Source organism: Ruditapes philippinarum, unplaced genomic scaffold, assembly GCF_026571515.1.
Source record: "Ruditapes philippinarum isolate M1 unplaced genomic scaffold, ASM2657151v2 ctg40_1_1_1_1, whole genome shotgun sequence".
NCBI classification, from domain to species: Eukaryota; Metazoa; Mollusca; class Bivalvia; order Venerida; family Veneridae; genus Ruditapes; species Ruditapes philippinarum.
The window spans coordinates 339,623-627,980 of record NW_026863541.1 but is presented as its reverse complement, the minus strand read 5'-3'; the positions used below and the strand labels follow the sequence as shown (position 1 = coordinate 627,980).

General features: G+C 31.3%; 5 protein-coding genes across 7 annotated transcripts; 4 read left to right on the top strand and 1 right to left on the bottom strand.

Annotated features, from left to right (window-relative positions):
- Positions 1–87,202: 87,202 nt before the first annotated feature.
- LOC132722430 (uncharacterized) lies at positions 87,203–210,655 on the top strand. 3 transcript variants are annotated; one of them, XM_060706939.1, is made up of 11 exons: positions 87,203–87,773; positions 101,967–102,115; positions 195,112–195,238; positions 198,825–199,028; positions 199,503–199,703; positions 201,127–201,345; positions 201,889–202,284; positions 204,769–205,086; positions 205,858–206,172; positions 208,489–208,655; positions 210,527–210,655. In XM_060706939.1, the coding sequence occupies exons 1-11, from the start codon at positions 87,539–87,541 to the stop codon at positions 210,554–210,556; spliced, it is 2,361 nt and encodes a 786-aa protein (XP_060562922.1). In that variant the 5' UTR covers positions 87,203–87,538; the 3' UTR covers positions 210,557–210,655. The 3 variants fall into 3 exon arrangements, with proteins under 3 accessions (XP_060562922.1, XP_060562923.1, XP_060562924.1); XM_060706940.1 differs by having other exon boundaries at positions 87,204–87,773; positions 205,858–206,160; XM_060706941.1 differs by lacking the exon at positions 87,203–87,773 and adding an exon at positions 95,616–95,993.
- LOC132722429 (medium-chain acyl-CoA ligase ACSF2, mitochondrial-like) lies at positions 178,554–180,764 on the top strand. Its single transcript, XM_060706937.1, has 2 exons — positions 178,554–179,742; positions 180,020–180,764. Exons 1-2 carry the CDS (start codon positions 178,798–178,800, stop codon positions 180,746–180,748), a joined length of 1,674 nt encoding a protein of 557 aa, XP_060562920.1. The 5' UTR covers positions 178,554–178,797; the 3' UTR covers positions 180,749–180,764.
- Positions 210,656–212,782: 2,127 nt separating the features above from the next.
- LOC132722431 (dynein light chain Tctex-type protein 2B-like) lies at positions 212,783–214,298 on the top strand. The gene has a single exon (XM_060706942.1). The coding sequence runs from the start codon at positions 213,295–213,297 to the stop codon at positions 213,889–213,891; it is 597 nt and encodes a 198-aa protein (XP_060562925.1). The 5' UTR covers positions 212,783–213,294; the 3' UTR covers positions 213,892–214,298.
- Positions 214,299–219,854: 5,556 nt separating this feature from the next.
- LOC132722428 (ADP-ribosylation factor-like protein 2) lies at positions 219,855–230,552 on the bottom strand. Its single transcript, XM_060706936.1, has 5 exons — positions 230,397–230,552; positions 225,124–225,234; positions 224,257–224,419; positions 222,587–222,667; positions 219,855–221,738 (listed from the first exon to the last, which is right to left on the bottom strand). The coding sequence occupies exons 1-5, from the start codon at positions 230,459–230,461 to the stop codon at positions 221,604–221,606; spliced, it is 555 nt and encodes a 184-aa protein (XP_060562919.1). The 5' UTR covers positions 230,462–230,552; the 3' UTR covers positions 219,855–221,603.
- Positions 230,553–238,148: 7,596 nt separating this feature from the next.
- LOC132722427 (uncharacterized) lies at positions 238,149–267,358 on the top strand. Its single transcript, XM_060706935.1, has 16 exons — positions 238,149–238,259; positions 243,949–243,984; positions 245,228–245,345; positions 245,865–245,980; positions 246,712–246,908; positions 247,736–247,965; positions 249,071–249,144; positions 252,703–252,957; positions 253,706–253,919; positions 254,170–254,291; positions 254,794–254,949; positions 257,272–258,956; positions 259,612–259,739; positions 262,085–262,167; positions 263,065–263,160; positions 263,804–267,358. The coding sequence occupies exons 1-16, from the start codon at positions 238,158–238,160 to the stop codon at positions 263,912–263,914; spliced, it is 3,723 nt and encodes a 1,240-aa protein (XP_060562918.1). The 5' UTR covers positions 238,149–238,157; the 3' UTR covers positions 263,915–267,358.
- Positions 267,359–288,358: the final 21,000 nt, after the last annotated feature.

Genomic DNA, 288,358 nt, shown 5'->3' with positions numbered 1-288,358 from the left:
TGATGCAGAAAGTAGACACTAAACGTGTCACTAGAACACAAAGATGTGTATTATTTACATTTTCTAGCTGACGGATTCAGCGGAAATAAGTTCCATATCCGGCCAAATTCCGAGAAAGTACTGTAATGCAACGAAACTACCATAATCATATTTTGGAAAAAGAGTGACTATTATATAAAAATCTGCCGATATTTTATGTCTTTATTATTCTATAAGAGAATAATAACATTTTAGCGGATCCTTGGCGAATCTATTTTGTCTGACGGCGTATGAGCCATGAGTGTGCTACGTTTAGCGGAACGCTGTGATTGGTTAACTAATTCCGTTGTCGAATCTTATTGGATAAAAGTACTTTTGAATGTCTTAGCGGCGGGCAAATTTCATTTCGGAATTAACACGCCAAAGTCTATAAATACAGACGCTCAATTCAGTTGAGCAGCTTTTCCAACCGTGAAACACGGACTAACAAGGTTATTATTTGAACAGTAGCTCAACCCTAACTAAAAATCCGCCAAACAACGGAAATCCGTCAAAACTTGAACATTCTGCTAAATAAATATTCCGCTAGAAGACTTTAACTGTAATTTACGCGAAATACGTTCATATAACCCCTTCTTTTACAACTTTACATTGACGAACTCATTTAGATCTACAATAACTATACCAAGGGCAATAATTTACATGTTTTTACAGTATTTAATTATCCTGTTTTATGCATTTATTTAACAGAAGATCTTAATAAATAAGATTAACTGTACTTGAGCGTTTTGGTATTTTCAAGTGTTTATATTCTTTTTCATTTATTAAGTTTTATGGTAAATTACCGTACCATTTAACTTCAGTAGCCTTAAAAGTGATCCTGACAAAATCATTTCAACAGTGACAACGGTAACAGTATCATCAAATCTAACGTTACATGTTAAATACAAAGGAAATTATAAATAATAATTTCATGTATCATATATTAACTGTTTTAATGACACTTCATTTTGGTTATATTACTCGATAAGATAAAGGCATTGAAGCTATTGTTTATCAAGTGATCCAGAACTGAACAATATCAAATAAAGAATTTTATCTAACTTTGTTATTATTAATATTAAATATTCATGAACTTCCAAGTGATGTGATGTTTAATATTTCGTTAGTGATTTTAATTCATGCCATCTTTGTATATCGTGTATACAAGACATATAATGTGATGACATCAAAGAAAAATGTTTTCCTAAACAATGTGCATCCTTTAGAACCGCTACTTTCGTTGTATTTGGAAGAAAATAACAAATTCAAATTCGAGTATTCAATTCAGGAGATATATATATTGTGACATCTGAGGGTTCACGTTCCTGTGTAATACCCTTATTATACAATTTCTACAACAGTATAAACATCATTTACGGTTATACTTATTGAATTGTTTACGATCTATTTTTGTATACATGAAACGTCCAACATGGGAATTAGTATTACCTTTAGTAAGAATTTATTGGACCTTTTAAATAAACACCGCTGCTTATGACTGTCATCGCGTGGAATGTTTATATTTCGCTAATTTCATGTCTGTTTACAACATTCAACTTTCATCTTTGTATTGTTTGCGCATGCGTTTTTTATTATCGGTCATAGTTAAATTGTCGGATTGTATTACTATGCGGATCGTGATACCGGCTCTTTCATTTTCACTGCGCGTTGCATCGACTCTGTCCCGGCTCCCTAACATGTATTGTACATGTTTATCGGCTGCTTTACCTGGAATGCGCAAGAGCACCAGCTCCGACACGGTGACTGCACACTGTAAATGAAGAAACTTCAAAAAAAGTCCCAAGGCACAAGAGAAACATGCAGAGGCCACAATACAGGGGTATGAAGTCAAGATCTCCAACAAACAGTTCAAAATCTAATGAAAATAGAAATGATAAAATGAACAGATGATTTATCCGAGCAACGAACAGAAACAAATGGAAAAAAACAGAAAAGAAGGAAAAAACAAATTTCGAAAAGAAAAAAAAAGTCTTAAACTTGTTATCGAGAAAATTTACGGAAGTGATTATTTACTGATAAGTAAAGATTGATCATTTTGTCCAAAATTGTCATGACAAAATTAAGTAAGCTCAAAAATTCGTTCACATTTTCTAGACGCCTTAGACTTTTTTCGAAAGTGAAAATAATGAATCAACAGAAAATTAATATAAACAAGAACCTTTTTTCAATAAGAAACACTACTACTTTCATGCAACCTGCCGGGAGAGATACATATTTGGATACATTTTACGGCTAAACCAAAACGGCGAAAGTATACGAATATTTCAAAACATGAACTCGAATCATTGAAAAGTTTATCCAGCGATGAAAGCATAGTGATAAAGGGCTGATAAATAAAGTACTATAGTGATAATGAACAAAGAAGATTACATTGCAAAGGTGAATAGACAACTTAATAATTCCCAGTATTATACTAAACTCGATCATGACCCGTCTTCTTCAATTCTGAGCAATATCATAAAATGCATTAATTCAGAAATGTTAGCTGAAATATGTTAGATAAATTTGACATTTTCCCGGTAGATGTACATACTCCAGCCTTTTATATCCTTCCTAAAATTCATAAGCAGCATAGTGAACTATACCCTTTAGGTTATCCTGGATGTCCGATCGTTACCGGTTGTAAATCAAAAGAAAATATTTCTTAGTACCTAGATTCCATATAAAGCCATTCACACATAATCTACCTTTCTATATCAGGGATACTTCTGATTTTATTGCCAAACTAAAAACCACATCTCTTGGGTCGGGAGAACTTTAGGTGTTTATAATAAAGACGGAGTAGAATCTAGCAGACAGGTTTTAGAGAATAATCCCCCCAAAAAACTTTCATGTAATAAAATATGTAAACTTCTTTCCTACGTCCTAGCAAATGATAACTTTCATTTCAATGGTGATCATTTTAAACAAAAAAATGGGAACAGCAATGGGAAGTCCTATGGCACACTCTTACGCTTCGCTTTTTATGGGGAAATTTGAAAATGAGTTTTAAGCCAACGTTCTTTAAAACCCAGTTCATGGTTCCGTTTTCTTGACGATATATTTTGTATACGGAGTTAATCCCTTGATGATGTAAATGCTTTAATTGATAGTTTGAATAACTTTCATACATCTATAAAATTTACAGCAAACGTATCTAAATATTTTGAATCATTTCTAGATGTAAATGTTTCATTGGACGAAAACAATATTATACACACTGATAAACAAGTTAAAGAGACAGATAATCATCAGTACACATTTCAGCTCCATTATTGAAAGTAGCATATTTAATAGTACTAATATTCTTGGTAATAATTATCATGTAAAAATAATACTGCGTGTTCTACGAAAAATGTTTTATATCATGTCACATGTGATAAATAAAAAGAATAATATGTTGGTCAAACGAGTCAACGCATGAATAGCTAATATCAACAATTTTTCCGATCCGTAATTTTCTACCAATGTCGCTACACACTTTATTAAAAGCAATCATTGTGTTAAGGATTTTAAATTTATGCCTATAGAGATTGTTTCCGATGAAATATAACGCTTACTGCAAGAATCATATTTGATTCACAAGCTTAACATTTTATCTACTAATGGTATGAATGCAAAAGCTTTGTACAATGTATAATTTTGTCAGCTTTCAAGCATATTATTGGGGCGGTATACATATACATGTAGTATGTTGTTTTCTCATATCAAGGATTTTGAGTATTATTAATTACAGAATTTTTGTATCACATGTGCAGATCCATATTATATTTGTCATTAATTGTATATTGCTGTATTTATGTTCATGAAATAAACTGTAATTATTTGACAAAGTTTTTATTTCCGCGTTAACGTCACGTTCTGTTAAGCCTATGGCTAAACGGACTTTGCGTTATTTCTCATTTGTTATTTTATAAACGGCATTTTTTTCTGAAGAAGACTAAACGTCGAAAGCTAAAGAAAAGCGTTTGTTTTAATTGAACTAACGCTCCCTTCGCAGCTTACTGAATACACTCCCGTTACTTCAGACAGTGAGCGATAGTGGAACATTCGTCCGATGCGCAGGAGAGTAAATTGAACTGATTATATATTACTTACAATATGAAATCCTCCTAATCTACTTAGATGATTTAATAGTATATGCACAAACTATTAAAGACCACCTGTACAGGTTAGAAATGACACTTCAAAAACTTCAAGAAGCTAAATTGAAAGTAGCGCCAAACAAATGTTTCATATTTCAGATAAAAGTAAATTTATTAGGTCGCACTGTATCAGAAGGAGTTCAAACAGAACAAAGTAAGAGAGAAAAATAACAAAATGGCCAATACCGAAAAATGTGACAGCTGGATATTATCGTTCGTTTATCAAATCCTTTGCTCAAATTGCACGTCTATTACACAAATTGACTGACAAAGATGCTCTTTTCATTTGGATATATGAATGCATGCGAGCATTTAAAAAAATAACAGAGGTTCTAGGTTATACAAATACTAAAGAGGAGCACATTGTAGATTCCGAGGCGAGCTCAACGGCGATTGGAGCGGTATGCTCTCAAATACAAAATAATGTAGAGAAAGTGATAGGTTATTTCAGTAGGACAAGCTGTCAAATATTGTACAACTAGGAGAGAACTACTTGCAGTAGTAGAAGCAGTTAAACATTTTCATCACTATGTGTATGGTGTGTCTTTTAAGATAAAACAGACCATGTAGCAATAATCTGGCTTATGAATATGAAGTTATCAATCGGTCAATTAGCAAGATGGCTAGAAACATTAGGTTCATATGATTTCGAAATTTCTCATCGAAGTGGTGCGAAACATGGCATTTGTGATGGCCTATAAAAGAGACCTTGTAACGCCTGTAACCACTGTGAAAGATGTAAGTAATCACTGAAAGAAGAGACCAAGAAAGAGACTTGTACAAGTATAATACAAGTAATCCTAGAGAATAATGAACTATTAAACTTTATTTCAGTTTACTAACAGATAGCTAGATAAAACCAATATAGATAGAAGAGTTAGAACAAGACAAGAAATCAACAATGATCCAGAATTCAAACTTATACTACAGGGGAAAACAGAAAACAAAAGGCCTCCATGAACAGAAATTTAACATATCAATTCAGAAGTTAAGAGTTTCTGGTCACAATGGGACCGTATTGTACTACAAAAAGACTACTATACATAACATGGAGTAATAATGATGGAACACATTACTGGCAGTTTATACTACCTAAAACTGCAAAAATAATGTATTATATCTAATACATAACCACAAAACAGCAGGTCATCTCGGTACTACCAAGTCAAAAATGAACTTCAAAGAACTTTGTATTGGGTTAATTGCAGGAATTATGTAGAACTTTGCTGCAATTCATGCGAAACATGTCAGTTCCGAAAACCCCCACAATCGCGTCAAAAAGCAAGCAAGAAATAATATCAAGTAGGTTGCCCACTAGAAAGAGTCGGCTTTGATATTTTCTGTCAGATAATAATAACAGATTCATCCTTAGAGTCGTTGACTATTTTACAAAATGGGTATAATTGTATCCATTGCACTACTTGTATTCAGCATTTATTAGTCGTTTTGGTGTCCAAAGACAGACAGTAACAAATAAAGGAAGATAATTTGAATCTCATTTATTTTAGGAACAATGCAACAAATTAGGTATAGATAAGACACGCTGCTCACCATTTCATCCCCAGACCAATGGTTTGTGTGCAAGAGTTTTCAAAACATTAAATGATATGTAAGCAAAGATAGTAAAAACCAATCAACGTAATTTGAAAACTCGTATACCTTTTCTCCTTTTAACATATAGAAGTTATGTACAAGAATCAACAGGGTATTTATCTAGTCAAATGTTACTGTATCATGAACCACTATTACCTTCTGACCTAGTTTTTGGTGCATGTATACCAATAAAACATTATGAATCACCATTATGTTAAGCAAAACAATTTTGTATTATATACATAAAATTGCTCACCGCAATTTATCGCTCGCATCCGACAGACAAAAGAAATATTACGATCATCGCGTTCATATGAATACATACAACATAGGCGATAGTGTATGGTTGACCAATGAAACAAAAGTTAAAGGTAGAAGCCCGAAATGAGAAAATCGATGACAAGGTCAATATGTCGAAAAACTGTCAGACTTATTATAAAATTCAATTGAAAAATAAAACTCCGTCAGTTGTTTCCAAAATGTAATAGATTTTTTTTATATTTTTATTACAGAATGTAATCTTCAGCTCCTACACCTAATAGCAAGGCTCCATTTAAAATACCCGTTATGTGCCTACATATGTAGAGAATGTTGCATTGGATACGACAGAGAAAACAAATACAAAATGCATAGAGGACAGGCATGATACTATTGTGATGTGTAGATATGTGTGGTGTAACATTTTCTGCATGTAGACCAAGAAATTTAAAACGACATGATGAGACATGTAAAAGAGGCGAAAGAAAACAGAAAATTCAAAATAAAGAAAATAGGGGAAGAATTCTGAATAGATCGTCACCATACCATAGAGCATAACAACAACAAATTCAAAATAAAAATGTCACATCAGGACAAGAAAAGAATAAAGATAAACTAGAGCCACAACCTTTTTCATCACCTCACACCCAGCAAAACAAAATAAACAACATATTAGTAACATCTACAAGTCAGCAAACACAGAAATCTAATCAAGCCATGTTGCCGGCTCTTATTTTAACTGCGCATATGCATCGGCTCTGTCCAGGCTCTCTTACATGCATTGTACTTGTTTATCGGCTCAACTCCGTCTCCTTTACATGTACTGCGAATGTGCACCGGCTCCGACGCGGTCACTGCCGCATCATGCGCGCTATCAACTTGGAACATCCAAAAGACAGTACTGAGCAGTTGTCTTTTAGATATTCTAAAGCATTTTCTCATTTTTTTTTTAAATTATCTTTTAATAATTAAACTTCTCTTTGAGATAAAGTTTAACAATATATATCTCATTTAAACAGTTTAAATCTTTACCTAAATTTTTATGTTAATTTTTTTTTCTTTAATTCTTGGAATGGCCTTCAACCCAGAATACAATTTGAGTTAGAATATCCTACTGAAAAGCTTGAGTTACTTATGTAATGACGGAGATTCAGAATGAAGTGTTTTAGTACTGACCTTTTCATTTAACAAACAGATAACACTGAACTTGAACAAAGACTCTTCTCACCCGGAAACGATAAAAGGGCGTTTAATTCCGCCGCCGACGAGGGCTGAAATGAGCAATGCAAATGCCTTAGGTCGTTTAGTTCCCATTATCTTAAGATAGGTACACAGAACGTGAACCTTAAGGCTCTCTATTGTGATTGCATTGTGTCCGGTCTGCTATTCTTCAAAGATGAGTTTTTTAACTCCGCCTACGACGGTCCTCAGCCCGTGATAAAAGGAGGAATGTTGCAGCATGTGTTGTCTCACACATGCTTGCATAAAAACTCGAACCTTATGGTCTAGTACAAATGCCCAACATGACTTACTCTGTTAGCCCATCAGGTCAAGGAGCTGTTGCCGTAGAGTTTTCTTACTCTACGTGGTATATCGTCTTTGTAGATCTTCCAACGGTTCAGTCTTCAGTCAGATCTATATATTTATTTTTTGGTTAGTGATATTTAGCCCTCCGGTCGTTTTTTCGTTTCTTTACCATATCATGGTTCGGGTGAAATCCCGCCTCCTCACAATGGTGAGCAATTGGACTCGCAATACGTAAGTACTTGCGTTGGAACACTCTGATCGTCTTCAGTCAGATCTAAATAATTCTCTGGTCTTTTCTTTACCATATCATGGTTCGGGTAAAATCCCGCCTCCTCACAATGGTGAGCAACTTGACTTGCAATAAGGGTAGCCGCCATGCAAGATCTTAGCTGTATTGTGAGGGATGTTGCACTTATTCATTATCCCTCATGTACAGACTCAATCAAATCGAGTCTGCAATTCTTATGTTATTTTGTTGTGATTAATGCTTCCGAGGGATCACTTTGTTTCCAGAATTTTTTAGTCTCTTTCTTAAGCGTAGTTGTTGCGGGTGTTAACCGTCATGGTTGTTGTTTTTAATGCGTAGTTGTGATATGATATAGGTCATTTTTTCCTTTTTCTTGAATGATTATTACCTTCCGCCTAACAAGTGTTACATACGTTTTCATCCGCAATGGATTGCGTGGTTGATGATAGACCTATGGAAGAGAACATGGTCCCGGCGCAATTTGAGGTCAGACGACATCATTAGGATTAGTCGCCGATCTCGGTCCATCCTGCTTTACTATCCCCTTTCTGACTGTTTCTTTCTTGTCTATCTTTCTATATTTTAAAAGTATTGGTTGTTTTTACCCACGTAGGAGAGTGTGTTCATTTTCGTACTTAGATTTTTTTTTTACTTTTTGTAAGGTGATTAGAATGGCAAAGTATGGTGGCGGGACGGGCGGGCGATCGAAGCGCTAACATCCCGCCGTGTAGAATGGGGAATTCGCCAAGAGGTCTACGTCCCCTTCTTTTCACCGTGAAAATAACAGTAGGAGTCCGGTTGTTTGTACCCACGTAGGAGAGTGTCCATTTTCGTACTTTGTTTTTTGTTCTTCTCTTAATATAAGGTGATTATGCGGGTCAACCCTTGATAAGGCTCAATTCAGCTCTGCGCCGCCATCTTTTCGACTTGACTCGAATTATTTAAATTGTCAAATTTCCCTATTTACCTCTAAAATTTATACATGTATATTAACAGTTATTTTAACAATATTTGTCAATGTATTTTATTCTGGATTAAAACACGGTGTTATTTACATATTAAATACCGCTACCCGGTAATCACCTTATTAGCATATTATTAGATATACGTTACATTATAAAACCTCGTTATGATTCTCTACTTTACAACTGATATAATTATATTTTGAAAAATATTACAATAAAAACAAGAGCTGTCGGTAGGACAGCAACGCTCGACTATTTTTAGTGCTTGATAGTAAAAAAAATGCTTGATACAGTTACCTCCTCCTGTTTACAGGTTGATGTCATGATGGTGAACAAGTGTGCAAAGTTTCAAAGCCATATGTCAATGGACTTTGAAAATATTTGAACTATTACAAAAACTTTAACGTAAATTCTAAGTCGAAAAAGGGGCATAATTCTGTCAAAATGCTTAATAGAGTTACCTCCTCCTGTTAACAGGTTGGGGTCATGATGTTGAACAAGTCTGCAAAGTTTCAAAGCCATATGTCAATGGACTTTGAAAATATTTGAACTATTACAAAAACTTTAACGTAAATTCTAAGTCGAAAAAGGGGCATAATTCTGTCAAAATGCTTGATAGAGTTACCTCCTCTTGTCTACAGGTTGGGGTCATGTAATGAACAAGTGTGCAAAGTTTCAAAGCCATATGTCAATGGACTTTGAAAATATTTGAACTATTACAAAAACTTTAACGTAAATTCTAAGTCGAAAAGGGGCATAATTCTGTCAAAATGCTTGATAGAGTTACCTCCTGTCTACAGGTTGGGGTCATGATGGTGAACAAGTGTGCAAAGTTTCAAAGCCATATGTCAATGGACTTTGAAAATATTTGAACTATTACAAAAACTTTAACGTAAATTCTAAGTCGAAAAAGGGGCATAATTCTGTCAAAATGCTTGATAGAGTTACCTCCTCCTGTCTACAGGTTGGGGTCATGATGGTGAACAAGTGTGCAAAGTTTCAAAGCCATATGTCTATGGACTTTGAAAATATTTGAACTATTACAAAAACTTTAACATAAGTGGTTACGCCGACGCCGACGCCGACGCTCGGGTGACTGCAATAGCTCTACTTATTCTTATCGAATAGTCGAGCTAAAAATACAATTAAAACGTATGTAATGTCTTTTTCTTCACGGTACTTTATTTTTATTTGATTTTTCATACATGGCATTTTAGGGGGTCAACCACTGAGAACCAATCTAGGAACCACTAAGAGTCTCCTTGATACTGATGTTTTCCCGAGTGCTCCCGAAAATAGGACGAATAGTACGCAAACATAATTACATATCTCAGACAGAATGCAATAAATATTCCCTAATCCTCCAAAAACGGTATTAAGACAATAATCTACAGGACATTCTTGTTCATAAAAATTGCAACACACTATTCTTTCAACAGGCGAATTCCTGTGCTGCTCCTTGCAGATCTATAAAGTGAGCGATGTATTCATATGTCATTGAAGCAAACATGTTTATTAGTGTGAAAGGGGCCTCGTACAAGGTTCGCAATCAGATCACGCGTAATGTGGTATGTGCAGTTTGTAAAGGTTACTTTTATGTTGGTAAAACAAGAGACACATTATACCAAAGACATCTTTTCAACTTATACAGAATACGGACCAAGGCAACGATCAGGTAGCGGCGCATTTTTATAAAAACGGGCCATACACTCCGTCAATAATGGGGCTAGAAAAATTATCCGTGACTGATTAGCATGGCATAGTCGTTTCATAAATCGGTGATTTTGTTTTTGCTCTATATAAAATGTATGAATTTTCGTAAAAGCACCATTTTCTACTGCCTACCATACAAATATAATTAAATCTCATTCAGCTTCAAAAATACGCATGCATTAGTTTGGAGCTTTGTTTTCACAGCAATATAAGGCACACAACTCTAGTCCATGGCATGGTCTTTTTAGTTTTGAATAATATAGAACATATAATGTAGAACTATGTGTAGTTGTCATTTTAATCAACAACAAACAAGCCTGAAAATAGGAATATCCGCTGCTTATTTTTTCTAACAATGGGTGGCAACTCTGTTTATTATAGTCTATACTTTTACAGTATGTTGTTTCTCGTATACAAGGTTGTGACATTTGCCTTTGATCTCTTATTTTTTACTATGACGTTTTACACTATATGTTGTTGTTTATATTTGTTAAGAGGTTGAAAAAGAACAAAGAAGATCTAATGAAAGCCGTTTCGGCATTAAAAAAGTTGTCATTTTCTATGACAGAAAGGGAATATAATGTACCAAGGACAACAGTTAATGACCACACTGAAATTTCAGATATATGGACTAAAGTGGGTCCAGAGAAGCAACTCACTAAAATTGAGAAAGATGGATTAATAAATTTCGTTCTGTATATGGCTGGACATTTTCCTCTTACAAAAGGATTGTCAGATGCTATGTTTGGAAACCTTAAGGCATGTAATGTTAAAATATTAATATATTCCTAAATTCAGAAACAGCAATGCATGTTCCACTTAAAATTATCATAATAACTTTCAATTCTCATAACAATGGCTATTGCTAGTATCACGCGTATAATATATAAATATTTTTTCAAATATTTAGGACTAATGAAATCTTAAAATAAAATTTAAATAGTTTTTGTAATAAAAATAGTCGAGTAACGTTTTATTAACGTTAGATATGCATTTGTCCATACAGCAATGGGGAAAATTTTAGACTTGATTTTGTGTATTTTTTTGTTTTGTTTTTTTGTTTTAACAAAATCACTGTTTTCAAATTTTCTAATAAAAATAGCTTTAATTTCAGATGTACAACATGTCACAGAGCTTTAAAGGATTAGAATAAACGTTTAACTGAAGTGATAGTGACATGTTTGAATATCATATTATCTTTATCATTATCTAATTTTATGTATATTATAAATAACGTGTCAATGAGCCAGTCTATAGCCGATCGTTCTAAAACTTAACTGTTGAAAGAGGTTATGACTGAGGCAGTGCCACTTACTTCATTTGCTCCGCCTCTGTTGAAGTACGGCTCCGCCTTAAATTGTCGCCAAATTTAATATGATGCTCCGTATGCTAGCATTTAGTCTACGTTGACGAGGCGGAAGGGAACCAGGACAACTTTGATCAATATCACTTGTCGAATCATTAAATTACAAGTTGTCAGAGAGGCGGTTCTTCTTAACCGTTAAGAAAGTACGCCAAACTCTGCGCGGCCAGTAAGGAGAACAGTTCGTCCTCAAAATCATTCGAACATTATGCAATTCGTACCAATATTTAAATGGATATATTACAGATATAACGTCAAAAGACAAATTTAAAAAGCAGGTCTCGTTTCCTAAGGGTGATTCAACAGCATTCAAGTGAGGTATACTGGAACCACCCAAGTTGAAAATGGCCAAATAAAAGAACCACATAGCATGTTTACACAACAATAATGTCGTGATGAACGATCTTCAAGGATCGAAAATATAACATTGATTAAATATACGGGGAGACTTTTTACAGCCGCCACACGGCACAAATAACGAAGCCATAATAATATGAAATATGATAAACAAGATCAACAAGGAAAGGCGGCGTTCAATAAACGCAACCCCCATATGACCCAGCAACAAGAACCAGTGGCAAGGAGCCCAGGCGGACCCCAAAGCCTGCGTATCACAGATAAGACGTCAAAAGACGAAGTTAAAAAGTAGGCAACATATCCTAAGGGTGATTCAACATTATTCAAGAAGGAATATTGGAACCACCCAACTAGAAAATTCCGAAAAGTTAAAACTAAAAATACCACAATCACAACAATGATGTCGTGCTGAACGATCTATAAGGATCGGAATTATAACATCTCTGATTGAATGTACGGGGCGACTTGAATGTACGGGGCGACTTTTTAAAGACTCCACACGGCAAAATGGAAAACTTTGATTGAGCCTGTTCATGGACGGTAATCGCAAGTGCAAACTAGCGTCCGCGCCCTCTAGCACCGGCTTAAGCAGAATTTAACATGAACTGGTACAATTTTGAAACATCAGCAGATGTGTTCAAAAAGCGGTTATCATGGAAACAAATTTAAAAAGCAGACCACATATACTAAAGGTGACTCAAGCGTGAGGGATGTTGCACGTATTCATTATCCCTCATGTACAGACTAATCAAACCGAGTCTGCAATTCTCTTGTAATTTTGTTGTGATTAATGCTTCCGAGGGATCACTTTGTTTCCAGATTTTTAACCTTTTAAAAGAAATTCGATTTAACAGGTTTGGTAGCTGAAAGGAGGTGCCATTACAAAAACATTAAATTTTTATTTCTTTCAATATTACTTGTCGTGGTCGAAGTACAATCTAGTTAAAATAAGATAATAATCAAATATACACAAGCTGTAGGCCAGTAATAATGATCCTGTGATGAAACTGAGATAAATCAAAATAACGGCAACATAAAACAGAATCGCCCCATTTCCATTGATAACATTGTTATAGAATATACAATAAAATATTACACTAATTTGATACGCAAAATACTAAGTTGGTACACCAATGAAATAAGATTAATCAAGGTCTTGGCAGCTTTGCTACAAAATGCAATAAAAGTAACTCAAGTTAAACATCATTAGCAGACATTCTTAACCAGTTAACAATCTAAACCAAGAATTTAAATGCACAGGAAATATAATGGAAAGTCACGCATCTGCAATTAACTTCGTTCATCATGAGATCATCCATACATCACGTATGATCAGATGTGGAACTCGCCTGTTTTGTTGACAAAATTTACAATTGTAATGTTAGAACTGTCTATAAAATATGATAAACAATATCAACAAGGAAAGGCGGCGTTCAATGAACGCAACCCCCATACGACCAAGCAACAAGAACCAGTGGCAAGGAGCCCAGGCGGACCCCAAACAGTTCCTGCAAAGGGTAAGATTAAAGAAAACTTAAAAACTACAGACACATTTTTATGCTTTCATCAGAAACAACCTAATACATGAAAAAAAAATAATTTCGGCCATTTTCATTCAGACAAAACCAGTATCAGATTAGATGAAATTATGAAATATACACAATGATTCCAAAAAAAATTAAGTAATACATTTTAAAAAGATTTCGGTTAAAACATCCAATTCATGATTTTGTTCCCCTTGAAATTTGTTCCCGTCAGGACACTTTCCGTTTAATACAAATCCTGATTAGCTTATTCATAAAGATTGTTCTTTGACATGATCGCATTCATCGTTTAAATACATAAATTAAACTTTAATGTTGACATATTTTATAACATGTCTGATAATGCTTAAATTATTGCCTTTTCTTGTAATGAAGTGAAACATTTTAATCATTTACAAGAATATTATAACTTTCACCAGTACTTACTAATTAGTAATTGTTGCGTTACAAACATTATAGTGACATCCGTAAACAAGTGGTTAAAATAATGACTATCATTTTGGCCACAGTTGAAAACTACCGAGAAAAATTATGGAATGTTAATGTTCCTACACACATCCATTAAAAATCCAATGAGGATGAGAACAGAAGGTATACAACCATAAGATACCCCAAAGATACTTTATTTTGAAAGTGACTTAAAGTAGCATGCCTCCAGGAGTCAAGATTCATACTTTTTTCATGAAAAAGATTAAAATATGTTATAAAGTAAAATATTGCGAAATAAGAATCAAGAAAAATCTTCACAATGCGGCACTTCCTATCCAAAGAGGTCAAAATATGTAAAAATAGCTCTAAGGGCGTTCGTCAAAACAGACAAAAAAATGCAAACGGGTTTTTTCTCTTTCACACAGAATTTGTTTCTTTGTTTGTGAACGTTCATTTTGTAAAATAAAACTGTTCCAACGAGAAATTAAATCATTTTCAACCCTCCTTTCTTAAAAAACGGTAACAAATTTGATAAATCTAAAACAAATTTTAATCCAATATTTAAAAAAACAACTAAAAATCGAAACAGACATTCCGACAAAAGTCATTTAAGATCTATATATGAACAAGAACACACATTGGCAGAATTCATAAAATGAACATTTGGATTTCTTGTATATAAAAATAAACAAAATTATTAAAAAGCTAGTATTTTTAAGAAGAAAAAAAAAACTCGAAAATATCACATACTAGCAAGCAACTGTCATGCAAACCTGAAAAATAGCAGTTATGTAAATTTCTCTTGCAGGAAAGACCTGTATTTTGACAACGTACACATGAATATATACGTTGTCACTTTTTGTATTGTTTGTACAATATTTTTTGTCAAATTTTAAAGGTCCCAACTATTTAAACGCCCTAACATGTCTTCGCTTGTCAAAATAATAATTTCGATAATTCTTTGTCATATCTTTACACCTGTAAAATTCTACTTAATGCTGCTCAAGCAGTATAATATGATGAAGAATACTGTAAAATTGGTCATCATTTGTCCTTATTAAATTAATTAATTATATCTTCAATCTTTTTTATGTTATTTAAAATCGTAGTCCATTTTTGTGTCGCCTCTACGGAGTAGTGGCGACATATAGGGATCATTTCTCCGTGGTCTGTCTGTCCGTCTGTTCGTCACAAAACTTGTCCGGACTACTCCTCATAAACTACTATTGCAATTTCATCCAAACTCTACAGGAATGATCAGTACTAAGTCTAGTTGTGCATATTGTCAGCATTTTCCGGTTCAATGATTTTTGTCAGAGTTATGGCCCTTTAATAATTTTTAATTTTAAAGTTTGTCCGGACTACTTCTCTTATACCACTAATGCAATTTCAATGTAACTTTACAGGATTGATTTGTAGCTCAAGTCCTTGCGCATATTGCACGGGTTTTCCGGTTGAATGATTTTTGGCCGAGTTATGGCCCTTTGATAAAAAGGCGTTTTTTTCTGTGTGTTGCCAGATACACAAAAGCTTGTCCGGACTACTCCTCATAAACTACTGGTGCAATTTCATCCAAACTTTACAGGAATGATCAGTACAAAGTCTAGTTGTGCATATTATCAGCATTTTCCGGTTCAATGATTTTTGTCAGAGTTATGGCCCTTTAATAATTTTTATTTTTAAAGTTTGTCCGGACTACTTCTCTTATACCACTAATGCAATTTCAATGAAACTTTACAGGATTGATCTGTAGCTCTAGTCCTTGCGCATATTGCACGGGTTTTCCGGTTGAATGATTTTTAGCCGAGTTATGGCCCTTTGATAAAAAGGTGTTTTTTTCTGTGTTTTGACAGATACACAAAAGCTTGTCCGGACTACTCCTCATAAACTACTGGTGCAATTTTATCCAAACTTTACAGGAATGATCAGTAACAAGTCTAATTGTGCACTGTCCGTCTGTCTGTCCGTCTGTCACAAAATTTGTCCCAACATGAAATTGGCCATCATGAGGCGACACATGTGATTACTGATCGCTCTTGTTTCTTAAGTTGGATTCTCTTTAAGTATTTTGGCTCATCTTGAGGCATCCAGTTTTAATACAAATCATTAATGGCGTGAATATTTTTGCAAAACGTGCATAAACCATATGCTACTTAAACAAATTATCCGACAAGAACCTATTCAAACATATTTGAATTATTTCTTAATCATCATTCAGAAATAATATAACATGATGAAGGTACATAAATCAAAATAATTTTACAAATAAAGGTACACATAAATGTATGATCTGTTTGTTATCAGCTGACAAACATTAAATGGTTCAGCGGAAAATTACGTATGTACAATTACAATCAATTAATGTGAATGCCATTCATCTCTGTTCAATGCTTCATTCCAAGTTATCACGTCTAATAAGAATCAAATGAAAAACTAAATTAATTTAATCAGTGAAATGTTTTATGATTTAATCTGATGACATTTCGCCTAGTAAATATGTTTAATTTATATTTAACACTATGTTGTAGATAGATGCAAATACATTTTGATAATTAAAATTAATAAGTCTCAGACAGAATGCATGATATGTAACTAAACTTTAAAACAAGAAAACAAAACGTTTTCAAATAATTTCACCAAAATTTAGAAAAAACGAACAAAGAATGCCGTAGTTTGTGTGCGTTTCTTGTTTAAATTTTGGTAGATGTGCAGATAAAAATTTTTAAATTTTTAAACGTTTTAGCTAAAAAGGGAAAAGGGAAAATAACGAATTGCAATGTTTTGGTCAAAAAGAGCACATGGGATTAATTACAATCACTTAGGATTCAGCGGAGGTTGCAATTGTTATGAGCATCCCCTGAGCCGCAAGGAGTATTTTTCTTCTGTTATATCTCATGATAACGAAGCTAAAGTATCTCGGTGTCTGTCATCAATCTTATTAAGTACGAGTTTATATAAATGTTTTTATAATATCTATAGAATAGATTGTAGGAGATGTAGAGTATTTATCTTACTCCATCTTGAAATTTATTAATGAAAACATAAACTGTTTTGCTTCTCAAAACCTCTGAGTTTATAAGAACTTACTAAACGGACAGAAATACCTTTCCAAAAACGTGCTAACGAGTTTTTCAATTTCACACATTAGTTAGTTCTTTGTGCACGTTCATTTTGTAAAATAAAACAGTTCTAATGAAAAATTAAATCATTTTCTACTCTCCGTATCACACGATCGGTAATAAATCGTATAACAATTTTACCGCGTATTATCATAAGAAACTAAGAATCTAAGAATCCAAACAGACATTTCGACAAATGTTATTTGAGATCTAATTATGAACAAGTACAAAAAAGACAGTGTGCATAAAAATAAACATCTAAATTTCTTGTATATGTTAGTTAACAAAATTATTGCCAAGGTACCACTTCTGTTCTAAAAAGACATACTAGCTAGCAACTGTCAACACTTCGTAGACATGAAGATGTACATTATCACATTTTTGTATTTTTTGTACTTGATTATTTGTCAAATGTTCAAGGTCAAAATATTTACAAATGCATATACTTTTCCAAATTTTACTAACGGTGTAAAAACTGAATAATTTAAGTAAAATTTATTCTTTAAAATTCAACAAGAGGCAAATAAGAATTATATTCAAACTGAAGATTAATTCTACTCTGGTGTCTCTTTCTTCTGATATGATAAACGGTTACTAAATATGTATGCAAAGCAGTATATATATCTTAAGATGTGGGATAGCAATCCATTTTATCTAAACACTCTTAGAGACCGATATGCACCATACTTAAAAGCTAATTTAAAAGAAAAGGATAAGAATTCATAAAGATTCTGTTCTATAGCACTTACAGTTTTACAAGTAAAACATAAATGAAAATTGATAGATAAATAATATAATATAAACATCAAAAGTTTTCTCAGCTTCTTTTCATTGCATATCAATGCATGCAGCGAGGCAGACAACTTTAATGTAATATTGTTCAAGCATTAAATTGCTTGAGATACGAATTACGCCTGGAATAAGTAATCATTCGGTTATGAAATGATTGCACCAATCTCAAACGAGTCCTGTCAATCATATTCTTTATTTTTCTGAGAACGGATATTGACGTAAATGTGTCAGTAAAGGTGTATGACACAAAATATTAGAATTAATGCCTATTTATTTTTAAATAATAATTAGTGCCTCGTGCTAAGGAGTCTACTTTTTTATAATAATCAGTGCCTCATGTAAATGAGTCGGTATAGGGATATCACTCCAAATATTAAAATTTATGCCTATTTCTTTTTAAATAAAAATTAGTGCCTCGTGCAAAGAAGTCGGTATAGGAATGTCACTCAATATATTGAAATTTAAGCCTGATTTTTTTTTGTTTAAATGCCTCATGCATGAACATTCTACAAAGAATTTTGTTTTTATAATGGTTGCCTACCATATATTGCGTTTGATATATGAATATTTTAAGTGTTTTATGCTCAAACAAGACAACATGATTGAAATGGTGCGAGCAAATATCTTAATTATGTCTCCAATTTCTTATTTGTGTGACTATATAGGCTGATTTGTTTTGTTGTAAAACTTGCTTGCCTATAACCTTTTTAATATGATATTTCTCTTGTTGTGGCAGAATGGATTTGATAAATATTTGCTTGAACATTTTTAGCGTTTGATTCAAAGCATTTATTCAAATTTGCATGAAGGCAAATTATCGATGATGCATAGTATTTGCAAGGACAGTTCTAGATAATGATTGTATTAAAGAAACTCAAGTGAGGTCCAAACCATTTAAACATATTTTAGATCAGTAAGATATACAAATAATGATAATTTAAAATACTCAGAAATATATTGAAAATCGTACTTCAACGCTATTCTTAGACCGATTTGTGTGAAAAGCGTTGCGTTCGGTAATTTTCACATTTAGAATAATTATTCTGCAAAAAGCACCGAGCAAATGATCTGAAATTTTGAACACATTTGATTCGACTAGATCTACATAAAATGGAACAACGATCACAAAAAAAATTAATAGTCCCGACATGTGAAAAATCTCAGTGAAGTCCCTTCAATTGCATTAATTTTACAAAAAGCTTTACATTTAAAACTGATTTCTCTATTTATATATATATATATATATATATATATATATATATATATATATATATATATATACATAATATATATATATATATATATATATATATATATATATATATATATATATATATATATATATATATATATATATATCTGTTAAGTAACTGATTCATTTATGATAAGAAAAATTCATTAGTTAAAAAATATTCGATTTTTGACACAATTTTTAAGAAAAGCTGCCTGATTCTTGAAAATGTTTTTTTTTTACATTCATTTGAATTGCATAGTTTTGTCAATGAAACACAATGAGGAGTATGGAATCAGAATAGTTAAGTTCATTAGAAACTATCTCAGAAAATACATAGAGAAGTAAGTGTCGGTGATTAAGAAAATATCTTCCACGTTTTGTTAGTCATGCTTTGACAACATACGAAAGAATGCTTTTAACCAATTATGTAACGCTATTGCACTCATTAGTCAGGACAAACAACTCATTGCGATGCAATTTTAAATGTTGAAAGGTATTTACTAGACATTCACTGTCAGTTAAAATTATACTGTCAGTGAAAGACAAGGATACAATGAGTCACATTGTAGACCAAGCAGTACTCAGTCAATCTGTGTTATGAACTTAACACTTGATAAATTAAAAAAAAGAATTTGTTTTATGCAAACGCAATATGTTTTGAAGTCGCACTGTGAATATAGCGGTACTTAGTCACTGTTATTTTAATAAAATTCCAGACATATTTATTGTTTGAATGTGCTTCATTACAAAATCAAAATAATATAATTAAATAATACATTTAAAACTAAAGTTTGAAAATAATATTTTCACGAACATGTAGTAAGCGTTCTAAAGAATACCATATGTTTAGTCGAGTTCATAATAAGTTTATTTATGAAATAAACTGTTTCCAGCATTTATTCTTCACGCTTATCAAGTCCTGTGTGCTTTCATTTTGAGCAAATTTCGTTGCTTTTCTTCAGTTTATTTTGTTGATAAAATAATATGTTCTTTTTGTAAGAAAAATGAAATGTACATTAATATTTATTTTTTGTCGTTCAATTATTTACAAATGCACTGACAAGCCTGCCTCATAAATCAGCAAGTAACATATTAATCATGGAAAAAGAAAGACATAATCCACGTTAAAGAATATTTGATTTTAACGGGTTTGGAAGGGAGAATTATTGTTAACATTGTCCGAAGATTTAATGTATGTAACATCATTTCAAAGTGAAAAAAATGTTTTTATTTGTTTAATAGATTATATGTTTTCTAACTGATAACATTAAACAATATTGATTCTATAAGTGAACGAACTTATTTTTTATCATTTACTTATTTTAAACTCCCCTCCCCCTTCCCCATATCATCACCAGAAATAGAATGACAATTTACAAGACCCCTTCATTGACGAACTATTGATTTCCTTCAAGAAGTGACCTTGTCCATGTTCAAAATTGATTTTGTCTCGTCATCACCAGATTAGTCACTACTAGTGATCATATTACTGACCTGTCACTGACCCTTTACGCTATGTTATTCCGTGAGTCTCTGAATTTAGATAACATCATTATACTGGACAAAGTTCTCATTAATGTTTGCTAACGAAGTACGTTAGGAGATATAGAAAAAGTGGTCATGGAATCTACACAACTGTGTGAAGCACGATTTGATAGTAAAAATGGTTACTACTCATATCTAAGTATAAACAATAGCTAAAATAAGGTGTTGTCGGATTTCTTTAGAAACATCAAACATTAATTGTGTCCATTTGCGGCTCAATTTTTATGTACAAACAACCGATTATATATATGGCCATATAACCTGTCGAAAATCTTTATCAATAATGCTATAGCGTAGTTTTCATTCATTCAAAGATAAAATAATATATCAAAATATTTATTATATCATCATTTAGACAATACAAATTCAGGTTTGATTTCTTTTTGACGTCCCTCTAAAAGTACATTTCTTGAAATAGATCAAGATATTAAGAATTCGGAAAAGATATCTGTTATGATAAAAACTATTTCTATCCGCTAAAATACGGTTCAAAAATAGAAAGCCAGTTTAAAACAATTTCTCATACAGTTTTTCGTGTGGCTCCACAACATTTTATGTAGTACATAAACGATTTTATTGCAGACAAATAATGTTATAAGTAATACTGTATCCAAGATGAATCATTTACAATTATCTGAAGCATTAGTCTGTACAGACAACCCAGCATTTATTACAAAACCAGACATATCTGTAAAGTTGTACTACATAGATATATTTTTGCCGTCATTTTACTTCTTTGATAATATATTTTTTCGAAGTATAAAGCAATAAGTATTTCATCCAAAACATTTTTGAGTTTCATTCCATTGGACAAAGATATGCTTGCGCTTGAGAGTATTGCAAAAAGTGATGAATTTATGAAGGCGTTATAAAGACATTCTGCATCGACTGACAAACAAAAAAATTATTAAAGGGAGAGTATTCCTTAATTGTGTACAATAAAATTCCATTCATGCGAATGTCATTAATCTCCGGTATGTTAGAACTATTAACGTTTCTTTTCAAGTTTATTACCCATAATTCCCTTTAATATGAATCAAGTGAGAACATGCGTGAACTTAATCTTTAAATTGTTATACGATGTTATCTGGCAGCAAAGAACGTGTGGCATTTTATCAGAGAGAAGTACACGATGTTGTGGATAGCTGAAAAAAATAGTTGGATATGAACGTTTGAATGCATAATTTCATCTTATTCTAGAAAGGACTGAAAATGATATCAAGCAAACAAGCGATTGTTGTATTACTTTGTAAAAATATGTTCATATTTTATATCTAATTTTCATTATTATAATTCTCATAAAATATTAAAGTGACAAGTATTGTTATATCTAAATTTTAATTTTTACGCACCCTTTATATATCATTAGGTAAAGCTGCTTTTCCATTGCTTTAAATAAAATATAGATATTAACTAGAAATTAAGCTATCACGTTTTTGGGTATGTTACATATACAACTCTGACAACATTACAATCACTGTTGTTAGAATGGTGTTTATTGCAAATGCCAAAGGAACAACCAGATTGTTACTTTTTTGTCATTTTTAACTTGTGATAACTCACTACACGTAGCTCAGTGTCCGTCAGTTTACGATAATAACGCGAAGTTATAATGATATATTCTACTTTTGCTAATATTCTAGGAATGTCTGAGTAATCTATTCGTTCATTTATCTTTAAATAACATGCATTTTCAAAGATGAAATGATAAGGTATTTAACTACCTAAGACGTCTAAAAACGTTTTATCCATGCCATGAACATGCAAAAAAAAAGATATGTTCTGTAAAATTAACAAGAGACGGTTTGTTTTTACAAATAATTTTGAAGCAAAACTTACAAATGAACATTTTAATCATTTTCAAATTTGTCATAGTAATGTTTACAAACATTCGACACTTTTTTAAACAATATAATCTAGCATCACAATAGGAAAGATATGCAAAACATATAATTCTCGCAATATTCGTTTAATTTTGTTGTGATTAATCCTTCCGAGGGATCACTTTGTTTCCAGATTTTTATACTACTTCTCAACAGCAGGTGTCAAGTGCTGTGTGGCAGCTGTAAAATGTTGCCCCGTACTTCACTTCAGTGTTGTATATATTTTTCTGGTCCTTCGGAATCATTGATTTCAGCACTATAAAGTGTTGAGAATTGAGTTCCGCTCTGGTCGGTGCTAGGGGGCGTGAGGGATGTTGCACTTATTCATTATCCCACATGTATAGACTCAATCAACGCTTTTTATTACTTGGGGACCATACGCCGCTTTTCATGGAATGGCACGGAAGTGTCACATTGAAGGTTCCATGATAACCGCCGTATGAACACATCTGCGGATGTTTCTAATTCAAAATTTTACCATTTCATGTTTAAATGTTGAATTCTGCTTAAGCCGGTGCTAGGGGGCGTGGACGGTAATTTGCACTTTCCAGTACCGTCCATGAACAGGCTCAATCAAACCGAGCCTGCAACATTTTCAATTTTGCCGTGTTGGGCTTTCTTTAGGAATTCTGTTTTTATCTATTTCAATCAAACCAGGTCTGCAATTTTCATGTAATTATATTGTGATTAATGCTTCTGAGTGATCAGAATCCCTAAAGAACGCCAATTACGACAGAGTTTAAAATGTTGCAGGCTCGGTTTGATTGAGACTGTCCACGGACAGTATGAAGTAGAAAAAAACGGAATCCTTAATAGTGAAGAGGTTAAGAGACTTTCATAAGGCAAGCCATAATATTCGAGAGGGTAACTTCACAGTACGTATTCAAGTAGGAATACTGGAACCATCTATTAATCAACATATTTGAATAATTGTACGGGGCGATATTTTTCGGCCTCCATCAGGCACATTAACGCTGATTTAAACGTCTTCTTTAATCTTGATCTTTTATTACTTTGTAGGTTTTTATAATGTCTTGCCCGTGTGCCTGTTTGGTGTTTTACTGGGCTCTTTGCCGGTGGTCCTGTGTTTTTGGGGGATGCGTTCATTGAATTACGCCGGTCCTTGTTGTTTTTGTTTTTCATATTTCAATCTTAATTGAATAAAAAGTGTAGTAATGACATTCAATTTCTAAAATTTTTCAGGTAAGTCTGACATGGGTTTAACTTGACATACTCGATTCGTCCAGCATTTGGTTGTTTCATGTGAAGAAGCTATTCGGCTAGTTGCCGGAACGGTCTTGGTTCTGCATAGGTGCCGTGCCAAACATAATGTAAGAAAGGACACGTGAGATCATCCTCTCCCAGTCAATCGCTGGAAAGTCGTCTTATGATCATTACCCTTGTCATAACTTATTGATCACTCCCGCACTGTCAACAATATTAACATGTTAGGCCGTCGGCGTTTATGGTACCTGGATACTTGAAAGGAACCTGATACCTATCTTCTATTAATTATTAAAGCCCCTAAACGGATTTGTTTGTGTTTTTTATACTTTTTATATTGTCACATTAAATGCAAGATATCAAGTTCTTATCAACAACGGGTTTACTTATAAGCCCTTGTCATCGTCTTTATCTTTTTTTGTGTTTTTCGTAATTAGGTATGGAACCAAACATTTATGACGACACGTGACACGCTATATTAAACCGAAAATAAAACACATAGGTTTCCAAAAGCTAGTCAATTTCGCAGCTTTTTATTTTATGAGGCCATGTGCATGCAGGAAACTATCGTAAACTATACTTGAGGTTACACGCTGCCAAATGTTAGCTATCAGATTGCCCGTTCAGGCGGTCGCTTTACTTTTTGTTGGCCAGCTGACGTCGTGAATATTTTATTAGTTTAAGACCCACTGACACTCAAAAATTAGAATAAAAAACATTCATGTAAAAGATACCTTTTCAAAATAAATATTTGTTATACTACCTTATTTCATTATATTGCCTTAGATGACTGAATAGTAAGGTGAATGTTTTATCTTTTTTTATAAATAATAAAGGCGTCTGGTTTAATTCAGTTTTATTTGACTACTTTCTAAACATTTTGCTCTTAACAAACACTTGTAACTGCATCAAGTTCGGTGCATTTTGCTGTGTATATTTACACGTACGAGTACAACTTGTGAATTGTTTTACTGATTCAAAAACACAATTTCCACTTTCACTAACAAATATAAATATTTAGCTTACACGCCTCTTTATTCAAGTGATCAACAGTCAGTGTTAAGAATAAAAACTAATAATATGAATGGACGGGCTTTTGGCCAAAGTTTTAACTTTTTAATAAGAAAGACGCAGTTTCTTACATTTATCAAAATGTTCAGCTGAACGGTTTGTTGTGGTATGAGATTAAACATCTGTTTATAAAAATAGAAAAAACAGAATCCCTAAAGATAGCCCAACACGGCAAAAATAAGTGGCGTGCAGGGTTATCCTTGCCCGTGTTCGCTAAATGTGGTAAATAACTATTCTAAGGAGTAACAGCATTAAGCCATGACGTGACCACAATACATTTATAGTTAATATTTTCTAAATTATTTGAAATATGCAATTTTGTTTCAATATTCAGAAAAAAGTGACTCGAAAGCAAAAAAAACAACAAATATTTGAAAAAAGGGTAATCCCTCGGAAGCACTAATCACAATAAAATTACGTGAAAATTACAGCCTTGGTTTGAGTCTGTACATGAGGGATACTGAAAAAGTGCAACATCCCTCACGCCCCCTGGCACTCAATTTTCAACACTTAAAGATGACGGAATTAAATTAATATCCCGAAGGACCATTAAATATAATGAAGTACGCAAAACAAGTCGCAGACTTGTTTCTATTGAGCCGGTTTATGGGAAAAAAATGAAAGTGTAATATCGCTGGCGTACGCGAGCACTTAGCTTCTTCCCTCGTTTCTTTGCGGCGCACCAATGCAATATATGTCATTGCGCCGAAACAGGAACGATGATTTTGGCTAACAATGTTATTGGCTAACAAACTTAAAGCAACAACATATGTCAAAACCATATAGATTCATATACCCTTGTTATTGGAACCCATTTAGTTGCCTCTTGCGATCGCGTAGGGTTAAACGGTGTCTTATTACATCTCAACCTTTAAAGGCAACCCCTCAGCCACAAGGGGAAGCACCAGTTTAATGGTATAAGTCTGCTTCAAATATATACCTTTTATAAATGCATTGTTATGTGAGGGAGTATTGGAAATGCGACGTTGCCATCAATCAAACAATAAGTGAAATCAGATTGAATTACTTTGTCTTCCCTCTTTATTTCTAGGTTGTCTCGCGGGATTGCAATATACTTAAGGTGATGTTTAATGTTCTGTAACTAATTTCCGTTTGAGCCACTCCTACACAACTTGTCTTGATCGGAGACAAAAAGCAATCCACTTAACATAGAGTATTTCATTCAAAGACAATGAAGATATAGCCTTTGGGTGATCTTTTTGTTTTTCGAAATGGATAGTATGTATTTACGACAGTCAGACGATATTTTTTGCAAAATATGTCGATGCAAATTGTATTAGAAAAATAACTGGGCTTATGGACCGACAATAAAAACCAATTATTCTGAGAATTTGTCTGTTGGGGGGGGGGGTTCTGGGGGATTTTTGCCTTTTATGCGAAATCATAAGCATTAACAAGAATGGAAAGGAATGGTAATCTGCATGACTTTTCTTTTAATATTATAATCCTTTCGCCCCTTTTCCAGATTTTTATACTTCGCAACAGAAAGTGTCAAATGCTGTTTAATAGAAGAAAAAGTAGCCCTGTACTTTACTGAAGTGTTGTAATATTTTCTGGTCCTTTGGGGTCATTGGTTCCATCTCATTAACTGTTGAAGATTCGATTCCGCTTAAGTCGGTGCAAGGGGTCGTGAGGTATGTTACAATTTTCCATTATCTCTCGTGAACAGGCTCGATCAAACAAAGTCTGCAATTTTATGTATTCTCAGGAATCACCCATTTTTCAGATTTCTTTGTCTGTGATATGATTTTTGTAATGTTTTAAGAAAATTGTGGTCTATTTATTTGAAAAAAAACAAGAAGGGTTATAAACAAGTGAATCTGCAGAAAAATCTCTAATATGTCTCGAAAAGGAAGATTTACTAAATATAATAACATAACTTATTTTCATATCACATATATTTGGATATGTTAGGCTTAGAATGGATGTGTAGGTGACCGGCTTAATTAGAATTTTATGTAAGCGAAATGATGAAAATTTATTCATTTAAAGCGTGTGTAATATCGAAGGCAAGAAAAGAAAAGCAGTACATAAATATGAACAAATGAACTGGCAGTGAACATTTTCGTAAATGCTTGAATACTAAAGGAATCAAAAGAACCTATTGATTAACATTCATTTCTGGTCAGCTTTCTACATTTCGAGTCATCTGCCTTTGAAAATGTGTTTATAATTGAGTAAATAACTCAAAATCATGCAAACCGATACATTCTATTTCAAATTAGTTTTGTTACTTTATTTTCAGTCATTACGTTTAAAGTTTTAGAATAAGTCTATGAAAACATATTATATAATAATTTTATAAACTTGATGCATTATTCTTTAAAAAAGACATATCTATAGAATTGAATATGTTGCATATAATTTTAGCAAGTTTCGGAATATGGAATAAACAATCAAATAAAAATTATAAAATTCAGTGTGCTATCATTCTGTGGATGTTAAGAAATTGAAACATAATCTTAAGTTCTGCTTAAGCCGGTACTAGGGAACGTGGATGATAACTTGCACTTTCCTGAATCGTCTATAACAGACTCGATATAACCAAGCCTGCAAAATTTTCAATGTCGTTGTTTTGAGCCCTCTTAAGGGATTCCTGTTTTTATATCTATTCGTCCAAAATGGGTTCAGGCAAACGAATGATGCATTTGATTTGTTACATTAAATGACAAATGTTGTCTGCAAAATTTGTACGTCTCGAGTAAAGACGACAGAACTTGATGTTACTGTCCGATATACTGTTTATGATGTTTTATGCTTACTTTTTATACCGATCGCGCTATTGATATGCAGACGATGTTTGAAATTTCCAAACAAGAATAATATTTTCTATAACCAACTCTTAACTCATAGTGACAGTTTCGCCTCCAATAAAATGATTTAGCTCATTCTTCGTCTGGTCCGGAAACACAAAACAGATATACTCTGTAGCCTTTTATTTTTGGTGAATTTGTCGGTTATATATTTGAAATGTTTAACTTCTTTTCTAGCAACAATACAGTAAATATTCAATTTAAATCAGGAAAAGTCATTATAGAAAATCTCTTCATTTTTAAAAAAAAAAAATTTCCAACCAATACACCAATCACAATATTGGCTATTTATCGAAAATTATGGAACAATTCTTATTAGAAAATTGTCGGAAGATATGCTATGTAATGTGCAAAATATTTTGTAGATTAACATTGATATCATAGTTTTTATTTTTAAACTGTTGCGGGTTTCATTTCTTTCTAAGTTACGAACTTTCATTTAACGCGTGAATTAAAGAACATGACTAAATAAATTTAATGCAACGCGGGCGCAATTCTATAATAAAATTGCAAAAACCATCAAAGACACCCATTACTTTAAATTTGTTGGAAAACAAAAACCTGTAAGCTGTTACGATTTAGAAAATACTCATACATGTCAATGAAAATCTCAATTTGAAGACATAACATTTAGGTCCCAGAACATAGCAAATAATTATGTGCAATTACTATAAAAACAAGATACTATTACATGACATATCTATTATGTCTTAAACTGATACATTTATATCTATACATCAATGCATCTTAAAATGATAACTTTATTTTTCTGTGAAAGAAATGTGTTGATAAATACAAAAAAATATATTTATTTCAATCACTTTAGATTATATCAGCCTTATAATTTAAAAAAATACAAATTAGTAATTCAAATAATGCAAAAGTATAAGTATTAATAAATGCATTATAACTTTTAAAGCGAATTAGACATTAATATAAGGTCTAAAATACAATAAATAAGTGTGTGTGTTGATAGTTTTTAGTTTCAAACATGACAACAAACCACAAAGGAATTATATATGGATGTTGTTGTACATGCTCCGATTTACATATCTATGTATAGCAGATAATAAATTGTTCTATCATAAGATATTAGTTTTTACCAAATAAATATTTAAACTGAATCACTTAGATTGTTTTCAGGACTTTTTTTCAAGAACTATTATATATGAATATCCAAATACTTTTCTATTGTTTTATCGATATAAATATTTCAGAAACAATTGCCAAATGTAAGCCAATCAATTTTAAATTTCGCATCTAACGTATGTTCGTCACAATTATAAAATGTTAATTTGTTATTGTTTGTTTGTAAATGTCTTAGAAATACCTTGAGGATAATTGTGTAGCCTAAGATACAAAAAAAAATTTACTAAATGTTTTTGTATATCTATGAACGCAATTTTGATGTGTGTTTCTGTAAGATATAAATGCGCAAATGACTTCCAGCACGTATCTACTATGTTTTCATTATACAAAGATGTTTACATGGGATTGAGAGTGTTTAAACTTGCGTTTTATATCAATAAAAATTTCTAATTTAAGATTATGCTTATTGAATTAAAATGCCAATTTCAATTGCATTTGAAAAAAAAATAACAAGAAGAGGTATGTAAATATGCACTGGTTCAGGCGATTTTTGAAACTCGTGTAATGTTGCAGATAAATTGCAATATCGTTAAAATATTTTGATCAAGACAGCAAAAAAATGATACATATTTATTACGAACCAAGCATATAATATAAAATATATTTTTTCATTTTAGAATTAAATTGAAAATTAACCACATTTTCAAGGACATTAAATTATGTTATATAATACACTTTAAAATGTTTGTTTAATAATTATAAAACAAGCAAATCTCATAATCCATTGGAGGAGAGTTGTCATTAAAGCCAATTTAATTAAAATAACGAACAGCATTTAATATAACAAGCCTTCTCTTTTATCATCATGTGGCTTTTTCTTCTCCGTTTTTGCCACTATTTATGTTGATCTAATTAGCCAGGAGTTATATGTCTTAATTTCGTTCCTATGCTTGGAATGTACCCATCTAGAACTTGTCATGATTGATGGAGAATTTCTTGGATAAAACTAAAACGTATAATTTCTGATCAAAACGTCGTATAACACAAATATTTTATCATTATCAAACAGGTTCTTCCTGTAACAATCATTTTATTTATTGAGAACATGTAACACCAATGATTAAAACGAACGTTTTTGTTTTTTTTTTTGTTTTTTTTTCATTACCAGTTTTAACAAACTTTATTATATGATCTAAATATAGCTGCAATCTCATTGGTCCAAACAGTAGTCAACAGAACTTTTTATAAAATCATATTTACTGGGTGTAGTATCATATTCACTGGCTGAATTGGATTTTCCCAGTCTAAAAATAGATTGAGACTCATATTCAATGATCATACACCGTAGACTGTTAATTACGCGTGTTAATTAAAAAATAATTGTTGCTTTTTGTTCTTTATGGCATATTTCTCGATTAAAATATCAATACTTTACTATTATACTTAAAGGTTACACCGCAATGATGAGTATAAACTTGAATTATTTTTGTATGCGCAGCGTTCGCGTAGTCGTTGCACGCCTAACACGTGCGTCTTTTTTCCCGCGCTTCAACGAGGCAAAATTTGTACATGTATAATTATAAGGTTGTACTTTTGTGATTTTTTTTTAATTTCTTAGCCTATTCATATAATAAAACAATTATTGACTAGTGAACCATTGAATATGATGTGATATTCACCGGCAGAAAGTCATATTGACCTCGGCTATCGCCTCGGTCAATATGTCATCTGCCGGTGAATATCACATCATATTCAATGGCTCACTAGTCAATAATTGTATAATATCTAATTCTAATTGATGAATGAAGCATCAGTTATAGTTAAGGTCAACTATAACTTAGCCAATAGCACATTGCTGATAATGCGTACGGCAAAATAACTTATAATTCAAAGTAAGCCATCAACAACGTATTTTCTGTGAGTCAAGATGTGTTACTTTATATAATCATACACATTTATTCCACATTCATATTGTCTATTTATCAGATGATTTATCAGAACAATTTGCAGTAAAAATGTGTTATAGTATATATTGCCAGATATGTATGGACACGTTTTGATATCGTTTCAAAAGTTTACAACGCATTGTAGATAAATTCTTTGCAGTGACTCAATCAGGAGGACAGATGTTTTTCCACAATAAATGAATAAATAAAATAAATAATAAAAATAATAAAAATAAATAAATTTAAAAATGCCATATATCGGACATGTTTAATATGATACACATGTATATTAATTATCAATGTTTAAGCGCTTAATTATTCCAATAAGAAAGTGTGTTGTTGTTTTATACTTTTGAAACTATTACAAATATGTGAAGCATGTAACTGTAGTGATGGCTATCGGAAACGTCATTAAAAATCACTTTATTACTTAAAATGTTTTATATATTTCACCTAAATGAACTAATTCAGCTTTCTCATGCACTTACTCTGGAACATGTCTAAACATATTGTTTTTATCTTGGCATTACATTAGCACATTCAGTCAGGCTGTATAAATAACGGGGCGGTCAGTAGAGAAAAATTGAGTAGTGGTCTTTTAGGGTCGTGTTATCAGAATTGCAGCCACCGTTTATCCCTGCGTGATCGTAAAAGGTAACTAAATGGGTTCGTTTTAATGGAGTTTATGCATATCTGAGCTTCAGAAGGTGGGTTACTTTTGACACCTGATGTTGCTTTAGGTGTGTAGCCTCGAGGTTAGCCAAAAACATTTTTCCTGTTTCGGTACCATTTGACCTTAATTGTGTTGGTGTACCTAAAAACCAAACAAAACAAATACAAAGAATACGTTAAGTGCAAGATAATGAACTAACAGTGTTTTGTAGACAAGCTTTAATCAGAAAATATAAAGCATATTTGTAGGTTGTCCCTAAAATTATTTCATTCATGTTCTTATACATTTTTTGTATCAGTGTTTTATATTAGCCAGAATAATCAAGAATAATTAGGATGAAGTACTTAGAGAGCTCTGTTTTCTGTCAGGTGTTTTATTGAATGATTGATACGTGTATCTTTGAATATTCAAGTATGCAAAACAAACCTATTTTCAGATTATATTGGGTCTCCGTAACCCGAGTTGTAAATGCATTTGACTTCAAACCATTTCCCCACACCGCTGTTGATTTAGATTCCTCAAGGACTTTGGATTCTTTCATGTGAGAAAACTATTTTTATAGCCTTATTAGTTATTCTAAAGACACCATATGCTTCTACTTTTTCACAAATAATATCCAATATGTGGAATTTCAAAAAACAATCTGAAAGTTTGTCAAGAGTTTTTTTTTTAAATCTTAGATTGTCCACAAAGAATAAAATACGCACTTTCACTGCGATGTTTTCGCTGTTTAATTGTAACCAATTATTTCTGTGCGAGACAAAGCAATTTGCTGACCTAAGAACATTTTATTCTAAGACAACCTTATTTATCTGAAATAAAGTCCATGGACATCAAATAATTTCAATCCGTAATTATTACTGATACAATCTAAATTTTAGGAAATATATTAAGCTTATTTTTAACAATGTAAACAATGACATTCTAAGTTCCGATATTTATATAAGTTAAATTTACTTTTCCAATTTCAAGAATCCGAGGAAAAAATAACAGAGTAATTTTTAGCAAGTACTTAAGGGAATTCTTGTCACAATATCATATCGATTTTTAAGAGACTTAACATGAAATCTGTGAAACACTCGAATCATAGCTATATGGCAAAGTGTCGTTCGGTCATTAATAATTTCCATTAATATATACCAAACTTGTTACACAAGGCTGTGATTCTTAAAATATATATATATGCTTATCGTTCGGTAAATACTTCTATTGCGAAACTTGAGTGAGAGTATGCATAAGCCTGGCTTATGTGTTTTGGTATTTTCAATTCCTATTGCTAGTCAAGTTGATTTAGTTCTTTCTAAAAAAATAAAAAGAATTCAAACAAACAAAATAATGAACATAACTCTAAGTTTAATATAGTCCGATTATTTTGTCTATGATTTTCCTTTTTTGATTTCATATAATAGAATCATGAATTGAAAAATGTATCATCAAGTGTTGTTGAGGAAATTGTTTTTGATAAAGGATCGTACTACTCGTTATTATATTATGTGATGTTGTTATACGGGAGAGGATCAGTAATTACCCGCGAAATTAAGTCATGGGATTCACGAATAACATTATAAGCAAGTGTTCTGTATCCGGTCAAAGTTATCTATAAATTAATAAAGAATATTCACTGAAAAATAAAATTATTTATGCAGTTACATAAAATACATTTATTTATGTAAATGTAAAATGAGTTTATTGATATCCCATGCAAATAAGAATGAATAAAACTATCAATATTCCTTTAATTAATACTATTTATTCTGTTTTTGGCGTCTTTGTTATTGATTTATAGCAAGGGTAGATATATAAATAAATTACATCAAGACTCATCAAAGTTTGTGCCTAATAAATTGTACAACGTAGTGTTGTATGTCATAGGACTGTAAGGTTCAAAACATTTTTATTGCATTCTTTGTAACAAATTTTTACCCCAACATTACGTTTAAAATTTGTTTCGTGAAAAACCTTTTTACAAATCGTAAACGGAATCGATCATTAAAATAAGATACCTTGAAGCAGACAATTACAAGCTCAAGATAATAAAAAAATATCAAGTGCAACCAATAAAAATGATAAGAGTTTTGCACTTGCAGATGATATAACATGTGTAACTAAGTATATAGAATGCCTTGTTTGCAATGGTGCAAACTGAATTAAATAAATAAGGTGCACTCTTAACTAGTTAATAACCTTCATTTCTAGTACACAAACCTAAATTTTAGCCTTCCACTTGTTGATAATATTGGTGCAATTATTAAATTTCAGTTAGTTATATCATTGGTTACTATTCTGGACTTAAACATTAAAATTTTAAACAATACTGAAAATAAGTAAAAAGTAACTTCCCACTTTCGGCTTGCATATATATCATGTACTATTATTGCAGGATGCCATAAATATCCCAACTAATATTGCCTGTTATTCTGGAAACACTTTATTTTTTATTTTCGATGATAGAACTTGCACTTTCATTTCGTTTCAAGAATGTGTTATTTATTATTTTAAATACTGACATTACTGTACTTAACCAGTTTTATATTATTACACAATTACACATATGTTCTCATACCAAGTGAGCATTTTGTATTTTGTTAAGTTCTATTAAGAAAAAATTAGAATTAGATGTAATTGATAGACGCCAAAAGGTTGGTATAAGCAATTTGATATGCGATTAATTTACATATAGCATAACAGAATGCCAGTACTGCGTTGAGAGCCTTTATGTATTAAAAAACATTTGTTTTCAATATAGCCTGAAATTTTGTAAAACAGTTTAGTGTATATTTATTATAATAAGTTTCACTTCACAAGTTATCGTAAGTTGTTCTGGTATACTTGAATCATAGTTTGGAGACTTTACCATTGAAACGTGTCAGGGTTAAATCGTATACCAATACATGCACAGTGCGTTAACTGGAGTTCGGGTAATAGTTACCCGCACTCCAGAGCATGCCCATTGATTGGCTCATTTTTGCTGGGGTTAACTTAATGTGACGACAGAGAAAGGGATAACAATATAAACGTTACATTCAGATGCTCAATAACTGGTTACTTATTTCTTGGGTTTCATATTTTGACAACAGGGAACCTGTTTTTATTTTTGCCTATGATACAAAAGAAAAAGAACATCAAAACACTCGACAATCTGATTTATACTCGGGGGCTATGCCCCTTCCGCTTCGTACAAATCAGATAGCCTCGTGTTTCGATACTCTATTACTTCTAGCATTGGCTAGTAGGATTTTTGGTCGCTGATCTCTGCCATTTCGATTTTTTGTGGCTGATGGTGCGGAAGAGCAACAGAACGAGATTTTTTTGTCTCGTAATTTTTTTATTTTTTATTTTATTGTGTTTGTTCGCGTACAGTGACGACAATGCAAAATAATAGGGAAAAAAATGAGAGTGTGGATACATTTTTTTTCTTTCACGCTACAACGCAACCAACCAAAAAGAATTCCGTTTTTCACCTCAGAGTTGGCGTACTTGACAAAGAGCACTTACTTACTCTCAGACAATTTAAGCAAGATAATTTTCTCTGGAATAAATAGGATAAGTCACAAATAGCAGAAAAATACGATCTTTTCCCATCTGCGACATAAATAAAGAAGTATGCGTGATACTTAATGTCTGGTTTGTTTAAAATATTTGCATAGAATACTCATAATTAAGATAATTTTGGCCAGTACACTCTATCTAATAATTCTCTTTCTTCGTCCTCTTCTGTATTTTTCTAGCTATACAATATTCAAACAACAAAAATGTATAATTTATAAAATTCAAAATCAATAGCAACGTTTCTTACGTACATATGTACCCAAATCCAGTGAAATGAAGTTCTTTCATCTGTATAATTTCATGTGATAGAACTATGGATTTCTCCATACAATATTTCATCAGTTCATCATTCAAGAACGGTTTCTTAATACTGTCAATCACAATCTTATTTTGAGAAAATGTAATAAGTTCAGTTTACTGTATAGGAAAAACATGTGATCAGCATACAACAATAATATAACTTACAATTCTATTTGGTTCAAATCTCATATATTCATACGCATACACATCTTAGATATATCTTTGTACGTTTTGTTCAGGTCCTTTTTCTATAAACAAAGTAAAATGATTAATATAATTAATATCATGTTTCAATAATTTGGAATTCGTTTAAAACATTTTTGACAACTTCTGCTTTAAAATGATAATGTACACAATTGTTTATTCATCGAAATATATTCACTTAGTTCAAATCCTGTCAAATTATATGAAACAGTGGAAAAATCGACCTTAAATTAATATTTATTTACACCCTAAATTATTATAATTCTAATTGCTATAAGGTTTAGAATAAAAACAATACATATACTATAATTTTAAAGCATAAGATACAAGAATAAGTTAAACATTTCACTTTTTTCATGTAGGTTTGTGTAAGATAATTATGGGTAAAATTATTTTGTTTCATGTTTGCACGTATTTATAACGCTCATGGAATAAAAATGACACTTTTAAATTGTTAGGCTCAAATTCCAATCATTATGATTTTGATTTAATGTTTATTGAATCAAACTGACAGTTTTCATTTGCATTTATTATTTACGAAAAAACGTTTCAACCAGAGGAGATATGTAGCATGTATTGGTGCCAAAACGTTAATCAGGTAGGTATTTATATGCTTTTCGTGTTTTGTTGTTCATAAAAAGAGAAATGGGCTACCCCTGAACTTCCTAAAATCTCTTACAATACATAAACTGAACCTACGAAATATAGAAAGCCTAATAACAGGATCAACATTTGATTAAAAAATAAACAGTAAACTTGAGTTAAAGAACCTACCAAAATATATCGTTTCATTAAAGAAGACTATTTAACAAATTTGTAAATGAATCTATTAAAAAATATATATACTAAAAAGAATGTATTATATACAACAACTTGTCTAAACTAAAAGAATTACACGAAATGCACGGATAGATTTAGTAAAATAAATCATGCCTGATTGTGTTATTAAACAAAGCATAATGTTCTCATTGTTTGGCACTTTTATGTTAATCTAATAAGCGTGAAGTTATATATCCTTATTGTGTTCCTATGCACGGAATTTGCACATACAGACTTGTCAGGATTGAAGAGGAATTTCATTGATGAAATGAGAGCGTGTATGCTCAGAGCGGCAAAGGAATACAAATGTTTCATCTGTTAGTTTCTTCCTGTAACATCGAATAATATGAATCATATTTACTAACTATGATTCATTACAGTTCATTTTTACGATTAGTTAAAACAATATTTATTTGCAGAACTTTCAAACATAGATATACATTACAACCAGGAGACATTGTTTAACAAAAATCATAAATGACTGAGATATAGATTTAAAAGGTAAACAATGCTAATGACTTTATAACTTAATTAAATTCGGAAGAGGATTTGAAAACAAGTCCAAGACTTATATAAGTACATTTCCTAATTTTTACAATTGTTTTTATCATCAAATACATTGTTGCAAATTCAATCTAACCGACATCATCATCGAACCATCAAATGTAACTAAGGTCAAAGCATGAAGTAAATAAAAACTAGTTTTAAACTGATCATTTAAAGAGGAAGTAGTAGATTGCTAATTATAAACATGAAGTCATAAGACAAAGTGAAGTAAGTAATACCTTTAAAGGTTGAGACATCCGAATTGCAGCTACAATTTAACACTACGTAATCGTAAGAGGCGACTAGATTGCTTCGAATTACTGGGACCTGTGCGTCTATTATCTCTAGGAGAAGGGTTTGATCCCTGGTGTTGCTTTTCTTTTGTAACATCCGAGGTTAGCCAAAATCATCTTTTTTCGTTTTGGCGACCTGAATTTTGTTGGTGCACCGTAAGCCAAACATAACAAAGTAAGAAATGAAGTGGCATTATCTTATTAGCTTTTGTTGTTGTTGTAATTATTTATTGATTTTATTTTTTATTTTATTTTATTCTTTACTGTTTATTTTTTTATTAATTTGCTTTTTTGCGGGGGGTACGTTAAATGAATTTCCCTAAAGTCCCTTTAAATAGTGAATGAAATTCAAAACGCAATTAATGGTCTGAATCATCAAATGACTTATAACAGTAGTTTATAGCCAGAAAATTTTAATAAAAACATTGGAATAGTATGAAGATATAATCGAATGTTTATAATAATGTTTATTCTAAATTAAGACACTTTATGCTTATATCTTTTTTAAAAACATAATATGCAATGCGTTTCGAAAACAAAGCACCCAGTACTTTTTGTCATGAGTTTAAAACACTTTTTTTAATATCAAATTAAAAGCAAAATTGAATGAATTTTCTGTCTCTTTGTCTCCGGTTTATTCCCAGGTTGTGTTTTAAGAATAGAAAACTTAATTTAAATATTTTTTACTGCGTTTCTAACGCTGTTTAAAAAAACTCCCACACAATTTGTTCTGATACAAGACAAAATAAATTCGCTGAACTAAGAACTTTATAATTGCAAGTCAATATACTCAGTATTAGCTTTTTGACTGAATTAAAGGTGCTCTTTCAAAACAGAAATCAGACAATATTTTCAAGATACATTGATACAAATTTGAAAACTGTATTTTCATGTCCTTATTGTACAGTATGATATACTATTACTTTTGTTTTTCGATGCTTACATTTTTTAAGATCTCACTTTTTATACACAGACTTGTACCTGATTTTCCAGCAAAAAGAAACTTTCTTTTAACAGCACTCCTTGATTTGAATTTTTCGTTTTGATGCCAATAGAATAATTTCGTCTGCTTTAGAAGCACACATCAGACGACAAATAGGAAGACAATTTTGGTACTTTAAATCATTCATTCTATCCTTCTGGCGAAAATGGAAACATTTACGGCATGGCATGATAAACAACTGTGAACATGTACTACTTAGAAAATCAAGTTAATACATGATTGAAAATCTTAATTTCTTTTTATAACTTGCAGGAATTTTGATAAAGGTCAAAGAGGCAATTGATAAATCATGGCACGATCATTTGAAGCTTCATGAAACTCTTTGGACAAAATCATAAGTCACAAAGCGGCAGTAATTTTCCCTATGTTATGACTAGTCTGACCATCTATCAAAAACAATGTCCGTAATATATGGCTTCATCGACACTTTGATTCAACATTTTTTTCCAATTTATGATACTATAAAATGTGATTAAGCGGAAAAATATATTTCTCTCAAAATACAGATTAGAACGTCAAAATACAGATTAGAACGATTCTTCGCAGTTGCAAAATTGTTTGAGATACTTTTAAGGAACTTTTAAAAATGGGTAATGTATCCAAGATGTAGTTAGCGTCATTTTGCAGTTTTACATCATGTTTTCATGGAATACAATTTTAGACATCAAAGAAATAAAGTTATGTCAGACATTGTATAACCTTCTAGATATCGATACTTTTGCTGCTTTTATGTACTTATTCCAAGGTGTACGGTTTTATTTAAAAGAAAAAGTCTCCAATACTACATGTCTTTTTGATGTCCTTATCATTAATAAAAAAAGTAAGTAACCGTATGGTTTAAATGTCGAGAAATATTTTGAATAATTTATAAAACAGAAATCAAATTTCACAAAGCATGATGCATAATAATTACGAATCTAGCATTATAATTTATTGTAATTTAAAATAATTTCTAATTTATAATAAAACTGAAAATTAACCACATTTTTAATGACATTAAAATAGGTTATATAACACACTTTAAAATGATTTATTAATAATCATAAAACAAGCAAATCTCTTATCCTTGTAGGAGAGTTGTCATTAAAGCCAATTTAATTAAAATAACGAGCAACATTTAATGTAACAAGCCTTCTCTTTTATCATCGTGTGGCTTTTTCCTCTCTGTTTTTGCCACTGTTTATGTTGATCTAGTAAGCCTGGAGTAATATGTCTTAATTGTGTTCCTATGCTTGGAATGTGCACATCTAGAACGTGTCATGATTGACGGAGAACTTCATCGATGAAACTAAAACGTATGAACTTCTGATCAAAAAGTCGTATAACAAAAATATTTCATCAGACAGGTTCTTCCTGTGACAATCACTTTATAAATTGAGAACATGTAACACCAATGATTTAAACGAACATTTTTTTTTTCATCACCACTTTTAACAACCGATGTCTAATTCTAATTTATAAATGAAGCATCAGTTATAGTTAAGGTCAAATATGAAATAAATATAACATAGCCATAAAGGGGGCGTCCGTTGCCGAGTGGTTAAGGTCGTTGACTTCAAACCACTTGCCCCTCACCTCTGTGGGTTCGAATCCCGACAGGGGCTTTGGATTCTTTCATATGAGGAAGCTATCCAGCTAGCTTACGTTCGGAACGTCGGTGGTTTTACTCAGGTACCCGTTCGTGCCTGAAATATTTAATGCACGGAAGGGCACCTGAGGTCTTCCTCCACCAGTAAAGCTGGAACGTCGCGATATGACCTATACTGTGTCCATGTGACGTAAAACCCAAAAACAAACAAACAATAGCCATAAAATGATAAGAAAATAGCACATTGCTGATAATGCATAAGGTAATTGAACAAAGCAAAGTAAGAAATGGAATAGCGCCATCAACCATATCTGATTCTGACATCTAGAAAATCTATCAAAAAACAATTTCCTTTATACATGGCTTCATCGACATCCTGTTAAACTATTTTATACGATGTATTGTATTAAGTCTCTTGAAATAATGAATGGAAGTGACAATCGAGAAAGAAGGAGTGGTCCTTTTAATCATAATAATGAGTGTGTGTTTTCCCAGCTATTTATTTACACTTACCTTTTATCCGACTCTTGCATTTAAAGTTGTGGTACTTTATACCATCATATACATCTCTGCAATTTTAACGCTGGGCAAAATAACCTATAATCCAAAGTAAGCCGTCAACAACATAATCTAACGTTTTTTTTTATGTTGGAAACATAAATACATGTTTTTAGTAAACATAGTCAAGATGTGTTTCTTTATATAGCTATACACATTTATTCCACAGTCACATTTGTCAATATATTTATCAAATGATTTATCAACACAATTTGCTGTAAAAACATTGTAATAGTATACATTGCCAGATATGTATGGACACGTTTTGATAAGTTTTCAAGGTTTTCAAAAGTTTACAACTAGTATTAGTTCAGGCATTGTAGATAATTATTTTCTTTGCAGTGACTTAACCAGTAGGACATACGTTTTCCCCAATAATTTTTGAAATAAATTTAAAAATGCCATATATCTGACATTTTTAATATATTAATTATTCACGTTTTAGCGCTTTATTGTTACTATAAGAAAGTTTGTTGTTGTTGTTTTATACTTTTGAAACTATTAAGTATATGTGTGTTTAATACGTATGTTATTGTATGTTATGTTACCCGAGTTGTTAATGCATTTGACTTCAAACCACTTTCCCCACACCCCTGTTGTTTTAAATTCCTCAAGGACTTTAGATTCTTTTATGTGAGAAAGCTATTATTATAGCATTATTATTTATTGTGAAGACACCTTCTTCTTTGTCACAAATAATATTCAATATGTGGAATTTCAAAACAGCAATCTGAAATTTTGTCAAGAGCTTAAAAAACCTTCAATTCATATCCAATCAATAGGGAAATTTCATGATTTTTTTTCTTTTTGTCTTAGATTTTTATTTTCGGATTGCTTACTAAGAAGAGGAAACTTAATTTGAAAATTCGTTTACAGCAATGTTTCCGCTATATAAGTAATTCTTAGGCAATGTCTCCCGTGCGAGACAAAGTAATTTGCTGAACTAAGAACTGTTATTCTAAACCACCTTTTTTCTGAAATGAAAAGTATTTATCAGACATTTTTTTGCAAAAAAGCATTGAAACAAATATTAAAATTCTTAATACATGTCGATAAAAAAAGATAATTATATACTTTTAAATAAAATATTGAGATAAATATTGATGAAATAAAATGAGTATTTTGATTTTCAAAATCCGTGAAACATGTTTTCCGTATTTTCACTGGTGTTTTGCCGGACTACTTTCTTCTAAATTCAGCTTTGACACAAAACTTAAGGGGAAGTATTTTTAACATTATTTTACTATGTATCTCGAGTTGAAGAATATTATTAATATCTAAAAGCAATTACTTACTCAAGAAAGCTACGTCAGTTGCATATACATGACATACTTGTAACGGAATTGCATGTAGAATTCAGATACGATTATCGGTTGACATACTTTTTGGTTGGATTTTAAGTCATGAAGACACTGTAAATGTTATATGAAAAAATAAAAAATTACTGACGAAATTCGAATTCACAGCGGTGAGGAAAAGTTATTTGTAGTCAATGACTTAAACCACTCTTCCACCTGCGCCCCTCATAAAACACTAAACTTACTTTTCTTTGAAGATATGAATTGCTCTATGAGCTTATTACTTTTGAAAATGATGTTCAAAAAATCAGTTTGAATGTTACTTATATTATAAACTCCTTTTACTTTGACTGTGTTGTATATCCAATATGAATTTATTATTCGATAAGAAGTGTTAAATTATAAAATTGAAAGCAGCACATCAGCACAAACAACTCTTGTAATATGAATCTGCCATAACATTTAAAAGCTACAAATACCACAAAGTTTGCTTTAATTTTATGGACATCAAATACTTTCATTCACATAATTATCACTGATACAGTCTAAATTTTAGGCATTATATTACGCTTATTTTTTGCATTATAGGCAATGACATTCTAAGTTCCGACATTTATCTAGGTTAAATTTACTACTCAAATTCAAAGAATCCGAGGAAAAATAACCTAGAGTTATTATAAGCATGTTCTTTAATGAATTCTTGCGATTTTTCTACACAATATCATATTGATTTTTAAGAGACTTAACACTCGAATCATAGATAGATGAGGCGTTTATTACCATTTATATCAACTTAACTTGTTTAACAAGGCTGTGATTCTTAAAAGATATACTATGGTCATCGTTTGGTAAAATACTTCTATTGCAAAACTTTATTAAATTATTAAAATCTAGGAAAATTTTAACTGAATATGTCCAACATGAGTAAGTGTATGCACAAGCCATGTTTTGGTATTTGCAATTCCTATCGCTAGTCAAGTTGATTTAGTCCTTTTTTAAACAAATAAAGAAATAAAAAGAAAAAAATAATCAAACAATCAAACAAAAATAATGAACATAACTAAAGTTTAATAGTCTGATTATTTTGTCTATGATTTTCCTTTTTTGATTTCATATACTGATATGATAGATTGGGACAATGTATCAGCAACCGTTGTTGAAGCCAAATATTACTGAAATTGTTTTTGATAGAGAATCGATCTAATCGTTATTAATATCTTGTGGTGTTATACGTGAGATCATCTAGAATAACCTGGAATTAAGCCATGAACATCACGAATATCGTTAAAAGCAAGTTTTCTGTATACGGTCAAGAATGTCTCTAAATTGATAAAGTATATTCACTGAAAAACAAATTATTTATGCAGTTACATAAAAAACATTTATTTATCTAAATGTGAAATAAGTTTATTGATATCCCATGCAAATAAAAATGAACAAAACTATTAATATTCCTTTCATTAATACATAATGGTTTTTGATGTCTTTGTTATTGATTTAAGGTAATAGAAGAAATATGAAGCAATTTACATCAAGACTCCTCAAAAAGTGTGCCTAATAAGTTGTACAACGCTGTTTTGTATATGATAGAACTAGTCTTTTTAATTTGTAAGGTTCATAACATTTTTATTGCATTCTTTGTAACAGATGTTTACCCCAACAATACCTTTAAAATTTGTTTTGCGAAAGACCTTTTTAAACGGAAATTATCATCGAAATAAGATACCTTAAAGCAGACAATTACAAGCTTGAGATGATAAAAACTTAAGTGCAATCAATAAAAATGATTAGAGTTTTGCACTTGAAGATGATGCAACATGTGTAACTAAGTATTTACGTATGTAGATTGCCTTGTTTGCAATGGTACAAACTGCTTGTTATAAGGAATGAATTATAAAAAGAACAGGTGCACGGTTAACTAGTTCACGATGGATTCTTTATTTAATAACCTTCATTTTTGGTACACAAACATACAGTTTAGCCCTCCAGTTGTTGATAATTTGGAAATTCGAATAATGAAAGGCGTTAGAAATTCCATATTTATAACAACATTTGTTTATAATTGAAGGTTATTAAAATAATTAAGGTGTATATTTATGAATATCCTAATTTATATTATATTTCATCTTTTTACTAGTTTTCATCGTAGTCTAGTTTTTAAAAATCCACTTCCTTTAAAAGAACCTTTTGTTTTAAGATGAAATTCAACATTGTCATCACAAAAGATACACCTTAATGTCAAGTAACATCTTTCATTATTTAGTATGCATTCTTTTTTTAGTTAGTTATATCATAGGTTACTAATCTGTATCAAAATTCAATTCTTAAACATTAAAGTTGAAAACAATACTGAAAATGAGTAACAAGTAACTGTCCACCTTTATTTTAATCAAAGCATCGGCTTATTGCAGGATGCCATAAATATCCTAACTAATATTGGCGGTTTTTCTGGAAACACGTTATTTTTATTTTCAATGATAGAACTTGTACTTTCATTCTGTTTCAAGAATATGTTATTCATTAGTTTAAATACAGACATTACTGTACTTAACTATTTTTATATTACACAATTACACATAATTATGTTTTCATACCAAGCATTTTGTATTTTGTTAAGTTCTATAAAGAGAAATTTAGAAAAGATGTCATTGATAAACGCCAAATGTTATTTACAATTTCATATTTGATTGTTTATATGGCATAACAGAATAACAGTAATGACTTTGAGGGCCTTTATGTATTTCTTTTTAAAGAAAACACTATTAGTTAGATATTCTATATCCAGAAAGTTTTTTTTCAGTTGTCCTGATATACTTTGCTTTCGTCAGTCGCAGAGTCGCAGAATTATTCTAGCATGTGCTAGTATGATAGTAAGATATTTTGTTTAACTCGTTATTTCGATTTGTCGTGGTAGAACGGGCCACAGCGCGAAAATTCGACAGAACAAGAAATATATAGATAGATAGATAGATAGATAGATAGATAGATAGATAGATAGATAGATAGATAGATAGATAGATAGATAGATAGATAGATAGATAGATAGATAGATAGATAGATAGATAGATAATTTATTGACGTATACATTCAGTACATAGTCATATTACACACATTTATATAGTACAATCAAACACAATATCATGGTACATGAACAAAGTTGTAGCACAAATTTTCAATTTACATATTTTTGGAGAATGAACGTTAACACCATTTAGTGCTAAAGTGAGCTTATCTATTATAAAGCGTTTACATTCTTAAAGATATAAAAAAAAAAAAAAAAAAAAAAATGGATTTTAAACTTAATCAAATGCTGTGATAAGATTCCATTTAACAATGTTTCATACTAGACACATTATCACTTTTAAATACAACGAGACAAATTTATACATTGATTTACAGAGCATTTAGTAGTTCAATTCGATGTTTTGTAGCATAATACAAATATTTACCTAAACCTATTAATTCAGACTTCTTTTCAGTACTTAATAATTCAATCAATTTGAACATACTTGGTCTTCTGTAGTAGTATTGCTTAATGTAAAGAGAACGTATATTAGAGTAACTATTACAAACACATATAAAATGGAATTCATCTTCTATTTCATTACTACCGCAAAGCTGACATATGCGTTCCTCTCGGGGTAATCTATTAGCACCATATCTACCTGTTTCAATCCGAAGTTTATGTGACGATAATCTTAATCTTGCTATGCAATTTCTATAAGTTCTGTTATGGAGAATTTTCAGGTAGTTTGCCATTTCAAATGAGTTATGCAAATGTACATATATATTACTTAACAATGGACTGTTTGAAATATCGCTAGAAAGTTTTTGCAAAAAGCAGTCAATCACCCTTTGTTTAAAAAGTTTAACAAAATATTTGGCTTCGTATTGAAATGGGTTGTTCCAAACATCAGAAAACCCGTACTCATTTAATATTCCATGTACTTTAGAAGCCCAACATTGATTGTTGTTTTCATGTAATTCAAACGAAGCGTACATAGCAGTTTTCAAAATGATATTATCGCTATTAATTATCTTAAGCCAGTATGAAATAATTTGCACATATGGTTTAATAAATAATGGATAACGACCTAATTCGCTATAGATTGATGCAGTACAAGTACTTTGTTTCACTCCTAATATAGATTTACAGAATTTAAGATGTAATCGCTCTATATCCTTTGATTTAGAAAATCCCCAAACAGCACTAGAATAGCTGAGCACTGAACCGACAAAAGAGTCAAAAAGTTGCAACGCAATGCTAGGGGTTAACTCATATTTATTGATGTTCTTTAATAAAACAGACATTGCCTTTAAACATTTACCAATTACGTATTGATTATTAAGTGTAAAAGACCCATTGTAATTAAGAACTACGCCTAGATAGTTGAAATTGTCAGCAATTTCTAATAGAATATCATTATAATACCAATTTTCATTATCTTTTAAAGGCCCTCTTTTCCTAAAAACCATTATTTTGGTTTTATTTGTATTCACCTCTAATCCCCATTTCATACAATATTCATATAATTTATTTAAACTGTTTTGTAAATCCATAGGAGTTTTAGCAAGAATAGCCATATCGTCTGCAAAAAGCAAAATAATTAAACACAAATCGAATAATGAAATACCACTATCAATATTTTCTTGTAGAAAAAGTTCAATATCCTCTAAAAACAGAGAAAATAAAATTGGCGAATTATTTAGGCCCTGTTTCAAACCCAGCGAAATATCGAAAAATTCTGTAAAAGTGTTACAATGTTTTATACATGACTTCACAGTAGCGTACATTGCTTTGAATATTCTAAGTATTTTTCCATCCAAACCAACCTTACAGAGCTTAAACCATAAAGCATTCCTGTATACAGAATCAAAGGCCTTCTTTAGGTCTATAAAAGCGCAATAAAGGCGTAACTTTTGTGATAAAAAATATTCAATTAACGAATTAAAAACGAAAATAGCGTCGACTGTACTTGCACCGTGACGAAAACCGAACTGAGCATCCGAAGATATGTTAAATTGACTTGACCAATTTTCAACCAATTTTCAACACGCTTTGTTAAAACACTAGTAAACAATTTTCCGATATATACTTTTAGGTTCGTCGCGGTTATTTTTCTTCTAACCGTGACTTTTCAAAATAATGACAAAATGCGAGTATGGATACAATGTCTTTTCATGCTACAACGCAACGATAATAATTTCGATTTTTCGCCTCATATTTGTCGTACTTACTTAACAAAGAACACTTACTTACTTTTAGACAATTATAGCCTTGGTTTTAATCTAGATAATTTTCTCTGAAATAAATAGGATAAGTCACAAATAGCAGAAAAAATATACGATCTTTTCCCATATACGACACAAATAAAGAAATATGCCTGATACTGAATGTCTGGTTTTGTTTAAAATATTTGCATAGAATACTCATAATTAAGATAAGTTTGGCTAATACTCTCTATCTAGCTTATCCCATTTTTTCGTCTTCTTTTGTATTTTCCTAGCTATACAATTTGAAACTGATAAGACATAAATAAAGCATAAGAATTTCCATGTTCTTCTGAAATGTAGAGGGAAAAATAATGTATAATTTATAAATTTCAAAATAAATAACAACGTTACTTCCCTACATACGTACCATAATCCAATGAAATGAAGTTTTTTCACCAGTATTATTTCATGTTAATTCGTTTTAATGACAGAACTTCGGATTTCTCCAGACAATACTTTTTATCACTTCATCATTCAAAAACGGTTTCGATAAAAATTCGATAAAAACACAGTTTTCTTAATACAATTGTCAATCACAATCTTTTCCTTTTCTATAAACAAAGTAAAATGCTACATATAGTAATATTTAAATATTTTGGAATTTGTTTCAAATATTTTGGACAACATCTGCTTTAAATTAAAAATTAATGATAATGTACACAGTTTTTTATTTATCAAAATATATGTCATAAAGTTCAAATCCTGACAAATTATATATAATACATATTCTCATTTACATCCTCAAGTATTATAATTCTAATTGCTAAAAGGTTTATAATAAAAACATTACATATACTATAATTTTAAAGCACAAGATAACAATTATAGTGGACTACTTAGAAAATTGGTATATCCCAAAAACAATTGAAACTTTTCATGTGTGTTTGTGCGAGATATAGATGCCTAAAAATATTTCATGTATTTTAAACGGTCATGGAACAGAAAACCCTTTAAATTGTTGAGAAAGATTTTTTTCGCTCAAATTCTAATCATTATGAATTTAATTTAATGTTTATTGAAATAAATTCACAGTTTTCATTTGCATTTATCATTAAGTAAAACAATCGTTTCAACAAAATTACCAGAGAAGATACGTAGCATGAATTGGTGCCAAAACGTTAAATAGGTAGATATATACATGTACATGTATATATACTAGTATGCTTTTCGTGTTATTTCGTTCAAAAATGAAATAAATTGGCTTTCCCGTGATCTTGCTAAAATCTGTCTTACAATAACTAAACTGAACCGATGAAACATAAAGCAAACTTAATTACAGGCTTAAAATTTGATGTTTTAACATCATTAAATTTAAGTTAAAGAACCCAAAAAAAGTATATACTTTTCATTCAACAAATTAATATTTGATGTTTTAACATAAAATAAATTTAAGAAAAAAATATATATACTTTTCATTTAGCAAACCTAAAAATGAATCTGTTTAAAAATATATATTAAAAAGAATTTATCATATTAAACAACTTGGGGTCTAAACTAAAATAATTCCTGGAAATGCACAGATAGATTTAGTAAAATAAATCATGCCCCATTGTGTTATATAACCAAGCATTATGTTCTCATTGTTTGCCACCTTTTTACTAATCTAATAAGCGCGAAGTAATATATATTCTAATTGTGTTTCTATGCTTGGAATTTGCACATACAGACTTGTCATGATTGAAGGGGAATTTCATTGATGAAATGAGAGCTAAAACAAATATTTCATATGCTTATTTCTTCCTGGAGCATGGTATAATTAAAATCATTTTTACTTGAGTTTTAACATTTTAACGATTGTCTATAACTAAAGTTACGAATCAGAAAAAAAAAATGTTACGAGAAACAATTTCAAGAATTAGTTCTGCTTATGTCTTCTAATCAACAAGTATTCTTAGAGGCAAGCGATTTGAAGTAGAATAATGACCAATATACAAATTTGAAGATATGGGTTATTATATAGCTTTATTATTTATTCTAAAGACACCGTGTGCTTATACCTTTTTTATGATCATCAACAATGGTATTTAAAAATACACAAAGCACGCTGTAGAATTTGTTTGAAACACTTCTATTAATATCCAGTTAAAAGTAAAATTGAATGAATTTTCTGTCTCTTTGTCTCCCAATTTGTCTCTTGAGAATAGAAAACTTAATTATTTTTTTACTGCGATGTTAACGCTGTTTAAAAACCTCCAGCACAAGTCGTTCTTATACAAGACAAAAAGATTCGCTGAACTTAGAACTTAAAAATTGCAAATCAATTAAGCTTTTTATCTGAAATGAAAAATGTTCTTTCGTAAAACAAATCGGGCAGGATTTGAAAAAATATAGATACCTTTTTATGTTGTTCGATACTCACTTTTTTAGATCTCGACGTTGTTCCTGATTTTAAATTAAAATTAAAACTTTCTTTTATCATCACTCCTTTATTCAAGTTTCTGGTTTTGCTGCCAAATAATAATCTTGTCACAACAAATGAGATGTCAAATAGCAAGTTAAAACATAATGTTTGTTGAAATGTGCCTCCATTTCTCAAATATTTCATCATCAATAAAAATAGGCAAATAGTGTATAATACCATTGTCATTTGACATATTGAAATTATCGACTTTGTCTCTATGTATACAAAAATACAAATGGCACTTAGAAATACAAATGTAAATAATTTTATTCGAAACTTAATAAATATATTTCTCAGAAAGAAAGCTTTAAAAGAAATATGGTCTCATAAAACATAGCATTAATACATTGATATCTTAATGCTTGTACTTTATTGGCTACAGTTTAGTATGTTTTCATCATGTCTCAGAAGTCCCCAATTCTTGTTCAGTAATCATATTTGTGCTGTATAATAAAAGAAAACAATGTCCTCATGCTAAAACGTTCTAATAAATATGTTACATCCAATATAACAGTACGTTTCTGAGTGGAATCATCTTCCTCACATGGTGAATCCAATAACCATGACAGTGGTAAGGCGCACCTGAGAAGTACCATCGACCTTCCGTATCCTAGCCTGGTAAAAGCCAAAGTCCATGATGGGATTTGAACACTCTGCGATATAGGGAAAGTGACTAAAGTTAGATATCTTAAACAAGAGGTCCCGGAGGCTCCTTTTTTATGGAAAAATAGCTATTGATATTTTTTTTGTTTAAAATTAGTAATTGTATTAAAATACATACAGTTACAAAATAAAGAATTCTAAATTATGCAAAAGTATTTTTATAAAACAGTATATTATCATCTTAGATTCAAGATCTCATAAACATCCTAATTATTCTTAGTTTAATTTGGTATTTTAGTTTTTAGTTGTTTCAGAGATGAGGGAAAACAATCAAATATCTGAACTATGACGTTAACCGCAAGTGCAAAAGGTGCAAGTAACAATTAGCATTTAATGTATTATGTCTTAATTTTTTAATGAGAGGCATAATGTTCTCGGGTTTTGCCAATTTATGTTTATCTAATTACGATTGGGTAGTACATCCTAACTGTGTGCCTAAACTTAGAATAGAAATAATGCACATCCAGAACTTCTAATAAATGGAAAATTTTATTAATGAAAATGAGAGCGCATGTGTAGTTGAAGTGGTACGATGTTTACATACATAAAAACTGTAACATGAGATGTTCAGTAGAACAAAACAAAAATAAAAACAAATCAACTAAATTTGTTGTTTCAATTTTTATAAGATCAAAGAGGGGTTTGGTAGATCTTAGTATAAACACTTAAAGCTTTAGCAGTTAGTTAAATTCTTTGGGGGAAAATAGTAAATATTCACTAGATTTTCTCTTATCTTACAGCTAATCGGACCATATAAAGAAACAATTTCCGTAACATATGGCTTCACTGGCGCCTTGTTAAAACATTTTCCAATATAATATATGATTGAACGTATATTATGATATTAACTATAAATTGGAAAATGTTTATTTTTTATTTTGGATTTTCTTCTTCTTCTTCTTCTTCTTCATCTTCTTCATCTTCTTCTTCTTCTTATTATTATTATTATTATTATTATTATTATTATTATTATTATTATTAAATAATGTTTGTGTTACTTAAGAAAACATACGTTTTTCACAAGTTTTGTGTACTTTAAGAAAATGAAAAATATGTCAAAGATATAGTTAGCTTCTACATGCATTTTTAAATCAAGTTTTATTTTAGAATAATTATACTTTTCGGCATCAAAATAAAATAGTCATGTCATAAGACATTATATAAGTTAATGTTGCAATTATAGATATTTTTTGAAATAATGATTGTTATTATTACAGGTATATTGCAATAGATATTTATGTTAATTATCAGAGGGGTTATTTATTACTCTAAATGATCTCAAGAAGTTGATGTAATTTCAAACATAACCTTGTCTCATTTATATTTATAAAAAGTAATTCATATTTACTAAAGTAAGTCTGCAGTTGTGAGCCAAAAAGCTTTCCTGGCGAAATAAAAAAAGGGCATTGTATTAATATTATAATGTTTACTATAACGTATATAACCGTAAATATCTTTGGTAAATTTATTTAAAGTCACTTCTTTACAAACGGCTGTCACTCAAATCGCCTATTTCCATAAATCAACGACCAAAATTGTAAATCTGTTTAAGTCTAGAACAAAAAGTAAAGTAGGCTTGCTTTGATGATAATCCCCATTGTGTATTTTTTCACTTAACGGTTTCACAATTGACAAACTTATTACAATTTTGTCACTCAGTGTTATTATCGGTTCCACAGATATTTACAAAAAAGTCTTTGAAAGTAAAATTCTGTAATTCTTAAAAACGATTTATAATACTCTTTCTAATTTTATTTTCCATTCTGTATTGTTGTATGCAATTAAAAAAATCATTTATGAGATAGATCTTATTTATTGCGGATACTTAGGTAAAAAAAAACACGTTGCGGCTATAAATTTAAGAAATTTTAAAACCAATAAGTACCGTATCAAATATAAGTTTAACGCAAAAAGAAATATTATAGTGTGATTGTAAGACACGTTGGATATCCCTAATTCTGAACCAAAATACATTATGTCTTTTTTCTTGAACTCGCACTCTTATTAAACAATCAAACGGTTGAAACATAGAAAAGTTACAACATTCCCAAAATAAACGTTAATTATTAATCCCGTACATACCTAAGACTTCATTACTTTTTGAAATTATTTTGTTCCGGAAATGAATGATAGTATAAGCCAATAACTAACATTACTTTTAGCTTTATTTTTAGAATACTCTTTGCGTTTGTTAACCGTAAAATCATCAAGCAATTTGCTGTACATCGTATCCAGAAATTATTGTTATCACTTTTTCTTTGAAAATTAAAAACTGTTACTAAAAGATCACAAGCAAAGCACTGTTTTTTATGTTTGTTATTGCAAATATCTGTAGCCATTGAACTATTTTTAATGACGTTAAGTTTTATGGAACTGCTTGATTATAACAATAACTTTAGCCAATTAAGGTTGATGCTGTAATGATTACTCAGTATATTTTGAATTCAGGGATAAAACTGGTATGACATCAAATATATTATTACCTGACTTTTGATTTCCCTGTGTTACTAGTGACTGTCAAAAGAAAGGGCTATGCACCTGGTTATTTTGTTCAAAACAAACTATGTCATAACATTCACTTTAAACCACTTGCCCCTCACCGCTGTGGGTTCGTATCCCAATAGGGACTTTTGATTCTTCATGTGAGGAAGCTATCTAGCTAGCTTACGGAACGTCGGTAGTTCTACTCAGATGCCCGTTTGTTCCTGAAATTTCACAGAAGGGCAACTGAGGTCTTCATCCACCAATTAAGCTGGAACGTCGACTATGACATATACTGTGTCTGTGTGACGTAAAACCCAATCAAATAAACAAACAAATGTAATAACGTCATAGAGAGTGGAACGCTAAATGTACCTTTTTTATTAGAAACCAATCGTTAATGGTTTATTTGGAGTTAAATCCGACAAATTAAAAAACAACGTTACATAAAATATACATTATTTGTTAATTACAGATTTGGAGAGCGATTTTTTTCAAAAATACAAAGATAAACAAAAAAGACGTTTTGTTGCGATTTGTTTTGAACATATACCCACTTTAGAATGAAACCAAATGCCCGTAAAAGGTAAACAACTTTTGTGCTCTTTGGGGCTTGGTAGTAAGTTATCAGTCAGGCAAATTTGAAAAATTAACAAAAGAATAATTATAATTTGGTCACATTTTTCATATCAGTTATTGTTTGACAATTTCTATAAATGTTCAAGTCTATGGATATTCACCTCATTATAGGACAATAATTGTACTGTATATTATTTCATCATTCAATTTTATACACGTTTAATTTGTATTACAATGTTTTTAAAGTATTTAAATACATTCGACAACATGAGCAATGTAGAGGGTTGATATAATATATTCAAGTTGCTGTTTGTTTTGTTTGTTTGTTTGTTTCATTTTACGCATTTTCCAAACAGTAAAGGTTGTTTCCTAACCATCGTTCCTGGAGAGTTGCACTAGTACTAGACTACCTTCCTCCGCGCTAAACTACTCAAGCATCTCCCGGGGATCGAACCCACGCCAGAGAGGTAACTGGATTAGAAGTCATCGACTCTAACCCCTCGACCACGGAGGCGGTATTCAAGCTGCTAATAACATTATCTAGCATTACCATTTCTCGGATCAGTAAATTTTGGGATAAATTGTAAGCTATCAAATCTTCTGTAAATAGATTGTTTGTTCATAGCAACGCAGTAAAACGAAATAAAATATGTAATTCCTCATTGGCCATTGTAAGTTTACTCTGTGAAAATAGCATATAATTGATGTTCTATGAATGTTCAATTCATTTTTGACGAGGATGTCAATAATTTAAGTCAAATGATAAACGAATTTCCTGGGTATGAGAATCAATAAACCTGGAAATCTGATAAAATATAAAATATTAACTTTCATGTCAAAGGAACAGATTTTTTAGCGTACAATAACCTTTAAGAATGTGATCCTGGAAAACCTTTTGCAACTTTATTATACACACTGAAAACGGAAATGATCTAAATATAGAGTAAACAGTTTAAGACAATTAAATACTCGAAAACGAATTTCAAGTGCATTTAAAATAAATGATAAGAGCTTTGCACTTGCAGATGGTAAAACATGTGCACTCCATTATTTGCGTATGTAGAATACAAAGTTTTAAATGATACAAACCTCTCACAAGCGATGAATTATATGATACAAACAGGTATATGTTTACATATTAAAATTATTTACCTTCTGTTGTACGTACACAAAGCTAGATTCCAATTGTGTTTCAAAACTATAGCAATATAATTTGCATTGTAAGGAATTGGATCAGTCAAGAATATAGCAAAAGGTACTATATTCTCCTGCGATTTATATCAAGAAAAATGCGTAGAGTACCAATAATGTTTGGTTTATATACTAAATCTGCATAGTCATAAACTATTTGTCACAAATACTATCAAATTTGAAACTGAAAAATGTTTAAGAACTTCTATGGTCTTTATAGATTTAGAACTTCATGACTTAATAGTTTATAAGATTTAAAACAAATACCAATGCAAGATGATACGTATTTTTTACTTAAGTCCAAGGAAATGAAGTTCTTTTGCGTATGCTTTTGTATTTGTTTTTATCAAAAGACATACCTTGGATTTCTCTGCAAAATCTACAGGTATATCAGTAGTTACAAAGAATTATCCATGCAAGAATGTTCTGAAAACACTTTTCTGGATACGATTAGCAATCACAAAATTTTTATAATGAAACATTTTAGGAAGTAGAAAATATGATACACATAACAACATTGCAACTGACATTTCTATTAATAACGTTCATGGGTAATAAAATCAATTCTTTAAACTGTTGAGAAAATTCCAATCATTACGAATTTACTTTAATGTTTATTGAACCAAATTGAGTTTTCGTTTGCATTTATCATTTAGGAAAAACAATGTTTCAACAGAAGATACGTAGCATGAATTGATGCCAAAACGTTAAATAGGTAGGTGTGTATATATACTAGTATGCTTTTCGTGTTATATTGTTCATAAATAAGAGAAATGGGCTTCCCACGAACTTGCTAAAATTGCTCTTACAATACATAAAATGAACCTACGGAATATTGAAAACCTAATTACAGGTTCAACATTTGATATTTATAAAAAAACATTAAACTTTAGTTAAAGAACCCAAAGAAATATATACTTTTCATTAAAGAAGACTATTTAAAAAATCTGTGAATGAATTTATTTAGAAATATATATTAAAAAGAACTTAATACTATATTATTAAACAACTTGGGGTCTAAACTAAAAGAATTACACGAAATGCACAGATAGATTTAGTAAAATAAATTATGCCTCTTTGTGTTATAAAACAAAGCATAATGTTCTCATTGTTTGCCATTTTTATGTTAATCTAATAAGCGTGAAGTAATATATCCTTATTGTGTTCCTATGCTTGGAATTTGCACATACAGACTTGTCAGGATTGAAGAGGAATTTCATTGATGAAATGAGAGCGTGTATGTGCCTTCTCAAAACGGCGAATCTAAAACAAGTATTTCATCTGTTAGTTTCTTCCTGTCGAATAATTTTAATCATTTTTACTAAGATTCATTACAGTCCATTTTTACGATAGTGTTTTATCGTCACGTACATTGTTGTAACAAATTCAATCTAATCGAACTGAATTATGAGCAATCAAACTCAAGTAAGAACAAATAGTGTAGTATATAAAACCTTGTTTTAAACTGATATTTTAAAGAGAGAAAAGAAAATTGCTGATTATACACATGAAGTCGTAGAACAAAGTAAAGTAAGCAATCCTTTTGAGGGAGTATCTTCAACGGTTGAGGCATCAGAATTCCAGCTACCGTTTAACCCTGTGTGGATCGTTAGAGGCGACTTAAATGCGGTCTCTGCATTTCTAAGCTCCGTCAGGTGGTTTTGAACCCTGGTGTTGCTTTGAATTTGTAATATCAGAGGTTAGCCAAAATCATATTTCTTGTTTCGGCGACCTAAATTGTGTAAGTTCGCTGTAAAACAAAATGTTAGTATTAAATGGCATAATCTTATTAGCTTAAAGCACAATATACAACGACTTTTCAAAAACGAAGCACCCAGCAGTTTTTGTCACGAGTTTGAAACACTTCTGTTAATTCCAATCAAAAGGTAAATTGAATGAATTTGAATGAATTTTCTGTCTCTTTGTCTTTGTCGGTTTTTATTCCCCGTTTGTCTCTTGGGAATAGAAAATTAATTTAAAAAAATCTTTTACTGTGATTCTTACGCTGTTTCAAAATCCCACACAATTTGTTTTAATACAAGACAAAGCAATTCGCTGAACTAAGAACTTAATAATTGCAAGCCAATGGAATTTTTATCTGAAATAGAATGTTCTTTCAAAAAAGAAATCAGGCAATATTTGCAAAATAATTGGATACAAATTTAAAAACCTCTACATTCATGCCATTCTTGTGATATCCTTTTGCTTTTTTGTTGTTTAATACTTACTTTTTTAAGATCTCATTTTTATACACAGACGTGTACATGATTTTCCAGCAAAAATAAAACTTTCTATTAACAGCGTTCCTTGATTTGAATTTTTGGTTTTGATGCCAATAGAATAATCTCGTCTGCTGTAGAAGCACACATCATACGACAAAAAGGAAGGCAAACATTTGGTACTTAAAACCATTTATTCTATTCTTCGGGCGAAAATGGAAACATTTACGGCATGATAAAAAACTGTGAACATGTACGACTAAGGAATTCAAGTTAATACATGAAAGGAAATCTTTTAAGAAATTTATAACTTGCAGAAATTTTAATAAAGGTCAAAGAGGTAATAGATAAATACTGGCACTATCATTTGAAGCTTCGGACACACTTAATAGTCAAAAAGCACAAGTTTTTCTCTATCTTATGGCTAGTCGGACAATTTATCAAAAACAATTTCCGTTATATATTGCTTCATCGACGCTTTCAGGAAACATTTTCCAGTTTATGATACTATAAATGTGATTAATCGGAAAAAGATATAAATCTCAGAATACAGATAAGAACGATTCTTTGCAGATGCAAACTTATGTTTGAGTTACTTTTGAAAAACAAGTCAATTATGAACTTTTAAGAAATGGGTAATATATCAAAGATGAAGTAAGCGTCTATATGCAGTTTTACATCACGTTTTCATAGAAAACAATATAAGACATCAAAGAAGTAAAGTTAAGTCATCAGCCATTATATATAAATCAATGTTGCAATGCATACTTTTGCATTGTTAGGGCTATTTTTACAGATGTATGGAAATAGATGGGTGTTGCAGTGACTTCCCTTCAGTGAATGATTATCGGAAGGTAACTTATAAGTAAATATATTTAACTAATTGATCACAGGGTAATGTATTTTAGGACATAATGGTTTTACAATTTGTTTTCATTAAAATTAAAAAATACAATTTCAAATTTACTTACTAGATAATTTTGTAGCTTTGATAAAAATGGCTTTTCTGAGGAAATCGTTTACAATTATCACAAAAAAAATCAAAATGTTAATTAACAAAACCATATCTTTGGAATATCTGATTTTGATTATTTTCCCTGTAAAATAATTTTGAACCGAAACGGAACTCATTTTGTTTCGTTTCCAAAAACAGAAACAATTCAATGTTAAAACGTCTGTTTTCACTTGCAGACAACCAGTTTGACGTAAATATCTTTGATAAATTAACTTAAAGTCACTCCTTCACAAATGACAAAATTTTCACCATTTTGTCACTCAGTTCCACGGATATTAAGAAAGTGTAACTGAAAACAAAATGCTGTTGTTTTTTGTTTGTTTTTGTTTGTTTGTTTTTTTTTGTTTTTTCTAAAAAAAATATATAACACATTTTTCTGACTTTTTTCCATTTTTTTATTGTTGTATGAAATGAAAAAAGCATTTCATTTCTATTATAGATTTATTATTTATTGCGGACACTTGAATTAAAACACGTTGTGATTTATAATTGAAACAACTTTAAAGCAAATCAATTAGTATCGTATCAAATATAATTTTTGTGCTTTAACAATATAAAAAAGAAATAGTGTTCATATAAAACACACCGGATATCTCTAATTCTGAACCATAACACATTTAGTCTTTTCTTGAACTCGCAATCTTATTAAACAATAGATCAAACGGTTGAAATATAGAAACATTCCGACATTCCCGAAATAAACATGAATTATTTTTCTCTACATATCTAAGACTTCATTGCCTTTTGTAATTATTTTGTTACGGAAATGAATGGCAGTCTAAGTCAATACCGAAAATGATTTCGGCTTTATTTTAGGAATACGCTTTGTCTTTGTTAACTGTAATATCATCAAACAATTAACGTTACATCGTATCCAGAAATTATTGTCATTACTTTTTCATTGAAAATTATGACATTATACACACTGAAAACGGAAATGACCAAAATATAGAGTAAACAGTTCAAGACAATTACATGCTCAAAATTATAAAGAATTTCAAGTGCATTTAAAATAAATGATAAGAGCTTTGCACTTGCAGATGGTAAAGCATGTGCCTCCATTAATTGCGTATGTAGAAAACAATGTTTTAAATGAACAAACGTCTCACAAGCGATAAATTATATAAAACAAACAGGTATAAGTTTACATAGTTCATGATGGAATTTTAAATTATTTATCTTCACTTGCTGGTACACAAACCTAGGATCCAATTGATTCAAAATTAGAACAATATTATTTGTATTGATGCAAGATGTTAGAAAAACCGACAAGACAATTACCTTGTTTTGATCGACATCTGTAGTTATAAAGGTCTATTAGGTTCAGAAACGTTAACTTGTTTGATTTGTTCAAGGACGGTACTGGTTAATGTAAGGTATAAGCCACGCTCCCTAGCGCCGGTGTAAGCACATTAATTATGGGTCGTCCAGTTACATATGTGTCTAGTGAGTGGTTGTTGATTATGATATATTTACTGCTATATTTACAAACTTTGTACTGACTCCTGAAACTTTAGGATTGAAATGTTTAACTTTGATTTTTCTAGCATAATATGTATTTTTTTTTAAATCTTTTAATCTTTCCTTATTTTAGTATGTAAATTTACATGTGATTATCAAAAGTTCATAATTGTCAAGAATGTCTAATTAGTTCCAAAATGTATGCTGTCAATTATCTGCAGGATATTAATGTAATGATGATTCCCGATGGATTTGTGATTCAGATAAGGGATTTAGCTGTTTGCTGGGAGCATTTGCTAAACTTGGCATATTTAATCAATTGTAATGAACATAAGTATTTTAACCATATTTTCCTAGGAATGTATAAAGTAATTCCATCACTAGACGTCATTTCTAAATTTATATTCATATGTAAAGAACTTGTGTATAACTATGTTTTAGCATACAAATCCTACGAAAATATAATATGTTCATTTATATAGCTTTTATTTATAGCTTAATATATTATTATTATTATTATTATTACTATTATTATTATTATTATTATTATTTTCCCTATTATATCGCCACATCAGCGTTGTTTGTGGAGGCTGTAAAAAGTCGCCCCGTACATTCAATCAGAGATGTTATATTTCCGATCCTTAAAGATCGTTCAGCATGACATTATTGTTGTGCTTGTGGTAATTTATTTCTTACTTTTCGGCTATTTTCTTGTTGGGTTGTTCCAGTATACTCTCCTTGAATACTGTTGAATCACCCTTAGGATATGTGGCCTGCTTTTTAAAGTTGTCTTTTGACGTCTTTTCTTTAAAATGCAGGCTTCATAACCTCTGATCCCCTTTCAAAATTCCATTTTTGTTTAGTTTCGCACATTGTTTTCTCGTTTAAGGCACACACTTTCTTTTACTTGAGGACCATACGCCGCTTTTCATGGAATGGCACTACTGTGTCACATTGAATCCATGATAACCCCGTATGAAAACATCTGCGGATGTTTCTAAATTCAAAATTTTACCATTTTCGTGTTTAAATGTTCTGAATTCTGCTTAAAGGGAAAGACAAGGTTAGAATAAAAACTTGATTTCAGAAAAAGAATACTATAAATAATAAGTCTGCAAATTTTCTGCCGCCAAATAATAATATTAAACAAATGATAACAAAATTTAAATCGCTAAATCACCGATTTCTACAAATCGGTAAGCGCGGCCATGTTTGTGTATTGGCCGTATAAAAACAGGTGCGCGTGATGTCATTTCCCCACATCTTTAGATTCATGATAAATCTAGTTGAATCGTAAGGAAATACTAATATAATGAAGTATTGATCAGACAATTTAATTTTCACAGGAGTTGTAGAGGAGATTTTTTATGGTTCAAAATACGTAACAATATCAAAAAAAAAAATAATTATAAAAAATAAAGAAACGTACGGCTAGCCAAAAGTTCTAGCCGTACGTGAGTCACGAACGACTAGCCAGGAGGCACTGTATTGTCTAGCCGTACGGCAATTTTCAAAATTATATGGAAGTCGAACGTTATAAAATTGTATGAATTATTAAATCATTTTTGTTAATTTTAAGCACATGGATCGAATAAAAAATGATCGGAGTGGAATAAATAAATAAAAAGATCATTGAATGAAAAAAAACTGAAAAAAAAAAAAAACGGTGAAATGCAAAAATAATTATATAATTTTCAAAACAGTAGATAAATATCGAACATAAAAGCGCAGTCAATCAATTAATTAGCCTTAATTAAAACCTATCCAGGGACTGACAATAGAATTTTAGAATGCCTTGCACGGAACATGCAAACTTTCCTTGATGGGCAAACTTCTATACAGTACCGTCGGTAATTGTCGCAATTATCAAGAGCCTAACAACAATAATTTTCAGTGTTTGTTTTTTTTTTCATATAAAAGGTGTCGAAAATTAAACTTAATGTAACAAAAAAGATTATTATCAAAAATTTGTAAACTATTTCAATTGGTGTAAATGCAAGCAAAGGCTATTTTTTCTCGACATCTTGCGATGACAAATATCGATATATATAGCGATCAAGGCGATTAATCTCTAAAAAGTTAACATCCAAAGACAATTAATGCTGTTTCTTGGTTAAAATCCTCGCTTAAAGTCATAAAATAACATATGCATTTTCGACTTCCGTAAAATTTTGAAAAGTACCGTACGGCTAGCCAATACAGCGTGTCCTTGCTAGTCGTACGTGACTCACGTACGGCTAAAACTTTTTGCTAGCCGTACGGGCCCGTACGCTAGCCACTTCCATTATAAAAACCCTACTACATTGTACTAAAACGTGTTCTTAATAGTACATATAATTAATTTTTTGCAGTTTGATTCTGACTTTCAAATTTAAAGGTGTGAACATATGTTATAATTGATGTACACATTTCGAAAATATAAGCAACTCTTTTGAAAAGTAAATTGTTAACATGTCTGTCAACGTATGATGCTGCGCATCGTAATCGTAGCCTAATATTAACTGCAGGCAAATCATTTTTATTGGCTGCTCAAAAATCTAATTTGCATAATTTATTCACACAATTGCTGGTTCTTAATACTTATGTCTAATACTGCGCATTGTCCATTTTAATTGTTCCTAATTTGCACCAAATGCTCCTGTCACACTGTGTACTGACGATTTTTTATTGCTCCTTGTATGCTTCTGTGCCGACAGACCTTTTGATCATGCACAATGTTGCCCTGATTGGTTAATCACCCTTGTCAAATATTCTAATGACGAAATAGACATCTATTTTTTTACGCTTCATCAGTGAACTGAATGACCTTAGGGGGAATTCGGTTCCACACCTGTCAAATTATACTGTAGTAAATTACAGCATGTCATAAAATAGCAACACTTTTTCAGTTACCAATAATCATTTTAAATATTAAGAAGATTTATGATTTTTTTGTTTTATTGGATTAAATTTACGGTAGTAGAAATACGTATCTGTCGATGAAAGGAATTTGGTAAGTAGATAACGTGGAAAAAAGCTTTAGGGAACTGGATAAACCCGAGAATATGCGTAATTATAGGGGAATGGGCAACCTTAGTAGCTGTTGGTATCAGTTTTGACTGGGTGCCTAAATAACTTACGGACAGTTTTGTTTTCATACGATAGACCCGATTTTCCTGCGCCTTTCTCATTTTTAGCGTCAATGGCGGAAAATCGCGTCCTCAGCATATTGGATTTAGTTGATATTTTACCCGAAAAAAAGATACATGACCGGCGATGTACCCTATTTGGACAGCTTATCTAGCGAAAATTAAGTATAAAATAAAAGGATATATCGTCAATTTGAAGAAGTTTCTCATAGTACCCAAAGTAAATTTATGGTTTATCTTTGAAAATTAAGCAGTCATTGCTTAAATCATGTGGTGGGATCATCAGCAAGCTTGAATATCGGACAAATGATAATTAATGTCGCAGCGTCTTCAATTAAATAAAGCAATTCAGTTCCATATGTTTTCATTAATAATATATAATGTACGCAATAAAATTAATAAGTTCTTCATCAAGATATGTTTCAGTTGTACCAGCGTGTACACCTATACCGGAAGTGGGTATAACACGTCACAATCTCGGTCTCGTCTGTCTCGCGAGAATGACAGAACGCCAAAATGGCGGCGCCCATGAACTTATTTCTCAAGTAAAAAATAGTGTCTTTAAACACGAATTTCTCTCTTATAGGGTTGATGTCAATAGGAAAACTGTCATGGTTCCTCTTTTTAAATGATGAATATTTATATTAGACAGACATCAATCCATCCATTCTTATTCCTTTAAGCTGATGCTTGGGGGCGTGGACGGTAGTTTGCACTTGACAGTACCGTCCATGAACAGACTCAATCAAACCGAGCTTGCAACATTTTCAATTTTGCTGTGTTGGGCCTTCTTTAGGGATTCTTATTTTCTCTATTAAAACACTTAGAGATTTTTTTTTGTAGGGGGATATTAAAAATATAAATATATTATATATAATGGTATCTTGTTAAATTGTAACATTAACATTTGTGTATGTTTTGTGTAGACCTAATAAGTAGAGTTGTATTGTTTTGGAAACATTACCACGTAACACGTTACACATTAATTTAAACAAAATATGAATAAGCACAAGCTGATTTTTATAAACTGGAATTGATTGCATGTGATAATACTATCTAATGTGAAATTATCATCCTTTCCAGAGTTTGAAGTGAACAAAAAAATCATATTCGTCTGCAAAAAAATGAATAACAAAAATAAAGTTTTTTCTTGGCGGTAAAATGCTTCTTTATTAATAACCCTTTCGACAACGATTACCATGCTGAGAAACACATTTTATTTTCGTAACAAAGAGCAATTAATTACTATCGGACAATTATAGCCTTAGGTTTCAGCAAGACAATTTTCTCTGAAATAAATGTGAATCTGCTACGAATGGCAGAAAAAGGGGTTATTTTCCTATATGCCAAATATCTAAAGAAATATGCCTCATACTAAATATGATGTCTGGTTTTGCTTGAAATATTAGCAAAGAAAATTCAGAGAAGCTTGGTTTATACAATTAATCCGAAAGTTCTCTTCATTTTCCCTTTTTTTCTAAAAGTTTTTTATCAATTTCATTGCATATGCTGATATTGTGTAAAAAATATTATAAGCAATGAACCGAGTCTACAATGATGGATGTTTATAAAGTTGTCCTTAAATGCATTGTAGGGTAATTGAACACTTTGTTTACATTAAAACTATTAAAATGAGGATAAACAGAACTAGAAAGGAAAACTCTTACTAAAATATCCATATTTACTCCTACAAAAAGCAAAACTATTTCCTTTTAAGTGATTGAAGCTGAGCAATAAAAAAAGTGACTAAGTTGCATTTCTACCATAATTGCCATGCTTCTAGACAAAACCAATTTCCTAAACAAAGAAAATTAATTATTTTAAGAGAAGATAGCCTTAGGTTGCTTTAAATGAATTTCCTTCAAGTGTTCACAATTGAGACTATATTCCATTATTCAGGCCTTATATAAGACAGAAGATTTGTCTTTTTTTTTATTTCTTAAGATGTCGATGCTTTTGTTGCTTTATCTGTTAATATGGCTTTATTTGCAGAAATGGGTCTAAAAATACAAAATATACTTTGCTGTCCTTATTTCTTTTTATCAAATAAATAATAATATAATATAATTAAAATGTTTCAAACATCTTAACTGCGTTTAATAATATTTAAATTGTTAAAGCTGACATAAAAATTTGTAGATAACAGCATAAATGGGGTTTTTCATAACCTGAGGGTCGTTTCTTAAAATATTTGTAGCATAGAATGTCTAAGTTGTTTTGATTAACATATATCTTATGTAAAAAAAATATTCATGAACAAAATAAATCAGTGATACATGTAGTTTTGGTATGTTTGGCTATGATTTTATGCAGTTTTATATATTGTCAAATTTCTTTCATTTTCTGCATTCTGTAATCTTTTGATTGGTTTAGTTTTCTATTTTTACGCCAGATTCAACACAGTCTATGAGATTAACCCATTTAACCGGCTTTCCTGGATTAATAACTAGTAATAACCAATTTTTCCACACGAGACTGACTTAAGTCTTATGTCAGCGGTGATGGTCAAATAGTCATTGCATTTAAATGTCCTTAATCATTATATTGTCACGGAGAAATTACACCTCGTTCGAGGATTTAACCTGCATCCCTGCTTTACAAATCCGATGCTGTCCCTGGTAAGACATTCCTTGCGGTGAGGGGCAAGTGATATTAGGCATGCGAACCAACACATCTGCAGATGTTAAAAACTTCAAAATTTTAGCAGTGAATGTTAAATGTTGAATTCTGCTTCAGCCGGTGCTAAGGGGCTTGAAAGGTAGCTTATAGTTACCGTCTATGTACAGGCTCAGTCAAAGCGAGCCTGCAACGTTTTAAATTTTGCCGTGTAGGGCTTTAGTAATTCTGTTTTCTCCAATTTCTCCTAAATCATTCAAAGAAGGCCCCTTTAAGTTGCAAGGAACAACCTTATAAATGATATATTGTTATGTTTCATGATTTTTTGTATTGCACAGCTTTTGCCACTTTTATACTTATTCTTCTGGCATGAGGTAATAACTCCCAATTTAGGTCATATGCATGGAATGTGCACATTCGTTACCTGAACTTTCATTCAATAGCTCTTGTTGAAGAAATATTTCTTGAAACTGATATCTTTTTTGATGAGGCTTTTTATGATACAACCTTCCATGATAGTGCAGAAAATATTCTACAAATATTCATTTAAGTTGTGTTAGGTATATTCATAATGTATTGTTTATTATTATTTTAAACGTAATTAAAAAAAAATTAACCGAAGAATCTTCCTTTTTTCCGGTATTTATTTCGTATATTTTCAAATTTGACTTAAGTCTGTACCAAGTAAAATTAATTGCATCTTGAATCACTTCATTTCTTTTATCAATGTCGAACTTTGAAAAAGCTATTAGGATGATAAATGATTTATGACTTTTTGCAACTTTTATTGTTATTTTACAAGGTTGTCAATAGCATCTGTATTGTATACCTGTTTAACGTGTTTATTTATTTCAATTGATGTACTTTCAAAATTTATTGTAAAATTTATTCAGAGTTTTCTGACAGCTTAAAATATGTTCGTAAATAAAATTGTAAAATAAGACATTGCAATAAGAATACGAGAGTGGTATTAAATATGATGGTATTATTATCCCAACATTATAATTATTATCCATAAATCTCTAAAAAAAATCATGAAAGTAACTTTATGTGTATTCTATTGTCGTTTTTATGCTCTTTTCAAATGCAGTAATACATTGTACATTTTTACAAGCATTGTTGACATACAATATTAATGCCTCTTTGCAATTGAATATTCAAAAGGCAATGTCAACTTCAACTATATTAACAATGTTTATGACATACCCGTGCCGTTTTTACGGCTCCGTAAATATGGTATTGCAGGGCCGTGCATATATTTGCGCTTTATAAACATAGCGTTAGCGCAAAATGTTAGCATTACACTATAGGCGCATTAATGATAAATGGTACTATTTCAATTCAAACGGTCTTTATGGTAAATGATAAAAATGATTAAACTTACATTCATTTAATATCCTCTATATATAGTTACATAATGGCTCAGATTATACTTACAAATAGCCGTTTATATAGAGCCATATAACCTGTCAACGATCTTTATAACTAATAATATAACGTTTATTAATTAAACCAAATCTTTGCAGCATTTGATTTAAAATTAGCTTGCCTATAAAAGAAACTTAGAAAGAAACAATTACCCGTTAAAACGTCTGTTATCACTTGCAGACAACGTAAATATTTTTGATAAATTAACTTAAGTCACTCCTTTACAAACGGCTGTCACTCTATTCGCCTATTTTCATAAATCAACGACAAAAATTGTAAATCTGTTTAAGTCTATAACAAAAAGTAAAGTAGGCTTTTTTGATGATTATACCAATGACGTATTCTTTCAATGAACATTTTCACAATTATTACAATTTTGTCACTCAGTTTTATTTTCGGTTCCACAGATATTAACAAATGTAAAAAATGTAACTGAAAACAAAATGCTGTATTTCGACAGACTTTTCTTTTCTGTATAATTATATGAAAAGAAAAACCATTTCATTTCTTTAATATATTTTGTTATTACCCCTCACTTTTTTCGTAATGTTAATTTCCCATAGGCCTCTGGGAGTTATTCTTACTGTTAATGCAAGTGTACCACGTGACTAAGAATTTTGTACTGTTACATAGGTAACAGTATTTTTAACAGTATAAAATCTGGTCACGTGGTCTATTTTCTACATAAAATGAAATAAAACGGCCGCCATTTGTTTCTCGATTCATTCTTATTTTCGACGATAGGGCATCGCCGAAGTAACTATAACTCTCAAACAATTTAGTTCTTTGCACCCTAGAGTTCTTTTCGCGTATAAAATATCTTTTTGTTGAATAGTCAAACGTTTTTTCAACGGTAGTAATTGTAATATGAATAATTTTGTGTCAAACTGGAACATGCATGCAACAAAGGATTATTTAACAATTTTAACCAGTGAAACGTTACAGATAGAGTTGGTGGACAGACATCTGTAGGATATCATCGTTATTTTCTAAATGCACTTTGTCAAAAACCATGCGAAGAATATTCTGGCTGCAGAAGGATTAGATTTCACAGATCATAACCTTATAAATGGGTTAGTGTTTTGTTTTCTAAATAAAACACAGCTTATTTTATGTTTATGACTGGTAGATATCATCACTTGCCTAAAGAATAAAAGAAAAACAGTTTCTCAAGTAGGCCTACAGTACACTTAAAACTTGCAAGTTAAGGACAGTTTAGTTATTGCTAGTTTAGTTATATCAGCCCTCGTAAAAATACTGTTACCCTCGGCTACGCCTCGGGTAACAGTATTTTCCTCGGGATGATATTTTTACTGTTACCCACAAACCCATGTGTTATTTATATAATATTTATTGCGGACACTTAAGTTAAAATCAAGTTGCGCCTATCAATTTAAGCAACTTAAAAGAAAATCAAATATAGGTTTTGCTCTTTATCGAATGTAAAAAAAAAAATATTATAGTGTTAATGTAAGACACATCGGATATCCCTAATTAAGAACCAACATACATTATGTCTTTTCTTGAACTTGCAATCTTATTAAACAATAGATCAAACGGTTGAAATATAAAAAAGTTACGACATTCCCAAAATAAACATGACTTATTTTTCCGTACTTATCTTAGACTTCATTGCCTTTTGTAATTATTTTGGTACGGAAATGAATGTCAGCCTAAGTCAATGACGAAAACGACTTCGGCTTTGCTTTTGGAATACTCTTTGTCTTTGTTATCTGTTAAATCAGCAAGCAATTTGCGGTACATCGTATTCAGAAATTAGTGTCAATACATTTTCGTTGAAAATTACTTTATTATACACACTGAAAAAGGAAATGATCAAAATGTAGAGTAAACAATTAAAGACAATTACATGCTCTAAATGATAACGAATTTCAAGTGCATTTAAAATAAACGATAAGAGCTTTGCACTTGCAGTTGGTAAAACATGTGCACACCATTACCTGCGTATGTAGAAAACAATGTTTTAAATGATACAAACTTCTCACAAGCGATAAATCAAATAAGACAAACAGGTATACGTGTATATATTTCAATTATTTACCTTTACTTTCAGGTACACAAAGCTATATTCCAATTGTGTTTCAAAATTAAACAATATAATTTGTATTAATGCAAGATGTAAGAAAATCCGGCAAGACATTAACCTTGTTTTGACCGACATTTGTAGTTATAAAAGTCTGTTAGGTTCAGAAACGTTAACAAGTTAACGTTTACAAGTATAAGCACAAACATTGAATAAAAAGAATTAAAACTTAATGTGTATTTCAATCAGCTGTATTTTTCTCTAAAGATTTATATTCCACATTTTTACGTTTTGAAAATATGCTTGCATGTACTAATTATAGACATATACGAGGGTTGACCCAAAAGTCCGTGACAAATTTTATAGACGATTCATTTTTAACGCCAATAGAAAATAATTCACACATATAACCGTTAAGTTTATTATTTAACATTACAACAAATCATTTACAAACAATTTACTCTAGTTACTTAGAAATTTTCAGTATTAACAAAATTGGTTTGAGTTACCGGCGCACGTCAAATAATTTGCATTTTGTTATGAATAGGCTAAAATTAATTTTGTATATTTCAATTAGTTGATGATGTGTCTGCACAATGTCACGTTGACTTCCTCTGCTAATATGTTTACATCATCTCAGAAAATTTTATTTAAATAACTTAAGAAACGAAAAAGATACGAATAAATGAAAATATCTCATGTTAAATAGGAAAGTTAAAATGGCGACGTTCGAAGAATTTGCGGCGCAGTGAACAGGTCACTCATGTTTTATGACTATTTCGAGATGACACATGTTACGATTTTCAACAAATATACCAAATAGAACAGTTTAGCAGCATATCCTGAGCATTTGTGTACAAAAGGCATGAACGGAACCAGAGTTTCGCGTTACAAAAAGCGAAAATAAGGAAAACACGGATAGGAAGACCGATCTTCGTCGCCTATTTCCTACAGCAAAAAACAGGTGTAACGAGACCGGAAGTTTGCGTATAGGAAAAATTAATGTATGCCATCCAAATATTCAACAGACATTAACAGCATCATGATTTGGGTTTGTAATTGACGATTTATGGGTGAAGCTGCACCATTATTGCGTTTAAAGCCATTGAGAGTATTTGAGAAAGGTGCCTTATGTAGATTAAACGCCGTCTTTGACGTTTGACGTGCGCCGCGATTCAGTTAGTTGCCATGGTGTTTATGACATATTTTTGTTGTTTGTTGATATTTTTCTATGTAAATTTAGGAAAATGTTTTAATTATATGGGTTTATAACATATTAAAATATCAAATTCGTAACTGTTTTATTTAGCTTTTAAACAATATTGTCACAGAATATTGGGACAACCCACGTATAAAACAATGTTAAAGCCAATATCCATGATTGAATGGTATACAGGTATTAACTTTTCAAAAACATTGTATTAATATATCATGTACTGTCATTACAAAGTTCTTATAAGAAATACCAATAGTATATCATAACAAACCTTTTTATTTTTGTAAATTAAAGTTCAGATTGATTTATTTTTTACTTTATTCAGATGTTGTTTCACATTTTTTGTACAGTTATAAGGATACACCTGTTATATATTCCACAATTTTCAATCGTTCTCGTATATTTTTCGTTACACTTTACAATTTATGCACTGACAAACTATATTTATAGATTCATATCATTTTAAAAAGATGTTTTTCTCAATACATTGTAAAATATTAAGTCTGCCCGTAAATAATTTCCCTCACCTTTATGTGGATGTGGTCAAGTCGAAACCAACTAGAATGTTATCGCTACAATTTGTACCGAAATGAACTATTTATTAATATTCAAGCTTTTGATATCAATCTCGATATTCTTCTCTTCGGAAACCCGGGCCTATCAGATGATGATGATTCAACAATATTCTCTAACTGTAATTGAATTCCTACTTTTTTCATACTCCATATATATTTGTTTCTATTATACATCACCAGTTCGACACCGAAATATTTAACAACTGAAAGGAGAAGAATTCTATAAGACCAAGTCTTTCGTTCTAATCCTCTTCTTTGAATATTGTCCAATTTTGTATGTGTATATATTTCAAGTGTTATTCTGTAAATATTCTGAGAATATATATGTTTAAACTAAACTAAATAATTTCATGTTCTGGTTTATGATATGTATTAAAAATAAAAACTATGTAAAATACTGGAAAGTGTATAAAGCTTTCCATATAACGAAAGCAGATTGTTTTAAGAATAATCCGGTAATTTGTCAGAATTAATTCCTTTATACTTCTGAAACGATGAGCATTCAAACATTCAATTTCACAAGTGTTCAGTTTAGTGCTTAATATTTTTGTCATCACTTTTTTTTTTAATTTTAAATGATGAAAATCACCCCTATAACTAAACTGAAGTCCTTTCCTGAAGTGTTTAAGCCGGTGCTAGAAAGTGCATGAGAAATGTTGCAATGTTCATTATCTCTCATTAGCACCTCAGTCAAACCGAATCTGCAATTTTCGCTTTCATTGCTATCGAGAGATCTGTCCATTTTTAGGGATTTATTTCTAATCCTTTCTACAACAATCATTATGCTGCGACACACATCTTATTTTCTTAACAAAGAGCAATTAATTAAGCTCAGACAATTATAGCCTAAGGTGTCAGCAAGACAATTTTCTCTGAAATGAATTGGATCAGTGACGAATATGGCAAAAGGTACTATCTTCATCTGCAATAAAGATCAAGAAAACTGAGTAGAATAGAATATTCGTTATGGTTTTTTTTATATACTAGTACTATATCAGTTTTTCCTTTGTTATTTATCAACTGATGAAGCTTATTAAAGCGAAACATGTTTTGATAAATTATGTTGTTTTTCTATCTATTTATCCTATATACTTGTACTCTATCTGCAAAGTTTTCTTTTACAAAAGCTATCAAATTTGAAACTGAACAGATTTAGAATTACATGTACTTCACAGATTTAAAATTTAATTTATATGTATAGTTTACAAGATTGAAAACAAATACCAATACTAGCTGATTCATACGTACTTTTTTCTTAAGTGCAATGAAATGCAGTTTTTGCGGTGTTTATTTACATCCAAATGTTTTGTGGGTTTTTTTTTTCAGATTTACAGAGATGTCATTGTATACAATATGGTACTTCCCTGAGATGTCTCTGTATACAATATAGTACTCCCCCTGTTATACGAATGAAAAGGGTTTTCATTAATGTAACACATTCATTTGATAAATCTCATTAAGCATCAGCCGATTTTTTATAAACAACTAATTTGCATGTGATATTATCATGAAATGTGAAATGATCTACCCATCAGAGTTCGAAGTAAACTAAAAAAGACTTCATATTCCTTCTGCCAATAAGAATATATTAAGTTTTTTCGTGGCGATAAAATGCTACTTTATTTACAACCCTTTCTACAACGATTACCATGCTGCGAAACACATTTTATTTTCTTAACAAAGAGTAATTTATTACTATCGGACAATTATAGCCTTTGGTTTCAGGCTTTCAGCAAGACAATTCTCTCTGAAATAAATGGGAATCTGCTATGAATGGCAGCAAAAGGGGGATAATTTCCCAGATGATATATAGCTTAAGAAATATGCCTCATACTAAATATGATGTCTGGTTTTTCATGAAATATTAGCATAGACAATATTAGGGGAGCTTGATTTTATGCAATAAATCTAGAAGTCCTCTTCATTTTGCCTTCGGTCCAAAAGTTTTAAAACTATTCCATTGCAAATGCTGAAAAGTAGAAAAATCAATGAACCAAGCCTTCAATGGATATTTATAAAGTTGTTATTCAATACATTGTATGAAAATTTAACACTTTGTTTACACAAACATTAAACTTGCAACTATTAGGATGAGTACGAGTATACATGTATGCAGAACTAGAAATGAAACTCCTACTTTATCCATATTTACTCGTAAAAAAAGCAAGACTATTTCCATTTAAGTTATTGAAGCTGGGCAATAAGAAAACTGACTAAGTTGCATTTTCAACCATAATTGGCATGCTTCTAGACAAACCAATTTCCTAAACAGAGAAAATTTATTATTAAAAGAGAAGATAGTCTAAGGTTGTGAGAAATGAATTTTCTTGAAGTGTTCACAATTGAGACTACATTCCAATATCCAGGCCATATATAAGACCAAAGATTTGTTTTTTGTTTGTTTGTTTTTTTGTTTTTTTTTTAATTTCTTCAGATATCGATGCTTTGTTCTTTATCTGTTTATATGGCTTTATTTACAAAAATGAGTCCCAAAATACGAAATGTCTTTAGCTGTCATTATTTTTAATAAACAAATATAAATCTTATGATAAAAAATGTTCAAAACATCTTTACTGCGTTAAATAATATTTAGATTGTATAAATTTTAAGAAAGTATTGTAATTTATAAACTGCATAACTGGGTGTTTTCGTAACCTTAGGGTCGTTTCTTAAAATATTTGTAACAAAAAATGTCTAAGTAGTTTGATTAACATCTATTTTGTGGAAAAGAAAAGAAAAATTCATGAATAAAATTAGTCACTGCTTTGTTGGTATGTTTGGCGATGATTTAGCAGTTTAAATTATTTGTCCAAATTTTTTTAATTTCTTTAATGGCTTAAGTTTTCCTGGTTTTGCACCAGTTTTAACACAGCCCTTTGTCATATCAAAGGAGAATTAATCCACTAACCGGATTTCCTGCGATTTACTAACTAGTAATAAACTAATTCTCCCACGTTCTAGCTACTATTCTCGTATGGAATTTAAGTCAGCTTGATGTCGAACAGCCATTACACCAATGTCCTAATCATTTATTTGTCACGAAAGAAATACGCCTCGCCGAGGATTGAACCAGCACCCCTGCGATTAAAATAGATTATTGTCCTGGTTTACCGACAAAACTCTAACGTGTAGTGGTCAAGTTTCTAAGCGAAGCGAAAAAACACACTAGCGGAATGTTTTAAATTCCAAACTTAAACAGGCCCTATGTTTAAAATGTAAAAAAAAAAAAAAAAAAAAAAAAGGTTTCTGCTTAACCGGGCTGGGGGGGGGGGCGTGGAGGTAGCTTTAAATTTATTACCCACTAACCGTCTATGAACAGGCCCTCATTTAAAACCAGCCCTGTATATTTTCAATTTTGCCATGTTGGGCTTTCTTTAAGGATTCTTTTTTTCTCTCTCTCTCTCGTTTTTCCTAAATCTTTCAAAGAAGATCCAGCAAAGTAGCAAGAAAAAACGTAATAAATAATATATTGTAATGTTTCATGATTTTTGTTTTGCACAGCTTTTGCCACTTTTATACTTATTCGACTTGCATGAGGTAATGAATCCCAATTTAGTTCATATGCATGGAATGTGCACATTCGTAACCAGAATTTTCAGTTATTAAATGTTGTTTAAGAAATACTTCTTGAAACTGATATCTTTTTTGGATAAGACGTTTAAAGATAGAACCCTTCATGATAGTACAGAAAATACTTTTTCAAATATTTATTTCTGTTTGTTTGTTTTTTTTGTTGTTTTTTTTTGTACAATCTTTTTTAGGTTTTTAATCTTTTTAATTGTTTTTTATGTTTAATCGTATGTTTCAGTATTATTTTAAACTGAACAAAATAATACTATCCGATAATTTATAAGTTTTTGAACCAAAGAATCTTCCTTTTCCTCGGTGTTTATTACGCATATTTTTAAACTTTACTTAAATGAGAAACAGTCTGTACTATGTAAAATTAATTGCATCTGGAATCACTTCCTTTCTTTTATCAATGTTGAGCTTTGAAATAGTTTCGCTAACAGAATGATAAATTATTTATGACGTTTTGCGACCTTTTTTACAAGGTTGTCAGTAGCACCTGTCTGGTTTACCTGGTTAACATGTTTATTTATTTCAACTGTTGTACTTAACAAAATTTAATGTAAAATTTATTCAGTTTTCTGACAGCTTAAAATATGTTCGTTAATAGAGTAATGAAATATGACGTTGCAATAAGAATAAGTGAATGGCATAAGGTACGGTGGTATTATTATCCCAATATTGTTTATAGTATTCATAAAACTCTTAAAAGGTCATGTAACTTTATGCGCATATAATTGTCGGTTTTACGCTGTTTTTAAATGCAGTAATACATTATTACAAGCATTATTTATATACAATGTCTCTTTGTTATGGAATATTCAAAAGGCATTGTCATCTTTTACTATGCTGTAAATATACATGTTATACTATATAGTTAAAATACAGAAATATAATAATCTTGTGAATAAAACATTATCAGTGTCTGCAATTATAATACTCAAAAGACACACCACAGTTAACTTGAATTATAAGCACACAAATATTTGAGGATTGTTTTTAATCAACTTTGTTCATGATGGATTTATGTTAGACGCATGAATTCATAATAACATTGCTGTCCATCAAACGTTTCAAGAAAATGCAATCGATCTTTTCTATAAAAATTCTAGTTCCAGATTTTAGTTTAGCTCTTATCTTTATATCTGATATAATATAAATTTTTCATGCAAACAATGCATCAGTTGTATCTTTGACGGCTAACACAATTTTAACTGATATATATTTGATCAAAATGTCCTAAAGGAAAAGTGTTTACTGAAATTGCTCCTTTTTGTAAATAACTGAAATTATAATTATATTTTGATTTCCTTTAAGGATTGTTGTTTCTTTACATCTAATTTCTATTGTATAAAAACGACAAAACCAAGACATCATTGTGTACACATTTAGGATTTTTTATTGATTTGTTTGATTTTATCTGTAGGAATACGTATTCTATAGAATGAAATATATTCTAGTAAAGCAGAGATGTTCAATTTACAATTTTGGTTGATTACACCATAAATAATTCAGTTGCGGTTAAGAATCAGAAGATATCTTCTCATTTGTTTACTAACTCTATTGTTCCATTTAAAGAAGATAAACATGGATCGCGATAGTCTGTGCTTTTGAAATAGAGGCGTGTTTTGAATACCCTGCACTCCATCCCCCACAAAAAAATAAATACCCTTTTCTGTTTGTGTGTAAAAATATTGCTTTTAGAAATAACGACAAAATTCACTGTTTGAAACATAAAAAGTCCCATGCATGCAATCTCTTTCATCACACTTCGTTTGTGTTCCTTCTATGACAACTTTAGTGAAGTTAATGGAAAAAAGGACATCTTTGCATCTTTAACAAATTGAATATCATACGAGACTTGTTATCAAAGTTGTTTAGTTTTCGGGACAGATGAAGTATTAAATTGCGGGTCTTGAAGAGTTGTTATAGCTATCACAGTGACATGTTGTTTTAATCAAAATTAAATGTTTTATTTTCAAGAATGAGCATTGCTTCAACGGAAATTAGGATTCGTGGAAAATTAACGCGCCAGTATTTGTCTTTTATGTGAAGAACAAACCAAAGCTGCAATTTTTCATGTTTTCTGTTAACTATAAAATTATTCCTTGAATAATAAGCCATTCTTTAGAAATAGTAATAGTAATAATTTAAGTCATATGTAATGAAACGCTTGTGTTTACTTAGACACATCAAGATCAAATAAATATTACTCACAAACATTACAGCAAATTTGTCAATAAGTGATTTAATCTCTGTGAACTGCATGCCGTAATATTGGAAAAAAGAACCTGACTGTTAGGAACGTCTCGCTTGTAAGAAGTTCAATATCGTCCAGTATTTCTTACCATTGCTACTGATGGCAGGATATCTTAAGTAAATCTCATATACAGTGAGGAGTATTGGAGTACTAAGACCATATTTTGTTTCCGTAAATAACCTTTATAGCACTCGTGAATATTGAGATATTTATAAATGTGTATGATTAGATGGTTATTTAATTTGTTTATTTATTGATGAAATTCATACGCATAATTCCATTGTGTATCATGTTACGTTTGACTTGATACTGTAACATATCTATTTCCAATAGAAATGTTATACCAATTGTCATTAATACTTATTATATATTAAATAACCAAACACAATAACGTACTTTGTAATATATCTTCAGTTTTGAAAAATGGAAAAGGTTTACAGTGATATTTCTTACAAAATTCGTTCTTTTGTTCTTTGGATACTTTCTGACTTTATCATGTCAATTAGAGTGTGATCGTCGGATTTATTGTCATGATTGGCAGATTGATTCTCAGGAGACATGCTGTTATTTATCTGCCGGAGACAATTGTAATAATGATTCCCGACGTCTTTGTGATTTTGAAATGGGATATAATTGTGATTTTGGAAAATGTACTGGTAAGATTAACATTAAACATTTATTGTGTAAATTATGTAAACACGATGAAGATGAAACAGATTATCATTATTTTCTTTGTTGTTGTACATATAAAATACTTTAGACAAAATATTTTTGAAACAGTTACATCATGCCATTTATTGCTCATTACCTATGTATAGAATTTAACTATTTCTTTTTTTCCTAAATGATACGCTCGTATCTATATTAAACATTTTATCTAAAATTGAAAAAAGCTATTCACATTTCATATAATGCTTTAATAGTCGTTGACTAAGCCACAAGCAATTGTTGTGTTGTGAGGCAAACGCCATCTGTTAAATTATTCTCAGACCACATAGCCGTAGGAAACCACAATTTAATTGCAGATAAAATAAATGGAAATCATCTACAGTCAGAAAATGAGATGCAAAACAAAACAAAATTTTGTCCACATTATCATAAAGATCAAACATTTAATATAAGAATGTGGATTTGTTTACCACTTTCAGAGAAATTGAGTCGTTTAATTACCCTAAATTACTTTTGAAAAATCTTCTCTTTTCCGTTACATTTCAGAACAGATTTTAATTTAATTTACAAATGATTTAAATGCTTCTGTTTTGCAATGTTAGAACCAGTTTATACGTACTAAAAGTAAGCTCTTTGTATCAGTATTATGTTGCTTAAATACATACTGAATATATTATATTTAATTGAATCTGCTTAATACTTTTGTTTTCATTCCACTCATATTTGTTCGTAAACAATTTGATAACATTTTCTGAGTCTGATAGATATGATTATTTTAAATCATAAATGAAAGAATAATATAACATATTTCAATGCAGTTTTAAATAAAACGAAGTAAGAAAAAAATGCATTTTTCACTCAGTATAAATAATAGATCGGTAAGGTTCTTTTCTCAGTTAAAGAATGTACTATTTATTAATTTCTTTTTTCAGTTTTACCATTGTACATATATGCCATATTATATCACCAGCATGAGTATGTCGTCGTTAAAACACAATGTGTCAAGCTTTTCAAAATTTCATATCAAGTTAATTTCAAAAATGAAACAGGCGTGAAATTACTACTGGAATCAAAGTATCTGTCGAGTAAAATCTTGCATTCCTGGCATTTTACAGATTTAAAACTTCTTTACATTTCATACAATTTAAACGAATTAAATAGTCTTAAAATGAAAATAAACAGAAACAATAATGTTTTTGTTTTATACAACAAATTGAAATTTTGATGAAATAAACGTGGATTAATGATACATGAAGCAAATTAATTAAAAACATTTAACTCAATAAACAGAAAACGATAAGTTTGAGTCAATCTTTAAAATCAACATTTCGTAACCAGTTATGATAGTTAACTACGGCTGACATCTTTTCTGATTGAATCCACACAAAGATAAAGAAAACATTATATTATCAATTAATGATATACCATAATCAAGCCTTATAAGCGTTAAAAATTTTTGAAGGGAAACGATCGTTAAAAAATCATTCAAACGAGTTTGAATTTTATTATATACATTTTAGCTAATTCGTTTTTGGTAATTGTACAAAAACATGCATTTGTTGTAGAATTGCATATTAAACCTAGAGGAATAAAAAGGGAACGTGAATTTTCTCGAAGAAATGACATATAACATATAAGAGGAATAATTAAAGTCGTACTCAAATCGAATGGAAATAAAGGAATCTGGTCAGAATTTGCAAGTGCAATAAACGAGTTGTCCTCATAATTATATCGTGTTAATTTTTATGATAATTCAGTTTTACTTTCGTAGTTTTTGTCTGTTTTACACTAATTTAATTAGCATAATGTAATATATTCCAATTTGTTTCTATGCAAGGAATGTGTTTATTTGTCGGACGGATCTGCATTTGTTTATCGTGATTAAGAAGAATGTCTTTGATAAATGTATGATTCGTTCTTTTGCTATTTGTTGAAATATTATAAAGTACAGTTTCTTTATAAGTTTCAGTTATTAATCTATAAAGTTTTAATACAATACAACGAGTACCTCAGATGATGAAAATCATGATTCAACGTGATTGTGTTTAATTGTAACTAAGGGTTTTTGAAATTCAGTTACAAAAAAAATGAAAAGTCTAAACATTTGCCATTCCAGTTTACAGTGTAAACGATATAATCAAAAACAGTATCAAAGTTTGCAAATCTGTTCAATATCAAATCTAGCTGGATTTAGATCCTTTTCGAATTATTTTGCAAATGTTTTATTTTGTAAAACATGTTATAAAACAATGATGAGCAATTTGAACAGCATTAACTAACATCAAAAATTCATTCCGCTTTTCTAGAAGTTTTATATTTTATGTTTGATAGTTTTTACTAGAAGTTTGTATGTTTGATAGTGGGGAGATATCGTAGCGAATTAAGAACAGAAGCTCGGTTGCATAATACAATGTATATAGATAGAACAAATTATTTTCAAACAATTTCTTATAGGGCGCGTTATATAAACCAAATCCATTAAATGATTCACACTACAAACAAATTCTACAGTACCATAGAAAAAAGTATAACTCTAACCAAACCACAATCATGAATATCATCGAAGAACATTTGATACTACATAAAAGGCTATGATATAGCTATGTCTTTCAATAAGCAAAGGTTATTGTGATATAGCAGTACGGTGTGTAACAAAAACATAACTTCTAAACCCTTCTGACTGAAGGAAAACATAAAATATCAATCACAGCGGAAATCAGGTTGAAAAATAATGCATTAATATGTTTGTTAAAGGTCCCAGCAAATGCAAGGAATTAGAAGTGTTATTTGATGTAAACACCATGATTGTTTGAAAATATGACTATATGCATTTTGTCTTACCAGTATAGTGGAAACTGATTTGAGTGCTACTAATATTATATAGCTGCATTCCACTGCTTTGACGATTTATTTTTGTTCATTTCAAACAACGGCTTCTACTAGGAATTTCTTTAAAAAGAATCAGAATCGATTTGGCCAGAATGTATCTGTTTAAAGAAAGGACTTCCATTGTTTATATTATTCACGTTTTGTTGAAAAATTAGAGTTCGAAAGAACGGGTGTACTTTTACATTTCAACTTTCGTTTTATAAATGCAATTATTGTCGGATGAATAACCAATAATAACTGAGCAATGAGTTTAAGCGAAATCAAGAACAGAAAGTATCAATAATGTTTGTTTGTTTTGGGGTTTTACGTCACATCGACACAGTATAGGTCATATCGCGACGTTCCAGCTTTTACTGGTGGAGGAAGACCTCAGGTGTCCTTCCGTGAATTATTTCAGGCACGGACGGGCACCAGAGTAGAACCACCGACGTTCCGTAAGCTAGCTGGATAGCTTCCTCACATGAAAGAATCCAAAGTCCCTGTCAGGATTCGAACCCACAGCGGTGAGGGGCAATAAATAATGTTGAAACAATGCCATGTCATCACATTGAAATGTGTTTAAATATGTTAAGTTGTGACACTACATTCATGTCCAAAATGTTTCATGTTTTTTTTCTTCCATTTCTTTTACAAACAAGTCAATGATTTCTGCTCTCAGAGAATATGAATCTCAAATCCAACTCAAATGCATTATAAAAGTATTATAACAAACGAAAAACAGAAATATGCAAGTTCAATGTATACAGCATTTCCAAAGTTTTACACATGTCGTCATCTTAGTACAATAACGGGTTTGCTGTTTATGTAATTGAATAGGTTTACCCATTACTGCAATTAGGTAGGGATGTGTATTTTGATCAGGAAATCATATCAATCGTGTTCAGAACGAAACCTATGAAGTGGTGAATAAAGTATAAAATGTATAAAAGTCTAGAAACAAAGTGATCCCTCGGAAGCATTAATCACAGCAATATTACATGGAAATTGCAGACTCGGTTTGTGGTTTTGTACATGAGAGATAATGAATAAGTGCAACATCCCTCATGCCCCCTAGCACCGGCTTGAGCGTACTCAATTCTACATTTAATAATGGCATAGACATTTCACACTAAATGTTCTGTGATAACCGAAGCCCGAATATATCTGCTTATGTTTCTAAATTCACAATCGTTATGTTTAAATGTTGCATTCTGCTTGAGCCGGTGGTACCTTGCATAATCCAGTACCGTCCATGAACAGATCAAATCAAAGTGAGCCTGCAACAATTTTAATATTGCCGTTTTGTTCATTCTTTTAGGATTCAATTTTTCTCTATTTTGTTATTTTTGTTATTTTGTTTATTTGTGAGAAATTAAATATGTTACCCGCAATATTGTACTTCAGATTTATAACAAGATTCAGATAAATGCACTTTATTGTTAATGTAAAGTATTTGTTTGATAAATGCACAATCATTCCGCAAGTGAACCACATTTTTACAACATTATTCATAGATCGTCCAGATGTATACGTGTCTAGTGAGTGTTATATTTACTGTTATATTTACAAACTTTGTACTGACTATTGAATCTTTGGGATTGAAATATTTAACTTTTTACATGCTGAGTGTTATTTAAATTTTGTAATCTTATCTTATTTTATCATGTCAATTCAAATGCGAGTCAAAAACGTCATAATTGTTATGAGTGGCGGATAACTTCCAAAATGTATGCTGTTGTCCACCTGCCGGACATACATGTTATTATGGTTCCCGGCGGTTTTGTGATTCATATAAGTGATAGATATAATTGTATTCTGGGAACATTCGTTGGTACAATTAGCATATTCAATCAATTGTAATTAATATCAGTCTGTTTCTTTTCCTAACAATAATTATCTCAAGAAATTGTGCATAACTATGCTTTAGCATATAAATCATGCCTAAATGTAATATTTTTAGTAAATTGCTTTTAGAGACTTTCACCAATAGCTTCAAAAACCTATGTTTTTGTGTTTTAGGGGGGTATAAGAAATATAAACATATTATATATAATGGTATAGTGTTTTGTAACATTAACATTTCTGTATATTTTTGGGTTGACCTATTTATGAGAGGGTTTTTATTGTTTTGGAAACATTAACAAGTAACACATTCATTTGATAAATCTAAATAAGCACAAGCCGATTTTTTTCTAAACTACAATTGCATGTAATATTATCATGAAATGTGAAATGATCATCCTCACCAGAGTTCGATGTGAACTAAAAAATACTTTATATTCCTTCTACAAAGAAAAGATCTACAAACAAAATTTTTTTGGCGATACAATGCTACTTTATTTACAACCCTTTCTACAACGATAACCATGCTGCGGAACACATTTTATTTTCTTAACAAAGAGCAATTAATTACTATCGGACAATAATAATAGCCTTAGGTTTCAGCAAGACAATTTTCTCTGAAATAAATGGGAGTCAGCTACGAATGACAGAAAAAGATATCCTAAATGATATATAACTAAAGAAGAAATATGCATCATACTAAATAAAATGTCTGTTTTTTCTTGACATATTAGCATAGAAAAATTCAGAGAAGCTTGGTTTATACAATAAATCCAGAAATCCTCTTCATTTTGCATTTGGTCCAATAGTTTTAAAACTATGCTGAAAAATAGAAAAATCAATGAACCGAGCCTTCAAAGAATATTTATAAAGTTGTTATTTAATACATTGTGGGAAAATTTAACAGTTTGTTTACATTAACATTAAATTTGCAACTTTAAGATTGAGGATATACAGAACTAGAAATGAAAAACTCAGACTGAAATATCTATATTTACTTGTACAAACAGCAAGACTATTTCGTTTTAAGTTATTGAAGATGAGCAATAAGAAAACTGACTTAGTTGCTTTTCTACCATAATTGGCATGCTTCTAGACAAAACCAATTTCCTAAACAAAGAAAATTTATTATTAAAAGAGAAGATAGCCTTAGGCTGCTAAAAATGTATTTCCTTCAAATGTTCACAATTGAGACTATATTCCAATATATAAGATCAAAGATTTGTCTTTTTTATTTCTTAAAATGTCAATGCTTTTGTTGCTTTATCTGTTTATATTGCTTTATTTACAAAAATGAGTCTCAAAATACGAAATTGTATTGTTGTCTTTATTTTTATTAAAAAAATAAACAATATTATGATAAAAATGTTTAAAACATATTTACTGCGCTGAACAATATATAAATTGTAAAAACTATATCTAATTGAAAGAAGTATAGTAATTTGTAAACAGCCTAAATGGGTGTTTTCATAACCTTAGGGTCGTTTCTTAAAATATTTGTAACAAAGAATGTCTAAGTAGTTTGATTAACATCTATTTTGTGAAAAGAAAAGAAAATATTCATGAATAAAATTAATCACTGCTTTTGTTGGTATGTTTGGCGATGATTTTACGCAGTTTAATATATTGTCAAATTTCTTTCATTCTCTGTATTCTGTAATCATTTTAATGGTGAAGTACTCTGTTTCTTTACACTAGTTTAACAAGTCATATCTAGGAGATTTATCCATCTAACCGGCTTTCCTGGATTACTAACCAGTAATAACCTTTTTCTCCGCACGAGACTGACTTAAGTCTTAAGTCAGCGGTGATGGTCAAATAGCCATATCATTCGATGTCCTAGATCCTGCGTTACAAATCCGATGCTGACCCTGGTAAGCAGCAAGACTTTCCTTGCAATGAGAGGCAAGTGATTTTAGGCAAGCGAACCAACACATCTGCAGATGTTACAAAGTTCAAAATTTTAGCAGTGAATGTTAAATGTTGAATTCTGCTTCAGCCGGTGTTAGGGAGCTTGGACGGTAGCTTATAGTTACCGTCTATGAACAGACTCAGTCAAAGCGAGCCTGCAACATTTTGGGATTTAGCAGTTTTTTTTTCTTTTTTGCTCCAAAATCATTCAATGAAGACCCAGCAAAGTTGCAAGAAACAACCTTATAAATAATTTATTGTTATGTTTCGTGATTTTTTGTTTTGCACAGCTTTTGCCACTTTTATACTTATTCTTCTGGCATGAGGTAATAAATCCCAATTTAGCTCATATGCATGGAATGTGCACATTCGTTACCTGAACTTTCATTCATTATTTCTTGTTGAAGAAATATTTCTTGAAACTGATATCTTTTTGGATAAGACATTTTAAGATACAACCTTCCATAATAGTACAGAAAATATTTAAAATATTTTTTCAAATACTAATTTCTTTTTTTTTCTTTTTTTAAGGTTTAATCGTTATGAACGTCTTATTTTTTAAAAATTAATTAACTAAATATTACCAACCAATAAATCGAAAAGTTTTGAACCGAAAAATCTTTCTTTTGTCTCGATGTATACTCGTATAAAGCATATTTGCAAATTTGACGTAAATGAGAATCCAGTTTGTAAGACTGAACTTAAACCATTTGCATATTTCGATTCTGGAATCACTTCATTTAGAACTTTGAAATTGTTTCGCCATTTGAACGATAAATGATTTATGACTTTTTGCAACTTGGAAATTAACAAGGTTGTCAGTAGCACCTGTCTTGTTAACCTGGTTAATATGTTTATTTATTTTAATTGTTGTACTTTCAAAATTTAATGTAAAATTTATTTATTTTTCTGACAGCTTAAAATATGTTCGTTGATAGGGTGATAAAATAAGACTTTGCAATTAGAATAATGGGAGTGGTATTAGATATGGTGGTTTTATTATCCCATCATTGTTTTTTATCCATAACTCTCTAAAAGGTCATGAAACAAAGTTATGTTATGTGCATATTATTGTCGTTTTTTATGCTGTTTTGAAATGCAGAAATACAGTATTTACATACAATGTCTCTTTGTAATAGAATATTTAAAAGGCAATGTCATCTTTTACTATGCTTGAATATCCATATATATTTGGTTAGAATAAAGAAATATAATAATCTTGTATTTGAAACATTATCGGCCTCTGCAATTATGATATTCAAAAGACACACCACAGTTAACTTGAATTATAATTACACGAATATTTGAGGATTGTTAAATCAACTTTGTTCATGATAGAATTATCTCAGACGCATGAATTCATAATAACATTGCTGTCCATCAAACGTTAAGTGGTATTTTCTTTTCAAGCAAATGCAATCGATCTTTTCTACAAAAAAAATAGTTACAGATTTGGGATTAGCTCTTATCTTTAAATCTGAAATAAAAGTAATTTTTCATGCAAGAAATGCATTAATCATATCTTAGCCGGCTATCTCAATTTTAACTGATATTTATTTGATCAAAATGTCCTAAATAGTGTTTACTGAAATTGATACTTTTTACCTTTTAAGATTGTTGTTTCTTCACATTTAATTTCTATTGTATAGAAACGATGGAACCAAGACATCATTGTGTACACATATATCATTTTTGATTGATTTGTTTGATTTTATCTGCAGGAATACGTATGATATAGAATGAAAAATATTCAAATAATGCAGAGATGTTACATTTACAATTTGGTTAACAACACTATAAATAATTCACTTGCGGTTAAGAATAGGAACATATCTTCTTGTTTGTTTACTTTTTCTAATGTTTCATTTCAAGAAGATAAACATGGATCATGATGAACTGTGCTTTTGAAATATAGACGTTGTGTTGAATACCCTCCCCTCCCACATCCAATCCTCAACCAAAAAATAAATAAATTTCTGTTTCTGTGTAAAATTATTGCTTTTAGAAATAACAACAAAATTCACTATTTGAAACAAAGTCTCAAGTATGCAATAAGGGTATTCATTACACGTCGTCAGTGTTCCTTCTCCAGTTAATGGGAAAATGACATCTTGGCATCTTAAACAAATTAAATATCATACAAAGCTTGTTATCAAAGTTGTTTAGTTCTCAAGACAGATACAGTATTAGGAAAGCGCATAGTCGTATGTTATAGCTATCAAGTGACATGTTGTTTTAATCCAAATGGGATGCTTTGGTCATTCGTATCACCTTATTTAATCCTTTTATATATATCAAGATTGAGTATTTATCCAAAGTTTTCAGACAGCTTAAAATAAATAAGACGTTGCAATAAGAATAAGAGAGTGGTATTAGATATGGTGGTATCATTAGCCCAACATTGTTTTTAGTATCCATAAATCTCTAAAAGGTCATTTATGTGCATATTATAGTCGTTTTAATGCTGTTTTGAAATGCAGAAATACATTGTTACAAGCATTATTTACATACAATGTCTCTTTGTAATCGAATAGTTAAAAGGCAATGCCATCTTTTACTATGCTGTAAATATCCATATATGTAGTTAGAATAAAGAAATATAATAATCTTGTGTATGAAACATTATCGGCCTCTGTAATTACGATATTCAAAAGACACACCACAGTTAACTTGACTTATAATACCACGAATATTTGAGGATTGTTTTAATCAACTTTGTTCATGATGGATTTATCTCAGACGCATGAATTCATAATAACATTGCTGTCCATCAAACGTTAAGTGGTTTTTTTTTCAAGCAAATACAATCGATCTTTCCTACAAAAAAACTAGTTACAGATTTGGGATTAGCTCTTATCTTTAAATCTGAAATAAAAATAATTGTTCATGCAAGAAATGCATTAATCATATCTTAGCCGGCTATCTCAATTTTAACTGATATTTATTTTATCAAAATGCCCTAAAAGAATCGTGTTTACTGAAATTGCTACTTTTTTGTGACACAATTTGCTCAATATTGAAATATATTTATATTTTATTTCCTTTGTTGTTTCTGCACATTTTATTTCTATTGTATAGAAACGATGAAACCAAGACATCATATATCATTTTTGGTTGATTTATTTGATTTTATCTGCAGGAATACGTATGTTATAGAATGAAAAATATTCAAATAATGCAGAGATGTTACATTTACAATTTGGTTAATAACACTATAAATAATTCACTTGCAGTTAAGAATCAGAAAATACGTATCTTTCTGTTTGTTAACTATTTCTAATTTTTCATTTAAAGAAGATAAACATGGGTCATGATAAACTGTGCTTTTGAAATAATTATAGGCGTTGTTTTGAATACCCTCCAACCCCATACGCCATCCCCCTAAAAAATACGCTTTTCTGTTTCGGTAAAAATATTGATTTTAGAAATAACAAGAAAAATCAAATCACTTTTTGAAAGAACAATGTCCCGTGTATGCATTAAGGTCTTTCATTACACATCGTCAGTGTCCCTTCCATAAAACTTTCAGTGAAGTTAATTGGAAAAATGACATCTTCACATATTTAACAAATTGAATATCATACGAGGCTTGTAATCAAAGTTGGTAAGTCCTCGGGAAAGATGAAGTATTAAGAAAGCGCTTAGTTGCCTGTCTAAAAGAACTGTTATAGCTATTAATGTGACATGTCGTTTTGATCAAAATTAAATGTTTTGGTCGGTCGTAATCTTTTCTTTATTTCAAGACTGAGTATTGCTTCGTATCGGAAGTTTGGATGCGTGAAAAGTTAACGCGCCAGTATTTGTCTTTTATGGGCAGACCAAACCAAAGCTGCAATTTTTCTTTACTTGTTTTCGATGTGTCGTGTATTGAAACTCTTATGTATATTTAGACACATCCAGATCAAATAAATATTACTCACAAACATTACAGCAAATTTGCCAATAAGTGATTTAATCTCTGTGAATTGCATGTCGTACTATTGGAAAAAAATAACCCGACTGTTAGGAACGGCTCGCTTGTAAGAAGTTCAATATCGTCCAGTATTCTTACCATTGCTACTCATTGCCAGAAAAGGATGGCAAGATAAAAGTAAATCTCATATATAGTGAGGAGTATTGGAATACTAAGACCATATTTTGTTTCCGTAAATAACGTTCATAGCACTCGTGAATATTGAGATATTTATAAATGTGTATGATAAAGTGGTTATTTAATTTGTTTATTTATTGATGAAATTCATACGCATAATTCCATTGTGTATAATGTTACGTTTGACTAGATACTGTAACATATCTATTTCTAATAGAAATGTTATACCAATTGTCATTAATACTTATTATATATTAAATAACCAAACACAATAACGTACTTTGTAATATATCTTCAGTTTTGAAAAATGGAAAAGGTTTACAGTGATATTTCTTACAAAATAAGCGTTCTTTTGTTCTTTGGATACTTTCTGACTTTATCATGTCAATTAGAGTGTGATCGTCGGATTTATTGTCATGATTGGCAGATTGATTCTCAGGAGACATGCTGTTATTTATCTGCCGGAGACAATTGTAATAATGATTCCCGACGTCTTTGTGATTTTGAAATGGGATATAATTGTGATTTTGGAAAATGTACTGGTAAGATTAACATTAAACATTTATTGTGTAAATTATGTAAACACGATGAAGATGAAACAGATTATCATTATTTTCTTTGTTGTTGTACATATAAAAGACTTTAGACAAAATATTTTTGAAACAGTTACATCATGCCATTTATTGCTCATTACCTATGTATAGAATTTAACTATTTCTTTTTTTCCTAAATGATACGCTCGTATCTATATTAAACATTTTATCTAAAATTGAAAAAAGCTATTCACATTTCTTATAATGCTTTAATAGTCGTTGACTAAGCCACAAGCAATTGTTGTGTTGTGAGGCAAACGCCATCTGTTAAAATGTTCTCGGACACTATAGCCGTAAGAAACCACAAATTAATTGCAGTTAAAATAAATGGAACTAATCTACAGTCAGAAAATGAGATGCAAAACAACGATTTGTCCACATTTTAATAAAGATCAAACATTTAAGATAACAATGTGGATTTGTTTAATACTTTCTGAGAAAATGAGTCGTTTAATTAACCCTGAATTACTTTTGAAAAATCTTCTCTTTCTTCGTTACAATTCAAAACAGATTTTAACTTAATTTAAATGCTTCTGTTTTGCAATGTTAGAACCAGTTTATACGTACTAAAAGTAAGCTTTTTGTATCAGTATTATGTTGCTTAAATACATACTGAATATATTTATATTTAATTGAATCTGCTTAATACTTTTGTTTTCATTCCACTCATATTTGTTCGTAAACAATTTGATAAACATTTTCTAAGTCTGATGAATATGATTATTTTAAATCATAAATGAAAGAATAATATAACATATTTCAATGCAGTTTTAAATAAAACGAAATAAGAAAGAAATGCATTTTTCACTCAGTATAAATAATAGATCGGTAAGGTTCTTTTCTCAGTTAAAGAATGAACTATTTATTAATTTCTTTTTTCAGTTTTACAATTGTACATATATGCCATATTATATCACCAGCATGAGTATGCCGTCGATTTGACTTCAGTTTAAAACATAATGTGTTAAGCTTTTCAAAATTTCATATCAAGTTAATTTCAAAAATGAAACAAGCGTGAAATTACTCCTGGAATCAAAGTATCTGTCGAGTAAAATCATGCATTCCTGGCATTTTACAGATTTAAAACTTCTTTACATTTCATACAATTTATACGAATTAAATAGTCTTAAAATGAAAATAAACAGAAACAATAATGTTTTTGTTTTATACAACAAATTGAAATTTTGATGAAATAAACGTGGATTAATGATACATGAAGCAAATTAATTAAAAACATTTAACTCAATAAACAGAAAACGATAAGTTTGAGTAAATTTTTAAAATCAACATTTCGTAACCAGTTATGATAGTTAACTGCGGCTGACATCTTTTCTGATTGAATCCACACACAGATAAAGAAAACATTATATTATCAATTAATGATATACCATAATCAAGCCTTATAAGCGTTAAAAATTTTTGAAGGGAAACGATCGTTAAAAAATCATTCAAACGAGTTTGAATTGTATTATATACATTTTAGCTAATTCGTTTCTGGTAATTGTACAAAAACATGCATTTGTTGTAGAATTGCTAGAATTAAACCTAGAGGAATAAAAAGGAAACGTGAATTTTCTCGAAGAAATGACATATAACATATAAGAGGAATAATTAAAGTCGTACTCAAATCGAATGAAAATAAAGGAATCTGGTCAAACTTTGCAAGTGCAATAAACGAGTTGTCCTCATAATTATATCGTGTTAATTTTTATGATGATTCAGTTTTACTTTCGTAGTTTTTGTCTGTTTTACACTTATTTAATTAGCATAATGTAATATATTCCAATTTGTTTCTATGCAAGGAATGTGTTTATTTGTCGGACGGATCTGCATTTGTTTATCGTGATTAAGAAGAATGTCTTTGATAAATGTATGATTCGTTCTTTTGCTATTTGTTGAAACATTATAAAGTACAGTTTCTTTATAAGTTTCAGTTATTAATCTATAAAGTTTTTATACAATACAACGAGTACCTCAGATGATGAAAATCATGATTCAACGTGATTGTGTTTAATTGTAACTAAGGGTTTTTGAAATTCAGTTACAAAAAAAATGAAAAGTCTAAACATTTGCCATTCCAGTTTACAGTGTAAACGATATAATCAAAAACAGTATCAAAGTTTGCAAATCTGTTTCAATATCAATCTAGCTGGATTTAGATCCTTTTCGAATTATTTTGCAAATGTTTTATTTTGTAAAACATGTTATAAAACAATGATGAGCAATTTGAACAGCATTAACTAACATCAAAAATTCATTCCGCTTTTCTAGAAGTTTTATATTTTATGTTTTGATAGTTTTTACTAGAATTTTGTATGTTTGATGTGGGGGATATCTTTGGGGGAATTTAAAATAAAGCTGGGGGTTGCATAATCCCCAATGTTATAAAATAGAACAAAATTTTTTTCAAAAATTTTAAAAAATAGGGCGCTTATTTTAAACCAAATACTTTCAAAAATGATTCAAAAAAATTTTACAAACCAAAAAATTCCTTTCTTAAACAGGGGGGGGCCAAAAAGGGGGGGAAGAAAAAAAAGATAAAAAAACCCCTTTAACCAAAAACCACAAATCAATTCCCATATAAATCGAAGAACATTTGTACCAATAAAAGGGGTATATATACCCTTGTCTTTAAATTTTAACCCAAAGGTTATTGTGATATAGGCTTTAACGGGGTTGTGTAAAAAAAAACAAAAATTTTCCAAAACCCTTTCTGACTAAAAGGAAAAAACAAAAAATTTAATCAATCAAAAGCGGAAATTCAGGTTGAAAAATAATGCTTTAAAATAAATAGGGTTTTTTAAAAGGGGCCCCAAAGAAAAATGAAAAGGAATTAGAAGTGTTTTTTTGATGAAAAACCCCATGTTTGGGTTTGAAAAAAATGATAATATTCCCTTTTTGTCTTCCCAAAGGTATAGTGGAAACGGGGAATTTTTGAGTGCTACAAATATTAATATGGGGCGGGCCCCTTCCCAAACTGCTTTAAAACGATTTTTTTTTTTTGTTTTTTCAAAAAAAGGGGGCTTCTACTAGGAATTACTTTAAAAAAAAATCAAAAATCGTTTGGGGGCCAGAAGGGTATCTTTTTAAAAAGAAAGGACTTTCCTTTTGTTTATATTTTTCCACGTTTTTGTTGAATAAATTAGAGTTTCAAAAGAAGGGGTTTAATACTTTTTCCCTTTTTAAAATTTTCCCTTTTTAAAATAAATTTGGTTTATTTTTGGGGATGAAAAACCCCAATAATAACTGAGTAATGAGTTTAAGCGAAATTAAGAACAGAAAGAATAAATAATGTTGAAACTTAAGACAATTTCATGTCATCACATTGAAATGTGCTTTAATATGTTTAGGTGTGACACTATATTCATGTCCAAAAATGTTTCATGTTGTTTTTTTCCTTTCATTTCTTTTACAAACAAGTCAATGATTTCTGCTCTCAGAGAATATGAATCTCAAATCCAACTCAAATGCATTATAAAAGTATTATAACAAACGAAAAACAGAAATATGCAAGTTCAATGTATACAGCATTTCCAAAGTTTTACACATGTCGTCATCTTTAGTTACAAATAACGGGTTTGCTTGTTTAATGTAATTGAATAGGTTTACCCCCATTACTGCAATTAGCGTAGGGATTTGTATTTTGATCAAGGAAATCATATCAATCGTGTTCAAGAACGAAACCTATGAAGTGGTGAATAAAGTATAAAATGTAAAAAAAGGGTCGAAACAAAGGACCCCTAAAAAAAGAAAATTTTTTTTCCAAAAAAAAGAAAATATTACAGGGAAATTGCGACGGGGGTTTTGGGGTTTTTTGAAAAGAAAAGATAATGAATAAGTGAAAAACACCCCTCATCCCCCCTTAAGCACCGGGGCTTGAGCGTAAAAAATTCCAAATTTAATAATGGAAAATAGAAATTTCAAAATTTAAAATTTTCTGTGCTTTTTCCCCATAATTGGCATCCCCTTATGGGAAAAACCCAATTTTTTTCCCTAAAAAAAGGGCCAAATTAGTTTTACTTAACAGAAGATCCCTTTAAAGGTTGTTTAAAAATAAATTTTTCCCTTTAAGTTTTTAAAAATTTGAAAACTATTTTCCAATATATAAGATCAAAGATTGCCCTTTTTTATTTTTTAAAAATGCCCAATTTTTTTTGGGTTGCTTTTGCTGTTTTTTTGCTTTATTTACAAAAAATGAGTCTCAAAATACGAAATGTCTTTTGTTGTTCTTATTTTTTGATAAACAAATAAATAATTTTATGATTAAAATGTTTAAAACATCTTCTTTTTAATAATATACAATTGTATAAAACTATATCTGATAGAAAGAAGTATAGTAAATGTGTAAACATCGTAAATAGGTGTTTTCATAACCTTAGGCCGTTTCTTAAAGTATTTGTAATGTCTAAATAGTTTGATAAACATCCCATTTTTTATATAAACAAAAAAAAATTTTCCCTTTAAACAAAAAAAATTTCACTGAAAATTTTTGATATTTTGACGATGTTTTAAAAACGCGGGTTTTAAAATTTATTGTCAAAACTTTCATTCTCGGGTTTTCTTAATCTTTAAAATTGTTTTTTTTCCCTGTTTTTTTAGGGCCAGCTTTATTACAGGCTTTCTAATATCTGGGCCCGTTATTCCATTTTCCCTGTTTTTTTGGGGAAAATAGTAAAATAATAAAAATTTCCCCGGGCACGTGATGACTACTAACCCAAAAATAGGTATCTGAATAGATAAAAAAAAACCCCCTTTTTAAAAGAAAGCCCAAACGGCAAAAAATTGAAAATTTTGGCCGGCCCCCCTGGGTTTTGGGATTGACCTGTTCATAAAGGGGTTCACGGAAAAAAAAAGGGGCCCCGCCCGAGGTTTGGACCAGCTTTTCCCCCAGCTTTAAAAATTCCTTTCCCTGGGAAAGCGGGTAAAACTTTTCCTTGGGGTTTAAGGGGCAAGATTCTAAGTGGGAAAACCCAAAATACCCCTTAGGGGAGTGGTCAAAATTTTACCAGTTTTTGTTTTTTGAATGTTGAATTACTATTTGCCCCAGAAACAGTTTTAAATAAAACCAGGGCCTGGCAACATTTTTAAATTTTCCCCGTTTTTTCTTTAGGGATTCTGTTTCCCCTCTTTTGTTTTTTTAAATCTTTCCCAATGAAGGCCAAGAAAAATTGCAAGAAAAACCTTTAAAAAAATAATTTTATTGCAAAGGGTTTTAAAATGTTTTTTAATGTTTTGCACGCCTTTTCCCCACTTGTATCCTTTTTCCCTTCAAAGCGATGAATAAAAACCCCAATTAGCTTCTTTAAAAGGAAAATGTGCAAAAAATTCGTTCCCTTTTGAATTTTCATTCATTTTTTTCTTGTTTGAAAATATTTCTTGAAACGGGAATATCTTTTAAGACATTTTAAGAAAAATTTATTTAGTACAAAAATTTTTTTTTCCAAAAATACCCCTTTTTTTCCCGGGATGTAAAACTCGTATAAAGGTTTTTTTTCCCAAATTTAAACGTTTTTTTTTTGTTTGTTTTTTTTTAACGCCTTTTTTTAAACAGTTTTTTCAGTAAAAGGGGGGTGTTTCCCAAACCTTATCGTTCCGGAGAGTTAAACCATTTACTAGACTCCCTTCCTCCGCGCTAAAAAAACCAAAAGCATCCCCGGGGGGATCGAACCCCCCACCAGAGAGGTAACTAAAATTAAAGGAAGTCATCAAAATTTTTCAGACAGGTTAAAATTTTCGTAAATAGGGGCGGTAAAAAAAGACGTTGAAATAAGAATAAGAGAGGGGGAAATTAGATATGGTGGTATCTTTGGGGGCCCAAACTTTTGTTTTTAGAAATTCCATAAATTTTCAAAAGGACATAAACAAAGTTATTTAAATGTCCCATATTATTGCTTTTTTTATGCTGTTTGAAAATGCGAAATACATTGTTACAACCAAAATTTTGATAAAAATGTATCTGTGTAATCGAACTAGTTAAAAACCCGAATGTCATTTTTTTACTATGCTGTAAATTTATCCAAATATATTTGGTTAGAATAAAAGAATTATAATAATCCTTGTATTTGAAACATTAATCGGCCTCTGCAATTATGATAATTTCAAAAGACAACACCACAGTTAACTTGAAATTATAATTACACGAATAATTTGAGGATTGTTTAAAATCAACTTTGTTCAATGATAGAAATTATCTCAGATGCATGAATTCAATAATAACATTGCTGTCCATCAAAACGTTTTAGTGGTATTTTTTCTTTTCAAGCAAATGCAATCGATCTTTTCTACAAAAAATAGTTACAGATTTGGGATTAGGCTCTTATCTTTAAAATCTGAAATAAAAGTAATTTTTTCCCAATGCAAGAAATGCATTAATCATATCTTAGCCGGCTATCTCAATTTTAACTGATATTTATTTGATCAAAAATGTCCTAAATAGTGTTACTTGAAATTGATACTTTTTTTACCTTTTAAGATTGTTGTTTCTTCACACATTTAATTTCTATTGGTATAGAAACGATGGAACCAAGAACATCATTGTGTACACTATATCATTTTTGATTTGATTTGTTTGATTTTCTTGCAAGGAAAATACGTATGATATAGAATAAAAATATTCAAAAATAATGCCAGAGATGTTACATTTACAATTTGGTTAACAACACTACTAAAATAATTCACTTGCGGTTAAGAATAGGAACATATCTTCTTGTTTGTTTACTTTTTCTAATGTTTCATTTCCAAGAAAGATAAACATGGATCATGAAATGAATGTGCCTTTTGAGAATATAGACGTTGTTGTTGAATACCCTCCCCTCCCCACATCCAATCCCAAAAACCCAAAAAAATAAATACATTCTCTGTTTTCTGTGTAAAAATTATTGCTTTTAGAAAATAAACAACAAAATTCACTCACTATTTAAAACAAAGTTAAAGTATGAAATAAAGGGTTTCTTACACGTCGTCAGTTTTTCCTTCTCCATTTAAACGGGGAAAAATGACATTTTTGGGGATCTTAAAACAAATTAAATATAAATACAAAGCTTGTTATAAAAAGTTGTTTGGGTTCTCAAAAAGGAGATCCTTTTTAGGAAAGCGAAATAGTGGGAAATTTTAAAGGGCTTAAGTACATGTTTTTTAATCCAAAGGGGGATCCCTTTTGGTCCATTTTTAAATCATTCGTATAGATTTTTGGGGATGGGGGTGAAAAGTGCCAATTTTTTTCTTTGCTCTTTTTTGATGCTTCGATGAAACGTAAATCCTATATGTGGCCTAGAAAAATAAGTCATTCGTTTTTAAATTATTTAATAATAATCGAAATTTAATTTTTGGGTCATAATGTAATAAGAGCTTTTTGAAATCCCTTTGACAATTCAGATAAAAAAAATTTAAAATTTCCCCAAACCCTTTAAAGAAAATTTTTCCCAAATAAGTGTTTTTAAATCTTTTGTGAATTGCATACCGTACAAATTGGAAAAAAATTTAACCCCGGGGTTTGTGGGAAACCATTTTCGTTTGGGTAAGAATTTCAAAAATCGTCCAGTATTTTTACCTTTGCTAACCTTTGCCAGAAAAAAATGGCAAGAAAAAAGAAAAATCTCATATATATTTTGAGGAGAAATTGGTACAAAAGACCATATTTTTTTTCCCGGGTAAATAACGTTAAAATTAGCCTTGGGAAAATATTGAGATTTTTATAAATGTGAAATGATAAATTTGGTTTAAATTTAAATTTTGTTTATTTTTTTGGTGAAATTCATATGCCTTAAAATTCCTTGTAACTTTGCAAATTGGTGTATAATGTTACGATTGACTAGACAATGTAACATATTTATTTTTAATACAAATTCAATACGAATTGTCATTAATACAAATTATATACTAAATAACCAAAACGAATAACGTACTTTGTAATATATCTTCAGTTTTGCAAATGGAAAAGGTTTACAGTGATATTTCTTACAAAATAAGGCGTTCTTTTTGTTCTTTGGATACTTTCTGACTTTATCATGTCAATTAGAGTGTGATCGTCGGATTTATTGTCATGATTGGCAGATTGATTCTCAGGAGACATGCTGTTATTTTATCTGCCGGAGAACAATTGTAATAATGATTCTCGACGTCTTTGTGATTCTGAAATGGGATATAGTTGTGATTTTGGAAAATGTACTGGTAAGATTAACATCAAACATTTACGAGTATTGTGTAAATCATGTAAACACAATGAAGTTGAAACCGAATATCATTATTTTATTTGTTGAAGTAAATGTTACAGACATTTGAAAAACAAAAACTTTCTGTCAGCCTGTAATTAATTGTACATAACACATGTTTAGAATTTTACTATTTCTTTTCTTCTAAATAATATCTATAAAAACATATTTTCAGAAATTTGAATCCAAGTCACATTTCTTGTAATGCTTAAAAAGTCGTTGACTTTATTTGTATGTCAAGTCATGCAGTAATTGTTGTGCTGTGAGACAACGCCATCTGCTTAATGTTTTTTCGGATAATAAAGGCGCAGAAAACACAAAAATTAATTGCAAAATGAAATAAATGGAAAAATCATCTACAGTCAAAAAAGGATGCAAAAACAACGATTTGTCCACATTAAATAATAAAGATCAAAGATTTGATATAAAAATGTGGATTTGTTTAATACTTTCTGAGAAATTGAGTAGTTTAATTAACCCTTAATTACTTTTGAAAAAAAAACCTCTTTTTTCGTTACATTTCAAAACAGATTTTAATTTAATTTAATTGCTTATAAATCGATAACAATTATGTTTTGAAATGTTAAAACCAGTTTATAGGTATTAAAAGTAAACTCTTTGTATTATGTTGCTTAAATACATCCTGAATATATTTATATGTAATTTGAATTTCCTTGATACTTTTGTTTTCAATTCCACTCATATTTGTTCGCTAAACAATTTTGATCAATACTTTCTAAGTCTGGCATTGGATAATGATTATTTTTAAATCATAAAATGAAATGAAATAATACAACATTATTTCAAAGAAGTTTAAAACAAAACGATATAAGAATGAAATTCATTTTTTTCACTCAGTATAAATAATAGATCGGTAAAGTTCTTTTCTCAGTTAGATAGAAAAATCACTTACAGAATTTTTTCTATTTAATTTTTTTTTTTTATTTTCAGTTTAACAATTGTACATAATTGTCATGATATATCACCAGCATGAGTATGATACTCGATTTGACTTCAGTTTGAAACATAATGTGTTAAGCTTTTCAAAATTTGATATCAAGTAAATTTCAAAAATGAAACAAGCTTGAAATTACTCATGGAATCAAAATATCTATCAAGTGAAATTATGCATTTCTCACATTTTTATATATTCAAAACTTCTTTACATTTTATACAATTAATACGAATTAAATAGTCTTAAAATGAAAATAAACAGAAACAATAATGTTTTTGTTTTTATACAACTAAATGAAATTTTGATGAAATAAACGTGGATAAATGATACATTAAGCATAAAAATTAACAAATTAATCAAAATCATTAAACTTAATAAACAGAAAACAATATTTAGGTAAATCATTTAAATCAGCATTTTTTAATCAGTTATGATAGTTAACTGATGCAGACATCTCCCATAATTTTTTACCTGACCAATTTAATTCACACATTATAAATAAAGAAAACGTTAAAATTATTAATTAATGATACACCATAATCAAGCCTGATAAGCGTTCGAAATGTTTAAAGGGAAACGATCTCAAAAAAATTAAAAAAGACATTCAAACGATTTTTATTTTATTATTTTCATTTTAACTTATTCATTTCTGGTATTTTTGCGCAAGCATTCATTTTCTTATACATTGCCTATTCAAAAACTAAAATTAAATGAATAAAACAGAAACATGATTTTTTTTCTACGAGGAATGACATATCACCCGAAAGAGCAATGATTCAAGTCGGGCCCAAATCGAATGAGAAATGGAATATGGTCATATCTTACAATTGCAATAGACAAGTTGTTCTAATATACCGTGTTAATTTTTATGATGATTCAGTCCTACTTTCATTGTTTTTTGCCACTTTTACACTTATTTAATTAGCATGATGTAATATATTTCAATTTGTTTCTATGCTAGGAATGTGTTTATTTTTCGTTCGGATCTGCATTTGTTTATCGTGATTAAGAAGAATGTCTTTGATAAATGTATGATTCGTTCTTTCGCTATTTGTTGAATCATTATAAAGTACAGTTTCTTTATAAGTTTTCGGTGTTAATTTATAAGATTTTTAAAGTTTTTGTACAATGTTAACAGTACATGAGATGATAAAAATCATGATTTAACGGTACTGTGTTTCATTGTAACTAAGTGTTTTTATAATTCAGTGACAAAAAAGTGAAAGAACTAAACATTTGCCATTCAAATTTGTGTAAGCGGTATAATCAAAAACAATATCACAGTTTGCAAACCTCTTCAATATTAAGAAATGTTCAAAAAAATGTAATATCTAAATATTTGTCATTCCAATTTTTGTAAACGATATGATCAAAAATAGTATCATAGTTTGCAGACCTTTTCCATATCAGATCCAGCAGGATTTAGACCATTTACAAATTATTTGCAAATATATATGTTTTATTTTGTAAATCATGTTAATGAAACAACGGTCAGCAATTTGAACCACATCAAGTAAAATATTAGAAATATCGGAATATCGTTGCGAATTAACATCAAAAGCACGTTTGATAGATATAGTGTATAAAGTATTTAACAAATTATTATCAAACAATTTGTTTCAGGTAAAAAAATCGCAATAATATGAATTTCAGGTCTAATACAGTGTACTGTACCATAATAAAAATGTATTAACCTTAACCAAACCACAACCATGAACTATCTCTTATGCTACATAAACAGCTTTGTCTTTCAATAAGCAAAGATTCCTCTTTAATGTGATATAGAAGTTACTAGCATTATGTCATTACACATCTTGCACGTCCAATTTCTGTACGTTCTTTTAAATTTCTTATTTTAGATAAATTCTTAAGTAAATAAACAAAATTGTGTATGTATGAACTGTGTCATTTAGTACAATAAATTTCTAGGAAATATCCATTTTAAGTGAAAAATTTAAAATGGGTTTATTAAAGTTATTTTCGGCTCAGTAATCAACAAAAAAATAAATTATATAGCCATTTGAACTTTTTTAGAAGTGTAAAAATTGTCCCCTAAATTTTTTATATATTAATCGAAATGCGAATTTGAAAGAATATTAAACAGAAGTTGAAACGTTTTAAATTTTTTATTTTCTTGGGGAAAAAAAGATAGAAATTCTATAACTGACAGTTTCTTTACGAGTCGTCATTTTATGGTTTAAAACCAATATATCTTTGCCAAGGGTCCTTGCGATTCAGTCATTACTTTGAAATGTCAAACCTCATTTACTGATTGAAAACAAGATCATGATAATGTTTATTTTTTCTTACTTAAATTAAAAGAGACTTCTGAAAATACAGTAATCCTTTTTCATCAAAACACGCTTATAAAGTAAATTAATCATTAATGAATTTGAATAATGGACCGTTAGAATAGTTCTCTGAAACAGGTCTCATGAAGAAGACAAAAAAATTTATAAACACTTAATTAAAGAATTTTTTTTTCAAATAGGAACAATAGACTATGCAGTTTGATCTATTTATCTGCCGAGGAAGTACTATTATTTTCATGATAGGGTCGACTTTAATAATAATGTTTACAGAGGTACGAAAGTAAAGTTGCTGTTAAATGATTTTACCAATCTTATTAAAAGAAAGGATACATTATTTTCCAATCGATTTTAAAGCAAAATCTGACTAAATATTTACTGTACATGATTTTGGCCCTGCGCAGATTTTACAATGAAACTGAAATTGGATATACTTCTGGAAACACTTCATTATTATTAGCAAGGTTAAACATTAAACGATTAATTTCGTTTGAAGAATATATTATTAATGATATTCTAGCCGACTTTATTGTACTTTAACTGAACTGTTATGAACACCTGGTTGTATAAACTAGTTCCTTCGCTTTCTATCTTTAACAATACAGACGTTATAGTTGGACGTTATTCAAATGATCCTGCCAATTTATGCATTAGCATTAATTACATAATAAAATAAAAATCTAGCGGTAGAGAGTATAACATTGTTATATACGTTAGTTTCCTTTCAATAAGCTTTACTCCAAATATTCTTTCTACTTTAAAAGCCGATTTTATACTTTAGAAATACACGTGAATGTCTGTTTGTTTTTAAAATGTTTACTTCAAATTATAATTTAAATCAAAATATTATAAAAAGGATTTCAAAAATGGCAAATGTTCAAATCTTTTAATCCCATGATTCTAACTTCGAGCTCATATGGCGCAAAGATAATATGTCATTCAATGTTTAGTCAATTTACAGAATGTTTTTCTTGTTGTTGAATGACTTTTTTAAATAAAACTGCTTTGTAACTCTTTATTGATTTACATTCTTGATGGGTTGACTAGTATTGAGCATTGTTGATGATAATTGTTAAAATAATGTGGCTGGAGTAAAACGCTTGTTCAGTGTACAAAAAATAAATTGTAAGAGGATATATTATACGCCATATTTTTCGTGTAGTGAATATGATAGAATCGCTATGACCGAATTTATAACTTATCCCAAAGTTAACCTTCATTAAAAAATCAGTTTAGCAGGGTTTTGTTGACAAACAAAATGAATCATTGAAATTTCTCTTCATGTTTATTCCATACCTTTACATGTGAGTGTTTCGATGTAGTTTTAGATTCTAACTAGGCCTTATTTTTGTTATTTCTAAGACACGATATAACCAAATTGAAGTAGTTCTCTGAAATAGTTTGCGCGGGTTTTACAAAAAAGAATGGTATGTATCTAACCGAGACAAATAGTGGTATTTCCTGGGGCCGGCAAGACTCATTAACGGCTTCAGATATATGTTTTTCTAAAGTTTACTTGTGTGTAGTAAGTTCAAAGGTGACCTTTGAAATCTGGGAATAGTCATCTCTGAAATGCTTTTAAATACGAGGGCTGTCGAAAACTGCCGTAGAAAAAGCTTCTAACTCTATCATTTTAACATAACATATTAAGCCAATTAAAGAATAGTAAAGGAAACAAATCTGTGTGTATATATTATGCGAAATGTAATTGAAAAACCTCAATTATATTCCAAGATATTTTCCACATTTTTGGACATTTTCAAACTATCACTACAGTTACGATTTATCGCATGGAATATTTCAAAGTAAAGTTGCATGAACGTTTTTTTTTTATTTTTGGTATAATGAAATGGTTGAATAATTATGATACTTTTGCAGAAGAAAATTGGAATCATCTTTGTTTAATGGACATTTATTGCGCCGCAAGTAAACATTTGTTATATAATGATAATCTCACTGCATTCAAATCTGAGCTTGCGGATTAGTTAGCAATTGTGAGATAAGGTTTCATTTCATTCGAAAAGTTGTAAAACTGTCAGGAATTATCAGAATTGCTCAAGCAAGCCTGCTGTTTAACCAAAATGGCACGTAATTATTTTACCTGGTAAACAAATTGTTTATATTCTACGTAATCCATTATACAAAAATCGGAACAAAATCTTAAGATAAATTTCAGATTTTTACAGATTAAAAAAATTTCCTCCAAAAACATTTTATGATTTAGATTTATCAACAATATTCATATAAAGAAAATAAAATCTATGATGGCTATTCCATTATCAAACCGTTGCTATGGAATTCGAAGTAAACACATTCCTTTAGACATGCAGAACTTAATAGCAATTACAAATAAAACATTTCATTTTAAGCTGACTTTGATTTAAGTAAAGGATCAATGCAATAAGAATAGTAAAGCAAAATACGTAATTGTGTATGAAACATAAATTAAACAGATATAGAATGTTCTTAAACACATATTCTACAAGTAATTGTAGATACTATTTTTATATATTTCATGTAAAACCGCAACATATTGTAGATATTATTCTTACATATTTCATGTAAAACAAGTTATAGTAGATATTATTCTTACATATTTCATGTAAAACAAGTTATAGTAGATATTATTCTAACAACTTATTGTAGATATTGTTCTTATATTTTTCAGGTAAATACAACTTATCAGTTACATTTGTCGATGACACGAGTATAAATCTAACATGGTCGCCATTCTTGCCTAGTGGTAGCAGATATAATTATACAGTATTATATTCTACAGAGTTTCAGACAGATCCTCTAATGTATAGCTCTCATTTGGTAAGTAAAATATGCTCTCCTTTTTTAACACTGTAAGTTACTTAATTTATAAAATGTTTTTACCCAGCTTGTGATTTAGAAAAAACTATTCAAAATGTAATGTATTGTAATATCTAAATACAAAATTTGAGCTGCCAACAGTATTTTAGGGCCTGTTCAGAATACACAGGTGTGCCGGCTAGCTCCTGTTTGGTATCCCGCTGGGCTCCTGGCGGTGGTCATGTGTTGTTGGGTTGTGTTGGGCATTGAATGCCGCCCTTAATTGCTGGTCATGTTTTTCAAATTTCATATTCTATTCATGGCAAAGGAAAGTCACTTTGGGTTCTATCAGGAAGAGTTATAAACCATAATGCTGTATACCTCCTTTGCTTTTATAGAATAAAGCTCTTAGAAAGTGTGAATTTTTATAAGGACACGTTATATGCACTTGTCTTAAAATTAAATCTATGTGTTATGTTTATAACAATAATGTTTTATATGTATATGTATAAATTATTCAAAGACATTTGAATATAATTATGGTATATAATCCACGTTAAAGACTAAGGTAAGGTATATAATGCTCCAATTCGATATTTAAAAAAGGGTATTTATAATTGTTATACATGTTGTCTTTAAATGTAACAGATTTCATTTTGGTACACATAAAAAGAACTGTTACGTTATAGATAAACACAATGAAAATACAGAGTGTCTTTAAAAAAACCGGTATTTTTAAGAAAGGACCACTTTAACTTGACCACTTATAAGGAATGCAGCATTCCGAAGCATAGTATGAGCATAATTTTCTATGTTAGATATATCTCGTAATAAATTCCAAGAATTCAATAAATTTCTGCAATAAAGGTATATTTTCCTAAGATGAGTATAGTATATTTGTAAATTGTAACATTTTCTTCACAAAAGTCCGGTTACATACACATATCCGTTCTTACATTATGCTTGATTAAATGCAAACCATCGGCAGTCTGAACTACTTTCCTTCCGTTGAAATGGAAAAGGGACTTGGCCTTTGGTAATAAAATCTTCACGTAATATCGCACTATCAAAATGTTGCATGTGGTATTTAAAGATATTGATATTTGGAGAGAGCAGTCTGATGTTTATGCAACGGTAAGATTTAATGAATAAATTCCATGCTTTATCAGGTTTACTGGACTATAAATATTCAAAGTACAACAATCTATTTCTCTCTGGGACAATATTTAAATGGTTGCTAGCATTTATCAGACGAATTGAAGTTTCAAATCGTTTAGCTTGATGTCTGATTTTTATGAGAACAGGTTTTTACATGTTGGATGTCTTAGACAATCGTAGCCATACATTTTACGTCTAAAATTTTAATGCAATAAAAAATCTAAAACGTCAGTAGCATTGATTTCAGCTTTAAGCTATTGTATGTATTAAACACTTTGAGCATCAGTAATTTTAGTGCTGATAAAAACATTTTAAGGTTACTGGCTCGAGCGTAGCGCTTTTGAACGATATATTTCTTAAGCAATTTCAAACGATCAGATGTTAAACACCTACATGAGGTTTACGCGGATATGAATTATTTGTTCTTATTTTTGTGTGTGTTTTGATGTTTTACAGCTTGTGTTTTGTCAGAATTTATTACAATTAGCAAACGCTAGAAAGACGCAAAATTGATTTCGTTTTCATATTGACAATTGCCGTCATATTTTTTTCTACTGTAGAAAGTTTTTAGTTTCAAAACTTGACTTTGTACCATTCGCCCTTTTTTCTGAAAAGGCATGGAAGTGTTGGATTATTTGTACTTGATTGAATTTAATTATTTTACACCTACAAACACCACACGCTATTATTTTCCATTGAATAACTAGTAAAAGTGTTACTTGATGACACAATAAGAGACACCAAGACGAATGTATTACATTGAATATTTCATCATCATTAAGATCGTATCGAATATTTACTTATGGTTAAAAAGATTGGTGTATGTATCATTTAATGCTTTTGTGTTATTCTGACAATTTTTTAGCTGCCACTGATTGATTGACATAATCAATTAGATATGACATGAAACAAGGGCTTAAAAAGTTATTATTGACGTTAACCTACTTTTACTTGAACATTTCGTTTGTTATTAAATATTATTTTCCGCCGACTTGTTGATTTCACTTAAAAGTATAATTAAATCAGCGACTTGATTTCTTTATTGTGTCTATATTTTTCACGATTTTTTCCGTATGTGTAATGTACGTATGTGTGTATTTAGTAATGTGTCATGAACTTATATTAAGAAGTATTATAAACATGCAGTTCAATGTTGTATTGTGTAGACTATCCCACAATATGTAATAACTTTTGTTTAATTGTTGTTGACAATATGGCAGCAAGCCATAAGTATTTCTTATCACTAAATGTTGTAACTCAATTACTTTGGAGCGCAATGCATTGTTATTGTGGCGCAAAACGTGTTTTCAAAATGGATGATGAGTGAAATGTCTGTATGAGCATAGATGCTTATGTTTACAGCTTTGAGCAGATGCCTTTGTAAATTAAATTTGATTTTTTTTTATATTTTTATTGATTAATTTTAGTTCATTATGTAACGACAAATTTATAAGTTTTCACCAATTCTTAAAGAAAAGTAACCACATCTCAGTGCTGCAAATGGTAATTATTTGTATACGTACATAAAAAATAACAGAATTTGAGTCAAATTTTAAAATGAAATTAACTTTTACCTTAACCTGTTTAAGATGTTTTAGATGAAATATGATTTTACTTTAATTTCTAGTTGAATACTATAATATTTCTTTTTTAAAATAATTATGCTAATTTTTCATAATAAAAAGTTGTGATAATGGTTATTCTAATTTAGTATGTATCAGCGTTATTTTACAATAATTTTTTTATTGTTTAACCAAACATTTCACTTCAATATTCTCATTAGAAGATATTTCCGATGAAATTGCAAAAAGCGACTTGTTAAAACAAAAATGATCGGTCGAAACTTGAGAGAATTAAAAGCTTTTTGCCGATGCATTATTCACTTAAGATATTTAATTCTAGTGGGATTAATTGTCTTGGTTGTAACTTATTTTTATCGTTCAATTTAATGTCACGGAAGCAGCTCAGCTGGTACAAAAGAAAGCTGAGCAAGCATTGTACTGTCTTAATGTCTCAGTAGACGTTATATGTCCTTAACAAAGGTCAAATTACTTATAAGATGAAAACGTAAGTGGCTATATTGGGTGTATTATGAATTTGATATTGACATTGGATCCAATAATTATTTCTATTTCAACATCTCGTAGTGAAAACGCTGAAAGTTCATTTCGGTGTGAAATAAGTCTCCCCAGTTAACTAAAAACTAGCGCTTTGTCTGTCTAAGATGCAAAATTACGTAAAATTTAACTTTACATAAAATGTGTTTATATGAACCGATTTAGTAGGAAATTTAAACGATACTTTTAGGTTATAATTAACTCATCTTAAGTTTGTATCATTGTATGATTATTAATTTCTTTGTGTTTCTATGCAAGTATTTTGTATCTATTGGCAATTGTTTCGAGTTCATACATGTGATAAATGCTCATTTCTGGAACAAGAATATTGTTTAAAGATAAAGTTGTATTTTGGACATTAAAACAAAACGAGAATAACATAGCACTTTATTTTCTAAATTATAAATGGCCACATCCAGTGTCCTTTTCTTGAACTTTCGTTTATTAATGTTTTGTGATTTCAAGATGACAATAGATAATTTATTTAGCCAACACTGTAGTCTTTTTCTTCTTTTATTATTGTTTTGTGATATCATGATGCGAATTATTAATAACCGGCTCTATACTTGAAGCAATGGTACAACATGGACATTTCCATTTCCTTCAGTTTAAAATTACAATGTTAAATAGTAATATTTGAAAACATAAAAGAGCGGATACAGCTGTTATGCAAGTTACTACTTTAAAATTGAAATACCAACGATGATAACTGATGTGCTGAATTTCACATAAAAAGCGTTTTATATTGATTTACTCTTCCCGTATAACATTCTTTTTCATGTCTGTGGTAGAAAAAACTAATTATTTAAAAAAATCTCCTGGAATTGTATTTCAGGATCATTTGTATTTGACTAATAACTTTTTTACACGACCTTAACCTTTATTTTCCGAAATTGTTCTAATATGTGTGGCACTTATATAACGTTATTAGTTTTAAGCATTTACGAATCAATGCAACAGTAGGACAAAAAAGTAAGGCCGACGTCTTTTAAAATATGATGCTTAATTATCAGTTAAAACATTTGCTTTCTCAAAGTATAATCTATCGCTGGGAAGGAAAACATTAAATTATTTCCTGGAGCAGTAAAAAAAACTATTCTTGCATTACACGTCAAAATGTTCAAACACGAAAAATAAATGAAAAAACAGGGCAAACATATTAGTCATGTTTGGATTTCCTACAGCGTTTAAAAGTTCTAACATTTAGAAATTTCTTAAATACATGTTTTCACGTAATAGTAATGCGGTTAAATGTATGTGTATTTATTTCTTTTTAAGAGAGCATTCTAGCTATCAAATGGCAATTAAAGTCAACTCAATTATTCTTTTATCCATATACTTCTATTATACTTATCATATGTTATCACAACTATCACTTTTGCTAAAATATTTAATCTGTGCTCTAGTCATTGGAAGAGTTAAAAATCTGTTAAATCTGCTGCAGGCAGGTCTCTAATGTCATCACTATAACTGTTGTCAATATAATTATTTATAAGAGATATGTTGCTGGTAAAATTGTGCGAACGAAATTATTCTTATAGGTATTAAATAAAATATATTTTCAGTGATAAGAACTTCAGATTTTTTGACAGTACTGAAACACATTTTTGTTAAGAATTATAGTCAACTGTACCTTTATTGAAGCATTAAATGTTTAAATGTGCCTGAATGAACTTTGAAACCAGATATTGTTTCAAAAGTTTGTGAACTTCTTCATTGTAAACAAATTTACTCTTTGAAAATGAAAATGAATTCAACCAATTTGGGAGAAAGCAAAGGAGTGTATTTTTTATACATATTTTAATGTTATCAACGCTGTGATGCCAGACGAACTATTGAGCGTTACACAACAACAATTATAAATATGGAAGAGAGTTATTTTTAAATAATGCTCAAAATGATTTTATCATATCTTGAAGTGTTAAAATATTGTCAATGTTTTCTTTTCAAATGACTTAAATGGTACTAAACTATAAATCAATTGATACATGAATATTGTTGTTCTTTCGATTTATGAATATTGCTGTTCTTGGGTCCATGCAGACGATTAAAGCAGTGACATCAGAAGGCAAGAATCACATATCAGCACCTGCAAGACACTTTGTTATGTTATACCGACAGTTGGGTAGTATAAACTGGCATTGAATAATGTGTATATTTTCATTAGTGTGTCTGCTTTCAGGTCTGACGATTGCCTTTTTTCATGGCAAAAAGAGATAACGTCAATGGATTGACAGATCCTGTTACACGAAGAGTGTTAGGATATATATTACCTAAACCTAATTTAAGACTGGGTTCTGAAAACTACTGATTCGTAGGCTTTCTTCCACAATCTGTTATCTTGACTTGTTTTTCAAGATTGTTGATGTTAGTATTGTTATTATTCTTACGCATGTAGTATTATTGTTTAATTGTTTATTCAACACAACATTTTAATGCTAGTTATCGTGTAAACTCCATTTCAATTGTCGAATGGTTGCCAAAAATTTTCTTCATCTGCTATTGAACAGGTAGATAATTTTCAAAAAGACTAAATCCGGAAGCAAGTTGTTCTCCGATTTTTGTTAAGATATAAGTATTTCTGTAAACTTTATATTCCTCTTAACTTCCTCAAACCTTACCGGATAACTATCTTAGATTCTAGGAATACCTGTCGGTCCCTATTTTTCAAAGAAATTACCTGACTATATCAATATTGTGTGAAATATAAATTTGAGTAAATTGACTTCCATTTCAAGCCAAAACAATTGGTCTACGCGATTCAATTTTATCAGACAATTATTTCACTAATCAATTATGTATTTGAAAACAAAATAGCACAAAACCACATTTGTGTGTAAAAGAGATTGTTCTATATTTTTGCGCAGAAATCGTTAAATTCATATTTCATTCATTCAAGTAAACCGATTTCGCATAAATGAAATTGTATCTCTTAACTAAAATTCAGGAAACATATTTAGTATTTCTTAACTAAAATTCAGGAAACATATTTACAACTATCCCTTCATTGCTCTTGTCTAAAAGAACCTTTTTTAGAAATGTTTATGTAGGCCAATGTGCTGATTAATAAAGATTAATAAAAGTACATAAAAGGAAACCTTATTTTTTATATATATATGTGACGAGATTCATGACAAGAAGGCCTTTAATCATCGGCTGTCAACATCTTACTTGCCATTTCTTGTTATTAAGATATACAATTTCATCATACGTATTTGCTATTTGATACGGATTGCTGAATAACTACAAAACCGTGAAAGACTGTTGCTTCTAATAATGATATGGTCAATTTTTCTGATTAAAAGAGAGGAATATAAAGAACTAGCAAGTTATTAACCTTAAGAATGAAACGTTTATTTGAAGGCCCATTATGCGTAAGAAATCCTTATATTTCTATTTCTCAAAAGCTTTTTATTTTTGGTTGAAGTTTCCTAAAATGTACTCATTGGCCAATTATTAAACCATCTATTGCTACGTTGTATTTTGACAATAAGTACTATTTTATGATTAAGTATTTTGTATGGAAGTCAAAATACAACTTTGTATACATTTTGCTATGTTTATGACATATAATTACACTTTCACTTTCTGTGCTACTTTCTACAGGTGAAATACATCTAAAAAATTCTGAAACCGTTGTTTACACATAATTAATCTCACGTTTATCCTTTTATTTCTAAAGAATGAAAATGTATTCCTTTCTGAGGCATAGTGTGCCTCTGAGTACTTAGATTTTTGTTTCTCATGCTACATTTCTCTTTGATACTGTTTTCATATATATACTTAAAACGTAAACATTATGCATTAGGTAGGTATCGAAAAGACCATTATTGTATGGATTTAATGTCCATGGGCCCGTCTTATCAACGATCGTACGATTTTTGGAAATCTTATCGTACGATTTTGATCTACGATTGTCGTACGCTCGTAAGACTGTCTTATCAACGCGGTCGTACGTTCAACCTAAAATCTTACGATTTTCATAGACGCACGGTTCTTACGCCTGCGCAGTATCACGGGTCGGTCTAAAACGCAGACGCTTATATGCAGACAATATAGGATATATAATAAAAAAAATAGAATGATATAGAGTGTTTTCACACAACACAGGCAATATAGAATAAGAAGGTGTAAATAGGATACTTAAAAGCTGTTTAGATTTGAATGTTTAAGATCAAAAGTTTAAGATATTAGAGATTTGTAGGTATGAATATTTGATAATAGATTAGAATTTTTAAGAATAGAAATAGTTTTTATGATTTTTTATTAAGATGATATGAATTAAGAAATAATAATAATATTAAAAATATTTTTTGACACACTATGCTTGATTTGTATTAACTTTTATGAATTTAAGATAAAATGCCTAATATAAGTTTTGTTAACTTTAATAAGCAGAACTTTAATGAGGACAATAAAGTAAATTTCAAAACAAATTTAAAAAACAGAACATATGTTTATTTGATTTTTATACATAGTCCATCTACAAAGTAATCATTAAATAGTTAATAAAACAATGATACAAAGCATTTATAATTATTAAAAAAACAACAACAATGTGATGTAAAAATATAAATATAATTATCATTAAAAAATATATATGTACAATATCAAATCACTTTATATATCTATATTGTCTTCGTTTCTTGCAATTACTATAAACTCTATATTGTCTGCATTTTACTATATGTTCTATACTGCTAAGAAACCTAGAGTAAAAAGCACACGATATAGCGTAACTATATAGTACCTGTGAGAAACGCAGACAATAAAGATATATAGTGAAAATAAATTTTGCAGACATGTTTAGCTTTTACTAAGGGTATAATTATAGTAAAATGCAGACAATATAGAGTATATAGAACTTGCGAGAAACGCAGACAATATAGGTAAATAGTGAAAATGAATTTTGCAGACATGTATTACAAGCCAACTTGTACATGTACATGTAGTTATGTTTGATTTTTTACATTATTTGTTGTTTAGTACTAAACCAAATTAATAACAGGCTTACATTATATCTAAATGTGTTTATTGGGGCTAGATTAAAGCAATATAAAGATAAATCATCATCTACCACTTTCTAATTTTCATTTTTACATGAATTTACTGTTTCACATTTCAGAAAAAAACTTCTTATCTTTCAGAAAGAAAAAGAAACACACATGTCTTGGATAAATGACAGACTATTCTCACCCTAACCAGTTCCTCCGTCTGACAGTTCTCAATCGAACCGTTTCCATCATTTTCCTCCCCTGACAGCCCCCAACCCCCCTCAAAAAATATCATATATTTATTTTCATTTTTTTTCTACACAGGAATTTTAGTTTTATTTATATTATTTTCTCTCATGGTGAGAATTATTGTAAGCAACATTTTTATTTTATAAATAATATTATTAAGGAAGCAGTTTTAAAATTTGTTTATTAAAGTATTATATGCAATTAAGTTGTTGAAACTTAATCAAGATCATAGGTTTTTTTAATGAAAATTAACCAAGCTGATAGTCGGCCACAACTAAATGACCACTCGGGCAATCCAATAGTTGCACTTGATGCCTGAAAGGCCTACTTTTTCTACGGCCTTGTAGCATTTACAGGAAGCACGGCAGCCATTTATTTGATCTACGACTGCTTCTCAGCGATCGTAGAAAAAATGCATGATCTTACGATAATCGTACGATTATGAAAATCTGCGACGTTTGATAAGACACCGACAAAATCGTACGATAAAAACGGTCGTACGACAGTTGATAAGTCGGGCCCCAGGTCCGTTTCGTTTCGTTTTGTGTTTGTTTTTTTTTAAATGTAGCAATACCGCATTATCACTTCCATGAGGAAGCCAGTCCAAGAAGAATGGAGAGAGTCATCCAGTTGTACATAATCAATTCCAATTGTCTTGCGCATTTATCTCAATCAACATGTCTGATTATTTAATTTGGGATACTTTTGTTTTCTATAGTTATAAACATCAGACTACCAATAAACAGCTAGATTTGGTGTCTGAAGGAAATATTCAAGTCTGACTGTATGATTTACGAGTTTCAGTTGAGCTATTAAAACTTTCAGAAGACATGCAATATTTCAATCAGGACTGTATAATTATCAATGAAATTCACTTAGAAGCAGTGAAACGTTTGCTCAGTTGAGCTGTTAACAATTTCAGAGTACATGCAATATTTCAACCGGGGTTGTTTAATTAAAACTGAAATTCACTAAGAAGCAGTGAAACATAAGCACCAACGAAACAAAACTGATTTCAATTTGTACACATTTTGTTATATGATGTTTGCTTAATTTATAGAGGAACAATGAAAATGGCCATTTAAACTTATTTTGAATACTTCGACTGTGCTACATATATGTGATTCATTATTTGGCACTGACACATTGATTCATGTGTGAAAACAATTCAAAGATGAAATAATTTTAAAAGGATATGATGATAAAATATCGATGGATTAGGAAATATTATTGACAGTAATCTTAGAATGTAAATGGATTACGTAATACTATTGAAAGTAATCTAAATATGTAAATGTATTAAGAAATATTATTGAAAGTAATCTAAAAATGTAAATAGATTAGGAAATATCATTGAAAGTAATCTAAAAATATAAAAGGATTAATAAATATTATTAAAAGTAATCTAAAAATGTAAATGGATTAACAAATATTATTGAATGTAGTCTAAAAATGTAAATGGATTAACAAATATTGTTGACAGTAATCTAAAAATTTAAATGGATTAGGAAATATTATTGAAAGTAATCTAAAAATGTAAATGGAATAAGAAATATTATTGAAAGTAATCTAAAAAAAGAAATATTATTGAAAGTTATCTAAAAATGTAAATGGATTAAGAAATATTATTGAAAGCACAATTATGGTGTTAAGTGATTCAAGTTATCAGAATTGGAATGATACATTAATGTAAAGAGTAAAAGAAATAACTTGACGACAAATGATGTTACTAGTATTTCAGAAGCTGTTTTTGATGATGAAAAAATGTTATTAACAACTTTGTCAAGAGAGAAAATAAGGGGTACTTGCATAGAATAGTGAAGCGGCGTATATCATTTGACACATTGTTTGTGGCCTGCTGTGAGCAACATATAATTTATAATAAAAGAGGAAAGTGTGGGTGATAAACAGTCTTGTCTGACTTGTAATGCTTTCTCAGGAAGCTCGAGTTGCGTGTTATCATGAAATGTAAGAATTAATAATAATTTGTCTCTGACAAATGACAATGATTTCTTTCTTTCTGTTCAACTCGTCTCGGTTAAGTATCATTTAAATGGCTTTCATGGACAAATGAATCGTATGTAGACTAAAACATCTTGAAAGTGTTGTTATATTTTGTACCTTATCTATCATAAATATACGCAATCAAACTGAGTCTTTTTAAGTTTGTTTCCATTACTATCTCAAGGGATCTTTTCCAGGTTTTAAGACTTTGCAAGTTCAAATCATACAATTACTTGACTATGAATGGCCGTGAAAAAGAATGACTACGTTATTACAAACATTATGCCATGTGTGGGTTAATATAGTTATAAATATAATATTTAACAAGATATTAGTATTATTTTCGAGCCAATTACTGTAAAAGCCGTTTTTTTTAAATATCTATCATGTACATAGTTAGTTTCTACATTTCAGTAATCCCATTTGTATAAATATCAATTATGGACATAGTGTTAAAAGTTCAGTAAACCGACTTGTCTGATAAAGGACAAATCGTTACAAATTAACGGATAAGTTTTAACATGGTCTACGTGTCACATTTAAATGCGACACTAATGGTACAAATGTATTTTGATATTTGACACCTTAATGGATAATTCTCACGAACAGAAACAAGAAGCACATCTAACAGCGACGTATTTTCCTTTAAGCGACGAAAATTCTTAATCAACGGTTAAATAACTTATGGCGTAGAAGACGTGGTAATCAAGTGGTTTTGATGCGATTTTTTGTAGAACTATTTTGCGTTTGTATCAATAATGGGAAAACTAATATGGATGCTTAGCTAGTGCGTACAACACTGAACAAACGCTGATTTAATTAAGGTCAAATGTACTAATTGAGAGGATGTTGAAGAATTAATTTAAGAAAGAAAATAATAACTGTCTAACCATCTTTTGTCAGAGCAAATACAAAAGCGAATTTAAGGTTTAACTTGTTTTATGAGAATGCTATGATGTGAAATATGAAAACAGAATCAATACATGTGTATACAATACATTATAATTCAATAATATGGTTTCTATGATACCAGCAAGACAAGGGGTGGTAAATCCGTCCAAACAATTATTATAGATATTTAAAAATGCTTCCTATTGAGATAAAAATATCTCTTTCCAGAATTTATTTCTTACAAAAACTTTCGTTTATTAATGTTTTGTGATTTCAAGATGACAATAGATAATTTATTTAGCCAACATTGTAGTCTTTTTTTTCTTTTATTATTGTTTTATGATATCATGATTAGAATTATAAATAACCGGCTCAATACTAGAAGAAATGGTACAACATGGACATTTACATTTCCTTCAGTTTAAAATTACAATGTTATATAGTATCCGTCATATTCATAAAACAGCAAATACAGCTGTTATGCACGAAGGCGATGTTAAACTGGTGTGCTGAATTTCACATATAAACCGTTTTAAGTTGATTTACTGTTCCCGTATGACATTCTTTCCTCATTTTTATGGTAGAAAAAGCTAATTATTTAAAAAAAACTCCTGGAATTGTATTTCAGTATCATTTTTACTTGACTAATAACTTTTTTTACGCGACCTTCCGAGATTGTTCTTAATATGTGTGGCACTTATATAACGTTATTAGTTTTTTAAGCATTTACGAATCAATGCAACTGTAGGACGAAAAGTAAGGCCGACGTCTTTTGAAATCTGAAGTTTAATCATCAATAAAAACATTTGCTTCTTCAACGTATAAGTTATCGCTGGGAAGGAAAATCATTTAATTATTTCCTGGAGCAGTTAAAAAAACTATTCTCGCATTACACGTCAAAATGTTCAAACACGAAAAATAAATGAAAGAACAGGGCAAACACATTAATCATGTCTGGATTTCCTACAACATTTAAAAGTTCTAACATTTAGAAATTTCTAAAATACATGTTTTCAAGTACTAGTAATGCGGTTAAATGTATGTGTAATTATTTCTTTTAAAGAGAGCATTTTAGCTTTAAAGTCAACTCAATTATTATGTTATCCGTATACTTCTATTATACTTATCATATGTTATCACCTTTGCTAAAATATTTAAATTGTGCTCTAGTCATTGGAAGAGTTTAAACGCTGTTAAATCTGCTGCAGACAGGTCTCTAATGTCATCACTATAACTGTTGTCAATATAATTATTTAATAGAGATATATTACTGGTAAAATTGTGGTATTAAGATAAAATATTAGTTCAGTGATAAGAACTTCAGATATTTATGACAGTACTGAAACACATTTGTTTTAAGAATTATAGTTAACTGTACCTTTATTGAAGCATAATATGTAAAAATGTGCCTGAATGAACTTTGAAACTTGATATTGTTTCTAAAGTTTGTGAACTTCTTCCTTCTAAACAAATTTACTCTTTGAAAATGAAAATGAAATCGATCAATTTGGAAGAAAGTAAATGAGTTTAATTTCTTTTATACATATTTTAATGTTATCAACGCTGTGATGCCAGACGAAATATTGAGCACAATACACAACAACCATTTTGAATATGGAAGAGAGTTATTTTTAAAAAATGCTCAAAATGATTGTATCATATCTTTGAAGTGTTACTTCAATATAAAATATTTTCAATGTTTTCTTTTCGATTGACTTAAATGGTACTAAACTATAAATCAATTGATGCGTGAATATTGTTGTTCTTGCGATTTATGAATATTGCTGTTCTTGGGTCCATGCAGACGATTAAAGCAGTGCAAGAATCACATATGCAAGACGCTTTGTTATTTTATACCGACAGTTGGGTAGTATAAACTGGCATTGAATAATGCGTATATTTTCATTAGTGTGTCTGCTTTCAGGTCTGACGATTGCCTTTTTTTATGGCAAAAAGAGATAACGTCAATGGATTGACAGATCCTGTTACACGAAGAGTGTTAGGATATATATTACTTAAACCTAATTTAAGATTAGGTTCTGAAAACTACTGATTCGTAGACTTCTTTCCACAATCTGTAACTTGACTTGTTTTTCAAGATTGTTGATGTTAGTATTGTTATTATTCTTACGCATGTAGTATTATTGTTTAATTGTTTATTCAACACAACATTTGAATGCTAGTTATCATGTAAACTCCATTTCAAATGTCGAATGGTTGCCAAAAATTTTCTTCATCTGCTATTGAACAGGTAGATAATTTTCCAAAAGACTAAATCCGGAAGCAAGCTGTTCTCCGATTTTGTAAAGATATAAATATTTCTGTAAACTTTATATTCCTCTTAACTTCCTTCAACCTTACCGGATAACTATCTGAGATTCTAGGAAAATCTGTCGATCCCTATTTTTCAAAACATTTACCTGATTATATCAATATTGTGTGAAATATAAATTTGGGTAAATTGACTTGCATTTTAAGCCAAAACAATTGGTCTACGCGATTCAATTTTATCAGAAAATTATTTCACTAATCAATTATGTATTTGAAAACAAAATAGCACAAAACCACATTTGTGTGTAAAAGAGATTGTTTCTATATTTTTGCGCAGAAATCGTAAAATTCATACTTCATTCATTCAAGTAAACCGATTTCGTATAAATGAAATTGTATTTCTTCACTAAAATTCAGGAAACATATTTAGTATTTCTTAAATAAACTTCAGGAAACATATTTACAACTATCCCTTCATTACTCTTGGCTGAAATATCCACCCTCTTTTATGAATGTTTATGTAGGCCAATGTGCTGATTAATAAAGGTACATAAAAAGAAACCATATTTATATATATGATGAGATTTATGACAAGAAGACCTTTAATCATCGGCTGTCAACATCTTACTTGCCATTTCTTATTATTTAGATATACAATTTCATCATACATATTTTCTATTTAATACGGATTGCTGAATTACTACAAAACCGTTAAAGACTGTTGCTTCTAATAATGATATGGTCATTTTTTCTGATTAAAAAAGAGGAATATCAAGTACTGGCACGTCCGACTAATGTACGTATTCGGTATTAATAAATAAATTCCCGAGTATTGCTGACAATAACTTAAATGTTAAGGTTCAATTTTCCATTTTACATATGTATTATAAAATTAATGGGCGGCCTGATTTTCTTTTTCATAGAATCAGAAATAATGACTAGAGTAATTAATGGCTACATGAACTTTTGAAAATGTGATTTTACAAGTAGCCTGTCTAGCTAAAAGTTAAAAACCTTAAAAATGAAATGTTTTTTGAAGGCCCATTATGCCTAAGAAATGCTTATATTTCTATTTCTCAAAAGCTTTCTATTTGTGGTTGAAGTTTCCTAAAATGTACTCATTGCCCAATTATTATACCATCTATTGCTACGTTGTATTTTGACAATAAGTACTATTTAATGATTTAGTATTTTGTATGGAAGTCAAAATACTACTTTGTTTACATTTTGCTATTTTTACGACATTTTTTCTCTTTCACTTTCTGTGTTACATTCTACAGGTGAAATACATCTAAAAAGCTCTGAAACCGTTGTTTAAACATAATTAATCTCATGTTTATCATTTCTAAAGAATGAAAAATGTATTCCTTTCTGTTTTCATATATATACTTTAAACGTAAAATTATGCATTAGGTAGGTATTGAAAAGACCATTATTGTATGGATTTAAGTTCCAGGTCCGTTTCGTTTTGTGTTTTGTTTTGTTTTGGTTTTTTCGTGTAGCAATACCGCATTATCACTTCCATGAGCAAGCCAGTCCAAGAAGAACGAAGAGAGTCAACCAGCTGTTCAAAGTGAAAAAAAATCGTTCTGCTCGCAAATGTCGATATATCTGCAGTATGTATTTGTAGCCATTTGAACTTATTATGCAATGTCGTTACATAATCAATTCCAATTGTCTTGCGCATTTATCTCAATCAACATGTCTGATTATTTAATTTGGGATACTTTTGTTTCTATAGTTATAAACATCAGACTACCAATAAACAGCTAGATTTTGTGTCTGAAGGAAAAATTCAAGTCTGACTATATGATTTACGAGTTTCAGTGGAGCTATTAACACTTTCAGAACACATGCAATATTTCACTCAGTATTATATAACTTTCGATGAAATTCACTAAGAAGCACTGAAACATTTGTTCAGTTGAGCTTTTAACATTTTTAGAATACATGCGATATTTCAACCAGTTTTATATAATTATGAATGAATTTCACTAAGAAGCACTGAAACATTTGCTCAGTTGAGCTATTAACACATTCAGTGTACATGCAATATTTCAACCAGGATTATATAATTATGAATGAATTTCTCTAAGAAGCAGTGAAACATAAGCACCATTGAAACAAAACTGATTTCAATTTGTACACATTTTGATAATATATAATGTTTGCTTAATTTATAGAGACCAATGAAAATGGCCATTTAAACTTGAATACTTCAACTGTGCTACATATATGTGATTCATTATTTGGCACTGATACATTGATCCATGCGTGAAAACAATTCCCAGATGAGATACTTTTAAAAGGATATAATGATGGTATAATCTAAAAATGAAAATGTAAATGGATAAAGAAATAACATTGAAAGTAATTTAAGAATGAAAATGGATTAAGAAATATTATTGAAAGTAATCTAAAACTGTAAATGGAATTAGAAATATTATTGAATGTAATCTAAAGATGTAAATGGATTAAAAAATGTTGTCGAAAGTAATCTAAAAATGTATATGAATTAAGAAATATTATTGAAAGTAATTTAAAAATATAAATGGATAAAGAAATATTATTAAAAGTAATCTAAAAATGTAAATGGATTAACAAATATTGTTGACAGTAATCTAATCATGTAAATGGATCAGGAAATATTATTGAAAGTAATCTAAAAATGTAAATGGATTAAGAAATATTATTGAAAGTAATCTAAAAATGTAAATGGATTAAGAAACATTATTGAAAGCACATGATTCAAGTTATCAGAATTAGAATGATAGTAAAAGAAATATCTTTACGATAAATGACCTTACTAGTATTTCAGTTATTATATTCATACATAATTATGCTTAGCAATACTCAAAAGCTGTTTTGATGATGATAACAACTTTGTCAAGAAAGAAAATGAGGGGTACTTGTATAGAATAGTGAAACGGCGTATTTCATTTGACACATTGTTTATGGCCTGCTGTGTGCAACACATATAAAAGAGAATAGTGTGAATGATAAACAGTATTGTCAGACTTGTAATGCTTTCACAGGAAGCTCGAGTTGCGTGTGATCATGAAATGTAAGAATTAATAACAATTTGTCTCTGACAATAGACAATGATTTCTTTCTTTCTGTTCAACTCGTCTTGGTTAAGTATCATTTGTATGGCTATCGTATGTAGACTAATGCATCTTGAAAGTGTTGTTATATTTTGTCTGGTTCTTCAGGGTCACGGATTTCAATGACTATTGTGTTCAAGACTAAATCCTACTTTGCTTTAACCGGGCGTTCTATGGGGAAGTGAGATATGTTGCACCTTACCTTATCTATCATGAATATACGCAATCAAACTGAGTCTACATATTCTCCTTTTTAAGTTTGTTTCCATCGCTATCTCAAGGGATCTTTTCCAGGTTTTAGGTCTTTGCAAGTACAAATCATACAATTACTTGAATATGCATGGCCGTTAAAGAATGACTACGTTATTACAAACATTCTGCCATGTGTGGAGTAATATAATGTAATGATTAACAAGGTATTAGTATTTTTTCGAGCCAATTACTATAAACGCCGTTAAAAATATCTACTTTGTACATTTTAGTTTTTACCGTTCAATAATTATCTATTATGTACATAGTTAGTTTCTACATTTCAGTAATCCAATTTGTATATAGAGGATATTTGTTTAGTTCAGTGTAAGATCGGAATATATTCCACCGAGTGAGCACTAAAAGGTATATTTCACGAGTGGCGCAGCCACGAGTGAAATATGAACTTTTGGTGTTCACAAGGTGAAATATATTTCGATCTTACACTAAACTAAACAAATTTTCTTTTTATTATATGCAAAGAAACGTTTTAAAGAGACATTAAACCTATTACTAAATGAAAAGCGCGCCAAATGATAATACAACGTGACGTCATTTACGACGTCACGTCATTAAGTTGGTTCCCAGTACTGTGCACGCTGGTATTTCACTGAAACAACGTAAGGGGCTTAAATTCAAAACAGTGAAATTATCAAAGTGGTTACAGATCGTTCAGGGTAATCCTTAAATTTTTTCAGTTTCATATCAGAAAGTTCACGAGTGATTGATAGTAGCCACCAACATATTCAATGGTGTATAAATAGTATTAACAATAAAAATAAAGAATTCGCTTTTTGAACTGATATAAGTTCAATAAGGCTGTCAAATGGGAAAACCCTTATTGTCATTGGAAAGATATTTGAACATACTGTGACAGATACTTTCTTTCATCTGAACTTATGAAATATCAAGTTTGTGCATTTCTTCACAGCTGTAATAAAATAAATCCTAGACTAGTCCTTGATAAATACTTCTTTTCTAAAATAAATACTTGTCAATGCTGTCAATGGAAATTACTTATTTTTCTTATTTCTACACCAGCAAACTATAGCAAACGTCAGTCATCGTTACCTATATCGTCAATGTTTCTGTAAATTTGCCACATGTGTTCACGACAAAATGTCTTAAAAATACTGACATTTTGTGATTAAGTGGTGCATTTCACATCGTTTTAGACATGGTACGTAATAAATTCGGTACATTTTATTCCAAAGTCGTCTGGGAATAGCTGGCATTTATACCCTTTAATCAGGAACGATTTGCCTATTTTTTAATTACCTAAAAGTACTTTCATTCTTTTAAAAGTATTATTAAGAGAATCAGAAAGTTCATTTGTATCCTTAGTTTAAGCTTACATTGACTTGACGATATGACAACAACAAATCATCAACTGAACATTTTTCAAGAAAGGTTGCAAGACAATAATTTAGAAACTGATAGAAGACACTTAATTCAGATGCAGAATTTAATCTTGAACACCTATATACAGAACAAAGCATTTTTTTTATATAATATAAGTATCAAACTAATTTTTACGAAAGCCTTATACTATCAATTGAAAAAACATAAAGTATTAGAAAGGCGTTATCACGCGATTCAAAAGGCATAATTAAGCACAAAATGCGTAATATCGCACAAACAAATGCGTAGTAACGCGTATAACGCCGGTATAACACGAATAAAAGCGTTATAACGCGAAAAAAGGGCGTAATTATGGGAAACAAAAGGTGTTATAACACGTAACAAAATGCATTTACTCGTAACGCGAATAAAAACTATGTATCGTAAATCTAAAGGCGTAATTGCGCAAAACAGTTTATCATTTAAGATACCAATTTTTCCAATTTCAAATTTTATTGCCTGAAACATTATACAATGTTTATAGCAGGTAAACAATATAAACATATATACCTGTTCAATGGATAAGACATAAGGTAGACAATTAACAAGAGCTAAACAAACAGACAAAGAGAAGAATTTCAATACAATATTATCAAAATATGATGCCTTAAACAATGCGAATTTTATTTGCAGAAAAAATGAGTTATATAAAGTATTTTTTGATGATGAACACATGATATTTTCAAATTTGTTTAAAGAAGGCCAGTGACAATAATAATTTAAAAAAAAATAACTTCTTATGGTTCTATATTTCGGACAAACTAGTAAAAAGTTGTATTCTGTTTCAATAGACTGCATGTTACAAGACTTACAAAGACGCTCATTTAGGTGAGTGTTAGTGTATCTTCCCGTTTCTATGGCTAATTGGTGTGCTGAGACTCTGAATTTAGCTAAAGCTGTTTTTAAGTAATTTTCTTTAATAGTGTCTAAATATTTTTCTCTTTTGGATTCATGTTTAAAAATTGCATATGTTTTTAATTTGCTCGAGTTGTTTATTTCAGAATACCACATTTTTGGTAATAGTTATCAAATATTCTTTGTTTTATCAATTGGAGTGTTGTATTATCAAGTTTTTGTGAAAGCCAAACGTATCCAAAACCATGTTCGTTTAAAATTTGTTTCATTTGAGATACCCAATTTTTGTTTTTATATGTTAAATTATTTTGAGCATCTAGTTTCAAATTATTATATACTTTCTTTACGATACTATCATTGTCTAGAGTTATTTGCTTATTCCAATACTTAATCATATTATATTTTCGCATAACAAACATTGGAACTCGACCGAGTTCTCCATAGAGGGCTGCTAAATTTGTCGACTTCTTTACTCCTAATATATTCCTTAAAAATCCGGTGTGTACAAGTTCAATGTCTGATGCTGGATGCAACCCCAAACCTCAGAGCAGTAATTTAAGATAGATCCCACTAATATATCGAAAAGTTAAATTTTTTGCGATGTTGGTAATACTGTTCTGTCAAATATTTGGAAAAGCTTATGTAATGAAAACGAGGCATGTTGCGCTATAAGTTTTTTGTGACCTTTGAAAACTACCATTACTGAATAAATGTACGCCTAGATATTTAAAAGATTTAACAAGTTCGATTGTAGTATTATAAATTTTAATGTCCATATGAGTTGATCTGCCATTTTCAAATATCATAGCTTTTGTTTTTTCAACATTAATCTCGAGACCCCATATATTGCAAAATGTTTCGACGTCATTGACCATAAGTTGAAGGTTTTCTTTAGATTTACTAAAAAGAACCATATCGTCTGCATACATTAATAGAAAGAGATTCATATGATCAAGGGATATAGTTCCCGACATATCACTATTTATATTGTTTATCAAATCGTTTACAAAAAACATGGCCAACAAAGGTGAACTGGGGTCTCCCTGCTTTACTCCAGACGTATAATCAAAGAAGGGGGACAATTCCGAGTTAAACCGAACGCAAGACTTAACAGAGTTGTACATGGCACGCAGTGCTAAGACAAACTTGGCACTCACATTTTCATTTAACAGTTTATGCCAGAGGTATCTGTGTTCAATTCTATCAAAAAATTGCTTGACATTTAAGATACCATTTGATTAGACAACAACTTTGATGGCTTTGGGCCATTCAATGCCTATATGAATCGCGATTGCAATTGTATCACGTCCTTTTCCTCCAAAGTCAACAAGTTTAAGTCTACACTTTTGCTGTAATGAAGTCCAAAAATTCCTTAGTCAGTCATGCTTTAACAAAATTCTGAATTAAGATGCTCTAGAAAATCGAAAAATAAATTAATTGCAACACAATCAGTTCAAAGTCAAACATACAAATGTAACATTTTGTAAAGTAAACAAAAAAAACAAATACATTGTCTTTGAATGATTCAAGCCATACAATGTTTATGCTACTCCCGAATTCATACGCCTCTATATTTACCAAGATGTGGGATCATGTAAGAATTATTGTATTTTGTGTTAAAAAACCGGTTAGTTTTTTGCCCATGAGATCAATCATATAAATCATACATTTCTAAAATATATATTTTATTTGCTGAAGTTTTCCTTGTATTTACGACCACTTCATATATTTCTAAACATTTTAATATAACAAAGGTGAACTTTCTAATGGGTATTATCTATCCTGTAGTACAAAAATGTCATTTGGTGAAATAAAGTCTGGAATAATACAGGAATAGAAATGATTTACACGTTGTGCAATTGAAGACATCATAAAAACAGTTTTTGATTCATGTATTTCACTATCTTGATTAATCAAGATATTCCCGAGCGTCGTATATTTCTATTTTTCTACGTTGTGAGGTTATGGCTAAATGCAAAATAAATTAAACCATTGTATTATTTTATGGATATATCTAAATACATTAATCATGACAATATTTCAGTATCAAAACATAGCATTCATCTAATGGGCGACTTAAAGTTATATTTAATAAATTTCATAAAAACATAAATAGCGATATTTCATTAATAAATTGAGTTTCATATCGACTCCAGATATTTTTTAGGTGTACAGAAAACCAAAATAACTTATAAGCATAAAAAATTGACAACCTCATTGTGGCGATATCGGAAGTACGATATCTGTTTGCATGAGAAACTCCGCCTTCTGACCATCCGTACATCAATACTAAATCAACAAACATGACTATAAGTAGCAGTCCTAATTTAACGGTATATTCCCGCATTGTAACGGATGTTTTCATACAAATTTAATCTTTTTTTATGAGATGATTACTTTTTACTGAACCCCAGGCCTAGTGCACCGTGAAGTTAAACGGTTAAAATGTGTTTGCACAAGAACATCTCATATTTGTTGTGTTCCGGATAGCAGCTATAATACTGTTACGTAGCGCATACACAAGCTGATTATAATCTTCATTTGCATGTTAAAATTCGTATACGAACTTTAGTGTTACCGTGGGGTTTTCCGTTTAAAAACCTTATTTATGAACATTATTTGATGAGATTTACAACAATACTGTTAAAAAGGTTAATAAATCTGCAGAATGATTGATTTTTAGGCTGACGGCAAAATATCTTTACTTATATATTTAATGTAGCTTTAAATTCGTGGCAGAACAAAGCTCAAGACAAAAACACTGCAATTATTTTTCTTCTTAATCAGGAAATAAGTGAATAACTATTTTTTTTATTTTATTTCGCCTTCAAATGTGTTGTTCGCATGATATAATACAATTGTATGCTATTGAATAAAAAACAACAATTTTATAGCTGCAGAATATAATTTTTATGACATTGCTAGATATTTCTCTCGAAACAGCAAAATTTCCCATATAAAAAGTGTTACATACCATTAATAACATAAACCCAATTTTCCTTCATTTGTATCTGGAAATATATAAAATTATCTATTAAATTTTAATTTTTGATGTTATACATGTAGCAAAAATTCAAAACGTGTAAAACAAGACATACAATAACCAATATGATATCTTCTGTATACAGTCGAAACACAGGAATATATGTGTCAAAAATGCATAGATCTCCATAAATGACATAAACAATGAGATGACTTACCGGTGGATTTGTTTTCCTAGGAATGTGGTTAATTCGTTTTCGAGTTGTAAATATTTTAATGAAAATACTGGTGTAGTAAAAAGCTTTATGTAGAGGTAACGCACAATAGCTCAATAGTTTGTAATGGTAATGGTACTACTTACATCAAAGGATTGTAAGAGGCGAGCCGTTGTTTCCTTGAGCAAGAACATTACACTCATTGCTTAGTACTGGTTGGTTCCAGGGATTGATTTGAGGGTGTGTAACACCGCACTTTGGGGTCAAACGCACTTTGGGATTGGACCCCAAAGTGCGTTACGTACTTTGGGGTCCGACCCCATAGTGCGTTACGCACTTTGGGGTCCAATTTCGACCCCAAAGTGCGTTAAACAGGTACATATACATTTTTTAACATCAGGCAAATGACCGCACTTTGGGGTCATAGAGAATGAATGTTCATTATGTTTTAAATAATATATTTTAGTCAAAGCCAATGGTAAACAAAAAATCAGGGTATTAAATAGACGCAAAACATGTGCCCTAAATTATAGTAGAATCAATAGGGATTTAAATAGTCTTGATTAGTAAGTGAAGAACTTTCATCAACTAAATCACCAAATTGAAGAATTTGTATCAATTATTAAGCTTAAAATATTTTTTCTCAAATTTTCCATTTATTTTAAAAGAATGTACACATTTTATTAAATCCATTGTTTTTAGCTAAATGCATTATTTTCCCGTTTTTTATTTACATATTTTATAGAAATGTGATAGTTAAGATTTGCGTAGACAAAGGTATAAATTCTGTGTAATCTTAGTAAGACATTTCAGTAACAAATATGTGTCTGATAATATGTTGAAAGAGCCATTTATTTAGCTAAATTTGACATATAAGAAACTTGACTAGGTGTAGATGCGGCTTTAAGTAGTAGTCTGCACAGGCAGTACTAAAAATATCAACTATTTAAGTAGTCGCACATTAATCAGTGGGGTATAGAGGGGATTGTGGGGTATCGATCCCCCCGAGGGTTAAAAATAACATTTTAAAGGTCCATTATGCTTTTTTTGTTTTTCTTAAAAGCTTTTTTATTTTGATGTTCTTCTATATTTTCCAAAAAATACACATTGGCCAATTACCTAAACCATCTTTTTCATCTGTTGCTTTTTGGCAATGATGAGTACAGTTATAGTGAATTAGTATTTTATATGGAAGTCAAATACTACATTGTTTTGACTACTTTTATGACAAATAATTTCTCATTTATCGCTACTTTATTCAGGTAACAAGCATTTTACATTTCTCTGATACCATTATTTTAACATTATAAAATTCATGTTTGCTCTTTCTAAAGAAGTATGTAAGATTTCCCATAAAAAAGCCTCTGGCGAACGGTTGTTGCGGAGCTTACAAAAACCCTTAAATTTGTTGATAAGCTTAATAATGTATTTGTAAAAATCACTATTTATAGTCCGATTGAAAAACTTGATGTTTCAACAGGACATTGCAATAGAGTATACTTATAGTTCTTTGGAAAAAAATATTAACTGCATTTTATTTCATTCCCAACATATTTAAAATGGGGCTCAATATGGCACCAAAAGTTATCAAATAAATGACTGACAGAACGGGATATTTTTCGCAGCATCTTTTAATTTTAGGGATACACAATTTCTGTACTTGATTTTTTGAACGGTGGCATAAAAGTGACATTTGCATTTTTTGGATACTTTTTTTTTCGTACATATTTTTTTTTGTATGTCGTACATATTTTTTTTAGTTTTGAATACATACTTTTTTAGTTTTGCATACGTATTCTTTTTTAGTTTGCATACATATGCTATTTTAGGTTTTTGTACATATTCTATTTTAGTTTTTTGTACATATTTTATTTTGTTTTTTCGTACATATTTGTACATGACGCCATTTGTAAAGTAGAGGTTTGGATAATTACGCCATTTGTGAAACACCATGTTCAAACACTTCGCCATCTGGTAATTACAGTTACGGTGTAACACCGCACTTTGGGGTCAAACGCACTTTGGGGTCAAACGCACTTTGGGGTCCGACCCCAAAGTGCGTTAAACTTCGCACCGCACTTTGGGGTCCAACGCACTTTGGGGTTAAAATCGAGAAATTGACCCCAAAGTGCGTTAATATGCTACATATCAACGCACTTTGGGTTCAAGAGGTCTAAATGTGTCATCTGAGATCTGCTTAAATACGGAGTACTGACTTATTTTCTATCTGCGACATTGGAATATTTGAGGTGGAGTTCAAGATGGCGGTCAATACTTTATGATGCTTAAGTGATAAAAGTTTCATTGATTTATCTCTTGAAATATCTAATGTGTTCATATAAGAAAATTACGGTGGCATAAAAGTGACATTTGCATTTTTTTTTATTTTAGTTTTGTATACATATTTTATTTTAGTTTTGCATACATATTTTTTTCAGTTTTGCATACATATTTTTTTTAGTTTGGCATTCATATTTTATTTTTGTTTTTCGTACATATCTTATTTTTGTTTTTCATAGATATTTTAGCCAATAAAAACAGCCTTCAAATTTGATAACAGCCCATAGGTGAGTATAAAACTAGCACAGTGGTTTGGTCACATTTCGGCCCATTTTTTTAAATCGGCCCAGTCGTTTTCGGCCGGACAAGTTTGGTTTCGGCCGACCCTTTTCGGCCCATTTTTTATATTATATGCATTTTATATAATTATTGTTTTTTATAAATATATACTTTTATGTAAGTGTCTATTTGGAAAGGGCCGTTGATTGGTGATCAGTTATTATTCCATGAATATGCACCACTCAACCCCACCCCCTGAGAATTGAGAATTATGGAATCTTAAGCACATCCAGATAATGTGCAGAACTTATATGCCAGGTGTGCCTGCTCAAGGTCGGGTCACACCTTCAGGTCAAAGGATAAAGACTTGGGTTTCATGTCCGCTCCTTATCTCCGAAACCCCATGAAGGATTTTAAGGCACCTTGTGACAAATGTTAACCACATCGAGACCATATGCAGAACCTTTATTTGGGTTACCGCGGACTATATATTTATATATATACTAAAAAGTGTTGTTATTGTTTGATACCTCCAAAAATGAAAATATTGGTATGTGCAAATGGCATTTGCAAATGAGGTTCTGTAATTTACAGATGGCGAAGTGTTTGAAAATGGTGTTTTACAAATGGTGTAATTATCCAAACCTCTACTTTGCAAATGGCGTCATGTAAAAATATGTACGAAAAAAAAAATGTACAAAAAAAACTAAAATAAAATATGTATGCAAACTAAAAAAGAATATGTATGCAAAACTAAAAAATGTTTGTATTCAAAACTAAAAAAAATATGTACGACAAACAAACAAAAAATATGTACGAAAAACAAAAAAAAGTATAAAAAAGAAAAAAATACAAATGTCACTTTTATGCCACAGTTCAAAATACTCTAGTACAGAAATTGTGTATTCCTAGAATTAAAAGATGCTGCGAAAAATACCCCGTTCTGTCGGTCATTTACTTGATAACTTTTGGTGCCATATGGAGCCCCATTTTAAATATGTTGGGAATGAAATAAAATGCAGTTAATATTTTTTTTCCCAAAGAACTATAAATATACTCTATTGCAATGTTCTGGTGAAACATCAAGTTTTTCGATCGGACTATAAATAGTGATTTTTACAAAAGCATTATTAAGCTTATCAACAAACTTAAGAGTTTTTGTAAGCTCCGTAACAACCGTTCGCCAGAGGCTTTTTTATGGTAAATCTTACATACTTACTTAGAAAGAGCAAACATGAATCTTATGATGTTAAAATAATGGTATCTGATAAATGTAAAATGCTTATTACATGAATAAAGTAGCGATAAATGTGAAATTATTTGTCATAAAAGAAGTCAAAACACTGTAGTATTTAACTTCCCTATAAAAAACTAATTCACTATAACTGTACTCATCATTGCCAAAAAGCAAGAAATGAAAAAGATGGTTCAGGTAATTGGCCAATGTGTATTTTTTGGATAATATAGAAGAACATCAAAATGAAAAAGCTTTTAAGAAAAAAAAAACATAATTGGCCTTTAAAACGTTATTTTTAACCCTCGGGGGGATCGATACCCCACAATCCCCTCTATACCCCCAGTGAGAATTTTACATTGTTCTGAAGCTCCGCTCTTAATGTGCGACTACTTAAATAGTTGATATCTTTAGTACTGCCTGTACTGACTACTACTTAAAGCCGCATCTACACCTAGTCAATTTTCTAATATGTCACATTTAGCTAAATAAATGGCATTTTCAACATATTATCAGGTACATTTTTTACTGAAATGTCTTACTAAGATTTCCCAGAATTTATACCTTTGTCTATGCTAAGACAATCATATTTCTATAAAATGTGTAAATAAAAAACGGGAAAATAATGCATTTAGCTAAAACAATGGAGTTAATGAAAGGTGTACATTCTTTTAAAATGAATGGAAAATTTAAGAAAAAATATTCTAAGCTTAATAATTGATACAAATTCTTTATTTGGTGATTTATTTGGTAGAAGTTCTTCACTTACTAATCAAGATCATTTAAATCCCTATTGATTCTAATATAATTCAGGGCACATGTTTGTGTCTATTTAAAACCTTACTTTTTTGTTTACCATTGTCTTTGACTACAATATAGTATTTAAAACATAATGTACATAAATTTTCTATGACCCCAAAGTGCGGTCGTTTGCCTGATGTTAAAAAATGCATATGTACGTGTTTAACGCACATTGGGGTTAAAATTGGACCCCAAAGTGCGTAACGCACTCTGGGGTCGGACCCCAAAGTACGTAACGCACTTTGGGGTCGGACCCCAAAGTGCGTTTGACCCCAAAGTGCGGTGTTACAGTGCGGTGTTACAAGGGTGTGTCTATAAGCTCATAGCTTTCTACACAAACTAAAATAAATTTTGTACTAACCAAAGTATTTAAAAGTTCCATGATAAAAAAGAGAACAAATTTGAGTTAAACAGAATAAATCGTTACGTCACCATCCCTTCCTGTCAGATTCAAGACAAAATTCTGTTTTAAATTGAACACTAATTCCCATGAGGATTATAGATGACAAATATATATCTAGAGAAAAATACATTAATTTTCATTAAAGTGATTTTCGTGATAATAAGAGAGGCTTTGTCAGTATTGAAAAGTTCCGCATTCATGTTTAAAAAACTATTTGATGATAAATCATGAGTAATTTATTTCACGAAAATGAACAACTTGATTTTAAAAGAAACACATTTATAAATCCCATAATACCTTACACTGTTACCAGAAGATTTTTTTCTTGGATGCATAGTCCGAACACAATGGGATAAAAGTTCACAAATGTCGGAATTTTGCTTCGAATATATTTGATTGAAAACATTAAAATCCTTTCTTATTGTCAGCTATATTTAGTACACAACAATTGGCCTATTTAAACATGGACAGTTTGTTTGTTTGTTTGCTTGTTTGTTTGTTTGTTTGTTTGTTTGTTATCAGTGCCTTGCAAAAGGGAAGGCAAATATTGCTGGTAAACTGCTTGACAGCCTACCTAGAAATTCACTGTGGCTCACTGCCGTGATTCGGAGTAAAAACTACGAACAGCACCACATGCTGCGAAAATGCTCTCAATATGGCTAAAAGTTTTATTGTTAGAAAGATACTGTACATGATGAACGGACTGGCTATTGAAAATTGGATTTAATAGTAGGTTATCTTTCTTTCTGTCTTTCCTTTTTGTTATATATTTTATAACCATTTTGTTTGCCAATAAACGTTTCACAAAAGCCCGTACATGCATTTATACCATTAATCACGAATAAATTGGTAGAAAGTGCGAGACACCGTGCAATATATAACGCATTATTATAGTTCTCTGGTCGTTAGAATTGTCGTAAAAAATAGCAATTTCGTAAGACAATCTATCAACCTTTGGCGGTCTCTTAATGCTTTGTTAAAGTTGCTGTCTGCGTGGGTCATTTTGAGAGGATATAATAGTAAAATTACATAGTGAATAACACCATGTTTGACTGATGTGACTCGCGGTTTTTTTTTTATTAAAGAGTGATGTGTCTGATACTTTCAGTTTATAGAAGTTATCACTTACCTTGAGTGTCTTTCACTAACCTTCTTTTCCTGAAGTAATATAAATAAAATGAGCCGCGTCATGACAAAACCAACATTATGGGTTTACGACCAGCATGGATCCAGACCAGCCTGCGCATCCAGATCAGCAGTCTGGTCAGGATTCATGCTGTTCGCTTACAAACCCTTTAACAAGTAGAGAAACTGATAGCGAACAGCATGGATCCTGATCAGACTGCGCGGATGCGCAGGCTGGCTGGTCTGGATCCATGCTGGTCGCAAACCCATTATGTTGGTTTTGTCGTGGCGCGGCTCAAATAGAAATTGAACTCTGAGAATAAGACAGATTCTTCAATGCAAAAAGTTCGTTTTAGTCGTGTTATCAAAATGAATATTGGCCTACTATTAGGTAGATATCAATATCTTAGTATGAATATTGCAAAAATCAATTAATAATTCATAAATCATAAAGATCTTGCATAAGAGTTTCTTTAAATTGGCGAGACTTCTTTCGGCAGTCAATTAGAATTTATTCTTTTAATTTTTAATATCATTATTATAATTTTTAAAAATATTATTTCTGCTACTTATAGGTGTTCATAAGTGTCATAAAGATCATTTTCAAAGTTTTATTTAAAAACTTGGTATCAAATTGTATGAGCAAATCGTTATTTTCGTTCAAGCGTGAAAACGGTGAAACACTAATTTTAATTATATTTGAATACGTCAAGTCGTTCCAACGCGTTATTTTAAGTTATAAGTTATAAGATTAAATACAATACAATATAAATTGTTGATCCATTGTATTAAATATCTAAATAAATTAATATTTTTCAAAACATTTCAGGATGAAAACATTCGACAGGTCAAGATAATTGCGTCGTTATTTTAAATGTTCTCTAAATTATAGGCTGCTTTGATTGTTATTTTCTTTCAATGTTTTTCGCTCTTTGATGCTTTATGAACCAAGATCGTTTTTTTTATTAAACACAATATCTCGTGTTTTTAGAAATAACTTTAGGTGCTGATACATTTACGATTTGTACGATATGCATAAAGTATTAGGCCTCGAAAGGTGGCCTTTAGCAATTAAATTCAGCTTATTACATTCGTTCATGTTTTTTTCCTAGCGACCTAATAAGGAAGTTGGTAAATTACTCTTAAATTTTACGCAACCGACACACTCAAATCAAAAGCCTTTATTTATCATAATGAAATTTGATTAATGTCAGTTTATCTCATACTTATTTGATATATTTATTAAATCAGATAAACTGTGTTAAAACATGTCAAAATCAGCGTTTGTTCAAATTGAGGCAATGGCATTTGTCTTATTAATTGTCATTCTTGTCATTGCTCACAAATTCTGAATATCATTTAAGGAAACATTTTCGGTCAGCGGTAGAACCATGTAAACGTATTTATCTTCAATGTTTATGTAAATTGGTACATATTCACGACAACATGTCTCTAAAACGCAGACATTTTGAGATAAAGTGATGCATTTAATTCTGTTTAAGACATGGCAAGTAATAAATCTGATAAAGTCGATCCTAGCATCGTCTGGAAAGATATGTCATATATCCAGTTTTGTGAGCAAAGGGATGGCTTACTTTCTCAAGTTATAGTTCAAAGTTCATTTCATTCTTATACACATATATTATTAGGAGGTGAAGAAGGCACACTAGGAAATTGATAGTATATAGAGGTACCTGGTCTAGTACATCGGAGGCGTGTAAACCATTGACTTGAAAACACCTTAAAACACTCAAATTAATGCATGAAAAGAAACAATACATGTACAGTCATGTAGTATAAACATGGTGATAAATGCTGCTAAGTCAGTATTAAATCGCAAATAAGATGTAAATAATTAAATGTTGAATCTGTTTCGTTTTCTTAAAATATGAGTTCATTTTTCTTGAAATATTTTGGCTCATCTTGAGGCATGCAGCTTTAAACATAAAACCTCTCTGACACAGCATAAATCTGTGTCTCGCAAAGAGTGTTGCTTTGCATAAGTTTGACTTTATTTTAATACTTAAAAAAAAAACATTGGAAACTAAACACACACTAGAAATAACAATTGAAGAAATAACCATTGATAGTCAAAGATAGTTTTGCACACTGTATAGTTGAATCAAGTGAATTCAAACTTTCTTGCTTTTAATAATACTGACCAAACGTCTAGGTGTTTATGAAGCCGTCTGTTCTTGACAGACTAATTGAGATTAACCTATAACATAATCATACACTTCATAAACGATGACAATTTATTCAATGTTTCTTTGTATTAATGATGGTTATATACTTAACAAACAGTTTAGAATAACATATTTCAACATTATTTTCTATTGTTTACATTTTGTTCCGTGAAATAATTTCCGTGAAATAATAGTCTTGCCAAACATAGAAAAAGAATAACTGTATGTTTTTGTTGTTTTTTTTTTATGAAAATGATAATTTGATAAAATATCTAAATCATAATGGCATTATCATTGAATTGTTAATGTACCACTGTGTTGATTGTTGTTTGATTGTTGCTGTTTGCAGTATTTTTGCTCACAATATTTTACTTTTAATTATATTTGAGATTCAATTGCTGGGTTTTTTTGTGTGTTTATTTTTGTTTTTTTCCTAACAATATTTAAATAAATAAATCGTCGTAATATATATATCGATATCTAAATGTACGCCGATAACATTTTGCATTTATAAGGTTTTTTTCAATATCCTCATTACTAAAAAAAAAATAAGACTCGCCTTTCTCAAAAAATATAAACACTTAAACATTATTGAAATACTTAGTTTGATTGTACGCAAATAAGCCATTCTATCCACAATGCAATACATGTAAAATAAGCTATATTTTATATAACCTGATATCAATCGTAGACGACCATAACGATAAGAATATAAATAAAATTTATCTGTATTGAAAATTAATACATCTCCTTTTACAGTTAATGCCTTACGATGTGATATAGTGAATTTGTATATCTAAAACGGTGATTTTGTTTCATATGAATGTAATGAATGTGTTTTATATGAATAAATCATTACTATATTTCGATATTTAAATGCTTGTCCGTATTAAAAATTCTTATAAAATATAAGAACAAATATGGACAAAGGATAATAAAAAGACGTAATAAAAACTAATTAACTTTTTTGTTTTATTGAAACACGTATTATTTAAACATTTATTTTGATGGTATGCAAATAAGCCAATCTTTCAATAATGTAACACGTAAACAGAAACCATCTTGGAAACAACGTGATATCTACATGTATTGCATACGATTATATATGATTATAGATATATATTAATATATTTTAATATAGCTTTATCTATATCGAAAATGCATACATCTTCATTAATGTCAAATAATTTTCAGATGTGGTAATTAAATTTGTATAATGATACTGTTGGATTGGTTTTCAAAGGAATGTGTTTAATCTGTTTTTCAGTCATTAATAATCCTAAAGAAAACACAATTGTAGCAAATTTCTATATATAGAGGTATCTCAAGATAAAATATAGCTTCTGTAGGTCAAACTTACTGATCAGAAGTTATCGAAACGTTCTTGGTTCTTGGAGAAATATATCAAGCGGAAATAAATTAAACAGAATAATTTGATTCTCTATCAGATTCTTAACAAAATAGTGTTTTATAAGGCAGTTATTCCCACAAGAATAATAGATGTAATATTGATATCTAGACAAAATAACATTAATTTTCATTAAAGTGATTTTCTTGAAATTTAGACAGAAAATGATGATAAAACGTGAATTATTCATCTATGAAAATGGTAACTTTGATTAAAAGCAAAAAACACATTTTAATCTCTTGATACCTGTATCCGTTAAATAAGATTTTTTTCTCAGATACAATACTGAAATAAAAATATATAGCATTTGTCGGACCTTTGGTCTGACTTTGTTTTAAAAAATACATCGATAATCAAATGCCTTTATATATCACAACAGCAGGTGTCAAGTGCTGTGTGGCAGCCGTAAAACGTTGCCCCGTACTTCACTTCAGTGTTGTTAAATTTGTCGGGTCCTTCGGGATCATTGAGTCCAGCACTTTTAAGTGTTGAGAATTGAGTACCGATTAAGCCTAGGGGGTGCTAGGGGGTGTGAGGGATATTGCACTTTTTTCATTATCCCTCATGTCAGACTCAATCAAACTAAGTCACCGATGTTCATGTAATTTTTTCTGTTTTTAATGCTTCCGAGGGACTTTTCTCCAAATATTTCCATTACATGTATATTTTTTTTCTGTTGTGAAAACAGAACACACGAAAGCAAATGGTCTAGCATCAGTTTTTATATTTAGATATATTTAATAAGTTTTATGACCTGAATGAATACAGCTGAAAATGTGTTATAAGTTTTTAAAACACCTGATCGTTTTTTTCAAAATGAGATTAAAACTTACCATTCCGAAATAAAAAGAAAAACCGTTTTTGAATGATTTATGACTGTTCAATTATTCAAGGTTTGCAATTCAGATGTCTTCGTTACGTTGCAAGGAACAAAAAAAGCTATAGCCTGCATGCAATATTTAGCGTTATATAATAATTGCACTCTGTTAGTTAGCAATGACGTAAAATAAGCGACTTTGAAAGTCAATCTCTCAACCAAGGACAGTCTGAATTTATTTCTTAAAATTGATCATTTTCAGAGCTTATAAAAGTTAAATTACAATAGGAATGTGACCAAGTTGGATGAATATCATTGTGTTTATTGGTTGTGCCTTAAATCTTAAATTTAATAACTTGTATAAATTCATCTAACAGCCTTTAATCAGTTTTAACAACACCTGAGCACTTTTTCAACGTGAGATTATACACGTGTCCCCCAGAAAAATGTAATGACAATTTTGAATGATTTATGAGTTCGTTATGTTTTTAGGCATTCTAACTGTAAAATCATTTTTATTTATTCTCAAGTATGATTTAGTGGTTAGCCTGCCCATGCTCTACCTTGTGCCCTGTCCTGTTTTTGTTTGGGGTCCTCCTGGGCTCCTTGCCACTAGCTCTTGTTACTGGGTCGGGCGGGGGTTGCGTTCATTGAACGCCGCCTTTCCTTTTTGATCTTGTTTATCATATTTCATATATTTTAAAAGTCTGCTAGAGTAGCACGCTGTGGTAAGGATTGGTTAAAATATGCACAAATTAAATAATCAATTCACTAAAAAATGAAGATTTTATTCGAATTAAAGAGACGCAAAAGAACTCATATTCATTTGTTATTTTGGGTACTATCTATATAATATTTTTGTATGTAGATCTATAATTGATCAATTCGACAACAAGCACAGGCTGTCAATGTTGTTTTGTATATTTTCTGATGGTTCAAATCTTATAGTATTTTAAAAGGCATTGTTCATGTAAAGCAGAATGGTTCTTGAAAACTTTAGATTTGATGTTCTATGTAAGCGAATCAGCATGTTTGTTTCAATTCCAAGACAGGAAGTAGATTTTTTTGCAACTTTTAATGTAAGGGTTGATTTTAAATGGAATGTTAAATGTCCCTTTTCATTTTTATCATTTCTCTTTTCCTTTTCCTGTGATAGAAATTTTTATTTTTTATGCAGATAACGAACGTCATTTGCATCAGTCCATACTTATTATTGTGCTCTGGTCGCAAGAACTGGTGTGAAAATAGCAATCTATCAATTTCTTAATGTCTTTGTTAAAGTTACTGTCAGTTTGTATCAGTTTCAAAGGTTATAACAGGAACATCACATAGAGCATAATATCACGTTTCAGAGATATCATTGTGTTTAAAAATTGAGTTTGGTATTTTCAGTTTTATGACGGTTATCATTTCGTTTGGACTTTACTTAATGTTCAATATATTATGATCCTAGATAAAGATTCCTTTTCCTCTAGTAGAATAGGAAAATATGGAGAGGAGTGTATGTAGAATCTGAGTTAAAAAAAATAGCAAAAGAAATAACAGACTCAATTATCATTGTTATTGTTATTATTATTATATTTATTATTATTAACATATTATTATTGTTAAAATATCATTTCTACTTCTGCATATAGTTGTAATAAAGACTCATTTTGTAAGCTCTATTAAAAACCTTATCAAATGGTATAAGCAATCATTATTTTCATTCAAACGTGAACGCACCTTTTTTGATTATATCTGAATCCGTCAAGACGTTCTTAATGTATCGTATTCTACGTTGAAAGATTAAGTAAACTGTTGTACTATCTTGTCAATAGCTTAATAAATTAATATTTAAAAAAAACAAGATCAAAACATACGACAGGTATGAAATTTTAAATGTTCTTTTAATTGTAAGTTGCTTTGATTGTTATTTTCTTTCACTGTACGTTGCTCTTTGAAGCTTTATGAATAAAGATCGTTATTTTTATTACAACACAGAAACTTTTCAATTTAAATAAATACCTTTAAGTGATTATACTTTTACTATAAAATTTTGTGCGATATACATGAAGTATCACGGACCTCAAAAAGGTAGCCTGGCGATTCAGTTCGGCTTCATACGTTCCTACATGTCTGAAGTAAATTAAATTATATCAAGCATTCAGCTCGTGTTGTGTTAATATTTAGCTTAAGACAAGAGTGCAAAAGTTATTTTTCTACCAACATAATCAGGGAGTTAGTGAATAACTCTAAAATTGTATTTTTATGTACACACTTGACATATACGAAGCTGAAACCATTACTTGGCATAATACAATTTGAGTTTTAGTCAGTATATCTCCTAATCATCTTAAAGATAGATAAGCGGTATTAAAAACGTACCAAAATCATCGTTATAAGATGGTTCAAATTGATGCAATGTAAGTAATTATGCTTCTTGCCTTTGTTCATAAGGGGTCTCACAGGCTCTGAATGTCATTTACGGAAAATTATACTATCGGTCAGCGTTAGAAACATGTAAACGTATTTATCTTCAATGTTTATGTAAATTGGTACATATTCACGACAACATGTCTGTAAAACTCAGACATTTTGAGATAAAGTGATGCATTTAATTCTGTTTAAGACATGGCAAGTAATAAATCTGATAATGTCGATCCTAGCTCCGTCTGGAAAGATATGTCATATATCCAGTTTTGTGAGCAAAGGAATGGCTGTCTTTCTCAAGTTATAGTTCAAAGTTCATTCCTTTCTTATACTTGTTTTATAAGTAGATTGAGATGGCACACCATGTATTTGAAAACAAATAGCACATATTTGTGTAAAAGAGTTTGTTTCTTTAATTTTTCTCAGAAATCGTACAAAAACATGCTTCATCCATTCAAGTAAACCATTTTCGTATTAATAAAATTGTATTTCTTATCTTGGGAAAAACTTTACAACCAATCCTTCATTGCTCTTGGCTGAAATATCTAACCATTGATAGGCAATATTTTGCTATGTTGCATTTTTACAATAAGTACTATTATGGAATGTATGAAAGTCAAAATACTACTTAGTTTACATGTTGCTACTTTTATGACATATAATGTCACTTTCAATTTTGTGCTACTTTCTATAAGTGAAATACCTCTAAATCACTCTGAAACCGTTGTTTAAACATATTAATTAATCTCTTGTATATCCTTTATAAAGAAAGAAAAATGTATTCCTTTTTTAGGCATAATGTGCCACTAAGTACTTTTTTTTGTTTCTCATGCTGCATTTCTCTTTGATACTGTTTTCATATAATATTTACAAAGTAAAAATTATGCATTAGGTAGGCATCGAAAAGACCATTATTGTATGGAATTAATGTCCAGGTCCGTTTCGTTTTGTGTTTTGTTTTATTTTGCTTTATCATGTAGCAATACCGCAATATCACTCCCATGAGCAAGCCAATCCAAGAAGAATGAAGAGAGTCATCCAGTTGTTCAAAGTAAAAACAAAACGTTCTGCTCGCAAATATATCTGCTGTATGTATTTGTAGCCATTTGAACTTATTATGCAATGTCGCTACATAATCAATTCCAATTGTCTTGCGCATTTATCTCAATCAACATGTCTGATTATTTAGTTGTGGATACTTTTGTTTCTATAGTTGTAAACATCAGACTACCAATAAACAGCTAGATTTGGTGTCTGAAGGAAATTTTCAAGTCTGAATGTATGATTTACGAGTTTCAGTAGAGCTATTAACACTTTCAGAAGACATGCAATATTTCAACCAGGACTATATAATTATCAATGAAATTCACTTAAAAGCAGTGAAACGTTTGCTCAGTTGAGCTATTAACACTTTCAGTGTACATGCAATGTTTAAACCAGGGTTGTTTAATTAAAACTGAAATTCACTAAGAAGCAGTGAAACATAAGCACCAACGAAACAAAACTGATTTCAATTTGTACACATTTTGATATATAATGTTTGCTTAATTTATAAAGGAACAATGAAAATGTCCATTTAAACTTATTTTGAATACTTCGACTGTGCTACATATATGTGATTCATTATTTAGCACTGACACATTGATCCATGTGTGAAAACAATTCCCAGATGAGATAATTTTAAAAGGATATGATGATGATGTAATCTAAACATGTAAATGGATTAGGAAATATTATTGACAGTAATCTTAGAATGTAAATGGATTACGTAATACTATTGAAAGTAATCTAAATATGTAAATGGATTAAGAAATATTATTGAAAGTAATCTAAAAATGTAAATAGATTAGGAAATATTATTGAAAGCAATCCAAAAATGTAAATGGATTAAGTAATATTATTGAAAGTAATCTTAGAATGTAAATGGATAAAGAAAAAAATATTGAAAGTAATCCAAAAATGTAAATGGATTAAGAAACATTATTGAAAGTAATCTAAAAATGTAAATCGATTAACAAATATTGTTGACAGTAATCTAAACATGTAAATGAATTAGGAAATATTATTGAAAGTAATCTTTGAATGTAAATGGATTAAGAAATATTATTGAAAGTAATCCAAAAATGTAAATGAATTAGGAAATATTATTGAATGTAAATGGATTAAGAAATATTATTGAAAGCACAATTATGGTGTTAAGTGATTCAAGTAATCAGAATTAGAAAGATCCATTAATGTAAAGAATAAAAGAAATATCTTTACGAGAAATGATGATACTAGTATTTCAGTTATTATTTTCATACATAATTATGCTTAGAAATACACAAAAGCTGTTTTTGATGATGAAAAAAAATATTATTAACAACTTTGTCAAGACAGAAAATGAGGGGTACTTGCATAGAATAGTGAAGCGGCATATATATAATTTGACACATTGTTTGTGGTCTGCTGTGAGCAACATATAATTCATTATAAAAGAGGATAGTGTGGGTGATAAAAATTCTTGTCTGACTTGTAATGCTTTCATAGGAAGCTCGAGTTGCGTGTTATCATGAAATGTAAGAAATAATAATAATTTGTCCCTGACAATAGACAATGATTTCGTTCTTTCTGTTCAACTCGTCTCGGCTAAGTATCATTTTGTATGGCTTTCGTGGACAAATTAATCGCATGTAAACTAAAACATCTTGAAAGAGTTACTATATTTTGTACCTTATCTATCATGAATATACGCAATCAAACTGAGTATTTATTAGTTTGTTTCCATCACTATCTCAAGGGATCTTTTCCAGGTTTAAGGACTTTGCAAGTACAAATCATTAAATTACTTGATTATGCATGGCCGTGAAAAAGAATGACTACCTTATTACAAGCATTATGCCATGTGTGGGTTAAAATAGTTAGAAATATAATGATTAGCAAGATATAATTACTATAAAAGCCGTTGAAAATATCTACTATGTACATTTTAGTTTTTACCGTTCAGTAAACTTGTTTTTTAAAAATATCTATTATGTACATAGTTAGTTTCTAATTTTCAGTAATCCCATTTGTATAAATATGTATTATGGACATAGTGTTAAAAGTTCAGTAAACCGACTTGTCTGATAAAGGACAAATCGTTACAAATTAACGGATAAATTTTAACTTAGTCTACGTGTCACATTTAAATGCGACACTAATGGTACAAATGTATTTTGATATTTGACACCTTAATGGATAATTCTCACGAACAGAAACAAGAAGCACATCTAACAGCAACGTATTTTTCGTTTAGCGAATAAAATTCTGAATCAACGGTTAAATAACTTATGGCGTAAAAGACGTGGTAATCAAGTGGTTTTGATGCGATTTTTTGTAGAACTATTTTGCGTTTGTATCAATAATGGGAAAATTGATATGGATGCTTAGCTAGTGCGTACAACACTGAACAAACGCTGAATTACAAAGGTCAAATGTACTAATTGTTAGGATGTTGAAGAATTAATTTAACAAAGAAAATAATAAATGTGTAACCATCTTTTGTCAGAGACAATACAAAAGATAATTTAAGGTTTAACTTGTTTTATAAGAATGCTATGATGTGAAAATATGAAAACAGAATCAATACATGTGTATACAATACATTATAATTCAATAATGTGGTTTCTATGATACCAGCAAGACAAGGGGTGGTAAATCGCTCCAAACAATTATTGTACATATTTAAAAATGCTTCATATTGAGATAAATATATCTCTTTCCAGAATTTATATCTTACAAAATAGTCTAGGAATCAAAATTGTGTTTTAAATTCCTTTCATCAAAAATAATAATAAGCTTAGTATGAAAATAACTAGTTGGTACGATATTCAAATTTAAAGATGTCTGTATTCAAAAACGAAAGCGGCTTTTCAAAATGCATCATTTATTTTTGCGACGAAGTGCATATGTTTTACACAAATTAAATACAATTACTCTTTTTTATATTACAAGTTAAATCATGATGGCCGATCTGTAATAGTTTCAAGGTTACCTTGATTCATATTACCGTGAAAAAGAGTTATTTCAAAAAAAAGTTTTAAAAAAAAAAGACAAAATCATTAACACATGTAATATAGTATTATTTAGTCTGCCTCCAAAGTCTGAATAGTTCCATTTATCTTAGTAAAAGAAGAACTTTTAGACATATCTATTTTAAGAAGTGCTTAGTCAGATATCAAACAAAATCGTTTTCCTTTTTTGGAAATGTTTTAAAAATAAATAAATAACGGATTTTAATATTGATTCTAAAACAGATATTTGTCAAAGCTGTCAATGAAAATCACTTATTTGTCGTAATTCTACACCAGCAAAAACTATAGCAAACGTCAGTCAGCGTTATCTATTTTATCGTCAATGTTTCTGTAAATTTTCCACATGTGTTCACGACAAAATGTCTTAACAATTCCGACATTTTGTGATTAAGTGGTGCATTTCACATCGTTTTAGACATGGCAAGTGATAAATTCGGTACATTTTATTACAAAGTCGTCTGGGAAACGCTGGCATTTATCCCCTTGAAAAGATTTGCCTATCTTATATTACTTTATGGTTCTTATAAAAGTATTATTACGAGAATCAGAAAAGTCATTGGTATATAAAGTAATGCCCATTAACTTAGTTGAGTTATAGCTTACTATCCATTCACTTGACGATATGACAACAACAAATCATGAATTGAACATGTTTCAAAAGAGCTTGCAAGACAAAAAATTGGAACTGAAAGAAGTACCTTAACGGAATTCAGATGCGGAATTAAATTTCTAAACACCTATGTACAAAACAAAGCATGTCCTATTTTATGTTTAAAACAATGTCTCTAACTAATCTTTACGAAAGCCTAATAGTATCAAATGAAATAAAATAAATGATTGAAAAGGCGTTATAACGCGAATCAAAAGGCGTAGTTAAGCAAAATAAAAGGCGTAATAATGTTAAAAATAATGCTTTAAAGCCGGTAAGATACGAATTTATTCGTTATAACGCGAAAAACAGTGCGTAATAATGCGAAACAAAATGTGTTATAACGCGAAACAAAATGCATTATAAATTCTTCGATACAAAACTTTTATAAAGAATAAAAACTTTATCACGCTAATAAAAAGGCGTTATTGCGCAAAACAATTTATTATTTTATACAACAACTTTGATGGTTTTGGGTCAATCAATGTCTATATGACTCGCGATTGCAATTGTATCACGTCCTTTTCCTCTAAAGTCAACAATTTTAAGTCAAATGTTTGCTGTTCTGAAATCCAAATTCCTTATTCAGTAATGCTATATCAAAATTTTGAATAAAACTGCTCTAGAAATCGAAAAATAAATTGAAATAAATTAATTAATAGCAACAATTAATTCAATGACAAAATTGACTTTTTGTAAAGTAAAAATTGCAAAAATATATTGTCTTTGAATGATTCCAGCCCTTCAATGTTTATTTTACTCCCGAATTCATACGCCTCTATGTTTATCAAAATGTCTGATATTGTAAGAATTATTGTATTTTGTGTTAACAAAATCTGTATTTTTTTGCCAATGAGATCAATCATATAAATCATACACTTCTAAAATAGATATTTTATTTGCTGATGTTTTCCTTTTATTTACGACCACTTTATATATTTCTAAATATTTTAATATAATAAAAAGGTGAACTTTCTAATGGTTATTGTCTATCCTGTAGTACAAAAATGTCATTTGGTGAAATAAATTCTGGAATTAGACAGGAATAAGACAGGAAATGATTTGCACGTTGTGAAAATGAAGACATCATAAAAACATTTTTTGATTCATGTTTTATCGCTATCTTGATTAATCAAGATATTCCCAAGTGTCGTATACTTCTGTTTTTCTACGTTGTGAGTATGGTTAAATGCAAAATAAATTAAACTGTTGTACCCTTTTATGGATATATCTAAATACATTAATCCTGGCAATGTTTCAATATTAAAGCATAGCATTCAGCTGATGAGCGACTTAAATTCGTGGTAGAACAAATTATTTTTCTTCTTAATCAGGAAAAATGTGAATAACTCAAAAAAATTATTTTTAGATACACTCTATTATTGCTCACTAACACGTCCTAAGCTGATGCAATGATTTGACATAATATAATTTTATTTATAGTCAAAATATCTCCTAGTTTTTTTTAAACAGTTTGATTAAAGACATATTTTACCTTCAAATGTGTTGTTCGCACGACATAATAAAATTGTGTTGAATAAAAAAACATAATTTTGTAGCTCCAGAATAACATTGTTATGATTATAAATTTGCGTTATTTCTAGATATTTCTCTGGAAACAGCAAAACTTTCCATATTAAAAGTGTTACATACCCATTAATAGCATAAACACAATTTCCCTTTATTTGAATTCGGAAATATGTTAAATAAACTATTGGATTTTAATTTTTGATGTTATACATGTAACAAAAATTCAAAACGTGTATAACAAGACATACATTAACCAATGTGATAGCCTCTGTATAAGTCAAAACACAAAAACACAGGAATATATGTGTCAAAAATGCTTACATCTCCATAAATGACATAAACAATGAGGTGACTTACCGGTGGATTTGTTTTCCTAGGAATGTGGTTAATTCGTTTTCGAGTTGTAAATATTTTAATGAAAATATGAAAATATGTAGAGGTAACGCACAATAGTTCAATAGTTGGTAATCGTACTACTAACATCAAAGGATTGTACGAGGCGAGCCGTTGTTTCCTTGAGCAAGAACATTACACTCATTGCTCAGTACTGGTTGATTCCAGGAACGGGTTCTAGAATGTTTCTATAAGCTCATAGCTTTCTACACAATCAAACTAAAATAAATTTTGTACTAACCAAAGTATTTAAAAGTTCCAGTATAAAAAGAGAACAATTTTAAGTTAAACAGAATAAATCGTTTCGTCACCATCCTTTCCTGTCAGATTGAATACAAAATTCTGTTTTAAATTCAACACTTATTCCCAAAAGGATTAAAGATGACAAATAAATATCTAGAGAAAAATACATTAATTTTCATTATAGTAATTTTCGTGATAATAAGAGAGGCTTTGTCATTTTTGAAAAGTTCCGCATTCATTTTTAGAAAACTATTTGATGATAAATCATGAATAATTTATTTCACGAAAATGATCAACTTGATTTTAAAGGAAACATACATGTATTTATAAATCCCATAATACCTTACACTGTTAACAGAAGATTTTTTTCTGGGATGCATAGTCCGAATACAATGGGATAAAAGTTCACAATTGTCGGAATTTTGCTTCGAATATATTTGATTGAAAACATTAAAATCCTTTCTTATTGTCGGCTATATTTAGCACACAACAATTGACCTATTTATACATGTACATGTACAGTTTGTTTGTTTGTTTATTTGTTTGTTTGTTTGTTTGTTTGTTATCAGTGCCTTGCAAAAGGGAAGGTAAATATTGCTGGTAAACTGCTTGACAGCCTACCCAGAACGATGTGGTGGCTGAACTGTGCTCTAGTAAATTCAATGTGGCTTACTGCCGTGATCCGGAGTAAAAACTACTACTGGCTAAAAGTTTTATTTTTAGAAAGATACTGTACATGATGAACGGACTGACTATTGAACATTTGATTAACAAGAAGGTTATCTTTCTGTCTTTCCTTTTTGTTATATATTTTATAACCATGTTGTCTGCCAATTAACGTTTCACAAAAGCCCGCTCATGCATTTATACCATTAATCACGAATAAATTGGTAGAAAGTGAGAGAAACCGTGCAATATATAACGCATTATTATAGTTCTCTGGTCGTTAGAATTGTCGTGAAAATAGCAATTTCGTAAGTCAATCTATCAACCTTTGGAAGTCTCTTAATGTCTTTGCTGTCTGCATGGGTCATTTTGAGAGGATATAATAGTAAAATTACATAGTTAATGTGACTGAAAGTTTGATTGATGTGACTGGGTTTTTTTATTAAAGAGTTTCTCTGATACTTTCAGTTTTTTTTAAAGTCATTTAGTTTGGGTCTCTTTCATTAGCTTTCTTTTCCTGTAGTAAAATAGAAAAAGAAAAAAGTAATTGAACTATGAGTTGTACGGCTCGGCAGAGAAAGACAGTAATGCAGAGTCAGTTTAATGAAACAATGATCATTTACAGTAGTGTAATCAAAACCGATCTTCGCCATTATTCCCGACTACCGACAATCAATGTTTGCCATATCCCCTACTATCGACTTAATTAAGTACATATCATAATCTCAGTATGAATAATACAATTGTCAATTAAGATTGAACTATTTAGAATCAATCATAAAGATCTTACATAAGAGTTTCTTTATATTGCTGTGACTTGTTTAAGCAGCCAAATTTGAAAACTTTTTTTTATTTGGAATGAATACAAATTTATTATTATTATTATTATTATCATGATTATTATTATTATTATTATTATTATTATTATTATTAAAAATATTATTTCTGCTACTGCATATAGTTGTCATAAAGACTGATTATTTTGTAAGCTCTATTAAAAAAACGTTCAGCGTCATAAGGCCATGCATGTCTGAAGTAAATTATATAAAAGTAATTAGCTCTTGGACAACGTAAATTTGTGGTAATTTTAAGCTAAAAACAAAAACCACAGCAGTTATTTTAGTAGCGTTCTTATCAGAAAATTAGTGAATACGAGTTATTCTAAAATTGTATTCTTAGGTACGCACTAGACATATTCAAATCTGAAGCCTTTATCTAACATAATGAAATTTGATTTATAGTCAAAAGCATCTCTTAGTTATTTGATAGGCTTTGACTGAAGGTTCAAAATTGATCGAAATCATCGTTAAGTTCGTTCAAATTGGTGCCATGGCGTTTATATAAAAAATAATGTTGTTCCTTTTCATTGCTCACAAGGGGTCTCACTGGTTCTGAATATTTTTACTGAAAATTATTCTTTCGGTCAGCGTTAGATACATGTAAACGTATTTATCTTCAATGTTTATGTAAATTTGTACATATTCACGACAACATGTCTGTTAAACTCAGACATTTTGAAATAAAGTGATGCATTTAATTCTGTTTTAGACATGACAAGTAATAAATCTGATAAAGTCGATCCTAGCTTCGTCTGGAAAGATATGTCATTTATCCAGTTTTGTGAGCAAAGGAATGGCTGACTTTTTCAAGTTATAGTTCAAAGTTCACTCCTTTCTTATACTTGTTTTACATGGGGATGGAGATGGCTCAGCAGTAGATTGAAAGATAAATAGTTGACTGGTTAATTCTATTACAGGTCTATAAACCATTGATTTGGAAATACATTACAAAAACAATCAATCATTTGAGCCGCGTCATGACAAAACCAACATAATGGGTTTGCGACCAGCATGGATCCGCGCAGTCTGATCAGGATCCATGCTGTTCGCTTACAAACCCTTTAACAAATTGGTTTTGTCATGACGCGGCTCATTTATCTTTATCGAAAATTAATGCATCTTCTTTACAGCTAACCTCTTATGATGTGATATATTGAATTTGTATATCTAAAACGGTGATTTTGTTTCATATGAATGTAATGAATGTGTTTTATATGAATAAATCATTACTATATTTCGATATTTAAATGCTCGTTCGTATTACAAATTCTTATAAAATATAAGAACAAATATGGACAAAGGATAATAAAAAGACGTATTGCACAAAAAACAAATAAGAAGTCATTAACACTTCTGTATTATTGAAAGAAGTATTATTTTAAACATTTATTTTGATGGTATGCAAATAAGCCAATCTTTCAATAATGTATACACGTAAACCAAACCATCTTGGAAACAACGTGATATCTATTGTATACGATTATATATGATTATAGATATATATTAATATATTTTAATATAGCTTTATCTATATCGAAAATGCATACATCTTCATTAATGTCAAATAATTTTCAGATGTGGTAATTAAATTTGTATAATGATACTGATGTATTGGTTTTCAAAGGAATGTGTTTAATCTGTTTTTCAGTCATTAATAATCCTAAAGAAAACACAATTGTAGCAAATTTCTATATATAGAGGTATCTCAAGATAAACTATAGCTTCTGAAGGTCATACTTATCAGAACGTTCTTGGGGAAATATATCAAACATAAAGAAGAATGAGAATAATTTGCTTCTCTATCAGATTCTAAACAAATTTTATAAGGCAATTATTCCCACAAGAATTACAGATGTAATATTTATATCTGGAGAAAATTACATAAATTTTAATTAAAGTTATATTCTTGAAATTTAGACAGAAAATGATGATAAAACGTGAATTATTCATCTATGAAAATGGTAACTTTGATTAAAAACAAAAAACGTGTTTTAATCTCGTTAAATAAGATTTTTTTCTCAGATACAATAATGAAATAAATAAATATAGTATTTGTCGGACATTTGCTCTGATTTTGTTTTAAAAAATACACCGATAATCAGAAGCCTTTATATATCACAACAGCAGTTGTCAAGTGCTGTGTGGCAGCCCGTTCTTCACTTCAGCGTTGTTACATTTTTCTGGTCATTCGTAACCATTGAGTTCAGCACTTTTAAGTGTTGAGAATTGAGTACCGCTTAAGCCGGTGCTAGGGGGGCGTGAGGGATGTTGCACTTTTTTCATTTTCCCTCATGTACAGACTCAATCAAATTAAGTCTGCAATGTTTATGTAATTTTGCTCTTTTAATGCTTCCGAGGGATTTTTTCCAGATATTTCCATTACATGTATATTTTTTTCTGTTGTGAGTACAGAGCACACTAAAGCAAATGGTCTTGCATAATTTTTTTTATTTAGATATATTCAATAAGTTTGTATGACCTGACTGAATTCAGCTGAAAATATGTTATAAATTTTTAAAACACCTGATCGCTTTTACGAAATGAGAGTAAAACTTACTCTTCCGAAAAAAAATATATTATTATTATTAAAAAAAACACTATTAAGTGTTGAGAATTGAGTACCGCTCAAGCCGGTGCTAGGGGGCATGAGGGATGTTGTACTTGTACATTATCCCTCATGTACAGACTCAATCAAACCGAGTCTGCAATTCTTATGTAATTTTGTTGTGATTAATGCTTCCGAGGGATCACTTTGTTTCCTGATTTTGATCTATAATTAATCAATTAGACAACAGGCAATGTTGCTTTGTATATCGTCTGATGGTTCAAATTTAAAAGTATTTAAAAAGCCATGATTGTTCATGTAAAGCAGAATGGTTCTTGCAAACTTTAGATTTGATTTTCTATGTAAGCGAATCAGCATGTTTGTTTCATTTCCAAGACTGAAAGTAATTTTTTTTGTTTGCAACTTTTTATATAAGGGTTGATTTTAAATGGAATGTTAAATCACGTTTTTCATTTATATCATTTTTCTTTCCTTTTCTTGTGATAGAACTTGTTATTTTTATGCAGTTAACGAACGTCATTTGCATCAGTCCATACTTGTATTTATTTCGTTTATACCTAAACAAAATCGGTAAAGGATATGACTCTATGAAACCTATTGCTCATTATTGTGCTCTGGTCGTAAGAACTGTCTTGAAAATAGCAATTCCGTATGCCAATCTATCAACTTCTTAATGCGTTTGCTAAAGTTGCTGTCAGTTCGGATCATTTTTAGAGATTATTGTTTGTTTGTTTGTTTAATTGGGTTTTACGTCACACCGACACAGTATAGGTCATATGGCGACGTTCCAGCTTTACTGGTGCAGGAAGACCTCAGATGCCCTTGTTTGAAACATGTAATCGTATTTATCTTCAATATTTATGTAAATTGGTTTACATTTTTACGACATAATGTCGATAAACAGAGACATTTTACAATAAACCGATGCATTTAACACATTTTCAGACATGATGAAAAATAAATCTGATAAAGTCGATCCTAAGATCGTCTAGAAAAAGCTATGCTTAAGAAACGTCTAGTCTGAAGCTGTTACATTGTTATACAATAATATACATTAATGGTAGTATAATCTTTACAAAAAAATAAGCCTAGGCAAGTTAGATTTTGACTTTAAAACCCTTAATTTGAAAATACTTTACGTACAAAATATGATTTTATAGGAAGAAAATAGAAGACAAAACTGATTTTAAGTCAGCGTTTAATTTTTAAAGAAATCACCTTTGTAACCAACGCCTATATGAATAAAACTTGCGAAATTATGAAGTCATTCATTTCTAGTGATTGGTCGTTTGGATACATACCTTTAAAATCATACAAAGGACATTTTCTTTAGTAACTATCATTCAGTTTGTCTTTCCGGTAAAAGTATGATGGCGTATTTAGTAAAATTTTCAGTAAAATTCATTGCTGGGTATAAACAGTATAATAGAATGGTATATTTTATACAGATATTTCCTAGTTAGTTTTCTTATAATACCCAATCCCTAAACCAAATATTTCCATTTAAATCTATGTCTACGAATTTTCATTTTAAAAGATTCAGGAAAATATACACAAACATAATTATAATAAAAATATAAATGGAATAACTGATAAACGGCTTAGTATATACATTATTGTAAATGAAACAATTTACTTTAAATACAGTGCTTTTCTTGATATTGACTTAACCTAAGCAGACCTTTTCTCTCTTTTTTTTTGTATTAACAAATATCTAAATGTGTTCCTCCCTAAGTGATAAATAAATTACTTTAATACACTCCAGAAAGACATTTATTAATATAACGTTGTATTATATTTATGGCTGTTGTAAATTTAAAACATTTAAAAATGTCTGAATAACAGAAAAGAAAATAATTCTAAAAGTTATTGTCTGCTGAATAATATAGAAAATATTGTTTGGTGAAAAAATAGTTTTTGGCTTGATATGATTGAAACTTAGAGATCGTTCAGCACGACATTATTGTTGTGTTTGTGGTATTTTTATTTTTAACTTTTTGGCATTTTCTAGTTGGGGGGTTCCAATATTCCTACTTGAATAATGTTGAATCACCCTTAGGATATGTTGCCTGCTTTTTAACTTTGTCTTTTGACGTCTATCTGTGATATGCAGGCTTCATAACCTCTGATCCCCTTTTAAAATTCCATTTTGTTTAGTTCCGCCCATTGTTTTCTCGTTTAAGGCAAAAGCTTTTTATTACTTGGGGACTGTACGACGCTTTTCATGGAATGGCACTACTGTGTCACATTGAAGGTTCCATGATAACCGCCGTATGAACATATCTGCGGATGTTTCTAAATTCAATTTTTTACCATTTCATGTTTAAATGTTGAATTCTGCTTAAGCCGTGTGCTAGGGGGCGTGGACGGTAGTTTGTACTTTACAGTACCGTCCATGAACGGGCTCAATCAAACCGAGCTTGCAACATTTTCAATTTTGACGTGTTGGGCTTTCTTTAGGGATTCTTATTTTCTCTATTTTTAAGCTTTTATGAAAACAATGGGAAAAAATCTGGAAACAAAGTGATCCCTCGGAAGCATTAATCACAACAAAATCACAAGAGAAGTGCAGACTCGGTTTGATTGTGTCTGTACATGAGGGATACTGAATAAGTGCAACATCCCTCACGCCCCCTAGCACCGGCTTGAGCGGTACTCAATTCTCAACACTTAATAGTGCTGGCATCAATGATCTCGAAGGACCAGAAAAATATAACAACACTGAAGTGAAGTACGGGGCAACTTTTTACAGCTGCCACACAGCACTTGACAGCTGCTGTTGTGAAGTATAAAAATCTGGAAATAAAGTCATCCCTCGGAAGCATTAATCACAACAAAATCACAAGAGAATTACAGACTCGGTTAAGACACTTTATTTGATAATGTCATAACCTTTGGATCAACAAGACACCTCTGAGTATTTTAAATGAAAGAAAACAATACGTTCTCGGGTTCATTGTATGTCAGATAGATCTTAAGTGTATTATTATTCTGCTCTTGTAACAATATAATATAAACAAATAAATAAATATATCATCATATAATACTTTAATATTGAGATATTTGTCCGTTAACATAAGATGTATTTTTCATAAAGACTCATTACTCACAAACAACTTTAAAACTCATAGACAGTTGATCATTATTGAAATTGAAATTAACGGATACTTTACTTTCACGGGGGAGGAAGTGTTACACGAAGGGTGGAGTTCTTATGATAACTTGTCAAGGAGTTCAAGTGATTTAGCACAAGAAACACATTGGCAGTAACAAAAGTTATCATAAGAACTCCAGGGTCATACTTTGAGTTATCACAAGAACTCCGGGACATTTGAAAACTCGGGTATAAATTTGTTAGTCGGGGCTTTATGTTTGCAGTTTTGCATTATAATTATGTAATAATGTATGGCAAGGATGGAGACTTGAAATAAGTAAGTCAATACTTGCGAATTGGCAAATAATTTGAAAATTTTACTCAAAACTAACAGATTTTAAGCAAGTGGCGATGAAAAAATGGACTATGAATTAGTTTTTGACACAAAATGCAATATGTAAGGCAAGCTTAATCATTAAAGTTTAATTTAGCACCTAAAACTCACTTTATAACGATGGAAATTACCATTTTTGACGAGTGTTTTTGCAGTATATACAATAGTTTTCCAACGAACTCCGTAACGGTTATCACAAGAAACCCTTGACAAGTTATCATAAGAACTCCATCCCTCGTGTAACACTTTCTCCCCCGTGACTTTTATGTTGTTATATTTTTCTGTCCCTCTCATCATTGATTGTAACACATTGGTTTCGGAGATTGTATACCGCTACTTAAGCCGGTGCTAGGGTGTGTGTGAAATGTTGCAGCTTACATAATCTCTCATGAAGATACTCGATCAAACTGAGACTGCAATTTTCATATTAAATTGCTGTTTTCATTGCTTTCCGGGGCATCATCATTTTTTTAGAATTTTATAATTCACAACTGCATGTGTTGAGTACCGTGTGGCAGTCCAGAACATCACCTCAGTGTTGTATATTTTTTTCTGGTCTTTCGGGATCTTGGATGCCAGCACGTTGGTTTTGCAAATTGAATTCTGCCTAAGCCGGTGCTTGGGGGCGTGAGAGATGCACTTTTACATAAACTATCATGAACGGATCCGAGCCTGCAATTTTTATATGTAATTGTTCTTTTACATACTTTCCGAGGAATCATCCCATTTTCAGATTTTTTCATAAACGTCCATATTGTAAGAAGATTAAATGTTATCAATACCATAGATGAATAAAATCTCCATTATTGTCCAAATGTTGTATTGTAAAATAGTCAACTTGTGTAATAGAATAAGTACACGTGTTTTCTTTAGGATGTGATAAACTTTTTCGAGTCATAAATATTCTTTATGATGATACTAGTAAAATAGATAGATAAACGCTTAGATAAACGCTTTATATAGAAGCAACATTGGTTTATTGGTTTTATTAGTTAGTAAAGGTCAAAATTACTGACATGACGTTATTTGAAATGTCCCTTGAGGACAAGCAAGTTTATTTTCCTTTCTATAGAAGTTTCAATCCAAAAAATTGTTTTATATGAGACATTTATTTTAACAAGGGGGTTTAAGAGGCCAAATATATATCCAGAGCAAAGACATTAATTTTCATTACTTGGTATGTGTTTTCTTAATATGTGTAAGTGCTATGTATATAAATTCCAATTATCTTTAAAAGGTAAGTAATAAATGTAAGCAAATATAGCTCACGACCTTTTTTAATAAATAGATAACTTCAATACGTTTTAGGACCGTGTGATTTAACTGTTCAATATCTAAATACAATGTATGATTAATAAGGATTTTGAGGACGAAAACCCTGTATACAATTAAATGCGACACATTTGTTAAAATTTGTGATTTGTCGATTTTATCAAGCTATGACAATACTGTAAAATTCTTGTCTATATATTTCAATCTGCCTCCGACGGTCCTAAATTATAAAAAGAAAGTTATCATTAGATTGGTGACAGAAATCAGCAGGAAAAATTATTGTTAATATCCAGCGGAAAAACATCGCAAAAGAAAATATGTAATGAAAATGAGAACAAAGATCAAAAAGGCAAGGCGACGTTCACAGAATGCGGCCCCCGACACAAATTTTGTTAAAGCCAAAAATGCTTCTGGATTTCAAACAGTTCATAAGAGTATGTTGCCCATGGAAGGAATTACAAGGCATACAATTTGTATTTAAGTTCAGAGACGTATTTCAGGGAAATTATAAAACGTCTGCGGAAGAAGCAGTTAAACATAAGATTAAATTGTTTTATTGAACTGTTGGAGAGTTTGTAAGACATTATAAAGGACACATTTGTTACATACACATGTGAGTCTGGCAACAGCGTTTCTCTATTATTGCAACGGAGGCAAAATTAAGATTGTGCATAGACTGTTCTTTCTGGCTAGAAATTAAAAATAACAACATTGATCATTTATTTGCCAAGAGACAATATGCTTTTATTCTTGATTGATTTTTGCGACGGACGCGCCCTCAGGCGCGTTCAGAGCTATGTCATCTACACATGGGATTTCGTCGGCTACAATCGCGCAAGTGTCCTCAATCAAATAACAGCCCAAGAAATAGTACATGAATTTGATCCTATGAAACTCCCATACTTTGTCGGGATATCTTACAAACTTCCATATTTAGCCTTTTCAATTTCAAATAAAGTTATCCAAGTAAAAAATATGAACATATTTGATTGATAAAAACGCTGTAGCCCCGTAGTATTATTGCGCAATATGCAAATAACTGCTGAAACGATTTACCGCTGTCGAAAAGTAGGACAGCAAATTATGCTATAATTAAGGAGTAAGCTCAATAATTCATAGAAATTATAAGTAGGAAATAAATATTTCTCCATTAAACAAAATATTTTTATTAACAGATCAAAAGTTTTTCGTTACTCTAGAATAACTCGCGCATTAATAAAAGAAGAACTCTTTTCGTAACTCATACCGCGGGTTTAGCTGAATATCCAGCAGTTAGACTACAGTAGAATGGTTAGTATTATAAATATCTATTTTTGAAAATGCATGATTGTAACAAGAGAATTTTTCAACACTTTACCACCAGTAATCTTTAATAAAATTATTGAAGGAATTAATAATATCAGTTCTACTTCCTATTCTTGTGTTTTGTTTACATAATTTTCTAGGTCACTATATGACATGTATGAGTTAACCTGCTATGAGATTATAATAGTCTTCGACCTGAAGATAACACTATTCTGCTGACTTTCGGACAAGCGATTAGGGAGTACACATTATACATGTAATAAACCAGCGGTTACATGCAATACTTAAAGAAATTAGCAAACAAGTTGAAAATGGAATTTAGTGTGAAATTGAAAGGGACAACTATACACTGTAGTGCTTAAGTGACATTTAAATTAAAATACAAACGATGTGCTCTGGCCTCTACATCGATCTTTACCTTGTAAATGAAAAAATAAATCTAAAAAAATACATCATTAATGAAGTTTTTAACCAAAAATAGTTTTAATGAGACATATCCAAGAGAAATAAAAGTAAAAATACAAATGACTTATATTTTATTGTCTATATGCCCACTATGATATAACACGAAGCAATTCTAATTAAAATTGTCACATGTATTATGTATTATGCTTGAAGTTTATTTGCATGGTTTTATTTTAGAAATATTTCGTTGTCAGTTTTTTTTTCTATTTACATATCTTTTCTTGGAATAAAATGATAAGGACACTGACTTACAAGTTTGACCAGAGTTTTTAGGCTGTATTTAAAAATTTGGACTTGTTCTGCTTGAAAGTAGAAAATCTGAATTATATCAGATTGGGACACATAAAATATATTGCTCTACAAATCTCAAACTTGTATGGAACAAATTTTCTCTGTTATATCTTTTTTTTTCTAATCAAAAGCCTTAATGTCTCTCTGGTTGCATGTCCGTCGCATTCAGTGCTGCAGCACTTTGATTTATCACTGCAATACGTATACATTTGTAAACATGAGTTGTTCTTTTTCAAAACTCTTAAAAGAGACTGAAAAAATATTTTTTTCGGGTGCAAATCATATACAATATTTGACCTCCTTGCTCTTCCTTTTGACCTCCCCTGATTGTCTTCATTGCTTTTATAGAGTATTGCAAGGGGGTTGCGTTGAGTTAATGTCGATTTCCCTTGTTGGTCTTTCTTTTCATATTTAAACTTTAAGGACATTTTTTTACTTTCTTTAAAAGACTATAATACAATCTCGCATGAAATTATTGGAATGCAAAACTGAATGCATTGCAAGATTTGCCTGACTACTAATGAGTTCTTGTCATGCAATAAAACATGCAATTGTGTATGACAATTTAACAACCTTCGACAGAACATTAATGCATTTGTTATTGCAACTGTCAGTAAACTCTTAAGATATAATAGTAGAATTAGCCCAGCAAAATAGAAGTAAGATAGATAAAAATGTTATATAAATACGCTGAGCTGTCTATCAAAATGGACACGTCTCGTATAGTTTTCGAGTTAAAAGGTTTGTGCATGAATAATTATTGTAACATCTTAAGATGGTTATGTAGCGTGTATCGAGCTGTTGATTAATTATTCAAGTGCTACAAAATAAAATGATTTTAAACCACAAGATTCTCAAATGCAAATATATAATTTTTCTTGGGATACTTATCCGAAATGATTTGAAATATTTTATATAAATTTTCCTTCTGGTTTCTTAACCTTTTGATTATATATTAACTTAATAAAAACTCTAGAAATTATAAAATGCAAAAATAACAATCTTCAACTAATACTTAAATCATTCAAAATATATATTTCAAGAAACAATAAAACTCTATTTACTCTTACTTTCAAACAAACTAAAATTTACATTCCTAAACCTATCTCCTATTTCTAACTTTTATATTTCAAATCAACAAACTCTTATCATAAAACGTTCAAAAACCGATTCTTCAAATAATGTCTTCAAATAAACTCTTCTCTATCAAACACTTGTCCAAGAGGTTTTACTTAGGCAATAAGGTATTTTTAGCACCAGTATCTAAGATGCCTGGCTACTAGTAAATACAATATTACCTATATCCAACTCTTGCAAGGACAACAGGCAGACTAACTATTTAAATCATAAAATATTTTCTAAAGAAGTAAAGATATTTTTAGCACCAGTATCTAAGATGCCTGGCTACTAGTAAATATAATTACAACTTAACGGTCCGGAGCCAAAACCAAATCTAAATTCTCAACATTGCGCAAGCTCTTATATATGCCTCTGATGCGTCATCTCCGCGGTGAATAAAACAATGATTTTGATTGGCTAAAATAATAAAACGCTTCTTGATACTGATTTTAATTGAAACTTATAAGCGTCTGTTACTTGGATTAAATTTCCTCTTACAAACCATAAAACAAACAGATAAACAATACAAATTATAAACACACCTGACAATTCTTCAAATATATATCGTTACAAAAGTATAATTACTAAATTACCTTAATTACCTATTGTTTATCCTGTTATCTTCACATAAAAATAAATTGTTTTACTGTACAAATGGCGAAATCATACTAAGGGGAGGTATTCAAATGAAGTATAGGAAGCATTTTCGTCACAGTTACATTTAGGCCTAACTTTATATATGATATAAGAATGTTCTATAAAGTTATTTTAGTCTTTGATTTGGTCAAATCAGCGCTGCACATTTGTATAAATAACAATTCTTTATATTAATATTATTTTACATTGTTTATATAATACAGGGTATAAAGGGTTTGTGGAAAACTGGTTTGATTTGTTTTCATTGCCCACTCCATAAAGCAAGAGGATTTCCCCATTTCCGAATAGCCAGTTTTACAAGCAGTCTGAGCTGAGCTAGTTATGTCTAACTTCAACATTAATATGTAGATTTGAACGCATATTCTGGACAAAATGTCTGTAAAACCCAGGCACTTCGATATCATGTGATGCATTTAACACTCTTCTAGACACAAAAGTGAAATAATCTGGTATAATCAAGTCTTAAAGTTATTGCCAGCAAGCGGCGTTACGTATTTCTTTCCTTCGATTACATTACTGGATATATGGATGGAATGTCAGAGGAGTCACCTGAGTTACATGTGGGATTTGTTGCCATGTATTTGATGTCTTGTAGAAAAGACTTGTCTGGCCAAATATGTTCTCTCAAGAAAGTGTATATGCAATACACTTCGATACTACAAATAGCCAATGCATGGTCGACATTAACAGGGTTGATATTACATTTTTATCTTAGATATTGGCCTAAAGAAGAGCGTCTATGCCTCCCAACAAAGGGGTCTTTGGTTCGAATCCTACTTGGTTCCAATCACATACACAGTGATCTCCCCTTATCAGTACAGAGATCTCTGCCACCACACAGTTCTTAACAATATTTTGTTAAAAAACATGTTTGAGCTTTTGAATTCATCATTTATAATTTTGTATATTGTTGATATTTTTTGATAAACTATGACAAACTTAGGTATGAAAAGTTATAAATCAGTCAATAATATAAAATGACGTTAGATTTTCTAAGTAACGGTAAATATTTACATTTTGAAGTTCGATGTTTCGCCATTTGACTTTTATCATCATTTGACGTCCGTGAAAGCAATGATTACAATCTGATAAGGGAGGTAATCTTTTTTAGGAGTTTGACTTGATTCACGACCATGTACGACATAATTATGACATCGGTACTGTTTTGTTCCGGTATGAAGTATTAGCAGAAATGAGTAAAAGTTGAAAGAGCAAGTGTTGTTATAGCTTTTTATAAATATGATAAAACCTAAGAAATTTTTGACAATGGTTTTTGTTTAAATATTTTAATTTTCAAATTGGGTTAATATAAATGATTTCGCCAAAGGAAAGCCTTTCCGCTACTCCTTATTATAGATCATTCGCTGCGTTGTAAAATGGTGTATATAAAACTACACAGAGATTTCATTTAATTATATAGACAGTTGGCAATATCCAGAATATATCAAGACATCTAAACAAGACGTACATTAAAGAGAACTAAAGGTTTGTCAGGCTTAGAAATATACAAAGCTCAACCGTAGATGGTACAAATCATTGTAATGTCAAGTTTATATGCCAAAGTTCGCCCCTTAATTTCAACGAAATGTCATGGATGCTCAGCTGGTTTATTCAACACTGTTCAAACATCTTTAAAACTGTATGTTGACGTTTGAAGAGATCGTAAAGGCCACTTTACAGACAAAATATTACTGGGGAAAAGATATGAAAATGACAAATGATTGAAATAGTGGATAATTCGTCTAGATGTATATAACATGCACATCTGGCTAAAAGTGCATGTATATGTCGTTAGGATGTAATTTTCAATAGTGTGTTATATTTGATGGTAGCAAAGTATCTATTTGTTGAAGAATGATGCATCTCTATATTAATCAATGATCGAAATAAAACAAATGATTTTTTAAGAAACATCTTCTTAATAAATTTCTTTGAATTTGTTTAATAAAATGATTTGCGAAACCTTTCTTTATCTTTTAGGAATATAACTACATTTATAGCACGTGACACATGATTGAAAATAGAACTCGTAAAATATAAGACACAAAGTTTCGAACACACATTCTAAGAAAGTTGAATGTATTTCGGAAAAAAACTAATATGTCATATTTAATGACAATGGTTCAAACCTTTTCAGCTTATTCAAAGTTATTAAATTATGTTAATGATTACACACAAACGTTAGGTTAACTGTTCGACAGTAACTTATGGCATTTGTAATAATTGAACACATTGACCTAGCGGTAAGATCACGCCCAAACATTTCCCTATACGCGGTATACGCTAAGCAAATCATTCTGCAGAAAGTCAAGGAAATTCAAGAATAATTGATAGAACGTAAGAAAAACTTGCTACCTGCTCTTGAGTTGTGAAATACTAAAATCAGACAAAAGAATGAAAACGCAATTGTGCTCTGCTTGGAAACTATTTTCTGTTTTAATTTTACAATGAAATCCATTGAGTCAAGATAACAACTACAACCAATGTATGACTTGGAGCTCATTGATTTAAATATTGTGTTTATAACCTTTATTGTTCTATTTAATACTTGTTAAACGGTACGCACAAGATTGAAAACTATTGCCTGTTTTGATCTGTTTAATTTTCGTATAGTCGTGAAAATAACAATTCCGTATATCAATGCATCAATTCCTGACAATGCTGTAATGTCTTTGCTTAAACTGTTGTCAGAATTGCTTACTTTAAAGAGACATATTTATGATTTTAATGGAGCGAATGAATATTGATGGTTATGGAGTATTGCAATTGTCTGTCAAAATTGAAAACGTTTGAAAAATAGAATAAGGAAGATTACTAGACTTAAAAAGGAAATGTGCTTTTTGAAAATGTTGATATGTGTGTCATCATTTAGAGATGTTTTCTGACATTAGCAAGTTGAATATCTTCTAAAGCCACTGTTTGTAACAGTTGCAAATGCAAATAATTGCAACTGACTGGTTTGGTGATACTTATATTTTGCATATTATTTTGATATGTTATTAATTGCATTATAAGTCTGAAAGAATTATTATTTACTTATATTTGACTTAGTTTGTAAACCGTTATATTTCAAACATTCGCAAATCCAGTTCAATTTGAAAAAAAAGCTTTATAAAAAAAAACTTTATGAGCTTAAACTTTTAGACAGGTATAATCTAACTTATAATACTGCGTCAATTGATATAATTTCTGAATAAGTTAGCAACAGAAAAGTGGCCATAGTCGAACACGGTGATGGGCGATTCTGTTGCGTCTTGCAACGTTGACCATTCGACGCCTGGTACCAAGATTTTATAGAGTAACACCTGTTAAGGTATTATTGAAAACATAGAGACCTGTTATCTCTCTCAAATGAATTTGACTGCATTGTTTTTCATTTGCCTACGTATTTCTTTTAAATATGGAAACTAAGTATTTGTTATTTTTATATCATAACATTTTTAAACGTTTTCTTTCGAAATAACACTTTCCCTACCATTTTTTTCTTCTGAGAACTTCTTTCGAAGTTTTATTACTACCATTATTTCGAATCATGCGATTTTGTTTCAGATTGTTTTCAAAAGCATGTATTTATTTACATCTTTTTTCACTTTTCATGCGGAATTAATCAACCTAATGGGATACTCTATATGAATTTCGCCTTGCTTCCACAGAGGTCTGGTCATTACTATAGTGAAAATAGCCATTACATTTATCAACATTTGACGTTCCTCTAATGTCTTTGTTACAGTAACTGTCAGGTCAGATTATTCTAATGAGGAATAAACAGTAGAATTAGCCGGAGAATTAGAAGAAGTTTTATAGATATTATTGTATTTAACTGTCTATCAAAATAAATTCACCTTATATTTATTTAGATTTAGCCGACTGCAGATAAATATTTTGAACTGTAACTCAATTATATAGCAATGTAGGTCTTTTTTACATCATTTGTGTACAAGACATGTGTGAAGGGATATAATATTACTACTTTCTGAATTTTGTTTATAATGTTGCTTTAACTTCTGGGGTAAAAGTCATATACATTTGTATTTACATCCAGCTGTAGACAATTCATTGCAAGTTGAACCTTCAACTAATAACAACGCTATTGGGAAAAGTAAAACGATGTAGACAATCCTTATAAATATTTAAAAATCATTATGTGAAAAGGAGTTACTACAGATGTTAAATTCGTTTTAGAAATTACTGCACTATGACTTGAAGTGCAATAGCTGATATTGCAATTTTATAAAGCAAGAGATGATCTTCTCTCGGGTCTCCTATGATGTTAGAAAAATTGCTTTGTTTTTCAAATTATTGACATATCCTTAATCCTGCGGAGTTATATCACAATCTTGTTTCGTATCAATATTCAGATTACTTTTATAGACGATGTCATAAATCGGTTCAACCACAACGATAATTGAGTCTAAAACATAGTTAAGCGCACAATCTGATGATCACATAATTTACTTTGTTTACAGACAGACATGTTATCAGGATACGCATACTGCAATACATAATTATAAAAGGTTATCATACAAATAATACTGAAGCAATAGAATTAAATACCAAATCATTTTTTTTTCTTGAATACAAAATTTTATCTTATGATTCTGTCGATTCCTAACAAAACTAAATATATTTTAACTCATAGAAACAAATATCCCCCTACGGACCGAAAGTACGACAAAGTGGTCACTTTGCCGTATGTTCATGTTTTTATTTGGCACCCTGAAGAGTAGAAAAACGACATGGCACAAAACAGCCACCATAGAAATGAGTTTTCAATACAATTCATTAAAAGTTATAAACAGTATAATACAATGGTATATTTTTAAACCGATGTTTCCTAGTAAGGCCTCTTATGATACCAAATCCCTAAACCAAATATTGTTTTCATTTAAATTTCCTAGATATGTACAAAATATAGTTTTAAAAGATATAGGAAAATATACACAAACATAATAACAAACAAATAAATGTAACATCTGAGTATATACACTATTATAAATGAACCAATTTACTTCAAATATAGTGCTTCTCGTGATATTGACTTAACCAAACTATTAGGTCTAAGCAGACATTTTCTTTTATTGTATTAACAAAAATCTAAATGTGTTTCTGCCCAGGAGATCAACAAATAACACCCCTACACTTCAGAAAGATATTTATTCACATAACATTGCATTCTATTTTTGACTGCTGTACGAGTATACATTTCAAACATTTAGAAATATCAGAATAACAAAAAAGAAAATTGTTTTAAAGGTTACATTGTCTTGTTTACATTATACGAAATGTTATTTGGTGAAATAATAGTTTTTGACTTGATATGACTGAAACATAGTTTTTATGAAAACAATGGAAACACTTTATTTGATAATGTCATAACCTTTTGATAAATAAGTATCTTGAATATGTATTGCAATTGAAAAACACCAATAAGTTGTCAGTTTCAGATAGTATTTCAGTCAGATCTTAAGTGAATTGTTGTTCTACTTTTATGATAATTTAATATGAATAAATATATCATAAAATACTTCAATATTAAGGTATTTGTCCGTTTACATAATATATATTTTCATAAAGACTCATTTCGCACAAACAAATCAGAAAATCAGATAATACTATTTCAAAACTCATAAATACTTCAACATTATTGAAATAAGTTGTCCCATACTTAACTTCAATGTTGTAATATTTTTCTGGTCCATCTCGATCATTGATTGCAGCACATTGGTTTCGGAGATTGTATACCGCTTCTTTAGCCGGTGTTATGGGGCGTGAGGGATGTTATGCTTTTATATTGTTTCTCATGAACAGATTTTATCAAACACAGTCTGCAATTTTCATATTAATCGGTTGTTTTCATTTCCTTCTAGGCATTACCCCTTTTTAGATTTGTAAACTTCACAACGGCATGTGTTGATGAGTACCATGTGGCAGCTGTAAAACGTTGTCCCGAACTTCATCGAACATAATCTATCATGAACAGATCCGAGTGTGCAATTTTTAATATTAAATGGTTGTTTTACATTCCTTCCTTCCTTTTCCAGACTTTTCATAAACAACCATATCGAACTAGATAGTGAAAATCTCTATCAATACCATAGATGAATAAAAACCCCATTATTGTCCAATTGTTTTATGGTAAATCGTTATTTTGTGTAATAGAATCAGTGCATGTGTTTTCTTTAGAATGTAATTAACTTATTTTCGAGTCAAAAATATTCTTTATGCGGATACTAGTAAAATAAAAAGAAGCGGTTTATAGAAGCAATATTGGTTCTTTCATTAGTAAGTACAGGTCAAAATTACTGACGTGACGTTATTTGAAATGTCCTTTTAGCGAAAAAGTGAGACGGTATCGCACACTTTATTGTCCTTCTCTAGAAGATTTAAGACAAAAAAGTTGCTGATATGAGACATTTATTTCCACAGGGGGTTAAAGATGTTAAATAAATATCCATAGCAAAGACATTAATTTTTATAAGTATGTTTTTCTTGATATGTTTAAGTGCTTAGTATATAAATGTTCAATTATCTTTAAATGGTTAGTAATAAATGTAAGCAAAATATACCTCACGACCTTTTTTAATAAATAGATAATTTTGATACGTTTTAGGACCATGTGATTCAACTGTTCAATATCTGAATAATCATGATAATGAATACCCTATTCACAATAAATAAGAAACATTTGTTAAAATTTGTGATCTTTCGATTTTATCAAGCAATGACAATGCTGTAAAGTTTTTCTATTAACAGCAGGTAAACGAAATTGCATTTATTCTCGTCTATATAATTCAACCTGCCTCAATCCTTAATTATCAAAATAAAGTGATCATTTCATTTTTAATAGAAATCAGCAGACAAAATTACTGTTAATATACAGGGAAAAAACAAAAACCAAAACGAATATATATAAAGAAAATGAGAACAAAGATCAACAAGGCAAGTTCAGTGTTTTGTTTGCCCCATTAAAGCCAAAAATGCTTCTTGATTTGAAACAGTTCATTAGAGTATAGAGTATGTCCATGGAAGGCATTACAAGGCACACAGTTTGTATCTAAATTCAGAGAAGTATTTCAGGGAAATTATCAAATGTCTGCGAATGCAGCAGTTAAACATAAGATTAAATTGTTTTATTGAACTATAGGAGAGTTTGTAAGACATTATCAAAGACACATTTGTTACATACACATGTGAGTCTGGCAACAGCGTTTCTCTATTATTGCAACGGAGGCAAAATTAAGCTTGTGCGTAGACTGTTGTTTCTGGCTAAAAAATAGATCTAACAACATTGATCATTTATTTGCCAAGATACAACATGCTTCGATTTAAGATTGAATTCATTAATCACTGCAATACGTATAAACGTGTGCTTTTTTAAACACTTAAGAGTGACTGACATCCTTGCTCTTTAATGTTCCTGTCTAACTGGGTATTTAAGGGAAGCGACATTTATTCAACGCAATCCATTAAATACCAAGTTACACAGGAACCCCAAATGAAAATTCTGGAAAATGGGTGATCCCTCGGAAGAAAAGAAGTGATTTCGTTGTGTTAATGTCGCTCTCCTTATTTATACTTCAAAGACATGTTTACTTTCTTTGAAAGACTATTATGCTTTCTCGCATGAAATTATTGGAATGCCAAAATGAATGCATTGCAAGATTTGACTGACTGCTAATGAGTTCTTGACATGCAATACAACAGGCAATTTGTATGGCAATTAAACAACCTTCGGCAGAACATAAATGCGTTTGTTATTGCAACTGTCAATATATTAAACTCTTAAGTCATAATATTAGTAGAATTAGCCCAGTAAAATAGAAGTTTAATAGGTAAAATTGATGGATAAATTTTGCTAAGATGTCTATCAAAATGGACCCGTCTCGTAAAGTTTTCGAGTTAAAAGGTATGTACATGAATGATTATTGTAACATCTTAAAGATGATTAAATTTAGGCCTGGATTTTACATGATATAAGAATGTTCTATAACGGTGATTCGAATCTTTGCATTGGTCGGATCAGCGGTGCACATTTGTAAAAATCTGTATAAATATTATTTAATATTGTTTATATCATACAATGTATAAAGGGTTTGTAGAAAACTGTTCTAAAACTGTTATCCGGGTGTGCTTTGTTTTCATTGCCCAGTGCATATAACAGGAGGATTTCCCCATTTCCGAATTACCAGTTTTACAAGCAGTCTGAGTTGGATATGTTTAACTTCTACATCAATATCTTGATTTGAAAAATGGACAAAATGTCTGTAAACCCCAGGCATATTGAGATCAGATGATGCATTTAACATTCTTCTAGACAATCTGGTATAATCAAGTCTTAAAAATTATGGCCAACAAGTGGCGTTACATATTCAATTCCTTCCATTACATTATTGGATATATAAACGGAATGTCTTAGGAGTAACCTGAGTAACGTGTTGGATTTGTTGCCATATAACCGATGATTTTGTAGAAAAGACTTGACTTGTCACATATGTTCTCTCAAGAAAGTGTAGATGCAATTGCAATTCTGTACTTCAAAACGCAAATGCCTGCTCGATATCTAAAGGGTGATGATTACATTTATAATTGGGAAATCTGCCAAAAGAATAGGATTTCTTCCTCCTAACATAGAGGCCGTTGGTTCGAATTCTACTTAGTTCACGGTCATGTAATGTCATATGAAGTCAGTACTGCTTTGTTCCGGTGTGTAGTATTAGCATTGATTAGTATAAATTAAAGGAAGTAGTGTCGTAATCATTATCAATAAATATAGTAAAAGAAATATTTGACAATGTTTTGTGTTGAAACAGTTTTATTTTGGATAAAAACAAATGATTTCATCAAAGGAAAGCCTTTGCCGCTACTCCTTAAAATAGATACCGGTAGTTCGTTGCGTCGTGAAATGTGTATATAGAAACGAAAACTACACAGACATTTAATTAAATTATACAGACAATTTGCACTATCCAGAATATATCGAGACATCTAAACAAGATATATATTAAAGAAAACAAAATGTTTGCGAGTCTGAGAAAATATACAAAGCTCATCCATAGATGACACAATGTCAATGCAACGTCAAGTTAACATGCCAACGTTCACCCCTTAATTTCAACGAGACATCTAAACAAGATATATATTAAAGAAAACAAAAGGTTTGCGAGTCTGAGAAAATATACAAAGCTCAACAATAGATGATACAATGTCAATGCAACGTCGAGTTAACATGCTAACGTTCACCAATTAATTGCAACGAAATGTCATGGATGCCCAGCTGGTTTATACCAACACTGTACGAACATCTTTAATACTGGCTGTTGACGTTTGAAGAGATTCACAGACAAAATATCACTGTGGAAAAGATATGAAATCGACAGATGATTGAAATAATTTATATTTCTTCAAGTCTAAGACATATATAACATATACAACTGGCTAAAAGTGTGTGTGTATTATTCATGGAGTAACCAACCTTACACGTTTAGATAAAATGAACATTTATTATTATTCAATAGTGTGTTATACTTGATTGATATTTGATGGTAGCAATGCATTTATTGTCAGTACATTGATTCTCAAATACATTCACTACAATTGTCGGAATGTTAAATCTATATATATCAATCATTGATCGAAATTTAAAACAATTTTCTTAAAGAAATACTTGGTGTCTTGATGATAAATTGCTTTGAATTTGTAATAATATGATTTGCGGAACCGTTCTTTATCTGTGAGAGAAATATAATTGCATTTATAGCATGTGGTTCATGATTGAGAAGAACACGTAAAATATTTTACGCAATGTTTCCAACAAACATTCTAAGAAAGTTGAATTTATTTCGGAAAAAAACTAATATGTCACATTTAATGACAATGGTTCAAACCTTTTCAGCTGATTCAAAGTTATTAAATTATATTAATGATTACACACAACAAAACTTAGGTTAACTGTTCGACAGTAACTTATAGCATTTGTAACAATTGACCACATTGACCTAGCCAAACATTTCCCTATACACGGTATACGCTAAGCAAATAATTCTGTAGAAAATCAAGGAAATTCAAGAATAATTGATAGAACGTTACAAAACTTGCACCATGCTCTTGAGTTGTAAAATACTGAAAACAGACAAAAAGAATGAACAGGCAATTGTATTCTGCTTGGAAACTATTTTCTGTTTTATTTTACAATGAAATCCAGTGAGTCAAAATAACGACTTCAACCAATGCATGACATGGAAATCATCGATTTATATAGCGTGTTAATTACTTTTATTATTTTATTTTAATACTTGTTAAAAGGTATGCACAAGATTGAAAACTAGTGCCTGTTGTGCTCTATTTGTTCGTATAATCGTGAAAATAACAATTTCATATATCAATTTATCAATTCCTGACAATGCTGTAATGTATTTGCTTAGGCTGCTGTCAGAATTGCTTTCTTTAAAAAGACATATTAATGGTTTTAATAGAGGGAATGAAAATTGATTGTTATGGAGTATTGCAATTGTCTGTCAAAAGTGAATACGTTTGAAGAATAGAATAATGAAGATTCTTAGACTTAAAAGGAAATGCGCTTTTGAAAATGTTGATATGTGTATCATCATTTAGAGATGTTTTCCGACATGAGCAAGTTGAATTTTTCTAAAACCACTGTTTTTAACAGTTGCAACTGACTGGTTTGTTGTTGTTGTAAAACGTTTTATTTCAAGTGTTTGTGAATTCATTTAAAATTGAAAATGTCTTTATAAAACAACTTTATAAGACTAAAACTTTGTAACTGACAATTCTGCGTCAACTGATGTAATTGCTGAATAAGTTAGAAACAGAAAAGTTGTCAAAGTCGAAATAACACAGTGACTGGCGATTCTGTTGGGTCTTGCAACATTAACCATCCGACGCCCGGTACAAAGATTTTATAAAGAAACACCCGTTAAGCTATTTTTGAAAATATTAGAGACCAGTTAAATTTTGCTGCATTTTTTTATTTGCCTACGTATTTCATTTAAATATAGTTACTAAATATTTGGTTTTTATTTGTTTGGGTCGTCAGACCAAACAAATAATGGTAGCGAAATTTCAGACTCTAATGCTGTTAATTGCAAATGCCGAAAGTAGTCCGCTTTTTTGAAGCGGTTACTTCCCTTTATATGTACACTAACGCCGAAAAATTCAGGGGAGATCACTGCGTAAAGATGGTCAAATGACAGGCGCATTAATTTTCAAGCAAAATAATTCCCGAATGGCCGAAGATTTCTAATATTGTTTTATTCTTTATAGATATACATGCTTATAGTATTTAGCTCCATGATTATTTACATCTGTATTAAACAACAGTTATCGTCGTTAGAAACCCTAATTTAGAATAATATGGTTTTATTCAGGCCATTAACCTACAAATTCACCGTGGCCGAAGGGTTTGAGCGCTCGCTTCAGAAGCGAGCGCTCTAGAGTTCAAATCCCAGTTAAGGCAACTCATTTTTTTTAATTGTTTAATTCAAATAAACATTGGATTGAATATCAGTGTTGCAATTAGTTTTATTACCAATCTACTACAATTCAAACGCTGGAAAGCATTGGTGGCACTATACAAAAACAAATTGGTTTATAATCTAACAACCTTCACCCCTCTGACATTCTGAGACCCAAACAAATTCAGCGCCTTCTGTGTTTTGATTTATATCATATCATTTTTAAACGTATTCTTTCGAAATAACACTTTCCCTACCATTTTCTTCTGAGAACTTCTCCCGAAGTTTTATTACGAATCATGCGATTTTTTTTTTCAAATTGTTTGCAAAAACATGTATTTGTTTACATCATTTTTCACACGGAATTAAAAAGAATTAATCAACCTGATGAGATACTCAATGTGAATTTTGTCTTGCGTCCACAGAGGTCTGGTCATTACTATAGTGAAAATAGCCATTACATTTGTCAATTTATCAACATTTGACGGTGCTCTAATGTCTTTGTTACAGTTACTGTCAGGTCAGATTATTCTCATGAGGAATTAGCAGTAGAATTAGCCGGAGAAATAGGGGAAGTTTTATAGATATGATTGTATTTAACTGTCTATCAAAATGAATTCGCCTTATATCAATTTAGATTTAGCCGACTGCAGATGAATATTCCGAACAGTAACTCAATTATATACCAATGGATGTCTTTTTTTATATCAAATGTGTATAAAATATGTGTGAAGGGATATAGTAACTACTACTTCTTGAATTTTGTCTGTACTTTTGGTTCAACTTCTGGGGTAAAGGTCATATCATTGCAAGTTGAACTTTCAGCTAATAAAAGCGCTGTTGGAAATGTAAAACGCTGTAGATAATCCTTTAAAGTAAAGTACTGAAATATCATTTATAATATCCGTTACATTATTAAGTTTTCAAGTTAACTAGATTTTCTACAACTGAAACCATTATAGATATTTAAAGGCATTATATGAAAAGGAATTACTAAAGATGTTATATTCGTTTCAGAATTTACTGCACTATAACGTGAAGTGCAAAAGTTGTTATTACAATTTTATACAGCAAGAGATGGTCTTTTCTCGAGCATATTTACAAATAGACTGCCTCCTATGATGTAAGAAAAAATTGCTTTCTTATCATCCTCAGATTATTGACATTGATCTTTAATCCTGCGGAGTAATATGGTAATCTTGTTCTTAGGGATATTCGGATAACTTTTATAGACGATGTTATAATCGGTCCAACCACAATGATAATTGAGTCTGAAACATAGTTAAGTGCATCAACTTATGATCACAAAATTTACTTTGTTTACAGACAGACATGTTGTTGAGGATATGCATACGGCAATAGGTTATCATACAATAAATACTAAAGTAATAGAATAAAATAGGAAATGTAAAATTACGAAATAGATTAAAACTTAAAGTGACATTATGCAAATGTTTTGTGGTCAAGTTGAGCTGAATATGTTTTATATTTCAAAAGAAAAACTTTGATAATGATGATTAACCAATATTTCATAACGATTAAATATAGCAGAACTGCCTAAAATATATAACGACTGTCCCTCAGGATTTATCAAGAAGCGTAACTGATACATTTCAAAGGGTATTTATAGAAATTTATTTTGTTTAATGTGAATTTGAATTACCGTATCGTTATTTCGGAGCAGTTCAGAAGAAAGGATTTTAAAATCAGTACGAAGTTGGCTAATATTTCAATTTTTTGTAAAAAGAAAGGTTTTTATATTTTACTTTTCAGAATTTTAATAACTGTGTCTTCAAATGATTTCTTTCAGATTTGTTGAATCACTTGGACATATAATACATGTAGATATTTTCATGAGATCATTTCAACAATTATTGATGAATATATATGGGTCGCGTCATTTACTTATATACTCTTTATTTCCACTTTTCAGTGATTATAACATATATTACAAATTTATACATATACAAAATATAACAATATTATTATTCAATTACATGACAAGATGTATGTTTTACATAAGTACAAAATGCATTATATACAAAATTTTATGAGATTTTACATGTAATATAATAACGTCAGATGTGAATTTAATACACTTTAATCTAAATATTGAAATTTAGAAAAGATCCTAAGAATGATAATGCAAAACAGACTGACATAGCATATTGTATTCAGTATTTGTACATATACTAGAGTGACATTAAACACTTATCAATTGTTCTATTTCCTTTATAAGATGTCTTGACGAAACGAAATAAAAGATATCTATAAGGAAGACAGAAAAAATAAATTTCTCCCGGCAGTAGTAGTAGCAGTAGAAGAAGCCGCCGTCGTTTTTTTTTTTTTTTTTTTTTTTTGGGGGGGGGGGTCTGGTACGTATAAACAAGATATGTAAAAATTGCATATCAACAAGTCTAAGTAAAACTATATCATAAAAACATAAAAAAAGCTTTTTTTTCATTACGGAGAATTCATTTTCTTTTATTTAACCTATTCGACTGAATTCCATCAGCAGTTTTTTGCTTCAAAGGTATTGCTAATAATAAAGGCATAAAATTATTAATTGTTTCACGTATTTTCTGAGAGCAACGTGCTAACAGAGAGATTCTGAATCAAATTCACCCAAGTAATATACTTAAGTTTGTTGAAAAGGCTATGACATCTATAAATTAGGAGAACGTGATTTGAATAATCAATGTATTTAGCCTTATTTTCGAATAATTCAATCAAATTTACGAGTTTGGTTTCTTTGACAATTTCTGAAATGATACTGCTCCCGAAACTGTCATAATAGTGCGCGATATGTTTTTTTCTGGGTTTTTTTATTAACAGGTTTTGTGCGCATTTGAACTTTACTAGGTATGAAAACGGGAGGAAGCGAATTTGTCGAGTAAATTCAGAAAAATACCATTACTTTGATTCGACTCCTGATGTCTCCCAAGATAGCGAGATTAAAATAAGAAAATTTATTCATCAGAGTTATCTGTTCCACTTTTTCCACACTGATTCTTGGGATATTTTGATCACATATAACAATATTAAAAGTCGGGTACATTATATTGATATATGCACGGACTATAAAGGACATACACGTCATATGACGTCAGGCCCGGTGAACCAACGTCATACAAATTACTTCTCCGCTCAATGTTATCAATTCTCTTTTAATTAGCATGTTAGAATATAAATATATAGACTTAATTGTATAGTACAATATTACATGATTTATCGTTCAAATACTTTAATTAAAATTAATCATTCAGTCCCACCGGCCTTCGTGATGGTATGACTACGCATTTGAACTAGAATCGTGCATTTTTGTACGACAATGCACTTTTAAATTGATATCTATTTCTTAATTAAACATTAAGGGAAAAGTCGCCTGTCAATATGTACTATATTTGGGTAGCTTTGAGCGGAATAATTCCGGTAAGTATCTGTCTAACCGGCTTAATACCGTCTGACAGATAATGTTAATTTGTATGTATTGTTTCGTAAATAAAACAGTCTGTAGAATAAGAATTTGATGATTAGACAGAAATCCGTGACAGGTTTCGCAATATCCAAGTCTGAACGACGGAGCGTAATCTATAAGGCGTTATGAAGCCAAAATGTCTTGCTTCTTCCCTGAGACGTAGAAGTATGGTAGCATTTTAGAATTTGGTACACAAAATAATATAATTTATAACATTAGATACCATTAAATAAACAGTACCGTTTTTTGGATTCTTATAATTTATAAGACTTTATAATTATTCTGAATGTTTTAAGAAATAATTTTTATCCTATACATGTAAATATTCTGTGAAGTTTGAATTCCCGTCATAGGATAAATAACGTTATTTTTCGTTGTCATTCTTTTATTTGAGATTCATACATCACAATATAATACATTTGTACCATGTTTGAACATCGTGTGTTTAACTTATAATTACGATAAACATATTTTTCAAGTTTATGGTTATGTGTTTATACGTTCTATTTTCAAGGGAAATGATACGAACCTATTTCATGTAATAGTTGATGTCTTTTGAAAATCTCGTGACCTTTCTCATAAGCGGACAGTTGTTTTGTAAAATTCGATCTCTGCGAGAAAGTATTTCGGGGATTTCAAACAAAAGGCTCATTTACGGATCACGCGATGCATTTTGTTTCCTATCACGCGTAATCTAGTCTGGAATTTTTTGTAATTACAAAGTAGCCTGCCAAAGTCCAAATCAAATTAGACAGGGAATAAATTGTCCAATTAATACCGAAACAACCTGATATTGTGTTTGGAACAAAGGAGGTTTCATTATTCCTCTGGATTCATTTTTCGCTCTAGCTAGCTGCCTGTTTAATAAGTGAAACTTTTGTGCGCATGTCTTTTATCCCTTGCATTCTGGGAAAAATTGTCGTCTGCTAAAATGTCGTCTGCTTGTTTCTTTGATTTTATTCAATTTTCTTGAAATCGAAATAAGAAATAATATCGAACTAAGCGGTGTTCATTGGCTATTTCACATCAGTATTGAGTTTTAAAGCGTAGGTTTTGACCACGAAGGCCATAGATTTTTCTTATATAAAGGCACATTTGCCTGTGATATAAATAAGATGAAATGTTTAGCGTTAGAGTATTTTAGCATCACATGACAAGAAAGTGTAATAAGAACGAAAAATATCGTTTAAACTGCTTTATTATTGTTGCCTTTATAAGACTTTGTTTATCTATCTTATCGGAGGGCGAACATGTGTAAAAAAAGAACAGCCACATATACATATGCGTAGTCCGTTGGGCAGTTAAACACTGGTTACTTTCTTCTTTGTTTAAGGTGACAAAATTACGAGCCACTTTAGAATAAACAATTAACGTTGGCTGCTTAACAGCCTAGTATCTGACAAGTCGCTGAAGTCCGTACTGGAGACTGTCTTGGTACAAAGTTGTACCAAGCTGTACCAAGCTGTAAGTGAATCGTAGCTTTCAGCATTCGGTATAAATTATGGAGACATATCAACTATAAGTGCATGTATTAAAAGTGCCAGGAATACCCTTAGACGAAATAATTTTGCATAAAAGATTAGCAGTTCCTAAATAAAGATTACATTTTTTTGGTTAAGATTTTGTTTTCCTTTCTAATGAATTGGAAACAATTTCCCTAAGAAAGGAACTTTTATTTCCACAAGTTGTGTTTGAGCGTATGAGCGAAATAATTCCGTTAAGTGAATGTCTGCCCTAACTTGATTATGTTTGTCAAGAGGTGCAACCTTTCCTGCATTGAATAATATAATATAGCAGTCTGCAAAATAAGACTGATGATTGGACTCCGTGACAAACTTGATAAATAAGTGATGAATTCGTCTTTTCTTGCATTTTTACTACTTTTTGTTGAATAGCATTTCGTTGGGTTCATTTATTGAGTTGGAAAAATGCCAAAGATATCCAAATCGCAAGTTTGTAAATATGGCGCAGGTCTTAGGGACATGTCACCAAATGACTTCCGAGGCGTGCTTATTGCACACTTAAGTCAATTTCAAATAATCTTATTAAATCATAAGAACCAGGGGCGATTTGGTTATTAACCTTCCGGGGTTTTTTTGTTTGAAACACGAATACTTTAAGGAATTGCCGTTCAACTTAATGAGCAGTCAAGACTCAATTTTTACCCTTTATCTGTATATTTAGTGGTTCTTGATGATTGCATTGTTTCTAAAATTTACTTTAAGCCATTTGAAATAATCGTCTTTCAAAAAATATATAATCACATATATCATTCAAAAAATTTTAAAAAAAAGTATTAAAATACTTAAATGTTTTATTGTTATATGAATCCGACTTATAGGTAAAATTGACTTGACTTGACTTGTTTATGAACAGAATAAAGGAGAGAGAAAAGAGAATTTGAGAGAAACGGTACAGTTTATCTTCGGTTACCACTACATATGAAAGTAAAATATGAATTATTGGCGTCCGCGCCGAAGCGCGGCGCCCTTATGGAATGAAATCAGATTTTGTGAAAGGGTGACAGCAACTTCTCGAGCCTTACTGTCGGTCATAATAAAAGCCGATCATTCCGATCGGTATGAGGTTGCTTGATTAAAAAAAATGTCTCGATATGTACAATGAAAAGCGAACTGGAGAATTTCGCAATGCATGAAATAACCTTTTCCGTCTCTTCATTTTTTTTATTTATCATTTTGCAGTACACAGTATAAATCTATTTATAGAGGGATGTACTGCTATCGGTAATTCCCGGTCCCTCCCGGTCTATTTTGACCGGGATTTACTAGTGACCGGCGAATAGTATATTAATATACTCGTTAATAATAGTAACTATTATTATTCATAATAGTATGAATGTTTGTCACTTAGTTTTGTTACAATAATTAATAAACATAGATCAACTCTCAAATTTATTGATTATTATTATACATAAACATACAATTCGAAAAAACGCTAACAAGAACAACAATATAGCATGTTTCATTTTATCTATATGAGATAAAAACAATAAATATGTACAATAATTGAGAAAAAGGTACATTTTTATGGTATTAATATGACACTATCAACTTTGAAACATTTTTTTTTAATTTGTTATTCGTGTTTAGTAAAGATGCCGAGGAATTATTCAAAGTTACAAATTAGATTTTATGAATTATTCAATTGATTGATAATTTAAAAAATGATAAAGAAAAATACAAATGTACATGGTTTAAGAATAAACAATATTATATATTGAAAGATTAAGCATAATTTACTGACTTTTTCCAGTTAAGTTTTGACTTATAATCGTCGGTCAATATGACAATTGAATTCTTAAAATTTGTTTTACAATTTTAATGAAAAAAGAGAGTAGTAAACCTTAAAACTCAGTATTAGAATAGCACATAAAACACAAAAAGAGAGGAAAACAATATTCATAAAATCTGTATTTTTTATATTAAAATAGATATTACAATTATTGTATAATAAACAATTATGCTCAACGTGATCAACATGGTAATATAACCAGTGTCATATTTTTACTAAGTGTGAACAGATACCTTAAGAGATCGAGGGTCTTCGCTAATAGCGATAACATAATAAGAGACAATTCCACAAGTGTGGTGTTGATCATGCGTTACACATATGGATTATAAATGATTGTATACATGTATATCCGTTGCTATTAATAATCACGATCATAAAGAAATTACAAGTAATATTCTAATCTCTAGCATGCCAATCAAAGTTCACAATGAACAATGTCTTTCGTCCATTCATTGTGGTAAAAACAAACTAACCATTGAAAAGTTTATAAGAATATCTTGTCATCATATGTCTACTAGTTCATCTTCACTTTCTGCATTTCTTGCTTGGACGCCCTTTGATGCTTTGCATCAATGCTTTTCTTGTAAGTAGCTTGTAATGTAACAAAATACAAGTCTTATTCAATCTATGTTATACATGTAGGTAAGTATTAGTTATTCACTATACAATGATATTTTAGATGGAATAATTGAATAAAAATCTATGAATAACAACAAAAAAATCAATGTTAAACAGGCTTAACACACTTGAACGCGTAAGTTAATTAGGGCGTTTTATCCTTTGTGCAAAGGCTCATTTCTTAAGGTTCTATATGTGTGAAATGGTATTCATCTCCTACATCATTCAATGAGCTTATTTTACATTTCTTTTCCAGAATGTTCCGGCAGTGTTGTTGCTATTTTTATCAAGATTTACATCGTACGTATACGGTATTTTAATGTTCGTCGTATATCAGCTGAGTGGTCATTTGGAAAACAAACGAGGTTTATGCACATGGTTGTTGTAGAATGACCACATCCGTTGTCTGGTAGAAATATCGATTACGATTAGGAAACATTTGAGGGAAAGAAAAACTGAGAATGAAATATATATAACTCATTTACAGAATATATTATTCTTACAGTTGTTATCACGTGTAATTTTGTCTGGCACGCGATCAGAATGATAATGAATAATAAAGAAACCTGCCAAATGCAAGCCAGTTAGACAGGGAATGAATTGGTCAATTAATTCCTAACAATCTGATATGTTTGGTACAAAGATCATTTCATTGTTCTTAAGAATTAATCTTTCGTGCAGAGTTGTATCAATGAAAGACCCGATGTTGTCACTATGGAGCGCTTTGTCTGGCAATTACAGCATTTTAATTGAATTATTGAATTAAAATTGGAACTATCCTTTTTTCTGATAGCGAGATTGATAATAAATAGATTAAATGATATCTAAACTATGAAAAATACTACAACAGCTTTTTTTCGGTCACTGATGTAACAACCGATGGAACCTTTTAGGATTAGTTCTTGTCAAACGTCTTACGTGTACGGTATAATGTTAACACTAATGATAACAGGCGTAGCCGGTGTAACGAAGTAAATTGACGCCTATTCCCGCCACCCCATAGAATTATGATCCTTGGTCAATATATTCAAAAGAATATTGACTCCTAGGTCTTAATGTTAAGACCCCCAAGCCACGGTATTTTGACACGCGCGAAGAACTGTATCCCACTTAAAATAACGACTCCTGTCATTTTTGTCGCCATTTTTTAAAGACAGAGGACCCCTTTCGTAATATACGACAAAGAGAATGTACCACTAACGTTAGTGTTGCGGCAACAACAGTAAATCCCAGAATTTAATAAACTTTTTAGATCGATTAGATTGGGGTCCATATACTACAGGTCAGTATCATATAGAAAAGGGGTCAAATTGTCTATAGAATACGGATCAGGGGGTCGTAATTCTATGGGAGTTACTTTCCTTCGTTACATCGGCCTTTATCTGCAATTTTTAATTACTTAAATATTTCTTAATGCTTATTGTTGGATTAAAGATGACCCTCTATCAAAAATAATGGCCCCTATAATGACTAACAATGCAGATTGTGCTGTTCGGATAATGCGTTGTCATCTTCGCATACAAGCACATGTATCAACTTCATTATATTCGTCACTTCATCACTTTGATCGCAAGCGGTGATAAACGAAAGCCTGTAAGTGTACAGATAAAGCTTTGTCGTCTGTATTTTCGCGCTCAATTTTACCCTTAACTTATTGAAACTCTTCAAATATTGATTTAGAATACAATATTATCAGGTTACATTGTAACTAGTGGGAGTGAGCACGTGTTTATAAATAAATATGCATCTACTTAGCTGATATCATGACCACACATTCAATGGTTTATAGGTCAAATGCTCAAAGTAAACAAAGGCTGATACTGATATGATAATGATAGGTCTGGGATGATAATCTGACCTTTATATTTACAAACTATAAACTATTGAATGTTGTTATGCTGGCTTTTTTTTATCTAATCCTCCCCAGCCCCACCCGATGACCCACGCACCACAATATACTGTCACTTCCGTGGGTTTGATACAAGGGCAATCTCTCGCTAATCTGCTGTTCTCATAATGATACAAATGTTCGTATTGTTTTAAATGAAAACACTGACAAAATATAAAGCCAAATATACTAAACGCTGAATATAAACATATGAGATCAAACAAAAAGTGAATATTTTAAACTTTAATTGTAAACATTTTAATTCAATTAACTGACTTTGTAAAATTTACTTAATTGATCATATAAAAAAATGATGTGTCTATAATCAAGTATAAACATTCTTAATTGAAAATATTCTGAAAGTTGTAATTTTATAAAGACATTAATCATTAAAGTCGTGTGTTGTTGGTGTAAATAAGGACGATATTAAACAATAAACAAGTATACATGTTTATTGACAGACCTATCAAATCAATTATTAACGTATAAAATAGGCAAGTATAATTAACTTTTTATGTACAAAAGGCGGAAGTTTATTTTTTCATCCATAGATTGAGATCCATATCACTTTTAACCAATATTAACTGTAACAAGTATAAAATTTGGATTTCGCCAGTGTATCATACATGATCTATACTATAACGTCTCTTCAGTCCAAACTACCTGACACTATAGCAATGTATAATACTCGACTTTGGTCAGTTTATTATAAACACGGGGTAAATATACTGTTGTTTATTACTTCTTTAGTCAATCCTTAAAGTCATATGAAACTGACTTTACAAAACACGTGACATACAACTATTCTATTGTTGACACAATGATAATATTAAAAGATTTAAAATAGAAGTTACAACGATACTAAGTGGATTTACAAAATAAAACGTCAAAAAGTGCGTCTATCGAATCTAATAAGTCGAACTTTCGTTGTTTGCAAAAGTCTAAGTGCACAACTTACCAAAAATGAATGTCGTTGAAGTACAACTTACAGAAAGCTACATAAAGACGGAGAGAAACCTGACAGCGAAAGAGCTGAAGACAATACTGGACTGTTTGAAATGCTATGCATCTAACATACCGGATAGAGAAGCTATTGTTTTTGTATCTTCCGACTTTTCTCGTGAATCAGTCACGTGGACAAGACTATACAAAAAAGCGCGAGAAACAGCCACAGCCTTGATCACTCTTGGAGTAAAGAAAGATGAAGTTATAGCAATAAATGTAAGAAACTGTGTTGAATGGCTCTATATGGTTATTGGTGCTATGATGGCCGGGGCTATACCTGTAAGTATCTCATTCACTTATACAGATGGAAGCGATCTGGTTGCAATGATGGAAAAACTTCAGACGTGCAGTCTTTTGGTAATGGACCCTGGTGAAGATGGCGCTAATTGGAATATAGTTAAGAAATTAGTAAATCTGCAAACGGAGAAGGGGCATGTTACAAGTGAACAAATGCCATATTTACGATATTTAATAACACATAAGGATGAGGATTTCACTGACATGAAAGATAATTTACATCTAAATGACTTTATTGAAAATGTCCAGGAAGTTATAGAGCTTCCTACAATCATGGAGGACAATATAGCGTTTTTGTTTCAAACTTCCGGCAGCACAGGTGTGCCGAAACTAGTTGCGCATACCCATAAAGCAATTCGTATCTGTCAACAAGTGGCAATGGAAACGTTGGTTGCTGGTGAATCAGCTACCTTTAACGACAGACCATTTGCATGGATTGGTGGCTTTCCATTGACGCTGATTTCCGGAACAAAGCGCGTCACCATGTCAGGATTTAGTCCCCCACCAACTGACCGAGCAGCTTTTGTTATTGAAATAGCAAAAAGGGAGAATTGCAGTTCAGTCTCTGTTCTTCCCCAAATGATACATGAATTCATACGACGCCAAGTAAGCATTTGTGATTCTTTTATCACTTTCATCGATCTTACCTTACTCAATAAAATTATATTCGCCGGCCAGTTTGTATTTACATCATGTTGTTAAAAACTGTTTTTATTTTAAAGATTAATGTATTTAAGTATTCACATGATATTTATAAGTTGTAAAAATTAAACTAAAACATTAACTGTTTACAATTTCTTAAATTTTCAATTCAGAAATACTTTTTACCAAAAAAAAAAACGGATTAAATCAATATTGTAATTCCATGCTGTATACTTTTAAGGACGAGCTTGTTTTTGATTGGCCAATCTATGCTGTTGCTTCTGGTGGACAGCCACTCAGCAAAAGTGTTGCAAAATGCATCGGCAAAATAAGTCCAATGTTTGTCGTTGCTTATGGTTCAACTGAAACTCAAATTACTTCAGTAGGCGTGTTTATGACAGATGAACAATTCGAAGAGAACTGTTGTGGGAAAATATTTCAAGGTCCCGAAATCGAACTCAAAGTGGTAGATGACGATGGTAAAATTCTTCCGACCAATACCTATGGAGAAGTTTATATACGCGGAGATCCCGTATTTAAAGAATACTTCCACGATGAAGAAAAAACTGCAGAAGTTAAAACAGCAGACGGATGGTACATTACAAATGACCTTGGCAAGCTCACCGAGAAAGGGGTCCTCTATATACAAGGTAGAAAGTCTAGTACAATCATATCAGGCGGGATGAATGTTATTCCGGACATTCTAGAAAGAGTTATCGAATTGCACGCTGATGTAGAAGCAGCAGTTGTTGTTCCGGTTCCCGATGACGTATATCATCAAGTGCTCTGCGCATGCGTACGTTTGAAACCCGGAAGTGATGTCACTGAGCAGCAACTACGCGCTTTCCTTGAGGCTTATCATAATGATAAGTCAGGCGTTTTTACCGTTTTGCCAACATATTATTTGTTTCTTGATGAGCTTCCGGGTGTTTTTACTGGCAAGATTTGTAGGGCAAAGTTAAGAGACTAGTTTGTTAAGCCCTTTGGAAAAAAAGGTCTGATAAAAATTAGATACTTTAGCAATTCAATGACGTTTTTCGTCTGTAAAATTTAAAACCATTAAATTTTTATTTTTTTAATTAAATTTTAACCCCTGTTTTTTGGATTCCCCTTTTGTAACGTGTGAAAAAGGGGGAAACAATGCTCCCGACGTAAAAAAAACATGTTGAAAAAAAAACCCATATAATAGGGGAAATTTTAAATAATAAAATTTTTAAAGGGTATCACTTGGGTTTAAAATAAACATACTTTTTTTCCCTACAGAAGGAAAGCTTGATGGGGTTTAAATTCTCCCATTTTTCAAAGGTTTTTCAAAAAATATTGCCATATACATTTATACAGATAGATTTAGCAACACATAACGGAAATAGATAAATCAATGTAAGAATTTAATGACGTCATGCATAAAAGGGGTTCGATCCTCAGAAAAAAAATGTTTAATCTTATATCGAAATCATCTTGTTTTTTTTGTTTGGTTGTTTTTGTTATAAACTTTTAAAAAAACCATTTTGTTTTAATGACACAAAAATCTTTTATTGAGATTACTTTTTCGCACGTTTCAAAAATAATCATAGCGTCCCCGTTGATTTAATATGTTTCCATACATGTTTCTCTTTTCTCCCAACCCATTACTCAGTTAAGTTAATATAGAATTTTGTTCCCGTTTTATTTCAGTAATTCCGTTTGTAGCATATAAATTATCTGAACTGTGTCATTTCTAGATGGATGCGATTTTGCAAAAATAATTTAATATATATTTTCATCTTAGTTTCCTGGGGATTTCTCTCGTTTTGAGAAAAGCATAGAAAATGTCGAAAACGTAATTTGCGTGTGTATTTTAAGCATGAGAGCGAGATAAGATAGATGTAAAGAAGTTTAAAGTTTCTGTACTATGCAAGATTCGTCGTTATGCTTTTTGGATTCTGGAATAATTATTTATTTTGCGGTCCGATATAAATTATTTAGCTACTAGTATATATTTCGCAGAATTGCAGTACTATAAATCTGTATATACTAAGGTTAATGAAATAATATATTTTAAGATAAAGTTTAGAATAAGCTGTATAACAACAGCATGTAATGATAAAATGATATTCATCTTCTCAATCACTTACTGAACAGCATTGACATTATCGTTTATATTCTATTTCCAACATATCTGCCAGTTTTTGTGCAGTAAGATCTAAATACATTGATGAATCTTCAAAAATAATCATAAATTTGAATGATTATCTTTAAGCAAGATAATCTTTGTATCAATATGACTTTGGTTTATATCTATCGCTTATAGAAAAAAATACATGCAACTTAAATATTTTTAATCTAATACATGTATTACCAGCAATTTTCACACTACCATTCTAGCTTATTTCTCTAATTTCAATTGAGTACCTTAGAAAGAATTGAAAAAAATAAGCGAGTATAGAAGAGGGACATATTAAATCAACTTGTGTTAAAGCAAATCTGTCATTTCAACTCAATTTAGTCTCGTGATATTTACGTTCCAAAATAGTTACGTCAATCTGCGTTAGAATTGGTCAAATTAAAACAATTGCAAATTCCTTTATATTATTGTCGAGAGAACAATTAAAAGAATAAATGTATCAGAAGCAATTTCAACAATTCAAGTTATAAATAGAAACGACTTTAATTAAATCTAAAACCAGTTTAATATTCCAATTTCATTTTCCAATTTGATTAAGGAAGGAAAATTGTGAAAGCTTTCGAATAATAACATTTAAACAGTAATTTTCGAAAATTTATAGCTCACAACAGTTTCATATAATCCTAGGTTTAATGGTCGTGCTCTTAAATCGTTTTATACGGTAATCGCGGAAAACAAAATAAAGTATGATTTTCTTTCTTTGACATTTAGGCAGTACATCCATTTAAAAAAAACTCAGACAGACTCATTCTGTATCTAAGATAAACGTTGAGATAATATTTAAATGCCTTTATCATTGAATGATTTAGGCATTACGTTCAACCTTTTCTCCCTTTTAAACAAATGAGCCTTTGTTTGACAAGATCTTACTGTTGATCTTTGCTGCGCAGACGCTTGTTTGTTTTTATGCCGCCACAGAGTGGGAGCATATAGCGTTGCACTTGTCCGTCCGTCCGTCAGTCCATACGTCCGGCCGTCCGTCCGTACGTCCCGAAATCTTGTGAACGCAACTCCTCTTAAACCGGATGGCAGATTTTGCTTAAACTTACAGGGATGAACAACCTGAATGTGTAGATGGTATTTAAGGAAGGAATTTTTGCTGCGACAAAATTTAACAGAATTATGGCCCTTTGTTGATTTTTTCACTGTATACTTTGTAGAAATTTTGTGAACGCAACTCCTCTTAAACCGGATGGCAGATTTTCCTTAAACTTCCAGGGATGAACAACCTTAATGTGTAGATGGTAGTAAAGGAACGAATTTGCGCTGCGACCAAATTTAACAGAATTATGGCCCTTTGTTGATTTTTTCACTATATACTATGTAGAAATTTTGTGAACGCAACTCCTCTTAAACCGGATGGCAGATTTTGCTTAAACGTACAGGGATGAACAACCTTAATGTGTAGATGGTAGTAAAGGAAGGAATTTGCGCTGCGACAAAATTTAACAGAATTATGGCCCTTTGTTGATTTTTTCACTATATACTATGTAGAAATTTTGTGAACGCAACTCCTCTTATACCGGATGGCAGATTTTGCTTAATTTTCCAGGGATGAACAACCTTAATGTGTAGATGGTAGTAAAGGAAGGAATCTTTGCTGCGACCAAATTTAACAGAATTATGGCCCTTTGTTGATTTTTTCACTATATACTATGTGGAAATTTTGTGAACGCAACTCCTCTTAAACCGGATGGCAGATTTTGCTTAAACTTCCAGGGATGAACAACCTTAATGTGTAGATGGTAGTAAAGGAAGGAATCTTTGATGCGACCAAATTTAACAGAATTATGGCCCTTTGTTGATTTTTTCACTATATACTATGTAGAAATTTTGTGAACGCAACTCCTCTTAAACCGGATGGCAGATTTTGCTTAAACTTCCAGGGATGAACAACCTTAATGTGTAGATGGTAGTAAAGGAACGAATTTGCGCTGCGACCAAATTTAACAGAATTATGGCCCTTTGTTGATTTTTTCACTATATACTATGTGGAAATTTTGTGAACGCAACTCCTCTTAAACCGGATGGCAGATTTTGCTTAAACTTCCAGGGATGAATAACCTTAATGTGTAGATGGTAGTAAAGGAAGGAATCTTTGCTGCGACCAAATTTAACAGAATTATGGCCTTTGTTGATTTTTTCACTATATACCATGTATATGTTGTCAGTGGGGGCATCCGTGTCCTTTGGACACAGTTCTAGTTCTTATTATAATGCATTGAAATGAATGAAATTTGTTGAAATTGTGTTCTTTTGTGAATTACCTCAAAGTGTGGTAAAAATGGATTTTTTGTCTACTTTTTTGTAGTTTCATAACACAGGCATGTATTGAACAATCACAAATAGTTACAACCAAGGTTGAAATTTTGTTATCTAACTGTCAGAACCTTTCAAAGTTGTTTTACAGATAGTATAAGTAAGTAAAGACCTTTGTTTAAAGACCACTTCTGCAAAAAAATAATAATACCTGTTTAAGAGACCACTTTTTAAAAATAACCAATTTCACTTTTTAAACAAACTGGTTTATGCATTTATGGACAAGGTGGACTTGTGTACAGAAGGTCAATTTTACTCATAGCACAGTCAAATCTGTATCAAAGTTTGTCTGTGAATAGAGATAACCCTTTAAATAAAGGTCACTTTTTGGTAACCCTTTTCTGATAAAATAGAATAAAGTAACCACCAGATAAATACCACCTATATATAAAGACAGTATTTTGTCTCTCTCGCTTGTATGGCCTTCGTTCACAAGTTTGACTGTACATGTACACCGTAGGGAACGTGTTACAGTATCGCGTTTTTCGGTTACAGTATAGAATTTTCAAGATGGAGGATTATTTATGGGAAGAGAGGTAGGTGATTTTTATTCAGGTCCATACTACTAGTAGTTTAGTTTCTAAAAGATGTGTTTGTGCTTTGCTTGTAAGGAACAGAATCCGGTATCTAGTCATATATTTCTTCAGACCCTGCACCGCAGATTTATCTCTATATTGTCTCATAAATAGGCAGATTTGACGGTCAAAAAATTTGAATCGAGAGACCATCGCATTTTTCTCCCATTCCGACATTATTTAAGCATGCCTAGATAAAGTAAATCTACAAAACGTTAGTCCTTTATGTTTAGAAACGTTTTTAAAAGAAAATAACCAGTTGAACCTATTTTCCTGTTGGTAAAATGCTTTGAAAAAATAAACAATGTTACAGTATAGAGCGAGGTTAATTTTGAAAGGTTACAACATAGACCTAGCGACTTTGATCCAATTATGTTACAGTTTATACCAAGATTTCGGTTACAGTTTAGATGCTTGCCAAATTTCAAACAAAGTTCGTGTATCCATTATTTTTATGAAATAACTCGTACCTTTCTATTTAATACATTCTTGAAAGGTTGTTTTACTTTTATTCTTCAGCAGAAAAGTTATAGTTTCCTATTTTTCTTACTTTAAGTTTCAGATTGAGACTTTTTGCAGAATAAGTAATGTCCTAAGTAAGGACTGTTTTCACGACAACAACAGTAACTTTTATCGAATTGTATTGAGAGAAGAAAGATTATTGCTTGATTTCATTACACATTATAAGAATGCCTATTAGTAATAAAATAGAGAAAAAAGAATCCTTAACAGAAGTCCAACACGGAAAACATGAAAATGTTGCAGGCTCAGTTTGATTAAACCTGTTCATGGACGGTAGTGGTAACTGCAAGCTACCGTCCACGCCTCCTAGCACCGGTTTCAGCAGAATTCACATTAAACATGAACTGGTACACTTCAGATTTTTTAATATCTGTGGATGTGTTCATATGGCGGTTATCATGGAACCTTCAATGTGACACGTTATTGCCATTCTATGAAAAGCGGCATATTACCCCCAGGTAAAAAATTGCGTGTGCCCTAAGCGAGAATACAATGAGTGAAACTAAACAAAATGAAATTTTGAGAGGGGATCGGAGGTTATGAAGCCTGCATACCATAGATAAGCTGTCAAAAGACACAATTGACAAGCAGGCAATACCCTAAGAATGATTAAACAGTATTTAAGTGCGCTATACTGCAACCTTAAATTTTTTATGTTGGAATTTCCATGTACAATAATGTATTTTGTAAGTATTTAAAAGGGTTTGTGAACATTTTCAATTTTGTTGTGTTGAAATTTCTTTAGGGATTCTGTTTAACTCTATTTTGTTACGTTTGGCTTTCTTTAAAATTCAACGACACTAAGGTCATGTGAAAACATTCCTGCTTTAGTGTTAAGAAAGACCCCAGATACCCTCTGTGAAACATTTCAGACACGAGCGGGCACCTGACTAGAACCACTGACTTTCCGTCAATTAGCTTGATAGATTTCTCACATACAAAGAATCCAAAGTCATGATTGGATTTCAACTACAGTAAATGAAAGATGATTTGAAGTCGGCGGCCTTATCCCGACTCTGCCACTATTATGTACCTCCATCAGGCTCACTAGAGAAGATATTGTAATTGTCTGACCTTAATGTATACTCTATAACTTTCAATATTATTTTCTTTTTCAGAAACATGAAAACTGCTATACAGGATGTCTGAAATAAAAAAAAAACGACTTTTAATTTAATAATGACAAAATAATCGTAACTTCAACAAAGAAGCATTCGAAATGACGCCATGATCATGATTTGATTTGAATGCTTTTGGTTCGAGATGAGAAGGGTCTTTAAACATTGCCTTTTTTCAAAATATATGTTTTGGGTTTTCGTATCCCCGATTGCAACCAAAACCATTTGAACAACTTAATTGGTAGAAAGTCATGTAAATTTCATCACATTTAAATTTAGTCAAGTAGTTACTGAGCGGATGGGATTGCACACACTTGTGTACGTCAGAAGGACGAATAGCCATCGGGCCAATAAACTCACAGAGATTTAAAAGTCTATGTAACATTCATACATTTTACCTAGTATATATAGAAAATATCGAAGTCTAAACTGTAACCGAAATCTGGGTATAAACTGTAACAAAATCGGATACAAATCGCTAGGTCTATGCTGTAACCCTGCACAAATTACCTCGCTCTATACTGTAACATTGTTTATTTTTTCAAACGCATTTAACGAACAGGAAAATAGGTTCAACTGGTCATTTACTTTTATAAACGTTTCCTAACATAAAGGACTAACGTTTTGCAGATTTACTTTTTCTAGGCATGCATAAATAATGTCGAAATTGCAGGAAAATGCGTTGGTCTCTCGATTCAAATTTTCAAACTGTCAAATCTGCCTATTTATGAGACAATATAGCGATAAATCTGCGGTGCAGGGTCTGAAGAAATATATGACTAGATACCGGATTCTGTTCCTTACAAGCAAAGCACAAAAACATCTTTTAGAAACTAAACTACTAGTAGTATGGACCTGAATAAAAATCACCTACCTCTCTTCCCATAAATAATCATCCATCTTGAAAATTCTATACTGTAACCGAAAAACGCGATACTGTAACACGTTCCCTACGGTGATGTATATAGACCTAAGAATGCGTATTAATCAGAAATATTGTCTCAAAGCATAGAAACCAATTGGTTTGTTTATTATTTATAGAAAATTGCCAGGCAATATTTTTAAGGAGCAAATGCCACAAACGTGGTTTGTTTGAGAAAAGATGTGACATGAAATGTCATAAAAAGTGAAAGATAAACACGATGATCGTGCTTTTATCTTCAAGTAAACAGCGTTTTGCGCGATGTTCTTTTTTATTTATCTATTTTCTTGCACGATGAAATAGAATCATTGAGATTATTCTAAGTAGTGTTAAATATTTATGCATCCACATGACTAATTAAAATGAAACATCGCTGCAAAATAAAAAGAAAAGTCATCCACTATCTTTGTGTTAAGATTCTTTGTTTAAATCCGTGTCTTTCACATGTTCAGAATTGATCTATATATACCCAATTTATCCGAACAAAACATTTTTCATAGTACAATAAACAAAGAGAAATGATGAACTGACCAGAAGTTGCTCAAATCTAGTTCTTTAATTCCAAGACATCTCTATAATTGACAGTTCCATTTTCAGAGCAGACTTTCCTTAAATCAATCATAAATTAAGCTTTAATTAAGCATCTATTAAGCATTAATCAAGCTTTAATTTAGCATAAACTATGCATAAACTAAACATACGGATTGAATTATTTCGTATAATTTCATCTATATATTTTTACAATACATATTTAATCGACGAGTTCATTTATCGTAAAATTGCATCTAAATTTAGGATAAAGAAAAAACGGTTAACAAACGGGTAAGTCTATATTATTACTTGAAACTAGGCATTACAGCCTTGTTTGACCTTTTATAATACATCTATTTCTCTTTTAGTCTATTCTGTTCAAACCCATTATTCTTGGAGATCTAAATTACTACAATGGCTGTGTATTAACCAATTATACTTGCCAGCGTGAAATTAGTGAATTAATTGTGTTGGCAAGGATGAGGGCAATTTAACTTAATGAAACTACTGGATAAATTGAAGGAATCCGCGGGGAAAACTCCCATTATTCCAAGACCAAAATAAAAAATAATTGCTATTGTCTTTGACAACGCGTCCTTTTTCCATGGAAACAATTTTTTTGCTTACGAAAAAAGCGGAAATTAATTTATTAACCGGATCACACGTGATTTTAGACCAGCAAAAAGTAATTTTAGTTCTGTTCATTTGAGGTGTTTGTGGCCTGTTTAATTTTTCGTCCTGTTTGACACTGTTAATTCTGTCGTCTGGAACCTGATGACACGTGCTCATTTGCACGCATGTATGTTCAAAATGTATCCATAAAATTGATAAAAGAGTTATCATAATTTAAATAAAAGTTTATTTATGCTTGGAGACGTATTTGAAGTGTGTAAATTATGTGAGTTTCAAAAAATAATTTGTCTTTCTTTTTTTAATGTTAAGTTATTAAAATGCAGAGGCAAAAAAGTGAACTAATGTGAGTCATCAAATTATCATTCCCATTCCAAAGTTGGCTTCAAAGATTTAATTAATATCGTGCATAAAAACTAGGCAGCTAGCAAATAAATTCAGATGTGTTTTGTCTCGAATATTTGTTGTTGTTTTTTGCTCTGACTTTCAAGAGATTGAGCATCTCCAGACACGTTGTATCCGGTTGTAATGATTACAAATGTGCAAAACTTTCTTCAAGAAGCAAAAAAAATTAAAATGATCTCTCAAAATATTTGAAGAGATACAATTTTTTTAAGGACATTTGTATTCATGATATTGTCTGTTCACCACTTTTTCGAAGAAACAATACATAAAGCTATTGAATCAACTATGTGTCACGGTTCAGAAATGTTCACTTTTTGGGGAGAGTGTGTGTTAGCGCGCGACCGAATAGCTCAGTCGGTAGATCCGCGGTTCGATATTCCGAGGGTCCCAAGTGCGAGTTTCGGTCAGGCTGCACATTTTTCTCACCCTGTGACATATGGGCATTAAAATAAGCGAAATTCACGTCAGTCATCAGGTATAAAAAGATCATATATTTACCAAATAAACTTTGTCTTATTAAAAAAGGCCTTGCAAACAAAAGTTCTACATAATCCTTAAAATCTTAGTTCAGATTTGCGCGTTTAGTTATTTCTGATCGTTAAATTTTCCATAAAAACATTTTTGCATAATAACTGCATGCAGGTAAACTTTAACGGAGGAAAAAACATGCACTGACGATAGATTCTCGTGACCATGCGCCGTTCTTGAGCGTTACGGACTTGGGCTTTAGATACGTCCCGGAGTTTCTACAGATGTTAATGCGCACGAAAAAGGTGCATTAACCCTCTATTGTCAAGGCTTACATAATTGTTTATTCTCTCAGTCGTTTACACAAACTATTTGGTGTATTTTGCACTATTTACACTCTTACCATACTAGAAAAGCATACGAATTCATTGCAATCAACGTCGAAAACAAGAAACAAATAAAAATTTATTGAAACTCTACAGCTATTGTATGAAATCGATTCAACCAATATATGACATTAAAATTAAGCGCGACAATTGTATTGTTTATGTATTATAGAATATAATTTTGTATGCCACCTTTTAAATTATTATCAGCTACAGTGTCTATTTTAAATACTTATGAAAAAAGACCCTACCCCTTTTAATTATCAACATAAATAATGATGCTGTTATAAAATGCGCGAAAACTTGGATATCAGACAATGTGGATTGACAATTATTTAAGACTTACTTCTATGAACTGAAGTATAAACAAGGACAATCGTGTTTGTTGAATTTTGTCGTATGCTGAGTTCGGTCGTTTGTTATGTCGCCTGTTGACTTTGTCGTCTGTCAATTTGGTTTTCTGTTAATTTTGTTGTCTGTAAATTTTGTCGTCAGATACTTGAAGGAACTATTTTTGAATGAAATGTGATTTTTGCCGTATGTCGAGTTTTGTCGAATGTTTACTTTGTCGTCCGTTGAGTTAATTTTTGTCGCCTGTTAAGTGTTGTCGTCTGCAAATTGTCCGTTACGCAGAATCCTGTAATGAAACATTTCCATATAATAGTTAAGATCATTTCAAAATAAAGCTGCTTTTACAGTCTTTCCTGTTACAAATTTTGATACGATAAAAGCTTAAATGTATCCAGAAATATGTCTGAAAATGTGGAGTGCTTTACATCCGGTCGTAAGTGCTTGTGAAATAAAAGAGCCCATTCACACATTATAATCGTTCATCATTGACATAAAAGTAAAAATTATAAAATTTCAGTTATACATTTAGTATTAGTAATAGCAAAGATTTTATTAGCCTCGAATTCAGGCGTTGATATTTTTTGCTTATTCATAATATACGCGCTATTTCATACTCGTTCGTTTTTTGATGATGTCGATTTGCGGAACAGAAGCACATAAAACATGGACAAACTGGAACCCAGGCTAAGATTTTATAATCCACTCAATCAAGTCATAGATATTTTAAGTAGCTGTCAATGTTTAGTTTATAATATGAAACAGAATATAATATGAAACAGAAACATTTTCAAAGGATTAAAGATAAACCCGAAGCCTAAGTTATATGAATAGTATAAAAACATGCCAATAATAAACAGACAAAAGTAATGTTTTAAATTGAAAATAATGCCCATCAAAGCAACCAAGACTACATGTTTCGTTTGAAATATGTTACTTTTATATGATCGTGTGTGTTGACCTTAAAGCTACATGCATCCAGATGAGTCAAAATATTTCAATGAAATAAAACTTGAGAAAAATCTACCAAGATGTTAGGAAAAGTAAAAAGTTTCAAGATTCAATATTTTACATATTATGTGCGATTAATAACTGATTTTTCAGTATTTAAAATTATATTTCTACTGCATTACTAACGCAGTAATGACTATAGTTACTGTATGCATATTTTGACCACTTTTTGGTAATTTACGTGGTTTGTAAGTGCCATTGATAATGTGTACATTGTATTTGTTTCCTTTTGTTTCCTTCACAATATTACACATTCAAATACATTTTCAAAATTTACATGAAAATTAGCATGAATCTTGAGGCGTGCTGTAAAGCAGCTGGTAATAGTTTTGATTTGCACAATAAGTTGAATTATCACAGCTTTGTGTTTGTTTGTGTGTTTGTTTGTTATTTTAGGACTTTTTGGGACAGTTTTTTCTTCTTCTCTATTCTTTTTGTTGTTGTTATTGTTGTTGTTGTTGTTGTTGTTGTTGCTGCTGCTGCTGCTGCTGCAGCTGTGGTTGTTGTTGTTGTTGTTGTTATTGTTTTCCGGTTTACTCCGATTTTAACATCGAAAATGTAATATTTACATGACTTATGTTTGTAATTTTGATATAGATTCATCATAATAATGCAAAACATGACACTCGATGAGCCAAAATATTTCAAGAAAATAAACTTTGAGAAAAATGAACTCAGATTTGATAAAAGTATAAATATTAATTATTAAAGATGTATGCAATTAACAACTGATTGTGCAGTATTAATCACCATATTTCTACTTCGTGGCTTGGCTTTGATTTTTGATAATTTTCGTAGATTTTGGGCGCCGTTTGGCATGTGTAAATTACGTTATTTGTAATATTTTACTTTTAAAAAAAAATCATGAAAATAAGCATGAATCCGGAGGCATGCTGCTCTGAATGGAATAATGGGACAATGCTCTACAGAACAAAATGTTGACAAGCGTTTTAAACACTTTTTTGTTATTTATAACTTCTATTCTTGTATCGGCATTAAAGATTTGACAGCACGATAACGTTTTTTTTTAACTCGTATTTGTTTAAATCAAGATCTGAGGCTGTCTTTTCGTAGAAGACCGTCATGATAAATTTTCACTTTTTTACATGTTTTCTTGTTAAACATGCGCGGCAAACTATTTGCAGAAATGGTTTTCTGAATAATTCCTCGCTAGAATTGATCCCAAGGCTTTCATTTCATGCATCAAAAAATAACAAGGCAATGGGCAAATAAATTAGAATTTGTTAAATCGTAAATCTTTTTTTCAGCGGGTAATTCCCATGAGCCTCGTGAAATGACGTAATTTCCTGTTCTAACGCCTTTGAATAATTTTCATTACGTGCAAAATTAATTACACAGGTTCTGTGGCCGATGAAAAAGAATGGAATAGAAAATCTGAAGTTTACTTTGCAAGTTGAATTGCGTAATACTTGTTCAAGTATTTGTGTGTTTGTTTGTTCAAACAATTACAAAATGTAGTTCTTTATTGTCGTTTTTTTCCCAAACATTTGAGTTCGTTCGTTCGTTCGTTCGTTTGTTTGTTTGTTTGTTCAAATATTTGTGTTTGTTCAAAGACCCGGAGAAAGGGTAATCCTTCGGGAGCATTTATCACAACAAAATTACATGAAATTTGCAGACTCGGTTTGATTTTGTCTGTACATTAGAAATAATGACAAAATGCAACATCCCTCAAGCCCCGTAGCGCCGGCTTGAGCGGCACTCAATTTTCTACAATTTGAAGTGCTAGAATGGACCAGAAAAATAAAACAACCGTGATGTGTGTAATTGTTCAAATGTTTCAGATTTCACGTGTATTTTTATTTGTACGTATAAATGGTTGTTATTTCAAATATACAAATGTCTGTTTGTTGTATTTGTTCTTTAATAAGTGGTAGTTCAAAACAAAGTTCAAACATCAAATAATGTAATTTTCAAATCTAAGAAATATCTCATCAATTTGACAATCTACTTCAGTTTATTTTTACAGTTTTAGTAACTAAACGAAATTACACAGTTTGTAGATAAGAAAAAATGGATATTATACAGGAATCTCACTTGGTGTAGATGATAAACTATTTAACAATCTTAGAAATAATACCATGGAATAGCTTGTTTAATTAATTCTGTCGTCTGTAAAAGTTTTCGTCTGACATTTTGATGCCACTTTATGTCGAGTGTCCATTAGAGGATAATGGTGCCCGTTTCCAGAGAATAATTATCGCACCTTAGTGCAGTAAAGGAATAAGTTCTTTCAAATTTAATAGGAGTTAATCAGTTATTGCACTAAAGTAACGTTATGTTCACAGATTATGTTCACAGATTATGTTCACAGAAGACAGTACCGGAGTTAGCATCTTTATGTCCTTTCAATGTGTATGGATTCAAGGTTGGTAGTGGTAATGGGGTGTTGGTAGTTTACCCTCCGGATAACGGTAGTAAGCCTCTTTGAATTCACCAGAGCACAGTTCAGCCACCGCATCGTTACGTCGCCATTTTATTTTCAAGAAAAACAAAAATCAAACAATTTTACAATTTGTTTTCATACATGAACTTAAGCACTTTGAGTAATTTCCTTTTGTAACAAATTTGCGTATTCAAAAAGAGGCTAATCAGCTAAGAATATTTATTTCCTATTCTGTCGTTTCTGTATTTCGTTCGTTCGTCCGTTCGTTTTGTTGTTTGACGCGAATTTTACTACACTCTTTTGGTATATCTCTGCGATCAATCCACGTAAAAACATAGCTAATCATCGAAGAATATTTATTTTCTAATCTGTCGCTTCTAATATATATCTGAGCCTTGAACCTTTTACAAAAGGACAATAAGACAAAGCCAAGAAAACAACTTAGATGGCTGCATAAGATGACTGATGACAGCTTAATAAATCTTTACAATTTATAAACATTAACTCCGCATCTTCAGCACGGACTTTTTTCCTATCACATATTTTTAAAAAAAACAGGGGGGGAAATTTTGGCTCCTATAATTCGTCTGTTGAAAACTGCGGGCAATTCTTTTAATATTTTAAATTTCAAGGTAGCCAAAAATCCTATTAAAATGTCTTATAAAATTTTAGTAAAATCAAAGGGGTTTATTTAAAGCCGGGGAATAAACCCCCAAAATTTTTGCAAATTTTCGGGTTTTAATAGTTTTTTTATGCCTTTTGACTAAAATAGTTCTTTATAATATTTTAATGGTTAAACCCGGTTTTGATTTAACTTTATTTTGGGAAGGGGGAACCTAGCATTTTATGCTTTTATGGCCTTATCGTAAAAAAGTTGAAACACGTTTAGGTCGCATTTCGTTGCATGCGGAGATACATTGAAGGATAAAATTCTTATTTATAATTTTGATTCAGTTTAAATAATAATAACTAAATAGTTATGTAAGCTGTTAAGAAAAGCCATGTGTCCTTTCCATTCTTTGCATGCTTCTTATATTTGATGTTTCAAAGATTTCCGTGGTCGAGGGGTTAGAGTCGATGACTTCTAATCCATTTACCTCTCTGGCGTTGGTTCGATCCCCGGGAGATGCTTTGGTAGTTTAACGCGGAGGAAGGTAGTCTAGTACTGGTGTAACTCTCCAGGAACGATGGTTAGGAAACTACCCGCCTATATGACTGAAATACTGTTGGGAAAAGGCGTAAAATGAAACAAACAAACAAACAAACAAAAACAAAATCAGAAGTTTTCCTAGTAACGAAGATGATGTGCACGCATCTTGATCTAGAGGGCCTGATTTCGAGATTTATTAATGACACTGCTAATTGTTTTTTAGTGTTCTTAGCAAGAAATGTAAAGTACATTGATTGACTTCATGCAGATGTATGAGTTTGAAGCTGTAGAAGTTAACAAGTATGTGCATGAAAATTTGACAATAACATGCATACTTTTAACAATATCATACTTTACATAAATATTCTCTTTATTTCCAGGTAGGAACTAAAAGCGGTTACTCATTACAGTGGTTGACCCCAGGAATATGGTACTTTATTAGGGTAGGGGTATGGGCGGGGCAAGCGTACAAAAACCTCACTGAGGTTGTGATGACCAAAACTAAAGGTAAGCCTAATAAAGTCCAAGCCATGTTACTCGTCCTCGTTCGTGTTCTGCAACCCAAATTATTTATCAAACTTAATATATTTAAATTTTTAAAGTGAATTGGTCTTTAATCGAAAGACTTTAATATTACAAATAAGTAGGTTTATAGTTTTTAGAATCAGAGATAACAACAAATCACGAAATAATTATATATAGATGCTATTTTCAAGTGTGAGATACACGATCCAATAAGACATATGTTTATATAGGAGATAATAAAGTGTTGGAGGACAAAATTTTATTTTTCACTACGTAAATGTAAAAAATAAATCACTAAGAGTTTTTTTACATTTTTTTCAATAAAAGTTTGTAAGAATATATGCAATTGATACATTTTTATTGTTTATATCAATATTTGAAATACTTTTGGAAAACGTGACCATTGTAGACCAATCCACTTTAAATAGTTAAAATGAGACCTTTTTTTTATATATATTTTATTATCCCCCAAAATTGGAGAGCGTAACATATTTACAAAGTATATATATGTACATACAACAGAAGAGAATTATATACAAATGCATAACATTGTAATATAAAAGATACAATAACATGAAGTTCTTTTACAATTGTAAACGTATGACTTATGGGTGTTAATTGTTGTCTTAAACGAAAGCGAAAGTTAAGACTATGATTTATATCATTCGTTTTAAAAATGAACATTGCTATATTCATCCTCAGTGACAAAAATAAACAAAGTTACTAAGTTCCGTACCAATAACTGAATCTTAATCGAAAAACGAAAATTTAAGAGAAAGTGAAGGTACCGTCTTTGTGTACATGCTTTCTAAATGACTATCAATAGACGGATGTCATAAGCATTATTCCTCAACTAATCAATGATCTTAATTATTGAAACAAGTAAAAACATAGAAAAAAACGATGCAGGTAATTAAAAAATAACTATACAGTTTATGTCTGAGCAAAATACTACATATACTATAAAGCGATTAAATTGCCTGCTTCTTCTTTTTTTTTAACGTGAAGATAAAAGTTTTGCAAGCGCGATAGCAATATGAAAGTTGACAAGTACATTATCAATAATTTTACATGCGATATGTAAAAACATTTCACATTGATATCTGTAGTTATGGCAAATAAATGTGCTGTATTGGTCAAAACCTAAATTTGATATAATAGCGTTCCAGAAGGCACGTCTTTCAGTCTCTTTCCTGTGACAAAAACACATAAGGTGTTCTGTAATGTCATTTGTAAGCAGATTGCAAATGCTACAACGACGCACATATGAAAAACACATCACGTGTCCAACTGCCTTGGCAAGTATTTCAGCAACCCATTTTAGACCCGGATTTTGTCGAATAATAACCCACAGAGGGGAAATCTTGTAAGGGTGAAGTAGACATGTTAATGCTGGCACTTGTGGCGTTAACGTTTCTAAGAATAACTCTTTTGTTGATTCGTTGATTACCTTCATCTGTAAAATCTTCTTCCATTTTAATTCAGATAGAAACACACCGGTATCAATAAAAGTATAAATGACGTACAGCAGATCATACTTCTGCAGTAATCTATATATGTCTGGAATAAATCCATGTTTCTGTCTATCCACACTCACATATCTAATCAATCTATTAACAAATATCTGTTTAGCAAGATATTTAGATGGTAATCGGCATAATTGACCAAATAACTGTAATTTCCTGTAATTTATCATAGTAAGTATGTTTGGTATATTCAACATACATAATGCAAACTTTGTGGAAATAGATTTATGAAAATTTTGTATAAATTTAACACAGAAGTTGTGTGCTAATTCTAAATTGGATATGTCTTTATTTGAGTAACAGGTCCAGTTTTCACAACCATATAGCGCTTTAGGTACAACAACTGTCATGTATATTTTTCGGAGTGTAGCAGGACTTAGAAACTGGATGCAATCCACTGTTACAAATGCTTAGTAACGTACCACGTAACTTAACGCATGCGTCTTTCATTGACTTCATCGTTGACAAATGCTGATCACATTCAACACCTAAATGCTTATATGTGAAGTTAATAGGTATGACGTCATTTCCAAGAGAAAACATCACCGAGTCATGCACTAGAATAGCTGGGTTAAACGTTATAATAGCGCTTTTTGAAGGGTTGTATAGGAAGCGCCATTTTCTTGAGTAAATGTTACAAATCTTCAGCATGTTATCTAGACCAGCGCTCGAGAATGATACCAGTACCATGTCATCGGCAACGGTGGGGCACGACATATTTAAATTGTAAATGCAAACGCCATTCGCGCTGTCTTCCAACTCGCGTATCAATCCATTTATGAAGACAAGATACATTGAAGGTGAACTGATTCCTCCCTGTCGAGTACCTTGCAGTATTGGGAAATAGTTAGAAGCTGTGCCTTTGTACTGTACATAACTATATACATTTTTATACATATCATAAAACGATTTTAAAATGTTGGTATTAATATGTTCCCCGTTGTCAGAAATAGTATGTAGTAATTTATAAAATAAACCATTTGTCCAGACGCGGTCGAAAGCCTGTCTGCAGTCTAGAAAACACATGTACACCGATGAAGAGTTTTCACGTGCAAAATGTAAGCACTCCCTTAATGAAAAAGATGTCATTAAACAGCCGAGGTGCTCCTGAAACCCACCTTGTTGAGAACTAATGGAGGATAATATGTGTGAGAGATAAGAGAAACAACGTGTTTGATTTTTTTTATCAGTTTTCATACTCTTTCCGTTTCTGTTATTTTCATCATACTTATCTTTCCATTGACAACCCTTTTTTATTACTATATAAATATATTTTGTTTTACTTTATCGTAATAAATTTATAATGAAATATACTGACTCCGTATAAATATTGCACCTCAATTTAACAAATAATAGTTTTATTTGATTTGTCATTCGATTAATTTGCCCCTGACCACTTTGGGTTCGAATTTCGATTGAGGTTCATTTATAAGACGAAGCTATCCAGCGAGCCAACATACAGTCGGTTGTTCTATTTATGTTACCGCAGTGCCTGAAATAATTTCACGGATGGACATCAGTAAAGCTGTAAAGTAGTCTCATGACATTTGATAAAAATTTTGTCAGTGTATCTTAAAACCCCACTAAAAATATAATCAGTCAATATCCTAAGATACAAAACAGCCATGTAGTACGCTGTCATAATGCGGGACAACTCTTGTAACATTAAGGTCGATAAATTGCATTTGCCGCCCTTCTGTTGGGAATGCTGACCTCAAAATTCATGTCATAAACAATGTTAAATTTTAAAACCCACATTATCATCCATGTTTTTTCTTTCGACATCTTTTTGGGGGTTTTTCCCTTAATTTGTTGACAGTGTTTGTGCAGAAATTACGATAATTTCATTAAACATTGGTTTTAAAAGTCTTTTAACGGGTCTTATATTACTGGCTTCAAACCAAAGAGAGTTTTTAATTTCTATTTCTTCATTAATTATTCTAATGTTTTGCTGATATTTTATAATAATTCCTTTGACTAGACTCCGCGGAAATCGTTCTCTTTGCCAAGAAATACAAGAACTAATATGCCATTATTTTTAGCCACAGATCACTGTTTGTATAATGGGCGGCGTGTGCCAGTAGGGGAACAACTCATTGTGGACTGCGAGGAATCGTGTTACTGTTCGAACACCGGCCGGTTCCATTGTGTACCTGTGTGCTCAAAACAACATCCTAATACACGTGCATGTTCAGACATAGAAGCACGTGAAAATTGTTGTGACCTCGTTCAGCATTGTTCATATGGTAGGGCGTACTTCTATCTAAGTAATAAGAAATTAAACACAGCACGAGTTTCCGAGTTTTGCCTTTCTATTATCTTTCAATCATTTTAGACAAAAACGATTGTTTTACAGTTATTTCACTCAGAAAAAGAGATAACAATCAAAATAATGAGATTTTCATGTTCAACTTGACGCATTAACTATTCCACAATGGACATTATACAATAAAAATGATATTACAGCGATTCCAGTAGCGATTAAAAACACGTGATGTTGTGCACGTGCGCAATCCATTTGAATATGTTTTGCGTGTTAAATGTGACATGTTTGACGTAAATCGATGTATCATTTGCCTGTTGTGAGCTTGTTTTTAAGACTTAAGTAGATTTTAAACAGCGAATATTCCCATTACACATTTTTTGCCATTTTAAAGGTATAATTAGTACTATTTAAGTACCTATATAACAAATTCAAATAGAATATTTCACTCCTACAGATACTTGTACATATTTGGGGAAACCCGTGCAGCACGAGTATTCTTGGGTAATAGACTGTGCTGAGAATTGCACGTGCTACGACGGTTCGGTCACGTGCGTGCCACTTTGTGCTGACGTCATGGTTCCCGAAAACTGCTCAAATCCAGTTCTTACAAAGTCAGAAGATGGATGCTGTGACGTGTACGAGTGTCACGAACTTGGTAAGTTGGTTAGGCTTAGTTAATGTTCATTCCAGCCTACAATCGGCGAGCATTGTACGACATTTATACGGACTCTGTATCGGGGCTAAATTGTTTAAGTCAAGTTATTTATAATGATGGTAAAAAACGGACGGCATTATAGAGGTGCTATGCTTAACCAATTCCCTAGGGAGAATCTTTTTAGGCTGACGGACTAGGCCATAAGAAATTAAACAGGTATTTATGCACGTCCACTGTTTTTGGGGTGTTTTTTTTTTACAGATCTACAATCTACATTTCTACAATCCTATGGATGTTTTAATACCAAATTCTGCAATGGGTTCATTCAAAGTTCGATAACGATTGATTTACACTACAGTGCCAAGTATTGATAAATTAAGCATAGTGTCCGATAACCGATGTAATGATAAATGAATAATACGCAAGAGTTGCTTCCCTTTGATTTCTTAAAGTATTTTTGAATTAGTGTATTAAAAAATTAATGAATTGATTATATAATATTTGAATTATTTACTTCAGTTTATTTCGCAATTAAACTTGTAATTTAATCGACAAACAATCTTTCAAATCAATATAATAGTCCATTGAGTGTAAATAACATTTTATTTGAAACTTAATAAAAAAATGTAACTGTATTTAAAGTTTTAATTTCCCGTCTGTCAATATCAGATATACAATAAAACCTAAATTCGCCTGAAATACTTTAACCTGTATCTATTATTGACATATTTTTGACAATATCAAACGGGGAGAGTGTGTATTTATTTGAAACGATGAAAAGAAAACTGTAAACAAAACTAATCGCATGTCAGATAAATTGAAATTTTAAAGCGACGAGTTGATCGTGAAAGCACTTAAAATATCTTTTTTAAAATGTTATGTTTAAAACTGAAGCATATGGGATTTAGACCTGTTTTAAATTAAAATTCGTACTGGTGTAATAAAAATTTATTTTGATCACTTTAGCACCTAACTAAATGGCCATTCCAAAATGATTTTAACAGTGGCCAATAAATATTGATGAAAAATGTTTATACCTATATATTGTAAACAATAAACATTATTTACCTGAGATCTATTCGAATATAAATAAAAATTAGTATTATTATTGCCCATCAACCCATCACGGCGAACTTTGCTGCAATCTCCTGGAGGGAACTTCACCTTTTGTTGTTGCTGCTGTTTATTAACATTACCACTTAACACCTCAGCTTAATTTGATTAATATAAAATTACCAAACTAGTACAATGAACACGAAAAAAACAAACATAATTAACAATTGCAAAAAGTTACTTATGTTGTCAAACTTTAACTGACTGAATTAATGTACATGTACATAATTTTCACAGCAATCCATTACATATAATAAAACTGCTTTCATCTATATAATTATATAATCATCATTTTCCCTGCATTTTGCAGAAAACGTGTGCGAATATTTGAACGTATCACATAGAGTAGGAACTTGGTTTCAAAGAGACGACTGTGATATTTGCACGTGCACGCCTTCAAGGGAGATAAAGTGTGTAAACCTAAGTAGATGTACCGCCGCAGCACTGCCAGAACCATCAGTGACATGCCCTGATCCAGCACCGATTGACAACCAGTGCTGTAACCAGATTATCTGCGATAAACAATCAGGTAAAAGAGTAAAACCTTGATTTAAATGGTTACTTTATACATATGTATTTTTAGAGTGCAGGAATAAAAAAGCTGTTAATCTTATATTTTTTTTTTCTTTCGAATTTATTTGAAGATGTTATTAATTCGTTATTTACGCTATTCTGTGCACGTGTATATATTGTCGGTTTTAAATCTGTTTGACAGATTATATGACCCTGCATAAACGGTTGTTTGAATATATAACCCGAGCCATTTGGCAACGGATATATTGCAAAAAAAAACTTTTATATGTATACGGTCATATTATCTGTAAAGAATCTTGATAACGAATTTATAATACAGCATTTTTTTTGTTTTCTAAAGCAAAAATGAATTTTTTTTATAAATTGACAGAAGCCGTGTAAACGTCACGATTTTCCAATGAAACACGACGTTACATATCAGATACGCTTATCAGAAACGTTAGATATGCTGAAGCAATCTTTTGCAAGTGTAATTTTATGTACAAATGTTTATATTTTATTAATTATAAATGAAGATAATTGTTTTATTCATTTTCAGAAGACAGTGATGTTCTTACTTCGTACACAATCACAAAGTACCCAGTTTCCTCTAGTATCTTAGTCCGCTTCCAGTTCATCTCAACAAAGATCGAGCTATCCGCCGTACAAATGACGTTGTTCTACACAAGTGACGTCAACAATATCAACTTTACAAGCTGGGCGTCAAACGTCACTGTTAAATTTAGTGATGTCATAAACACGTCAAGTGATACGCTCGAGTTTAGAGATTTTGGAAAACCATACGTTTTGTACAGTGTTGATAAAAACTACTTTCTAGTGATTCCAAAACTTTTCAAGAATATATATTATTACGTTAAACTAAAAATAGATTTTGATAGAACACAACGAGCTATCCCAGAATACATTTCCGAGACGAAAGTCGTACAGATTCCAGGTATGTCAAATTTTAACTCACTTCGTTCTTAAAATTTTCGTAACTTCCGGTGACTTCCGGTGACTTCCGGTCATAGTATCTTACTGGTCAAAGGGGTACGGCTCATTGAATGTTCACAAAATATGTATTTGATGATAGAAAACATTTATCCTAAGTCAGAAATGAATTCTAAGTCCATTCCCATTACACTATATACTAATATATAGACAAGGGTAACAACTCCCATAAGAAGGTGTCTATGCCCAATCAGGGTTTTGGCCTCGCAGTTTTTTACACGATACAGCATAAATAAAAAGGAATTATGCTATTTGTAGTCGAATGATTTATCTATCGAACCAATGTAAAACTTTTATTATATCTCTTATATTTAACGAGTACTGGCCGTCAAAGTAACAAAAAACTGTTCATTTTCGCGAGGTCGACATCGATCGTGGCTACGCAGGAAACACAAAGTTACACGACTGTTGCAATCGTTGGAGATAATATCACAAGCATTTATCATGCTGGGCAATTAAAAATACATAAAAGTAATCAAAATATACCAATAACCTATAATGACAATGTGATATAAACTCACCTGCGGCTTCAAAATATTTCCCTGTTGAAATTTCTATAAAACAGCGCCATCTTGACGAATGTAAACAACCGTCATCTGATTGGTCGGTATTTTTCGGAAATTTACGGGTATATTTTCGGGAAATAAATCGACCAATCAGATGACAGTTGTTTACATTCGTCAAGATGGCGGTGTTTTATAGAAATTTCAACAGGGAAATATTTTGAAGCCGCAGGTGAGTTTATATCACATTGTCATTATAGGTTATTGGTATATTTTGATTACTTTTATGTATTTTTAATTGCCCAGCATGATAAATGCTTGTGATATTATCTCCAACGATTGCAACAGTCGTGTAACTTTGTGTTTCCTGCGTAGCCACGATCGATGTCGACCTCGCGAAAATGAACAGTTTTTTGTTACTTTGACGGCCAGTACTCGTTAAATATAAGAGATATAATAAAAGTTTTACATTGGTTCGATAGATAAATCATTCGACTACAAATAGCATAATTCCTTTTTATTTATGCTGTATCGTGTAAAAAACTGCGAGGCCAAACCCCTGATTGGGCATAGACACCTTCTTATGGGAGTTGTTACCCTTGTCTATATATTAGTATATAGTGTAATGGGAATGGACTTAGAATTCATTTCTGACTTAGGATAAATGTTTTCTATCATCAGATACATATTTTGTGAACATTCAATGAGCCGTACCCCTTTGTTACTGGTCAGAAGTCGAGACAATTCAGCATCATAGTATTTCTGCGTTTAGAAAATGAATTACAGTACGTATTTTTTAACGGATAAAGAAGTGACTAAAAGAGAAACCAGTGTGTGTCAGTAAAATACATTTTGTTTTGAGATAACGGTATTAGATATCACCTAAATCAGTCTATATTTCTTTAATTCCACATCAATTCAAATCACTTTGAAGACTGTGAGATTTGTAGTTATAAAGTTGGTTTTGGTGCTTGACTTGAAGAATTAAAATGAACTTTAACTGATTTTATGTTGACCCACCTTTACAATAACTGTTTTATTAACTGAAAAATAGTTTTATTTTGTGTTTCGTTATAAGTATCTTTTTCAAAAATAATCAAAACTTTACTTGGATAATGTTAAAATACAATGTTGGCAATTCAATCTTTCAAACTATGAAACTGCTATGTTGTCTTATGCAATGAATAGAATTGAAATAACATCCTATCATTCTTAAATACAGACAGGTTACCTCGCGGGGAGATTTTCTTTTTTTGACATAGCTATTTCACTAAGCACCTTCTTATATTATACTTTATACTCTCGATATTAAATTAAGAGTCATTTATAGATTCAATACAATTGAACTTACATTTCAAATATTGAAAGCGTTCGTAATTTATTTCTTTTCTTACAATAGTTTGATTTATGAGTAAAAGAAATATAGAAATTGAATCACGTTTTGTAAACATCTGGGTAGATCACATTTCAAATAAATAATACAAGATAGAGATATAAAGTTAACAAATTATCGCTACTTGATTTTAATCAAATACTTTCTAATAAAAAAATGTTAGCTAAAAAGAACGTGAGCTACCCCATGGTAAAGTTTGCTGTTCGACTGGATCCGATGAATTTCTTTTGTACGGCTCATCTTAATATTGATCTTCGTCAAATTCACGTGCATTTAAAATTCTTCATATCATATGTCATCATTTCTGAGCGATTGCTAGTTTCGTCCGTCTGTTTGTTTGGCGTACCTGCCATTATTCGTGATTTCTTTTGGCTAATGTGTATGTATTTTTTTAATTACTAGTATCAGATACTAACCCCTGTGTGTGTAAGAATTTTTAATTACCAGATACTTACCCCTATGATTTATCAATCTATTCATTACTTTTCACCCTTTATCTTACAATTGTAAGACCCGTATAATTTTCTTTCAGGCTTACACGTGGGTGCTCCAAACCACCTAATGACAAGAACACATAAGGTTTATTTTACAGCAATAAACTCGTCTTCAAACAGTGCCTTTGTATCGTGGACACTTTCTGAATCTCTACTAAATAACATATCATCGTTTGTCATCCAATATAAGCCGTTTAGCAGGGCAGATTGGCAATATACAGAACGAGTGATATTCTCAGATACCAATATAATGCTAAAGTGTTTATATCACTCGAGTTGGTACGAGGCGCAGCTCATTGCGCATCCAGGAGAGCGTCGCTTAGCAACCACGTTCTTCAATACGTCTTCCATTAAAGGTGAAAACTTATTTTCTTTGTTTATTGTATTCTCTACGGTTAGTTTGTTTACCTGATCATAAAAAACTCTTTTCTTTAGCTTGTATTATGTAACTGAAAAGTAAAATACAATGTACATAAAAGTAAAATACAATGTACATGTATACATAATTGATTAATAATTGATTTTAAATTGATTGCAAAGGGTTTTAAATTACCTAACAAAGTTTCAAGTTTAACAAGCTATACTCAAAATTCCTCAAAGTTCCTGTTTTATGTTTCTATTGTTTTTCAGTTATAAATAGAAGAGAAAATGCATTTTTTTTTGGAAATATTAGTCCATTCTTATGCGATACAGATAGTCTTGTTAAGTACAACAATGTACATGTATTTCACATGATAGTTATAAGTCAGTGATGTCCTGACTATCTACGGTATAGTCATAAAACACACTACATCGTGTTTAAGTCACATAGTATATTTATGAACATTTTTATTAGCACCGATGCACCTGTCATTTGTAACATCAGCCCAGCCGCTAAAACTACCGTGGGACTTAGACTTTTGGACCGACAGTACGCAATATCTCGTCCTACGCCGTAGGACATTCAGATAGTAAACCCGCAATACTCCCCTCCCCTCACCCCTTTGGCAACTAATTCTGTATTGACCTGAAAGCTGAAGGTAAAGTCGTTGCTAATGTCCAGTACGATCCACCATACCCGTCAAAAGAAGAAGGACCGGGGGAAACAAATAACAGATCCATTTTATTTGATTTTTTTCTCTTTTCAGAAGTATCAAACTCAAAATATTCTCTGTCACTCAATGTATCCATTCGGGCATCTTCTATTATTATGGCGTGGAATCGTCTTCCCAATAAAATTGCAGCAGACGTCAATAATATAGAAATTCTTTGGACTCGTTCTCACAACGAGGATACTCTTCTTAAATCATGCGTGTCGGCCAACAGCGACACCTATGTTTTGCAGGATCTGATACCTGGCTGTATATACACGGTATGGCTGGGAATAAGCCGCAAAGACGGAACCATCACCTTTACCAATCGGATGCATTTTGTATCATTGCATCATTATAGTAAGTGGCAATGTAAGTTATGCTTGTAAGAATAAGACATAAATTCAACAGACTTTGCGACAAGGTAATTAAGGACTATAAAATATAATTGCTGCCAACCAGCCTTGGCCCTCTGGTGGCAAGAGAATCTTCCTATGCGATCACTGCCGGCAAAACTGGCACTTAGTACATACTTTAAAATTGTTCCTGAAAATGGTGAAAGGTATTGCCCAGAATGAAAGATAAACAATTTCATTTAAGGAATTTAGGTGGAAGGAGTTAAATAATCATTGTTCTTTCGTATATATATCTACGATATATAATTTGTATATCGAATTTTATTTTCAAAATTTCTAACCAAGTTGCATTCTTTTAAACCTTAAAAGAAAAATACGCGCACCTATTTCATTAATGCACGCTCAATCTATATTAGCGATGTAGGATCGCCCGTCAGGGAGTAAGGTATATTTCATGTGAGGAAGCTATTCATCTTGCTAATAGATACTCGGTGGCTCTACCAAGGTGCCATCTCGTGCCTAAAATGGAGCACGGATTGGCACTTGAGGACTTCCTACTCCAGTAACTTGGAAAACCGGCGTATGACCTTCACAGGATCGGTGTGACATAAAACTGGATTAAATAATACGAACATGTGTACACTTTTGGTGTAAATTGAAAAAGAAGGCTTAAAAATGATATGGAAATACTTTAGTGGAGATGTAAATTTCGAAAAGATATTGAAATAATTTGATATATGGCTAGGCAAAAACTACGTTGTATAATTTAAAGCTACATGCCTCCAAATGAGCCAAAATAGTTCAAGAAAATCAAACTTGAGAGAAATGTACTAAGGAAAGAAAACTGATTTAAGGCTTCAGTAATAATGTACATATTTTGTGCGATTAATGATTTTGCAGCATTTATCACCATAATTCTACTGCATGACTAATGCAGTAAGAGCTATGTTTGGCATAGTTTGGCCTCTTTTGGGTAAAATACGTGAATTGTAAGTACCATTTGCAAAGCATTAATTACTTTCTTTGTTCACTTCACAATATTTTTCTTTTAAATACATTTTTTATGAAAATTAGCCTGAATCTGGAGGCATGCTGCTTTAAATGTAGCTACCTTTATTTTTTACACAACGAAAGTAATATGACTGATGAATTGCATTCCAGGGTTATGGCCCTTGCACGGTATGATATTTATCACTACTTTACTTGCAAAATAATCGTGACAGTTTATACAAAATCTAGATAACGTGGGAAAGTGCATGAAACACGTAACTGCGCACTCGAAAAATGAATATAAAGACGGTCATATATAACCCCTGTTTTTGCTCTATCATAAAGAGATAAAAAGCTTTGTACGTAAAGTGTCAATATACTCGTAAAAATATATAGAACCTGTGGCGTTCCCTGTCTTCTAAAATATTTAAATTGATAAGTTTTGATGCTTTTTAACATTAATGACTTGCGTTTTATAACATATTGATAGATTTGACCTGCATTTTGAAATATTAGAAATATATATTATTATTTTTTGTAAGGCGTCAGTTTTCGCGCTGACATAAGACCTTTACCCTTTGCGCAGATGTATCATTTTGGAGATTTAAAACGTGACAGTCGTGACGTCAGCAATAATACGTTACAGCTATGACGTAATCATACGTGCGTTGTTGTTTGTTTGTGGGTTTTGTTTTGTTTTTTGTTGTTCTTCGTTTACAGTATCGAAGTGTATATCAAAATTAAAGGGACTCCACAGAGGTCTAAAGCCTATAAACATCAAATTTGAATTCGTTACCTAACTGAGCTTGGGCGCTTTAATAAACAGAAAGATATGCAAAGTAATCGAAAAATATACTCAGAAATAAATTTCAAATCGTCTTTTTTGTGCTTTTCTTAACCCGATTTGACTAAAAACCATTGCAGCGCTTTTCAATAAATACTTAAAATAATTATTCTGATACAACAAAGTGAACAAATGATCTGAAATTTTGCGCAAAGGTTATTGGTCTAGACTTACATCATATGTAACATTAATCTTGAAAAATTACATCCAGTACCTTCATGCCAAAAAAAACTCATTGGAATCCCTTTAGCCCTTAACCTGTTAATGCATTTGCTTTGCTTTGAATTTTGAACATTCAATTTGAGAACCAACAGTCTAGTACCTGGTCAGCCGTCATAGATGGACCGGATGGACCGCTCTACACCGGTGACAAAGGCTCATCACTTCCGGTTTAACCAGCTTAAGGCTTAACAATATTGTTACATATTTTTGTTGTTTGTTGTTGTTGTTGTTGTTGTTGTAAAATTTTGTTGCAAATAATTTCTTTATGCTTTTCAGATTCAAAACATTCCGAGAATCAGCATAGTATTGTCGTTGCCATCACTGTGGCATGTGTGTCACTTGTTGCCATGGTGGTTGCCATAGCAACGGTGATATACCTTCTCAAATGTAAACACAGAGCGTCTTATTTGGAACACACGTCATTTGAAAACAGAATATTTCAGGTATTACAAAAAAAAACTTAAAACTTTTCTCAATCCATTTGTATAAAGCTAGGATATATTATTAATCTTGAAGATTTTGACAGGTTATATGACCCTTTATACAATGTTGTATGCTTATATAACCCAAGTCGCGGTGTGAGGATTCTATAGCAGATAACCGTTTATACTATTAGTTGTAAAGATTTTGACAGGTTATATGGACCTAAAACGGTTGTATGTGTATATAACCCAGGCCGTTTGTCGAGGGTTATATTGCAAATTATCGTTTTATATACGGTCATATATAACCTGACAAAAAATCTTAATAACGAGTTTATAATACTGCAAACTTTCTTCATAAGAGGAAACAAAATAAATGTAATCATAAACTGCAGCCGCCTATAATATTAGTTATAAAGATTTTTGACATTTTATATGGCCCTGTATAAACGGTTGTTGGGAAATATAACCATAGCCGCTGGGCGAGGTTTATATCGCAAACAACCGATTATATAGAAATATCTATAACGAATTTATAAAACAGCAAGCCTCATTTTTTTAAGAGAAAAAAGTAAGAATTCTTCATAAATCGACAGCAGCCATGTATATTATTAGTTATAAAGATTGTTGACAGGTTATATGGCCCTATATAAACGGCTGTTTGTAAATATAACCCGAGCCGTTAGACGAGGGTTATATTGCAAACAACCGTTTATATACGGCCATATATCCTGTCAACAATCTTTATAACGAATTTATAATACAGCACGCATCATTTTTTAGAGGAAAGGTAAGATTTCTCCATGAATCGGCAGTAGCCGTGTATATAAAACTATATAAACGTCACGATTATCCAATGAAAAGCGACGTTACAAACGTGCAGTATTATAAAAAAAAACCTTTATAAACGTCACGATTATCCAATGAAAAGCGACGTTACAAACGTGCATTAGTAGAAAGATTATTATTAACGTCACGATCGACGTATTATAAACGGCCTTAAAACTTATTCAAAAGTATTATTTTACTACACATTTCATAATGCCCACACTTGTTTTCTTTGATTAATAGAAGACGCGTATATAGAAAATGTAAACACTTCAATCATTCAATGAAAATCGACGTTGCAAACGTGAAAAAAAATGTTTATTGAATATCAAAATTAATGTACTTTTAACAGATAATTGTTGTAAGGAAGAGTAGCGAATAGAATGATAATTAAAAATTCGATAAATGATCTCAGTAATCTTATAGTCACATGAGTGCAGTAACGGGTTAAATCCTTATATAATTTACTAGGAGTTAACCTGATATTGCACTAGGGTGACGCTATGTCTATGGGTCATTTTCAAACGAAATAATACGAAAATAAAATTGACAAATTTTTAAAGCCCCTGGATAGTCTGTGGGTTAAAAAGAATGTACTTATTTTGAAATAAAGTGGCCACCGTCATTAAACAACACAAAGGCCAACTGAATCTATCACTCTATTTAACAGTCAACTTTATTCGGAAAGACGAATGAGGGCTTTATTAAACCGAAGAATGATTTATGTAATTTATCATTTCTACAATTAATGTTTTAAACCGGCAAACTTATAAAGATCAATTTATTTTTAAAATGATTTCAAAGCAGCCTTTATAGAAGGTCTACAACCTTGGTTGTGATAAACATTAAATGCCAATAATCATAAATACCTCAAAGGTGGTTTAATAAAAAACACAATTCCTTTTCTCAGTATCTCTCATTCGACTGTATTTTTCATTATAGGTTAACGATTCAATAAAGTATTTACTTTGTAAATTGATATGGTATAATCGAAATAAATTCTCTTTGAAAATGGGATTGATTTCTTAATTTGATATACTTTTTTTCATTTTTTTCTTTTTCAGATTTACGATAATAAGGAGGGTGAATTATGATTAATTATGGTCGTGAATTATGATAAAATATGACATAAGAAGTATAGCTCGTGCATAAAGAACAGTCATATGATATTCAGCTATAAACTTCAGCTTTTATTGTAAATCAAATGCATTACAAGAACTAGTTCTATCAATAGAGCAGTGTTAAACACCAAGAACACAATTAAACCGGCTAAAAAGGCAGATATCTAGGTTCATTATTATATGCCTATGTAATAATCTGAATAAAATTTTGCTCGACGTGCAAACATTATCAAGAATGATTCCGAACTAAAGGAAAGTTGGCGATTCTACGTAGAAAACTACATGTGGTGTGTATGACATAAAGGAACGGTTCGCCAGTTGAACTAAAAATTCGGCTTAAAGGAACTCCACTGAGGTCCAATAGCCTAAAATAATAAATTTTGAAATTCTTTCTTAAATCATCTGGTACATTTAAATTTGAAACCAAGCAATAGATGATATATAAATGTACACAGTATGAAATTGATAATCGATTTTTATGCAATTTTTGGCGGATTTGAGTGAAAAGCGTTTAAACGGGCCAATTTTGCACACTAAAATTGATTATTTCTGGGAAACGGAGTGAGCGAATTATCTGAAATTTTGTACATGAGTTATTGGTCTAAACATACATCTATATAAAAATCTTGAAAAAAATATTTTCGGTCCCTTCACATCAAAAAACCTCAGTGGAGTCCCTTTAAGATGTGAACAGTATGGCTATATGACTCAAACCCTTATAAAAAAGAAATGGCATCTTTTAGGTATTTGTCTTTATAATTCGAATGAAAAATATCACCATGTTTAATTCATCCGAATTTATCATCGAACTGATTAGGTCGAATTATATTCAGATTAAGGCACCAACGAACGGTAAGTCATGTGACCATCAATAAAATTTGACAGCGCCTGGTTACTTTGATTATTAGTGTCAGACATAGACAAACAACCCAGATTATATAAGTGTTGTATTGTATGACCAGACCCGAAGAAAATATCGTGTGAGATACAGGACGAGTTTGTACATTTATTCAAAAGCGTTAGTCACGGTTTTCTGCCTACTGCACAAGATTTGTTACTTCACATCAGTCGTATTTTGATTGGTCTAATACATGAACACGTGATCTGATGAGAAATGTTAAGCCCTGACAAAGGATCAACTTAGCATGCTTGAGATAAAATTTATGACTATTTCATAATGATATTATGACTACTTCATAATAATTTTATGACTACTTCAGAATGATATACTTTATGCTTATATGAATTTGTTATGATCGTATATCACAATTATAAATAATATCATTATGTTATCTTTTTTCACTACATTTTTGTATTTAAATCAATTCGCTTATTGTTATGAATATTCAATGGGTGCTTTGTTCACATACATTAACACGAGTTAAATTTGTAAATATCACTCAAAAACCTTTTCCATTAAAACAATAAATGTGATACTAGTATTGTATAGTAAATTTCACAATAAAGTTGATATTGTACAGAAAATATCACTAAAACATTCTTGTCATAATGAAAATTAAATGTGATATCATATAGTAAATATCACTCTGCGCCCTTTCCATTATATAACGATACTTTTTATATTGCTTAGTAAATATCACTCTACGCTGTTCCCATCATCGCAATATTTGCGAATATGATATTTATGATATTGCATAGTAATATCACTCTACACCCTTTCCATTATAACAATAAATGTGATATTGCATGGTAAATATCACTCTACGTTCTTTCCATTATAACAATAAATGTGATATTGCATAGTAAATATCACTCTTTACTCATGAATATTTCGAATTTCGCTTGTGTTGTTTGCTTTTTTTTCATTTTACGGTCTTGAAACTTTTGACTTACAGTCAAACAAATATACTTGCAACCTTTTGAAAACCAGTCGCTCTTTATACTGTTAAAATTTATGGATTTTTTTTCTTATTCTATTTACTTTATGTGAACCTTGTAAGAGATATGTATATACTGGTATTTAGATTCAGTATTGTGTGTCAATAAAAATATTGACAGAATAAATATCTATGGTGAAATTATGTTGAACCTTGATCAGTAAACCATGCATTCAAACTACCAAACGCATTGTTGTATGGCATATCACTATGCAGGTATTTCATATATATATATTTACAATTTAATAACATCTAAATTGCCCTACAATTGAATAGCAATTTGTCACAAATATACCTTGGGATTTTCAGTTAATATTGGCTATTTTTGTGAAAGGATCAACTGTTAAAACGAATTTCAAACCATTCCGACCTTCGATTTTCGTAACTAGATACTTAAATGTTATTTTGTAAAATTATGTTCATTGTTGATACACTACTACAGGGGTGGAACGTTTAAATCAAAAGTTGATAAGAAAATATATATTCTCACATCACAAGAGCTTTAACACGGCACAGTAGTTTAAATATCTTAAGGATTTATAAAATTGCAGGAGACAAAAACCGGACATTTTAGGGTGAATTAGACATTACTCTTCACCAGATTAAGTGAAGCGCAGAGTTTGTTTGTTTTACTCATTTGTCATTTCGAATTGAATGTTAAATACATACAATACTTGTTAGTTACAAATGATTCTAAAGAAATATCTGATTTGTTGGATAACTTTAAATTAAACTCGTCTGTTTGTTGAACAATTAATCCTTGAATTAGAAAAGTTTTAATTCAACAAATCGTTCGAACGTGATATTATCACAATGGAAAAAGGATTGAGTAAGGAAGTGTTGAAGGCACATAACGCCACAGGGAAGACTGCTGATCCTAAACACGACGCTGTGTCACATAAATCACACGGTACCAGGGATCGAGCCGGAACCATGCAGAGCGAAAGTTCAACCGGTACAGGAAAACTCAAATTAATGAGACTCAGACACAAAATTAAACTTTTTGGTGGATCATTCTCAAAGAGTGGCTCAGAATCACAGATTCAGAAACAGTACGAAAACACGTACCGTCTCGAACCAGACGATAAAACAAGATTTTCTACGAAGAAGGCAGAAGAAATTATCAGGCATGTGCTGGAAAATTACTTGAAAGGAAAGAAATACGACCCAAAGAAGTTTCCAAATTTATGCAAAAGTTTAGCCGAATTGATTAAAGAACGCATAAAGACTTCCGGTTGTCAGCGTTACAAGTTGATTGCGCATGTCATGATTCTAGAAAATCAGGGACAGAGCATGCGGCACGTGAGTCGATGTCTGTGGAATAAAGAAAATGACAATTACGCCACTGCTACCTTTGAATCGGGCGAATTCACAGCTGTCGGTAGTGTTTTCGCTACATATTATGATTAACTTTGAGATTATTAAAAAATACTTTGGGATTATCTAAGAAATTGAGGATTATAAAAAAAAAGACTTTACCGGAAGTGGACAAAAAAGATTTTGCGCGGATTCTCGTTGTATATGTGTTAGATACATGTATATACTTTCTTTACTTTTAAATTATTATTGATTAGTAATTAGAAATTGAACTCGTTTACAATTGTTAAAACAATGTTGTGTGTACCACTTTTATTTTATCCAAACAATGCTATCAGAGCTTAAATTACGTATATTGACTTGATAACACCGATAGTTCACATGAAAGTTGTAAAAGTATTTGTTGAATTGTCGTGAAAGGCCCATAAAGTCTTACTTTTCTAATTTACACTTATAAATCACATATCAGTACAAATAAACTGCATTTTAAATCAAAATAAGCCGTGTTTCTTATCTGTTACAAATAAACAGACACATTACTTTATCTATATATAAGGTGCTTCAATATATTTTATTGTGTCTGACTAATACTGTTAAAATTATTATCCAAGGGGTTAACGTTTACGAATAAATAAAGGATAGGAGAAAACGGAATGGAGAGAACACCTTCTTTTCTTGCGGATAAAGTCTTACGTTTATTATGAGCAAATTATCGCGTATGCAATATTAATACATGTTTTTTTTTTTTTTGTTTTTTTTTGTTTTTTTTGTTTGTTTTTTTTTCGTAAAAGTTCCATATTAATTTTGAGTGTCAGTGTTTAAAATGTAGAAAAGCTGTCAGTACATGAATTTAGCCGTGGCAGCCTTTGATGTCCATGCAGATTACCTTACTTTAGTAATATGAATCCCTTTATAAGACCGTCAAGAGAAGTCTGATACACAGAGTCAACATGGTAAGGATTTAAGGTCATTTGTGAGCTAGAAAAAAAAATTATTTTTTCATTTCTCAAAAACTTTCCTTTTGGTGGTCATGTAATAGTTTTAAAAAAAACTCATTGGCCAATTACCCGAACCATTTTTTGTGCTTATGTTTCTGTTCGTCAATAAGTGCACTTAAAGTGATTTAGTATTCTAATTTATGACAAAAAACATTTTTTCTTCAAATGATGTGCATCTAACATGGTGTAAACCAATTATTTAAACATAATAAAATTCATGTGAACCCTTTCTTAGGAAGGGCACATTTAGTCGTTTCTTACGCATAACATGCAGGAATACATTAATACGTTACTATTAAAAAGACGAAGGGGATTTTTATCAAAATTTTATCAAGATTTATTTTTATTTCGTTATGCTTATTTTCCAAGCTTTGGTGTGTCATTTCTACATTTTTTTTATTTATTTATTTATTCTAGTTTTTTATGCGAAAAATGCTATTAATTTATCAATTAATAATTTTTGTTCATTTCCTTTTTCATTTCTCACGTGAGAATATTATTATCTAAATATTCATTATCATAATATATATTTGTTAACTCAAAATTTTATTCAGAATTCAGGAATTATAGCAACATTTTCGTAGGAATCTGAATGGGACGAAAGTGGTGTTCTTGTTCATTAGTGAATATAATACATTTTACAACAATTTGAACTTTATGGTAATTAACCCTTTAAGAAGAAAAATATGCATTTTGTTTTTACATAAAAAATAAGTCCATATATACTTTTTGATTTTCGTTTAATATATCGTACTGATTGTTGATTTTGTCACATCTAAACTGTAATTGCCATATGGTGACCTGCCAGTCAAATATTTCCCACTACCTACATTATTCAAAGTGAAACACGGACAGGTACTCGAGTAGAACCACTCATCTTCCGCAGAAAAGCTGGATAACATACTAACATGAAAATAAAATGAACAAATGAATAGACTGAGCAGCGTCAGTAACCACTCGGCCACAGAGGCTATATAAATTTAGCTACATGATCATTTTCAATAAATAAAATGATTCTTCATTACATTATACTATAGTCTTACAGGGACTCAGCTGACATTTTTGACATGACGGGACTGAAAATAGTTTTCCAAATTAATGTTCCATTTAATGTAGATCTAGACCAATAACGTGGTGTGTAAAGTTCACTCCTTTTTTCCAGAATAATTATTCAAATTGTTAAATATGGCCTAAAATTGAATAGCGTTGCAATTTTACTCAAATTCGGCTAGGTAAAGCACACAAAAATACATTTTTCAATTTACATGTATTTCTAAGTATGTTTCTTAATTATCTTTGAATATCTTTCTCTTTTAGTATCCAAGCTCATTTATGTAAGAAAATCAAATTTATTGTTTTTAAGCCTTTAGACTTCAGTGGAGTCCCTTTAACGTTGATGGGCACGCAGACTGCATTTTGTAACTCATTGGTTCGATTTAGAGCTCACGTTTTGGCATAAAAATAAACTCCATGACTCAAATCTTGTGTTGATGACTTACTTTGATTAATCTTTCACTCGATCAAGATTTCATGACCACTTGTAAGTATTTTAAAAGTGTTTATTTTCATAAAGAGTTACAGATATTTCATAAATTAAAGGACGAAACATGGCAATTTAATCTTTTAAATCAAGTTTATATTATTGGCTACCGTATTTGTTTAAATAAGACATATGTAGCTATGGTGAGAAGAGAATTACGTTCAGCTCGAATTACAATGTAAAACCCGACCATTATATTCCGTTTATAGTCAATGTTTATTTTCGGATATCTTGCCTTTTGTAACCTTTCCGCGTTTATGTTTACTTTTCATTTTAAACGATTTCAGTAATAATTTCGGTAGATAAAACTAGATAATTCGTTTATACTTTGATGAACTGATAACCGATAATTATATAGTAATACACAAAAACATGTGTGTACGCGAAGTAACAAACGAACAAAGAAAATGAAAGGATAGTAAAACCTGTGAAAAAGACCACTTGCACATAGAGATCCTATTATTCTCCTATTTGAATACTAGTAATGGCTGTGAAAAATGACATATCTTTTCAAAAAAGGACACTTCCGTGCCATTTCTAACTTCCTGTTTCTCAAATTACAGTAAAATAATTATTGAAAAGGAGGTAGTGCACGGTCAATTAGGAACATTGTCACCATCCAAAATCGTCTCGAATAATCAAAGCACTGAAAGTTCTGAAATCCAGCGATGAGTAACATAAATACTAATCAGTAAGCAGTTATATAAACAGTAAAATTCAAACTGTCGGCGGTTTTTTGCACGTGAGGCTCCACTCGCCGTCCAATGGACAATGCTTCGTTTTTGAAATGTTCTATAAAATCTCTTCACGTGGAATCACATTAGCTTGCTTTACACATAATTTATCAAATTATTCTACATGTGTACTATTTTATCGCAACAGTCGTTACTTAATTACGTTAAATACTTTAAACTGAAATGTACTGTAAATTCTGGAGTATTTCAAAATGCATACGCCTGTGCTTAACTTGACTAGAACGGTATTTTTTTAACTGCCTTGTGAAATGTTCACGAACTTTCAAATGCAAAAACCGGAAGCTCAGACTTTCCTTTTCTTTACGTTACTCAAACATATACGAAATTGACGCTGACAGTGCTAACGCTTTCTGTATTGCTCTAAACCGGTTTGCATGTTAAAAATTCCAGTACTAGTACTGTTTCAAATCGAAAACAAAATGTACATCATCGATAGCAAAACATGATAATGCTATCATAATACATTACGCAATAACATCCACATCATACAAAATATATTAATTTACTATATATAGTAAGCATGAGGTCGCGGTATTTGAAAATATGCATATCAAATCACAGTATTTAATATAACATCATATCAACAGAAAATTTAAATGATTGTTTCTGTGAATTCACTTAATTTACGGGGCATAAACATCCGTGTTTTTTTTTCTTACAAAAATGTCATTTTCGTGGGTTTTTAAATTAGTCGATTGTCTGTTTTTGCCCACCAAAAAAGTACAATGTAAATAATGTAATACAAGGCATTTTGAAGGACAGCTAAATCCCCTTCCGCAGTGAACATGATGGGCACTTCTTGACCTTTTACTAACAATGACCTTGATGTTGTGCCATGCATATCATAAGCACATAGTCTAACGTTGGTGATTAAAATCTTCCAGAAAGTAAAAAAAGTTATGGAGAACATATAACCTTGACCCTGGGGGTATTTAAAAGTTATGAAGGGGACATTAAATGTAGACTTTTATACATTTGACCTTTAAGTGTGATTTGACCTAGGGGGAAGCAACTCAATTATTGCGCTCTGCACATGTTGTTATGATGGTGATCAATTGTGCCAAGTTATTTTTTTTAAAATTTCAATGGTTAAAAAGTTATGAAGCGGACTTTTTAACATTTGACCTTAAAGTGTGACATTGACCGTTTGGATAGCAACCCAATCATTATGCTCTGCATGTCGTCTCATCATGGTGATCACTTGTGCCAAAATATTGCAAAAACTTTTCAGCGGTTAAAAGTTATGGAGCGGACAAAAATGTATACTTTTTTTATTATGAAATGAAGACTTTTTAACGTTTGACCTTTAAGTGTGACATTGACCTTGGGGTAGCAACCTATTTCTTGCGCTCAGCACATCGTCTCATTAGGATAATCATTTGTGCCAAGTTATTTCAAAAACTTTTCAGCGGTTTAAAAGTGATAGAGCGGTCCTGCGCTCTGAATATCGTCTCATTATGAAAATCACTTTTGCCAATTTTTTTTCAAATCTTTTCAGCGGTTTAAAAGTTATTGAGCGGACACGAAATGTAGACTTTTTACTATGAAATGAAGACTTTTTAACGTTTGACCTTTAAGTGTGACCTTGACCTTTGGGGTAGCAACCCAATTCTTGCGCTCTGCACATTGTATCATTATGGTGATCACTTGTGCCAAGTTATTTCAGTGGTTTAAAAGTTATGGAGCGGACACGAAAGTGTTACGGACGGACAGACGGAGGACATTGCTATAATCCCCTTTCCGCTACGCGGAAGGGGATTAAAAATATTCGTACATCAGACGAAATAGAAATTAAATTAAATTCGTGCATCGACCTATCCCGAAAACAACGAATATAAGTGCCCCATGAATAATGATGATATTTCATATATATCACGTGAATTGGCCTGGTAATATACTCCCCATTGAAGTATGAAATTGGAGTACTTACAAGTTTTATAAAGTATATGTTTATTAGCTGGTGGAGACATAGAAAAAGGGAGAGGGTTTTGCTGGTATGCAGGTATACTTGATATATTGAAAATATCGTAATTTGTTATGATCTTACTATTAAATATCACCAGCAAGAACGAAATAAAGATTGGTATACTATATTAACGACCAGAGTGGCAGCGTGAACAAGTGGTTAATACGTCGGTCTAGTATTCTAAGGATTGCTGTCCGCGTGTGTTAAAGCCCTTTAAAGTTACATGCCTCCAGATGAGTCAAAATACTAATTATTTAATAGTAAGGGCTATTTTTTGCATATTTCAACCTCTTTTAGCTAATTTACCTAAATTGTTAGTGCTGTTTGCAATGTGCACTTTACTTTCTTTGTTCAATTCACAAAATTTTAATTTTAAATACATTTTCAAAACTTTCATGAAAATTACCATGAATCCGGAGGCATGCTGCTTTAAAACAACAATAACGGAAATGTGACCTGAAAATACATATGAGCCGTGTCACGACAAAACCAACATAATGGCTTTGCGACCAGCATGGATCCAGACTAGCCTGCGCATCCGCGCAGTCTGATCAGGATCCATGCTGTTCGCTATTAGTTTACCTAAATTGTTATTAGAGTTTGATAGCGAACAGCATGGAATCACAATTTATGAGATATGCAATGCATGCAGGCTGGTCTGAGGATGCATGCTGAACGCAACCATAAGTTGATTTGACGTGAACGGTCATAATAAACTGTATATGATTTATTTTTTTTATTGGAAAGTTTGTGTTTTGTGTTTAGAAACTTGGATAAATGATAAGACTCAACTAACATTACTTTCCACTATCTTTTTTATTACTATTTATAATGAATAACATGTACAAATACATCAAATAGTAATTACAATTGATAAAAGAAAAATTCAACAATTTTCCTTTTCTACAATCAAAATTTGTAATAGATCAATTTATTTCTTTAACAAGTGGTAATTTGTATACATGTATATGGACTAATTGTGTCAAAGTCATCCTAAATTCCTGCCTCTTCTGTTTTCGAAATTTAACATCTATTAAAAACACAATTTCAGATCTTTTATATGATGTAAGATAACGTAGCTGTTTTGCAAAAATTTGCTGCTTTCGATTGAATAATAATCACTAAAAATGGTACATTTCGACACTGAAAAGCCGCATAAAAATGTAAATATTTTGTGACTTACAATATATGTATCATAAACAAAACATAGGGTATTCTGTTTTTTTTTTAAATAACTTTTAAAAGAATGTACTTTTCCAGACTGAAACAAAATAGCCCCCATTGCTGCATCACCCTGAATACTTTTAAATCCTGAATCATATAAAGTTTTACCGATAATATTAATTCAGATAGAAAAACCTGTTATACACTCATCTATCATCACATATGAGCCGTGTCATGACAAAACCAACATAGTGGGTTTGCGACCAGCATGGATCCAGACCAGCCTGCGCATCCGCGCAGTCTGATCAGGATCCATGCTGTTCGCTATCAGTTTCTCTACTTGTTATAGGGTTGGTAAGCGAACAGCATGGATCCTGATCAGACTGCGTGGATGCGCAGGCTGGTCTGGATCCATGCTGGTCGCACACGCACTTTGTTGGTTTTGTCGTGACACGGCTCATATCAATTATTACAAATTCAGTAGGCTAATTATTCAAAGCTAAATGCCAAAATAAATGAAGAAATCATTGCAATGGCAATTAAATCTGAATATACAGTGTTCATTTAATACAAAACTTATTGAAAGAGTTTAATAAAATCATAAAATAACAAAGGTTTTCAGCTGAAATAGTCATTTTCAGTGTTGTGTTAACATAAGTGCACTTGAATGCTATATATGTTCCGGGACATACGATAAGTTATCGTATATCCCAGATATGTTTGTACATAACGCAATGACGTTACAGTAATATCGTTTTTATTAAATGGACTTATTAGACTTCTGTGTCATGGCTTATGTGATAAAAACTGTTTATTATATGCAATTTACAATGGTTCTGAAAGGTCTACCATTTGAAAAAGAAATTATATTGGTAGAGGACAACAATACTGTTCCTTCAACCATTCACTACTAGGAATACTATTATCAACTGTATTGTAAATATGTAAAACTTAGGCAACATTAATATTTTGAGCACATGTAATTCCAATGTGCTCTAGTTTCAAGACACAATGATTATCAAGCGCATTTTAACGGAACATTGTTAAGCATTAAGGGGACAGACTAACCTAATGAACTGAATGTCTACCTCTAGACTCAGTCTTTGGCTTGAGTCCTACTTGGACAATGGCTCTGTTTCCTTTATATAGCATCATATACTGGCTATTTCAAATAAACTCTTAATTTTCATCACAATCACGAAAAAAAATAATATGTTCATATATGGCACCAACATAATGTGCTCAAATTAATGATTAATTTCCCACAGTGGCAGATATCAATCTCTCAACAATTTTTCACTCCTTTCATCTTTGTTCAACATTAATGTACTGGTTTATCACAGAAAGTCGATAAAATAAAATCCTAAAAATGTAAATAAACATCAGTCCATCGTAAATATTCTTGATGCTATATCATCTACGACCCAGTCAATTCCTTCTAGTAGATTCTCGCCCGTCACTGCACTGCAGCCCTGTATTAACCAATGGTGTGTGGTAATTTCATCCAGATTTAAACCCTGGGAAAAAAGGTATACATTGTAAACACAACACACATGAAATATAATTACAATGCTATATTTCAGTAAAAATAGCCATTTAAAAGTAAGCAAAATGTATAGTTATAATGTACAAATGCTCGAATTATATCGAAACTAAAACAATGTGAACATAGATTTAGCCCTGGAAAAGGATGTAAACACACAAATGAAATATAATTAAAATGCTACATTTTAGTAAGATAAAGCCATTTGAAGTAAGCAAAATGAAAAGTTATTATGTACAAATGCTAAAATTTGTATTGAAACTAAAACATTGTGAACATTTTTTTTTTAATCTTACAAAAAAAGTTAAGATTGTCACTGACATGGATATATCTAAATGGGTATATCTGCATAATATGTATTAAAAAAAGAACAGTAATTTGCATGTTTTTATTGGAGACAATTATTTATACTGAATTACCACATCATAGCCTTCCATGGGCAAGGTACTTTTGGTTTACTAGTATATAGAATTTTTTAATTTGATTGTGTAGGAAGCTATAAGCTTATAGACACTTTTGAAACTGTACCTGGAACCAACCAGTACTGAGGAATTAGTGTAAAGTTTCTTGCTCAAGAAAACAGCAACTTGCCCGTGCTTGGGGTTTAAAAACCTATGTGGCCAGCAATCTTTAGATTACTAGTACAACACATTATCCACTTGGCCATGCCACCAAGTTAGGTACTTTTCATTAATTCTTTTTTATTTGTAAAAAATGCAGCACTTATTGTAAGTAGATCTATATGCACTTTACAGTATAAGTATATACAAAAACATTCCTGAAATTATGATAACTAATATTATAAAACAAATCTAATTTTACTTTTCTAATATCTGATGATGATAAAGCTCCTGGTAGATCTTGTTTGTTTGCGAACACAAGTAAGGTGGCTCCTGCTAACCTCTGAAACAAAAAAAAACATTGATCAATCTTCATAGAATAGTTCTTTGGTTTTGTTTTTTTCGTTGTGTTTTCCAGCAAGTATAGGTCTTCTGGCAACTTTCCAGCTTTATAGGTGTAGAAAGACCTCAGATGCCCCTCTGTATTTTATTTCAGGCACAAACAGGCACCTGAGTAGAACCACCTACATTCCGTAAGCTAGCTGGATAGTTTTCTGACATGTAGAACCTGACAACACTTGTGCAGCTCGAACGTAAAGCAGTGAGAGGCAAGTTGTTTGAAGTCAACTACCTTAACCACACAGCCACGGAAGCATCTCTTTGTAGAACAGTTTTATTTCTATTCTTTGTGGAAATAATGGATATATAACAGATAAAAACCATTGGTTGTAAATCTAAGTCTAACAACAGATATACAGTATACAATGTATTAAATAAACCAACCCAAAACGTATATAGGATATCAGACACAGGCAGAAACCAGAGTAGAACCTCTGAACTTCCGTTCAGCTAATTGGATAACTTCCTCCAATGATAGAATTCAATATCCTAAGTAGAAGAAACAAGTGTTCAGAAGTCAGCGTGCTCAAAAATTCTGCCACAGTGACCTCAGAATATAGTACATTTTGTTTCATCATGATGTAACACTACATGTATTATGTTACGTATCTCTTTTAAACAAAGCCTTGCCATTGTTGTTTCTTTATAACCTGATTTCAGGGGCATTCACGGATGTCCGGGACATTATGGCAAGTATGCCCTATTGCATTTACAAATTTAATCCATAAGATGATGAGACTGTCAGTGATTAGTGCTTGCCACTAGTAAGAGCATGGCCAGACCGCACTAACCACATTCTATACTTTTGGATGAGTAACTTTCAATTGACATCTTCATTTCATAAATGTTTTATTTTTTCTTGCCTTTGAATACTTATACTGTGTCAGTGTGACGTAAAACCCAAACAAACAAACAAAACTTATAGTGCTGTAAATTTAATACCGCTTAAGCCAGTGCTGGGGAAGACCTGGAGATATAAACTAATCAGTGTCTCTTATTAGCCAGACTAAATCAAACTAAGCCTGCAATTTTCACCTATAACTTATTATAACCTATTATTTTTCAACACTTTTGAGTGTTCTCCCCCTTTCAATTTTTTTTACTGCCATTAGCATACAAAAATCCCTTTGCTACCTAAGGCTTAAAGGTGTATTATACCCCACAAATGCTTTTATTCTTATTTTTTTTACTGGTGTCTTCCAAAAAGATACTTATAGGACAAATACCTGAAAACTGTTTTGTTTCTATTGCAACTTGGCAATAAGTACTGCAGTTATAGAGATTTAGTCTTTTGTATTGAAGTCAAAATACTACTTTGTTACATTTCGCTACTTTTTGGACAAATAATGTCAGATTCAGTGCTTCTTTCTTCAAGTTATAAATATCAAACATGCTCTAAAAACATTATTTACAGATTGAGAAAGTCATTTTTGCATGTCTATAGAGTGAAAAAAAAAATTTGTTTCTGAGGTCTAATGTGGCTTTAAATTAACAGATCTGAGAGTTGCATAATTTTTCAATAAAGCATTTTACCTCCTCTACAAGAAGATTGTTAAGTTCTTTTTTACAGTCCTGTAACCTCATCCTATCAGCACTGTCAACGACCCAGATCAATCCATCTGTACTCTCAAAATAGTTCCTCCAGTATGACCTCAGTGACTTCTGACCTCCGACATCCCATACATTCAATTTAAACCTACGAAAAAATAAAACAAACAATTACACTGCAAGCACTGCATGTAGTGTTAACACTGTTGAAGGCAACGACTATCTATAACAAATTTTGACAAAAGAAATCTATATTCTCAGTTATAAAGGGGCCTAACTCCAAAAAGATAATAATTATAGCTTTCAGCATTATGCCCCTTGTCTTACAACCTGCACCTTGTTCAGATAAGTAAGTATTTCAAGTTCTGTGTTGAAACCTTTTATAAGGTTTGTATAATGGGCTACATTAAAGTTTGTCCATGACGACAACAGCAATGAAGCAACCATAATAGCTAGACTTTTTCTTTGAAACAGACAAGCTAAAAATGAAAATTGAGTTTCAATGAAGGAATATTTTTCTCATATAAAATATAATTGTTTCCTTCACAATACTACATGTAAATCTGAGGTGAAACATTTTTCTTTCTTCCACACTGAATATGCATGTGATGATATTTATTAGATTATCTGCATGAAATAGTGTCAGGAATAGGCAAAAAAAAAAAAATTCAAAAATCAGTAATCGTTTTGAAAAACCAAATGACTACAGATTTTCAATAAGCAAATTACTTTCTTTACTCTCTTGACAATATTTTACTTTTTAAAACATTTTAAAAGATAAAAAATCATGAAAAATAGCACAAATCTGGAGGCATGCTACTTTAAGTTTCATACAATACTAAAGTAACTTACCCTCTATGCTCTAATGTCTTGATATTGAATCCTAGTGTAGGTGATATGGTATCTATATCTTCACCATTAAACTTCTTTAATATTGTTGTTTTCCCTGCATTATCTAAACCTCTGTATTGGTGTTAAGGATACAATGTATATAATATTATTCACAAAAAAAATTTGAAAAACATAGATTTCCTTACTTTATTTGGATCTTTAAAAAATATTCTTAAAAAAATATATATAGTTCTTACTTTTAATTAACACAATTTGTAATTAGCATCCACTGATCCAATTTTCCTTGCCACTCAATATGGATGACATCCTTTCTATAGTAAGAGCTTTAAATTTTGTTGCCAATTTCATATTTCTAGTGAAAAACCAAAATTGTCATTAACATATTAAAGATAAATTATAACATGATGACTTAGCACTTGCAGTTTTACTTATGGATGGAGTCAACTTAATATGGTAGTACGTACCATACTCTATATTATTTTGGGCATCAGTGACTATGGGTATAGAAGTAAATCCACGACCTTCTGAAATGCTAACTTGATTCCGCTGCCCTTCAAAAATCTAAAGTTGGGGGTGTGTGGGGGTGGGGGGGGTTATATCTCACCAAAACAATAGAGATTAAATGACGACTTTCCAGCTTTCCAGGTAAAAGGAGACCTCAGATGCCCCTCCGTGCATTACTTCAGGCACAACAAGCACCTGATGCTTACTGACGGTGCCAGTGTGAAGAATTACATCAAAGATGACTATGGCTTAACTATCCATGATATTGTAGAAGCCATGAGAACTGTTTAGGTCATAATGCATAATAAACAAGAGGGCCATGATGGCCCTTTATCGCTCACCTGAATATGACTGGGTTTTTTTTTGTAAAAAATGTGACCACTAGAGTCTAGAGTGTTCAAAAGGTTTTTCTATTTTTAGCTCCTGTGACCTAGTTTTTCATCAGAGATGACCCATATTCAAACTCATCTGAGCAATTGACTAGACAAGCATCCACACTAAGTTTGATGATGATTGGGTAAAAAATGTGACCACTAGAGTGTTCACAAGGTTTTTCTATCAATAGCTCCTGTGACCTAGTTTTTCATCAGAGATGACCCATATTCGAACTCATCTGCGCAATTATCTAAACAAGCATCCTGACAAAGTTTGATGATGATTGGGTCAAAAATGTGACCACTAGAGTGTTCACAAGGTTTTTCTATTAATAGCTCCTGTGACCTAGTTTTTCATCAGAGATGACCCATATTCGAACTCATCTGCGCAATTATCTAAACAAGCATCCTGACAAAGTTTGATGATGATTGGGTCAAAAATGTGACCACTAGAGTGTTCACAAGGTTTTTCTATTTTTAGCTCCTGTGACCTAGTTTTTCATCAGAGATGACCCATGTTCGAACTCATCCAAGCAATTGACTAGACAAGCATTCTGACCAAGTTTGATGATGATTGGTTCAAAAATGTGACCCACTAGAGAGTTCACAAGGTTTTTCTATTTATAGCTCCTGTGACCTAGATTTTCTTCGGAGATGACCCATGTTCAAACTCATCCAAGCAATAATCTAAACAAGCATTCTGACAAAGGTTGATGATGATTGGGTCAAAAATGTGACCACTAGAGTGTTCACAAGGTTTTTTTTCTATTTTTAGCTCCTTTGACCTAGTTTTCTATCCGAAATGACCCAGTTTCGAACTCATCCGAGCAATTGACTAAACAAGCATCCTGACAAAGTTTGATGATGACTGAGTCATAAGTGTGACCACTAGTGTGTTCACAAGCAATTGTGGACGTACGACGGACGACGGACATTCACCGATCCTAATAGCTCACCCTGAGCAAGCTCAGGTGAGCTAAAAAAGCATGAATGGGAAAGTTTTCAAGAAGTGTTCAAGTTATAATACAAGCTTTTATGTAAACTTTTCAGCATTAGACATTTAAAATTATATCATTTCAACTCATTTCCTAACAATTCCTTTTTTTTATCTCGTTAGTGACTTCTCCTCCAGATGAAAATAATAAAGCATGAGAAGTGGTGGAAGTCTGACTATCAGTGATGCCATACCATAAGCTACTGTGAATTGGAAATTGATATACATTGTATAATTTATTTATGTCTCATATATGAGGCCACTCTTAAAAAATTATCTGTTTGCTATTGCCGGCCGACCCGGCGAAAATGCCCCGACTCAAAAGTTTTTTTCAGCTTTAAAAAATCAGATTTTTTTTATTTCCGCCAAATCAGCCAGGGCATTCGACCCAAAAAATTCCCTCGTAATCAAAAATAAAATCGGAGGAAAACAACACATTTAATATGTAAAGTAACGAGTAATCATTCATAAAGGCATTCTGTGTGTTACTATTTAAAGTATTGACATAAATAGCGGCCAACCAGGGAAGGATATTTTCCTTACGTCACGCAGTACTGCATGCGCGCGGCACTTAAATTGAATTAACTAATAACAGAACGTATCAAATTAAGGTGTGGAAACGGGATTAAAAATAATGTTTGTTCAATTAATGCATATTTGTAAAGCATTTATATGGTCACTAGTTTACCATGGGGGTAATTTAAATGTGATTTGGGGTACATGTTCGTTTGTTTATGACTGTCGACACAGATTAAATACTTAGCCCATGCAGTAAAACATTTCTGGTAGCAGCGGGGATTCTGTCATAAAAATGACTGAAAAAATAAATTTTTGGAAGCTGTGGTACTTTCATATGCATTATTGTTTTGATAGCAGACACAAGTATTGCACATCAAGATCATAAAAATGTAAATAAAATATCACAATCAAAATCACAGATATACATACGTCTAATCACGGATTTATATTAATATAAATCTGTGGTCTAATTAAACTCCATGTCAAAATGCACTTACGATTAATAATATGTCAATGATTGACACAATAAATATCCGACATTTTTTTTGCTTGAGCAATAATTAAACATGTGTTATCATTCCTTGACAAAAAGAAATGACTTTTTTTTTCTGATATATAAAAAAGAGTTGGAAGTCAATTGAGTGTCGGCACTTCTTTGCTGATTCGGCAACAACTACAGGTGTGTAAACATCAAAGATTCACAGATTCTTCAGAAGAGACGACCAGTCATTTGTCAGAGGTCATTTCGTGTGTAAATTTTGTATTTATTATTTAACAATAGAAACATTATATTCCTTTTATTCATGGATGCTACTTTTTGCGGGAGTGTTTTTGTGTCTTTTAGCGCTATGGAATTTCAACAATCGGTGATAATTTTCGGCAGAGATCTGCCAAGAATTTGAAAGTACTGGGCCCTGGGCCCACTTGGTCTGAAAATGATGGGCCATTTTTACCAAAGTATGGGCCTTGGGAAAATAAGTAACAATTGACCAAAATAACTGTTAAAAAGTTTGTAGATAATTGAATTTCCCTGGTAATAAAACTTAAATCATATTTTATGACAAGTGGTTCACTTAATGACTTATAATTCAGTACTTAACCAATAATTAAAAATTATGCCTACATGGTAACTTTCTAACTAATATTAATTGCAGGCAAAATATTTTTTAAATGGCTGCTCAAAAATTTGATTTATTCACATAATTGCTGGTTCTTACTTGTAATGTCTTATATTGTGCATTATCCATTTAATTGTTCCTACTTTGCACCAAATGTCCCTTACCACTGTATATTGACGAATTTTATTGCCCCTTGAATGCTTCTGTGTAGACAGCATACATCAAAGACATTTGCCGACAGACCTTTTGATCATGAAAAAAGTCATGCACAATGTTTCTCTGATTGGTTAATCACCCTGTCAAATATTCTGATGACGAAATATACATCTTTTTTTTACACTTCATCAGCCAAAATTTGCGTGAACTTGAGTGACCTTAGGGTTGATCAAGTTGAACACCTGTCAGATTATACTGTAACTTACAGCATTTCTTAAAATAGCAACACTTTTTTTCAGTTACCGATAATCATTTTAAATATTAAGTAGTTGTATAATTTGTTTGTTTGTTTTATTGGATTAAATTTACGGTAGGAGAAATGAGTATCTGTGCGGGAAAGGGATTATGAGAAGAAATGCGGTAAATAGATAACATGGACAAAAGCTATAGGGGAATGGATAAACTCAAGAATATGCGTAATTACAGGAGCATGGGTAACATGTTGCTGTTGGTACCAGTTTTGACTGGATGACTAAATAGCCCAGCAGACAGTTTTGTTTTCTTATAAGTCTGGCACAGATTTTAGATGCGCCCATGGCCCTTTGCTGCCGATTTTCCTGCGCCATTCTCATTTTTTTAGCGCCAATGGCGCAAAATCGCGTCCTCGGCAGATCTCTGTTTCGGTAACAAACAGTTAAATATTTTAACATTTTTGAAACAGGGGTGCAAATATTCGCCATTCAGAAATTATAGGAGACAAATCTTGCGTGTGTTATTTTTTACAGACGTGTAATAAATTGAGTAAGAACGAAATGTCCGGGTGATCTACTATAATTTTTCCAGGTCGTACGAGAATATTTACGCAGGATTAGTTAATCACATCGGTAATTTGACCATGCTTGAATTTATGTCCACATAGTCATTTTTTTATTTCATGTTATGATTACTAGTGAACATGTTTTTGACTGACTTTTACATGTCAGGTTCGTCGTCGCCGATGATGATAGTGTAGTCTAAATTTCCACAATCTGTTACAACATACAAAGCGTATTTACTTACGTTCCTTAAAAATCATATATCAAAAAAAAAAAAAAAAAAGCCTACCTACCGACCCACTCCTTATAACTCTGGGTCGGCAATAGCAAACATATATATTATTAAGGGTGGCCTGACATCATTTCGTATTTAGTGATTTTGAGACAATACATGTTAAGTTCTCAGCAAATATCATTGTTATTCAAAGTAAATTGTCTTGAACATTTCATTTCTGCATTGGTATCATTAAATTATAGTGCATGCATGAAATATTCCCCCTACTTATTTTTATCATACAAATATAAAATTTGACAAAATTTTAATTTTAAACATCCAAACACTGATTTTGGACCTTGTTTGACAAAGCTTAAAGCACAACAAGGTCGGGCAATTTTCCTCCAGGTTACTATGTTTATAATACAATGTATATAAATTATCAATGGTGTATGGCTTAAACTGCTATTCACTGTAAATAAATATGAAAATATCCAAATTAGTTGCCTATCCGAAATTATATACATTACACACAAGTCTCCAGGGATATAATTAAACAAATACACAAATAAAGGATACAACATAAGAATGCGAACTTCCTTCTCTTTCTGTTTCATTTTCTTTAATATTGTTAAGAGTCCCATTTTTCAAAGACAGATAAAAAATTAAAATAAATGTGACTAATATTTGTTTACTGCTCTTCAATTGAAGATAGTAAAGTTGGTATTATTCGTCCCAAATACGATTCGCGGCGTGCACGATTTACCTACGCTATATAATATTGATATGGCCTAATGAAGATTATTGCATAATGAGTGATGTGCAACATGGTCGTTCAAATATATCCTAACACGACATTCATAGATAAAATGAACATAAAAAAATATGTCATAAAATTGAGAAAATGATTTTATATGTATAGGTGAAATATTAGAACTCAAAAAGAAGTCCTGAAAGTAGATTAGAAAGTTTAATATCCCTGAAGTTCCAAACACTTTTTTGTATAAGATATTTAATTGTTAGTTTTGCATGCTAAGTCACCTCAGAAATAACCTAAGTAATCTATATGCTGACCTTTCAAAAAACATTTTTAAAAAACTAGACAACTAACTGTGAGTATTTAATGGTAGATCCTGAGCATATTTAGTTTGTTGCCGAGAGTCATGCTCTGCAGGAAATCAGAGACTTTCATCCACTAAACGTCGGTATTTTACTACAGGTAAGCGATTTAAAAGATGTTAGAAATAAAGAAAAGTCATTTACAGCTGTTCAAATATTGAGTTGAACTATGGTCTTGCAATTTAAAAGGCCCTGAATAAACGGACCCTTTGTTGGATAGAGAATGCTACTTGGTTGGATCTTAGTGCTGAGTTGATTTTTTATGTTATCTTTTTTTGTATTTTGATATTATTTTTCTGATTTTAAACCATTACGTTTCATAATATACAGTATAATTATGTAACAAGTAATATCTCATCACTTCTGATTTTAAATATATACATATTTAAACAAGAGGGCAATATTGGACTTTTATCGCTCACCTAGCTGAAGCATAGAGAGTTAACATCGGGACCGAAAATTGCGTCAATTTTTTCTGATCATACCACTTTCTATATTGTTATTGATGATGTTGTTGTTGATGCTGATGCTGCTTTTGTTGTTGTTGTTTCATCGGCCTTTGCTTATCTTATCATATTGTCCAGGTATGTACCTTTAATAGTACTGAATTTAACATGACCCACTAGACTAATAATTATTATCTTCAAATTGTTTATAGAAAGCGTAAAACTCGTATTACATTAAATACGTACGTAGTTTAAACATATTTATTCCAGTAGTGTGCACATGTATATATTTTATAAGCAATTTTTACATGGTCTTAAAAGATGTGAACAAGATATAGCATTTTTTTTCCTCAGGCGGACGATATGGTTTGTCTGAAATAGGAATAATGATTTAAAAGATATAAGGAGTGATTATAATCGTTTTAATGCTAAAATTGATAGATTGCAATTACAGTTTTGAACAGAAAAAAATATCAAAATATTAATATATAAGCAAAAAAATAAGATGAAAAGTGGAGAAAAAAAATAGAGAGAAGATAGATTAAGGTTGTAGTGTCCTACTATGTATACTTTCAACAAAAATGTTTTTATTTGTTCTATATGTACATGTAGGTTTGTTCTATATATAGTTTTGTACATGGGTAAATATATTAGCGTTTTCCTGATATGAAAGAGCTAGGTCACATTAAAGAAGTATAATTATGAGGCTTAGGTTATTGTACGCTCAACTGTCGATCGAAGAAGCAGTGATGTGTAGCATCATCACAGTGACAAAGACATGGTGTAAGGAAACATTTTTCGAAAACAGATGGTGATTTAGCACGAGGACGTGCATGAATAATTTGCATTTTACGAATTCTTCTCGTACATAGAAATATGTAGGCGTCAAACACGGTAGGGAATCACGTGACTTTTACGGTTACGCGTACAGACAATATGGCGGCCTAAAAACCTCGCTTCACATGTGTTTTTCAGGTAATTCTTTATTATATCCCTTTAACTTACATGCGAGACCTGTTGCAGCCTACGCGGAATAAAGAATTGTTGCCACCTATACCTTATTGTCCATCCCTGTGCTCATAGCTTTTACAAACACTCAAAAATTCAACAATGTGAACACTTATTTTTCGGGTAACATTCACGCAAAATTTGTATTTTTTATGAATTTGATTAAACTACGTCGCGTTAGCAAAGAGAAAATGTTCATAAAATTTCTTTATTTGAAAATGTAAATATTAGGCATGTTAAATGTTGACTGGTCATTTTCTATTCCAATACATGAGAGAAAAATGATTTGGGTAACTCCCACGCGTACTTTTATTGTTGATAACTCCCACGCAATATTTTATGTGCAAGCAATATCTATGCAGGTTATAGCCTAGATATTGATTGAACAACATCATGATTGATGCATTTAGCCTTAACGTTCATAGAATTTTGAATAATATTAAAAATACCGCCAAAAGGTCCTGGATAGAATTAAGCCCCTATGGATAGCGGAACATACTCATGTAAATATATTAAATGAAGTTTCGATATAGATGAATTAATCGCAGAAATTAAAATAAAAGTCTCAAATATAAGGAGGAGGTCGATTTCAATTTAAGTACAATTACAGTTGTCATTTTTCATAGTTTGCAGATATGGACAGTTCCAGCTCGGATATTGTTTGTGGATAATGTGGAAAACATTTGTCTTAATGACCACATTAACTGACTACTCGGCACAGGACCTTGTAAATGTTGTGGCAAATCGAAGCGTGACAGGTATGGCATTTTACTGTTATTCGTAATATTAAGATTTTAAAGACTGTGGTGGAGTATACTTTAATTACACTTTATTTTACTCCAATCACAAGAAAGACTTTAATAGAGAGCACAAACTCTGAACTATAATTTCTAAACTTTTATTTTGCTAACACTGTATAATGTTAAAGCCAAAAGAACACAATATAAATTAATTTTGAACCTAAATAATATCCATAATAACTTGAAATCCTGAGAAGCTCTGTCTGGTGACACTGAAATCTGACTTATATACCAATGAAATAATTCCCGCCAAAACAAATATCACGAGAAAATCAAGAAACATGATTTATAACAAAATACTCCGCCGGATTATAACAAAGAACTTCGCCGGAGAACATAATTATGTACAATAATGTGTAAAGGTTATGCTGGAGCATAACATTAAGTAAAACAAAATTATGAGGTCACCGGAGAAAATTACACATTTTTGGAAAGCATGTCATATAATTTCGCGATCCTCGCGACAAAGACATCCAAATAATTTTATCACTTAGTCTTTTATATAACCAACTTTTTTCAAATTAGTGTCTGTATTTAACATTATTATGTTGTGTTTTTTTTTTTAATCTAAAGCATAAAAGAAAACAAACTAAAGAATATTAGAATGGGTCTTCAGGCGCGTAGCTGCCTATACGCGAGTACGCAGGTGAATCCACATTATTTTGACCAAAAAAAAATTTAGTAAAAAAAATGTGGTTTGAAATTCAGCCGCGTTCGCCAGATCTGATAATTACCACACTGAATACTTTATAAATCATATAGCCTAAATCGTACACCATACCGTAGTATTTTTTTGAAAAGTTGTCGGCCTTTGCAGCTCTTCAAAGTCGGAAGTTTGCACGCGCCTTATTTTCGAAATGTAAACAAATATTTACATCGAGTTCTTAAAGAAGTCATCAGCAGAATCAGCGATAGAAAAGAGGTGATTATAACTAAAATGTTACTATGTATGCCTAGTGTTTATTTGTTTCGGTCTGTTTGTTGAGTAATGACATGTTTGACCATGTCTGTGAACCGATTCTAGCGAGACTGACAACATTTTGAACTAACCAACCTGAATCAGTGAATTCATGATGTCTGGACTAGCCCTGTTGCACGCCTACAGACACATGGAAATAGATATTGATATTATCATTAACGAGTTTGCGGCCAGCAAAGGCCGCAAGTTAGACTTGCTGTGAAATGTAGACTAGTTGAAATAAACGAAAGTAAAGCTATTCATCTCCATTTTTATGCTAAAATAAATGGATTTTCGTTGGTCAAGAAAGCTCTCCGGAGACCCCAAAACGCACCAAATTGCACCATTTATTTCAAAATTTTCAGGGGGCATGCCCCCTGACCCCCTTGATTATTTTGAATCCACATTCTTTATAGGCTAGCTACGCGCCTGGTCTTTTATTTTACAAACTAGGTAATAAAATCTAGAGTTATGTTTGAATGTCATCTTAATATCAACAGTAAAACCCGTAACGTTTCCGATTTGCTGGGCTATAAAATGTTTTACCACAACATTTATAAAGTTCTGTGCCGTGTAGACTGTTCATGTGGCCAATATTTGAGACCTATCCGTGAATGAAATGTTTCCCACATTTATCACAAACAATATCCGAGATGGAACCTTCCATATCTGCAAACTATGAAAAATGACAACTGTAATTATACTAATAAAAACAGAAATACAAAACCTCCTTCTAATATTTTAGACTTTTGTATCAAAAACGCGACCTAATTGAATGATTTGGGTTTGGTAGGCCTTACGCGAAATTATTGATGTCCTTGGCAATTTATGATTTTACAAGCCATGCCTTTTTGAAATTTATTTATCATATTATTGTAACCTATAAGCAGATGAAGTGATGTTCGGCCCATATAATTTACGCCCCAAGACGATTCGTCAATTAAACTGTATTAATTTTATATCTTAGTGATAGTAAAATTAAGTGTGAATTAGTTTGAAAAGTACATTATATCCATTGCATTATCAAAACAACAAATATTGATTAAACTGTTTGAGGTTAAATAACAAAGATGAGTGTTAAATTTTAAAGTTTATTGCCGTGAATTTATAGGGAATAATAAATCTATTTTATATTCTAGATCCTGGTCCTGGCTGAAATTTAGAGTATTACAGTTGTAGCTTGTATACCATAAATTTAACATGGAAAGGACTGTTCTTGGGAAAATGCTGACGTAACTGATGGAGCAGTTTTTCTTACCAATCATAGGTCAGACTTAAATAGCTTCTTTTTAAAAAGTTTTTGTTGTTTTTTGTACATAATTTACTGTCAATTTGGAACTTCAGCTGTATCTTAATTTCTATGCTTTTTTATTATGTAAATCTGAGAGATAAGCATTTTAAGATAAAACAAATCACTAAGTTGATTAATTATACATGTATATATAATTTGAGATTGACCAAGTCAATTTTAACTAGTAACTTCTTATTTTACTTGCAGAAGCAGTAGAAGTATTCAAACACCATCATGAAACACTTAAGACATACACAGAGAGCTCTAGAAGAAGTACTAGTGGTAGATTGGAACAGATTGTAGCTTAATTGTTAAACTAAAAGGACTTCTTAAATCGTTAGAATTTAAGCTACACTTGAACTGTATTTTTGAAATAAAATAGCTGAAGTATTTAATAGTGTCTTGATTTTTTTTGTTAAACTCTGTTACAGTACTTTGCTTTATATTAGAATTAAAGTATGTTGAAATGACATTGAAACTTCAACGTTGTGCCAACGTTGAACTTCAACGTTTTTTAAACTTTCAAATTCGAACATAAATCCAACGTTATTTCAACGTTGAAATCTGACCATACTTCAACGTTGTTCAACGTTGATGTGCCTGCTGGGTTAATTCTATCAAGGACCTATTGGCGGTATTTTTAATATTATTCAAAATTCTATGAAAGTTTGATGCTAAATGCATCAATCATGATTTTTTTCAATCAATATCTAGGCTATAACCTGCATAGATATTGCTTGCACATAAAATATTGCGTGGGAGTTATCAACAATAAAAGTACGCGTGGGAGTTACCCAAATCATTTTTCTCTCGTGTAATGGAATAGAAAATGACCAGTCAACATTTAACATGCCTAATATTTACATTTTCAAATAAAGAAATTCTATGAACATTTTCTCTTTGCTAACTCGACGTAGTTTAATCAAATTCATAAAAAATACAAATTTTGCGTGAATGTTACCCGAAAAATAATTGTCCACATTGAAAATTTCTGTTGAATTTTTGAGTGTTTGTAAAAGCTATGAGCACAGGGGTGGAAAATAAGGTATAGGCGGCAACAATTCTTTATTCCGCGTAGGCTGCAACAGGTCTCGTATGTAAGTAAAAGGGATATAATAAAGCATTACCTGAAAAACACATGTGAAGCGAGGTTTTTAGGCCGCCATATTGTCTGTACGCGTAACCGTAAAAGTCACGTGATTCCCTACCGTGTCAAAGTCATCTCCTTATTCAAGAAAGATCTAAATGTTAACTTTTTTATATATATTAACTGGTAAGAGGTTCCATTCATGAATAACTGACGATAAGAAAGAATTGTGGTATAGAGTAGTCCTTAAGTGTATTCTTCTAATATTGCAGAGTTTCCCTAGTTTTTTTTCAAGATTGATCATGGTATAAATTACGATAGATATTTGGGTGTTTTGATTGTAGAACATAACGAGTTTGAGTTCGTATCTTCTTCCAATAATGATTCTCAATTAATTTCATTTTAAAGTTAGTTTAGTTGCTCCTGCTGAAATATATGGGCACTTGTTTTTAATCATATCGAGAATGTTCTAGCTCGCACTGGGTACAATTGCAATAAGTACATAACTATATTCCAAATTTGGTCTTATGAATTCAATGTAAAAAATTTCTAAAGATTTAATTACGGTCTTCAATTTACGCATTATATGTTGTCCCTTTTTTTTACTTTGATATGTTTATGCTATGCACAGTCAGCGGAAAAATACTTCAGGACGTCACTGTCAGTGCGTTTATGTTCAAGAGCTGCTATAGAATTTGTTGGTTAAATATTTGTAAAATGGGATACTTGACGCTGTTTTGATGGATTAAAGGTTACTTAATCCTTTTACTGTCCATAAAGAGAGAAAGATTTTATAGTATTTCACGCTCTATACACATAACCAGGGACGTACACTACAGAATAAACCACCCTGGCATAAATACAATTATGTCTCAGAAAATTGATCGAAGTTATATCTGTCAGTCTGTTTTAACCTAAACCTTTCCTTGAATAATACTTTTATATGAAAAAGGGTGAGAGTTGTTTCGTCTAACTACCGGTTATATTCAGTAATATACACAGTAATGGTTCCATTAATTATAACTTTTACTGTAATTGTAACTTAAATCATTAATTCAAAATAACAGCTTTTTCAAATTTTTTGTCTGTACTATCAGTGTTCATGTAATTTTGACTAAGATAAGTTCTTATAATTTATATTATTGCAAACCTTTAAACAATATTTTCACTATGTATATAGTACACATATATATTGAAAAAGAAAGATAAAAAGAACATTTTCTTTTTTCTTGAACTGATACCATTCAAGAAAGCACACAAGTGAAAGGGTTTTGATGTTGTTCGATGAAGGTCTGGACCAATAATTTGTGCGCAAAATTCAAGATCATTCACTCACTCAGTTTTACAAGAATAATTATTCTAATCAGTATAATATAACGTAAAAACAAATTAACAACTGCATGAATTACAGTTTTTTTTTAACTTTTAAAATAATAAAACTATCAGTAAAACGTCAATACAATTGTAAAAGTGGAAATGAATTGTCTAGATTTAAACTGCATTTCGTCTTTAAAAACGGTAATCATTATGAAATGTCTTGGTCCGAGTGAATCGTCTGACAGTCGTAAATATAAGTTCGATTAATTATTCGAAATCGGATAGTTCATTTTCTAGAAATCAAACGCAGCAAAATGGCTGCTTCCTCCTCTTTGCAGGAGAAAATTTGGTATTTTGAAGTTACTGACCCAACTAATCACCCGAAAGGTTTCACAGTTTATAAAGTAACAGCCAAGGTATATTTACATTACGATCTTGCTTCAGTTTAGATGTGTTTTGGATGGCTACATTTGTAACACGAATCAAAATTAAAATTGGAAACGTCAAAACTGTCAAAAGTTTCACAGAATCATATTTCAAAGCTAGAAAAGACCATATCTTTGTTAATATGAAAAAGGCAAAGACTAAAAGCGGGCTCGATTTACTTTTACCGTAGTATGAAATGATCGTTCATTTTTATTTACATTTTCCGTTTTAAAATCGTCACCGTCATTCGGTATTTTATACACTGCTTCTGTTTATTCTGGTTTCTGTCCTAATATCAAATAAGGCAAGCCTATGAAAAGAGGAAGTCGTTAAAAATTCCTTTCATTTTTGTGTCGCCTCTACGTCGTCTGTCAGTCCGTCACAAAACTTGTCCGGACTACTCCTCATAAACTACTGGTGCAATTTCATCCAAACTTTACAGGAATGATCAGTACCAAATCTAGTTGTGCATATTGTCAGCATTTTCCGGTTCAATGATTTTTGTCAGAGTTATGGCCCTTTGATAATTTTTAATTTTAAAGTTTGTCCGGACTACTTTACAGGATTGATCTGTAGCTCAAGTCCTTGCGCATATTGTACAGGTTTTCCGGTTGAATGATTTTTGGCCGAGTTATGGCCCTTTGATAAAAAGGTGTTTTTTTTCTATGTGTTGCCAGATACACAAAAGCTTGTCCGGACTACTCCTCATAAACTACTGGTGCAATTTCATCCAAACTTTACAGGAATGATTAGTACCAAGTCTAGTTGTGCATATTGTCAGCATTTTCCGGTTCAATGATTTTTGTCAGAGTTATGGCCCTTTAATAATTTTTGTGCCCCCCCTTTAGTGGTGGGCATTTAGATTTACCCTTGTCCGTCCGTCCGTCCTTCCGTCCGTCCATTCACTTTTGTGTCGCACGTAACTCAAAAAGTATTTGACCTAGAGTCATGAAAATTTACAGGAATGTTGATCAGCATGTGTAGTTGTGCACCTGGGTATTTTCGTCTGGATATTTTTAGTATTTTCAGAGTTATTGCCCTTGACTTAGTAAAATTTTGCAATTTACAACTTGTGTCCCACGTAACTCAAAAAGTATTTGACCTAGAGTCATGAAACTTTACAGGAATATTGATCAGCATGTGCAGTTGTGCACCAGGTATTTTTGTCTGGATTTATTTAGTATTTTTAGAGTGATTGCCCTTGACTTAGAAATTTTTTTGCAATTTTCAACTTGTGTCACAAGTTACTCAAAAAGGATTTGACAAAGAGTCATTAAACCTTATGGGCAGGTTGCTCAGCATATTTAGATTTGCACCTGGGGTTTCGCTTGTGGATTTTTCCAGTATGTGTAGAGTTATTTCCCTTGGCTTAGTAAAAAGATTGACAAAACAGTGGCGCGGTGGGTGCACCCGTGTCCTATGGATACATTTCTAGTTATTTTTAAAGTTTGTCCAGACTACTTCTCTTATACCACTAATGCAATTTCAATGAAACTTTACAGGATTGATCTGTAGCTCAAGTCCTTGCGCATATTACACGGGTTTTCCAGTTGAATGATTTTTGGTTGAGTTATGGCCCTTTAATAAAAAGGTGTTTTTTTCTGTGTGTTGCCAGATACGCAAAAGCTTGTCCGGACTACTCCTCATAAACTACTGGTGCAATTTTATCCAAACTTTACAGGAATGATCAGTACCAAGTCTAGTTGTGCACTGTCCCTCTGTCTGTCCGTCTGTCACAAAATTTGTCCCAACATGAAATTGGCAATAATGAGGCGACACATGTGATCACTGATTGCTCTTGTTTTCCGTTTTAAAGGTGTCATTCAGTATTTTATGCATCGCTTCAGTTTTCACTCGGAACACACAACGTTTATTATTAATCCGAAAAATTGAGATTTGTTCCGTTATCGGAATACACTGTTTTTATCATTGAGTTACATTGTAAATGGCGGCACCAAACTAGAACTGACACTGAAAATTCAACTGATAGATATAGAATTCTATATAATATTTTTTAATTGTTTTTTATTTGATTTTCTTCTTAATATACACGTGTAGTCTATAGCCGGGCAAGCCAAAGACTTTGACTTCCCCGTATTATGGTTCCTATAGAAGTGCACAGGACACCAGTCTACGCATCCGTTTTCAATCAGATTACCTCAGCTTTTATCGTTATCTTGTAAAGCGAAAATTTGAGTTGTGTCAATTTCCCACTTCCAACGAAAGTTTTCAAAACTATCAAGATCTAGTAGGTACTTGCATTACTATAAAGATCGCTTTGCAAGCAGGCCCTTGGGCCAGCCCTTCAAGCTTGCTATTATTTTTCTATATTTGTAAAAGTCTTCATGCAGGCGTAAGCCTTTCAACGCTAAATGATATCAAGATCGTATTCATAATGTTATTATATTGATTTGCCCCAATGATGATTCATCCCCATTACCACTTACCCCACTTTAGTGTAGGGCTGTCATCTAAATCGCGATATTGATGTATCGTCGACTCGATATTGATGCAAATTTTGAATATCGATTCAATCATTCAAATAAAAGTGTCAAATAGCAATGAATAAAATATACAAATATTTCAAATTAAAATCCTTACAAGTTTGTCAAAATAGCATCCAGCCATTCATGTTTACATTCGATTGTTAGGGCATGCGTCAATCTAATGACGTCAGGTCAAAAATTACCAAATTTAGAAATTGAAGATTCTAGCAGTAAACGCTTGATTTGTTGTGCGGTATGTGTAGTTTATGAAATTTAGTGTGCTTTACGGTAATCGAGTCCACTTTAATTTGTAGACGACAATGTTAATAATTAATAATAAGCAGCCTATATAATTTGCACAGCAACATGGCGGCTACGCCATAAATTGCCGAGTTCGTTTCAAAGGGTTAAAATAAAAAAAGAGCAATGTATGGGAAAAATTTGGAGTCGAAAGTATTTTGTAAAGTTTGCCATATACTTATGCCATACAGAGGCATTTAAGGTCACATAATGACATATTGACAGAAAGCATTGGTTCATGTCTGTGGTGAGTTCAGTTCCCTCGAGCTATGAAATTAAATAATTCTTAGTCGTAAATTTTTTTCGGGATTAAATAACAAGAGAACTCAGTTTCATCTGGTTTTGTTGTATATTTTATATAAACCATGCATAACAAACAAAAAGAGACATTTTTAATCATTTATTCCAGTGTGTTTGCATATCAAAAATTTGGTTCGATATATCGATGTATCATCGATATTTACCATTCGATACAAAAATTTCTATCAATGACAGCCCTACTTTAGTGACGTGTGACAATTCGCCCAGCTTAATACTAAACAATGTTTCATTCTTTTGCTTTGATAATTGTTTATGCTTCACTGATTTTGCATACATTTGAAATCTATATCTGTATATGTTTAGAGAGATTAGATTTCATGAATTTTTAATTGGATATAAATAAGAGAGGACTTAGGTCACTTAGCCATACAGCCCACAACCAAAACCTGTTTCCTGATAATATGAAATTAAGCAAAGCCTATGGACGGGGAAGTTGTTTAAAAACCAATAGTTCATTGATCCGTTTTAAAGGTGTCATTCAGTATTTCTTGCACCGCTTCTGTTTTTACTTGGAATACTCGACGATTATTATTAATCAGAAAAGTTGCGATTTTTAGTTATCAGAATACCCCACCAGTTGTCATAGAGTTACATTGAAAATGGCTGCGCCTGTCTAAAATTGAGACTGAAAATTTCATTGATAGGTATAGAATTCTATATATTTATCTAGATCCTGTAACACATTTTTTTCAAGGTTTTATTTCATAAGTATGATGCTCAAATTAAGATTTGTCAATATCGTAAGTTTCAATAAGCATTATTTATAAAGAGATAACCGAATTTAACATTTCATGTAAATAAAGGGAGGTAATTAGACATTTATTTTCTATAAATTCTAAGTCAAATTTTCCAATAAGAAATGAATGCATATAATTTATTGATTAAATATAATGTGCACAAAATATTTGCAGTACACATTTTACATAATCTTCGATGTTTGAAAATTGTTTTATTTGCATAATTATATACATATATAATTTTGTGCAAGTGTGGTATACACACAGTAACAATATCAATCACAAAACATACAGGATCTTTAATTTTTATTTGATTTTCTTTTAAATATACATGTGTAGTCTATAGCCGGGCTTCGCGGTCCCGGCTTTTGATTTCCCCATATTATCATGGGGCTAAGGGCTTAACAGGTGTGAATTTTAAATAACATTTCTTTTTAGTATTTTATAAATTGTTACCCTATACACACAGTAAGATAAGACATTATGAACAAAGGAAACATCATAACCATGATCAATACAAATATTTTTTACTTGAGCCGCGTCATGACAAAACCAACATAATGCGTTTGCGACCAGCATGGATCCAGACCAGCCTGCGCATCCGCGCAGTCTGATCAGGATCCATGCTGTTCGCTTACAGACCCTATAACAAGTAAAGAAACTGATAGCGAACAGCATGGATCCTGATCAGACTGCGCGGATGCGCAGGCTGGTCTGGATCCATGCTGGTCGCAAACCCATTATGTTGGTTTTGTCATGACACGGCTCACTTGTATACTGACAGTTTTAGGGGAAAATATACCTATTTTTGGCTAGGGGAAATAGCCTTTATTGGACTGATGATATGTACCAAAATTTCCTGAAATCGTGCCCTTTAACTTGGTAATTGTCAACATATTTTTATGTACAAGGAACTTACACAGTCACAAAGCCTTATTATTTTTAGTACATGTTATTGTACTTGAATTCCTCAAAATCAATTGCAGTATTCATAGATAATGACTTTTCAAAATAGTTGTCATGTATAATTTTATATTATATACCTTGATCAACTGTTTACTATGTATAATTATGTAGTATCACTATGTAGTGTCATTACCTTTTAAAATAACCATCAGACATGGTTGAATATTCAAATTTATTACATGCTTTTTGGTGATTTATAGAAATATATCCGTGATATAAAACTGGTAATTTCACTGTTTGAAACAGTGAAATTACCACTTTGATAATTTCACTGTTTTGAATTTAAGCCCCTTACGTTGTTAGAGTGAAATACCAGGGTGCACAGACCTGGGTACCAACTTAATGACGTGACGTCGTAAATGATGTCACGTTGTATTATTATTTGGCGCGCTTTTCATTCAGTATTAGGTTTAATGTCTTTTTAAAACGTTTCTTTGCATATAATAAAAAGAAAATTTGTTTAGTTTAGTGTAAGATCGAAATATATTTCACCTTGTGAACACCAAAAGTTCATATTTCACTCGTGGCTGCGCCACTTGTGAAATATACATTTTGGTGCTCACTCGGTGAAATATATTCCGATCTTACACTGAACTAAACAAATATCCTCTATATCATTATATTTGATATAAAAAAATGTCATATTGTTATAAAATACCTGAAATTAAAAATTTTGTGAAATCGGAAACATAATATTCTGCTTTTTTAGATCAGTAAATGCTAAATTAATTATAATATTTCATTGAGTTGCAACTGAATATTGTTGAAGCATCTGCATCACTAGAATATACAATAAAAACATGTAATATAAATGTTGGTGTCTGTTTATTGTTAAATCATAATTATTAATAGTTTTGTTTCTTTTACAGGTTTTTCCAGTCAATGCACCTGAAAGTCTTACAGAGGTTGGTTTAGTTGTGTTTTCTTTTTGTGTTTTTTTTTTCCCCTAAACATTAAATTTTTGTTTTGATTGTAAAGAGGATGATATTTGAAAGGATTCCATATCATTTTACATGGTCAAACTTGCAGTGTTTAGAAAGAGTGTTATAGGTTGTTGATGGGCAGGTCTGCAGTTAAAGGGACTCCACTAAGGTTTTTTGACATGATGGCACTGGAAATAATTTTTCAAGATTAATGCTCCATTTGATGTAGATCTAGACCAATAACTTGTGTGTAAAATATTAAAACATAAAGTTTTTTTCTTCATTTTTCCAGAATAACAATTCTAATTGTGAAATTGAAAAAGATTTCCAACGCTACACACTCAAATCATGCTTCGATAAGCACAAATAACAATTTCCCATAATTCTGAGTATGTTTCTTAATTATCTTTTTCATATCAAATTTTACAGTTTTTATGAGTTTTGACCTCAGTGGAGTTCCTTTAATCCAAACATACATATGAGCCGTGTCACGACAAAACCAACATAATGGGTTTGCGACCAGCATGGATCCAGACCAGCCTGCGCATCCGCGCAGTCTGATCAGGATCCATGCGTTCGCTATCAGTTTCTCTACTTGTAATAGAGTTGATAAGCGAACAGCATGGATCCTGATCAGACTGCGCGGATGCGCAGGCTGGTCTGGATCCATGCTGGTCGCAAACCCATTATGTTGGTTTTGTCATGACACGGCTCATATGTCTAATTTAATAGTTAACAGGTAAACTTTTGTCATGGTAAATGGAAATGCTGATTTCAGTTTAATGATAACTATAATATGCTCATCTTTAAGAAAAAATTTTTTTTGCCAAACTTATTGAAATCTAAGAAATTCTTACGGAATATGTCTAATTTGAATAAGATAATGCACATACATGTATTATGTATGGGAAGCTGCAATTCAAGCTAAGATATTTAAGTTATTTAATTTTTAAAGACACTGTGTATTCATACTGCATTTACCTATAGTGTGTACAGATTTAAAGCAACATATTTACTGGGTATGTACTTAAAACATACATGTTTCTTTTACAAAAAGTAACAATAACATAGCAACTGTGTTGAAATTATTGATATTTGAAAATATCAAATTTGAGCATAATTTATCTATAGACACAAGTTAGATTTAAATGCAAATACATCAGTTCTACATCAAAATATGTCATCTCTGGCCTCAACAATCATTATATGTTTTTTTATTGTACAGATTGTGGTATGGAAAAGGTACAATGACTTTAAACATCTTTACAAGGCAATGTTCAATCTACATAAATCACTTCACAGGAGAGAAGAATTTCCTACATTTGCAAAACCTAAGCTTTTTGGTAAGTGTTCACTTTAATGTCTATAAATTTTTCATCTCATTTCATTATAGAATTATTTGACAAGTATTTTAAAAAAAAACAAATAATTTGTACGCAATAAATTGTTACAAGTTTATTTTACAGGTTAAAGTTCATTTTTTGCTCACTAGTCCTATGCACAGTTCTCAGAGGTGATCTTTCATGATGGCAATGTGTCCAATGTTTTTCACATTTTCTTTAAACCATATATCTTCCAAAACTACATAGTATCTGAAATAAGTTTTTTTTATTGTTTCTATAATTAATATTTACAAAAAAAGAATTAATTGTGTTTTATAAATTGTATAGTTAGTTGAATAGTGTCTGAAGATCGATTCACAGCTTAAATGTCTGATCACATGACTGTTTAGAAGCTTGGTGATTGGTCAGATGAAATAACCTTAACAGGTATAGAATAAATTATAAGAATGACTTTAAAAGAAAATGAGACAATATGGATACAATATATATTTTATTGACATGGTTAATTTTGTTTGTCAGGACGTTTTGATGAACAGGTGATTGAAGAGAGATGTTCAAGTGCTCTGGAATTACTGAATTTCATTGGTAGACAGACCTATTTATATAGATCTCAGATATTCATCAAGTTCTTAGAGGTTTGAAGTTCTCGTTTATTTTTTTAAATTTTTTTTAGTCTGAGCTCAAAATCTGGGAAAAGATGATCCTTCAAGTGCAATGAAAATATGAAAATTAAAGGTTTTTTTTTTTTGCCCCTACTTTTCTATTGATAGCCATTTTGCCATGGTTACAGAATAAGAGCAGGTGCAGATTTTGTTGTATATAGAGAAAAGTAGGAGAAGAAATTCTGGAAAATATAGTTTTCTTCATGTTACTTGCAAAAAAAATGTTTTGCTAACATTATTTCAATTATTTTATTGCAAGAAACTTGTCACATTTTGTGAGTGTCATATATTATAAGGTGACCAAGTTGAGAAAGTTACGGTAGCTCTTTTTTATCTATTTCTGTTTACTGTTGTGAAATAGAATACTGATACAGTTGAACCTGTGAACAAAGTCAAGCCTTTGGACAGACTAAATAGGGTCTTTATATACAGAAGGCTTCTATGCTGAGATATGCCGTTTCTTCAAAGAATGATATTCATTTCCAAGGTTAGCACATGTTTTACTGCATCTATGAATTTTTCCATCAAAGAAAGCCCACTTCCAGCTTGCTTGGAAGGTCATTGCTTGAACCATGTGCCTTTCATGGTCATTTCAGGTTTATGTTACGTAAAACTATCATAGTGGCATCAGATTATTTTTTTTAAGTCATATTTTAATGACCTGTTATTATGTTTTGATTCTGAGAAGGTACTTTACATTACAGGGTGGCAGGGTAGTTGAGGGTACATCAGGTAAAGTGTTGAAGCCATCTAGGCTGGACATACTGGGTGCGGGTCCAGACCCTGTGATAAAGCCAGAACCTGTCAAGTCTGATGTCATTGTAAAAGCCAAAGACCCTGCCGAAACCAGTTCCAGTGTGCCGGTTCCGTCATCAGATAATAATGATAATAACCAGAAAAAGTAAGATTAATTTTATGAATATATAAGATTAACATTAGATCTTCTGGATATCAAATAGACATGATATTGATTGAAATAGTAAGCTATAAAATTCAGACATTGACTGGGTCACAGTGGTGGTAAGAGAAATTATGCCCATTCAAGAAAATGGTTAAGTGTGCTGGCAAAAATCAAAATAACTTGACATTTTGTCGTTTATGTTTTCAGTTTTATTATATTGCTTCATAATAACAATAATTTGGTTTTCCGCAGACATTTCTATAAATATTCTGCATACTATTTTGGTTATGTTCATTGATAATAAAAGGTGAGGCAGACTTATTATATATTGGGCTGTTTTTAGCTTAACTATTCAAGGAAAAAGGAGAGCTATTGTGCTCATCCGTGTGTAGACATCACACTTTCTGGTAAGTTGATATCTCCAAAACTGTTGAAGGGAATAGATAGCAACTTTACAAGCTTAGTCTTGTTCTAGTATCTAACATACTGGGCACAGATTCCACTTATGTGGTAAAGGTAACTAACTCGCCCATAAAAAGTGCCTACTTGTGTATGATATAAAAGGAGGATTTACGTTGTCATTTTGTCCATCTGTCCCTATCTGTCACTCTTGATAACTGTTTCTCATTAAGTATTTTATTATTTTATTAACTGGCAAATAATTTAGATATTTGATGTGTTGGTATACCCAATTGCTGCAGACTTCAACCAATAATTTGATCCTTTTTTTTAGCAGACTTGTAGCTTTTTTCATAATTATTATATTATTATATAAGCAGAAATCCTAGTTTTTGTGACAATTTCTTTTACTTCTCTATATTACACAGTGGTAAGACAGAACCTGTACTTGAAGGTGTGTGGAATTTCCCTCAAGTACCAGACAATATCAGCCTTAACTCTTACGATGAAGATACTGATGTTGATTCCACGCTAGGAACACCCCTCCCTGAATCAGATTTAGCATTCTTTGACCCACTGACAGAGAAAGATAAAAGTGGACAGGGGACATTACGGACTAGTAAAAGTTGGATTATGGAGGCAGTGAATACCTGTAATGGTAAAGTAATTTTTGCTCCAGTTGAAAAATAATTATTTGACAAAACAATTCTTTTTTTCCTTTAGTTAAATTTGTTGTTTTAAGTAAATAGGTACAACAAGGCTTCAATCCAATTTTTAAGTTCCTGTTAATTATTTTTTTTTTCATTTTAAAACAACTTATTTTTAACCTTAGAGTTACAAAAATGGGATCTCAAATTAACTTACAAAAATGTTATTGTATTTTTATTGTTATACTGGAGTTAAAAAGAATGAAAGCTACCTTCTGCTTTTTGACTAAGCATAGATTTTAATTTTGGACAGTACTGGTTTCCTAGCAGTTTCCGGTCACAAATCACACTTTTTTTACAAATAAAATAAAAATCAGTCTACGGAGGGGTACAAAACTTTAACAGGACAAAGTTAGGTACCTGTCCAGCATTGCCATGTGTTTAATGTTGCACTTTCATTTTACTTTTTAATTTGAATATAGGCCTGAAATGTAACACCTTTTTTCACTTTTATTAAAAAATTCATAGCAGTTTTCCGGACCTTTTTTATTTTGAATATAATTCAGTACCATAAAGCAATGTTAAGATGGTCTTATCAGACAAACAGAACTTCCCAACCTTTTCCGTGTCGTCTGCAAAAATAGTTTCCAAAATATTGATTTACCTAAAATGGGGTCTTAGTTATTGCGCATGGATGTTTAAACTAGAATTCCCCAGGTGTTGCTTATTTTTGAAAGTCGCAAGTTTTCTTATGTAACTTTAAATAACAGACAAAACTTCAAAACATATAAATCGGTGTACTATTTTAAATGCTGTTGAGCATAGAAAACAAATGTCTCTCTGATTGATGAAGTAATGTGGATGCCTTACTGGTAAAAATAGACTCTACTGGACGAAAATGATAAACGGCCAGAAAACTGCTAGGGGACGGAAACTGCTAGGAAACCAATAATCTTTGATGTTGATATTACATATAAGATGTTTTACAAGCATGTCATAGTTAAGAAATATCTTAATCTATAAAATAAATCTGACAGAAGTTGAAAATGGAAGAGGTAATGGAACTTAAATTTGCTGAGAAAAAATGATATTTAGCATTGATTTAATAATTTACAGAGTTAGAAACAGATGGTCCTACACTACCTGTGTCTAAAGAAATAGAGGATGTTGGTGATGATACAGGATTACAGGTAAAAATATCTTTGTTATGATTCCCACAAGGGACTTTAGATTCTTTCATGTGAGGCAGCTATCCAGCTAGCTTACAGAACGTCAGTGGGTTCTACTCAGGTGCCCGTTTGTGTCTGAAATTAGGCTCAGAAGGGCACCTGAGGTCTTCCTCCATCGCTATGTAATTTATATATTTTGGCAAAGTTCCAGTACTCCTTGGCAAACTTCCAAGTTTATTCTAAAAATAGTAATGTTTGACTAAGTCGCATGATATTAAATTACCGCTTTTGTGTAGCCTATTACTGAATTTTCATATTGACATTGTATTAACAAGATGAAGATCATTGTTTGACCGAAATCAGTCAATAAATAAAGTGTCTGAAACATACTCTGGTTTTTAGCTCACCTGAGCATATGCTCAGGGTGAGCTATTAGGATCACTCTTCGTCCGTCGTCCGTCGTACGTTGTCCGTTCACACTTTTCAAACGACATCTCCTCTGAAACCATAAGCCAGATCATAATGAAACTTCACAGGGATGTTCCTTGTGTGAAGCCTTAACAAAGTTGTTCAAAGAATTCCATTCCATGCAGAACTCTGGTTGCCATGGCAACCAAAAGAAAAAACTTTAAACATCTTCTTCTAGAAAACCCAAAGAGCTAGAGCTTAGATATTTGGCATGAAACATCTTCTAGTGAGTGTCTACCAAGATTGTTCAAATAAAATCCCTGGGGTCAAAATTGGCCCCGCCCCAGGGGGTAATTGATTTTCCCTATATGCATATAGTAAAAACTTAAAAAAATCTTCTTTTAAAGTACCCAAAGAGCTAGAGCTAAGATATTAAGCATGAAACATCTTCTAATGGATGTCTACCAAGATTGTTCAAATAAAAGCCCTGGGGTCAAAATTGGCCCCGCCCCAGGGGGTCTTTGATTTTCCCTATATGCATATAGTAAAAACTTAAAAAATCTTCTTCTAAAAAACCCAAAGAGCTAGAGCTTAGATATTTGGCATGAAACATCTTCTAATGGATGTCTACCAAGATTGTTCAAATTAAAGCCCTGGGGTCAAAATTGGCCCCGCCCCTGGGGGGTCATTGATTTTCCCTTTATGCATATAGTAAAAACTTAAAAAAAATTATTTTTAAAGAACCCAAAAAAGTAGAGCTAAGATATTTAGCATGAAACATCTTCTAATCAGTGTCTACCAAGTTTGTTCAAATAAAAACGCCTGGGGTCAAAATTGACCCGCCCCAAGGGGTCATTGATTTTCCCTATATGCATATAGTAAAAACTTTAAAAAATTATCTTTTAAAGAACCCAAACAGCTAGAGCTAAGATATTTAGCATGAAACATCTTCTAATGGGTGTCTACTAAGTTTGTTCAAATAAAAGCCCTGGGGTCAAAATTAGCCCCGCCCCAGGGGGTCATTGATTTTCCCTATATGCATATAGTAAAAACTTAAAAAAATTTCTTTTAAAGAACCCAAAGAGCTAGAGCTAAGATATTTAGCATGAAACATCTTCTAATGGGTGTCTACCAAGTTTGTTCAAATAAAAGCCCTGGGGTCAAAATTAGCCCCGCCCCAGGGGGTCATTGATTTTCCCTATATGCATATAGTAAAAACTTAAAAAAATCTTCTTTTAAAGAACCCAAAGAGCTAGAGCTAAGATATTAAGCATGAAACATCTTCTAATGGATGTCTACCAAGTTTGTTCAAATAAAAGCCCTGGGGTCAAAATTGGTCCCGCCCCAGGGTGTCATTGTATTTAACTATATGTGTATAGTAAAAACTTAAAAAAATGTTCTTTTAAAAAACCCAATGAGCTAGAGCTTAGATGTTCAGCATGAAACATCTTATGGGTGTCTACCAAGTTTGTTCAAATAAAAGCCTTTGGATTAAAATTGGCCCTGGTGGGGGGTGGGAAGGTCATTGTTTTTCATTATATGTGTGTAGTAAAAACTTAACATCATGAAACATCTTCTAATGGGTGTCTTCCAAGTTTGTTCAAATAAAAGCCCTGGGGTTTAAACTGGCCCCGCTCCAGGGGCCTATATACAGGTGAGCGACCTCAGGGCCATTATGGCCCTCTTGTTTTGATGTGTTGTTCTACTTTCTTTTCTTGTTTACTTCAAGTATTTTAAAATAGGATTCGTTGCTCTTAAGAAAACTCTACTGTTCTAGATTTTTGTCTACTTGCTTTGTTTTGTATAGGCTTATATCCAGCATATTTCTTGCATATCAGACAACATTATCTACGGTTGTGGCGGTGCTAGAAAACCCTGTCTTACACCCCCCATGTAAGACAAGTCGCGTGCTTTAAATGACGTCATTGCTGCGCGCCTTTTATGAATGAATTGCGTTCTTAGGATGACGTCACTTAACCATTATGAATGAAGTTGTAAGTTCATACGCTACTATAAGAAAAAAGTGCGTAATGAAAATATCAGTCTTCGTAATTTCTGTTCTGAAAATAATTGATATGTAATATGCAAGAAAAAGAATCAAACACCGGCTGTCGGTGCAGACGGGAATATCTAGCTCTCGGGTAACTGTTTAGCGGTAACTCGGCAGAGCCTCGTTACCGCCGTAAACAGTCACCCTCGAGCTAGATATTCCGGTCTGTACCGGCAGCCGGTGTAAGATTCATATATTCTTGCATATCAGACAGGGTTATCTACCGTTTACACTGGTGCTAGAAAACTCTGATGACGTCATTTTACAGTTATGAATGAAGTTGTAAGTTCATACGCTACTATAAGAAAAAAGTATGTAATGAGAATATCAGTTTTCGTAATTTCTGTTCTAAAAGTAATTTATATGTAATATGCAAGAAAAAGAATCAAACACTGGCTGTCAGTACAGACGGGAATATCTAGCTCTCGGGTAACTGTTTGGCGGAAACTCGGCAGAGCCTCGTTACCGCCGTAAACAGTCACCCTCGAGCTAGCTATTCTGGTCTGTACCGGCAGCCAGTGCAGGATTCTTAAAATGTATTTGAAATACTTACTTAATGATTGTTTGTGTAAAATTTCAGTATTTTTTGTATGCATTTACACTGTATGTATCATTTTCTCCATGCTATTTAATTATGTGTACTTCAAGCAATAAAAATCTAAGCAAACGTGCTTCACGAAACTTCTAATAAACTGTTAAATGATGCTCAAATAAAAAGAAAACTTGTGACGTACAGTGTTATTAAACTGTATGTGTTAATAGCAATGAAGTTTAGATGCTAACAAAATTCCTAGATATAACATGTAATCATATTGAATGAATGCTAGTTTTACAGTTCAATGTAAAGTGTTTTGTAGTCTAGACTCTTTTTTTATTTCCTTTGAAAGGCAATTTAAAGGTTATCATATTACTATGTGTTTTATACAGTCTAGCTGCTTGGAGCTGAATTATGGATTTAATTTGAAATTGAAGCTGAAAAAAACAAAACTGTGATGAGATATTAATGTGTTTTATTTGTGATATTAAGTGAATAAAACAAAAAGGTTTTTGCTTGTTTGGCCGGTTATTTTTGTTCCTTTAAGTGCCTTTATAAGACAGGAATATTCTGTGTTATTATTCAGATGGCTGGAGGTGATGGCAACCTTACAGATTCTGTCTCGGACACAATGGCACAGTCCAGTTCTGTAACCAATTCCACAAACAATTTAGATATCAGTGAGTTTGACCCCTTGACCCAGAGTACTGATAGTGGCAGTTCAAAGGTCATGGTGGGAAAAGGTGACCTTGACATTTCTCAGTTCACCTCTGGCATTAATTCGGGTAGTTCAACAAGTCTGGATTCTTCGTCAAGTAATTTGTCGTCACCAAGATTTAAGGTGAGTGGGAGAACAAGCTGAAAAATTGCATGCATGATTTTCACTTAAATATTTTACAATTTTACATGTGAAATATAATAATCAAGCATGAGTCACTGTAGTTCACTAGTAGAAAGTATCTCACAGTTTGTTTTTCATGATAATTGTCAAGACATGTAAAAATGATTCTTGCTAATTTTATTTAGTGACATTATGCTCATTTTTTTTTTCTTCAAGTAAACCTTAATTCTTTATTTCAAAATATTTAATATAATGGTCATTGACCAAATGAAAAAAAAATGGTTTCATGGATAAATCATAAAAACTGCCTTAAAAATAAAAAGGGTGCCCCATTCTTTTTGTCAATTAGGCATTACAGATACATTCTAGAACTTTCTTTGAGTCACATGGGTTATTGATTATTTTCTTACTTTGAAAAGAAAGTCTTAGGGAAAGCATGCCTCCTAAAACATTTGCTCTTAATGATAAAATTACTTAATTACTGACAAGGAGCAAAAAAAGGGTAAAAAGTAATAATGGGAAAATAGTAACTAGTTAGTATGTAACATGTTATACCAGAAAAAAATTATAATTTTTAATATTGGCAAAAAAATTCAAATAAATTGTAGAGCAAAAAAAAAATGTTATGCAAAAATAGGAGTATTTTTGTGATGTTTTAAATATGATGCCCTTTAAACAGGTTTAATTGTTCAGAAGTATGAAAACCAAGTTAGCAATTTTGATGTAAACTAGTAGCTTTAAATTTTAGAATCGTTCAACTATAAAAAGTCTGTCACCATTGCGGCAGAGATCCGTTACGAAGGAGAGTGTATCAACGATGGATCTGGGTAGTAAAGAGGATTATATATATCTAGCAGCTAGTCAGATCTGTAAGGCGAAGGAGTACGAGGCTAACTGCGACTACGAGCAAGCTTTCGCCACCTACAAGAGTTGCGTTGGTATACTTCTACAAGGTGTTCAAGGTACATTGTAAATTGGTACACATTTAGATTGCCTATGATACTACTACATGTATTTAATTGGATGTTTCTCAGGAAAATCTGACCTGGCTTATAGCTGTAGAATTTACCTTTGCAACATTATTATAACAAGGTAAAAGTGTTCTAACCAGATAACGTAAATGTTGGTAAACATCATTTCTTTTACATTGTGAAATTGATATTTATTGTTATTTATGCACTTTTGGCTTATCATTGTCATGTACTGATCTAGGTGATACAAACAAGGGACGTAGAGATGCTGTACGGAGAAAGACGGCACAATATCTGATGAAAGCTGAGGACCTTTACAACAGACACCTGGCGAAAGAGGCCTCCGATGAACAAAGATGGGCAGTATGTGCTTTCTTAATTTATATGTCACAAAACCTTATGTATTTAGATGTCATAAAACATAATGTATTTATATGTCAGAAAACATAATGTATTTAGATGTCATAAAATGTAATATATTCAGATGTCATAATACATAATGAGTAAGATGTTTTATAATATATTGAGATGTCATAAAACATTATACATTTAGATGTCATAAAACATAATATATTTAGGTGTCATAAAACATAATATATTGAGTTTTCATAAAAAAAAAAACGTAACAACCTTTCAAAATTTACATCAGAAGATAAATGGACATTACTAAATATAATCTTGACCGATTTACCGATTCCATATCTCAGTTTAAATACTGATAACTTATACACTGTGCCTGCCACAAATAACAAAACTGACCAATATTACATTTCATATTGTGTTTTTAGGTTTCGTTTTTAAAAAATCATAACTGTACAAATACTACAATATTATATTCTCATAATTTGTCTCCCCTTATTTACAGATGGATAGTACTTTAAGTCCATCTACAGAAGTTGACCCCGCATTGACCTTTTTGAGGAGTCCGGCAAGTGATTTGAAGAAGTTCAAGGTGTTAGGTACTATAGATAAAGTTATATTAGTGTTGGACAGGGACACAGAGGAGACTTACATTATAAAGGTAAATTTATCAGGACATGTAAATGTTTTTATTACTTTTTCAGGAAATGGGGGAAAAAAAATAAGTTTAATTCCTAGTGTATTTCTATATAATCCGTTGCAGTTTTTTTCTCAATTTATGTGCATAACCACTGATCTATACAAGAATTTATTTTATTTATTTTTTCAAATTTTATGGTTTTTTAGCTCACCTGTCACAAAGTGACAGGGTGAGCTTTTGTGATCGCTTTTCGTCCGGCGTCCGGCCGTCCATCGTCCGTCCGTCTGTCGTCCGTCGTCCGTCTGTAAACTTTTACTTTAAATGACATCTCCTCATAAACCACTAAGCCAATTTCATCCAAACTTCACAGGAATGTTCCTTTGGTGGTCACCTTTAAAAATTGTTCAAAGAATTTAATTCCATGCAGAACTTTCGGTTGCCATGGCAACCGAAAGAAAAAACTTTAAATATCTTCTTTTAAAAAACCTAAGAGCTAGAGCTTAGATATTTAGCATGAAACATCTTCTAGTGAGTATCTATCAAGTTTGTTCAAATAAAATCCCTGGGGTCAAAATTGGCCCCGCCCCAGGGGGTAATTGATTTTCCCTATATGCATATAGTAAAAACTTAAAAAATCTTCTTTTAAAGAACCCAAAGAGCTAGAGCCTAGATATTCAGCATGAAACATGTTCTAGTGAGTGTCTACCAAGTTTGTTCAAATAAAAGCCCTGGGGTCAAAATTGGCCCCGCCCCATGGGGTCATTGATTTTCCCTATATGCATATAGTAAAAACTTAAAAAATCTTCTTTTAAAGAACTCAAAGAGCTAGAGCTAAGATATATAGCATGAAACATGTTCTAGTGGGTGTCTACCAAGTTTGTTCAAATAAAAGCCCTGGGGTCAAAATTGGCTCCGCCCCGGGGGTCATTGATTTTCCTTATATATGTATAGCAAAAACTTAAAATCTTCTTTGAAAAAAACCAAATAGCTAGAGTTTAGATATTAAGCACCAAACATGTTCTAGTGAGTGTCTACAAAGTTTGTTCAAATTAAAGCCCTGGGGTCAAAATTGGCCCCGCCCCATGGGGTCATTGATTTTCCCTATATGCATATAGTAAAAACTTGAAAAATCTTCTTTTAAAGAACTCAAAGAGCTAGAGCTAAGATATTTAGCATGAAACATGTTCTAGTGGGTGTCTACCAAGTTTGTTCAAATAAAAGCCCTGGGGTCAAAATTGGCTCCGCCCCGGGGGTCATTGATTTTCCTTATATATTTATAGCAAAAACTTACAAAATCTTCTTTGAAAAAAACCAAATAGCTAGAGTTTAGATATTAAGCATGAAACATGTTCTAGTGAGTGTCTACAAAGTTTGTTCAAATAAAAGCCCTGGGGTCAAAATTGGCCCCGCCCCTGGGGGTCATTGATTTTCCTTATATGTGTATAGCAAAAACTTAAAAATCTTCTTTGAAAAAACCCAAATAGCTAGAGTTAAGATATTCAGCATGAAACATCTTCTAATAAGTGTCTACAAAGTTTGTTCAAATAAAAGCCCTGGGGTCAAAACTGGCCCCGCCCCAGGGGTATCATTGTTTTTAACTATATGTGTATAGTAAAAACTTAAAATAACTTCTTTTAAAAAACCCAGTGAGCTAGAGCTTAGATGTTTTAGCATGAAACATCTTCTTATGGGTGTCTACAAAGTTTGTTCAAATAAAAGCCCTCGGGTGAAAATTGGCCCTGCTGGAGGGGGGGGGGGAGATCATTGTTTTTCATTATGTGTGTAGTAAAAACTTAACAAACTAAACATTGTGAAACATCTTCTAATGAGTGTCTTTCAAGTTTGTTCAAATAAAAGCCCTGGGGTTTAAACTGGCCCCGATCCGGGGGCCTTGATACAGGTGAGCGACCTCAGGGCCATCATGGCCCTCTTGTTTACATTTTTTTTTAAATTGCAATTAATATTAATTGAAGTTTCAGGACATTGACTTTGTGATCTTTGGAGTTTTTTGAAACAGTATTTCCATTGGATTGTTATGACTACTCTATCTGCTATAGTAAACTTTGCAAAAGAAGGGGAAAAAAACATGAAAATTTGAAGCCATCTGTTTAACTCGAATAAAACATACAGAGTTTGTGCTTAATGAATAATTCTTCTCTTAATCTTAAAGTCATGGAAATTTCTTCTTGCATATATTTTCTTAACTTTGAAATTAATTCATCTTTTCTTATGTCTTGTGTTTTTAAATATGGCTGCCAATGTTTTTTTTATTAGATTGGTGTTTTAAAAAGAAGTTGCCTCCCTTTACTTAATAATGAAAGCAGCTTTCTGTCTTTTTTTCAGAGAGTTTACAAGTCGACAACAGGGAACAGAAAACTGAGAAATATCCTACCATCATCCTGTCCTTATATGGTTCAGTTACACAAATTTTACGAGACATCCAGTACAATATACCTTCTGCTGCAGTATGCGAGTGGCGGGAAACTCTGGAACTATGTCGGGGCCTACCTGAGATATGCTCAGGAGCAGGCGCGTGAAGGAGGCCCTGGTGGGGAGGATGGGTATCCTAACCAGGACTTTCAAAATGTTTATACAGGGTTTAAGATTCATACGGATGATAATCAAAGAAAATCATTTATAAAGGACCAGGAAGCAGAAAGTTCAAAGGAATCGGGGAAAGGCGACGGTAAAAAGCAAAGTGAATTAGGTGATAAAGTTACTTTCACTAAAGGAACAAATGATATTTTCCTAGGTAAACCTGAAAAAACTAATGTGCAGGAATTAAGTGTAGGTGATTTTCAGTTGGATACACAAGAGCACAAAGACGATATTATTGATGTGAAGGTAGCAATTGGAAAAGATGAGGATGAAAACCATGACGAAGGGAATGATAACAAAGTCTCAGAGAGAAGAACAGATTATAATAGATTTACAAGTTTTTCATCCGAGGAGAATGCTGATGATGAAGGGGAGGGGCCAAATTTTAGCCACACCCCTTTTGAGAGACAGAATTCACAGGGTGGACAATTTCAGGATTTGTTACAAAAGAATAGGAGCAAGCCTGCATTAGAGGACTTCAGTATAAATAGTTTTGATAGTACTGAAGGGTTTAGCCGGGTAGATAGTAATGTGTCTGATCAAATAGAGGTGATACATGAAGTAAATGAGCTAAACTGTGATACTGAAGTCTTCAGTTGTGACAAAGGATTAAATGATATAAACAATGAGAATATGAATGAAGAGAATCCTCCGATCTCTGGCCAAACTGTTGGAACATGTTCTAGTCAAAATCATCAAGAAAATGATGACAAATCATCAGATATAGACAGTGATCATTCAGGTGATGTGTCTAATGATATTATTAAAAGTTCAAAACAGTTATTAAGAACAGTGGAAAGAACTTTGTCTCAAATAGATAGTGAAGTTTCAGCAAAAGTAGATAAAGACACAGCAGACCAGATTAGTTCACCATTAACAACCACCACTAGCTCAATAACTATAGACAGTCCAGCAGAAGAACCTAGTATATACGACCTTGGTCACCATGGTGACACATCAGATAGTCAGTCTGATTCAAGGTCGCGTGATTTTGACCTTAGTCGACCTACTTCTAGTGAAATCAATGTAAACTCAAATAACATTGGTGATTCAATAATCAGTGATATTCTTAACTCATCTAAAACTGAAGAAAACAAGTTTGATAAAGAAAGTTCACAGTCAGGTCAAAGGTCAAGGAATTGTTCAGACTCAAAGTCAAGAGGAGGGACAGAAATAGGTAAAGGAGTAGGACATAAAATGTCATTATCTAGAATAAATTCTATGGAATTAAGTAGATCAGCTTCTAGTGACTATGAATCTAAGTCTCCTTCCAAATCACGCCACAGGACAATATCGCATATGTTCGAGCAACTGGATTTGTCGGCACAGAGTCCGGACCAGGTCAAGATACCGGAATCATTCATCAGACGTTGGGCTGCTGAAATTATTGTAGCATTATCCACATTACATTCTTTAGGCATTATTTGTAGGTTAGTAAATAATCATGTGATAAAAAGATATTTACCTTAATTTAGCCATGAGGGTGTGTTAAATTTTCATAAAGAATTTGTTTTCCTTTTATTTCCCGAATGAAAGCTACTTACTTTATAAGCACATTATTGATGACTTTAAAAAAGCAAGTATTTAAGGATTAAACATATCTTTTGATCTCTGTAGTCACTTGTAGTACTATAACAAGTTCTTTCACAGCCACCATTTTTTGTGAATTTTTGTGTGTTGATCATTGTTATACTGTTTAATTCAGTTTAAAACTTATATTTTATGTTATCTACATTGTATACATAGGTAACATGGCTGCATAGTCGATACAATAAACATTCCCTTTACGTCATCTAATGATTAGCCATGGTCACCAAGCATGGGATGGCTGCTACAAAATTATGAATTTGTTTAATATGAAGGAGGCATTGGCTCAGTATTTAATGACCTTATTGAGACTTTTGACAATTGGAAGTTTGCTATATTTATTACCCTTGTCTACTGCTATTAGCTTTTGTTATAGAGACTAACAACCATATTTATATTCTTGGTCATATAACTAGTGATATAATAATGTAACTTATTTGCAAACTGGCATATTTGAATATGAATATATGGGTAATGATAATCACTTTTTTCTTTCAGAGAACTTAAACCTGACAACATTCTCCTGGGTGACCAAGGTCATGCGACCTTGACCTACTTTTTCCAGATCAATCAGGTCACTGATAGTATGGACTTTGAAGCTGTACAGCAAATGTATGTTGCACCAGGTTAGTTGATGTTATATTATTTTCCTACATCTTTTTTATAAAAAAAAGCCTGCTGGCCCGTTAAGAATCTACGCATGCAACCAGTGCAGACTAAGATCAGCAAATCTTTTTAGGGTCAGTTCCTATGGCGTGTAGAGACTGTCATGAGGTCAGAGAAACATTGAAGTATGAAATGCTTGTCTAACTAATAATCAAGAACAAAAGTTCGCACAGTCATAGGTTTGTTGGTGCCTGCTTAGCTCAATAGGGAGAGCATAATTTGTGCTCTAGGGATGCCCTGGTTTGATCCTCAAGTAAAATTTCTCCGTGACATGGAGTCATTTGTCTGTCACCACTGATTTCTTATTGTGTTAGTAGTCGGTCACTTGTGGAGAAATTGGTAATTACTGATTAGTTGTCCAGGAACTTTGGTTAGGTGGTTAGTTGTCCAGGAAATCTGGTTAGGTGCAGAGATATGACCAAAAAATTGTGTTAAAATTGGTGTAAAAAATCAAATGCGTGTTTGTGAAATTTATTTGTTATAATGTTATTGCATAATTTTTTTATTATCTATTTTTTTTTAATATAACTTGATTTTATACAGAATATGCATTAATATTAAGTTTGTAAATATGCCACTGTGGCAGAAAATAATGTGGTTGAAAAGTGCCTAATGCATACATCTTTAGTGTGCTTTTTTTCTTCTTTATTTAAAATAATCATTTGATTTATCATTTTAATCTAAATATATGTTGCTATTAATACAGTTGAAAAACACGTAAGGAAAAAATATGCCATGTCACGAACATCCTTTTACTGATTTGTCTGTAGCGTTATTATTGAAGATTGGAGACAGTTTCTGCATTTATTTGTTATTGATACTTAACTGTTCTATACTGAGAACAGCTGAGACCCACGTTTAATAAAGCTGACATCAGCAATATAAATCATTAGGTGGAAAATTATTGCATCAATATCCCCACCAAAAAAGCTGTTATTAAAGGAGAGGATTAAACAAAACAAAAACATATTAGACTGAAAGTGAGGCTACTTCCTGCTTTTTTTTTTTTTTTTTTGAAAGTCTTAGAATACAAAAATTTTGGCTTGCTTGTGCATTTACAGAAAATTCAAGCTCTGTTTTGATGAACATTACTCTGTTTTGATGTACATTACTCTGTTTTTATGTACATTACTCTGTTTTGATGTACCATACTTTGTTTTGATGTAAATTACTCAGTTTTGATGTAAATTACTCTGTTTTGATGTAAATTACTCTGTTTTGATGTACAGTACTCTGTTTTGATATACAGTACTCTGTTTTGATGTACAGTACTTTGTTTTGATGTACATTACTCAGTTTTGATGTACATTACTCTGTTTTGATGTACATTACTCAGTTTTGATGTAAATTACTCTGTTTTGATGTACAGTACTCTGTTTTGATGTACAGTACTTTGATTTGTTGTTCTATTGTTTCAATTTTATTTAGTGGTAGAAACTTTAATTCATCCATAATACTTTCATGGCCTGGAACTTTGTATAAAAATGGTTTTGTGGTAACATTCAGTAGTTAAAAGGCTTTGAACTTAGAATTAAAAAGATAGTTTCTGCAAACAAATTTGGAACTTAATATTATTATACCTTTTGAAATTTTGGCTGCATGCGAGGCATCCATGGCGTGACGACACATTTCTAGTCTAATCAGCACCAAATTGTCATTTTGTATTATTAGTTCTCATTATTTTTGTAATGTTAATTTCCCATAGGCCAATGGGTGTTATTCCTACTATTAATTAAAGTGTACCATGTGACTAAAAAGTTTGTACTGTTTTATCACAGTAAAAATCTGAAAAATAAAAACATATACCAAAAAAAGTCTTTTTAAGTTTTATTTTTTTTAAACTTTAATTAAAGATACTTATGAAGTATGGGTTTTTACTTCTTATGAACAGAATTAATCAATATTTACTGTATTTTCACCATGTCATAACCTCAATTGTTCTCTCCTATTTCTTGAGGTTCGTAACAAAGAACAGGTGAAGATACTGGTATAAAGTAATATTAAATCTTCTCTGATTTTAATATGCATATCCGCTAGGTGGCGAGGTTTGTTTTTTTTTGTTATTACAATAAATGTATAATATATTGTGATACATGGCAAGGATGGTATATGAGTGCCATATAAATACAGTCATAAATTTGTGGGGTTTTTTTCTATAGAAATTCTCTCTGATAAATACTGGTTTATGTTATCATGAATGAGCAATAACAACAGATTTATGGGGGTTTTTTTGTTGTTGTTTTTTTAAGATTATTTGATTGCTGTTGTTGTTGTAGACATACTAGACGATAATTTTTTTTTGTAGAAGTCAGCACAATAGGTGGATACACGGAGAGTTGTGATTGGTGGAGTCTAGGTGTCCTACTTTATGAACTTCTGGTTGGCAAGGTATCAAAAATATTTACTTTGAAAAAATACTTTGAGAAATGTTCATTTTCTTAAAGGAAACAGATTTTTTGTCACACTTATTGGAATATTTTGTAAAATAAAAATGTAATATCTAGATAATTCAAACAGTTTTTTTTTCTGAAGAATGTGAAGAAATATAACAGCACATGTTAATTCAATGAAATGGATTCAAGAGTGGATCATACAAACTTCAAACTTTCTTCTAATCTGTCTGAAATAAATATGAGCCGCGTCATGACAAAACCAACATAATGGGTTTGTGACCAGCATGGATCCAGACCAGCCTGCGCATCCGCGCAGTCTAGTCAGGATCCATGCTGTTCGCTTACAAACCCTATTACAAGTAGAGAAACTGATAGCGAACAGCATGGATCATGATCAGACTGCGCAGATACGCAGGCTGGTCTGGATCCTTGCTGGTTGCAAACCCATTATGCTGGTTTTGTCGTGACGCGGCTCAATTATCATGAAAATAATTTATCTTTATAGCTTCACTTAACGAAAAAAGAAAAAAATTGGAGCCACTGTCATGACCCTCTTGTTGGTGTTGGTTAACCTGTATGTTAAGGTCAACTTTCTCGGAAACTCTTTAAGCTATTCACTTCATTTTCAAGACTCCAATTCAAAGGTGCAGATAATCCATAAATTATTTTTTACAAACTTATGCCCCTTTTTCTGTCTTGCTTTTGACTAACAAGCATCAAGGCTGTTCACCGACAGGTATGGTTTATTGTTTGTCTCAATTTCATTAACTACACAAGTCACAACATTTGTAATGAACTGTTCAGAACAGCTTCTAAGAAAGTTTTAATCAAACAAGAAAAATCTCAGTTATGATTACATTCAGTTATAACATGTTAACGTTATATTTTACAGACATTACTTTGTTGTCATCCTGGCGGTATAACGTCGCACTCTCAGCTTAACATTCCCGAACATCTGTCGGAGGAGGCCAGATCCTTGCTACAACAGGTTTGTCACTTTTCATCCTTTCCGGTATTTTCTGGTTTCTAACATAAAGTTAAACTTCCTAAAGTTTAGGTGTCTGTCTCTCAACCCAGAGATCCTGGGTTTGAGCCCTAATGGGATCACAATCATGTTCCTTTATATGACACCATTACTGGTTGGTTCCAGGAAGCAGACTCGAAAGTGATTAATATAAGTTGAAAGAACTTGTTTCGCAATTGAGCTTAAATTAATATGTTTAAACCAACTTCTTGAAGACACATCTGTGTATTTATTTATTCACCATGCATGAAATTTATGAATTTTGTGTCCCAAGAGTGTTGGTTAACATTGGTTATAAAGCTAATTTTTTAAGTGGATAAAGTTGAATAACACACAGAAGACTTTCTTAACATGTTTAGATTGATACAATGTCCAACAATTTAAAATAGTTTTTCAGTTTTAACTCAGTGACAACTTGTGCACGATCATATATCGTCACTTTAGTGCAGTAATGGGTTAAGTCCTTCTAAATTTAATAGGAGTTAAGCAGTTATTGCACTAAGGTGAGGATATGTTAGACCGAGTGTTCAAACATTTTTTTCACTTTTAAAGATTATCAGTAATATGATGTCACATAATTTATATATATTTATATCACACATTTCAGTTATTAGTGTATAATCCGAGAGAAAGGTTAGGGTCAGGACTTCATGGTGTAGAGGAAATTAAAACTCATCCATTCTTCAGTTCTATAGACTGGAATGCTATGGAGCTGTGATACTTAAATACATATAGTAACCTAAAGATGTGGAAATTGGATAAAAGAGGATATGGATTAACCTAAAGGAGTCAAAATTCTTTGAAAGAGGCCTTGTGATTACTGACATTGTGATTTATTGGAGGCATTTTTAAATGATAATTATGTCAGATGTATTATTATATCAGAGAAATATTCTGAATTTGATTTGCTAGATCATTAGCTCAACTGTTAGAAGAATGGGGAGAGCAATTGTACTCGCCCAGGAGTCAGTTTTGGTGTCGTCATCACACTTTGTTTAAGTTTTTTTGTGGAAGTTTGTGTATCTAATACTACTGAAGTGAATGGGTTGAAACTTCACACACTTGTACTGTGAGATTATATTACATGATAATATTACATGATAGGTACAGGTCCCATAACTCTGAGGTAGCTTTTAAAGAGTTATACCCACTTTTCTTACTGTCAAGCCCTGAGAATAGTAGAGTGCACTGTCTTATGGACAGCTCTTGTTTTTATCAAGCAATCCTTGTATAGACATTTTTACTGTAGAATGTACAGATATTTCCAAGTATTTCTAATGCTCAACACCATTTTTGAACATATTTGTATGAACAATGTTTTTTTTGTGTGTTTTTTTTTTAAGACATCATTGCTGAACAAAACCCTATCAATGCAAAATTTTAATCTCATATCTGAACAAAGCACTGCAAAAAATTCATAATCTGAATGATATAGGCCATGCTTGTTGAATACCTCTTAAAAACAAAAGCCTTTAAAACAACAGTTTCAAAACTGCAAATGTGTCTCTTTCATAAAAAGTATTTATGTGGTGATATTTATGACGATGGTCTTAGATAAATCAAAACTTTTTGAAAAAACATTGTATATTTTTCTTAATTTAAAGTAGCCATCAGCTTTTCTAAAGGTTAGATACATATATGTTATTTTTAGATAAATCGTTTGCTATTATTGTCAAATCATATGAATTAAGGTGGAAAATTTACAGACTATAAAATACAAGAAGAGAACCCCTTCGATACCTTTGATCAACTGGTCCACTTTCTTTATTTAAATAGTTAAGCAGACAATTTGTTTCCTAATAATCTATTTTTAGAAACGAAGGTCATTTATGCGTTATATATAGCTCTTATGACGCTGTTTTGAAGAAGGCTTAATAGTTATAAGATGCACTTTTCCAAGATAGAATTACTGAAATACTTAGTTTGAAACAACACAAAATTGTTTTTCCAACAGAAAATAAAAGCTGAAGGCCACTTTAACGATAATAAAGTTTCTGATACTTGTGATCATGTATTGTCCATGACTTATAAATGTAAAAGTAATCAATTATGATCCAATCCAGTGGTTTTAATTACACATCTGCTGTACTTATTTGAAATTGATATCCAAACACTTGAATTATTCTGTTTAATATTAAAATAAATGAGAGTTTGATTAAGTGCAAATACAAATCTGATATTTACAACAGACTGATCATGGATTTAAATGAATTGAAACTATGAATTTGTAGAATATAGGTGAAAATAAAGCTTTATAGTTTTTTTTGTTATTATGATATAGATATGACCTAATTCATTAAATTTTAATGGGGAAACACTGTTTACAGTTATTTAATTTCTTTTATATTGTTCATTGTTTGAATACTCGAGATTAAAATGATAAAAACTTTTGCTACATTTTGCTGGTTTTGAAATGAAAGAATGATAAACAAAAAGACAGGTCTGGAAATATAATTAAGCTGTGAAGCTGGAAGGTCACTATGTGACCTTTAACTGTGTCAGTGTTACTAAAGGTCAAATTTGGGGCAAAAAAAATTGACCAGCAAGTTTTTACTGGACAATACAGGGCAGAGGCACACTTTGTTTCCATGGGCTAGAAACTTTACACACATTGTTTAGTACTAGATCGTTCAAGAAACAGATTCAAGAGTGTGTTTATAAGCTAATAGCTTCTTGCGCAATCATACTAAAATAAAATTTGTATAACAAATCGAGGACAAAAAAATAGTTTTACATTATGTCACAGAACACACAACCAAAAAAAAATTTTTTATGAGCTTTTAAAGTTTTTATGAAGGTTTTCAGTAAATATTTCTTTCCTATGAATGATATTTTTTATTTTAGTTTCAAGTTTAGTAATGCAATATAAGAGTTTGATTTTTTTTATCCATTATTTCAATGTCTTATGATAAGTGATTTTTGTAGTTTTGAAAATATTTTGATTTTTATTTAAGAGATTTTTTTACAGGTGATGCTCAATTTTTGGCAGGTGTAATGAGGTTGCTAATAAATCATATGAACCTTTTAGCTTAAATTTTTAAAGGTCAATTTCTTAAGGTCAATTTCTGAAGGTCAGACATGTAGGTTGTTGTTTGTATTGTAATGATAAGATGTGCAGGGTTTGCTCTTACGCAGTTACACAGGTTTTCTGCATCCCTGACACATGTTTTGGTACCAGGACTGCCGTTTTACAGCAGTAATGCATTCCAATGATCCTCAAAACTCACCAAACATTTTAATATTTCCATTCTTTTATGGTAATTTGGTCACAAGCTGTTTAGTTCTCTTAAGATGGCTGTCCTTTTAAAAGAAGTTGAATTTAGAAGCCTACAACTGTAAAGTATGAACGATTTAGAATTAAATTCTGTTGCTGAAATTATGTTTCAATATAGGCACCCCTTAAAAATGGTGTTTTTTTTTTGGTTTTTGTTGATAGTCCATGCCCTTCATAGACAACCGTTCACATGGCATGCAGTGCTCTTGTATCATTGACAGTTTGAAAAAACAAAAAGCAGGGACTGGTAGATTATTATTACAGACGAAGCCAGTACGGGGTGTGTTGGCAAAGGTGTTGTTGTGTCCGGCTGATGACACAGGATGTGGGTGTGTGCCTTGGTAGTATCATGTTGATGTATGGTCAGATGACATCAGAACTCGTGGTTACACCCACAAAACTTAACTTGAGAGTGGTTTGGATAGAATTTTCTTGCATATCAGACTGGCGTTTCCGTTAGTTTTACCCATGCCGGAAATTTCATCTGGCATGGGGGGTTCCAGATGAGTCGCGTGCTGTACAATTGCACGATAAAGATGACGTCATTTTACCGTTATGAATGATTTTGTAATTCATACGCTGTTGAATGAAAGTAGTTACGGTAGTAATGATATAAATTTTAATAGAAAATAAAGATAAAGAATTAAAAATATAATGGAATATGGTAGAATATGCAAGAAAAAATATCTGACATATGTTTGCGGTTCGGATAGGAATATCCGTCCCTCGGTCACCCGCCCATGGGCGGATCACCTCGGGACGGATATTCCGATCCGAACCGCAAAATATGACAGATATTATTATTCAGTTTGGTCATAAAAGTGAAAAATTGATATTCTGTAGTCATGATACAAGGTCATTCATATGTCAAAAAGATACCAAGACACCCCCCCCCCCCCCACACACACACACCAAAAAAAAGAAACTTTTAAATTTTCAAAAATAACCCAGAGATTAGGAAAATTGTAACTATGAATTCATTCCTTATTATAAGGTCATTCATATATAAAATATAAACTTAGCCAAAAAGTAGGAAAGTTTGAAATTTTACAAAACTTAACCCTGAGGTTAGAATAATAATCGGTGTTTACCAGATTGATCAAAAGCTATAAATTTTAGTTTTCTATACAGTTTACCTTTGATTTACCTTTGCTTTTTCGTAATTTTGTATTGTTGAAGTTTTTTTTTTCAATAATCTCTATAATCCCCCACTGGTTTCATGAGCAATTCAAATATGAAATATTAATGAAATATTGTTTTAATAATACACAGGAAATTCACTGTTTATGATTCCACTGAAGAGAATTAAAGAGATAAATTGTAATTTGTGATTTTTAGATACCAGTGTGATTTTTAGATACCAGAACTTGGCTTTGTGAAATGTTAATTAAGAGAGTATAATATTTCACTTTTATGGTAAGAAATGATGTATTCAATAATGAATTTTGTATTATTTCAAAAGAAATTGAAATGGTAATTCATGGAAAAAATCAATTTTTATTAGATACTTGTTTTATTTTTCTATTCAATGAAAAAATAAAATATGCATGCAATTTAATGGCTTAGTATTAAACTGTTGTATATTGTTAAAGGGACTCCGTTGAGGATTTTTGAACATGATTGGACTGAAAATATTTTTTCAGAGATGTGTTTACCAATTAATGTAGTTTTTATCCATCAACTTGTGTTGAAATTTTTAGCTTATTCCTTCTCCCAGTTTTTCCAGAATAATTCTTGTTTGTGAAAAAAAAGGCCAAAACTGAAAATTGTTACATTGCTTTTCACTCATATCTGACTAAGAATCAGCTGAAAATCAATTTTCAGTTTAATCTAAAGTTGTTTTTTTATTCTTTGCAGATTTTTCCATTTTAAGTGCTTCCATTGATATTTGTATGATTTTCAAATTTTATTATATTACATCTTTGGACTTCAGTGGAGTTCCTTTAAGTGAGTCATGAGGTATTGATTCAATTTACTTTATAAAGTTAATCGGCCTGTTAATGTACAAGGGGTGTCTCAGAAGTTCATCTACTTTGTTTATAACTAGAATCAATTTAAGTCTTAATGTCATATGTAGCTAGATCCTGCAGTCGGGTGACATCTTTACTGAAGATTTGATAATCCAAATATTCAAGTCCCTGCTTTGCCCTGGTTGTTTAAACCTTCAAAAATTTATTAAATTCACCTGAGGGACACCCCTAGTTTTCCTCCACCAATAAAGCTGGAAAGTCGCCATATAACCATTACAGTGGTGGTGGGACATTAAACTGACTAATAACAACAACTATATTGTGATATGACTGTCTTACTGAATCAAGTTTTCACCAGCACTTAATTGAATATTTGGAGATTGACCATAGCATATTACTTTTATTAAAGGTACATTATACCTCAGACACAAATATTTTTCTAACGTGAGTTATATCGCGTTTAAATAATGGTTTTAGAGTATTTTAGATGCCATTCATCTGAAGAAAGTAGCGCTGAATGTAAAATAATTTGTCATAAAAGTAGCAACATCTTAACAAAGTAGTATTTTGACATCCATATAAAATATCACTATAAGTGTATTTTAATTGTAAAAGACAACAGAGCCCAGGAGGAACTTCTTTGAAACTATTTCAGGACACTGAAAATAAACTGTAGATAAAAGCTTTTGTGGAAGGAAAATAAAAACATTGCTTAGGCATCATGGGCCTTATTTTAGAATTATATTTCTCAAATTCAGACCAAAATTTTGTAAACTACTGACAGCAGATGTGTGGCTTTATAGACTAAGTTTTTAAAACTTGCAAGGCATCCATTTACTATTTACATGTTGTTTTTCTGTGTGTGTGTGTGTTTTTTTTTATGAGACCCAAGTTCTTCCCATCTGTATGTAAGCCATTCAGAAAACATAATAAAGGTTGTAGGGTTAAACTAGGATGTTGATTTTTGCCTTAATATTGTGCAGAAGTACACATTAAGCCTGATTTAAGTTTAATTGGAAAGTCATCAAGTGACATTATGTTAACATGGTCAGAGTGGCTTTAACTTTATCCCGACTTTTTCATTACACCACAGTAACAGTCAGACTTAAGAGGACTGTATCTGATTTGATATTTATATTTATGACATCATGTCTGTTTAGTTTGTTATTTATGACATCATTATTTATGACATCATATATGTTGAGATTGTTATTTATGACATCAGCATTCCACCTACCTTTTCCAGTGCCATAATTCTGTTCAGATATATAAGATGTGCAATTTTCTTTTATTACTGTTTCTTAAGAATCGTTGTATTTATTGTTGTTGTTATTTTAACCTTATATCGAAAATTTGTATATATTTGAAATGTTTTGAATTCTCTTTCATATATATATATTATGAAATGCCTAAAATATTATTTTTGTTCTGATTTAAACATGTAGAAATCTCTGTTGGAGAGATCAATGCATAGTTGAATATACATGCACATGCCTTGAAAATAGTTGTAGGTTTTGTATTTGAATACAGGGTGTATGGAATTTGAACATGGCATTAAAGCTGCACGCCTCCAGATGAGCCAAAATATTTCAAGAAAATCAAATTTGTAACTCCCAAATATATTTTCAAAATTTTCATGAAAATTAGCAAGAATCTGGAGGCATGCTGCTTTAAGGACATGTTTGGCAATATTTAGACATGAAGCTGGTCATAATAAATTGTGTCACTTTAGTGCAGTAAGAGGTTAAGTCCTTCTAACTTTAATAGGAGTTAACCAGTTATTGCACTAAGGTGACAATATGAACTTGATGAACCATTGTGTGTTAGTTAGTTGTTACGGTTTATTATAAATATAAACTTTATAATATAAAATTATATACATTTATGTTTACCACATGGGGAATATAATTTCCACGTATATTTTAAAGATTTAAATACATTCAGGTATCTCCACATTTAATTTTTATGATCTCAGATCGATAGATCAGGAGAGCATATTGTTTTAGTATGACTGTTTGTCTGTCTGTCTGTCACAAAACATGAACCCTAACCATAACATGGAAGTTGTTTCGTATGCAGTCTCCAAACAGAAAGATGTGTGAAACTGAAACAGTATTTCCATGGTGAGAGGGTGAAAGGTCAAGGTCACCAGAGTCAATGATTAACCATGATACTAAATGTGACATGATTATATTAGATATATTATTTCATATTAGATATGATGTCATTAGATTATTTATGATGTCATTTGGTTTAGGCAAATGACTTGGTAAAGAAAAAAACTGAATAATTATTTTAAGTTTTTGATGAAATTGTCAGCATTTTCTATTTATGTAACTGAAATAACTGTTAATTCTTTCATGAATGAATTTGTATTTCAAAAGTATTGTCATTCACTGAGGATACGTTTGTAAAATACTTATTTTATCAGCATATGTTAAGTTTTTGTAATTCATTTAGAAAACAATTGTGTACAGTTTTTGTATACAATGTATTTGATTGTTATTCTATAATTGAATGTTATAATTGTTTCTACATATGGAATAGGTTGATTATTTAAAAAAGTTAGTGAGATTACATTGAATATGGAATTTGTTAATTTTATTCAAGATTAAATCATTTTATAAAAAGTCAAGTGAACTCGATTTTGATTGGTCAAGTCAGGGTATATTATATATTACAATATATACCCTAGTTGAGATAAATGAGTAAATGTTTTTGATTGCAGATCATATCTCATAATCCTTCCTTTGGTTTGGTTTTACGGCACACCAACACAAATTCGGTTATATGGTGCCGAAACAGGAATGATGATTTAGCTAACCTTGGGTGTTACAAACTTATAGCAACTCAAGGTGTCAAAAATTTTTGTATATGAAATGATTACGCGTGTAAAATTTAATACACAAACCTATTTTGGAAAAGTTACAAATATTAAAAGGGGGGAATTTGAACATAGATCTTACATTGTTAGGAATAAAGATTAACAAATATCTATCCAAAACGATCAGATCCATGCCGAATATTTATAATTTAGTTATAGTCTTAAATGATATTTTACTTATCTGTTAAGTTTAGTAAAGTTATAACGTGTGGGGAAACCATATCATATATGAACTGATATTTCAAGAACGATGATCTCGAACCACTTGCCTCTTTTCCCATCCCCCTTCCACCACCCCTGTCCTCACCATCACTGTGTATAAATCCTACCCGGGACTTTGAGATTCTTTCATAAAGCAGCGGTTCTACACAGGTGCCTGAAATAATGCATGATGGGGCGCCGGAGGATATTTGCTGGAACGCCGCCACATTACCTGAACAGTGCCCGTCTGACTTAATAAACCTCAACCAAAAATTAAAGAACATTTGGAATCCGCTAAAAAAACGTAAATTAAAATCGTATAATGCATCAATTTGGCTTAAAATATTAAAGCAGTGACTCCCAACATTTCAACAATAAATCCTGCTTATCTTTCAAATATGATCTTTAATGTATTCAAGAAAAAAATATGGTTCATTGAAAAAGACAGGAAATTTGAGTCAGATACCAATAGTGTGGACATTATATTCAAAACATTTAGATGAAAAATATTAAAATCTGATACTTTATTTATGCACTATATTTCTATAGAAGACGTGCGAACGATTTCACAATATTGTGCGATTTGACATTTAATTTAAAATACTTGATAATAAGTGATATACTGTTGAAGTTATTAGACGAGGTTTAACTTGATTTTATTCATGTAGGAATTTATATTATCCCCGGCGGTTCTTATAAATAGTCACGGTTTTTTTTTTATTATTAAATTATTATTATTTTTGATGTTTAGCAATTGGGTATTGTTGTTAATGTGGTTGTGAGTTATAATTGGGCCCGCCAGTTGAAGATATTGTTTTCACATATTAACATGCTCACATGTATTGTGTATATTAAGCGAGCGTCTCATAAGGGTGGATTAATTAAATGAAACAACGCTATTCATTGTTTAGAGTTTTGTCTCTCTTTTCTCTTCTTCCTTTCTTCCCCTTCTTTTTCTCCTTCTTCCTTTCCCTCTTCTTATTCTACATTTTCATCTTTTTCTTCTCATTATCCTACCAATTCTTCCTCTTCCTCTTCTTCATCATCACCATCGTCTCTTTTCTCTTTTTCATCTTCTTTATCCTTTTCTCTTCGTTTCTTCCCCGTCTACTAATGTTTCTTCGTCATTTTTTCTTCTTTCTCTTCTTCTCTTTCTTATTCTTTCTTCTTCTTTTTCTTCTTCTTCATCATTATAATCTTACCATTCCGGCTTTTCTTCTTCCTTTTTTCTTCTACTTCGCCCTTTTCTCTAAATAATTGACTTGTCCAGTGTAATGTGACTTTCTTGTGTAACGAACTTATCTTGTGTAATTTACCTGCCCTGTGTAAATGGAACTGTCCGATATAATGGAACTGTCCTGTGTTATGGGACTGTCAAGTGTTATGGACCTGTCCTTTGTAATGAACCTATCTTGTTAACTGAACCTGCCGTATGTAATGAACCTATCTTGTATAATTAACCTGCCCTATGTAATGAACCTATACAGTATTGTATAATGAACCTGTCCTGTTTGAATGGAGCTGTTCTGGTTAATGAACTTGTCCTGTGTAAATGGACTTGTCCGGTGATATGGTACTATCATGTGTAATGGAACTGTCCTGCTTCGAATGTATGCCGTCTGCAATAATATAAGATATATTGAGATAAGCAGACGACGAAATGGAAACTGCCTTGCATTTAATTAAAGCTGACAGTGTAATTCAGTTTTTGCAGAAACAGACGAAAAATGAAAAATAAACTTGAAATTATCAGGGAATACATGCTTTTGACAGCTTCTATAATATTGGGACAGGAAACAATATGTTTCGACAAGATGATGTACTGGTTTCACTCGGTATAATACACCATTCAAACAATCCATACGCTTCATTACGTATGCCTAATGCCTTTATTAAGTTATGTTATATTCATGGCTTAATATGTATCTATTAATTCACTATAGTTTTTGATAGAAAAAAATGAACACAGATTTGAAATATTAATTCAAGTTTGAATGCGAGCGCACTTAAATATTCTTCAATGTTTTACCCCGGATGACTTATCTATAAATTATTAAAACATTTTTGTCAGTTTTATCACAATATTCGATCGTGTAACTGGAGAATTTGTTTGCTCTAGTTTAGAGTTACCACACTATGCTGGTGGATTCAGCGACCATTGTATTGTGACAAGATACGAGTACTATTTCAATATAATTCATTCACTAAAGTGAATTCCAAAACATCTGCAAGGTTTTTGTCTTTGCATCTGGTGCAGGGAATCAAGAAACACGTGTATCCGGAAGTCAAATATTACCTTATGAAAAAATCCAAACTTGAGTTCACAGAGATTTCTCTCAGGTTCTGTAAAAAATCCGAGTTTACGGAGATTTCTTTCAGGTTCCAAATCCGAGTTTATAGAGATTTCTTTAAGGTTCTGTACAGAACCATGTTTACACAGATTTCTTTTAAGTTCTGTACACATCCGAGATTACAGAGATTTCTTTTAGGTTCTGTAAATATCCGAGTTTACGGAGATTTCTTTCAGGTTCCAAATCCGAATTTACAGAGATTTCTTTCAGGTTCTGTACAAATCCGAGTTTACAGAGATTTCTTTAAGGTTCTGTAAAAATCCGAGTTTACGGATATAAATCCGAATTTACAGAGATTTCTTTTAGGTTCTTTACAAATCCGAGTTTACAGAGATTTCTTAAACCGAGTTTACGGAGATTTTTTTTTAGGTTCTGTACATAACCGAGTTTACGGGTATTTCTTTTAGGTTCTGTACAAACTCAAGTTTACAGAGATTTCTTTCAGGTTCTGTACAAATCCGAGTTTACAGATATTTCTTTAAGGTTCTTTACAAATCCGTGTTTACAGGGATTTTTTTCAGGTTCTGTACAAATCTGACTTTACAGATATTTTTTAGGTTCTGTACATATCTGAGTTTATAGAGATTTCGTTTAGGTTCTGTATACATCCGTGTTTACAGAGATTACTTTCAGGTTCTGTACAAATACGAGTTTACAGAGAGTTCTTTTAGGTTCTGTACAAATCCGGGTTTACATTTGTTTCAGGTTCTGTACAAATCCGTGTTTACAGAGATTTCTTTTAGGTTCTGTACAAATCCGAGTTTACAGAGATTTCGTTTAGGTTCTGTACAAATCCGTGTTTAAAGAGATTTCTTTTAGGTTCTGTACAAATCTGAGTTTACAGAGATTTCCTTCAGGTTATGTACAAATTCGTTATGCGATGTCAAATTTCATTTATTTTCAACAAAGCAACATTAATGCCGATGATTATGGCAATAATTTTTGGTCGTTAAGGTTGCTGATGTTATAGCCTGATACGAACACTTAAAACTAGTAAATATTGTGAAGTTTCTTATTAACAAAGATCATACACTAATGATGATAAAGAGTAATACCCCTTAAACACCAATGAGTGGCGGCGTGGCCGAGTGGTTAAAATCTAAGGATTGCTGCCCGCGAGGGTTCAAACCCCGTCCCGGGCAAGCCGTTGTTTCCTTGAGCAAGAAACTTTACACTCATTGCTTAGTACTGGTTGGTTCCAGGGACGGATTCGAGAATGTTTCAATAAGCTTGTAGCTTCCAACACAATCGAGCTTAAATAAATTAGTATAATATATATACTAAAACACAAACCTGCTTCATGAATTAAAAAAGTTATTTTTTTTTACATTAGGAAATTAAGTTTTAAAAAAAAACGGGGGGGATATTTGATACAATTAATTTAATGTAAATTTGCCCCATACACAACAAAAGGTTTAACTATTTTAAAGGCCCAACGATTATCACTGTTCGGACTCTTTATTACTTGTTTTTACCCAACAATTGTTTTGTAATTGTCAGTTAACAACTTAAATCCCTCGGCCATTTAATAATAAACATTTTACGATCTCCGACAGACGAGCACACATTCAAAATGCTCCATATGTTTTAACTGAAAGTGTACGATTGAAAATTTACCGAAACATCATTAAATTTCAGGTGCGTTGATTTTCGTGCTTCCCTTTTTTCTTTTGACTCAAACACAACTACAAGTTTCTGAACAGTTTGAACAGTTTATTGAAAATGCTGGGCCTCTTAGAGGCATCAGTCACGTATACAATAATACACAAAGAATCTGTAAAACTTAGGATTAGAATAATAGACGAGGAGTTCCGACCGAAACAAAGAATGTAAATTTGTAGAAAAAACATTTGACACAAGTACAAATGTTGCTGCAATGCAGCAATTGAGAAGCTCCACGCAAAAAAATGTGCTCATTACATTATTCCTACGCACAGGTCATGTTATATTCAGATTAAGTACTATTGTAGATTTTTTCCGAATGTTTTGTCAACCATTTTTTTAAATAATTATACTTATCTTATGCACTGTCCATAATTAAAAAGAGGGGAAAATGTTTAAAATAAAAAATGCTTTCACTGATGCCTACCTGGTAAGGAAAGTAATTCCATTGAATACAAACAAGACTTTTAAGACTTGTAAATGTTATGTGACATGAATGTACTGTGTTCTGTTTGTGTCACTACTGTAGTCAGTAACATAAGATGATAAAAATATCAAAGTCTGTTTTTTTATCATTGTAATTGTTACAAATATACAAATAGTAATAAAAAGGGACTAATTTTGATAATATCGTAATATATCATGCAATTTTTCATGTCAAATTAAAAAAAATGGTTTCTTCAATACTGAAAGTAGAACACACTCTGGAATGAAAAAAAATGGGATGAATTTCAAAAAGACCAAATAGGAATTTTTTGTTTGTTATACCACGCGTTACATGGTGATACAGTATTTATCAATATAATAGAACTGGTAACCTGAATTTTAGGCAGGTATGAGGAAAATTCACTTACATCATGTTCGTGGGAGTCAAAGATATAATTTAAGCTATTTGACATTGGTGATATATAAAAAAAACTATTGTTAATTGATTTTTTTGGGAGATCAATATACTTTTTTGTTTTTGAATTGCTTTAAAACCATTCATAAAAAACATTACACTTCATGTTCAAACTGCAGATCAAAGTTTCTGTTGTTATCAATGATGCTATCTATCTATAGCCTATGCTTAATGTGGGTCTATCCGCTCGTAAGGCCGCTTTCGCTGTCGAGTACGGACCCCGGGCATGTCACCAGTCATACCCTTAAAGAGTTAATTTTGAAGCACAAAGTGGTATGCTACACCAATGACGCATGTATGTATGTATGTAGTTAATGCTTAATGAGGGTCCATCCGCCCTTTCGGGCACAAAATGCAGCTTGCGCTGTCGAGTACGGACCCCGGACATGTCACCAGTCATGTCCTTAAAGAGTTAATTTTGAAGCACAAAATGATGATAATTTACCTCCATGCAATTTCCACGGAGTATTAGCCAAAGATATGAATTTTGAGCCGAAAAGTAGGTCACTGTACGGCGGTCAATGAGAACCTAAATGTACAGTAACCTGTGACAATAGGAAAGGTGTTTGTAGCCCTGAAAAGGGCTGTTGTGTGCCAGCTATAGGCCTGCCTTACAAGCCGTCTATCTGCACTAGGGGCTCACGCACCCTAGCACACCATCCTCGTCGTCTCAGCCTACTTTGTAGGGCCACTCCCCTCGGCATTAGTCAGGACATCGGCAGCTGGTCCGCAGAAGTGACGAAGTACGAGTTCCGTAGTTACCGCCCACAGTTGAAGGCAAAATTTAAGTTGTCTACCAAGCCAAGTTGTAAATCTTCTGCCGATGCCCTGTGCCTTCTCAGCGACGTGCACGCTCCGAGGGGAAGTGAGAAGACGCCAATGAAATGTAACCTTATATACTAAAGTTTAATTATTTCAAAACAACCAATATATCAACATGTTATTATTAAACACTTAATTTCATAAATATAAATTAAAAATAATTATCAAAAGCAAAATTATTAAAGTCTTATGCCTGAAATATTCTTCATATTGACAAATTCAGTCACTAATAGTATACTTGATATGCTGTGTGTAAATGTAATTTAAAATGTAACAAATTATAGTTTCATGTACAACTAAAAAGGGGAAATAACAATTTATAACCTAAGTGTCAAAAATCAGAACATTTATAGCTATTTATAGCTTTCGAATTCATGGACAGCAGAACTGCTTTCCTGTTCTCATTCCCTGCGGGCCGGAGCCATGCTGCGAATCACCGAAGGGGAAACCAATATAGAAATCGAAAGGAGGTCTTGAATGCGGATTTACTTTTAGCTGTAAATCGAAGGGATTAATTGATCAAATCCGGGTCCATGGACATAAAAAATAGTAAACACAAATAGCTCCGCGCGGAGCAATAATAATAATCACGTAACAGGTTTTCGGCTTCTGCGTGTATCAGATTTCGTTGAATATGGCACCCTCACGACAGACATGATAAAACGTACCCTGTGATTCTATGGGTTTGCTAATTGAATATTTTAAATAATTAATCCGGATTCTATGCTTTTTGCACGGTTCATTACTGGCAACAATTCGCCATTGTGTACCAGTTTTAAAAGCATTCATTAATACAAAGTTTTTTTCTCCATCATCTAAAATGCTTTGAATAAACAAAAATATATACATGTTTAATGATTTGTCAGTAGTGATGCACTAACGATATTTTGTAGCCATGTGTCAAATTCATCAAAATACTGTTCATTTCAGTCATGTGACCTTCAAAGTGACAACTTCCTTTTTTCTGCTGCTTTTTAACCAGCACGCCTCCAGATTTATGCTATTTTTAGCTCGACTATACGAAGTATATGGAGAGCTGTCCTACTCGCCCCGGCGTCGGCGTCCACGTCCGCGTCCATATTTCAGATTAAAGTTTTGGTGCAGTAAAATATTTTTCACTATAACTTTGTCATTTCTTAAGGTATCAACTTCAAACTTCAAATATATGTTCCTTATCATCAACCACATCTTATGTGACAAGGTTCATAACTCTAGCACCAATATTTTCAGATTTATCTCCCCTTGAACTTAGAATTTTCCTTAAAAAATACTATTTTTTACTGTAACTTATTTATTTCTTAAGGGATCAGCCTCATACTTCAAATATATGTACCTTATCATCACCCCCATCTTATGTGACAAGGTTCATAACTCTAGCACCAATATTTTCAGATTTATCTCCCCTTGAACTTAGAAATTTTCCTTAAAAAACATTATTTTTTACTGTAACTTATTTATTTCTAAAAGGGATCAACTTCCTACTTTCAAATATATATGTACCTTATCATCATCCATATCTTATGTGACAAGGTTCATAACTCTAGCACCAATATTGCAAGAATTATCTCCCCATCAAATTAGATTTATTTACTAGAAAAATGTTATTTTTTACTATAACTTTTTTAGTTTTAAAGGTATCTACCTCAAACTTCAAATACTTATTTCTTATCATCAATTACATTTTATGTGACAATATTCATAACTCTTGAATCAATATTTACAAATTTATCTCTCTTTGAACTTAGGATTTTCTTTAAGAAATATTATAACTTATTTACTTTTTAAGGCATCTACTTCAAACTTCAAATATATATTTCTTATCATAACACGCATGTGTGACAAGGTTCATAACTCTAGCGTGACTATTTCTAGAATTATTTCCCCTTGATCTTGGAATTTATGTTAACAAATGTTATTTTTTTACTATAACTTAATACAATGTACCTTATTATACATACAGTAAAATGCCACCTAACGACCACGCCACAAATAGGACCACGCCGCTATTACGGGCACTTTTTAAAAGTACAAAATATTTGCCTTCTTTATTCATTGAGAAAAATGACCAGAATACCGACCACGTCTCTAATCCGGCATAACGACCACTTCTGTCAGACATTTGTGTGTATTTCTTAAATCAAAACATTAACCTGTATTACGACCATGCAACATAATGGCCAGACATCACTTGGTGTTAATTGCCCCCTCCAATTAATTGTCGTAATCTTCCCTCTGGCGTAAACAAATACACCGGGTCAAATGAGGTCATTAATATATATCAAATTGATTAGACGCTTGCTTTACGATGTATCTTTAGCATTCAAGCGTCAGCATGACCAGTTTAAACCACTTCTGGCTAATTAATCTAAGCAGCTATGGTGCGAGAAACGATTAATTTGTCAGCGTAATTAGGATGTGATAAACAAGTAAATAGCATGTAAAATTGTTTGTTGTGCATCACAATTTATAGCAAGTATGGTAAAAATTGCTAATTACACCAAATTATCAGTTCATGTGTGCTTTACATGCTTTATTTCGATATGTAATTAATGTATAAATCATAATGAGAGGCATAACTATATTAATACCTCATATTTTTCTTCTAAAGGGGAAGTCGTAAATTAATATTTTCATCATATTAATGATGTATCATAATTATTGTCATGCATTAAAAATGCTTTTTGTTTAAAAAAACTGTGTTTCTTTTTACTCATTTAATTAAGTACATTTACCATGTGCATAAAACTATACAAGGTATACATTAAGTTAAGTTGGACTTCGTCAGCGGTTAAAGTGACTTATTCACTATTAAGACCAGTTCACTATTAAGACCACTTTGAGTCAGACCCGTTAGTGGTCTTAATAGAGAGAATTTACTGTAATTGATTTTTCTTTCATAGTTTTGTCCTCCTTACTGCGTCCAGTATTTTATTAGTCGAGCTTGGCTGTCTCCTGTGACAGCTCTTGTTAATTAAAATACATTTAAAAGTAAAATATTGTGAAAGTAATTTACAGATTGCAAACGGCACTTACAATCCAAGTAAATTACAAAAAAGGGGGTCAAAATACGCAAAAACAGTCCTCATTGCGTTAGATACCCACTAGAAATATGGTAATTAATGGCACATAATTTTTAAATTATAATTTGAATCTTGCGCCTTTTTACTTTTCTTAAAAATCTTATTACATTTTTCTAAAGTTTGATTATTTGGAAATATTTTTGCTCATCTGAAGTTATGCAGCTTTAATGTAATTAATTACAGTTTATATCTATCATCAACAAATTGAAAGCAAAAATAAATAATGCATTGTCAATGTAATCAAATATTACCGGTGTCAAATACGTGTTCATTGATGCACGTTGCATTTCTGTCCATGCGTACTTACAAAAGTAACTCAACACATGTCCTGTAGTTAAGTTAGAACCTGCAGGAACCGGGAGTGATTCGCCAGCCAGATAGTTTTATATGTTTAATAGAAACGCATGGAAGATGTACGAAGTATCTCTCATTATTTAGAATTTAGGTTTATAGTCTGGTTCCCTGCGATAATGTAGTTACAGGGACAGGAAACCCAGATTTCTAGTTCTACAGATAATTGTTTCAGGTCATAAGCATCTCACGGTTCTAAAATTATCAAATTATTCGCCCTTTCTACTGTATATATCTGTTCCTTTCTAGCTGAGACTGATGCCTTAAAATGACTAACTATAACGTATAGCGATTTTTTCCCAGATTTTTTTGCCAATCTGATCTCCTCGGCTATTATGCTTCGCATTTGACCTCTGGGATAATAAGGCGACATATTGGAACTACTTTCAGTCACATGGTAAAATGGCGGCATTCACGTGTCACCATTGTAGCAAAAGTGAAAGAGATGCGTTTCTTTTGTGCAGTGTAAGAAAGAATAACCGTAATAAACAGTCAATTTCCTTTCTAAATCGGCCACAAACAAAGTTTTTCGCGGACACTGCCTTATGACCTTGGTGAATTCTGTTTGTGTATTCGTGTTCTACGTACAAAACCTCTTAACCGAAGTTTACCGGAAGTGCCGATGTTATACGATTGTTTTCTTGGGAAATAAGATCATGCCTAAATCTTTTACTTAAATTGTCAAATGCAACCATAGAATAAAACCTTAGCATGTTTTACTGGAAACCTCAGCACGTATGGTGTCAATAAGCTCATGTTAACTACCGGAAACCACATTTCTGCGTGTAAAAACTGTAATTATTTTAACATCCTTTTCTGTACGAATGGGTGAAGTGTTATTATAATGATGTTTTTAATACTCATGAATATAAAAAAATAAACTTTTGTCGCGCTCCGATTTTATGAAATGCATTTAAATGACACAGAGGCGAATTGTAGCACTTTTGCGGTTACATGTATAAACTGAATAGCAACTTTCGCACTGTCTTCAAATTGAAAAAAAAAAATAATCAAAGAACGAATTGACCGGAAGTGTCTAGAGAAAAAAAGGAAATGCAGTTATTATAAACTACTATTTATTCTTAGTCATATTTGTTAAATTATTGATTTTCCTACATCTTAGTTTGAACATGACTGTAATAACCCTGCATGCCATTTTTGTACATGACCCTTTTCGCGCATCCAGTCCTACTTCCGGTATTGAAATTCGTACGTTTTCCTTGCATTTTTCTGTCTTCTGCATATACTACAATAGATTTGAAATAAATTGTATTTCTATATCTTTATTTATATCATTTTTCACTTACTCACTGCTACAGATCATATGAAGTGAACTCAAATCTTATTGGAAGGTTCGTCAGGTAAAACGGCTCGAAATTTATACCAAGTATCGGGTATCACAATTCGATTTTTATACGGCAGAGTGAAAAAAATGAACCATTATTTTTAATACCTAAAACCACAATTTCAAGTTTGATTTATGGCTTAAGCAGGTAGTCCCGATGTTTAATTTGATATCGCTGTTCTATTTTATCGTCTGCTTTTCTCAAATTTCCCGCCTTTTTATTAAATCCTTTTACCGGCCACACGATTTTTCTCATTTATCAACCCTTAACTTTTCTATGTTGACAAATTGCACGTGTGTCGCTTCTAGGTTGCACGAGAAATTGATTATATATGCACGTGTGTGTTGATCTGCGGAACACGCGCTGTCTAATTAACGATGTTCAATGGCATAAGCGACTTTATGCCTCTTCGCTAGAGGTATGTTATTACTTCCTAGAAATGTTCCAGAATATTAATTTCCTATAAAACGGTACGATCATACACCACTATTAACATTTGAGAAGCTGTTATTATCCCGGATATTTATTACGCGATTTTAAGCTATTAAATATGCTTTTATTTGCAGTTTATTCAGAACAAATTATTTTTCATATAAACTATGCTGAAACCCAATACAAATGAAATTGAAAACTCATGCACGGTTATGTCATGTTATTTTAGAACGAGAATACTCAAACGAGCTCTTTTCAGTATTAAATGTTTAACGTCAATCTTGCTCAGTGTTTCTAAAGTAACCAAATTATCTCCTCTGAATTCACGGCCCTCGTATTATTTTACTGTTTTTTGGACTGTAAGGACATTCATGTATAAGCATTGAGCCATTATCTATTAGATATTTTAAATTTTTGATAGAAAAATATTACCCTTTCTGTTTCAATTGAATCTATCAGTAATTGTTTCGACTCGGTTTAATTAATCAAGTGGGTCTGTCAGTATACGCAAAGCGTGTCAGTAAAAAGATAGAAAAAGAATACTCTGAGAAGTTATTAGATGAATGCGTGCTAAGACCTTGGATGAGGTCTTACTGGACTAAAGTGTTCGAAACTTACAGAGAAACGCGCCAACTTGCTGCTTTTCAGTGTCGTTTGGTTTTGTTTCTATTTTTAGAAAATCTAAGTGTTCCGGAATGTATAATGCTGGAACTTGTTCTCTAAGTATATGTTAGTGTTCATCCGTAGCTGTTCTACAAAAATTAGAAACATTCTCCTGTCGCTATCGCTCCCGTCGAAGTTTCTAATTTCTGTAGAACAGCACGGATGAACACTAACATATACTTAGTGTCAAGCTTTATTTGGCCCTTGATTACGTCACTATACGCGGTACTATGAAGCACTATGAAAAATAGAAGGCGACTATGAACGGATTTCAATATAGTATCGACTTTTTTTCTTCTATGAAAATTAACACACATAATTTTTAAGAAATACAGCGTTTTCATTGGATGACAAATAAAGCTGGACACTAAAGAATAAATCAATCAAGACATACCTATTACTTCGATTATTTGGCCCGATTATTCTGTAACATTCTTAAAAAATATGTCTCTATGTATATGTTAGTGTTCATCCGTGCTGTTCTACAGAAATTAGAAACTTTGACGGGAGCGATAGCGACAGGAGAATGTTTCTAATTTCTGTAGAACAGCTACGGATGAATACTAACATATTTAGTGTCAAACTTTATTTGGCCTCATAATCACTCACTTTATTACGTCACTGTGCCGTTCTATGAAGTACTATTTAAAATAGAAGTCGACTATGAACGGAATTCGATATAGTACATGTATCGACTTTTGTTCTTCTATGAAAATTAACGCACAGAATTTTTAAGAAATACAACGTTTTCATTGGATGACAAATAAAGTTGGACACTAAGTTCGTTTAATTACTTTGTTTCATTATTGTAATACATGTATGTAGTATATATATTGTTTTTAAGAAATTTTCGTAACTTAGAAACGCTGTTATAAACTACATATTATTACTCTTAAAATTATCGGAATATAAAAGTTAAACTTTAAAAAAACATTTTTGTTATTTCTTATATAAACTAAATTTCTAATTTCTACCGCGTTTTTTTATTTTATTATTGTCATAAAACACACGTATTAAATACCTGCAAATACAAAGAACACAAAAAATGCTGAAAAATAAATAGCTAAGAAAAAAAGGGAGAAAAAAACAGACCAAACTTATGCATTGAATTCTGATTTAGAAGTAAGTTTGAAAAACAATTTTTAAAAATCGGGAATTCTTGGTTCTTTATGATTACAAATTCTATAAAACTTTTTTTATAATTTTCTGTTTTTGCTGTGAAACTTGATAATAATGCAGAAGTCGCTTTTAAAACAACTGACAGGGGCTATAGAAATCTACATAAGCATTACCATCTGATGACCAAGCTTCATCTGCTGGAAAATGCTTAGAAACTTAAAGCCTCCAGATTCATGCTGATTTGTATTAAAAAGTAGGATATTGTCCAGTGAACAAAGAAAGTGATATACACATTACAAACGGTACTTAAAATATACGAAAATTACCAAAAAAATAGGTCAGAATATGCTAAAATAGTCCTTACTGTGTTAAAAAGTAGGATATTGTCTAATGAACAAAGAAAGTGATATGCGTATTACAAACGGTACTTAAAGTATACGAAAATTACCGAAATACACATGTATAGGTCAAAATATATGCCAAAATAATCCTTTACTGTATTAGTTACGCATTAGAAATATGTTGATAAATATGCAAAATCAGTCATTAATTGGATATAACATGTAAATTATTTCTTGAATTGTGAATATTCTTACCTAGCTTATAATATCAGAATATTTTTCTCAAAAGTGATTTTCTTGAAATATTTGGCACATCTGTAGGGATGCAGCTGTAATATATATATATATATATATATATATATATTATATATATATATATATTATTATATAATATATATATATATATATATATATATATATATATATATATATATATATATATATATACAAACACATTCCTCCATTTACGGGCATCGGTCTATTTGAGACCATACTTGTGGGGTGTATATTTAATGTGGGGCATATATAAGGCCTCGCAACTCTGGCATGTTTAAAACGATGTATGGGGCGTAGGCTACCCTTCTAACATAGTATAATATATATATATTCACACATATCTTCACTTACGGGGCCCATATATAAGACCGATTTGAGTGGCATTATTTCATGCAGTCAGTTTTTATATATGCCACTATATAGGCCTATAATGAACATTTCCATACAACAGAACTAAGGGGTACTAATTTTATATATATAAACTATATATTTGATTTTACCATAGGTGAAAACATATTGACTAATAACATAAAAACCCCATAATAAATATATACATTTGTGGGACATATATCATTTTACTACTAAAACCGGCCTACGGGCACTATGTTAGAAGGGTAGCCTACGCCCCCATACATCGTTTTAAACATGCCCAGAGTTGCGAGGCCTTATATATTGCCCCACATTAAATATACACCCCACAAAGTATGGTCTCAAATAGACCGATGCCCCGTAAATGGAGGAATGTGTTTGTATATTATATATATATATATATATATATATATATATATATATATATATATAATATATATATATATATATATATATATATATATATATATATATATATATATATATATATATATATATATATTATAAGCAAAAACGCTATTTAAATTTGCCGTAGCTTTCGGCCTTGCGGCCTTCTTCAGCAGCATTTATTTCATATATATATATTTAATCCTTGATAAAAATGTTACGTGCTACTAGCATAATATGACTAAATTTACTATTTTTATCATCACTTTAACTATACCCCATTACAAAAAGAAGTAAAGACTAATTCGCCTTTTTTAACAATTCAGGTGGATTAAAAATGCCGTCTGAGACATAAAATTTCCGTTTATTTTCAGGCACATCATGCCTCAAAAACGAATAATTTTTTACTTCCTTAGAGAGGGCAAACATTAGATCTATAATATTTAAATAATCGTGTTTGAGCTTGTATCTTAAAAAATACAGCACTAAATGTGATATGATTTGTCACAAAAGTAGCAAAATATTAAAACAAAGTAGATTTGACTTCCATACAATATACTAAGTCACTATAATTGTTCTTATTGCCAGAAAGCAACAAAAATGTTGGCTTAGGTTATTTGTCAATGAAATTCTTTTGATACTATAAAGATACACCTAAAAGCTTTTGATAAATAAAAAAATAAAGCATTTCTGGGACATAATGGGCCTTTAATATATTTACCTTTTTTAATGTTCACTACGTGAAAATCTGGAGCATTATTCTCAGCAATTACCAAAAATGCGACGCTTGCATCACTGTACAAAGTAGAGTGTATCTAAAGATTATTTGAAGGTATGTTAACGTCAATTGCCATATTGCACAGGAAAACTAAATAGAACATAGTATGAGCAGTTTATTTTAGTATATCCCTCTTGTAGCGGGTCTATTTTAAAATATATTAATTAAACATGCTGTTTATGAAGTTTTTGTATTTTACACTTACTTCACCTTCAGAAATCTCTTTGATACAGCTTGAAAACAATGGGTGTAAGTCATTCATCAACTCTTAATTTAAAAGCCTATTGTATGAATGACTCTAATTGGATCAAGAGCGCTTCCGATTTTCTCGATTTAATTTTCCTGCCGTTTAGTAGCCGCTGTATTTTTGTTTTGACTGAAAACGCGCCTTATCCGCTGCACGAAGGGTGCTATGTGACAGGACACATGCGGTAAAGCGTGTTAAATTACACACTCCCCCGCTGCAGGGATATAAGGTCAAGTTTTCCTACTCTCACACACTCCAGATCACTTAACATGTCCGCATATTAGGTGGAATGTCGCGTAATAGGTTCTTTGAATACACTGTTGTTGTTGTTTTAATTCTTTAAAAGGCCGTGAGACTTTTAAGCGTTTGATATACATAGACGTGAATGGAAATTTGTAATTCTTTTCATGTCCATAATATATAAGAGGCCTGGAAACTAATGATGAATTCGTGATTGAGTCATGAATAAAAATCATTTTAGAAGTTATTTGATCTCGAATTCCATGCAGTTAATTTTATTATAATATAAAGCAGCAATGAAACAGGGTCGTGTTCTTCAAAATCTGTATCAATGCACTTATATTTGTTTAAAAGTAGCATCAAAATATAGTACAATAAATTTAAATTTAAAACGCCGAATTTTATTATTCCAACATTTTACAAAATTAAACAAACAAAAACAATTTATATGTTCAGAAAAAGTCAATAAAACGCGCGAATTTTCACTCTGTAATATAAATCCGTGGTGGAACCATTTCAGTAATAATAATAATAATAATAATAATAATAATAATAATAATAATAATAATGATAATAATAATAATATAATAATAATAATAATAATAATAATAATAATAATAATAATAATAATAATAATAATAATAATAATAATAATAATAATAATGATAATAATAATAATAATAATAATAATAATAATAATAATAATAATAATAATAGTAATAGTAATAATAATAATAATAATAATAATAATAATAATAATAAAAATAAAGTCTTGACAAGAACCAAGATAAGTTTCTGGCGTTAATATCATAATTATTGTAAATATATTGGAACGTATTGACACGCAATACAATTTTTTCAAATTGATATAATATACAAAGAAATAATTGCTTTTAAGCTTAAAAAAGTGTACTTCATATCAAATAGTACAGTTCCCAGAAGAGCACCATCTGTCTCCACACATTTATCTTCCTTTCTTTCGATGTAACCTCTGTAAGAATATTAGTTATACGAGTTTATCTTAGATTGTGCTGGACGTTCCTAGAACCAACCAGAACATATCTATGAGTGTAAAGTGTCTTGCTCACGGAAACAACGGCTTGCCCATGATGGGGTTTGAACCCACGAAGCCGCGTTAACCACTCGGCCATGCCGCCACTGAAATGTAAGCGTTTTGGACCCCGCGAGTCGTACAAACTCATGGTCTCAATATATTTAAACAATACACCAATGTAAACTAGGTCATTTTACATGCCATAAAATCTTTATAAAGTCTTGAGTGATACAGAATTCCCTTTATTTGGAGAGAGAGAGAGAAAAAATATTTTAGAATTTTACAGCAGCCGCATCTATAGATTATATAAACGTCATGATTAACCAATGAAAATCGAGTTAACAAACGGCTCGATCGTATAAGCTTATATCGGTATATACTGGGCCATATAGCCTGTACAAAATCCTTATAACG

Excerpts from the sequence above, each read along its gene's own strand:
- LOC132722431 (XM_060706942.1), top strand. The coding sequence starts at position 213,295 with ATGGAAAAAGGATTGAGTAAGGAAGTGTTGAAGGCACATAACGCCACA.
- LOC132722427 (XM_060706935.1), top strand. The coding sequence starts at position 238,158 with ATGGCTGCTTCCTCCTCTTTGCAGGAGAAAATTTGGTATTTTGAAGTT. Across the intron at positions 245,981-246,711 it reads TATTCATCAAGTTCTTAGAG|GGTGGCAGGGTAGTTGAGGG; the intron begins GTTTGAAGTTCT and ends TTTACATTACAG. Across the intron at positions 254,950-257,271 it reads AGGAGACTTACATTATAAAG|AGAGTTTACAAGTCGACAAC; the intron begins GTAAATTTATCA and ends TCTTTTTTTCAG.
- LOC132722429 (XM_060706937.1), top strand. The coding sequence starts at position 178,798 with ATGAATGTCGTTGAAGTACAACTTACAGAAAGCTACATAAAGACGGAG. Across the intron at positions 179,743-180,019 it reads ATGAATTCATACGACGCCAA|GACGAGCTTGTTTTTGATTG; the intron begins GTAAGCATTTGT and ends TATACTTTTAAG.
- LOC132722430 (XM_060706939.1), top strand. The coding sequence starts at position 87,539 with ATGGAAAAGGTTTACAGTGATATTTCTTACAAAATAAGCGTTCTTTTG. Across the intron at positions 201,346-201,888 it reads TATCTGCGATAAACAATCAG|AAGACAGTGATGTTCTTACT; the intron begins GTAAAAGAGTAA and ends ATTCATTTTCAG. Across the intron at positions 205,087-205,857 it reads CAATACGTCTTCCATTAAAG|AAGTATCAAACTCAAAATAT; the intron begins GTGAAAACTTAT and ends TTCTCTTTTCAG.
- LOC132722428 (XM_060706936.1), bottom strand. The coding sequence starts at position 230,461 with ATGGGACTCTTAACAATATTAAAGAAAATGAAACAGAAAGAGAAGGAA. Across the intron at positions 224,420-225,123 it reads AAGACATTAGAGCATAGAGG|GTTTAAATTGAATGTATGGG; the intron begins GTAAGTTACTTT and ends ATTTTTTCGTAG. Across the intron at positions 221,739-222,586 it reads CATCATCAGATATTAGAAAA|GGTTTAAATCTGGATGAAAT; the intron begins GTAAAATTAGAT and ends CTTTTTTCCCAG.